The sequence below is a fragment of the Melospiza georgiana genome, chromosome Z (assembly GCF_028018845.1).
Source record: "Melospiza georgiana isolate bMelGeo1 chromosome Z, bMelGeo1.pri, whole genome shotgun sequence".
In the NCBI taxonomy this organism is placed as follows: Eukaryota; Metazoa; Chordata; class Aves; order Passeriformes; family Passerellidae; genus Melospiza; species Melospiza georgiana.
The window spans coordinates 24346808-24630064 of record NC_080465.1 but is presented as its reverse complement, the minus strand read 5'-3'; the positions used below and the strand labels follow the sequence as shown (position 1 = coordinate 24630064).

General features: G+C 38.4%; 2 protein-coding genes across 3 annotated transcripts; one reads left to right on the top strand and one right to left on the bottom strand.

The window, feature by feature from the left end:
* Positions 1-25479: 25479 nt before the first annotated feature.
* On the top strand, positions 25480-73220 carry SYK (spleen associated tyrosine kinase). Of its 2 annotated transcripts, XM_058044483.1 has the most exons (14): positions 25480-25649; positions 42928-43381; positions 44807-44976; positions 53945-54083; positions 55517-55598; positions 56681-56727; positions 61041-61109; positions 65095-65185; positions 65850-66027; positions 67196-67405; positions 67850-68039; positions 69022-69162; positions 69368-69480; positions 71009-73220. In XM_058044483.1, exons 2-14 carry the CDS (start codon positions 42968-42970, stop codon positions 71079-71081), a joined length of 1917 nt encoding a protein of 638 aa, XP_057900466.1. In that variant the 5' UTR covers positions 25480-25649; positions 42928-42967; the 3' UTR covers positions 71082-73220. The 2 variants fall into 2 exon arrangements, with proteins under 2 accessions (XP_057900466.1, XP_057900467.1); XM_058044484.1 differs by lacking the exon at positions 61041-61109.
* Positions 73221-167824: 94604 nt separating this feature from the next.
* Positions 167825-279275, bottom strand: AUH (AU RNA binding methylglutaconyl-CoA hydratase). The gene is made up of 10 exons (XM_058044349.1): positions 279044-279275; positions 270062-270129; positions 269877-269964; positions 236658-236744; positions 221219-221311; positions 220199-220255; positions 173005-173192; positions 171682-171732; positions 169873-169920; positions 167825-169016 (listed from the first exon to the last, which is right to left on the bottom strand). The coding sequence occupies exons 1-10, from the start codon at positions 279273-279275 to the stop codon at positions 168939-168941; spliced, it is 990 nt and encodes a 329-aa protein (XP_057900332.1). The 3' UTR covers positions 167825-168938.
* Positions 279276-283257: the final 3982 nt, after the last annotated feature.

The window sequence follows — 283257 nt, the reverse complement described above, 5'->3', positions numbered from 1 at the left end:
TGCATCCAGCCCTGAGATCCCCAGCACAGGAAGGACATAGACCAGTTGAAGTGAGCCCAGAGGAGGCCACCAAGATGACGAGAGGGATGGAGCACCTTTCCTATGAGGAAGACTGGCAGAATTGTAGATGCTGAACCCAGAAAAGAGAAGTCTTCAGGGTGACCCAATTGCAGCCTTTCAGCACCTGAGGGAACTTACAGGAAGAGAGCAAATCGTCACAAAAGGCTTGGCATGAGTATCTAGTTGTTTGCAAGAGCACATACTGATAGGAGAAGGGGGAATGGCTTCAAACTAGACATGTTTAGATTATTTGTTAAGAAGAAATTCTTTACTGTGAGCATGGTGAGGCACAGGAACAGGTTGCACAGGGAAGCTGCAGATGCCCAACCCTGGAAGTGTTCAAGGTCAGGTTGGACAGGACTCTGAGCAATCTGGACAAGTGGGAGGTGTCCCTGCCCATGTCAGTGGGCTGGATAATGGATAATCTTTAAGGTCCCTTGCAACTCAAGCCATTCTATGATTCTATGATGTTTGTGTTCACAAATGACTTTAGTTTTGACTTAAAGAATTACAAAGGTGACTTCCTTGAGCATTCATACAACTATGTTCTTGAGTATTGCTGAATTTTAGCAAGCCATACGTTTATGTTCTAAGCTGTTCTAGGCAAGCAGCTCTTCTACAAGCTAGTCATTGTCAGCCTCGTGACATCATATGAGCTAAATCCAGTTCTGGCTCTAGCATCCTTCACCTCTAGCATTTGATTAAACCATCCTGTTAACTCTTGGAGTCGCCATCTGGACACTGATTTTTCAGCAGATGTATTTCTTCCTTCACATGGGAGTAAATGATTGCAAAATACTTTGAGAGATTTTCATGGTCACTGATGACAAAATACTTCCAGGAATTTTTATGCCTCTTTTCCTCATCCCACATTGTCCTGGTTCCAGCTAGGACAAAGCTAATTTTTGCAGTAGCCAGGAGGACCCAGGGATTATCCTATGGAATCTCACAGCACTTTTTGGGAACAAGTGAAGAGATTCCTTCTGGGTCATACAGTGCAGTAGAGGGAGCAATTGGGTATTCCCTATTGTCAGGTGTTCCACAGTGAGCAACCAGGCGTGAACTGTTCACCTTTTTTTGTATGCTCCGTCATTAGTGTTGATGTTGTTGTTCATTGTCTCATTTCACTGCTGTTTCCAGTAAATCTTGCTAATCTCAGCCCATGACCTTTACCTTTTGTGCCTTCAATTCTCCTTTCTATTCCACCGCAGGGGCATGGGGAGTGATAGAACTGTGCATGGTTTGGTGTAATTCAGTGGAGACAGTAAATTGTGTCCCCATTCCAAAATCAGAGCACTGAAAACAGCAGCATCTCTGCTTTCATACTTTGTTTTAAAATTATATTTCTCTTTACATGATATGCCTTGAACAATAATTATTTTTTTTGCACTCAGTTCTACAAAATTCTACAAATGCTAAAATGATAGATTTGGATTCCAAAACTCCCTTTTGCTTAATCAAAATATCCATGGAAACAATAAATCTCTTTCTAGAATTTCTACCATTTCATTTTTTCATTCTCTTCTTTTTATTTTTTTTTTCTTCTTGTTCAACCTGAAAGAAAAAACCCAACAAAATAGGAACAATTCCGCAGACAAGTAAAAATTATAAATTCTTTATAGTTACACTAATTATAAAATTAATTATAAACTCACTGGAATATTCTGTTATTGTATTGTGGAATGGAATATTTCAGTCACTTTTCTTCAGAGGTTTCTGTTGTAATATTTCAAGAAGTCAAGAAAATTTGCATTAATGAAGCAGAGAGTTTGGACAGCAGATTTGGCCTTTGACAAGGATGTCTTTTCTAACAGATGGTTGCACAGAGTAAGGTTTCAAAGAACACCAATAAAGTTAGTACTTGATATGTGCATGCAATTCTCCTTTAAAATCAAAGGAGAAGCAAAGAGCAGCAGCCCTGAAAGGGCAGGGATGCTGCACAGATGGAAGAATGAGAGCAGAACAGGCAGTGGCTTCCCTGGCCACTGGGAGAGCAGGATGGGGTAGCGATGGAAATCAGGATCAGCTGAGAGCCTGAGAGGCTGGTGGGCAAGTCACAGGCTGGTGACACATCCATTCAGATGGGCATGCACAAAAGAAGATTTGTATGCGGTAAGTGTGCCAGTTTGATGTTTGAAAATGTATCTAAATTGTTTTCAATGATGAATACTAATATCTATCATTTTATAATATAGAAATATGAGAGGAATCCTTCATTCACTCATCTTGAACCATATTGAGTTCTTTCACATTCATGTTTTTTACCAAATAATCAAAGCTATGATGCGTCATTTCCTCCACAGCTTGAAAGTAATTCTTCTGGCTTATTTGAGAAGCAACAGTTTGACGCTGATGTCAAATAAATTAAAAATCAGCTTAATGGTGGCAAACAACACATCAGTACAAACAATAACATTTGAACCAGTGTATAGAGAAAAGTAAAAGAAAGAAGATTAAAACATCAGCACAATGTGGGTAAGGATCCTTTCACTTCTTTATAATACATTATTTAATGGCTGTATATGCTATGATTTCTAAGTATTTAATGCTGCATATCTGATCCTGAATCTAAGTATTTAATGCTGCATATCTGATCCTGCAACCCACCCTGCCATAAAAAAATGCTTTTGAAGAGTAATCTAGTCTAGAACCTAGTCTACATTAGAACATTCTAGTCTGAAAGCTACTTCTAACAGCCTCATAGACTGAAAGTAGGATGTGAACACAATTGAACACTTCAGGTGCAATAAAAGAGGAGAAAATAGTGATTTTAAACTGGAATTTTCAGGGAAAAAATAAGTAATTCTTTGTTTCATAACATACAGACACTGAAAAAGTTATATGAGTATCAAGAGAAGATATAATATAGAGACTCCCCAATCAAATTACAGTGGATAAAAAAGCCAATAAAAGCAGTGAAAAACCAGAGTTTCTACAGAATGCTGGCAGGGGAAAAGTCTGTCTAAATTCTAAAACAATAATAAAACTTATTGATAGATTTCCTTCTTTAAAATATCCATACTTCATATTTTCTTTCAGTGTTATAACTCAGATAAACATTTTCTTTTGTGTTCTTTTTGTCTGCTAGGTGTTAAATATGACTTTGGAGATCAGGAAAATTATATACTAAACATACTGTTTTCAGCTGAAGACTTAAACTGATATACAAAAACACCTACCTACTCCAGCAACTACTTAAAGCAACACATAACCCTTTCACTATTCAGATTTTGAAATTTCTGTGCTAAAAATCCATCATGGTGTATTTTAGAGGAGAAAAACTCACAAAAAAACCCAGAACAAAATCAAAAACCAAAACTGAAACAAAAATATCCTAGGAAAAAGCAAGCAGGTACCTTTTAATTTATGAACTTTGAAGAATTAGGAATTTGATTTTTCACAGTGTGTTTGAGTATACTCTATCACATAAAATCTGTCCATCATTTTGTTTTCAAACCCCTTTTCAATGCATCAAAATTTTCAGTTTCAAAACTTTACATGATGAGTTTCCTTCTCTCCTTATTATTACTTCATCTTGCATGAGTTCCCCCTGAAAAGGAGTTGTCCACAAAAAAAAAAAAAAAAAAGAAAGAAAAGGACCCACAGAATCTTGCTTGAGTCTTACTGATGTACTTTCTTTGCAAATTTTCCTCCTGTTCGTATGTTCTCATTTATGCATAGTTAACATGATACACAGGCTCACAATGAAATTACAGTGAATGAAAAAGACAATTAAAATAGCCTTAAAATAAAGAAAAAAGCGCAGCTTTTCCTGTTATTATTACCATCCCATGACAGTCTGTGTGCAAGATATTGCAGAGGGAAACTCATGTCTCTGATCTAGGGGAGCCTCTGGATAAAGCCTTCTTGCTCAGCCTACAGGAGGCATTACACTTGCTGGCTCCTGTCCTGCTGGGGCACTTCAACCACCCTGGCAGCTGCTGGGGAGGTGGCACAGCAAGCTGCAGGCAATCCGGGAGACTCCTGGAACGCATGGAGGAAAACTTCTTGAGCCAGGTGATAGCGCTGCTAGAGAGGATGTGATCCTGGAGCTGACGGCCACCAAGAGAAGGGAGTGAACCAGGGGCATCCAGACTGGAGGCAGCCTGGGCTGCAGTGACCATGCACTGGTGGAGTTTGCAGTCCTGAGGGATATGGGTCAGGTAAGCAGTAAAGTTAGGAAAGCAGACTTTCAGCTGTTCAAGTCAGTGGGATGCCCTGGGAGACTGCCCAGAGGATCAAGGGAACAGAGCAGATCTGGTAGATGTTTAAGGACACCTTCCACAGAGCCCAAGAGCTGGCAATTCCCAGATGGAAGAAACTGTGCAAGGAAGGCAAGAGACCAGCATGGCTGAGTAGGGAGCTGCTGGTCAAACTACAGGGAATTAATCAAGTGCAGAGACAGCTGAGGGTAGGACTAGTGACCTGTGAAGAGTATAGAGATGAACTTCAGCTGTGTAGGGATAGGGTAAGGAACACCAAGGTGCAGTTGGGACTGAGCCCAGCATGGCACACAAAGAACCTGTAACTTCTACAGGTACACTAACCAGAAAAGGAAGGTCAAAGATGGTGAACACGCCTGATAAACTGTTGGAAATCTGGTAACCAGGGATAAGGACTAGGCTGAGGTATTCAACAGCTTTTTTAACTCAGTCCTCAATTTCAGCCACTCCTCCCACAGCTCTCAAGTAAGATGGACAGCAGGATGGGGAACAAGGGAGCAAAGTCTCCCCTCTTACTCTCTCTAAGTAAAGATCTGGCACATGACTACTTGAGGAACCTAAATATGCAGGAGACTGAGACCAAATGAAATACACCCTAGAGTTCTGAGAAAATTTCCTGATGTAGTTGCCAAGCCACTCACCATGGTATTTGAAAAGTCTTGGCAGTCAGGAAAAGTCCCAGGTAACTGGAAAAGGGACAACAATTTTTTTAAAGGGTAGGAAGGATAACCTTGGACACTACCAAAGTATCAGCCTCATCGCAATGCCTGGGAATACCATGGATAGATCCTTCTAGAATCTGTGTCAAGGCACATGGAGGACAGGGAGTTGATTCAGGACAGCCATCATGGCTTCACCATGGGCAAGTCCTGTCTGACAAGCCCAGTTGCCTTCTGTGATGGCATGACTCCATCAGTGGTCAAGGGAATGGCTACAGATGCCATTTATCTGCACTTCTATAGAGACTTGGACACAATCCTCTATCTCTAAATTGGAGGCAGATGGATTTGATGAATGGACTGTTAGATGGATTAGAAAATGGTTGGAAGTGACATCCAGAGAGTAGTGGTTAACAGAGCACCAATGGGCATCAATGACAAATGGTGTTTCTCAGGAATTCATTTGGACCAGTGTTATTTAATAAATTCATCAATTACCTAGACAAAGGCATCAAGTACACCCTCAGAAAACTTTTGGATGACACCAAGCTGAGCAATGCTGTTGACACACCTGAAGGTCCGATTCCATCCAGAGAGATGAAGCTCATTTAGCCATGGGAACCTTAGGAGATTTAACAAGACCAGGTTCAAGGCACTGCACCTGGGTCAAGGCAAGCCCAGCTATCAGCACGGGCTGGGCATGAGCAGATACAGAGCAGCCCTGTGAGAAGGACTTGGGGGTGCCGGTGGGTGAGAGGCTGGACATGACCCAGCCATGGGCACTCCCAGCCCAGAGAGCCAAACGTGTCCTGGGCTGCATCCAGAGCAGCGTGGGCAGCAGGGGAGGGAGGGGATTCTGCCCCTCTCCTCTAATGAGATCCCACTTGGAGTGCTGCATCCAGCTCTGGCTTTTATGTAAAAGCCATATTTCTGTTCTGTTTTTCAAGAATCTCAGGCTGTATATCTTTACTTACAAGCTCCCTTATCATTCACAAGTTCTGTTCCTAGAAGAAAATGATTCAGAGACTTTCAGGTTTCCCTCTGTTGTTAAAAGATTTTTAGATTGCAGTTTATATTTTTTAAAAAGAAGAATGTACAAGACCACACACGCACTAGTTTAAAATCTTGATTACAACAATGTCTAAACACAAATGACAAGAAAAGAGCCTTATGAAAAGGGCAAACTTGATGAAAGTTTCTTTACTGTCAGCTACTTGAGTCTTGGGGATGTCCTGATTCAGACATCATATCTTCAAATAGAAAGCTTTTTGTATTAAAAATGCTTCAGAGATTTCTCTTCTGTAGCATCGCCATTTACCTCCTAATCTAGCACCAACTTTTTGAAGTCTACAGCAATATGTATAAGAGCCTCCTGCATCTCCAAAGTTTGCGAAGAAGACTGTGTGAAGAACAATTCCTTTGTTTTGAGCATGCCCTCTCAATTTCAACTGATGCCCTTACTCACTCTATGCAACTCGATCTTTTATAGATCTCTATGAAATCTTTCCTGTCAGGCTGTTTGCTAGGTAGAAGAGGCTTAGTGATTTTCCCTCTATCTTAGTTACTGCTTTCAAGATAGAAGCCCTCCCTGTAGTAGCTCTCATTGTGTTAATAGGTACATTTAGAGTACAAAATCAATAGAAAATAAGGACCCAGCATAAAACAGTTAAGTGGCAATATAGAAGGTTTTTCTAAAATCATACAAGACTATTCATAGCCAAAGTTTTTTTCCCCTCAAGTGATACAGAAATGGATAAACAAAATCATAAGGTCTGTGCTTGCCTGTCTACCTGACCTACCTAACCATGAGAGAGAAAATGTCATTAAAAATTTGCCTCAGAATCTACTTTTCATATTTCTTTCTACTTTATTTTCTGATTTTCCAACCAGAGAGCCACCTGAACTCCTGCTGTGGAATATAGCAAATAGGATTTTTCTTCTAATTTTTGCATGATTCCATCACACCTTGGCAGCTGATTTAGGATGTAACCACACCCACACAAACATGCACACACACCACACTCACCCAAACATACATGCACACATTGTGGAAGTGCACAGACATTCTAGACGACTTGTACAAAATAACTATTTTTTGTCAGCGAGTCTCTGGTTGGTAAATAATTTTCTTTCCAAAAAACCCTCTTGATGTAGAACATGAATTTCCTTTCTGGTATGAACTAACCAAAATTTCAAAAAGACATGTTTCATCTTGCAAATGAAAATCAGGAAATGTTATTAAAAAGTAGATCATACATAAACATCTATGCGCAAATTTACCTTACATAATTTTGATGATATAAATATATACAGTGCCATAAGTCTAATAATTTTACAGAAAAGACAAGTAAAAATGAGAATTAATGTGAAACAAAAATATAAGACACAGCTTCCTCTACTGACCTTACAAAATTGTATTATAGATCCAATGTGGAACATAAATTTTATAACGCAATACATTAAAATGGAAAAAAAAGCTTTTCTCAAATGAGCACATAAGAGCGAAGAAAAGCCTTCTTTCCTTTTTCAAAGAAAAAAAAAGTGTGTACGTTTGTAAAATTGAAAAAAAATTATTCCATTTAAAATTTATTTTGATTATTCAATGTATACATCAATGTTCAGTATGAAACTGCAGTTCTCCACTGTGTACACTTCACAGTAGTACACTGTGGTGTACTATTTACAGGGACTATCATTCAGGCTTTTGGAAAACCTAATTTTCTCCTCCATGTTAACATTCAGATCAGACTATATTCTATACCATTGATCTAAATAATGGTTGAGAGAGACTTTGCATTTTTAGATATGTAGCTGAAGAAGAGAAGCCAAAAAACCAAGCAGGAACAAAATCCTAACGAACTCTGCTGATACATGAACTGCAGGCTAATGTGAGTGATTAAATTTTTACAGATTGTTTATCAGCCTAGTTTACCAAGCATGACTTCTGCTGCTGTGCATACAAGAAGATGGCTAGACTTGTTAGCAGAATAGTGGTGCTCTGGGACAATTTATAGAACCTAAGATAATCTCACTGCACAGTTGTGAGGAGCCAATTTAGTTTTGATTTGTCTCAACCCAGGTTGTCAGAGGCGTGTAGAGGTGCACATGTGCCATGTGCAGGAAGCAACTAGAAGAAGTCTGGTCTGTGAGGAGGCTTTGCCTGGCAGCTGTTTCATATCCCACATGGCACAAGCAGACAGCAGGAGACCACCAAGGACACCAAGAACACCAAGCACCCTCTGGAAAGGCTCTGCAATCAGATGGCAAATTTCCAAGTTTCCACTGCAGTCCATTGGTGGAGACTTGGATTGGGCCAATGGTCTCTCATCAGCAGGCAGACCTTAGGAGGGGAAAGGGGGTTTAAAAGGAACTGCACCACAAGCTCTGGCATTTTGAGACTTGCTTTTTGGCTTTGTGCTTCTTGCTTTTGAGGCTTGGTGATTGGGGTGTTCTGAGAGTTGTCTTTTAGGGCTTTTGGAGACTTGTCTTTTGGCCTTGGCCCCGGCCTGGCTTTCAGCTCTCCTGCCCTTGCTGGCTCTTGTCTCCACCTCCATTCCTTTCCCATTTCCTTCCTTCTTTTTTGGTTTTTGTTTTCTTTATTTTTAGCCCACTTTGTTTTGGGCAACTCTTTTTTGTTTTTCATTACAAATAAATGGTTCTTAGATACAATGTTTGTCTTGTTTGACCTAATTTTGTTCTAGAAATTTTAAAAGAACTCGCAGTTCCTCACAGTGGAACGTGACCACAGTGCACCAGGAAGCAGGATTTCAGGAGCATAAGAGATGACCCCTGGGCACACTTGCACATAATCAGGTCAAGCTGAGCTTTTTCAGTTTGTATGTCATCAGCACCAGAGTCAAAATCAAGAGGTATGAGAAGAGTATGTCAGAAGCCTTGTAGCTGAGAAGAAAAGGGAGAAATATGAACTTTCAAACAGCTATTAAGTCCTACAGCCCCAGGAACAATGGAAGCAGTGAGGCCTGGAGCACTGAAAGTTTCCTCTGTTGAGGCTTGCGTACAGTGAGATTGCAAGCTACTTACCTCTCATTTGGTATTGTATTTATCTAACTCTGAGTGATGAACTGAGCTCGAGCATCACTAAACAGAACATGTTGCAATAGCCATGTGAGCTATCTCCCAGCACCCCGCATGGCACAGTGAATGGAGGTAAGGCACCATATAATCTGCTACCTAACACTCATGCCACAGCAATCCATTCCAACAGCACATTGCTGAGACACTGACAATCCCCCTGCAGCACCAGAGGAAAATGCTATTCCTGCAAGACATCAAATGCAGTAACAGATCCTATAGCCACTCTGATAATCAAGGGATTTCACATGACTTAAATTATATCAAATGGACACTGGAAACCCAGTGAAAAGAATCTGTCTCTGTGAATGTTGCTAAGAAAAGTGCAGACACATGGAGCAGGGAAAGGGCAGGAGGTCTTGCAATGGACTCCTGTGCCTTTTAAGGTGAATGGGAAGTTCCTTATTGATATCTAATCTGATATCCTACTCCTGCTAAACCTTACTAAGGGTTCATAGTTGTGAGTTTTGCTCAGCATTAAGACATAATTTGCTAAGAAGCACTTCTTATTTTAAAAGGCTTACTTCTATTTTTCTGGACATTAGAACCTAAATTACCATGCTCTGAATAGAGCTTCTTTACCCAATTCCATTCTATGGATAATATATGCAAGTATTTCTTATTAATTCACTAAGATATTACACTCCATAATACTGCCTTAGACCTTACACTTTACCTGGAACTTCAAATTGCTTTGGCTATCATGTTGTCTATGAAAATATTCTGAATATGAATCTTTCCCTGTAAACCAGAAACAGCAATACTCATTGTGGTAGTTTAACCCCACCTGGCAACTAAGCCCATGCTCATCTGCTCAGTCACTCCCACCAGAAGAGATGGGGGAAGAAAATCAAAAGGGTAATAGTGAGAAAACCAGTGAGTTATGATAAAAACAGTTTAATAATTAACATAAAACAATAATAGAAATAATACAAATACTAAAGCTAATATGAATAATGTTTTAGTGAAAAGGGAAATAACAAATAGAGAATGATAAAAGCCAAACAAGATAAGTGATACAGCTGAAAATAATTATTCAGCACCAACCAACCAAAGGCTGGCCAGCCCCTGAGCAGCAGCTCTTATGACAACTTCCTCCCTAGTCTGCTGAGCATGGCAATACAAGGTGTGGAATACCCATTTGTTCAATTGATACCAGCTGTCCTGGCTGAGTGATCTTCCTATTCATGTTAAAAAATAAACATCAAGAGAAAAAAAGGTAGAGAGAGAAAAAGAGCTTGTCAAGTTAATTCTTGCAGAGTCTTCTGAATCTCTATTTTTTGTTGACACAGCTCCCAGCTAAGATATCCAAGAAAGCAGATGCAGTGTCAAAATAAACTCTGTAAACCCATCTGACTTTTCATATAACTACGCTGACCTGCTTTCAGATTTCAAAAATTGTAGCCCAATTTTTGGGCGACAGAATACTAAGTATTTTATTTTTAGACAATACAAATCAGCTCAGGCATTGAATAAATTATTATGTTCCTTTGTTTAAAGATGTGGTTGCACTCTTGTCTTCACAACTGCCAATATTAAGAAAAATTTGTCATACAATATTTAATATCAATGCTTACTTTATAGATAAATTGATGCCTTTAAATAAATATTTAAATTCTTGTAGTCACTTACAGGAATGTACATAGCTGACAGAACATGCAAACTCAATTATTGGGAATGGTCCCACACTTCACTGAAAGAGATTAACTCATTAACTCAAGCAAGCTACAGTTTTGTCATCTTGATCAAGTCCCTATCCAAATACAATTAATTTATTCCTCTTTTTTTGGTCTCTTTCATCAACTGCTTATATAAAGTATGTAAGTAAGTTAGGAATTTTAGAAGCCTATGCATAAGAGAAACCCATGTGTCAAAATGTATGTCCAATAATTTTAGTAGGGTATTCTTCCAACAGTGTGATCTACCTTCCTAAATGCTGTGACTGAGATGGCTCCACAGGTAAAACTGTAGTTAGACTTTCATTCATCCAGTTGCAATGAAGAAGAAATCACTGCTTACATAATTTCAGCCTTTTAGAAGAAGTTAGACGTTGAGCCTAAATTATTTCCAGTTTTCAAAGAGAGAAAATAAAGTACGCAGAAGATGAGTTTTTACAGTTAAGGAATTGGTCATTTTTAAGAACAGCATTTCTTCTTTGTTGGGTTCTAGATGACTTGTCTTTCCAAGATACACATACCATTTAGATAATGAAAGATATCTGGAATGAGATGAGATGACTCTCACCCTTTCTGTGTGCTGTGGGTTAGCATGGTGTCTTCATGCAGAATATGAATTGTATGAATTTGCATCACAACGCGCGATAAATTATTCTGCTCAAGCAGGCTACCTCCAAGCACAACACACTCATTCTGTCTCTCAGAATTTTGTCCCAACAGGTTCATATTTTCACCCAGGCATTAGATTCCAAAAGATGGAGCAGTGCATTATTCCAGTACTATTGCTAGAAGATATGATGGTAATAGAAGAAATCTGCAAAAAGTGATGTTATCATTGTACATGTACAGGGTTTGCTGGAACACTTTCCAGTTTATTTTATGCAACTTGTAACTTCTAGATACCAAAATATCACCTTGAGAGTATTTTTTAGGTTATGTCTCCTTGGCAAAAAAGACCAAAAACTTCATGTGCAATCAGGAAAACAAACTGGATTGTGAACATTTGCCTCTAGCTGGGGCTAGGAGTGCTATAAGCTGCCTGCTGGAAACAAAAAGAAATCTATCATGGATCTCTATTAATCTCAAATTCACTGTAGAAGTTAAACTTAATACTAGGAAATGAAACATGGAGGGAAGAGCGAGAAGTCTTCTATGTCAGGCCTTTGCTCCAGAGGAGGATTGGATGAGGTATGTGCCAGAGAATTGTTCTGTAAACTTAAAGAGACAGTAATTCCATAACCTGCCCACATTATGTACTGCAGTTACTCACTGACCTCCTTATTAGAATGTTTTTCCTTATTTCTATCCTGCACATTTTTGGCTGTAGCTTAAGCATATTATTTATCATCCTAGCTATTTTTCAGACAGACTGAATACATTATGTCTTTTCTTTTTCCATACTTCTTTTGTTACAAGGCCATTGTCTTTAGTTCAGTCTTTTGTTCATCCTAATAGCCCCACAGGCCATGGCGCCTGGATTTCTTGCAAATTCTGTGACTGGACTGGACTACCCCTAAATCACTTTGCTCTTGCCAGTGTCTTTGCATATTACTGGAAATACATGTGCTCACAAAGCAAAATTGCACTCCAGCCACAGTTGTAGTAATGCTGTTTAGAGTAGAAGTATTCCAGATGCCTTGATGATTGTTCTCCTAAATTCCAGTACAATGTGTTTAGTAGTATCCAGTAGTATGTGTTTAGTTGATGTTTTCAACTCATGCTGAGGCTGTTATAAAATGTAACATCTTGATCACTTTCAGAGCAACACATCTTTAGCTGACTCTTCCTCATTTGTGTCATTGATACTCATTCCTACATGTAGTTTCTGGTATTTCTTTTTGTCAAAAATTGAGTTAGTTTTCCTAAAAACTCCTCCAATCTGTTATCTGTTTTGAAATGCAATACTGTTTTCCAGCCTTTCCAGCCTTCCAGTTTCACTTCACCCACATTTTTTTCGTAAACACATATTCAGTTTATTCACATAAACTTCATATTGAGGCATAACTGGATAAATACTCTGTGCAGAAAAATGACAATGCCAAGAGCTCTATTGTCATGTGAGCAAAAGCCCGAAGCTCTGTGTAACTATGTACTCAACCACACCTCTCTAAGTATATGAGATCAGGACTGCAGAAGCTGTCTCTGCTGTTAGGGAAGCTCGAACCACCCTATGGCTTTTTGTGTTCTTTTTTGTCCCAACTACTTCTTTATCTCAGGTGCCATGTTTTGAAGGTAAAACAGCAGCAGACAGAGATCTATTGTGATATATTGCGCTGCTGTGTCATACAGCTCTGTGCCTCACTTGCATTTTCAAGGTCACCCTTTTGTCACACTGGAGTTTAGTTAAGGAATGCATGCACAGTGAGAAGGCGTTGTTGTCTCTTTCTGTCACTGAGTAAGGCTTATGGTGAGGTCAAGATGACATCGGAGTCCTCCTCACCACACCAGCTGACTTTTCTTCATTTATATTTGCTTTTTCTAAATTAACAAATATTTGCATAACTAAATATTACATGCAGTCATCTCATATTGACTGAAGTGCGCATCCCAGAAATAGTTTTAGATCCCAAGGTCTATTTCATCCAATTTTTGGCATTCAACATCCAAATACCTATTAAGTGATCAAGCACTGGAATGCATTAAGAAAACAAATCAAAAGGAGAGAAACTGTGGACAGACATAGCAGTAACTACTAGTACTAGACTGACAGTATGGGATAAAGATGCTTAACTGATTCACAGAACAGGCATAATTTCAGCTTATATTCAGCATGTTATGTTTGAATATTCAGCATATTCAAAAAATGTGCCTCTGGTAAAACTCAGCTCAACTGCTGTCCAGTATATGCAGATCCCTCTATCCATCATTCTCTATTTTCTTCAAAACTAACACATGGGGTATCAGTTAAATACTTTTTGTGAAGGTAATGATTTCTGCAGACACTGTACTTTTTTCAAGTAGACAAGGAATTCTATATAAACCACCAGTCATCAGCCATTCATTTCATGTTACTCATATTTACCTGGTTTATAAATTGCCTCCCTTCAGTTTGAACTCCTGGGAAGACACAGTTCAGCTGATCACATGGTTCACAAATTTTCTTGTAGCCCTTAAATTTACAAGGAGAGCTTTCAACAACATTTGTAAAACACAAACATTTGAAAAAAAGGAAGTCATAATAAAGACTTAGGCTTTCAATCCTCCAACTTACTTAGTTTGTCCTCCTTCTCACATTCAAGTCCTGAAATAATCTCCAAATATTTTTATCCACTGGGGAAAAAGAACATAAACAAAACATAGAAAAAAAGGCGAATGCTGTAGATGGAGTTGCAGCACTATATAGCACTGAGGTTCATGACCTTTCCAGAAAGCCCTGATGTCAGTTGTTTATAACTTCATCAGACCATGACCTTTAACAATGATTTTTTTCATGCTTCATTGTGTGCATAAAATTGTATTTTTCATAATTTCATTTAAACTCTATCAGAGTCAGTTTTTATGGGTTTTTCCCCCCCTCAGAATGCTAGAATAAAAGGGGTTTTTTGCTATTCAGCTATTCAATGATGAATTGTAGTATTTTGTACAGTGAAATAAGGATCCAATAAACATTATGGGATATTTTGCAAGAAATTTAATGGTTTTTCATATTAGTCTGGCTAAGTTATGCATTCCAGTTACAAAGCTAGGATCCCATAAGATCAGATTTGAGACTAAAGTCACATGTAACCCACCATAAATCCACTATGTGCATGCTGCATAGTACACGACCCCTAGTTGTATAAACACAATTTTTTTGCAGCTCTTCTGTAAGCCAATACTTAGGGTTTTTTATTAATGCTCATTTACCATCAGAATGTGCAGTGCAGTAGGCTGTAATCCTGGCTGACAGGACATCAGCTGTCCCTGTAACCCCCTTGTGCAGGCAGTCACTGACAGCCCCCAGCACAGGGAGGGAGGAGGAGAAGCAGATGGGAGGAAGGGCCTTCCTCTCTGAAAGAGCAGCAAACTAGCATGCAGAAAGACAATTTCAGCTGTAGTGAAGAGTAGCCACAGAGAAGGCTCAGTGCAGAATTACTGTCCTTTAAAAGTCTATGTGTATGTAATGTTTAGCACTTCTTTCACAGGCAAAATCCTCATTCATCAAAGAATGTCCAGTCCAGCTAAGAAAACCACATGAATTTCATCAGCAAAATTCATGTCTATACAATATGATTCACCACCAGAGCAAGACTACCCTACCTATGCTATGGGTCAGGGTTCCTGGAAAAGACAGCTTATGGGCCATGCAATTTCAGAAGACAGATGCAGTCAAGCAGAATGACTTAAAACACTGCATTGGATCTTCAATTCTACATTTCTTACCTTCAAATAATTTAATTTTGTGACCTCAATGGCCTTTTATTGTATTATTTCTATATGCATGTCAATGCATATTGTTCCTTAGGCAAAATATCTTGCCTTTTTCCTTTTTATTTTTTATTTTTGTATTGTTCCTGTCTACACACATTTATATTTATCATGTTTGTTTCTACATCCACAGGGCTGGAGATGTGCCTTATAAATCCCTGAATTGTCATGTAATTCCATGATGTCATATCAATAATAATAAATGGAAAAAAAATCAGAAACTTACTTTGTGGAGGCCCCCTATGAAGTATTGCTGAACTTCTGAATTAGATGTTGTTGGAAAAAGAAAGGTCTTCAAAGCAAAAGAATGATGAGGAGGATGGTAAATTATGTTAAGTAACCTTGCAGATGGGAATGCCAAAGCCTGGAAAATAATAGTGTGGGAAATGCCATATTTTATGCCTCCTACTCTTTGTATTTTGCCTGGTTTGAGAAGTAGAATTTCTGTGTAGCAATAACACTGGTGTTTGGAGAGATTTGAAGGCACCCTTAATGACATGCTTGAGCTGCCTGTCTTGGGAAAGAGAAGATCAAAACTCAGAGATCATAAAAATGTACCAGGGAGTTCACAGCACAGTGGTTTACCACTACAAGTGAATGAGTCCTTTATAAAGGGGCACAAGCAAGGTCATTAGGGTGAGCAGAGCCTGACGGTGCCTCAGTTCCTGCTTGAGTGCCTCTCAACACCTCCTGGTGCTGCTGCAGGATCCTCCCACTAGTGAGGTAATGAAATAAACTTACTCTTTGTATTTCAGCCATGGTTTTGTGCTGCCTGCCTGCCTGTGTTGACTCTCACCGATATTTGTTGACTTGGTGCAATTAAAAAAAAATGCTTTGACATAATATTTTTCTGTAATTTATTGTATTCAATACAAAATTATATTGCCTTAGTTGGTGTAATGCAGCACACAGTGCTACTAAGGAGCTGGAAATTCAATGATTGTAATGCTTGCAGTCTGTATTTATATATTGGCCAAATTGTTCAAAACCTGCTGCCCTTTCACTGACAATTACTCTACTGAAAAAAAATTGTTCATCTTACAAGAGCACAAATGTGACAAAAGAAGAATATATGTTGTGGAGAGACAGGAAGAGAGAGACAAAAGAATGCTGGCCAGTCAAAACCTCAACATGTGCATGAATGGATGTACGGAATCACAGAGGGTAAATGTTCTCTCCTTACGGTCATGGATCTACCACTGCCTTATAGCAATATATATGCACACAGCTGAGATCCTAGTAAGTTCAAAACAATGCTCATCACAGATTGAAACATTGAAACACAAATAAGACAAGATATATTAAACATAGAAAATGAAAATTGTAACAATATAAATGTTGTAAACTAAGACAATAGCAGCTTTAAAAAATATGAACACAGGGTTGGCCTCAAAGTTGAATAAAATCTCTCATAAAAAATGCTTATTCCATGAAATCAAAATCACCTCAATAGTTTACTGTTTCTCTTAACTCATTTGATGAAGAAACCGGGAGGTAATTTCAGGATGCCCTGAATTCCCTGAAGTACTCAACTAATGGAATCAACAACCTATGTGGCTCCTGAGAGCCACAAGACATGATCCAAAAGCCAGCTAGGGCCACGTATCTCAGTTTCCATTGATGCATTTTTTCAAGCTATAAAAAGTGTATGAATAAGTTGGGAAAGCAATTACTCTTTGGCTGCAACTATGACAGCCCACAAAGAGAAGCAAATAATTAATTCTGATGAAGTGGTATTTCATAAGAATAAGTGAGGGGGGAAAGTAACCAGAACGTTCTTCTAGATAGATTTTAGAAGGCCTAAAAGTGAGGTGTGAAAAAGTGTACAGTCCACAGCAAGAATACAGTGCAATGGAAATGCCTCTTCAAGCTAGAGTCCAAGAAAAGTTGTCACAGTATAAATATTTCTCTCGTCTTGCAATCATAATCTCCTTCACCCATCAGCATCTTTTTATAAACTTTTTCTTGTATCACTGGTGAGATTGATAAAAAGTGCAACCACTGTGGAGCTTCCTTTAAATTATTTGAAAGACTGCAAGATGGAAGAAAAACTGAATTCAATCTAGGGCACTGGTATCCATTTGCAGTGTCTTTCTAAAATCTTGGTGAAATTCAATTATTTCTGTTTTCCATAGTGCATGTTTTCCATCCTTGCACACGCATCATGTAGGGGTCAGATACACAGTTTGCTTTAGCACTCTGGGTTCTACACTGTTGTATGATTTGCAAGAGATTAATAAGGCTAGAAAGGGACTAGGAAACAAGCATCGGCTTTCCAGGTATTTCAGTGAGACTCCAACACTCCAGACCAGATCTGAGTGTTATTTGGGTGTCTGGAGCCATCTGGAGTCTTTTTAACACATCTGCCTCCAAACTTTTCCCATAGTGTACCATTTTCAAACACAAAGTCTGATTTTCCCCATTATATCATGGCAATATGTACAGCATTCACATGTAGACCATCATGATCTGCACTTGAAAAATATTGTATACAGAAAAGAGATTTTTTTGCTCAACAAAAAACCCCCAACAAAACCACCCCATCTTGCTTCACAGATGCAGAGAGGCAAAGGAAACCTATTGTTTTAAATAACTCCTAATTTCAAAATCTTTTATTTGAATTGTTTATGCCTGCTGCATCACACATTTAGAAATACATTACAAGAAAAAGAAAATAAATTTTAAAAAAAGCTTTTGATGCTTCACATACAGCATGCCTTATTTCTTTACCCCTCACTTGCTGTTAGAGGCGCTGTGGTTGTGACTCTATTGGAAAGACATTATTCATATGTGATTAATGTTGAAAGACATATTTTAGTGCCTCTACTTCCACCCCAATGAGGAACACCTGCAGTACAGTATCTGACTAAACACTCCAAGTGCTGTTTTTTTAACTGTAGTTTTTTCTCTATGTCACAAGCACATGTCTATATTAGAAAAATAATCCAGAAAAAATGTTCCTTTTTCATATAAGGTTTGTTCATTCCATTTCTCTGTGCAGCTTCTTAAGAGTTTTGTTTAACTATGACAATATCTGGAAACAACATATAATATAGGCATAAAGGAAATTTTGACAGCATTAAGAAATCTACCAGACATAGAGAAGTCACTGTTGTATAACATCAATGTAAATGAGATTAAAATCAAGGTAACTTCTGCTTTCTGTTTCAAAACTATGAGATCTCAAATGGTTTCAGTTCACAAGGAGCTACAAACACTTTTGTGTGTGCACTTGGGTGAACTTTGACGGAAATTTGGTTAAGATTATTTTTCCCATGTTCTTATTTGGGGGAGATAAAAGAGATCTTTCAGCTTCCTATATTCATGATTCACTCTAAGTATTTTTTAAGCCTCAGTTTTATTTAAAATGGATATTGCACCTGTCTTATACCCTAGAGCTCAAAAACTTTTGTATGGCCATGTGATGCTTCCATTCTTGCACAGAGCACCTATCCCAATGAAAAAAAGAAAATACCTATTACATTGATTTAATTCCTTATGATGGCTCTGCATAATTCTATAAGCAAGTGTGTTTTTAAAGTAATGTTTAAGTTTAAACTGATTTAGTCCAAGACAGAACAATAATGACTGTTTAAAGACATTTTAAAATGTGTGTATGTGTGTATGTGTGTGTGTGTGTTTGTACACCTGTAGGGAAAAACATGTTATTAGACAAGTGGTATTTCTTTCTTATCATCTGGACTAAAGAAAAACTAGAAAACTAGCCTAAAATTTCAGGATTATGAGTCCCTGATTGTAAAACCCTTCTGCTTTTTGGCAGAAAATCTGTCTTCTTGATGACATGCATTATTATAGCTGTTAGAAGTATAGTTTCTTTCTTTGTATGCACAAAATTAGGTAACAAGTAGCAGTATAAATGGCATATTCATTTAAATAGCATAACTTCTGCTCCTCCTGTACATTGAAAATAATGTTAACATTCTTGCAATCCAAGGATTCGCAAATCAATTTGATCATGGATAAGATCATGGATAAGCCGTTCTCAAAGGTTTTGGAAGAGTTCAGATATTTTTTCAACTCACTTTAGTGTAGTTTTTGTTCAGACGCAGGCTGTGGAAGAGTTACATCACTGCTAAATCAAGTCTCAGAAAATAAAATACGATGGAAGACTGAAAAGTGCCATTTGTGCAACTTCAAGGCATTCCTTAGACTACATCATCTTGGATATATTGCTTCAGCACCAAGACCCAAGATACCTTGCAGCAGCAAACAAGTTAAAACTAAACTATTCATGACACTCTGATATTGACTAAATATTTATTACTGTAAAGGCAGAGATTTAGGTCACGTTAACGGATAGTTAACATTTTGGGTTATAATTTTATCGTATTTTATAGCCTGATTAATTTGACAGTGAACCCTGCACTGGAGGTGCCCACACTGTTCAGCTGGAAGATATTTATGACTGGGATGCAAGGTCAGCTCAGATCTGGCAGGACTCATTAGTTCAGGTGCAGTGATGTGGAAATGCTTCATAGCTCTTCCAGAGTTGGCTCAATCCAGAAATAGTACATCTGCCTTTTGTGCATCAATCAGATACTGAGACAATTATAAACTGGCTTCACAGAAAGACATACTGTGTCTCTCCACAAAGAGGACTATTTCTTGCTATTTGGTATTCTCTTTTTACTTCTTCAGAAAGCAGTGTGGGTCCATCTCAGATTACTAGTTCAGAGCACTATGGGTGACAGCTAATTCATTTTCTAGAAGTGTTTAATAGACTAAAGCATAAATGCACAGATGCAGCCTGTGCCGGCTCTGCATTTAAGGAAATACAAGACCCTTGACCACAGTGCAAAGATTGAGTGACTGGCTCTGTCGGAAACAGTTAAGTGTAACACAGACAATAAAACTACAGCTGCAACCACGCTGATTCTTGCAGTGCCTCTCTGCCTCATGTCTCGTCACTGCTCCTTGAGATTAGAGAGGGGATCATTTACAAAGGCATAACAGGAAAATTTAGGAGAAATAGTATAGAAAAGTCCCATAAGTGGGTTTATACTGAATTGGCTTCTTGTAGGCTTACAATGGGAATATTTTTTACTATTTTCATTTCTGCATCTCTTAAGGACATGGAAATTTCACCTATTTGTCTCTACTTACTTATGTCCTAGATTCAGTATCAATGTAGCTGCTTTTATTATCCATATGAATGTATATAAGCCTTAGAATGAAACTGGAGATGCTTAAATGCCAATGCATATGACCAGGAGGTGTGACAGCTAACAATACCACACATCTCACCCAGTGCAGTCCCCCCTCTCAGCATGTTTCCATCCAGCACTGCTCTGCTTTTGCATTTCTAAGATGGCAGCACAGGAATGCCGGCCTAGGTGTTAATCATCACAGTACACAAGAGGAGGAAAGGTGGATTACCTCGTCCATTAACTGATGCTGCAACCAGGAGGGATCACAAATGGAACAGCATGAAGAAAATGTGCTCTCCATGCTCTCTGTACACAACCAATGATGGAAAATAAAAGGCTTCTGTTGATTGTGTAACTACACGTCAATGCAATCATCAGCTGTAACGCAAGGGCTGCCAACACTGTTCTTTTTGCCAACTGTGACAGTCCAAGATGGTTGTCAGAGGCTATGGACATATCCAGCACTTCACAAACTGGAGTGCCCCGGAAATGGGGCTGAAACAGAATCCCCCCATAGTTACTCAGTCTTCTGACAGTTAAAAGGTGATTATGTATCTATCTTCCTTCTTTTCTTTTTTTTTCACCTTCATGGTGGTTTGCATTCAAAGCAGAGATTGCTAATGCTAATAAATTCTTCTTAAGAATTTTGCTCAAATCTTCTTAAAAATAAGTTTATCATCTCTTTGTTGCCCATAGTTATTTTTTGTGCTACAATTAGGCAATTATTTTACAGAAATATTTACTTTTTAAAAACCCCTGTTTTTTTGTCCAATCATAACCTGTTATTGTATATGCTTTTCCTTCTTTCAGACAGTGTTTTCATGCAATGCACCATTCTTTAATATTCATTTAAACAGACACATCATTTCTATAAAAACAAAAGCTAGAAGCAGTAACTAGTCATGGGCCAGCAGTGGAGGAAATAATAAAGACCAGACTGGCCTAAATCTTCATTTCCATGTAAGTATGTCTTTCGTAAAGCCATCTAGGCTCATAACACATCTTTTCTCAACTGATCTTAGCTGGCATTGCCCCACATAAAACTTAAATTTAGACATCATGCCTCCTCACTCTTTAATGTGTAAAAGTATATCCTACAACTACTCTTAATCACTGGTAAGCAAAACTATCAACACTTTGAAGTGTGACACATTTCTTGTTTCGAGGTAAAAACAGAGGGGAAAGGCAATAAATGTGGCTATTGCATGAAAAAATATAGTATTAAAACAGTTATATTTATATAGATATAAAATAACAAAGATATATTTACAATTACTATGAACTGACAAAGAAAATACCTTCACAGCCCTAAATTTCCTTATTACTCTTCATTTCATATAGCAAAGAGTATTGCTACTAATATTTCTGGTCAAAGCAGTAAATTAGTATGTAAGCAAAACAGTCATAATTTATAGATTCTTACAATGAACAAGAAATTCAATTAATTTGTTGGACATCTCCAGTTTACTTCCGTTTAAGTGTACTGAGTTTCCCCTAGGGATTGCCACTAGTGTTTTCCACTTAAATTGATCTATAAATGAATGAAAACTGTGGAAAATGTATACCTTGTATTTAAAATCTATGAAATATTTCAGGCCTATTTCTTACATAAAATAGGGATCTTTCATCTCCTTGGGTAACAGAAGGAGGCCAAAATATTTGAGATTAAGGTCCGTACTTTTTGAAGCTTCTGATAAAGTTCAGTTTTTCTGACCATAATACAGGACACCTGTAGTAAAAGGTGTCTCTGCCTGTGGCAGAGGGTTGAAATGATCTTTAAGGTTATTTCCAATCCAAACCATTCTGTGATTCTATGATTCTATGACATTTGCTTTTATGTCACAACATTGCTTTCAGGCTATTGACTTGATTTTCTCTAAATGTTGTTCACTGCTATTGTGCTAACATGGAATCACCGCTTCCATCAAAATTAAAATGAAGCAGATAATAAAGAACTCCCAAATAGAATATATTTTTGCTCAAACCATGACTGAATTCAATGATCTGTGCAGAAATTTTATACATCTTAAGCAAAATGCATCACTTCCGCATTCTTTTTGTGGAGATGTACAGTCCCATCTTACTGACACCAACTTCTTCTATCACAGAGACTCTTTACTTTTAGCAGTAAATATGGTCACATGTTGAGAAAATGAACCTCAAATAAAATCATCTTGTCAGTGGCACTGCATCTCTGGTCGCTATGCGTTTTAGGCAATTTCACATTTAATCAGACAACAAAGCATGAGTTTAACTTCAGCGTTCCCTACTATAGAAATGGAGATGGCACTGAAGAAAACGCCCACCTTCAGCCTGTACTTACCTAAACTGTAAACCACAGCACTACCCCTTGTGCTCGAGCAGAATTTGAGCAGGGCAAAGAGCATCTGCAAAAGTTGCCTACACTTGTATGACAGAAACAACAGCTTTGCTGAACAAAATCTTATTTCAACATGCCTACCTGTATTTTCTCCAAACCACCCAGTCCCTGCAGCAATGAAGACAGAAGGAAGGCAACAGAAGTAGTAGGAAAGCAACAGAATAGACACTTTATTCAAATTTGCAAACTTTGGAGAGGGTCAATTTTAATCTTATAAATTTTATAAATTTAAATTTTATCTTATAATTTCTACTGATCCTAAAGTCAGTACTGTAAAGAAATGAGGTTTGAGAATATTCTAATAAATCATTAAAGCAAACAATCATGACTGCTGAAAGCAGAGATCTTTCAAAATATATTGCCAAAGTGAAAGCATTGAAACTCTCTCAGAAACTCCTAAAAATACAGAGTATTACAAAGTTAAATGTTGCAGTTATTATACTGCACAACTATTTGGGCACCATGTAAAAATTATTAATTTCTACTGTATATATTCATGTTGGGTAGGAAAATCCACAAATTTACTGAATCCTTCCAGAAAATCCAGATTTACACTTATTAAATGTTTCCAGAAAAAACGGATGAAATATTTTACTGTATTGGTTGCTTAAATAGAGCGGGCCACACATCACAGGAAAGCTTCAGAATGATAATATGGATATGCTAATATACAACATTACATGTAACACATGAAACAAGACACCACACTGTTGTGAGCACCTTACCAAAAATCAGTATTGCAGAACTCAGCTATTTGTAAAATAGCTTGTATGAAATGAAAGAAAAAGTAAACTGTGGACAGCCTAAAAACTCTTTGCTTCACTTACTGGGTTTCCCCTCCACTGGTGCCATAAGCTGACCTGGGCCAGCGGCCAAGCACCCACACAGCCAAACGCTCAGCTCCCCCTGCCCAGCGGGACTCACGGCAGAGAAGGGAGATCAAAAAAAGCCATGTGTCAAGATAAACATAATTTAATCGGTGGAGGGGAAAGCAGCAAGATCACAACCACACCAAATGATGCAGAGCTGGTCACCCACTGCCTCCCACAAGCACAGTGACAAGCAGCAAATATCACATTACTGGCTGCCTTGGAAGAAGCCCACATCCTTCCACCCTCCTTCATCTAAACCCAGTTTTGAGTGCTAATCATGATAAGAGCTATCCCTTTGTTCACTTGCAGGCAACTGTCTCAGCTCTGTCCCGTCCCAACTTCTTGTGCACCTCTGGCTTACACGCTGGGGACAGGGGCAAAGTGAAAAGTGGAGAAAGCCTTGACATTGTGCAACTAATGTACAGGAGCAGACAAATTATTAGTGTGGTATCAACATTCTTTTAGCCAGAATCAAAGATTGGCTGCTGTAATGAAAGCTATGCCTTCCCAGCAAGGGAAGGAATAGCTTATTCAGTAGTGTGATTCAGTAGTGTGAATATTGCTTATTCAGTAGTGGTGATTTTTTCACCAATTAAAGGTTAGACTTCCCCTTAAAAGACAGGTTCATAGTCCAATAATGACTTTCCAAAAGCTTTTCCTGCATATCTGCTCACACTTGGATGTTGACAGGAAAAGAACAATACCACAAAAACAGGTCTAAGAATTAGGTTTTCTAAGTTATTCTCGTTTTTCTAACATGCAGACAGTGCCAATAAGAAATGCACTGCCATTACAGCAATTGCCAAAAGTCTCACTGAAACAAATCAAGAGCAGAGATCTTTTTAAATGGCATGAAATATGCGAGATTTGTACTTTGGCAGCTCTACTATCAGGCGTACAGTCCATTTTGCAATAAGGAAAGGGAGACAGCGTTTTGGCTGAAAATAATGCCTGTATCCCACAATAGTGCAAACACCAATTTATTACGGGGAAGGAGGAAGTGGATTTTTCCTGTTGCAAGGACTGCCCATCACGGGACACCGCACTGTGTCATGCAGCACAGTCACCGCTGAGGGAGACCTGCCCACTCCGGCCTTACCCAAGGCCCCTCATGCCACCCAGTCCTGTATGGCCGGCATTAGAAGTGGTTTGTGCCCGGGCAGTCACGATAGCAGCACCTTTTGGCCGTGTGGTCTCAGCTTCCACAGGAATTAACTCCGTCACACAGGGTGCTAAGGACGCCTTGGGACTTTCCTTCCAGCCAAGTGCCTGGGACGCTAGAGTCTCCTTCACACCTGGAGTTGCTACAAATGTTTGATCAAAATATGGGAGAAATTTTTGTGTGACATACAGCAGGAAGGGTAATACTGTGCTGTGTCAGGCCGCTTTGCTGCTCCAAAAGGAAACCCCCTGGGAGTCCTTTTCTCGGCGAAGTACACACAAAGCACCAAAGGACTTAAGTATTCCAGAATTTACCAATTCACAGTTGGCATGTGCACCAATATGCACAGGCTCGTTGTTTCCCTTTCCAGAAGCCGCAACTGGCACACTCCGATCCTCTGTCTCCAGCGTGGTGCTGAGCGACGACACGTCCATCTTCCAAAGGCAGATGGCCGTGAGGCGACACCGGCGCTACAAGGAGCCGGGGCCGGGGTGCCAAGGCGAGCCGGCACGGCGGGGTCCCGGGGACAGCCCCGCCAGGCGGCACCAAGGGAGGCACGTCACGGGTCCCGGGCAGCCCGTGCCGCGGGCTCCGCAGGAGACGCACGCTCCCTGCCCCGCGGCAGAAACGACTGGCAACAAGCGACGCCGGCGCCGCCGGGGGCTGCAGCGGTGCCCGGCCCTCCCTCCGGGGCCGCCGCCCGAAAGAGGGGTCCGGGGGCACGGCGGCCGCGCCCGCTGGAGAGGAGGGAGCGCTCGCCCACACCGCGCTGAGGAAGTGGCCGCGGCTGCGAGCGAAAACGAGGAAGCGGCGGATCCGGCGGCGCTAGGAGAGGGTCCGGCCCCGGTCCGGCCGCAGCCCGGCACGGTTCGGCCCGCCAGAGCCGGCTGCCCGAGGGCTGCCTGCCGGAAAGAGGCGGCGGCGCGGAGCTGAGGGACCCCGAGGCAGCGGTGAGCAGCGGCCCCGGCCTCCAGCACGGGGAGCCGTAGGACGACCGCCCCGGCGCCACCGCCCCTTCCCCGCCGGGGCTGCGGCCGGGAATGGGAACGGGGCCGGGGCCGGGGCCGGGGCCGGGGCCTGGGCTGGGGCTGGGGACGCGGCCGAAGCCACAGGAGCGGGCGGCGCTGCCGCTCCCGGTGCGGAGTTGCGGTGTCGCGGACACCGGCGGAAAGGAGAGCCGGAGCCCTTAGCAGCGCGGGGGAGGGAGGCTGGAGCACCTGGGACACAGGAGAGTCCTAAGGAGCGGCGGCGGAGAGGAGCACTCGTGTCAGGGTGGGAGCGGGCGGCTGGAAAGGCGCCGCCAGCCTGAAACCTTGTTGTATTGCGGTGCTTCGAAAAATAAATACCACTAGCCCTGCGTCTCAGGAATTTAAATGTAAAGCTTAGGTGCAAAAGAAAATTGATTTTGCTTTGCTACGAGACGTTACTGTGGTGGCAGGTTCTAAACAGCCAAGTGTGCACAAAAGTGGGGCTACTGTTTGAATGGTGCATAGTCTGTGAAAGATTTATGACTGAAAAAAAAAAATCTTTCAAAAAGGGGTTCTCTTAACAAACTTCCCTGTTTTGATTCCAAGAAAACAACTGTGGTTATTGTATCGGTTGTAGTCGATTCTACAAGCCTGGTGCCAGGGAAATTTCTCTTAGTTTTGTGTTCTGCCAGTATTATTCAGTTAACTTTGTTAGCACTGTATTTGCATGCACTTTATGTTGTAGCTGTCTAGATTAGTTTGAAGTGATGTGATGTTTTCTTGGACAAAGTAAAACAAGACTTTTGTTAGATGAAACAGTCCTTTAGAAGAGTGGCAAGTAGAGTCCTAGTCTGACCAAGTTACATGATACAATGTAGAACAATTATTTCAGGTAAATTTAAAACGAAATTATTCTTCTTTAGGGCATTAACAGTTAATAGGATTTTTAAGTGTTCTTTTCCATTAGGTTTCTTTCTTGCTCTTTTTATCCACAGAAGCGTAGATCTCCTGAGTCCTTGGGTTGAATCCATGGAGTAATCCATGGACACATCCATGGAGTACAGATGTGTGTAGATTCAGCGTCCAAAGCTCTATATTTTTACGGGCTTGGAGGCCATACAGTGTAGCAGCGTAGATTGAGGCAGTCCTGTTAGAGGAACTGTGACTTCTTTTTTTTTTTTTTTTTATCCCTCTGTTGAGCATTAAGAGATAAATAAGGAAGTTTGAATGTTCTTTATATTGTGACAGTTATCTTGTGAGGGAGAAAGATTATAGTTATAGATATGTATATTTAAAGAGTTTGAAATCAGATGTAATTATTTTCAAAAATGGCTGAAATAGATTAAAGTATATAATTCTTTTGGTTTTCACAATCAGTTAAAATCACTACAAAATACCATGATACCAAATACTGTTGACATGTTCAGTGTTTTTTTCAGTTAAAAAATATTAGCACGCTGTCAAAGTAAGGGTGAACCATGCAGCTTTCCCTTTTGCACATTGTTGCAATTTGACAGAAGAGCAGAATTAGATCCAAAACCACAGGAAGACAAAAAACCTCCTTATTTTTAGAATTAGCTAGCGGTTTATCTTGAGAACAAAATAACAGTTTAGAAGACTGATAGTGAAATTATAAGCTTGTCTTAAGCGCCTTTGAAGATACCAATGACCAAAAAAAAAAATCTACAGTAATTTCCTTAGTCTCCCATCTTTTCTTCTGGACCTGTTAGGACTGAAGTATTGGAAATGTGAAAAATCACTTGTGAAATATATGTTAAGTTCAGAAGTCATGAGCTCTCAATGATAATTTTCTCCTTTTCTGCAAATTACACTTCTTTTTTTTCTTCCTAGTCCTTTTTCAAGATGCAATATTTAGCAGAAAACAATGAGTCCAATGCCATTGCTGATTTGAATCCTGTAAGTGTAAGAAATCTGCATCTACTGATCATCTGAATCTACTGAAAATTCTAGGTAGTTATTCTTTTTCTAGCTTTATAGACTTTTGGGTCAGTTCCCCAAGATCAGCTGTGTACACATTACACAGGCTGTGCCAGAATCTGCCTTCAGTGATATGTTTTTAGCTCCAGAATAGCACAGCTGAAAAGGGGAACTTGTCAGGGTTTATATGATAATTACAAGGAATACAAAAGTTATCTATGAATGTGAGTAATAGTCACAGAAAAATCATTCCAAATTAGTATTCTCTATTATGCTGTGCTCGAAATAAACCTGTAGCTGCTTCTAAAAACTACCTCTTTTTTGCTTGAATGTAAACATGTGCTTTGGTGAGTTGCTCCACTGTGGCAAGAGGGCTTGTACCATTCAAGGTATCTGTTACGAAGCTGAAGATGGACTTTGTAGGTGTTTCTGGGTTTCAGTAATATGGTTCAGTCATAAGAATGAAAACTTCTCATCTTGCAAGGATTTACAATATCATCTTCTTAATTTCTAATTTAAGAAAAAGTAAAATAACAACTCATTGTAGGGAATCAACTTTGTAGTTCAGTTTGACAGAAGTTTTCCTTGCATTTGACAAAAGAAAAGAATCTTGGTAGAGGAGGAGAGGGCAGCTCACTAGATGTCTCAGCTGGCATTTCTAGAAATGCTTTTACAAAAAAGGGTTTTTAATATCTGTACTACTTTTACAGAAAAACATTAATTTCTGCTGTTGGATTTAAGCCTTTCAACCACTCTCATAAGAAAAAGAAACCTTGGGCTTTACAGTATCCTTCTCTAATCTGTTGTATGGTGTAGGATAGTACAATACACACTTACTAATATTTATTTGAGGCACAGTAAAATCATTTGATCCCAAAGCTTTTGCTTAGAATTTGCATTGTATTTTAAGGTTCCAGCAGCAAGGGTACATAGCTGACACTGTTTACCTTTTAATTTCATGACATAGGGTAATGTGAAGGCATACAGTTAAGCAGAAGTTAAGTGGAAGAAAACATTTCCTACTGACTTCTTCATTGCATGTAGGGGTGATTGGAAAACATCAGCATTGCAAATGCGAGAAGTGTGAAGGAGAACCAAAAGAAAAAATACCAGGATTTGCTGTAGCAAATGATAATTAATAAATAAATATGGTGTTTGACACAGAAATATTGCCTGCCTCAAAGAAATGAAATACAATTTTGTAGTTTCTGTATGCATTCCAAATTTGAAATTAGGTATAGCTTCCTGTGCCCTTGCATACAATGATTAATGATACTTCTTAGGAGTGGCTTTTCTAAAAATGAAAGAAAAGGTAAAAATGCTTTGGAGACTCACAGGGATCCTAATGTTATAAAGTGACTTCAGAATATCTATATTGGGACCAGTGTTATTTATTATCTTCATTAATGACAGACAAAGGGATCAAGTGCATGCTCAATAAATTTTTAGATAACACCAAGCTGAGAGGTGCAGTTGACACACCTGAAAGATGGGATACTATTCAGATGGACCTGGATAAGCTCAACAAATGAGGCCATGGGAACCTGAGAAGATTTAACAAGACCAGGTTCAGGGTGCTGCACCTGGGTTGAGGCAGTTCCCAGTACCAGCACAGGCTGGGGATGAGCAGATGCAGAGCAGCCCTGCCCAGAAGGGCTTGGGGGTGCTGGTGGGTGAGAGGCTGGACATGACCCAGCCATGGGCACTCCCAGCCCAGAGAGCCAAACGTGTCCTGGGCTGCATCCAGAGCAGCGTGGGCAGCAGGGCAGGGAGGGGATTCTGCCCCTCTGCTCTGCTCTGGGGAGAGCCCACCTGGAACCTGCATCCAGCTCTGGGCTCCCAGCACAGGGAGGACATGGAGCTGTTGGAGTTGGTCCAGAGGGGGCCACCAAGGTGACTGGAGGGATGGAGCACCTTTCCTGTCAGGAAAGGCTGAGAGAGTTGGGATTGTTCAGCCTGGAAAAAAGAAACGTTCCAGATTTCCTAATTGCAGCCTTGCAGTACCTGAAGGAAACCAACAAGATAGACATAAGAGAATGTAGTGACAGGACAAGGTAGAATGGCTTAAAACTGAGTTGGTTTACATATTAGCGGATGGATTATTACATGGATTACATATTAGGAAGAAATACTTTACTGTGAGGGTGATGAGGCACTGGAACAGTTTGTCTGGGAAGTTGTGGGTGTACCATCCCTGTAAGTGTTCAAGAGCAGGCTGGGGCTTGCCCCTCAGGATGGGGCTCTGAGAAAGCCTGGTCCAGTGAGAGGTGTTTCTGCCTATGACAGGGGGCTTGAATCTAGATGATCTTTAAGGTCCCTCCAACCCAAGCTACCCTGTGATTGTATGATATGCAAAATGCTGCAAGCCTTCCCTTTGTACCAGGTCCCAGAGCAAATAATTTAAACTTTGCATGTATTAGAACAAAAATAACCAGCATACAGAGTATGATTACAGCTAGTTTGTCCAGTTTCACTATCACTCAGTGTGTAGTAAACAGATGTTAGAGTATGTTGGTTGACCAGCTAGGACTACTCAGTCATTTCTCCAGTTTTGCCCTTACTTGCTTTGAGATAGCATTCCTCCAAACAGATAATGGATTTCCAGGTGCTTGAGTAGAAAAAATGTCCAGTAAAAATTCCAACTTTGCCTTTTTAAAAATGAAAAGAGGCAGCAGAAGGAGTTTTTCAGCACTGACACTGAGCAGAAGTAAGATATGAGGTACTAAAAGATTTGATAAAGAAGCAGGACTTCTGGCATGGTAGTGTGTAAGTCCAGCCGTGTAAATCCCTGAGACAGTATCTAGGCTAGGGGTGGAATTGAAATTGACAGGAAGCACAATTGTGATAGGAGGCAACTATAGAAAATACATTCAAGAAGTGTTAGAGGAGGATATGTACCAAGGAATTGGGCACAAGTTCAAATATTTTAATGTCATAAATCCTTATCTTAAACAACAGATTTAGTAAAATGAGTAAGGTATCACCATTTCATGCATCAGCCACAGCCCATCCCTACCCTCTTGGAGACATTCTCTTATTTCCCCCCACCCTGTTTGTATAAAACGGCAAAGTAAATGAGTGGGGGGAAAAAAGAGGAAGAAACCATAAAACTTCTAAGACCAAAGAAGAAATAGAATCCAGAACATATAAAGACAGTATGTGTCTTAGCTAAAGCCCATATGACTGAAAACGTGTGGTATGCTAGATCTGAATGCTAAAATGTATGTTGCTGATGACTTCTGAGTGTGTAGTTCTGCTTTTAAAAGTTCTAGTATCAATTTCAAAATTGGCTCAGTTTAAAACAATGTCTAAATGTGTCTTGCAAAACTGATTTCTTGATTTTTGATAGGGTTACCAGAAAAGTTGATTTTTTAAATCTAGATTCAAAATCTGAGGTTAGAAATTTGCTATAAAGACAGTCCTTCCATCTCTAAAATTCTTGTAAAGTGCATGAAGGAAAAGCTTCAACTGGAAAAAAAAATTATTTTGTTTGTTGAGAACATTGAAAAGGAAGCTGGTATGTGTGTAAAAAGCAGTTGCTTATGGGTAAGTTCCTACTGTGGGAAAGAGACCAAATTTGATAACTTGAATCAAGTAGATCAATCTGTGCAAAAAACCACAAACCTAAAATTTTGTCAAGGTGGTAATCTTTGATGTCATAAAATCACAGAAAGGTTTGGATTTGAAGGGACCTTAAAGATCATTTATCTCCAACTGTACTACCATGGGCAGGTAGTACTTCTTGTTAAACCCAATTGCTCAATATCTGAAATATGTGGAATATTGAGCGAAGGAACCTGCACTAGTATTGTCAATTTAGGCATAAAGTTTTAAATGTCGCTGCTGCATTTCAAAGAATTCATGTGAATTCCACAGTGTTTTGCTCAAGAGTTGGTAAAGCAAGTAGGATGTTTAACTAAAGATTATTTTTACAAGTTGGATAACTGGATTAGCTATCTTTTGGATCAGTGAGCATCTTGGTGCTGTGAAGTGAAAATGATCACTTCCTTAAAATAAATATCAAGTTGGAGAGCACTGCTCTGAACAGTTCTGATGCCCCAGAATTGAGGTGGTCTTTAAGGGAGGCTTTGAGTAACTTTTCCATCCTCAGTTATCAGGTGCAGTTGGCAAGAAATCTCCTGCTGCCTCAAGTGCAGGGAATAACTGTGTGACAGTCATGATCCAATAAATGCCTCAAAGATCTGTTCTAGGTACTTCTGTGCACAAAAGTGCAGAGGCAGCCCCCCAGTATGGGATGAGTAAACTCAAACCCACTGGAACATGCTTTCTGAAAAAGATGCAGAGCTGTGTTCGCTTGGAAGCAGTGGTGTGTTGAGGCCATGATGTTGCAAGTGTGAAATACAGTTGCCTCCAACTCTGAAGAGACAAGTTTCATCAAATGGAGGTGGCTTTTTGTTATCCTGACATAGCAACTATGGACAGTGACAATTACCAGTGGACCATTTAGAGAGGTAGCTGTTGATGCTGTGTGGAGGACAGCACACCATGAAAAAAGAGGCCTGACTACACAGCCTGGCAGTTTGTCCTGCAAGAGATAGGGAAATATTGCCTATTGGCCCAGAACACGCTGAGGCCAGGTGCATCCTCTTTCTGCCCAGAGTGATAAATTGGCCCTGTCAAGAGTATTTAGTTGGGGTTGCTAATGGGCTTACTTTGCAGGATGGGAAGAGAGGGCTTATATCTCTCCCTGTGTAGTGTTTCTGGAATGCTGTATGTTTTTATGTGAGAGGAGAGGTTAGGTTTCAGTTTGTTTGCTGGCTAAAATAAGTTCCTGCCTGTCAAGAGACTGTTCTGTCTTTAGACCAATGAGAAGTAAGTTTTATCTGTGCTGCTTGTTCTGATGATAAAGGTTGGTATGGGGAGAGATACAGACTTAATCTTTTCAGGATGGCTGATGCAGTAATTGTTATGAAGAGCCTCTTTTGCGAAGCAGTCTGCCTGTTATGCTGTCTGTGTTCTCCTCATAAAACACATAGTCAGGAGGAGTTGGCACAATTGTTGGATGATAGTATTTTTTAAGAGAAGCTTTCATTTCCTAACAAAAATGCTGTTAAAAAAGGCTTTACTGGGCGAATGTTGAGGCACTTGAACTGGTTGCCAAGAGAACTTGTAAATGCCCCATCCCTGTCAGTGTTCAAGGCCGTATTGGATGGGGTTCTGAGCAACTTGGTCTGGTGAAAGGTGTTTCTGCCCATAACAGGGGGTTTGGAAGTAAGTGACCTTTAAGGTGCCTTCTAACCTGAACGATGCTGTGCGTCTATATTTCTAATCATAGATAGATTTTAGGAAAGATATCCTTAATGCTGTCAACGTGGCTGTGTGAGCTAGTGTCACATCTTCCTTTCAAAAAAACAGAAATGCTTGGCCTTTTTTTCCATACTTCTGTGGCTGTCAATTCTTCGTGAGTGTAATTTCTGCTAAGAGACAGTGCTTACAGTGTGTCTATAGCAGAACGTTTACTTGGTCTGTGCTCCTAGCAGAAGGTTTTCAAAAAATAAGGTAACATGGCATGGTTTTTATAGACTCCAGTGGCAGTGAGAAGACTTGGCCAGTTTTATAGAAGCTTGCCTATTCTGGGAGTATGAAAGGCAGGTTGTTTTTGTTCCTGCAATAATTTCTGTCCTTTCTATATAAAGCAGGATACTGCAGACTGTTTCAGATGACAAAATAACCTTGGTCTGAAAGAGGAAGATGTCTAATTTTGCCTCTCTGACTCATGGGGCCAGTCCATTGAGGCGTCTGTTCATCAAAGGTTTTAGCAATTCTATAGATAGACCAATACATTTCAGATAAGGAATGAAGTATAATGGGGTCCAAGTGTTCTTGCTTAACAGTAAGTGAAGGCTAATATTCCTGGTTGAGAAACTGAGATAATTTATATATCTGTAGCCTCTAGACTTGGAAATAAGTAGAGACAGACCTGCACAAAGAAGGAGAGTTCATACCTGCATAGAAGCTTTGGAAATGCCAGCCTGCAACAATTACTGATTTTGAAAAAGTTAAATATAGACACTTACTGGAATGTAAAATAAACATATCTTGTGGGTCTGCCGACTAGTAAGAACACAGTGGTCTTTATCTGAAACTTTGATGAAAGAAATTCATTCAAATTTCATTTGAATGAAGTGTGGCATTTTGTCTTAGTCCTGTAAAGCTACAAAACTTTGAGACTGCCATAATAATGTTGAATTTCTCATGGGTTGTGTATTTTAATGGATGAAGCTTTTCATTCGCCTTCTGTTTGATTGTAGTAACTTCCTTCTAGAATTCATGATTCTTTAGTTCTGACATGTCTTGCTTTCTAGAAAATTTGCTAAAAATATCACAAGGAAGGAAAAACAAAGTTATGGCTTGTGGATCCATCCACACTTGGACCCTGATCTTTCTGGATTACTCCAGCCTTTCTCTGAAAATTTAAAGTATCATCAACTCTCTGCCCAAGGCACTTTTTGTGTGTGTTTGGAAATTGGACAGATATTCCAGGTTTTGACTTCCTGGAAAAAGAGGAATGTTTTGAATCAATGTTTTTGGTCTAACACTCTGGTAGATCTTTGTCTGGCAACTTCTTTCTGGTTTGTGGCAAACAATAGACTGCAGTCAACCTTGAAAGAAGATTTTGGAGTAATTTGGGGCTGGGGGGAAATTTAGAGATAGTTAGAGGTATCTTTGTTTTACTGTGCAATCACTATCTTGTCCATAACAGTTTTTTTATTGCTCTGTAAAAACTCTTCTGTAAAAATGAAAATATATTCCACTTGGCAACTGCTATACTGTCATATTTAATGTCACTGTAACTTTGAACCTGAAAACATGCAGGCCGTTGGCTAAGCAGTTCAATCTATTTTTAGTGATTTATTGCAAGAAAGATGGTAATTTTTTTTTTGTTTTGCTCTTCACATATTTTCACTGCCTCTGTAAGTTCACTTTACAGCCCCTTCTGTGCAGTCATAGTGGGATCTATGGTATGCACAGGAGTTTTATTTTTTACTGTAGTTCTGGGAAGTAAATACCTGTTTGAAACAAAATCATAAAGGGACAATACGTATATATGTATCCACATACATACATACATGCATACATATATGTGTGTGTGTACATGCATATACATTTATGTATGTGTCAGCAGTTCCTGGAGGGAGATAGTTGGGGCTCCCTGAGTAAGGCTTTTGTAACTGCACCACAACAGGCTTTTTTTTTTCTTTTTTACCCCCCCAGCATTTGGAAGATGCAGCTATACCTGTACTGTTCTGCAGTCGCTACAGAGGCGCAGCTGGTCTTAGTGAAGACCCTCTGTGCCCAGAGAAGTTTGTTCACATCTTGTCACATCAGGAAAACAGGAGATTAGACGGGTCTGCCCACAGTATCTGAAATGCTTTCTTGCAGCTGTTCCTAATTCCAGTGGTTCTAGTGGTTCTGTTAGTTGTAGGGTAGTTTAATCACAGTCGAGTTCTTTGTCCAGAAGGGAGCAGGTTTCCCCATATAAATGGTGCCACCCATTTTAAGTCTGAAATTCTTGATTTGACAAGAGACGAGTTTAGTGAGAGGCAGTGTTTGCATTTGTGACAGTGTAAGAGTCGAAAAGAAGGTAAGGGAATGACTGATAGAGCATGGTTAAAATGTAGAAGAAAATGTTCACATTTTTGTGAAAGTGATCTTGTTTTTTCTTTTTCTAAAAGGAGAAAAATTATTTTGGTTTTGGGTTTTTTGGTTGTTTGTTTCTATTTTTAATATATGTGAAAATCATAGGATTTTTTATTTCCAGGGAAAGAATTATTGTAATCCATAATAATCCATAAACGCCTGGCCTTTTTTTTTCTTTTTCTTTCACAGTAGCATTCTGACATTTTTAAGAGATCAAAGCATAAAAACCTTATTAGAGGAAAATTATGGCATGTGAAAAGAATACCAAATACATGAGAATCCCAAAAGAAAGATGTTGTATAAGAGAGACAATAGATTCCTAGCATCAGTGAAGAACACTTTTTTAGTGATGCATGCTTCTCCATGAGCTGAGTACAGAAGATTTTATAGAAAAGCCCTGAATAGAACATGAATGCTGTGGTACTTTTTCTGAGCATCTGTTTGCCTTGTAATAGGGCAGTAATTGTGTTGACAGGTCAAGTAGTTTTTCCTCAGGAAATACTTCAATAGCTAGAGTGCCCTGAATAGTCTGATGATATTGGAATGTCAGATGCAATTTAGAGTAAATGAGGGCATTTCTGGCATGTTTCAATGGAGACAAAAAAATCTATCTGTTCTCAGTATTAAGATGACTCCAGAAAGTAAATCTATATGAAAATATTTTTGAAGCTAATAAGGATTTTAGGTGCATTTGTGACATTCCTTTTTAGTTCATTTTATGAATGACTCCTTGATACAGGAGGGGGGATAAATGGAGTTCACCCTAAACCTAGTAGATGCAGTACTAGTGCCACCTGTTTAGTAGGCAATTATTTGTTTGGATGTGGCCAAAATGCTGAGGATGTACATGAATGAGGGAAAAAGCTGTTTCTTCTTAAGCTCAGAAAGAGGCTAGCTAGGCCACTAACTTTCATAATAACGATGAAATAAATGAACCTGTTGCAGATTGGACAATCCCAAAGCTCACTGATCATATTGTAAGATTCAGGTTTTGAATTCCCCATCAGAAAAGTCTTCTGGGCCAAAGCTACCATATTCCCTACTTTTCCCAGACAGATTTTAATTAAGCTATGTTTCTGGTGAAGAATACATCTCAGTGTTTAAAAACCTTAGCAGGAACACCATTGTCACCCTGAAGGCATCACAATAAAGCAAAAATATCTGAAAGAAAGAAAGTGCTTCTGAAGCTGAACTGTTAAATTAAAATTTGGAACCTGAGACAAGTATTTTTACTAAATAGAAGTTCTAGGGAAAGAGCCCAGTGTTTAAGAAATAATAAAAAATTAACAATATGAGCTTCCTTGCATATTGTCAATATGAATTGACAATATGAAGGCATAACAATATGAAACTTGCTAAAAACTAATGCTTCATGTATCTGTCAGCACTGGCTAGGATACACACTGGCATGTGTGGAATAAAAAGAAAGTCTTTGCAAATGAAAGCATTTTTAAAGTCTGAAGAATAGGGCAAAAAACAGAGCAGCATAGCCTAGATTGTCAGTAAAAGGTTACAGAATTCAGAGAGGAGTGTTTGATTGTGTGAAGAAATTTTTCTTGGAGAAGCCGGGGAAAATACGTGGAGAAGGAGGGTCGGGCATGAGTGGTGGGAATGTTGCTGTCAGCTGTAAGCTGAGTAGAGACACAGTAGGTGCAGACACAGTGCCCTGAGCATCGGTACTAGGCAAGGGCACTTCCCTGAGGAAGGTCAGCAACTCAAAGATATTTAAGTGTCACTTTTCCCTCTTAGGCAGTACTACAGTACATCCCCTTCAGTGTGATGAGTGGGACATTGTCTGAAGATGTCCACAAAAGTTGCAAAATCTCCAGTATTACCAGTTGAGTTACTCAGGATTTCAAATGGTTTCCAGTAGGTCAGTAAGTTCACTCTAGTGTCCTGAGCAAACTCTAGTTTGTTTGAATTACTTGATAAAATTATATTCTGCTGCATTTCCTGCCCTAATGACTTCCTTTTAGGCACTTGCCCATAAAAACTTTTCTCCGAAGGTGTGGATAGAAATTAAATCTTCATGTTTATACGAAAACTAAAGGAGGAATTTAGAGGTAATCTGATGATCAAATTAAAATCACTGTTCAGCTGCCTACACACACTGGAAGATGATTTTAAAGGTGCAAGAATGAGAAATCCATTTTCTTTGTTAAACTTCTTTAAATTTACGTTGCTTAAAAGTGAGGTATTGGCAATGAATTTGTAATACCTCAGTGCTAATTATTTCCAAGTGTACATCAATTCAGAATATACCTTTAAGGTTCTCCTTAAACCCTGAAACTACCAAAATATTTAATATAGTATATCAAGACACCATCAAAAATGTATTTATAATTCTATGCATACTGAATTTCTTTCAGCTTTCAGGTGTGTTACATAAGTTGAAAATGTGGAGAAGAATCTTAAAAATACTTATACTGCTTTTCTCAGAGGCACACATCTTGATTCCAAGAATCCTAATTAAATAAGAGCTTCAGAAAAATACACATTCATATTATTCTGTTATTATTACTGTTTTCCTGTGTATAATTAGAGAACTGTTGAAGTTCTGTGGGTGCTTGAAATATCTCCCTGTTCTAGAACGAACTGTTTCAGTAAGTATATTTTCATCATTCAGTACTGGTGTGCCTTGTTGGTATGTGTGCATGTAAGACATTTGCTTTAAACCTTACTTCTTTATTTTCATGCCCTGATCACAGAATACTACCTTGAAAAACAAGAAAAGATGAAAAAATAACTGCTCAAATAAGGAACATTTTTTTGTAACACTTATTTCACTGCTCCACGGCTTTTGGTCTTCTGTCACATTTTACTCATCTTACCTATGAAGGACTAAACTTATAAATCAGAAATCCCTAATTCTCCCACCACACTACTGTTCGGTCTTTTTAGAAAGATTCACATTCCTATTTGTATTTTTTTTAATGTTAGAATGGATATCAGTACCCTGGCAATATTATACTCTTTGCTAGGCAAACTTTTCAATATAGCAATTATTCTCTTTTTATCCTTGTATAAATATGAGATCAAATAGAATTAAGCGCCTTCCAGGTGAGTTTTCCTTAGTTTTGCTCATCTGTTTTGAGAGAATGTTTTGCTTCCTAGTATGCGTAAAATGCGTGAGGTACTAAACTCTTGTGCTATGTCAGGAGTACCCTGCAGAGTTGATGAGGAAGCTGCCTGAGGGGAAGTGGGTACCTAATTTTCCTATGTGTTTGTGCAGTATTTTTTCTTTCACGTAGGATAAGCCTGATATTTGCATGCATTTTTAGCTTCCTTAAAAGTCACATTTAACAACTAAGGGGAGAGTTGCACTTAGGCCCCTCTGTGGCTGTTATGCTCAAGCTTCTCTCTTGGACAACCAGCCGCACTTCCTTCAGCACTTGTAAGGGTAAAGCCTGACAGTCAGCTGTAGGGGGGGGGGGCTGATCTCCATTTTACAGCTTCACATTTGCAACCACACTGGCTCGAAAAACACTGCACTGTTTGTGCACCTGGAAAAACTTACCAGAGGAGGAAACTCTGAACTCAAGCATTTTCTTCTATTCCATTTCTGATCCTAGAAGGGTATTACACTCCCAAAAGGAAGACAAGATTTTGAAATTCCAAACAAAGAGAACAGCCGTCCCAAATTCAGACATTTTCTTCGAAAATTTTAAAGTAGTTTTTAATCATTATCTAGAGGGGGTTTTTGTGATTATTTGCCTCTGTGCAAGCCCAGGAGGTACTGCATCAGTCCAAACATTTCCTACCATTGCTAAACATTAAATATTCTTCACATATTAGGAAGTGGGTTATAGAAACCTGGCCTGAAATCTACCAACAGTAACCTATTTTGTGAAAGTAAATCAGGCCATTGTTTTCTGAAACAGATATAGATAAATAATTTGTTAAATATTAGAGATCATAAGAATCCTGCTGCTGTTCTTTGTATAACTGAGGAATATTCTTCATATTTTAGAAACTTGTTATATAGCAGGCCTTCTCATTCTGAAGATTTAAGAGACAGTCCCTCACCAGTGCCATCTCTTACATTTCATCTAAATTACAACCAGTGGATTTCCCCCCAGGCTCCCTCTGCCTTTTAAGAACTTTTTTTCTGGGCAAATCATCCCGAAGATTGTGTAGAAGATACTGAGATTAATATGAGACAAAACAATACTCTGGAGAGTAGCCTGATCTGAAACACATCCTAGTCAAAGTGAATTTAAATTTCAGTAGCCATAAAGGTTTTTGTAGTCGGGGGTGATGATTTTACCCCCTCTAACCCTGTCCCCCACCTTACTTTTGTCTTATTAGCTTTTATTTTCATTCTAAAGTTCTTTATCTTTTTTAAGTCTGAAACTAAAAGTATGGCAACTTTAATGAAATACATTCATTAAAATAAATTTCTACAGATGAAGAGTATGGTGATATTTTTCTGCTTGATATTTGTTCAGTATGTATTACTGAGGTGTTTTGAGCAGGCACTGCAGTGCAGTACCATTCTTGGCATGAGACACATTATGGGATTATTTCTTCCTTTTCTCCAAGTTGTACATTGCTGATGAAGAGCCAGTGTCAATCAGTCATCCGTCCAAATTCTTTCCTTGCTAAAAACCTAGTAGTAAATCTGTTTTCTTCCATCTTACCTGAAACCTTTCCTTGGAACCTGCCTTCCAGGACCATTTTGCTAGAAGTTGGATGATGTATATTTCTCTCCTAACCACCAGTATATGTGGTGGATAGTGGAGTAAAAAAAAATGACGTGGGGTGTGTGAAGAAAGTAAGCACGAGTGAAGGAAACAGGAACTAGAACATTCAAAATATCCTTATTTGTAATGACTTTCAGAATAATTGAATCAAAGAGTCATAGGAATATTTAGGTTGGAAAAGGTCTTTAAGATTATCAAATCCAACTGTAAACCTATCACTACTTAATCCACTACTACAAAACCATGTCCCTAACCACCATTCTGTAGGTTTTTAAATCCCTTCAGGGATGGTGATTTAAACACTTCCCTGGGTACCTGTTCCAATACTCGTTAACTTCCTCAGTGAAGAAATATTTGTTGGTATTCAATTTAGGCCTCCTCAGTACTACAGGAGGCCTTTTCCTCTCATCATCTCAGGTGTAGGAAGAGATTGACTCCAGCCCTGCCTGGGATGTCTGCCCCATGCCACTGTCCCTTGCAGCAGAGTTGTTCTCCCCTGTGCCTTCCTAGGTGCCTGATGCCATGTCCTGCCAAGACAGACATACAAAGTGATGGGACTTGTTTTTTGCTAGGAGTAGAAAAGTCAGGGAGGCATCAGAAGGCTGTGGGAGAGGGGAGATGGTGAAAGAGCCTCCTGCTGGCTCTCCTTGAAGGCTTGAAAGCAGCACCCGAGCCCTGGGACAGGGCAGTGAGATGTGGGGCTCGGCTGGCCTGTGCCCCTATCTCTGCGCCCTGCTGGAGGGCAGGGAGAGATGACAGGGATGGAGAATTGGAGGAAAGCCCTGATCTCCTCCACATCTCTCAAGTGCTCCAGCTGAGATGTATGTTGCAAGTGACAGGCTCTGGCAAGATGTCAGGGAGGCTTGGGAGAGGAACTTGTATATTTACAACCCTAGGCCCCCATACCCTTCCCCAGTCACCGCCAGCTTAGTACAGTGTACTTGGGGGAGGTGCTTAGGGAAGACAGAGGAATTTTCTGAGAGTGTTCCCTTCTATCAATGCACTGTCCCAGGACAGACTCCTGTGAAACCCGCAAGACTGTGCAGCTGGGGAGAGGAAGGGAAGCACCGACAGGGGCTGTGCTTGTGCAGTGCCCAGGTCTGCTGCTGTCCCCTATGCCAAAGCTGGCAGAACAAGCCAGGAGTTCTGATGGAGCCTGCGTGCCTTGTGTGTGCACCTGCAGGGGCCCTGGACAAACTGTGGATAGACAGACCCTGTGGAAAACATCCTGGTCACAGACCTTCCTTCCATGGTGACATCACAAGAGTGTGAGACACCACATAGCCAGGAAGGCAGATACTCCGAAAGGGGCAAAGTCTGCTCCACCAGATGTTCCCCTTTGTTGAGCTTCATTAAATTACTTTAATTTGAATTCCTTAGCCTTTCAGGTCCCTTTAAATTGTATCACAGCCCTGTGATGTTTAGCCACTGTGCCATTTTGTATCATTTGTGAATTTGCTGGAGCTGCGCTTTCCCCGCTGTCCACCACCTCATTGAAATAACATTGACCCCAGTCCTGACCCTGGGTTACAATACTATTAACTGGCCTCCAGATGGGCATTGTGTTATTGACTGCAGTCCTCTGGCCCTGCATTAAATTACTGAATGAATCTATTCCATTTGAAGAAAGCTTTGTATGGTACAGTCAGAATGGTCATTTTGCATACAGAATAAATGTTTGATGGTGACTGACTAAGGACTGCCTTCTGTGTCTTCAGTTATAACTTTTCTTTGTTGCAATTAGCGAGCGAAAGTTATGCTACTAGATTGGTATGGGAACTTACACCAGTAACTTTGGTTGCAGATCACAAGAGTTATAAATAATATGTTGCCTAAAGCTCTGTTTTATAGGTGCAATATCTTTGCAGCTTTGAGATCTCCCTTATTTGGGATGGTGGGAGAAGACCGGAAGATCTGCACAGCATGTGGTTTGACATGACTGTGCCCTGTCTAGTTTTCTACACTGTGTGAGCCTTGTTGTTTTGACTTTGTGTTTCTCTACCTCTTTCCTTTCCCACATCAACCCTTTACGTATTCACAGCATAACACAGGTATTTCTCTACTGTTTTTTAATCTGAGAACAAGGGACAGCAAGTCAGCACTGATGGATCAAATATGAATTAAGCAGTAGGCACAAACAGCTCTGTCTGCTTCAGGACTGGCAGGGAAGTTGTCAGTCTGAAGTGCTGTGTGCTAAAATGCCCTACATTAAGACTCCCATTCTTCAGTTACACCTTCGCATTATGGACCCTCCCTTTTTACATACTTATCCATAAAGTCTTCTGCACTTTTCTTCATGTAACTCAGTTGCACACTGTTCCCTACAGCCTGAACTGTTTTATGCTGATTCCACAGATTGCTGCATGACTTCCCTGAAATGATGCTTCATTTTATTGTGAAGGGCTCATATTTTAACTCCTATGTGCTTCACAACTATAGAAGGAGAAACTGAACTTCTGATCACTTTGTCCACTTCTAGCCAAGGTGCTGGGAAACAGGAAAAGAGAGCTGATGGGATTTAGACAAACAACTTCTAACAAGATAAAAAAAAATGATATCTTCACTTTAAAATATTTTTTTAATTGTCAACATATGTATCACCAATAAATGTTTTACTAAAATTACCTCAAGCTATGCCCTCTGGACATTTTCAGGTAGGACATTGGGTGAATTTTTTCACAGAAGGCGTTATTAAACAGTGGAATCGTGTGCTGAGGGAGGTGATGGAGTAACTGTCCCTGGAGGTGTTCAAAAAACAAGTGGACAGAGCACTCATACTTGCCATGGTCTTGCTGACAAGGTGGTGATTGGTTCAAGTTTGGACTCAATGATTTTAGAGGTCTATGCCAACTTAAATCATTCTGTGATTCTGCAAACATACTACAGGTGAACTGCCATCTTACTGGTTTATCCTGTTTTTCCTACTGACATTCATATCTCTGTCTTTGTATTTTCAGATACAGTATTCTCGGTTTGTTACTTGGAAAAGAAAAAACCATGGCTTCCAACACATCAAACCCTGCTAACCATTTGCCATACTTCTTCGGTAATATCACACGTGAAGAAGCTGAGGAGTATCTGATGCAGGGAGGAGCAAATGATGGACTATACTTGCTCCGCCAAAGCCGGAATTACCTGGGGGGCTTTGCCCTATCCTTGGCCCATGGAAGGAAGGTTCACCACTATACAATTGAGAGGGAGCTGAGTGGCTCCTATGCTATTGCAGGAGGCAAGTCGCATGCCAGTCCTGCTGAACTCATTAACTATCATTCAGGGGAAGCGGATGGCCTTATCTGTCTACTGAGAAAACCTTTCAACCGGCCTCCAGGCGTTGAACCCAAAACAGGACCCTTTGAAGATTTGAAAGAGAACCTCATCAGAGAGTATGTCAAGCAGACTTGGAATTTGCAGGTAAAACCAGACTGATCTTGCCCTGAAGTAATCTTTGAGCTAGGGGAAAAGAGATTGCAGTGTTTGTTTCCAGCTGTTGCTGCTGCTAGGTAGTATTTTTTCACAATGAAATCACAGCTGTTTGAGATTTAACAGTGAGGGGTTTTTCTCCACAGTCCGGGCAGTAACTTGGTGATAAGTCTAGTTTTCCTGAAATTTAAGCCCTTAGAATTTCTACGATGTCCTGGTCTAGCATAAAGTTATCTACCTCTGCACTAATATATGCCATCAGATGTGGACCAAAAATTAATACCTGTAATAAACAATATACAGAAATGGTTTGTCTCGTTGCTTTTAAATCTGATTTGTTATGGATTGATATGCAGGCAGGCACGGTGACATGATGACTTGTTTTACATCTTACTCTCTTAGTTGGCCTTGTTTCTGTGATGCTGATTTATGTCCAAAACAGAAATTATTCCTGAAAGTGAGCTGTTTCTACACTCCAGAGCACTGCATCTTCAGTGCTGCAGGGGTCAAGCAGGAATTTTCCATGTGGACGACAGATGTTGGATTTTTTCCTGGGAATGACTATAAAGAAGCCATTCTTAACATGGAAACACTAGTGTAGGAGGCTGCAAAGAGAGTATTATTTCACCTTGCGATGTCATGAGTTACCTTTATGAACTCATGAAGATACTCAAGGTTCCTAATCTCTTTTGCTGCTAGCAGGTAACCCTATGAATTCTGCTCTGTAAAATATATGGAGCAACCCCCAGCTAGGAAAACCTGAAACTTATACAACATTTTCTATAACTGCTGAGGTTCACAGTGTCTTTTCTGATGAGTCTGAGCTCAATCTAGAGGGAAGTTGATGAGCTCTGGTTAAACGCTGGTGAAACTAGTGGAGGTTGCCCTCAGATTCTGAGCCCAATTTAGAAGTGGTAGGTTGTAGACAAGGTTAGAAATGTCTAGGTTGATATTACTCTGAATAATTCATTCTAAAATGGGGACTGTTCTGTCTGGGAAAATTTGCATTGATGTCTTTGACATAGACATGCTGCAACAGTGCAAAGCACATTTGGTTTATTTTAGTACACTGCCATAGGATATGTAATTTGGAGGTATGTTTGAAAGCTCAGACTGACACAAACTTCATTTAGCCATGTCTCATTACCATAACAATATGACTTTGTTTTAAGCTTAAATACTAATATATCAGTGGTTTTATTTACTGGTTAATTTTTCTTCTTTTTCTCAGAGGTAGAGAAAGAACCCTAGTTTTGTGATATGTTAGTTTCTGTTTTAAAATCTTTATAGCAACCAGGCCTTCACACACAACAAATATGTGCAGATTTTGGATGTCCCAAAAGACTGAGTCTACCTGTCATCTTTTTATTGCAGAAGATAGTTTGACTGTTTCACCGTGTTTTTACTGTTCTCTAGGGGCAGGCTCTTGAACAAGCTATCATTAGTCAGAAGCCTCAGCTGGAGAAGCTGATTGCCACTACAGCCCATGAGAAGATGCCGTGGTTCCATGGGAGGATCTCTCGGGAGGAGTCAGAACGCCGTATCCTCATCGGGTCAAGAAACAATGGAAACAATGGAAAATTTCTGTGAGTTCCTTTTTCTGTGGTATTGCTGTTTGCCTCCAGTGTTACTGTACAGCTCTTTTGTATAAATCTCAAATGAGACTGTGCCCTAAAGCATGGTTCATCCACAGTGAGGGCATCCAGTTCAGCGTCATTTACATGACATGATGCTTCCTGCCTTCAAGTCCCTCACTTAACTAAAGATGGAAAGCTATAACAAAAGCCTGGAACATCTGCAGGGGTGTCCACCAGGACCTGCTGGCACCTGTTGTGACCAGCCCAGGGCAACCCCTGGCCTTTGCAGCCCCACTGTCAAAGCCTGACCACCTGCAACCAATACACAGGATTGTTAAACTGGTACAATTAGAGATAAACTCCCTGTGTTGGCAGCTGTTGAGATCTCTATCTGTCATGTCTCCAAGGGACAGTGGTAGTGCTGTGTTTTGTAGTTAAGCAATAAAATGACCACTTCTACCTTGACACTACTATTTTGTGTCTGGTGTTTACCCTCTGCATTTATCAAGCCTGATGATCTTTTGTTTTCTGAGCACAAATGTGGCATTAGGATAGTGACTGACAGCCATCAGGGACTAGAGCCAGGGGTTTGTTTCGAGAATCCTCATTTGAAAATACCAGTGTTTTAACAGAGCTGTCTTTTGTCACTCCCACCCCCAGCCAGAAAGTATATAATGATAAAAAATTTGAAAAATTTGGCTTAAATGTTGAGGCCATGTAAGGATCACTTGGAACTGTATAATTTTTGAGGGAAATTTTATCACCTACCTGTGTAGTTTTCTTTAGCACTCAGCCTTTGGCTTTTTTTAGAGGTAGTCCAAAATGAAACCCCACAACTGATTGCAAGAAGGATATGGTTCTTCTGTATCAATTCTTTCACTTTACTGTTTTTCTGTTATTGTGCCATACTAATTGCTAATGTGGGTGCAACCCTTGCATATTTCCGTGTTTCAGTCTCAGTAGACAGGAACCAGTAACTTCTTTAAATCTGATTCCCAGTAGAGTGAATTCCTATGAGGTCTTAAGCACAAATGCTGTGACTGTAGTGACATCTCATTTCTTGAACTCTCTTTTCTTTCCTCAGTACTTGAGATTTTTGTGTTTCATAGCCAGTCTCACCCAAGTAGCCATGCATGCCTGTTTTCAGCCTCATATTCCCTATTGGTGCGGACCACATCCGGAGGGGTGTTATCCAGTTGCTTCGGCTGCCATGTGTAACAAAAAATTGTAATAAGCTTGTCACAGATTTTGTCATAATTGTAGTAAAAAAAAAAACTGTTGAAAAGTTACAAAAATTTGTAGAGCCAGATGTATATCTTTCTGCTGCATAGGAGTTCAGAGGATTTGATGAACATAGCTGCTGTTACCAATTACCAGCCCAACATCACCACACAACCTCTCCTTTTCCTTGCCCTGTGATTTTTTTTAGTTTCTTCTCCTACTTTTTAGACAGAAGGTCCAGTAATTGAAAGAAAGAGCAATCCTTTCTTTTAATGACAATTTTATACCTAAAAATATATTGCTTTTTTGCTTACCAAACCAACTTTGTATCAGCTGAGTCATGATGTTGATCATGTATTAAAACTGGCAGCTTTTCCAGTTTGCCTCAGGCACACATTGGTTCCTTTGTGGCCAAAGTGCTTCTCTTTGGGGAAAGGGCGGTGGGGGGGCACACAGGGGAAGGAATCTAGTTTTTCTTCAGAGAAAAGAATCCACTAGCTAGCATTTATTAACAACAGGGATAGGTTTTGGAGTAAGGGAGTGAAATTTTCTAGTAGACTTGACATTTTCAGTCTCTATTATAAACACTAGTCTCTTTTTAATCTTCTATGAGCAGTCCTACTGCTTTGACTGGAAATATTTTCCCAGCATTTTCCTATGTTCCTTAAAGATGGCCAATGAGGCATTTCTGATACTCTTTGCAGTGACATGTGCAATCAGTTGTGGGGGAGCATTCAGACCTTCTCCCATGGGACTGGATATTTCAATGGATCCATATTTATATAGTTTTGATGGAACTTGGGTGGCCACTTTCACACTGGGAGGAGAAGCCCATAGCGGAGAAAATGCTAATTTTAAGGCTCTGTTTAAACCATGACAACTGCCATTGGAGCTTAAATAATATGAATTGCTAGTGTGTTGATCTTGGATATCTGTTATTAAGGACAAGACTGTTTACTTTTGCATCTGTAGGATGCTCTCTGATGTATTAACTGTTCTTGCACAGACTTCCTGTCTCCCCATTTTAGAATGCAGTAGCCACTCAGCTGCCATTTGCTCCTATGGTCTCAGGGAAGACGCAGGGAGAGAACTTAACCTATCCCATAGTTCAGTAGCCAGTGCAGCAAGAGAAATAATGTATTGTTCATTTGTGTTGAAATCAGTTATTCTACATTGCTGAGCCATTCTAGCTCTCAGACCCACACACTTAGAGGCTCATCACAAATAAGAGAACTGTCTAATTTAGAGAGGTTTATTGCTTTCAGCAGTGGGTTGCCTAACATGGGCTTGCTCAGCAGGTATTGAGAAATAAACCACTCATTTCTGGCTAACTGAAGCAGAAGCAGCAAAACTGTTGAGTGTGAGTGTGGTGCATTGTTTTATATTTCAGGCACAGACATCACAGTTTTACTTACCCAGCAGCAGTGCTTGCCAGAATATTCTGTACATCTGTGGATTGAAGGCTTTGAAGTTGTGACTGTGAGTTAGTGTTTTTCTAACACTGGTCAAGATAATTAAGCCCAGTAGCTGACTGAAAAGTAAAACTTTCAGACATGTAAGTCTAAGAGATGTTTGCTTGTTGAAGTAGGAATTGGAACATGGGAACAAAGAGAGGAGCTAAATTATTGAAGAGATTAGGTAAACTGAGGTTATTTAACAAGTCCACGAGTGAATACTTGTATGTGACAAAAATCAAATTGTTTATTATGGAGAAAATAATAAATCCTAGAAGGATAAAATATTTTTATATTATATAAAAATAAATATTTTTAACAAGGCTCTCCAAAACTTCATTACACCAGAAATTTGCTATCCATCTGACATACCTATCTTAAAGCAAAATCCAATACAGCAGTCTGTGTAATGATACAACTAGCATGTAGATTTCTTTAGCATTGCTAAGATTAGCAATGCTAAAGAAATACAAGATTATCAAATCTATAATTATTTTTAATGGTTTAAATATGTAAATAGTAGAAAAAATTCCTGATTGCAGTTCAAAATATCAGGAGTAGCGCCATAAAAACACTACAATGCATCCAAGGAAAAATTCTGAGCTAAATGTGGATGTTTTACCAGGAAGTTTTCAAAGATCTATTAAAAGTTTTTTTCATGGCTTAAAAGTCAATAAAGTTTGTATGTGGATGCTAGAGAGTTTGTTTTCAGAACCAAACACAGAAACTATGACATGAAATGGGAAGTATTTTCTACCTCTTCTGTGAAGAATGTTTATGTAAGATTGCCACTCTAGGCACAAACTTTGGGGGGGAAAAAAATAGCAGTGGAACCGAAGTAAAATATTTCTAAAATTATCTGAAAAGAAACTGAAAATAGAGAACTTTATGTCTGAAGCCCCACTTTACACTAACACTTTTACATTCTATATTGGGTGAACGTTCTTGACCAAACTTCTGGGGTTTATTACATTTTGTCTGGTAGGGAACTTTGATAATAGATTAAACTGTTAATATTGGTAATACTTTTATTAATATTGCAAGATTATTTTATTAATAATGCATCATTAAATATTTATAATATTGTTGATATATATCTGAGTTCATGCATGCATATGTGGAAGAGTTGAAAAATAAATTATAACTTCACTGAAAGCAAACAGCAGAAGAGTTAATTTCCTCTGTAGTTTCACATAAGAAACGCCTCTGGTGTGTGGCAAGGGTTGGCATATCTTGCCATCAGTGTTGACCACTTAAGTTATACAAGCATGCGATCTTGCATATGCATTCAAAACCAGGAGTTACGGAGTTGGAGGAGAATAAAGAATATTCAGAAATACTGGTAAACTTAAAAATTCAGTATTAGGGAAATTGTGAGTGAAGGCATTGCAAATTAGCAGTTAAGTCTATATAAACTTTTTACATGTGCACATGTGTTCATGGCTGTATGTAGTTCACATAAAATATGAACAGTTGTGTAAAAGGAAAGTAGAAAACTATTTTGGTGTCATATGAGTATCTTCAGGAAGTAATGAGAATATTAAAGAGGACAAAACTGGTTTAGACTATTATAATGAGCAACAGTAATATGCCACATCATGGCGTTCCATGACAACTAGAAACTAAACTGTCTCTTACATGTCACAATACTTAGTACTAGTGACAACATTTCAAAATAATAAGCTTTGAAGTGCAGTTGTCTGTAAGAGTTTTATTGTCTTTTGTCTGACCAAAGATTTTTGTTTCTGGGATATGTAGCAGTATATATTTACACTAATATTGCTGCCTTCTTCTAGGAGTTTGCTGCTACCAGACTGCATACGGAGCTAGGTCATTTTTTGACCATATAGAGCATTCTTAAGATAATTCTATTAGTGTTAACTTTCTATCCATAAAAGGGTCTGGATATTGTTGACATCGTAGAAGATGAAAACAATCCTATTAAATGTGACCCTCATTCAGGGATATTAATTAATAATGAAATTCCTCTTGAAAGTGCCAAGGAGTTGCTAGGCTTAGACAAGCTATAAAAGACCATAAAAGCTTTTCAAGATAAATGATAATACACAGACATTGAACTGTGTTTCTGGAGGTGCTGTCTTCCTCTCCACAGCAGCCTGGATGATGCCCATGACTCTTTGGGAGAGCTCTTTACTGATCTTCAGTTAGGTACATGTTGGGTGCCACTTGCAGACCACTACGGCAGAGCTGTGGCCGCTCAAGACAGGTTCTGCACTGGGTGCTTCAGCCGCAGAGTGGGTCTGAGGTGTGATGAAAAGCTGTGACCTAACTGAGACAGCTGGACCAAGATCTCCTATTTCAGATGCAGTTTTACTGCAGAGCTGTTTGTTAGGGGTTTGGTGAAGCATGGTGTATTTTCGTGCCATGGTGAAGTCGACTAAATCGACTAATTTGATGCAATCCTTCTCACAAAATTATTTTATAACTGTGCAGCAGACTCACCAGGAAATGAATTTTTAGGATCTATTGTAGATAGCAATAGTGTGAAGCTGAGATATCTCCTAAACTCTGTAGTGTTCTGACATTTCTGAAACAGCTTTGAATGTGTTAGTGAACCGGGGAGAAGAAATGATGCAAATGAAGACAGCAGTTAATCCACTTTGCCCTTTATATAATTCTTTTACAGATGGTGCCAAGTTCATTACTTATTACTCGCAAACTTGGAACATATGCAATGTGCAGCAGATCTTTGAAGTGATAATGAGTAGCCATGTTGTTAATAGCGTTACCAGAGAGATGGCCATGCAGAGAGAGGGCAAGACAAACAGGGAATGGCTGGAGCTCCATCAGCAGTGGGGAATGTCAATGTCTCTGGCATCAACAAAGCTGTAATTGCTGAGAAGGCAAAGCAATGCCAAGAATAAAATTTAGTATGCCTTTGGATCCAGGAACAAGAATAATTTCACACCATTCCTAAAGCAAGCATTTTGCTTGTTTATTTTCTTCATAATTCTCCACTGCAGAATGCTGTGAATTCTGTTTTTTCTACACAGTCAATGAGGCATATTGTGATAGCAATTTATTTCTTTGACCCTCAGGGATATTTTTCTTTATAAAGAGGGGGATCATTTGGGCTTTCAGATGGAAACAGAAAAAATTGGGACATTGTTCTTTTTGCTTCCAAATGAAAATACCAAAGGAAGGAATGAATAGCTATTTACACTGAATGCAATAACACTCCAGATTGTTATTGGTTGCTGTCTAGGTTACTCTCCCAAAATCACAAAAAATACTCAAACACACATTGCATGAAATATAAAATCAATACCTAAATATTCTTTGCATTAAATCAGGTAACAATTTTAATTTCTACATTCCTTATTCTGCCATTTTAAAAATGTATGTCACAAAAAAATCTAGATACCTTGGGCACTTCTCTAATATACTTATGTAGCTATGTACTCAAATCTGTTCTCAGTGAAGTTGTTCATAGTTCTGATGAATTCAGTGAATGAAACAACAGTGTTGTTTTTTTGCAGGTGTTTATTATCTTTATGTTTTTCTTCTGGACATTTGCAATTCTCTGCAATAGCATGAAATGGAAGACGAGGTGATACCTGACTGTTGGCTTCCTTCCTTGCCAAAAATTTTCAATGAAGGCCTTTTTATTTAGCAGTTTCTATTGAAGAAAAGTTAATATTGTGTTTCATTTCAGAGCCCTTTAAAGCAGAGAGTGCATTTGGAATTTTGATTTTTTTTTTTTTTTTCTTAACACTCCAGAATTTGTTACTTTCCATACAAGGAAAGTTCCATATGTGAGGAGAGCTCCCAGATCTGATGTGAAGGCCCTGGGTAATGCAGGCAGTACCATCAAGATGTAAAACTTTTCTGTCCGTTCAAAGAGGTTTGAGGTTACAACCTTTAAGTTTGAATAGCATTTGCCTTTTATTCTATTTTTTACAGCAGCTGTTGACATAGAACAGAATACTGTTACCCAGCTGCAGTTCTGGAGGCTTAGCCTAACCTAGACAGCTATTATCACAGTCTGCAAAACCAAAGTGAAATTGTGAAACGTGGCTTGGGGCAATCCATGCCACGCAGTAAGGGTTCAGTTTGCCAAAACTAAGACTTAAGCTGTCAATTCAATGCACTTGATACTTCTGCCTTTCAGACATATTTAGAAAAAGGGTAGTATCTTCTGGTTTTGTGTTTTGTGGGGATCCAGGTTGTGTACCTCCTGATTTTATCTTTTGTAGGGATCTAGGTTGTGCTGGAGTTGACTGACTGCAGTTTAAAACCCACCTGCTCCATAACCCTTAGAAAGGGTCCCATGGACCCTGACTGATCATGTGTTAGAATGGAGGTGTTTTCAGGATGTGCAGTGATAGAGCTGTCTGACAGAAGTTGTCATGGCTGTAAGCTGCAGATGGCTCCAGAGCTGTGTAGCTGTTTGGTTAGGGGAAGGAAAACCTCTGAAATGCAATTACAGCCCTATAAACCTGAACTCCACCTAAATCCTACACTGAAGAGGGATAGAGCTTTTTGGGTCTGTGCCATAGTCTTCAGAAAGCAGGGCTCTCCCCTCCCGTTGGTGCCTGTGCTCTCAAGAAATGTTTGCAGTGCCTCTCCTGAGAGTAACAAGTCTTGGAAATGAGAACCAGTTTCAGTAGAACTGAATTTTATTGGAGCCTCCATTTCTTCCTGTGAAACATGAAGGATATTTGTTACTGAGAAACAATCCATTGAATTTTTATAATCTTATTTGTGCTGTTCTCAACAGAAGCCTGATTACAACAAAATGCCGTTTGTTTGTGTTTTAGAAACAATGCCCTCTATTCTGAAAATATTTTTCTCAGCTTTATTTGCTTTGAGCAGGTCAGAGGAAGACTAAGTAAAAGCCACTCTTCATTTTAGCAGAGCCTGTTGCTCTTCACTGGTCAGTCAGCACAGGAAATCAGCATGCTGAGAAAACACCTATATGCCATGAAGAAACCACAATGTGTTTCAATTTGCTTTAGAGACTTACACAACCTACTTTGGTGTCAGGAAAAAAAACCTGACCCTGCTTCCCTTTTCTTTTAGCCAGTGTCCTGTTCACATCTTAGGCAACAAGAATCATTTTATTTGAAGGGAAAAGGTACATCAGTAATTCAGGCAAAATACACTCTTACTTCAACCTTGAGAGAGTCAGCTGACAAGAATACTTTAATACTTGACTCTGCAATCTCCTGAGATATAACAGCAAATACCAGTGTTGCACCAGCAAAGGTTCTTAAAACCTTAGTGAGAATTTACTGCTATAATTCTTTTCAAGGCTGCTCAAAAATTCAAGGGAGAGAAAGTAGGTTTCTGTGCACACCAGAACAAGAAATGTTGTAGTGCTCCAGAATCTAAGCTTTTCATTTAAAAAAGAAAAAATCCAGTCAATTTTATTCTTACTCTATTGCTGTCACACTGTCAGCTGTCAGTCAGCATGGGAGCCTGACTGAAAGAAGAAGGCTGCTTTCCAAACTCAGAAATGTTGCACCAACTATATTGGAGGTAGTGACAAACTCCCATCTTTTCTGCGTCCAGTAGTCAGAATATACTGGTCTCAGTGTCAGCTAGCCCTGAGTACACATATAACAATTCTGTCATGCTTTACAGGCATCTCGGAGGGCACTCATAGGTCTCCTGGAAGGAGGAGATCATCCTACCTTTGAATTTTAGACAAAGTTTTTGTATTACATTTAGCAGTCTCTCCGTGGTGAAGTTTAGATGAGATATGTACACTTCAATACCATGTTAAGTTTCATAGGAATTTTATGTAAAATCTGCAACAAAACATTAATGTCTTTCCTGAAATTATAAGGATTAATGATTACAGAAATACATTATTTTCTTTAAATTCCCAGCCACACAGCAAGCTATTTCAAACACAAAAAATTTGCCATTTCACATTATGTTCTTTTAATATTTTATCTTCTGTTCTTACTGTCATCTCTTTATTTCGAAATAAAAGATAAAAGAGAGGCAAGCCAGTACTGCAGAACCTTTAAAATGCATATTTGCCCCAAGAGTGCTTTATGCAGTGTACAGTGTTCTGTAGCTGCCCTAAAGTGCCTTACATAATTGATTTTTTGTTTTCATCTGTTGCCTTTTTGGAAGAAAAAAAAGGGAAACTTTAGTCAATTAACCTGAAAGTTAATTACACTAAGAAATAAATGAAAGGCTTAACAAAATGTTTTCAGAAGTTGCAGTGCTGATTTTGTTTTGGTTTTAATTCAAAATCTTTAAGGAAAGGGTAAATAAAAACAATGTTCATTCCTGGTAAATCCTGAAAGTCTTTCTTATTTCTACAGTATCCGAGAAAGGGATAGCAATGGTTCCTATGCCCTGTGCCTACTGAATGATGGAAAAGTACTGCACTATCGTATTGACAGAGATAAGACAGGAAAACTCTCCATACCAGATGGAAAAAGATTTGACACCTTGTGGCAGGTCTGTTAAATTTATGTCACGTGGATATCTGTCATCACATTTCTATACAACTGACCAACTGACCAACGTTGTTTTAGTTTGCCCTGTGACAATAGTCTTTGGCTAAAACCAACACGTTTTGGCAGGTTATTTGTGATATGTTTCCAACATTGTGTGGTTTCTGTATATGAAGAAAATATATGTTGATGTAGAAAGCTATGTGAGTGTAGAGAGTTCAATAATTTTTAAATATGATGTTGCAGCCTGGCTGAGTTCAAAACTGTGATTTTTATTAGTTATTATATTATTAGCTGAACATTCTCTAGAATGAAAATCTGTTCACATTTGCAAGTAACCATTTTCAATAATGGATATGCTTGGTTTAGTCTTTTGCTAATGTAATTTATGACAGCAGCAACAGAATTCTAGCAAGCAAAAAGAGGATGGTTTAAGGTGTTGCACACATAATGCAGTCTTTAGCTTTGAAATTCTCTACCTTCAAGTCTGCTATAGCGTGGCTTGCTGAGGCTTACCACCCAAATATGTCTGGTAAAGAATAAACAATGAAGACAGCCACAGCTGACTATGCCATAGTTGATACTAAAACTGAATACTGGTGAAATTACTGTGTAAATTGAAAACACTAAGGGAATTGAAATCCCTGCAGAAATCTCTTATGTCCTCCTGCTTAAAAATCTATTAAAATGAGTTAAGTGAGTCACAGATCTAAAATATGAGTCTTTGCTTGCATATATTAATTCTTAGGCGTTTTGCATTTCTTTCCTGATCTTACTAGAAATTTAAAAGCAGCTCTGCTATCTTACAGTTTTTGTGAACTGTGAACATGCCTGCAACTCTTACACTCACAGACCTTCTCCTTTATACCCAAATGGAAAATATCAGTAACAAACCTGTAAAACATGATGTGGGGAGGACAATCCAGGAGCACAAATGGTCACAACTACTGGTGCTACATTTATTAACTGCGCACATCCCATTGTAATTCTGAGGTCCAGAGAAGGCATTGCATATTAGGGCAATTCTTGCATTGTAATTATCCCCAAAAATTAAAAAGAAAAAAAAAAAAAAAAAAGAAAAAAGAAAAGAAGGAGAATGGGAACTCAGAGACATAAAAATAAGTTATTTGCTCAGAGATACAATGCTGTTTGATAGCAGAACTGGGGGAAGTACTGACCCATCACATTGTACATTTATTCACAAGGTTACTTCAGAAACATGCACCCCTGCTAGATAGAAATAAAGCAAATAACATGTGCAGTAAAGAATTGTGGTATTTCAAGGTCATTTATTGTAATATAGATCAGCTCTTGTACATATGCACACATTTCTAAAGAGACAGTATATTTAATTAATATATTTAATACCACCCTCATATTTTCTTAACTTCTTCTCTCATTATTTCTTTTTTTTCCCCTCCCCTCTCATTCTGCTAGTTAGTTGAGCATTACTCATACAAACCAGATGGATTATTAAGGGTTCTTACCATTCCTTGTCCACAACATGGCTCCGAAAATGGTGAGTTATTCCTGTTATTTTTATATGTGTTAAAAGAAATAATTATGATAAATGTGTGTGAATTTTTTCCACTTCCCATATAGGTGGGTGCAGATTTTCCACGTTTTCGAATGAGGTGATATCTGCCAGACTGTGCATGATGGAGGTGGTATCCTGTAGCTTGTAGTCCTGTACCAAGTGAAATTACTGCTGGGTCTAAATTATTGTTAGATCAGAAATGTGCTTTGCTGCTCAAGGTGGTAGTGTGTGTTACTGGGACCACAAACATGAACAAAGTGCTCTTCCCAGCACTGCTCCAGTGGTCCTTACTCCGAGCTGAAGCAGTCACAGCAGCAGTGCTGCTGCAGGAATTCATCCTGGGTGCAGTGAGTCATGTGCCCAGCAGGTGAGTTCCTGTGCTGGGGGGAGCAGGGCAGAGCAAGGCACTGGCTGCACCCAACACTGAAAGTGGGGTCAGAGAGCCATTCCTTGGTAACTTGTGGGAAAGAAGGAGAAGAGGTGGGGGAAAGTGTCAGTGTTGAGTGACAGTGTTGGTTTTTATCCTGTTTCTTCTTTAATGTCATATCACACTGAAGAGATGTTGTCCTCCCTCTTTCCCTGACGGTAAAGGGAAAAGAGATGGATCTGACTGATCTATGTCCAGCTTGTGCTCTTCCAGAACTGGTATTCTCTCTATAAGGTCACCTTCTGTCATTCTAACTGGATGCCAGTGCCATGGTGAGAGGATATAGAATAATAAAATATAATCATAGAACCATTTAGGTTAGAAAAGACACTAAGATCATCAAGTCCAACCCTGAAGTTTTTACATTTTCCGTTCATTTGAATGACTACATGCTTTTTTTCCACCATTATTTTCATTCTCGTTTGAATCATTTAGGCTCTCCACTTACTTCTGTCTCTGTGGCCAAAAGTAGCAGAGTCTGCTGCATATAAGAGACAAAAGCAAAAAGAAGATGGTCCAAGAGAAACACTGTAATGGGATCTAAAAACTTCACAGTTGGTCCCCTCTGTAAAATTCTGTGTTCTTACACAAATTTTTCACCTTGTTCAGTATCATTTTACATTTGATTCTTTTGCAGATAATCTTGGTTTTAATACTCATCCTTCTTCTGGAACACTTTCTAAGGTAAATGAACATGGTAGTATAGCAATAGCATTGATTTGAGGAGGATTACTGTCACATACTGTTCTGGGAATCCTAATTCTTGGGTATTATTTCATCTGTGAGTTTATTTTTCTTGGGTTATAAACAGTGATTTGAAAAGAAACTTAACATTCTATCATGGTATTTATTGCTTTCATCAGTATTTTGAATGCACTAATCATAATTTAATTTTTTGTGAACCTCTTTTACACATATCATGTATGTGATAAAACAATATTTTACATAGGCAAGGTGCCTTATTGGTAGTCATATTCTATAATGTTGTATCAGCAACACTAGGAGGAGAGATACGACATTGCTTAAACTGTTCACTTTGAGAATCTGCTGACTGAAGCAGAAATGGAAGTTCAATTTATTTTCATATTTGGTCTGTGCAGTTAACATCAGACTTTGCACAAGGGTTTTGTTTCTTATGTACTGCTTTAGGGGTGATTATTTCATCCACTCCATGAAGAGTGAGCAAGTCCCCCTGTTACTATAATTACCTGAATTCTCAAAGTCCATTGAATACAGAAGCCATCTGAGGTGTGATACATCCACAGAATCACGTAATACTGTCTTGTTCAAGGTAGTTGATTTCATCTGAAATAGGGAGTGAATTTTAGTCATTTCCCTGCATAACTTAATCATTTAGATCATTATCTTGATGCAGTCCCATATTACAGAAAATAAATTTATTCAAATATGCGATTACTTCCATTTCAATACAATTGACTCCTAGCAGGCCTGTGAACTACCACTCTCATACCTTCACCTCTGAACATCAGGTACCTTTATAAAGAATTTGAAATTAAGTAACCAAAATCAGTCCCTTTTTAATTAGAAATATTTTAAAATTTATTACTTCTTTATTCTTAATAATATTTTTAATTAGAAAAAGTAAATATAAAAATACTGCCTTGAGGTTTGTATCTGTGCCATTTACAAGGATGTCCATGAAGTTTAAGCCCACAAGACCCACATGTGTATCATCTGGTATACATGCAGTTGTAGAGATAGGGCAAGCATATTTAGTGTGGTAATACTGTGTATGTTTCATAATATACACAGAAAAATTCACAATATAAGTGTAAATTTAACTGCTACTGCTTAAGGCTTGTCATGATAGCTAAAAAGAAAATAACCAAAGCTAAGTGGAAGTGCCTATTTTGCAAAGAGTGTGCTAAAATATTGTTTTAATTCTCAATATATTTGATATTTTGAATTTCTTAAAATTGAAATCTGTGTTTTGTGTTTTCTTTGGGACTTTTTAAAAATGAGCCTGCTAAATTACTTGCTTGTACTATAAACATAGAAAATGGAAAATTTTAAATAACTAATACTGCTTATGGAGCTCAAAAATTTCACTTAATATTTCCAGGTTCCCACACATTAATACTTGTGTGTAAAAGCAGTGACTCATGAAGACTTTTAATATGCCTGAAATACAATTATTCAGATTACACAAAACCAAAAATTACGCCAGCTTGAAGAGAAGGTATACAGTCACCAACATACAAACAGAATCTTATATGAAAGATGTCCAATCTATCTTCATATTATTTACACCATGATAGTTAACATTTAGGAGTTTCTGACAGTTCTGGTATACTGCATTGGGTTTTTTATCTATGAAAATCATTGCCAAAATATGTAAATTGGAATAGTGAATTTTTGAATTGGGTATCAAAATAATTGTGATGAATTAGGGAAATGTCCTGTAAAAAATAAAAAGGGTGTGGCTCAGAAGAAAGTAGTACAAGATACTGCACTTTTAATAGTCAGATATAAATCACAGAAGAGCGGGCAGACACAGCTTTTCAAAGGATCCTATGCCTGTGATGAATCAGGATGGGAACAAGAATGAGCAGCCACCATGCTGGTAGAGGAAGGGGAAACATCAGTGTGTTTCCAGCTTGTTCGACTCTGGCAAGGTCTCAGCTGAGAGACTTTCACCTGTTTTTGGCACTGCATGGAAGAATGTTTTCCAGGAGGAGATAATCCAGAGCAAGACAACAGGGATGATCATGACTTGTGAGAAAGGATTGATTATAATAAAGAAGTAAAGGAGAGAAAGTAGAGGAACAAATCATAATGGCCAGTTCTAAGCAACAGTCTAATACTGATGCTCCCAGGATGCAGACCAATTTTTCAATATCTTTTTCATTTATATATAAATATTTTTCATAGATATATATTTAGCTTTATATTTATAATTATAATTATAATTATATTTATATTTATTGCAGCCTAAAATAAGTGATGCTGTTACAAAGTCTTAGTGGAATAGAATGCCCAAATGTGAAGTTGAATTTAAGAAGCTGCATGAAATGTAGAAACAACTGCTGGATGATATGCAAATTGTCCAATTATTGTCTGTATACTGTTGGTTATAAGAGCTTGGAGTAAAATTTACACCAGGGACATGAATCTACATCAGATTTGTCTAATATTTGCTATTGTTCTGTGGGCAAATTTGGAGTAACAAAATGCTTAAATTTAATGTAACATGGACATCTCCTTCTTAGTCATACTAACATGCTTCCTCTGCAAAAGAAAGAACTTTATGCTACATTTCTGTATTGAAGGTAATTTTCCATGCAAAATATGGGGAGTTGCTTGTTCTTGCTTCTCCCAGAACATGCATGGACTGAGATGTTTCTTGCCTTTCAAATGAGGCTCCATGGCTAGATTTAAGGTGATTTTGACCCTTTACATTTTGTAAATTACTTTTTTCTCCTTGCAATCAATTTCATCTCAATATATATTTAAACCAGCAGAGGAGCTTTTGAGATTAGTCTTTATTTTAGTTCTCGAGCTGATGACATTATAGTGAAACTGCCAAATTCTGGCCATTTCCCAAATTCTCCTCTTAACCTTTCTCAGTATTTTGTTTAGTCATAGTCTTTTAGGTGGTAATAATAGACCTAAACTTTATGAGTAGAGCCTAACTAACTAGTTGCTGTGCTTGATGAGGTACTCATCTCGACATACATTTGTAGGTCTAATACAAATATCTGAGTTAAGCAGTATTATCCTAACTACAGGTGGTTGCTTTCCCAAGTGCTAGGAGATACTCTCGTTGAAAAAGTATAATGAGAACCATGCTCAGCTTGTGCAACAGAGCACTTGACCTCTTAGAGAATTTATCTACTTTCAAACTGCAACTAAGTAGTACTTCAGGTTTCATTTATTCCCAATATGGAAAGAAAATTTCATGAAGTAAAAGAAAAGAGCTGACTCAGTAACCTTTTTCAATATGCAGTATACTGAATTTTTATGTATCACAGCTATGAAGAATGTCTAGCATCAAAAAGGTTTCTGTTCTTCCAGTAGCATCTCAGGGACTACATCGCTGTCCTTGGTGTCTTGAAACAAAAGACACCTTTCTAATGTGAAATCAGAAATTTTATTTTAAAAGAAAACTAGGGAATATACCAACCCTAGCAATTGAAAAAGTTACCTTTTCAGAAAATAAGTCCAAATGGGCTATTAAAAAGTTCTGAATATCTAAGTTCAAAGGCTGTTTAAAGTGACTGAGAATGTGGCTCAGATTGTTGTTTTAGCTTCAGCATCAGTTGAATAGTATGTGCTCCATCTCAGTTTTTAATAGTCATGTATGATCTTTTAGTGACCCCTAAAAATGCTAATTTGTCACATTTAATTAATTTAATGTGTTTTTGTAAAACATATTTATGTAAAACATATTTATGTAAAACATATCTTTTAAAGGTATCTTTACACAGAACATAAGTATGTGTCTACAATGTAAAGCCTGTTCCTTTTTGTTTGAAATTAATACTACCTACCATGCTTTCTGCTTCAATAACCACAGTGTTTGTTGTTTGACCAAGGTGTGTTTCAAATTTTTCTTGATACATTAGGTACATTACAATTAGGAAGTATTTCCAGACACGAAAGTTGTCAACTCGTCTCTAAATATGTTCGGGGGCTGGGGAAGGGGGACTAAAGTTCAGTGACAGAGGCAGGAGAGACATACAGTGTACTCTGTAAATAAAGATCTGGACAAAGGGCAGGGCATTTGAATTTAAAAACTGCCTTAAGGTACGTCCACAGGTTCAGGATGGTTTGACGGTAATATAGATGAAATAAAATTTAATACTAAGATTTCCTGTACTGCATTTTTCTGATGCATCATATGTGTGTACTTGAAGGCAGAAGCAACAGAAAGTTTGGGAGTGTTTTATTCTTTTAGAGTGTTTTTTGTTTTGTGAAATATCTTTAGCTATTTTCATGACACATTTACTGTTCCTCTTTGACATTGTGGTTTCTAGAGTTGGTCAGGAGATGGATTTATCTCAAGACTCAAATCGTACACCATCCCAAAGCCTGGCCGCAAAAAGGTGCCTCATATACTTTTTTTTAGGTTTTTGACTGAGTTAAAAATACTTAAATTACTAATTTCACTCTCTTCTCCCCCTCTTTTCGCTTGCTGTCTTGACTACTAACAATTAGATTGTTAAGATATTGTAAGCTTTCTCTATCTATCCTAATCATGTGCATAATTATGAGCTCGATGTTATAACTGAAGCAGTGGGTTTGAAGGGGTTTTGAAAATAGAGGGACTCTTTTTTATTTTTATTTGTGGCATACCAAAATAATGCAGATCTCAATATTTCTGCGAATGAAATGTGATAAAATATTTTTCAAAACCACTCAGTTACAACAAAATTATATTTCTACTTTCCTTTGTAATCAGAAAATTGTCTTGCTTACACAATTATGTTATTACTGAACACATTTAGTGAACAATAAAAACAACAACATATACTTACTTACATAACCTATGTGCACAGAGCTTCTTATGCATTCACTTACATTTAGGCAAGCATAAGATGCCACAGGACCAAGCAGAATGGGAAAATTGGCCGGATGCCAGGGAGCCAAGGGGAGCCCTGCCCTGTCCTAGTGAAAATGCTTTTTTGCATGGCCAGAAAATGGTGCTGTCCAGTAACTGATGTAGTTCTGAAGCATGTAGCTGTGAGTTTGTTTGCATGCTGAGAATAATATGTATGCCCCTGTTTGGTCCATGAGTCTGTATGTTTATTGATTTATTTCCACTTGCTCTTCAACAAAAATGAGCAGGCCTGAAAAGCCCTAGAGGTATGCTACTGTTCAGAGTGAAAAGCTATGTTTTATATATACTATATTTGATAATCCTGATAAATAACAAATACTGTTTTCTTACAGCTTCAGTTCACTTTTATGCTGAAGTGCCAACAGCTGTTGTCAGCTATGTATCCCTACAGGACCCATACCTCTTTTTCAATGTGTGTTTGTTATATACGAATACAGACACAGTCTTACGATCTGCTGTCAGCCATCTGAAATACAATGCCAAACTGTCACACATTTTGGGTTGATTCAGAAAAATGGGTGTCGGGTCTGAACTCTGTAGACGTATTTTTGGTCACACTGCTGTCTGTTAACCTGGTAAAATCTGTGTCTTGCTCTGGTCACTTTCTGCTGTCAAATACCTATTTCCTGACTTCTGGAAAACATACACAGAGTAGAGACTGAAGCATATTGGCAGAGTAAAACCATTCAGGAAAATAATTTCAGAAACCCAATTTGATTGCCATTTACGTGTACTTTACCTGGAATACTCAGACCCACATCATACTGCCCGATTTTAGACTCTAGACAAAAGTTGTGCTTTGAACTGTTCAAAGATTTTAACTATTCATTAACCCCAATAAGCACAGTTTACTTTAGACCTGGTTAATTACACAATTACTTCTACTACGTCAAAAGCTTTCAGACAGTAAACCAGAAAAAAACATATTTATTTTATTTGTTATGTTATATTTATTCACTTCTGGAATTTATTCACTTCTGGAATTTTACGAATGCACTATTTGTATCACATTTTCAGATCCAGTTGAAAATTTTTCAGTCTGTTTTACTCGTGTGAAGTCGGCAATTTGGACAATTTAAGTGAAATCCTGCCACCTAGTGGCAACTGAGATGGCGTAGGCAAAACTCCTCTCATGGCTAATGAGATGTTTGTCATGCAGTATTTAGCTATTAGATTTTAATAAAATAAGATTACTTCATGCTTTTTTTCAAATCATAGTTATTACCCTGAAAGAATATTGCACTTGCTGTACAACTTGCCTTCATGAGAATCGTACTATGCTATTTACTATAAAACTATAATCATCACTGTAAAAGTCAGATTTAGAGTAGTTGGAGCCATTTCATTCATATGTCACATTTTTAAAAGGCTCCTCTAGAGGACTGTTTTCTTGTACTCCTTTTTATTGGTTGAATAAGTCCTTGGTCATCTTGCCCATTCTCTGTTTCTTGTAAGAATACAAGAAGTAATCAGTTGTCCTGTACCTTACATGTATTAAGGCAAAGATCCTTATGTCCAAAAAATATCTGCAGAATTATACTTGCTGTTTTAAAAGGGTAGGGAAGAAAGGACTCTGCATTTAAATGATAGTTAAATAAAAAGGAAAGTAGGAATATTAACATAAAAGGCATCACTGTTGTTTAATCAATCTGCAGCAATTAGAAATTCTATATGCATTAACCAAACTAAGTAATGATAAATAAGGCACTATGATTCTTCTTAAACATAAGCAGCTCTCTGAGAAAGAAATCCAACTTTGATATATCTGGTGTCACTGTGTGATTTTCAGTTCACAGCTGCAGAGCTTTATTTGCAAGCATGGAAGTGATGTACTTGTTTGGTTTTATGCAGAGCAAGAGCATTCAATCCTTTTGGATTTTTGTTGTTGTTGTTGTTCTTGAATTGCAAAGAGCAGTCATAACTCATATGTCTAGTTTGAGGACTCAGCTATGTCTTGGCCAGAGCTATGTTTTTATCAGCAGTTCTCCACTGCTGAAAGGATTCTTGAGGTGTGCAAAATTTGGTGTACATTAATTACATTTGGCCAGTTCAAAATATGCCAGTTGACTTCCAGTCTTAATGGGGGTTTGGGGTTAGGGAATTGCCTGTGTGAAATAGAGTGACACAGGTCTTGTCAGGGTGAATCAGTCCAGAAAAACAAAACTAGAGCTAAGGATCTTGGTTTATACCTTCATTTGCCTTGAGAATGATAGATCAATCAGTTTGTTCCTTGACATATCCCAGAACTGTCTTGGGGTTTTGTGGCTTGTCTTGACAGCAAATGGCCTTTTCACACTGTTCCAAGTCAGAAATACTACCCTTACTGTGCCTGATGTCAATGTGCTCATCCTACTAGGCCAGAATATTGCTGAAAACTGGATTCCTACACATGGGTTGCAGTAAAATCTGTGTAGTGAAACCTTTTCTATTTCATCCAGCTGGGCAGATTACTTAATTATGATTTCAACGTCTGTAGTTCCCAGGTCAGGTGTTTTCCCTACTAAATGCTGTTTCCAAATGATAGAACTTCTATTGCATCTAATAGTTCACTATGGGAAACTTCACAGAATCATAGAATGGTTTGTGTTGGAAAGGACCTTAAGGTTATTTCATTACAATCCTTTTGCCATGGTCAGGGACAGCTTCCACTAGAGCTTTGTTTCTCTTTGCTTGAGAAAAAACTAATGTGCAGAAATAGATTCTGTAATTGCATGTTCCCAACAGCTCACAAACAGAAGTGACCAGATTAGTAGAGTTTCTCTCATCTCTACTTTATTGTGCCAGGCAAGGAGCTTCACAATGGGTGAGATGGTTTGTGTACACCATATTATTTCTCTGTCAAGAATAAGGGCAGAGGAATTGTATTTGAACCAGATGCTTAATTAAGTAATCTTGTCCCTCCTCAGAGCAGACAAACAGGCTGTACCCCGAGTATCTGGTCCATGATGTTTGTCCCTGATGTTACACATGCCTATGAAAGTAGTAACTTTTTACTACAGTTGCTTCCACTTCTTTAAAATAGAGCTCCTCTGTAATATCCACAAGAGAAACAGGAAATTGGTTTTTGTTTTCATTTGTGCTAGCAATTTCTCTGTGGCCCAGATAGGGGGAGAGATAACTTGAAGAAGGAGGAAGGACAGATTAAAGAGAAATCCTTCTAACTGCTTGTGTTACATGGCAAATTTGAAAAGAGCATGTAAATTTAATATCTGCAGAATAAGATTTGTGCCTGACCCACTACAGTTAATTCTCTCTTATCTAATGTTCTGAAATATTTGTAATATCTTTCTGTGCTTTTGGCCTGCTCTAATAACCTTCAGAATTAAATAACTGCTTTTGGATCCCTTGCTTTCTGATTCTCACCTATGTGTCTCTTGCAAACATTATACCAAAATTCTTAGGGGGAAAAAAAGGTGCTTTTAACTTACCTATTTATTGTTAAAGAGAAAAACTTTATTTGTGTGCTACAGCTTCAGTCAACTATCGGTCACCCACCAGAAGAAGCACCTTTTAATCCATACGTGCTGCAAAGGAACAGAGGTCCTACAGGAGCAGAAAGAGGTAGGCAGAGTAATATATATCATTAATGCAATTTTCTTCCTTATGGCAGAGCTCTTTCTCAATCCTTATTTATTTTTCCTTGCATTTATTTCACATTCCATTATGTATTGGTATAACCACTATCATAACTGAAGCCAGGTAGCTGAAGATACCAGCTGTCACGATGTATAACAAAAATAATTTAGCAGAAATCCCTTTTTCCATTTTGAGGTGGGGTGTTATTTCCTGGACTCTAAAAATTATATTCTCTCATGTCTCAGAAAGAATTGTGCCCAGTTGCATCCACAGTGCCAACCATAATGCAGTTAAAGTTGGGTGCCTGAGAATGAAGGACATATAAGGCAGCATTCTCAGTGAAGAACTGTGTGAGGTAACTCATGGGAAGTACCATGGAGAAGGGCCAACCTTTAGCCAGCCTTTTATCAAGTAACCTCCTGGTTTCACCCTGCACAGATGTTCAGTAGTTACAGCAGGTCACCAGGGGGATGTCTCTGTCTTTTGGTCTGCTCTAAAATGCATATAGATGGACAGCATATGGTTTCTTTATAATGCCCTTGCAAGTCATACACACTGGTGGTCTTGAACGTAGAAAAAATTAATATATTAGCTGTGGCAGCAAAAATGTCTGAAATCATGTCTAATTTTTTCATTGTTTGAACTGCAGGTGATCAGAGAGAGGCCTTACCCATGGATACTGAGGTCTATGAAAGTCCATACGCCGATCCAGATGAAATTAAACCAAAAAATGTCACTCTCGACAGGAAATTGTTGACTTTAGAGGAAGGTGAACTTGGCTCTGGCAACTTTGGTACTGTAAAGAAAGGGTTCTATAAGATGAAAAAGTGAGTGTTGCCTTCTTTTTTCATGGAATCCAATATGTAAAAGTTCTAGCCTTTACTTTTTGGAGTAGCGTGTCATTTGGAGTGACACACTGTAACTAATTTCAATTAATATTCACCAGTTTCTCTCTTTGTATGTACACTTGCGCACTCATTTTTGTCGTAAAGTGGGAAAGTACTGTTTATGACTATTTTCTTTCCTGATGGGGATAGTAGAATAGGAATCCCACTGTCTTGCTCCATAGGTTGCAGAAGTACTAATGCTGCACAGTATTTCCCATCTGCACAACATCTCTGTCAGAAAACCGGGAGAGTGCCATGGACAGTTTACCTATAGCAAAGAGAGTTTTGCCTGAAGTGTGATAAATACCAGTTTCCTGAAGCTGGAATGTTGATTTTCAAGGAGACAGAACATGTAACATTTTCCGTCACATCATGTCAGTAGGAACAGACCCTGTTTGTACTTGACTCTTCATGCATTTTCATCGTAAAATGTTATCAGTATGCTGTTTATGTGCATGGACTGATTATGTACACACTCTCATCTCTTGAAGTTGGAGGCATTTCTTTATACTGAGATTTTCAGAGGCAGAAAGGATTTCTATTTTTCTAATGTCGGATGTAGGAATTTGAAGGGCTCTGATCTCAGCTTGTGTATATTTTAATCGTGTTTCACACAAGCTATGTTGATCTCATCCGTCACTCTGTCAGTTTGCTGTATGAATGAAGGTTGCAGAAGTAGGCTTAGATTCTCAGGGTTTCAGAACCCTGCCTTGGCAACTGGCGGTGATGCATGTTCCAGTCTCCACCCCAAAACACCCCAGTGCTTAGAAAACTCTTTATAGCTTTTCTTGCCAGAAAAGCTTTATGCCATCTTACCAGAGTGGACAAGAAAAATTTGTCCAGTGTTTATTTTTCAGGCTTCTTTAGGCATTGTTATGACAATCTGTAATTTTCTGAGGTTCTTTTCATTCTCACTCTTTTGCTTAGGTGTCTTCTGAGCATTTGATAGAGAGATGTTCCTGTTATGGCTGGATTTTTCTCCTCTGAGTGTCAGTTCTGTCTTTTGTCACAATTTGTACCATGTGAATGGAAATATCTGGTGAAGATTGTGTGCATTGGTGCACAGATTTTTCCACAGCTAGTCTCAGAACTGGATTCTCTTTTGCAGGGGTGCCAAGCCTGTCGCTGTAAAAATTCTGAAGAATGAGAGCAATGATCCAGCCATAAAGGATGAGTTACTGAGAGAAGCGAATGTAATGCAGCAATTGGATAACCCATATATTGTCCGAATGATAGGTATATGTGAAGCTGAGGCCTGGATGTTAGTAATGGAAATGGCTGAACTTGGGCCATTGAACAAATTTTTGCAAAAAAATAGGTACGTAAACTTTGATTCCATTCCATAGGCATGGAAAAATTCCTTTCTTTTATTTTTTTCTTTAAGGACAATTAAAATTGATATGTTGTTAATGTAATAATTAATGATTGTAGTTATTCTTCGCTAGAACATGTCTCCAAACTGTCAAATACTTCTGCCAAAATGTAGTATTTTGAATAAATGGAAGACTTTTCATATATCCTTCTTCTCCTTCTCTGTATCTTCTTCATATATCCAACCTGTCCTTTATTAATGTGATCACACATCATCTTGCTCAGGACAAAAGCTTAGATTACCTTTTCAAATTGAAGCTTAGCTAAATGTGAGTGAATCAGGTTCCCAGTGTAATGTGGACAACTTCAGAGTAAAGATTTGTATCTAAACTCCATGAAAAGTCATGAAAATGAACTACTGACCTCTTTAAAATTCAATTGTGATTTTCAGACATGTCACAGAGAAGAATATAACAGAGCTGGTGCATCAGGTTTCCATGGGGATGAAATACCTGGAGGAGAATAATTTTGTTCATAGGGATCTGGCTGCAAGAAATGTGCTCTTAGTCACCCAACATTATGCCAAAATCAGTGACTTTGGACTTTCTAAAGCTCTTAGTGCTGATGAAAATTATTACAAGGTAAGGTCTGAACACATCATGAAAACTGTGTAGTATCATAACTTAATAAGGATATTTTCAGTTGAAATGCAGTTGAAAATGAAAAATATTATGCATCACTCATTATTTTAAGACCTAATATTAGATTATCAAATTCAAATTTTGTGATCAACATTAAGACATGTAGAGAAGAAAAAGCTTGTCCTTCCTTTTACTTGTCTACTTTCATTTCCTTTTGATAAACTTGTCATTAGAAGATCCCAAGTTATTGTGGAAATTAGATACTACCTTATATAAATGGGGGGAAGTGTGTTTGTTGAGAAACAGTTCCCATTATGTTCAAGTAAAATGTATGCTACCACTAATACACTGCCTTATAGAACATAATTAGGGGAGGTTTTTGAAAGAATACCATTGTTAAATAATAAATTAACCTAAGCAAAATTTGTTTATCTTGGTTTTAAATTCTTTGGACCTCAGTACACCTCAAGTGATTAAAATAATTGCAACATTTAATAAGGTAAAAGGTGGGAGACAAAGACTGTTACCATGTGTATATTTGTTTTCCTGATATACACTCTTGCGATTCAAATTACTTCTTCCTTCTGCTTATTCCCTTTTATCAGCTCTTTGAAACTAATAATCCAACCCCTGAAGCACTGCAGAGGAGAAGCAAGCCCATGGAAAAAAATTATTCTAAAGAGCAACTTAAAATTAAATGCCACTAAAAGCATGACTCAAAGTCATTTAGCTACACTTTTTTTTACCATGGATTTCATTTCAATACATTATTTTGAAAGTGGAAGATTAGAACAATTTTGTAACACTTTCAAAGAAGCTGTTACCCATTTTCTCTAATGCTAACTGCATCAGAAATGTTATGGTACTTAGTACAAATGTGTGTAGATCTAAGTTAATGTTAATTATGTGCATTCAGATGTTGTTTACTGCTTATCAGTTAATCTAGTCTGTTTTTTTTCCTTTCTGTTATGACATATTTTAGGCACAAAGTCATGGAAAATGGCCAGTCAAATGGTATGCTCCAGAATGCATGAATTTCTACAAATTTTCTAGCAAAAGTGATGTCTGGAGCTTTGGGGTTTTAATGTGGGAAGCTTTCTCTTATGGACAAAAACCATATAAGGTGAGTGGTTTTATTTGGTCATGTTTTTTCTTTAAAAATTCATAGCAAATTTGAACCAATATTTTTTCCTAACTAAAGGGACTTGCTGCAAGAAGTGAGTCAAAGGATAGCCCAAAATTGGTTCCAGTCCTGTGTTTGATTTATGCTGTCATGTGTGCTGTAATAATTTGCAACTTGGATGACTGTTCTGGTCACCCTATTCCAGGGAATGAAAGGTGGAGAGGTTGCACAGATGATTGAAAGAGGAGAACGAATGGAACGTCCTGAAGTCTGCCCAACAGAAGTCTATAGTCTAATGAAATTGTGTTGGACATACAAGTGAGTGTGCTGGGATGCTCTTTTGATAGAAGCACATTTTAATATACGTGATTAATAGCTAGAAAGAGGGTGAGTAGGGGTTACTTCAAAATGCATCTTTTCACAACCATACTCCAAGCTCAGAAGTCAATTGCACTTTCAGGTGAAAATTTTCTAAATTACAGAGTGTACTACAAAAAGCCAATTTTGTAGAACAGAGTTTGCCAGAACAGTTATATATAAAATACATGGTATCATAAAAAAAAAATGACACAAAGATGTCAGTCTAATGCATTTTGAAAAGAATGTTTGAAAGTATGCAAATATTTTTGTTTCATTTTGAATTTGGTTGATTTCATTTTCATTTCCAAGGGTTTAGTTTTACTGAAATTTCAAAGTCATATTGCCAAAATATTTGTTCTATTTCTCAATATTTAATTTTTTGAGCTATTTATCTTTTCTCTAATAATGGAATATATTAAAATTGGATCCCACACTGACTTCTTATCAGTGAGAGGCAAACCATCTTTTCTGATATGTCAGAAATATTTTTTTCTGTTTCATAACAATTTAGAAACTAGAACTATGAAATACAGAAAAAAAATAAAGCCTACCTGATTTTTTAAATTAGTATGTTGCAAAAATATATTAAAACTCTTTCATGATTTATTGTTTTAAACTATTCTGCTGAAGTTACTTTTAACTGTAGAAAGCACCCAAAATTACTCTAATATCACTTATTCTTCCAGGTCATCATCAGGAGAATAGGTTTGTCCAAAAGTTCTATGTTAAGGTGCTGTGGTACTTCATTTTAGGTACCTTGCTTCATGTTAGCTTTATTAAACCTAGTACTCTAAAAAGAACATGCAGCCAAAAAGTAATTCCTACCTTTTGGTTTGACTCAAGGAATGCTATAGCAGGTCTACAGTGAAAGAGATCAGGTTTTGTTTTTAGTAACAAACGTATCATAAAGCATACTGATTTTGGTTTTGTACTAAAATATCTTTATTATTAGAAAGAAAATAAATTTTAAAAAGAAGGTTCAGGTCAGGCAGAGTAACTATCTCAATATATAATGTAAAATTTTAAGGGCTTGTTGTCAGTTTGCGTTCTCCAAATAAAGAAACAATTGTAGATATAAAAGATGGTACAGTCATATGATGTGTGGATAGGCTCCTCTCAGTGCTTCTAACCACTCTGTGTGATGGTACTACCCATTATAAGGCAAATATTGCACAGCAAATATTCTTTTCTCCAGATAATTACTAAAGTAAATGAAGTAGAAAATTAAATGGAGGTGATTTACCATTTCTTTCTTCTAGTGTCTTCATCAACCACAAACAGGTACGATAGTAAACCCACTGACAGGATGCTCTGTAGTAGTATTTGTCACGTGGTATTGATTTTGAAGTGCCATTTTTGTAGCCTTAATATACTGTGAGCATCTTTAAGTGAGCTGTCACCGAGGTAGAGTCTCGAGGGCTGTAAGGCCCATGAACCTTGACAGCTCTGTCCTTCCTGCGCAGTGACACTTGTCATCTTCCCACAGCGTTGACGACCGACCAGGATTTGTTGCAGTGGAGATGAGGTTGCGTAACTACTATTATGACATTTCCCACTAACGGCGTGAAGAGCAGCAGCTTCCTCATCTCCAGCCAGCACCCTCTGAGAAGCAGCACATTTTCCAAAACCAAGCAACCTCGAGTTTTGTACTTCCATTTTCAACCTGCAAAGCTCAGAGCTGAGTCTTGCATGCGTAAGGTTGCCTTTTCTTACCTTCTGCACAAAATCCAGCCCCAAAAGAGTTTTGGAAGTGTAACAGTCTCAAAGCGCGCAGCAAGAATGTTAGATCTAAGATGCTTCTACTTTTGCTACATTCCATTTCATTTTATTTACAGCTTTATTTGCATTATATTTTGCAGTCTTGTAAAACTTGTTTAATGACTTTGAGCCCTCTTCCTCTCGTATATTGGAATGCAAATTGGAATTTAAATTCTTCTCATCAACATTATTATCCTTTAAATGTATTTAGTTGTTCCAGCCTTCCCTTTCCTCAAGGAAGAATAGCATAAACATTTCTCAATATGAAGCAAATTCGCTATGCAGGTGTGTCAGATGCTTTGACTGACAGTGTGTTTGATTTTATCATCAAGCCCCTTTAAACCAAATCACATTATTCCTAGTAGTAAAGGAAGCAGAGGGGAATTGGGAGTTCTGACTCTCTAATATTGTCACATCCTTTAAATGTGACCATTTTCTTTTGTTCCTCATCTCTTCATTTGTTCTTCAGCCCAGCTGTTCCTCAGGGAGTTATTTTTTCCTAGTGAAAACTGGGAACTCAGAGGCTTGATCTCATCTTGGAAGAAAACATACCAGCACCTAAGATGATTCTATATTTTAACATAAACTCCAACACTGCATTCCTGAAAATACACCTGTGATGGAGCAGCGCTTACCTTTCTCTGTGCTCTTCCATCCTTCTCCAGAGATACTTTTTCTATGGATCTATTTGGGTACACCATAGCTCCTTGTGTGGTGCTTTGAATAGCAATCATTTCTATATTTTCTTCAAACCTTTCTTTAGAAAGCACGTGAGAATTTCATGACACTTTACTCCCCCTCAATTTAAATTTCACATCTAGTTGAAATATTTTATAATGGGCACATGGACAACAAGATTACCAGGTCCAAAATCTTAGTATTTGTCCTGTGGGACAAATCTCAGTAAAAGGCATCTCAGGAAAAGGCATTTGTCTTACCAGTCTTCTGTAATGTAGTGTGCATCTCCATTAAATTGGAAGTATAGTAGAGTAATAACAAATCATGGAATCAATTTCTGATTCTGTTTTTACCCTTATGCTTTGCTTGCTCAACCTCATTTTAAATATTATCAATAGAGACCTTTCTATCACTTATTACTTACAAGCAGCTATTTTATTGTCATTTGCATATATCTCAGGAATCTACTTACATTTTTTTGCTAGATATAGATATTTTAGAAGAATATAAATAATAAGATTTAGAGTTAGATATATTTATTGCATATGGCTGGTTAGTATATATGTGTTTAATTTTTGTGTGAACAGAGTATTCTTAGAGATGCAGTGGTATTTTTTTTTTCTCTAGTAATTAAATTGTGTGAGCAATTAAACTGAGAAAGGGTGAAATCATTTTCATAAAAGACGAGACTATAAACAAATATAGAAGCTACTGGTACTTTTTTTTTATTTTTACTAAGTTTATGGCCTATTTGTTAAATAATATCTGGTGCCTTTTAGTACTTTAGTCTTGGCTGTCCAGTGCAAGGCACCGCAAGCTACTGGAAGATACTGAGTGTAATAGACCGTGTTTCAATGTGACCAAATGTGACTTGCCTTGAAGATGATTTAATTTTGTTTTGTTTTTAAGAAACATTTTTCTACAAGACCAGATTCTGTAGAAGTTAGCAATAGTTATACATAGGTGTTTTGTCACTTTAGTTATGTTGCAGAGAATTTGTTATCTCTACATGTGCAATTAGTACAGTTATGGGGATATTAGCTATAAAAAAATTGCACAAATCTCTATGAAACAGCAAGTGACAGTACTCAGTTTTCTAGAATGAGGGATATATTCATCTCTATCTCTCACTCTCTTTAAAAGTGATGTCTGATACAACAAACATGGAGGATTATTTCTTCTCTTCTGAGTGAATGGCAACATCACTTTCTGGAGTTACTTGATTATTTTTAACTTCATTATTACATAATAAAAGTTTACAATGAGAATATAAAGTATTGTGAAATAAATAGATTCAGTTTTAACATTTTAATTAAAGATACTTTATAAAATATGCTGTCTTAACAAGAATCCTTTCATTTTGTAAAAAATCCTGATTCTCTGCAGTTTGTATATGTACCGAGTTATCGTGATTGTTGTGGAAGACTGAGTTTCACCTGCTGACAGTGAAAGGTGCCCACCAGGACAGATAAGGCCACTGAAGCTTGGGCTGCTTTCAGAGCAATTCAGGAATAGTAGGAAATTCCCAAAATATGCATATTGTTATTGCACCTAAGTATTTTCAAAGTGATTTACAGCAATTCTGTGCTGAATGTGTAAGGTTAGAGAATGCCAGGAGTCAATGCACTGTATCAGCTAGCTAAGAATTTCTGCCTTACAGATGTCAGCTATGCAAGATTTAAGTCACATTATATGACATGGGGCCTCCCTCAGATGCAGACTGCTGTTCTAGGTATTCTAAAATAATAACAGCAACATCTTAGTGTTTCATTTTTCTTTTTTGCATGCTCAGGTTCTCTGGAAAGCTAAGGCTAGATGAGTGTGAATGTGAATTTGAACAATAACCAAGAAAGGCGGAAAGGCAGGGAATTCTTCAAGCAGCTGTTTGCCTTTGGATAAGTCAGTCAGTGTCTGGTTGACTGTTCTTCTGTGGATGTTTTCCTGCATAGCAAAATCTGGCCTATTTGCTGTACCTTCCCACTTGTAGGGCTGCACCATCAACTGACATGAAGGGACTTTTCTCTTTTGGCTGTCTGGATCTGGTTGTCTGTTTTTAGATTGACTTGTCTCAGAAATGCCACTTGGTGGTGAAGGCCTACAGATAATTGTCAGGACAGAGTTAAGGGGTAGAAAACTGCAGCATGCAGTTAGAGAGGCTGGTGGAAATAAAGGACTAGGTGATAACATGCTAAGAGGGCTTTTCACTGGAGGAAAACTTTGTATTTACACATTTAGTTAGGGCTCAGATTTACAAAACCGTGGAGTATGATTTTGAAGTATGGGAAGCATGTGGCTTTTTCCATAAAAACACACCCAAACATCCTAAAAGCCCTGATCTAGCCTGTCCTTTCTTCTAACACTGTGCAAAAAGGGGGCTTTTAATCAGACAGTGAGGAATACCCATAATTTTCACCCCTTAAATCAGCACAGTCAGCCCTGCCAGTTTGCCAAAGAACCCATCTGAAAGCAGCCTGGCCTGCACAGCCAGGTCATGCATCAAGGCAGCAGGGTGTCCTCACCGCAGCCCTGCCAGGAGGTGGCAATGCCTGAACACAATTGCAGTGAAGCACTTGTCTGGCCATTTCTGGCACCCTCTACTCTGCCCTGGCTGCTGTTGTGCCTGCGTGTTACAGAGGACACACTCTCTTTGCTCCTTGCTGTGAAGCAATGCTGCATGTGAGGACGAATCATCATTTATTTATATGGTGAATAGTCAGCTGTGGATGATTAACCAAGACTTCTGAGGCTCAGTGTCCCCTTGTCTTTTAAATGATCGCAGCAATGAGGGATTGCACGCAGAAAGATACAGACTACGCCCCACACATGCCTACAAGGGAGTGAGGATGACATATGGATTGAATAACATAGGGAAACATTAAGCAAGCAGTTGTAATTACCAGCCCTAAGTTTAGTGAGGATGGACTCAAGAAGACTTGAAGACTGCAAGGCATGCAGAAAAAGAGGGAAAAAATAGATTCCTGTTAAAAAAACAGTCAGAGAGATGTTAGACAAATCCTGAGAACAGTCCTCCAGTCTGAACTCAGAGTTCCCTGAAGCCAAGCTAGCGCTGTGCATCTGTGTCCAAGTAGATAGTTTATTCTTTTCTGTCACGTATGTGATAATTGAGACGAAGACCCACTGGTTTCCTTGGCATATAATTAACCCTGCATGGAGTATAACAACTGCTTCCCTGAGGCAGTGGAGGTGTGTGCATTTCTTGATAGCCAGAGAAGAGAGGAAATGAGGCAGCTGGAGAAAGCATTACACTACTGTTCTTTAAAATTCATTACTTCAAATGCAAATAGTCCCTGGATGACCAGTCCAGTGTAACTGTGCAGAGATCATTAACTCCCCTTGTCTATCCACTGCTGCAAATGCCTTAAAATGTCACCAAGAAACTTTTAGGTCTGGCTTAACTGTATCAAAGTGCTTGTGGGGGAATGCCACTGCCCTGCACCTGCAGCTACACTGCCCATGCAGCACGCTCCATGTGTCAGAGGTTCAGTCAGCTGAGTGCCAGGCTCCCTGCCAGGCTCTGCCATGTTAGAAATGCAACACATTTCTGCAGTGACGGAAAAAGAGAAAACATTTTGCAAAGAACCATTCAATGACACTGTCCTGTTCCATTGTCACCTGCCAGTGGCTTCATTAACACCAACATCTGTTCTTTCTACTTCCTGCTTTAATAAAGAGAAATTGTGCCAGTTTCAGCAACAGCAAGACTATAATTGCATCACTGATCAGCAGAACATGTAGCAGAGAACTTTAATAGCTTGAAGACTTTCCTTTAATAATATTACACACTTATGCACATATGCAAATATTTCTTGTCATTAGTTTATACTTGAGTTCAATAATGACTTGTTCCTCAGTTGTTACTGAACAACCATTGTAGCTGCATCTTCATGTCTTGTTCTAATTTATGTGCAGATTTCACCAGTGTTACCACAAGATTTCTCTCTGACTGGTGTATCAGGTCCCACCTCCAGTAATCTGGCAAGAATTAATAATGTCGGTTTTCAGTGATAGTTCTAGAAGATAACATGAAAATTTGTTATCCTGTTAGATAACAAGGAGCTGGCTTCAGGGTGCATGAATACATCAAGAAATGCATGAGAGGTACAAGCTCGCTGAGCTTGTCAAAGAGCAGCACTTAGGGGTGTTTTTCCCACTCTACTTTGGAGCATATATAAATTGACTGTTTGGCTAGGTTTGATGTTTCTTTTCCCAAAAGATACGTATTTAGAGTCAATGTTTCCTTAATTTTCCCCAGTAATGACACATCTTTATATCCATAGTTGGGTATTAAAAACCTAGATTATCAATATCATCTTGTTTCAGCAAGATTTCCTCTGGTGCCAGTAAATGCCCCAAACTGGGCTGTTTCTATGCATACAGCTACACACCTTGCACTCAGGACCCACCTCATTTTTTGCCCACTTCTAATGCACTTGAGCACAAAACCTTCTTTTTTTTTTTTTCTTTTTCTTCTGTAAATTTGTTGTTCACTCTGTCATGGATACACATATTTTGGGTATTTTAAAGTTGTATATTCACTGGTTTTACTGCTTCCCCAGGGGCATGCAGCATGAGATACTATTTTTAAACTCCTCAGTCAGCCATGACTTCCTTTTTGTCTGTCCACTCTGTAGCTGCCATAGGGAATGAGCATGGCATTCCTCATCTTTTTGTGGTTTCTACTTATAAGGAATAAGCAGAACAAGTAGTGGTTCTTGTTGGTGCTGGAGTACTACACAAGTCAGATTACAGGAAAAAGCAAAGGCTGAATCATGTCTCAGAAATTCTCCCTCCAGTGTCACATTGTACCCAAGTTAATGCAAACCAGAACTCCTGCTATACAAGCACAAGTACAAAGCTCACAGTTTGTTCCCAAAACTCCCACAGCTTTTTCCACGCCAGCTATATAAAAGAAAAAAAACAAAAACCTAACCAAACACCAAAACCCAACAACATTTAATAATATGACACATTCCTGTGTTTGTTTGCAGAACTGTATGTGAGCAATTTTATGAGTCATTTAATTACAAGGAAGCCAAGGCCTGGACAAAGAAATACACTCAAGGTTTGCTTGGGTTGAGGACAGTCTCTGTCTTTCCCCCAAAATGAAAAGGTCCCAGTGTGTTTGAAGTGCAGTTGGAAGGAATGAAGATATCAGACACCACACAAAAACTGGACTTTGAGACTGCTGTGAGACTGGTGGTACCTACACCTTTTCCTTGAAAACTGCCTTATTTGGTGGTGGTGCCAGGCCCACAAAGCCAGCATGTCCCATTGCTCGGCCCCCAGGCCTCAGTAGGAACCTGCTGATTACTACACATTAACAAACATTTGTGGAAAAAACACACAAGTACTGCACCCTCTTCACCTAACATAAACATCGTACACTGAAAACGTCATACATACATACATGAGACATGTACTTGAAAGGGAAGGAGCCTTTAAAGGCCTTTAAATTTATTTATCCCAGTAAATGCAGCCAGTCTTTGCTCCTTCTTATCCAGGGAGCTCACCTGCTGCCAGCATGTCCTGGCTAGATGTTATTGCATACCTTTTGGAGGTCGCCAGGAAAGCAGTAACTTCAAAAGGAGGGAAGGGAAGGGAAGGGAAGGGAAGGGAAGGGAAGGGAAGGGAAGGGAAGGGAAGGGAAGGGAAGGGAAGGGAAGGGAAGGGAAGGGAAGGGAAGGGAAGGGAAGGGAAGGGAAGGGAAGGGAAGGGAAGGGAAGGGAAGGGAAGGGAAGGGAAGGGAAGGGAAGGGAAGGGAAGGGAAGGGAAGGGAAGGGAAGGGAAGGGAAGGGGGGACAGACACTATACTCATCTCTTGCAAAAAAAAACTATGAAGCACACTCACTCATAAGCTAAGAAATTTGGGTCTGGAACATTCAGGTCACCAATAGGGCTCACCTTTCAGCCTAGCAAGCAGTACCATGTTTGTGGAGGCAATGTGATAAAGCACAATTTTACAAAGTTCTTTCATTTTGTAAAAACAATGCCCGTGTAAGATTAAATTAAATTCTTTGGCTGATTTGTTTGTTTTCCTTTAACTGTGCTTAGCAACATGCAACCGTGTATAAATATGCCTTACTTCAGAAATATTTTATTCTCACCACTAATTAGCAGGCAAGTACCTTCCAGTCTTGCTCTTGGTTGCAGGAAGCCCACAGCAGCAGGACAAACTTGGTTCAGATCTACTCATTTCAAGGAAGAAAACTTGCAGATCCTGCTGCATGCTCACTGCTCCCCTGCTTCTACATGGCCATTTGTATTCCCATTGGGCTGACCATAACCATAATTCCCCTGCTGCCCAGAGAAACTGCTTTGACCCAAAAGTAAGTTGCATGAAGGGCACTGCACAGCTGCCAGACGTAAGACACTTCTGTGGGAAAATGCTCCAGACAATGGTGAAATGGCAAAGAACACCTGGTACCACCTTCTGCTGCTGCTGGGGAACAGGATCTGGGATCCTGTTCCACTGAGGTGGCAACAGTCCTGGCCCAGCCATGCAGCACAGCTGTTCTCCAGTACCACTTGCTGCTGATGAGCCAGGGGCAGAGTCTGAGGATGCCATGCAAACCTCAGATGAAGGGCTGGTAGGGGTGCTGTTTCTGTCTTTCAGACGAGTGCTGATCAGCCTAATCAATTGTTTCCTCTTCCCATGTTTCAGACAGGCACTTTTGTGATTCTCCCAGTAGGAATGCCAGTCTACCTGTCTGAATAAAGAAAGCAAGGGGAGAAATAAGGCTCTAGATGTCATCACAGGTATGATTATGTGCAGAGCAAGTTTTCATATTGGTGGGGATCTTTTGTTATACTCTGGAAAGGTGTCTCTTTCCTGTGTTAGAGCATAGGTTTTGAGCTGAGCTTTCCCCCCCTTTTAGTTTAGATTGAAAAACACACACCTAGCTTTAGGTGATGTAGTGAAGCCACAGGACACAGAAAGAAGTCTTGTACAGTGAGTAGCCAAGTGCCCATACATGTCAAGGTCTATTTTTATTATTATTATTTGACCTGCAGTTCAAAACCATTTCAAATTGGTTCAGTGGTGCTTATTTGTTTCTGTTCCTCACGGTCTGCATGTGACAATGAATAAACCAAAAAGGTCACTTCCTTTAAAGCTCTCCAGAAAATGCTCTGCAGCCATAAACTCAGCAAGGCACCAGAGAAAACCAGCTCCAACCAATCAAGTTTCCAAAACTGCCAAGATTGAGAAGAGAATGGCCTCAACAGGTATTCTCATCCAATGTCTCTCTGACCAAAAGGACAAAACTTCCTTCCAGCCAAAGAGCTCTAGGGTGAAATGAGAGTGCAGGAAGCTCACCAGAGGTCACCAAAGTTTAACAAAAAAGGGAACTGTTATTTCTATCTTTGTGCACATATGCACACACGTACACAGAGGCATCACTGGTCAGGGATACTTACCAGCCAACATGCCTTATTAATAAAAGGCAAATAGCAAGAACCTGATTCTGAAATTTCCTGCCTTTTCTATACTCATATTTCTCTAGCAAATCTGTTTCTGTTGACATCTGCAAATTTTATTACAAGCAATTTTTCCTATATTTTCAACTCCATGGTAAAATAATGAAAAGGTACTGAGCCTAGCATGAAATTCATCAGATTCCCCTGACAAAGATGGAAAGGAAAAACATCTCCTGTCATCTGTCACTTTGCAATCAAAAAACTCATTTAACCTAGAGGAAAGGGTTTTAAAGACCCTAGAATAATAGCACAGAACTGACAGATCACACAACAAAATTGTTTTAATACATTCCAGATGTATTGCTTCAGTGAATTTAATACAAAGACTAATCTGAATCACTGCTCCTATGGTTGCCACTCTTCAATTCTCTCAGGGCTACATGCCAAATTTTTTCTGCTTTCAACTGCATGGCTTTCAACAGTCAGGCCAAGGGAGTACACAATTTGGTCCCAAGTAACTAGTTAAGTATTTGAAACTGTTTCCAGCCTTTTATGAGCTCAGTTCAAAATGACATTTGGGGAGGCTTGAAGCATCTTAGATAAGAAAAATGCTGAAGAAATAAAGGAGGATGATCAGCAGAGGAAGAAAAAAAAAGAAAAATCACTCCTACTGAAATAATAGAAATTACATCAATAAACATAAATAAAAAAACATTTACACATGTTATTCCCCTATTTCCTAACTAAGCGTGCACCATTAACAGAAATTTTCAAATTATGAAAGCATATGCAAAGTTGTTTAAATCCTAAATCTTCAGTTGTAGGGGAGTGATTTATTCTGTATCATTAAAATGTTTAGCTGCAAAACAGAGAACAGAATTGAATGTTCTGTTCAAATACTTACATAAATCCACAGCAAAGCTGAAAGAGAGCTCTGATACCATCTTAATGGAAGCAGTGTTATTTGCTTAAGGAAAAACAGTATTTTGAAAAGACTAAAAAGGACCAAAACCAAAAGAAAATAAAGAGAAGTTTGGGCCATGGTAATGGTGAAGCAATCCAAACAACCTCTGCAAAAATAGCAGAAATTCTGAAGAAAATATTAATGTCAGAAAATCTTTTGTAGGAAAGGATATTAACTTCTGCTGTTATGAATAAATGAATTCTAAATTATTCTCTGTCTGATGGATTTTAATAAGTATTACCATTATCACATAAACTTCCTTTCTTTCATATAAAGCTATGTATAACATAAGACTTCCCTTTCAGTGCCATGATCAGAGAAACTGTTTGAATGAAGACATTAAAGCACTGAGATTCCAATTAGAGTATGAAACACTCTAAATCTGTCAAAATGAGCTGTTTGGATTACTGATGGAAACCCAGAAAACCCCAAATGATGGAAGATAAAGGTGAAGAGAAACTCAAATGTAGTTCTGTACCCATTCCACAAGCCCCTCTCCCCCACCCTTTTGATCCCAGAGCATGTCCTTTTTCAGCCAAATTGTCCTTTTCCTGGTCTACAGGTAGATGAAGAACAAAGTTTTATTCAAAATGAGAGTCAAGGAGAACATGTTACATAGCACAGGTTTGAAAGGCAGTGACTATCTGTCTTGCTGAACGAGTATAATCTGTCTGATGTAGATGTATGTGGAAAGAAGAGAAAAGAGAGCAACGTTGATGCCTGGGCTTAAAAGAGAAGTTTTACATAATAGCTGAAAGAGCAAGATTCTTGCACTGAAAAATTTGGAGCTTCTTGTCAGAAATTAGCATAAAGCTAAAGAGACCTGACAAACAGCTGTTTTGTGTAAAAATGTTCTATGGGATTTCTTTTCATTATTTTCAGTTCTTTACTGCATGTTTTATGTATGTTGGGCATGCACACACACATGCACAATCAGGAAACCTTTTATGGATATATAGATCAAATTGTTGTTCAAAGGAGTAAATTGAGACAAATTTGCCAAGCCTGCACTGAAGTGATGCTCTTCATGCCTCAGTGCATCCCAAGCAAACTCAAGGGTCTTATCCTTTACTTGAAAACAAACATATGGAAAACTATGTTTCTACACTGTCCTGGGGTCTTTGGTGAGCCACAGACCACTCAGTGACCCCATAGAAAAAATGAAGAAATTATCCACTCTTAGCCCTATTCTGAACCACTGACCTTAGTAAGAATATCCCTCCAGTAAAAACAAATATTTACAAAAAACAGATTCCTTCTCTATCTGTGAAAATCACCTGTGTCTCTTCTCAGAGGCCAAGAACCAACAGTGTTGATGATTTCTTGTTTGACTTGTCCAGAAAATATGTGCTGTGGGGGGGGCAGACATGAAAATGTCCTTTTCCTGGGAATTTTTCTAGGCTGGGTGAAGTTTTGTGGTGGTTGCAGTGGGAAATGCCTGGTCCTGGCAGAGCAAGGCTCTGTGCTGATGAGGGCAGGAGCCAAGGTGTCCCCAGCAGTGACAGGATGGATGGCAGAGGACAGGCACCAAAGCCCACAGCACCTGTGCCAGGAACCATGTGGGAAAACTGCCTGTCAGGGCAAGTTGCCCATGTGCTGCTGGAGGCCCTCTTTGCCTTCCTTGCCTGTCCAACAGGTGACACTGCAGCTGCTGCAGCACCTTCAGCCACAGCAAGGCCAAAAAGGAGGAAGGCCTAGCATGGAGGGAACGTGGTGCTGCCCAAAGCAGTATTAGACTGCATTTCTTTCACACTTCTCATCCAAGTATTATTTCCTTAATAGAAACATGCACTCTACTCTTTATATGTTTAGAAGGGGCTAAAAAAAAAATGTGAAATAAGCAATTTTCACTATCCTCCTTTCAGATTCTGAGTACTTATATATATTTCATATTTTCTCAATATTGTTGCTAGTCTGCCTAGTAGTCACACTGTGCGCCTGACAGCTCTTGGCAGCAATAAGCAAGATCACAAGATCATAAGCAGTGCTTGGTACAGACAAACAGTAAGCATGACCTGTGTCATCACTACCCTCCAGGGCTTCCTTGTACAGTTCCTTATAGTATCCAGATTTTATCCTAGTTTCACTTCAATACACTCCTCAAGCTGTGTGTAAGAGGAAGTGGACTAAAAAAGGGACAAACATAAACATAACCATAAACACAAACATGAACAGAAGGGTAAGCCAGTTGTCTTAGTAAGTTTCAGCCACCACTCTCATGTCTTCTTAGGTACCTTTTGGATCAATGTGTTGACTTAAACAGACCTTAGGTGGATAGAAAAAGAAGATTTGCTCCCCAAGAGCCATTCTTAACATGTTTCCCTCCTTTAGTTTTCTCTGACAGTAATACCAGTGTGAAATCTTCTGATAGATGCACCTCATAATCTTTACCTCTGTGAAGCTGTTTATTGGTTTAGATTGAGTAGTTTAAAACGATTAGTAGTTCTCCACTTTATTTCAGGAGTCACTGTTAAGCCTAGACAATGTATTCTGGTCAGAGCACAAATCATAGTTTTAGGGACACTACAGCTGTATTTTGAAGCTGTTGTTTGTTATTGGGATTAGCAGAATAATTATCCTCTCTCAAATTAATTCAGAACCTACTGAATAGTCTATGGTATTAATTCAAAATGCTGTAGTAATAAGCAGGTATGTCACTTTGCTGTACCTCTCCCAAGACTTTAAAAAAATTCTTAGATAAATGCTTTTACAATGTACTAGCTAATTTATTAGGATAATGACATTTAATAATAGCATTATTGGAAGTGATTACTAACATATGGAAAAGGTCTTTTTCATATATATTGAAAAGGTTGCAGTCATATGTAATTTCTATATGATAAGTGTAGTCATATTCATTGCAGGGTAATAGGTACCAATTGCACTGAAGCTACACTAGGATTTAATTTTGCTCATGACGTCTTGTGTTCCTATTCTATATTAGCTACATTATATTATCTCCCTCCACAGGCACAATTGCATGTACGTCAAACTTGGTTTGATGTAATTATCTAGGAATAAATTATCTTGTTTTGGCTTGTTTCAACAACTTGGGCCATTTTCACCCTGTTCCCACAAGATTTTTCTGCCTGCACAACTCTCTTGGCAGTTCTTCAAGTCTGATCTAAAACTCAGTCTGAAAAGGTACAAATCCTTTGTGTGTACCTACTGTACAAACACAGTTGTTGCTTTTTTTGCCAACAGCATATCACAGCTTTTGCTGGTGGCTTATGAGAAACATTGACTTAAAGCATTTTTTAGGACTACTACACTTGCATATGAAAAGCAAGTGTATCAATGACACTTGTCATTGGTTTCTTACAATGGTTCTTGTAAGAAACACTCCTTTAGATAGCCATTGCAGCTTAAGCTTCAATATCACTTCCATCCTTATAGAAAATAATTCGTATTTGTGTGTGGTTGTTCAGACATATTCTGGTCTATTGACAGGAAAAAAAGGTTAGGTTTCTATCACTAGTAGGGAAATTGGCAACCTACCTCAAAACACCCTGCAGCTAGCAGAGGAAGAAGCTGTTTTCTTCACTGTCAGGCAATGGTTCAGATTTGAAACATCTCAGAGAAGGAAAAGAACAAAGACAGTGATCTGGGCACCCTCCCCTTTAAACTCCTCCACAGGGAAGCTCTGTGTTGGTTAGCATGCAGATACACACTTCTGTTGCCTTTCTGAGAGCCTATTGCTGGCAAGTAAGGTCTCAGTTTTGACTGAACTAACACCTTCTGGGCATATCAGGAGCAGAAATTAATTTGGCAGATACATCAGACAAAGCTCTGTGCTTCGTCCCAGGCCAGAGGTTGCTTCTAAGTGCATCATAAGTTGCTGAGAATGCAACTGGTACTCCTCATTTCTCTGGTTATTGTCTAACAGGTGTTTGTGAAACCTGCATGGTCTAGTACCAAATCAGGCATCCAGCAAATATAGAAAAGGTAATGAATTGCAGGGGCTATCTACAGCACCCACTGAAATCCTCCTGCTTATTTTCACTAAGTGCTCTGATATCCAGCTCTGGTGAGTTGAGCTGCCTTTTTGCTGCATTTGAACAATGCATCTCAAATCCAAGGCCTTTAGGTACTGCTGAACTAAAACTGATCAATATTACTGATGTCCTAGAAGTCAGGAACTCACCTAGGCCCAGGACCTGGCGCCAGCCCTCTGTACCTGGAAGGAAGCTAGAAAGAACATCTATTTAGTAGTAGATGCCCCTGCTCCATGGCACAAGATAATGTGCCTCCACCTCCACTTCATTTCCACATCAGTGCTCGGTTCTGATGTGCAGTGTGGTTCCCTGTGCTCCCTGTGCCTCCATCCTCTTACAGCAGGCTGAGGAATGCTATCCCCTCACTCTGTCCTCATTTTGTGAAATGGAGAAACTCACCACCACAAGATGCTTTGTGTATCAGAATCATAAAATTGCAGAAAGCAATTAGGGAAAGCCAGAGATGGAATGTCCTTAAAAGGTCTACTGAAGAAAGAGAGGCAACAGGTGATGAGACACAGTCAGGATGGACTTAGGAAACACAGATCCTCATTGACGAACATGACCTCCTTCTGTGACAGGGTGACCTACCCAGTGGATAATGGAAAGGCTGTGCATGTTGTCCACATGGACATTAGCTAAACATTTTACACCATTTCATACCATTTCCCAGATATTATCCTGGAGGAACTGGCTTCCTTTGACTTGGGCAGTTGGTGAGTTAAGAACTGTCTGGATGACCAGACCCAGAGACTGATGAGTGGAGTTACATCCACCTGATGCATCATCATTAGTGCTGTTCTCCAGGGCTCACAATCCTGAGAGCCAGTCCTGGTCTGGGTCAGGGGATCACCCTTAGTAAGTTTTCAGATGACACGAAGTTGGATGGGAGTGTTGATCTGTTGGAGGCTAGAAAGCATCTGCAAAAAGGTGAGGACAAGCCAGATCAATGGGCCAAGGCCAGTGGTAGGAGGTTCAACAAGGCCAAGTGCCAGGTCCCACACATGAGTCACAGCAACCGCAGGCAGTGCCACAGACTTCAGGCAGTGTCTGGAAATCTGCCCAGTGGAAAAGGACCTGGGGTGCTGCTCAACAGTGTCTGAACAGGAGCCAGCCATGCCCAGGTGGCCAATAAGGCCAATGGCATCCTGGTCTGTGTCAGCAGTAGTGTGGCCAGCAGGACAGGGCAGAGGTTTTTCCCCTGATCCTGACACCGGTGAGGCTGCAGCTTGAATCCTGTGTTCAGTTCTGGGCCTCTCATTAGAAGAAAGACATTGAGAAAGGCAACAGAGCCAGTGAGGGGTCTGGAGAGTAAGTCCTGTGAGGACCAGCTGAGGGAGCTGGGGTTGTTTAGCCTGGAGAAGAGGAGGTTCAGGGCTGACTTTATTGCTCTCTATAACTCCCTGAAAGGAGGATGTGGTGAAGTGCGTGTCAGTCTCTTCTCCCAGGTAATGAGACAGGGCAAGAGGAAATGGCCCCTATTTCCACCAGGGAAAGTTTAGATTGGATATTAGTAACAATGTCTTCAGCAGACAGGATCGCTCCACACGTCAAGCAGTGGAACAGGCTGCTGGGGAAGTGGTTGAGTCACCTTCCCTGGAGATGTTTAGAAGACAGTGCTTAGAAACATGGTCTAGTGGCGTACTTGGCAATGTTAGGTTAATGGTTTTACTCAATAATCTTAAAGATGGAAAAATCTGCTGTGGTTAAAGATTCTTCTGAAAGAAATAAACAAACAAACAAACCAACCCCTAGCCTCTTGTAGGCTGTGAAGATTATGAAAGCCATGTGCACGTTTGAACTGCAGCACATTTGAACTTCACAAGGGGAAGTTCTCCCTGAAAATCAGGTGACAAAGGTCTTGTCACACGCAGAACAACAAGGGGGCTGTGATGCCATCACTTTGCTGATGAAGGTGCCCAGTTATTGCTTTTCTGGGTGTGGTGCTTGGCCCATTTTCACAGCTCAGTTTGACAGCACACATCCCATAAAGCCAAGAACAACAAAAACACCGGAGCCAGATTTCACTCAGGTCTGAAACTCTCTGAACAAAACATATGGCCTCTTCTGCCTAAGAACATTTTGTTTTCAAAAGCAGCATTTTTGCATGATTTCACTGATTTGAATGAAATGGGAACAATTTGCGGCATGATTTTTATAGTGAGATCAGCTGAAAAATATGTGTATATGGTGGTCAGTAGTGGTCACCGTCTTCAAGTTCTGCAAAGCACAGCCATGCCCCTGGCAAAGCCAGGAAAGGCCACAGGTGGGAAACACATCACACGAAAAAGAGAAGAATGACCAACAGCTATCTTGACACTAAACATACCCTTGAGTGTGCAGGCTCCAAATTATCTCATATTCTGCAGTGCAAAACACTCCTCTTCTGCAGGGCCAGATGCCCGGACAGTGTAAATCATCTTCCCAGTGCTGCCATCATTGATGTCTGCCAGCTGGCATCACCTGTGGGTTTGACTACAGGTCCTTCTTTTCCTGAAGCCAAACAACATCCCTAAAAGTAGTCAGAAGCCTTAAACATTGCTGTTTTCCTTCTCCTAGCCCTTCTGGCAAACCTACATGTCAGCAGCCTGCTAGGAAAATGCATGTCAGTTTCTAAATGTGCAAGTGCAAAAATGAAGGGAAAACTTCCACATACCTCTTTCCTTTCTCATTCCCACACAGAGGAACCTTGCCAACCCATGGAAGAAGAAGGCTTGCTGGACAGAAGCCCCAGCCCAAGTGGGATATTTCAAGCCACTCAGTGAAGGGGAACAGTCCCATTGCCGCCAGGCCAGAACCAATGCACAAACATTTTACACAACTATTTTTGTGGTGGGATCTAATGGCTTGGTATCTGAGACATCTGCTGAGAATCAAACCCCCCTTGTACACAGCTCAGTCAGCCTCACACTTCTGGTTGCTGAAGCCACAGCTCTGGTCTGCTTCTCTCTGTTCTGTTAACAGCAGAACAAAGCAAACTAGCTTGCTTTAAAGTGCTATCAGTCATGCTTTGTATTACTGTGTCAGGTACACTTGTGCAAATTCCAAAAACCTGCAACATCCACCACATGTCTCTTTACTTCCTCAAATCCTCTTTCTGAGAGAAGAGACAAAATAAGAGCATGGTTATGGCAGGACATCATGACTTGCAGCCTGTATTTGTAAGGGAATCCTGATCTGTGCTAACAGAAAGACACCCTGCTCCCCTGCCCCCCATCCCCTCCTACACGCACACACACATTCACACTCACTTTCTCATATACTGTCATTCAAGTGCCACTTTCAGGTGCTGGTTCTTTCATGGGAACACAACACAAATACACAGCAATACATAAATATATAAAAATACACTTGAACCATTTCATTATTTTCACAGGTGATTCTTAAGGTCAGTTCTGTGATGTTAAATCCAGTACTTAGGTCCCCTGTCCTAAACCAAGGTACCCATGCTCTTAAACCAGTATCTTTCAGCATCAATGGGTGCTCTGAGCACAAAGTGCGGCAAGGAAGCAGTAGATGGTTTTTCAGATTGCCCACTGTAGTTTTGAAAAGAGAAGGAAAATTTCATCACAATCTAATTGCTCCACTTCTTGCAGAAATGGCAGTTGTCACTTGTGCTCACAGTGAGATAAAACACACAGACAATTTGTATTCAGAAGTAATGCTGTTTGAGGCTTTGAGAAGATAGTGTGCAGTCATGATCTGCAAGTCCTCCTGAGGCATTTTGCTATATCTGTGGCACATATTCTAAATGGAGTCAGGGTATTATCTCTATAAGAGCTGCAGCACCCAGCCTGGCCTATAGGCCTACTTTGCCAAAGACATAGTCCCATATATGTATGTATGTGTGCACTAAGGAGACAATAACATTAAAATTCTGCTTTGGAAATTTTGTAAAATTCCTCAAGAAAGGGCATCCCAATGTGTCGGCAAAATTATATTTTTAGAAAATGTGATTTAGCTTCTCAGCATCACAGTGGAACAGAGTGGTTCCTTTGGCTTCATGACTTAACCACTTGGCTTCAAGTGACATGATTGAAGGGCAGAGTTAAATATGTTGCTCACCTAACATGAAAAGACATAGTCTTCCATTTTTTCACTTGCTCATCTGCTGAGCAAAGATTTGCATAGTCTGTGAATCAGCCAGGCTGAGGCATGAAGACCACCCAGATCACTCCATGGTTAACAGCCTCCCTATGATCCAACCCATATACTTTGTGGCTGAGGAGATGGCTCACTGGCCTCTGAGCAGCTTCTGAGGGCCCTCAGCTCAAATATACCACATCTTTCCTTGACAGGACAAGTGGCATGAGATTGGTTTGTTCTTTGTTGAACTCTGAATCCAAATCCGCATCCTTCATTCCAAACTATGGTTTACTGAAGTGCAGTTTAACAAGGTCATATGCTATTTTGGATATGTAACAACAAAAATGTAGTTGGAAAATCAAAGAAAATGAAAAACAGCTTGTGACACTCAAATATTCAACAATTACATGTGGGTCTTCCATAATACCCAATTTATAAAATAGGAGAGGGTTGGCAGAAACCCCGAAAAAACGTAAATCACAGGGAATATACAGGGACAGATGGCAAGACTCTGGAAGAGATTTCAAGAAGCCATCCATTCTTTTTCTTAAGACAAAAATCACTATCTCTGTCATTGCCTACAAATGCTTTTTCCTATTTTAGATGAGATAAGGCAAACATCAAACACCAATAGTGGGGATTCCACAGCCTCTCCAGGCAATCTGTCCCTGCACTTCACTATCTCTGCTTTAATGCCTTGCTTAAGTCTTTCAACCCTTACTTTGATTCTGTTCCTTCATGTCATGACCAACAGGGACAAGAAAATGAGTAGAAATCAATTTAGAGAAATTGCACTGTGTTTTGAACAAGGGACAGCAAATGGTTTTCTTTTACAAGTTCATTGTAAGTAGTTCTGGTTTACAGCTATGGGTTGTTTCTTTTTCTTTTTGGGCCAAATTAATTTCCACATGCTGGCGAAATTATCAGCTTCAGAAAACCCATTAGTAACAGTAAATCCAAATAAAGATGTGAAGATGAGTACTGAAATCTTTCCTGAACCTATTTAATAGTGTTCCTGTTAGAGGTCTGAATCAGTAAGACCTAGAGGCATGCTGGGGTCTTCAGTGGCAACACCTTGAAAGGTGATTTCATATTCTTATCGATAAGGACATATACTGAAATTTTTAGATATATTCTGGTTTGGCCAGATAGTTCTCAGGCAGTAGGAGTTTTATCACTGATATAATTTGAGAGCTTTTAAGAAGCAACTGGTAAGAAACAGAGTATAAATGCAGGCTGTGGCATCATCGTATTGCATTGCCAAAAAGAAACCAGCTCCTATGCAGCACACAGTAACTTTGCAAAAGTTATGGTTTTGACAGCAGTGTTCTATTCCCATGGGAGGGCATTAGTCACTGTGGATGGGCACATTCAGTTTGTGCCACATTACCCATACAAAGACACATTTGCAGAGGCCAAAAGGCAGATCTGCTGCAGGGAATGAGCTGTCATAGCTTCACCAACTTCCACTGGGCAGCAATGAGTTCCATAAAAAATTGTTCCCAAACATCTGAATACTTGATTTCCTTCTCTGTTTACAGAAATGCTCTCCACTAAATATGCAGGCTGGTGTTAGCCCTTTTTGGATCAATTCCTGAGCATTTTATGGCTGTTCAGCTTGGCATGATTATAAACATTTCAGTACTGCTAGTAGGTACAGAACTGCCAGATCTTTAACAAATGAATTAGAAAAAAAAAAAAAAAAAAAAAAAAAACAACAAAAAACAAAACCAATGCCTTACAGTCATATTAGCTCTGCATTGAAAAGACTATATTTAAAGTGCAATTGCTAAGGTTTGTATGGGACAGTTATAGCAAGTAAATAGTGTGATGTAAGTTTTGGCATGGGTTTGACAGTTTGAAGTGGGCAGAATATCTTCAGCTTTAATATATACATTACATATCCAATGAAGACTAACAATGCTTATACAAAGACCTCAGATTTGTCTTTTATTGAGATCCTACTTTAAGATTTGAACTATGGCATAAAGGTAAGGCTGCAAGATAAGACTGCCAGTCTGTGTGCAAACCTGAACAGTTCAAATTTTGTAAATCAAAAATCTGCCTGTCACAAACACTCAGGTTGATGCTGCAACGCTCAGAGCAGTTGGAGATTCTGCTTGCCAAAGCTTCCTGACAGAAATAGTCTCACACCACCTAACTCCACTAACTGCATGAAAGTTGGATGGGGCAGGATACAGTCTGCTGCCAGTCCCTGATCTATAGAAACATGAAAGTACATGTACAACTTTCCACTCATGATCAGATCATGTGCAATGTCAAGTCTGTTCTCTTACACAATCCAAACTGAGTCTGAGTTTTGCAAGAACTGACTTTTCATCATTTGATATTGTAAAGGCAACATATCCATCACCTGTATTGCACAATATTTTCCCTGGACTGATACAAGGAAAACCAGACACTAAACAGGCCATTTTTCAGAAGCCTGTGTGTCTTCCTTTCTCTTCTCCATGACTTAATACTATTACTTTCCTAAAGTCTAGGGGCACATATCCAAAATCCCAAAGCCCTGAGAGAATTTTCTAAGCAAACTGCTCCACTTTATTGTTCTTCAGCATATCGTCTCTGCACAACTGGAGCAGAATGTGGCCTTGAGTCTCTTACCTCCCATTTCTGTGTGTGATTCCTCATCAGTGTTGAAAGGTACTGTCAACGCAGCTTTGATGCCTTTTCATTCACTGCCTGACACATTTAGAATAGCAAAACCTCCAGATGCAAGATCAATTTGGCAAAAAGCCAGTAATTGCCAACACAGACAAAAGAAAATACTTTAGACAAAAAAAACCCTTCCCTGTTGTATTAACAGAGGTCCTAGAAGAGGTTTCATTTTTCCTTCATTTCACTAGAGAACCGCTGTTTGACCACTCAAGGCAGCCAGAGTGGTCAGCCTCCCAGTCCCACGGTGAATCCCCGGCCTTGTGCCCATGCCCTGCTACACATTGCAGTGCCACGGGACAGCACATGCCCAGGAGACAGCACATACCCAGGAGACAGCACATGCCCAGGAGACCATGCCCAGGAGACAGCACATGCCCAGGAGACCTACAGGAAGGAATGCCCCACAAACCTCAGGGGGACTTCTCAACATTGGTGAACCCATGGGAAGCTCTGCCAGCCTCCCAGGCATTTATAGCAACAGGCAAGAGAAAGCCAGATCTAACAGTGTATTTATTACATTAACATGCAAGGTATAGTAAATGGGTTATAAGGAAGGAGATGTTGCAAAATAAAAAGCACATGTTTAGCTCAGTGTGGCTCAATAGGGCTTCTCTTTAAATTCAGATGGTAGTTCCCAAGCCAGACTAATCTTTGAGACCATCACAGCTCTGAGCAATATTAAAGATATAGACTTTCTTTATATTGCTCTTTTCTTTGGTAGTTTCACCAATGTGCCTGTTCACACATCCCTAGGGATTTCCTGTAAGCTCCAGCTCCAACAGCTGATTCAACCAAGGCATCAGTTTGTATCTATCTGCCTAACTAATGACATCCCATATATCACAGCTCAGATGCTGGTGGAAAAATGGCTTTTGAAACACTTCTTCACAAAGGACAGGTGTGGAAGTATGGCTGAAAGTCATAGAAACTTAGAGCTCATGTAAGTTTATGTGCATAACATCTCTGACAAAATAGTTATTTTGTAGTTATTTATAAACCCACAGACAGAATTAAGAAAGAAGTTTATTAAAAGTGTGTAATAGAACTCAGACACAGGGCAAATAGCTAAGGTTTGGTGAATAGCATCATTGGAAAGCTGATTTCTAGATAATTTTCATAGCAAAAACAGGGAACAGCCAGTGAGTCTCTTTCCATGGCAGCGTTCTCTTTTACTCCCTTTTAATCACCAGGACTTCCTCCCAGGAAATCAGAACAGGGCAATTTCTGACCCATGAACATTCTGTGCTGCTCTCTCTGCCCATGTCTTAGTCAATCCTCTTACTCAAAAGGCAGCAAAACATGCAGTTGCCATGTAACCATAAACTTGAGTGGTCTTGTATCAAATTACCCATAATTTGCTTTCAGGCTTTTCTTTTCCAGGTGTAATCAGGACTCTCTTCTAAAGTAATCAAATTAATTAGATTCGCCAATAATGTGAGAAGTTTTCTAATTAGCCTTCTCCACGGCACAAATAAAAACATCTTTCTCATTCTGTCCCCATAACCCCTGCCCAAGAGGACTTGAGCAGCATCCTGAGCAGGTACACCTGGGGAGAGACATTGAAAGCCTTATTATAATTAATATTTTATGACATTTTACCGGGAGGTCTCTGACTAATGACATTAACTGCCATGAGCTGAGAGCAATGGAGAGCTAGAGGAAAGCTACTTTTGTCCCAGAGAATATTGTTTATTTCTGCTGAGCAGCAGGGGGCATCCCATGGGAATCCTTGCTTATAAGGTAGAAAAATAAGAAGAGCAGCCACATAATATCTTGTCATTTGTCCATTAACAAATCACACTTGGATGTTGTTCCTTAAGTCAGAAACAAATTACAAATGTGCAAGACAGCTAGTAGCGCCCTAGGGCACCAGTCCATCTCCCCCAGTCTGTCATCCTCTCCCCCAAGTGACGTACCACCCTTTTTTGGTCTCTTCTCTGCTTTGGGAATCCTTGCATCACATCTCTTCAAGAAGGGCCCAGAATGGGAAGGGAAGTACAGGCATATCACTTCTGGTGTGAAGGTGTTCCCAGACATGAAGGAACTGTCTCTTAGTATAAGTTTGGGAGAGGTTAAGGGTCTGGCAGATGCCCAGTGTAGCTGGTACACAGTTGCTCCAGGTACTCCACAGCTGCTGCCAGCTTTATCCAATCATTGGCACACAGATATATCAATTCCAGTTAACATTTCCACACTTAGCAGTACAGGAATAAAACTATTTTACATCTATGCTCACTGATCTTCACCCTCAGCTGGGTATGTCTATGGGACAGACTCCTTTGTAGTCCATTGTGGAAGACCCTGTCTACATCAGCCCTTCTACAGAAAGCGCTGTAAATCCAGTCAGATCCCAGGCACCAGCTCTCCTTGTGTTGTGTCAGCTTGCATGTAAGCAAATCTGACTTCATCACCATAACCCCACTAGGCTAAATTTGCCCAAGCTTGGAGCATCTCCAATCCCAAAGCAGGGGCAACACCTGGAGCCTTTGATCTAACAGCTGCTGCAGTTCCCACGTTAACATGACAATGAAGGCCAGGGAGTTTTCTCCAACACAGGTATTCTACAGAGGATTTCTATGCAGTGAGTCATCAGCACTGTAAGCTGTAACCATAACTAGGAAATAAACTCATCTGTTGAATTATTTCAAGAGCATGCTTCCCCTCTGACACACCTTACCTGTGAGGCCAAAGTAAACTAGCTAGAAATACTGTTAATACTTCACAGTAAAGAGAGGTACAATTTTTCAAGGAAGTAATGGCAGCTTTCCCTGTGGCTGAATGAAAAAATAATGCTACTTGCCTAGGGAACAACCTTGAAAAATCAGTGTCTTACACACAAAGATGAAAAAATATTGTGTAAGATGCAGCTGTTCATCACAGCCTTGTAAAATTTAATGATGTCGTGTAGAGTGTGGCTGCTAATGTAAACCGTAAATAATTCATTGGAAACAATTTATGTGAAGGGACCTTCCAAAAGTCTTGTGCATTTTTTTCCCCTAGTCAGTGACACTGACTTAGACCAGAACAGCTGTGCACAGGCTCAGGCTTTACTGAGCTGAGGAATTTAGACCCAGAAAGAAGAACACTGAGCTACTGATTTTCAGGGATTTTAAGGATAGGGCTATTGATGCATCACAATGCCCAACACCTCTTGCTGTCAGTAACTCTATTTGATTTTGGGTTTTTTTCCACTTCTAGCAGGGAGAGAAGTGCCAGAAGTCCTGCCAATTGGCCAGTTGCTTCATGCACACACATGCAGCCGTGCCATCTCCTGTTCATGCACCCATGCCATCTCCTGTTCATGCACCCGTTTGCCACAGCAGACAAAGCCAAACCCCGGCCATGCTGGCAGTCCTGATAGCCCCAGGGCTGCACTGTGGTCACCACAGAGCAGCTTCAATTCAGAGTTCCTCCTTGCTGTTGATTACAAATAACTCTTTCTCTCACTAACCCACCACGTGTGGCTATGCTTGCCCTCCATCACCAAGGAAAGAAGCTGCATCCTGGTTTTAGTTCTCCTTCCTGCTGCCATGCTCATAACTGATGGCCATTAACGCCCCTCTGGAGCACGCTTTGTTCGTATTTCTGTAGCTGTAAATACCCAGCATGCAGGCAGGGCAGCTCTCACCTCATCATTGCCTACAAACCTCTCAGGGTTTGCATTTTGTGGTCAGAGGAGAAGCAGAAAATGGGATTAGCTGTCTGTGCAACCACGGTTAGCCTAAACCTTCCTTGTGGTGACCATTAAAGCTTTGTTCCTAAAACGGGAGGTTTTAAAAGGAAATAGAAGCATATTCCAAACAGAGGTGGATATTTTAACTTCCTCTCTTCTCCAGAGAAATATGGCCTTAAGATATACCTTCCCCCCCCCCAGCTTTTTAACCAACAGTACGAGTACAGAAGTCAGCATTATTTATCTCCGAGACCGTGGTTGCTTTGTGGGCAGACACCTCATTTTTCCTCTGTGCCTCAGCCTCCCCATAATGGCTGTTCAGGTTTCTCAAAGGCTTTCCTGGGAAAGCACTCTGTGTGTTAAATATTATGGTAAAGGCTCTCACATTCACTGGAGAGCAGTGCCTTGACCTTGGTCACCCTCCTTTAGCTTAAGTCCTAGGCCAGAGTCCTTTTATTTCCCCAAGAGGCCCCATTTCATATGCAGTCTTTATTTCTCCACAACCAAAGACTCAAGTATACCGAAGTTAAAAATGACATTTTGAAAGCAAAAATAATGATTTTTTCCTGGCCATGACTTAGCCCCAGTAGGCAACTAAGTACCACACGGCCACTCACTGCACCCTAAACATCAGTGGGGGAGTGGAGGTGGGCTTACATAAAAACACTTTAATAATTGAAATAACATAAACATAACACTAACTGTACTTAAAAGGGAGCCAACAGAAACAGAAAGAGCAATAAAACCCAAGAAATATAAGTGATATGCAACTCAGTTGCTCACCACCTGCTGACTGACACCCAGGCCATCTCCCAGAGGAGATCAGCAGCTCCCAGACAACTGCCCCAGTTTACACTGGGCATGCCATTCTATCAGTTCAGGCCAGCTGTCCTTGACTTGGGGTTAGCACTACCTAGCAACAACCAAACATAGGTACCTCAGCAACATTGGTATCATAATGAATTCAAACCACAGCTAGTAAGAAGAAAATTAACTGTATCCCAGGTGATACCAAAACATTCACTCATCATTTGAAGCCTCCTGCCTGTGAATAATGCATAGATTTTTATTTCTTCCTTTCAAAAGAATAGCAAATGGATATTTCATCCATTTTCAACCTGGTGAATCTTAATCATGAACACCTTAAAAGCCTCCTTATACCCCAATCTAAGGCTCATCACTCAGACCTATTCTCAGACCATTTCGGCAGGTCTGTCCCAGATGCTCTCGAAAGGATGAACTGCAAATTCCACCTGCCTACATCCTACTCCTTCTCTGATGTTCTTCTGTGCCTCAGTGTGGAAAGTGGCTGCTCAGATCCCCTGGGTTGTGGCCTCATCCAGGATCCCCACCTGCCCAGGCTGTGCCAGCACCTCTGTAGTAAGAGTGAGGGAGGCAGCTGTGGGGAAAGCTCATTTAGCTGACATCCTGGATCATTCAGAAACTGAGGAGAATTTTTAAAATTATATTTATGTATATTTATATCTACTGAAAGCAACATAAGAAGGATTCTGGCTGGAGGATTAGGTATGTAGAAGTAGGCTGAGAGCCAGCAGGAAGAAATAGAAGGAACCTATGGAGAGGCAGGAGAGTAAAGACTTTGCTATTCACTGTAATGAGCATCCTCAATGCTTTTCTGTCTTAATTTTTGTGTATGTCTTAATTTCTAAAGCTAGAATTTTGGAAGGAACAGTAATAAACACTGTTAATGTTGGTGTACATTTAAATTTTTTAATTTAATATATGCAAGAGATATGTAAAAACAAGGTGGAAGCGTGTGGAAGCATATAAATGTAATCTCATTTGATAAGACTCAAATCATCAGATCATCCTCAAAATTTAAGTATTTTCACTTTATCAACACTGCTGAGCTATGTCACAGACTGAACATTTTCACCAGCAGAAAATGTAATTCTTTTCATTTGTTAGGAAGCATATCAAGAGAGCTTCAGCTACAAATTCCTGGCATCTAAGGAAATATTCCCAAGTGTGCCCAGAAAAAAACAGTAATAATTTCCATTGATATTACACAGCTCTATTATAACACTTGAACCTACTGCATGTGGTACCGACATTACCAGCAGAAAATAACTCGTTCTAGCCCAGATATTGCACTCCTTACCAGGCACCCTTTCTTTGCTTTTCAGTAGTTTTAAAGGCCATAACTCAGGTTACACGAAGTGCTAATGAAGCTCAGTACAACAAACCAGATCACATTTTGCATAAAATGAAGTACTGAACCCAATGGTGACAGAGGAAGAAAAGAAAGAGCAGGAGAAGGAGGGACACTCACAGCCTTCAGACAACGAGTTTGCAAGGAGAAACAAATGCTCTCCATATGCCTGTTCAGAAAGCTGCCAGACTTCCTGCAACATGGGATTGATGTGAGGATGGCAAGAAACAGCCAAATACCAAGAAGGGATCTAGAACAGGGAGTCTGTCCTGGTGTATGGCTCATTAACCAGCAGATACATCAGCTGTACTGGGGTTAGACAACATGTGGGAGAAGCAGTGCCCAGCACTGCCCTTATTCTGTTCCCTTCACAGACCTGATACTCCTTGCACTAGCACAAGGTTATTTCTTTGCCAGCATGGCTATGTCCTGAAATTCTGGTGCTCACCAGGGCAGGAAGCCTGGTGCAGAATAGCAAAACTATCCTGGGAGGCAGGGGAAGCAGCAGAAATCAGAGCACCAGTTAGAAATGCCAGCAAGAGCTAAGTGTTTAGAAATAGGCTTGTAGTCACATTAAAAAAAAAAAAAAATCTTTCTCCATGAGCAGCCCAATTAATTATTAACAGTGGAATGGGGTCAGTAGTTGTGATTTTATTCCAATGGTCAGTGACTGACATTCATTGCTGTCTAGCCTGAATCTCAGTTGCAGATAGCCATGCACCAAACTTATAAAAAGCTGAAAGACTAGCAGACCCAGGAATGCAGGGAAAAGAGGACATGCTTCTCACACAAATGCAGGGATCTCGTTTCCACTCTCTTTTCAGAAGGTCACCCTGTGTGGCTCCGGAACGAAGGCCTGCAGGGCTCCCTTTCCAGGAGGCCGTGCAGTGGAGAAGGAGAGGGATGTGAGGCCCGGGTCACTCGGCCATTAGCAGAACCCTTGCTGTCACAGGCCAGACAGCTCCTGCAGAGCCTGAGCGGGGCCCAGGGCTGCCTCCAGCCACAGCCCTGCTCTGCCCTTCCCTTGCACTGCCAGGAGCAAGATCAGCAGCACGGGCAGCTTCCGTGGGCAAAACGAGCAACTCCTCAGAGCACTGCATACAGACCTGTCTACAGTTCATGTGGAGACATTCACGCTCCCTGGGTTGATTATCTACGCTGTTTAAAAAACACACACACATATTCACAAAATCCTTGTTTTTCCCAAGTACTGTATTCAAATTAAATATTCATCTCCCTTAAAAACCAATTAAATTTTACTCTCTAGCAATTTGCAAATCTAAACAGCAAATGCAGAAAAATAATTAGCATAGTAAGAAATAAGTTATTTCTCTGATAAGCTCATAAACCCTTTTAATTAAAGTAGCAATATTTTTAATTGCCAAAGGGAATATTTTGTTTATCATAGCAAACATTTCTAAGTTTTAATTTAAGTTCCAATCTAATATTTTGATAACCGAGAAATGGCCTCCAGGGGGCAACAGTATCCACCAAACAAAATAACAAAGTGCATTTCAACTTTATCAAAGGATTTCCATGCATCTATCTTCTTGGGATACAGGGAAGTTAAGTTAGCTTATGCAAACTCAGACTAGCCTCCTGTGGAGGAGGCTAAAGGAAACAATTGCCATTCATTCAAAATTCCACTTATTAAAAAAAGATATTATTAATCAAACTACAAGAGCATGCTTCCAGTAACTTTATGCATGCAACCTGAAATTCCTAATAAATGTAGAAATGGGCATTATTTGGTTTTTAAGCTTTTAGACAGGCTATTTTGAAGACATCTGAAATATCTTGGAATTGCTGCATTGCACCCTTTTCCCTGTGGACAGCAACCCATTGAGATGCAGAGGATTTATGAAACTCTGGTGCTGACAGAGCTGGTGGCCTGACAGGGGTCAGGGTGACACTGCCCCAGCAGAGCCAGTGCAAGGGCAGGGCCAGGCACACTCACAGGCCCACTCGGCCTCTGTTGATAGCTTGCTGTATTTCATATTTCTAGAGTCCCATACTGTTGTTATTATATTCCTAAAGTCCACACCTTCTAGCTAGTTTTCTACATGCAGTTCTTCTCTGCAGCACAGTTCCTCATGGCTTCCACAGGGGCCCCTCCCTTATATCCCAGTTGCCTTCACAAGCTACAGCTGCTGCCCAACTAAGGACTTCGCAGCTGTAGCTCATTTAGAATAGCTGGGACCCACTTATCCAACACATAGATCTTACAGGGACTCTCTCCACATTTCCCCCTTTTTCTATTACTAACAAATATATTCAAATACAGTATAGATATTCAAGTACAATATATGCATTTCCTTACAATACATGCTTTATCCCAAGACTCAATGGCCTCACACACCACACAAATACAATACACACATTCCCCCATGACTCAAAGGTCATGTACAACACACACAGCTTCTTGACTCAAAGGCCATATTTCTCACAGCTCCTGGCTGCCACAGCTCCTTGATTCAATAGCTATATTCTTCCCTACAGCTCTTCAGGCTGCTACAGCTCTCAGGCTGCATACCTCCATCACAATGGGGCACCAATTGTTGATACCTTGTTGTATTTCATATTTCTAGAGTCCCATACTGTTGCTATTATATTCTTAAAGTCCATACCTTCTAGCTAGTTTTCTACCATGCAGTTCTTCTCTGCAGCACAGTTCCTCATGGCTTCCACAGGGGCTCGCCCTGGGCTCTTGGCCCACCCCCTTTTTTCCCAGTTATCTTTATGAGCTACAGCTGCTGCCCTACTAAGGTCTTCACAGCTGTGGCTCATTTGGAGTAACTGGGACCCACTCATCCAATATATAGATCGCACAGGGACTCTCTCCACAGGCCTCAACAAACACACGTGCTGCAGGGGGCCCTGTCTTGTTCCCTCGGGGCCAGCTGGGATCACGGTCCCACTGTGAGAGACAGATGCTGCACACACAGCATGGATCCCTCCAGCAGCTGTGGGGACGTGGAGCAGGGCATGGATCCCTCCAGCAGCCGTGGGGATGTGGAGCAGGGCATGGATCCCTCCAGTGGGGACTTGGATCAAGGCATGGATCCCTCCAGCAGCCATGGGGACTTGGAGCAGGGCATGGATTCCTCCAGCAGCTGTGGGGACATGGAGCAGGGCATGGATACCTCCAGCAGCTGTGGGGACATGGTTCAGGCTCTCTCACACCGTCCTTGGGCCTCTCCAGCACTCCAGTAGCACACGGGCCTGCCCAGTCAGGCTGAGGAGTCACACACAAGCACATAATTAACCACACCCTCTAACAAAGAGCACATCCAAGGAGTAGCTGTTGGATGGCAAGAGGCATGCGCTAGGCCACCAACATTCATCAACCAGAAGATGGACTTTAAAATACGAAAAATGTCATTGAGATTCTGCCAGGGGTACCTTGGAAACTGCCACCCCTGGGGAATTGATCACAAGCTGTTGCTATCAGGCCACTACTTACTGGCGGCTTCCTGACAGCAACTTTGTAAAATGTTGTCATCCTTATTTCAAGCAACAGTCACATCAAAACCCAACTTTTCTATTACAGATGAAAAATAAGTTGTTCATTATTCATTATTGTGCTGTAATGTTTAAGCACCTAGTTAAGATCATGCTGCTCAGCTTTTTGGGAAAGGAATTATCCCAGAAAGCCTGTAGTCTAAAACAGCATGAACACACATACGACTGAAGGTAAATGAAGGTGTCACCTTGTGAAGCAGTACGAGACATGAGGTTAGTAGCTGGGAAAAGAAGAAATGCAAGTAAAGGAAGACGAATATTGTGATATCTCCAGGTGCCATTTCGTAAAAAAGAATAAGAAAAATATAATTAAACCAGAAGACTGACTATACAAGGAAGTCACAGTAATCAAAAGCCTCACAATTAGGGAGGGAGAGCTCCCATCTTCCTTCTGGACACTATCCAGAGAGATCTGGACTAGAGCTACATGATAGGAGGAGAAACAGGAGACTCACTTTAGTCCAGGAATGTGGTCAAATACTGTCACTTCTCTTTTGACTTTTCAAGATGCTTGAGCAATGATGAGAGCCAAAGGTAACATTGCTTAGTCTACTTGATGATCTCTCTTGTTCTGTTTGATTTTTCTCTTCAAGGTCGACATGGCAGAATACAATCTTAAATTAACTTTTTCATGTTTAACTTGGCAGGTTTTTTTTGTGATTTGAAGTGCTCATGGACAATTTTTTCTCATTTTGATCATAAAGAAGGAACTCTATTTTGAAACACATTTTAAATTCCATTCATCATGTTGCTTTTGTAGTTTACCATGTCCAGGCTTGACAAAGTGTTGATCAGTCACCCATTGAGAACATGACTCAGATAGGAGAAAGCACAATGAAAGTTGTGTTTCTCTGACTGCAGTTTTAATAAAAGGAAACTGCTCTTTGAAGGAAGCCAACTTTTTTCACCCTATAGCCAAAGGGATTTCCAATAAACCTTAGGAAGAAAAGTCAGAATAACTATCTTCCTCCATATGAACCAGTATTTCAGAGTCCATTCCAGATGCCTTTAGCAGAAATAATTCAAATTAAGTTGGATTAAGCATCAATTAGCATGGTGTTAGTAAAGCATCCTCAACAAAATAAACAGGGTTTTAATGTTGCCATTAGCTAGAAATGGAAGTATTTTCATTGTTAAAGGAGGGAAATTTTTGTCATGTAATTATTTAAAATATTTTTTGCTTTTTAACATAATTCTGTGTAATAAAGTATATACACTATTTGTCTTGGGAAAAAAATATTCTACAAGGACATATAAAGCTATAATTTCATTAAGAGAAACTTTTGAGAATAGAGTCACAAAATCAATATATTCCTATGTTATTTAATCAAATAAAACCTAATGTAACCATAGTTTTTTCCAAGACCAAAAACATAATGGCCATTTCATTTTGGGAGGTATTCCATAGATTTTTGCTCTGGTAAATTGTACCAAGTAATCTGTATTTCGGCCATTCACTTGTTCACAGGAAACATTTCTTGTAGCAAGTTTTCGTGGATACAAGATTTCACATTAAAAAAATATGACTTCTTTGGGCATCAGCTATTCATTAACTGTTTTGTATAACTTCTGACCTTGTGTAGCCAGATATTAAGATACGTTAACATAGTCCTTAATACATGCAATGAGAAAACCCACACTGTTGGAAGACTAAGAATCAAAGGGAAAGTGAGCCTGGTCAACCAGCTAAGCTCAGCAGGAACACCAAGAAGAGCTGATAGGTAGCACAGAAAACCAAACACCTGGAGCTGTGTGTGTTGAGGAACTTATCTGGGAACAGCTACAACTGTGAGGTCATTCTCTTAAAACAGTGTAAAAGCTGGAAAGTGGAAGCTGAGAACATGTTTTGCTGGGGTGAGTGGCTGGGAGTGTGGGACTGCCTTTCAGGGCATGTCTGCACACACCACACATTAGTTGTGACGACAACACGGACCTTCCTTGCTCCTAAGCACTCCATTGCTGTGGGTTCTCCACCTGATCCTCGCCAACTCAGCATCTCCAATCCACTGTGCAACTTGCTTAAGTGATTTTCCATGGACGCTATTAAAGTAGAATGTTTACCACAAATTCCGGTTCTGTACAAATCTTTTCCTCTGGAGAACCTCCTCATTCATGTTTATTAATTCTACTCATTCTCAAAGCTCCTATTTTCTTACTATTTCCCTATTTAGTATACTAGCACTGTTGGATAATAGAATATCTCTGATAATTTCCTTTTGGAAATCATTAGTCCAATTTAGTGGGTGTGCCCTTGTGCCTTTTCTTTTTCTTTTCTTTTTTTTGTAAGTTCTGGAAGCATCTGGATTTGTTCATTAGCAACACTTTTTAGTTTGCCATTTGCTTTTATCCAGCTCCCCAAAGAGTGCTTTTAAAGTTGTAGTAAGGTTGGCCATTTCAGAGAAGAAGCTTTTATTTTTCCTCTTGAATGAATGATGAGATCATGCCCAGATATCACAGCCTGACAGGAACATTCCCCAGTATATTAAAAACTGTCCATGAAACAATGAAATTCTTTTAAACTGAGATAATAGGTGAATTACCAGCAAGAATACTGATAACTTTGTCTATTGTGCTTGGGAAGGGCACAAGAGGAAAAGGACAACTAATTACTTAATATTCTGTGTAGAAAGTTAATTTTGACTAAACAAAAGCTTAGACATTTATCTGAGCCTCCAAAGGCTCAACTCCTCACCGTGTTGGTACACATCTAGCACCCAGCTTTGCCTACCAGCACACAGAGGGCAGCCTAGTTACCCACACACCACACAGGGGTGCTTAGATAACCCTGCATGCTGGAAAACACCAAATCAACAGCACGAATTTTACATGTAGCAAGAGCAAATCCCCTGAGAGTTGCCCCCTTTGGACACAATAGGTCCACAAAATATACATCACCCATACAAATAGTGGAAGTCCTTCCAAATAATTCAAGGTCAATATGTTGATGGCTGTCTCTGTACTATGCAGTTCCACCTTTCATCACACAAAGAAGAGTTATACACTGTTGCAAAGGTGAGTTTTTTCACAGCATGCTCAGACAATGGTAAACCTGACCCTTTTAAGTTAATTTATAGTGAAATAATAAAACAGAACAGAACAAAGAGTGCTACATTGGAAAAATTGTGCCAGCAGAAGACTGTTCACCCATTAACTCCTGTGGAAAGGCCTTGAGGCATACAATGGGCTGCTGATTAAACAGAGACTCTGTGCTGCTCACTGCCCAGAGTCCCCAAAATATATGGTGCTCTCTTTACTCCCTGGCACCCTTCCAAGTTTAATGGGTGCCATGTACTACAGACTGATCAGTTTATCTATAAATAAACATATTCCAGGAAAAAAAAAAGTTCAATTTCTGCATGCAGGCTTCAGCACATTTCATGACCTAAACTATTTCTGTCCAAATAAGTACATTACCAAAACCCTGCAATAAACAGTCTGTTTGGCTAGACCCTTGTCCTAGTCCACTCCCCCTCTGCTGTTTAACCAGAACAAAAGCACTTCACATTTCTGAGGAGAGATACTAGGTTTGCTGCCCACCACAACTATTGTGTAGCTGCTTTGGACATGGTTTCTGGCTGCAGCGTGGAAATTCAGGCAATGAACTCCAGCATGACAAGGAGCAGCTATTCTTGTGTGCAATGTAAAATGGCTTTTTGGCATCAGTCTTTACCTCAACATACAGCATAGAAAAATGCAACTGGAGTTTCAGCACACAAGGGTATCTATTTCTTGAATCAAACCAAAATTCAGAAAGTTGTAAGGCTGATACAAATCTTCCTCCTTTGGACCCACTCTTGTGTATTAACAGCATATCTAAAGATCCTTCAGGAACTTTTAATCTGCAGGGAATTCAGGATTAAACCGCCTTGGAGGGCATTTGACAACAGCTAGCTTGTTTCTTCCGTTGAATCTCTGATGTTCTTACACACAAGTCTCAGTCTCGCCCCCATGTCAGCTATTAATATGGTCAGCATTGTGATCAATAGTAGCAGAACAAGGGCCAAAACTGAATTGCTAACAGCCAGATCTGTAACACCTTTTACCTGTTAGGGGGTCCTGTGGCACGCACCAGCCCTGCTACAGATAAGGTGTATCAGGTCATCACCTGACACAGCACAGACACAGACAGTCCAGTGTCAACGCTGAGCACTCACTCAGAAGATAAGGAAAATGGAACAGACACACAGACAGGATGGATACACAGCATTATCTGTTTTTCTGCCCCTATCACAGATATTCACCTTCATCAGCTTTCCAGAGCTTGCTCTTGCACTTCAGTGAAATAATAATTGCAACTACTCTCGCTCTAACAGAATTCACTGCCTCTGAGATGTCTCACTCAAAATTACAGAACTTAATGGTACAGTCTGGCTTTTGCTCCCACTAAAGGCTTGGGCTTTCATATTCTTCAGGAAGACACTTGGTGGCACTCATTCAACATCATTTTTACTTCCTATACCACAGATTCTCTGGGTTAACCTAAAAACATGGAAAAAATTCCTCTTAGTAAGTGTCTCCTATGAACTCTGGAACTACGACCAACTTTTGCAGTCATTACTTACTTTTCAACTTAATCATTAATAATGTTAAGAAATAGTTCATTTTTTGTTAAAAAACCCCTAAAGATCACTTTGTGATAGTAACTGATCACTAAATTTGAGCTGAGATGTTTTTGCCTACCAACTACTTTGCAGAATCTTCATGTTTATGCTTTCATGGGTACTTAAAATTTACTCCCTGTGTAAAGTGCAAATTCCTTGCCCCTTAAATGTTCACTGCAACTTGCATACAGCTCTTTGAAAAGAAACAAGAGAAACAAGGCATGACTGAACTATCTGATAACCAGGATAGTTGCTCAAAGACAACTGCAAAAGAGGTAGGGAGTTTCACTGGCAGTACCCTGTAGTCCTTCTAATTTATACTTCTGAGTGACAGCCATTTGCAAACGGATATTCATACTGTGTTTTGAGAAAGACATAGGAGAACCAGCAGCACTCTTCATTTAGACTAACAAATACCAGTAATCCCTCTATAAAATCCAGCTTTTCCAGGAACTACCCCAGCAGTTCCTCATGAACAGTACCCTAAAATGCTGCCAAGGACCACAGCCTTATCACAGACACCTGGCAGTTATTCTTATCAAGGCTGCTGAAAGATCTGACAGTAGGGGGGGATTTATTTATTTATTACCCTTAAGAGTGAGACAGTATGACATTAGCTAACGATAATCCAATACCGTTAGATACCCAAAGATTGATTCAAGGTGCCTCCTTTGTGGGAGGGGGAAGATCGTGCCCAGATGTCCCTGCAACTCTCCACTTACCACACTCAAAATAAAACTTCTGCGAAACAGATTACAAATAGGTCAGTGGCCACTCAGTGGAAATGTGTCAAAGCGATGGAGCACAGCTCTAAGCACGTTCTCAAAACACAGATAATGCTCTCACCCACAGAGTAAGTGGCCTTCCTCTAGAACAGAAACAAGGTTCACTGCCCATCCCCACCATCCTTCAACAACAGCCAGAAGAGTGACCCACAGCTGTTACTCCACGGTCACAGTGACCACAGAGCTCGATTACTCCATGGACACCCATTGGTCCTGAACCTTTGAAATACACGCTGCTAGGAAACTCCTTTCCCAGCAGTTTTACTTTTGTTCCAAGTTTCACCAGCTGCACCAGGGAAACCTCAGCTTTTTTGGACAAAGTGACCATGCTGTTATCTTCATGTACTTGAATGCAATTTGTTTGTATACTCAGTGGAGTTTACATACTTGAGGAAACACTTTGCTGACAAGTTCCATAGTTGTCTAATAATCTTTACTAAAGCCCAGGAGATACTTTTCAATGCACACGAAAATTTTTGCATGTTAAAAGGTGTGCACGCAATGCAATTTTTTTTTTTTTTCAGAACATTTTACTTCTGGCCTTTCTAGAAAGAGTATCATATTTAAAAATGTGAAAGTATTATCTTCTCCCTTTCCAGACTTCTGTGCAGCTAAAGGGCTTTTCCTCTAATATTCTTCTAAAAAGCACAAAAGACAACCCACTGTTTTAACAAAAACACTGGGAGGCAAAGCGCAATCCAAAAGTGAGTTACAATTAATCAGCTGAATATCATACTGAGCACTATTTGACCACATTAAGCACATCAAATACAAAGCACCTACAACGTGCTCTTCACACCAAGCCAGTATTCAGCGTATGCTGTGTCAGACGTGTTTTGTCACCACAATCATACAGCTTTTCCCACACCAGGTGCCAGAGCATGAGCCACAAAGGGCAGAGCCTCTCCAAAACGCTTTGATGTCCTGTCCCTTGCAGGAAGGCGGGGCTGCATTGCACAGAAATGCAAAACAGCGCCATTTCTGTGAATTCTAGGTACTTCGTATTTCATTGCAGTTATTATTTGTTTTGTTAAAGGTTCGTTAATGGGAGAAACAGTGGCGAACCACGGGCAGCCGAGCGCACACCAGTGCCCGGGGAGCTCAGGGCCAGCGGCGAGCGGGCCGAAGCGGAGGCGCAGCGCGGTCCGGTCCGCACGGTGCCCGGTGGGTGGTGCTGCGGGCCGGGGCCGCTCGGGAGCCCGGCCCGGGGAGCCGAGCGCCGCCGCACCCCGCGGGCCCGCTCCCGGCCGGCTGCAGGCCCGGCGGCACCGGGACCGCGCCCGCTGCGCTCCCCGGGTTAAACGCGTGGGAGCGGTCGGGGCAGTGCGGGGAGAAACGCAGGGAAAGTAGGTCAGCAGCGCCCAGCGGCAGAGCGGCACGGCACGGCACGGCACCGGTCAGGGGGGCAGCAGGGGCAGGGGGCTCTCCCTTGCCGGGGTCTGCCGGCGCTCCAGCCCTGGCTCCAGGCGCCTGCAGCTCGCTCCCGGCCATTGGCAGGTACTCATAGTATTTACAGCACGATGGCTCTGCCGCTCGGCACACATTCGTATTTTGGTAAATACACAGACACATTCAAGGAATTTCGGAGGGGGAGGGGGAAAAGAGGGGGAGGGGGGGGATAGGACGGCAGGGGAAGGGCGCTAGAAATTAAAAGTGAAGCACAATTTGAAACTCTGCCTACACCACAGCTTTTATAATCAGCTTGTGACATGCTTGGCACTGAACACTGTTTATGTCCACAATTAATGCAGTTAATGCTAGGTTAGTAACTGTGGCAGGCAGCCACGTGCATCGCCTGGCACATGGGTGCCTGCTCCCAGCCCAGCAGGCAGGCTCTGCTCCTGGGAGCACACAGCCAGGCCAGTGCAAGCACATCTGGAGCCAGTTTAACCGGGGCCTCTCTCCAAAGCAGTACTCAGCATTGCCAGTGTATTCTTTCACACAAAATGCTTTAAAAGGGGGAGAAGGAATTAGGACGAAAATGTGAGTGAGAGAAGATTAAAAAATGGGAGCGCAGGGCTCTTTCCAGTGGAAGCCACCCTGTCGCACCAGGCTTCATAGCCTGCCTGAGCAAGACCCAGCATCACGGAGCCCCTAAGAGGGCCTCCAGAACCAGTCTGACCAGTTTCTGTCTCTCCTGTCTCTCCATGCAGTTGGACATCTCAGCGAGCAGTACAGACCTGTAGCTGCTGCTGGGCATCTGTTGTCTCCACCTGATGAGGGGCAGTGGCGAGGCTGTTCTCGATAAAAGGTGGTTTGTGTAAGGACTGTACACCTATCAGCCATGAGCATGCAATCCCAAAGTAAAGTTTTCCAAAAATGCCTTTCTCAAGACAGAGTCACCATGTTGCAATGGGAAGATTTTATGAGCTGGTTGCAAAAACCTATTTGTACTTTTTGGGTGGGAGGTGAATTTTGAAACTGAATTTTTACAAAACTCAAAAGCTCTAGCAAGACTTCTGCATCATGTTCAGGGCTTCCTTGGGAAATCCAGTATCTTCAAACACTGCCTCTATGTCAAGGCATACACCTACGGACCTGCTCACTAATACAGCAGGCACACCAGTAGCATGACCTGCTTTTCTTTTGTGGCCACTTACAGCTCCAGTGAGAGCAGAATATGCGTGCAAGTCGGTCACGCATTAAGTAAGTCACTATCATCTGTCACGTGTTTGTTCACTTATCTGCTCCCCAAGGAGAGGAGTGTTTGTTTTGAGGTTTTACATGCCTCTAAACATTTATTCCAGTAATGTCAAGGTCAAAGAAAGGTGTTCTTCACTTGCAGTAGGAGCTGGTGTAATCTGAGATAAGGTCCCAGGGGAAAGGAAGCATACTTCACAGTCATGGCTTGGCCATTGAAAACACGTGCATCCTGCACAGACACACATCAGCCTCCATCTGGAGGGCTACCTCATGTTAGAAGAACATCCCTGTCAACCCTCATGCTGTAACCTAGTTCTTCATATAGTCTGAAATGGTCTGTCATATCAATTTCCTCTTTCCTTGGCATGGTAGCATTAGAAGCAAACTCTGTTCTGTTCAAAACAAGGCCACAAGTACTCGAGTCATAGCTTCTTCAGTAATATTTTAATCAAAATTATTAGTATTCTCTTACTTTTTGCTGAGCAAAGGGGAAAATTCAGCTTGTTTTTTGTTTTGATTTTATTTGTTTTTTTTTTTTAATTAAGCTACAAATTCACTAAAGGAAATTAATGCTTCACAGGATACAAAAGAATACAAAGGAATACCACATGTGTTTGCTGTTACTGTTCTCTAGACTTCTTTATTGCATTCTTAGTCACTGCTTTTTCACCTGCTGCAAGCTATAAGCAAGAGGGTAGCAAATACATGGCAACACATGCTTTAAAGTGTGCTATTCTTTCCTGTTTCAAGGTTTTAGAAGTAATTTTAATGCACACGCCTCCAAAATGCAGCAAGAAAACCAAAATAACTGTCTTCTTACCAGAAAAAAAAACCACTAAAAATGATCTTCAGCTGAGACGCTTTTCATTTAGCCATGCTTAAATATCACAGAATTAATGCTGCATATAGACAACTAAAGGGTCATACACTCATCAGGAATTAAAAAATTAACACCTAACAATGCAAAAATGCAAGTGTTTGAAAAAAGATTGTGTCCAAACAATGCAAGGATTATGAGGAAAGAAACTTCTATGCCCATTGAAGGGAAATGGTGTCCTATGCAGTGTGAAATAATTTGGTATATACTAGAGAGGTATCTACTAAATAATGAAGAAGGGGGGATTAGTTGGAGTCCCTGTTCATTGCTGAGTAAAACTTTCCACTATTTTTTCATCAATGTAAACTTGTGTTTAGGTAGACAGGGTAGTGTATAACAAATATTCCCTCTCCCACTGTACCAATTCAGGTGGGGAGACTTCCCCTGTTTAAAATGTCTTTTCTATCCATTTGCCTGCTGAGGATAATCAGAATGTTTAAGCATGGTGCATAGTCCCCGCTCCTGGGGATGGGGAGGAGCTGACAAAAGCTAACATTATTTAGTGGATTTATAAGTAGGATTCCTTGGACTCGCTGCTATTCATTATATATTTAAAACTTCAAAGCTGGAAATGTACAAAGCTGAGAATGGACGTGGAGCACGCCCAGTCTTATGACTGAAATAATTGTGTGTCTGTTATCATGTCCATACTAATGAAGTTAGCCAGGCAGCTCTTCTACCTGCAGCTGGAGGGCACAGATTGCTGGTGTAGCTCTCTTGGATAACTCCTAGTGGGAAGAAATGTGTGGGAAGCCCTGGTTTCAGAACAGTAGTGAAGACTATGGAAGTCATTACAATCAACTGGCAGAGAGGTCATTTTAATTTATAGTGAAATCTAAGAGGAAGTGTGATGCATTTCTGTACTCACTGGGAGCCTTTTTCTCTGCCCAGGTGGCTGCAGCATGCTTTGTTTCTTAGCAGCTTGTTCAGGTAGAATCAATGGAAGAATCAGTGGGAGAGTGAGCTGCAGAACACCTAGGCAATGGTTGGTGGAATTGGAATGTAAATATGGAAGGCAAACAATGCCACCCCTCACAGCCTGATATCAGGCCCGTGAGCAGCCATCAGCCCTCAGAATGAGCACTGCTTGAGGTGGTTGCTGCACGGTCAAACCACGTTTTACCAGCTGAAAGAGGAAGAAAGGAGAATTTTACTCATTTTCTACTTCTTCATCCTGTTTCCTCAGATATGCAGGAGTTACAAGAGAAAGGATCATTACCAGATAGTCTTTGACCCACAATATAGAATAATTGCCCTGTTAGTTACAGTTGCAGCTGGATTCTGCTGTACACTGTGTGGGGTAGAGATGATTAAAATGTGTGCCTTCAGTGATTTGTTGACTAACCCAGTCTTTGTGGCCAACTCATGCACGTTCCACTGCAAATGCTTTTGATAATGCTGCTATAAAGGCTTGTGAATGTCAGTGTAGGAGGGCAAAATATTTTGAGCTGCTCAGCTTCACTTTATAAATATTTTTGGAAGCCACCAGTGTGAAATGCTCCATTCACATTCAGCACTGAAAAAAATAATGGCTTCTTCTAAAACAAAGACACATCTGTCAGTGCAGTAGAGTATATGAATTTACATAATCTGCAGCACAGAAAAAGTACTTTCTCAAACAAATTAAGTCAAAGCAGGCAGAGAAAGAACAGCATGAAGCTCTCTATGCAATGTCAACAATAATTAACAGAGTACTTTATAGTCTGCCAGTGCTTCCCGTGAATAAGGTACTCTCAGGCATTTGGTATGAACAGACTGCCCTCCTGTTTCTCTGCTGCAGTCCAAAGCTGCAAGTCTTCACTTTTACTGGCTAGCCTATCATTAACTTTTAAATGTTGTATGCCACCCAACATTTCCCCTTAGAAGGACAAAGGACAGAGGGCATGAAGTTTCTGTTGCAACTGCTGCAGGGATTTATGGGGTTTGCTTTGCCATGTCATACTGGGAAATTCGGGGAATTTACTGCTTTCTCAGATGCATCAAAAGAAAATTAAAAAAAAAAAAAAAAAACAAAAACAAAAAAAAACAAACAAACCCAAACGTGTTACCATGCACAGAACTTGTTAATCCCTTTATTCCTCAGTTTCCCTGTTGATACCTTGGGAGAAGGCAGTTTTCTTGTTTCCCTCACATACACATAAAGCATTTGGAAGCTTTCTTTAACTCCTGCTGATTCTCCAGGGACGCAGAGTGAAGACATTTTGAATCATGGACCCTCTTCTCTTAGGCTGCCCGTGCACAAAATGCAGAACTGATGTGAGGCTGCTTTTGTGCACAGAATAGTATTGTATTGCTGCTGTATCTCTGATTTAATCACACTGCCTTTGCATGTACTTACAGATTAGATTTCCAGTATTGCCACAGAGTGGGACACTCCTGACATCTTTCTCTTTTTGCAAATGGTAAAACTGCAGCCTTGCCTAAAGCAGAGGAATTTCCACAAGTCTTTTTTTCCTTATAGAATAATTTTGACTGATTTCTTCCACGTGTAAGAGTGCTCAGAAGGTTGTCAGGGAGACAACTGTTGACACAGCTTTACCCTGGTATTTGAAGGGCTTGGGCAGTTGAGTGCTTTTCAGCAGATTGTGCATTCGTGCAGATGCAAGCACACTGGCAGACTGCAGACCTGACTTATTATTTGCTGGTCTGAGCTCACCAGCAAGCACTACCTCCAAACTACAGCTGTAAGAGGAGGTCAGCATACCTCAGCTAGTGTTATTTGAACTGGGTTGAGCAACAGAAAAAACCTGGTGACCGAAAGTCAAGTACAGTCAGTGTGAGACACGGGACTTATTTGGAAGGTTGGTCGGCACTGTGTACATTGCTGCTAGTAGCTCAGCTGGTTGTTTAAACTCATCCAGACCAATATAAAACACTGTAATAATGCTTCTCTGATGCCAGCATCCTTTGTAAAGTACAGCCCTGAGCCCAGAAATTCCCATCAGCCTACAGTCTGTGTCATTGCCTCCAGCTCCTCTGTGGATCTCTGTGCTTTCTTCCTTTCCTTCCTGCAAGCTGTGACCAAAATGAAATCAAAACCAGCCATCACGTTCCCAGAATTGGTGTAAAGGTTGAAAACAAGTATAATAAACTTTGCACTGACTGTGGCTAATTAGCACACAGGCAATCATTTATGATTAAGCTATATGAAATGTTTGTTATTAGTGAAAGAGCTGAATGCTTCAGTACACAGCAAAGGTCCAGGGCACAGAGAAGTTAAGTGACTTGCTCAGTTTGATGCAGCAATTCACCAACAGAGGTAGAAATAGGCCACTCAGTTTTCTCTCTCAAAACAGGTCTAATCTCTACATCATACTTTGATCTCCCTTTAGCAGCAGAAAATAAAACCCCTCTGTTCACAGTATAAGTCTTTACAGAAATTACTTTCAAGTTACAGACTCACCATTATCACATTACTGCAAGATCAAACAAAGAGAGGGGCAGTAGGAGAGGAAAAGAAGGGTTACTTTGTGTCATTTACTTCTACAGTCTGCTCAACAAAGCCAAAGAGGAAAAACAATTTTTTTTTTTTCAGGCAGATGTCTTTTACAGCACATCAAACACTTCTCATGGGCGTATGTCAGAGACATTTTACTACAAAGGCTTTGTCCTTTGCATTCACAGCAGCCCGGATGTTTATCAGGATTTTCCATTCCCTAAATTCAAGATCACATTGGGATCTGTGTTAAGATGGCAGCAGTACATCAACAAAGTAAAAAATTCTTAGCAAAAAGAAAGCATTAACATAAATTGTTCCTGTACTAAGGCTGTGGTGGGCGAGTTCCTGTCATCTCTAAAGGACTGTCTGGAGCAGGAAACAGCCTATTTTCAATGCACTGGTTTGGAGAAAGTCAGTATGAGGGAATGATTGTCTTTCCTAATGGATTTACAAATAGTAAATGTCTAAGTGCTCCATGCAAAGCATGTGGCCATAATATCATGAAGACAACATCCCATTACTTACTGTATAACATCTCATACACATATTGTGCTCTCAGTGTGCCTGCAGCAATCCTCTGATTTGTTTATTCATAAGGGCAGTTTGTAATTCTTGAAGTTATCTAGCACAACAAAGAGCATTACACACAGAGACAAACTAAATTTAATATTGCTACACACTCTTCATCTCTTAGGCCAGGACTCAACAGCATCTTGCATTTCCTCTCTCCTCACCCCACGCTTATAGTGTGCATAATCTCAGTCCATGGATTGCTACAGGATCCTTCCAAAAACTCTTGTATCCTTCCTTGGTGAGGTGTTCTTCGTTCTAGGAACAAAGCAGGTCACTGAGTGTTGCTCTGAGTCAGTTCTCCCAGCCTCTCTGCCCATAGAACAGCACAGTAGAGGATGGCACATGCTCCGCCAGCAAGCTGATCTGCTCCACTCCCTGGAAATTTCAATCACCGACACACATCAGCAACAGTAGAAGCGTCTGTCCCCAAACCCAATACATTTTTCACTTGGGATGACACTTTGCTTCCACAAGACATTCTGTTCCCTGGCACCACCATGGATTGAAATGCTTCACTTGAGAGGAAATTTCATTGTAAACCAGAAGGACAGCATGCTCCAACACTTAGTGCAGAAAAAGAGGATAGGCAGAAATAGCAGAGATGTCTGAGGTCCCTTTTGCTTCTGTTAGGAATATAAACAATCTCACAGTTCTTCTCTGTGCCAATTCTCTTGTAGGTTGAAGTAACTCTTTTCCCATTTTAGTAATCCTAGTTTCTCAAGAAGGTAAGACATCAGGTAATCCTATACTTTACTGTCTGCCTACCACCAGTGCTACTGTGTAGTCTCACACAGCATTTGTGCACTGCCCTTGCATTTACCAGCAAGAAATGATCAGATCCATCCATCAGGCTCCAGCAGATGTGTATCTGCAGAGAAGGGAGCTCATGTCTGTTACTGGTAGCAGCAACTCCTTCCCCAGTGAGTCTGAACAGCCTCTCCCTCCAGGTTAAACAAAATGGCTTTGGTTGTCTCTCTCAGACATGTGAGTGAATGGATGTGATGCCCCAAAACTCCCACCTCTCAGATCATATACTACTTATGTGAAAACAGTGGGTAAGCTTCTGGCAGCTCTTCCTCTTTAAAATGGACTGGGGAAAAGCAGCATGTAATTTTCTGGCAGCAACACTGGAACACTAAAAATTATGAGTCCCCACAGCTATTCCCACCTGTTCTTACAGCAATATTATATGGGATATATACCCACCCATGAGTCTATCTGTGATGGTTTTATAGCTCAAACTGTAAAAAAAACCCAAAAACAACCCAACCCAACCCAGACCCCAGACTTTCCTGCATAGGAAAAAGGATGTAAAACAGGAGTTGGAAATTTCACCTGTTTTCACATCTCACTTAAGTTGTGTCTAAACTCCTTCCATAGAAGGGAATAAAAGCAGGACAGATGTGTATTAACCCAAAGGTGATACTGACCAGAGATACTGTAACACCTGAATATGGAGCAAGATGAGGGTGAGTCAGCAGATGTTTGTCTTCTATGCAGAGTCCTAAAATTTGGCTGTCTGTTACAGGAAATTACACTAATACTGAATCACAGTTCTGTATGCATCATCATCATGTACAGATGTTTTCCATGGTGAGGAAGTTGCTGTTAGGTAAGCTTTAAAACTTTATGCAATAATTTTATTTCAAAATTCTGCAGTGTTTATGATTTCTATTCTCTTCAGCAAAAACTCTGACCAAGACACTCCAGGGATAGGTGCAACAACCCTTCCATATCCTACCTGAAAAGACAAATAGTTTGCAACTATTCTCTAACAAAACACACAGAAAAGAAGATGAAAGAACTGAAAAGGATGAGTGGAATGCTCATAAAATGGAGACTTATCTCATGACAAATGAATTAGGATTGCCTAGGATTTTTCTTAGATATATTTAATTTTTTCCACACAATTTTTTGTTAGTGGATGTATCTTCAGAAGGAATATACTAATTTAAAAATGCTTCCATTGTGATTAGAATAGGCAAGATTTCTGTGCTCCAGAAACTTTTTTAAAAGTCTTGGGAAATAACTTTAAAAAGTCCCAAGGATTCTAGAGGTTGACAGGGACTTAATTCAACTCATCTGTAGCAAAACATGTTTAAAATTTATTTCTTTTAATAGCTATTATGTTGAGAGTGCAGTAAAGAGATATGCTGATAAGAGAAAAATCATCCTTTTTGCAAATAATAACAGTAATGAGGCATTACTGTACAAGGGGAAAAAGAAAAAAAGCATTTTATCCTGGGTACTATTTCCCCTCAGATAATATGGCCTTTGGCAAACTGTGATGCTACAGGTCTTTAAATAGTGAAGTTTCCAAAGAAAAGATTGTGTAAAAAAGATTTGAAGAAGATATATTTATAATTAATGATGGAGCTTGGAAGAAGTCCAACAATGAAAGCAATTCTTGCTTTCTAACCTGAAGCACAAACTTTCTATAAACACACAGAGTGAAAATTACTCCAGTAAAGAAGCAAAGTGATGAAGTAAAACAGGGTACACATACCTGTACACTTTAAAGTGTTTCAGACTTTCAGATATCCTGAATCAAGATGTAAGCTATCTATCACAGATAGATTTGGGATGTAACATCAATGGAAGTCTGTGGAGACAACCTTGCTACTACATCAATACAGCCCCAAAAGGTCCTGCTTCCTTTCATATTTACTTCGGGGTGGAAACAGTTCTACTATGTTTTCAGTAGCCCATAAGTCCTCATTGCATAGAATGAAGCAGATGAATTGCAGTTGTTCTTTTAGTGTTTAGTGTTTTGTTCTCCTGGTGTATGCTGTTTTTATACATTCATTGCTAGTTCTCTGATTTAGGCTTTAGCCTAAATATAGGGGGAAAGGGAAGGGGTGGTTTGGTCTTTGCAAAAGCCAAACCAAAGCTGTTTCAGTTCCAGGTCTCATTTTTTCTGAGCCCTGAAAGTTAAAGCCTGGATGGCTTGGGTAAGTGCTTCTAATTCTAGCCTACTCCTATTTAAAACAAGAGGGAGGATGTGTTTTTAAGAAGCTAAAACTAGTATGGCCTGGAATGAAGTCTCTGAAGACATTTAGGGAGGATTCAGATAAACAATTCCATTCCTCTCTCCCCACCCCTTATATCTCTCATTAATTTTTACGCTATCCCTTCTTGCTTCCTGTCTTTCAGATATTGTTTGCTTCCCCTCAATTTCCAATGGAGCTTGAAATTAAATTTCTTTTGCCACCTTGCTAGTGAACTAAGATCTGAACCGCACATCCTGATGAAAGTTAACTCCCAGACTGATTTACTGAGTTATCTTCCACCTCTGTATATGAACTGGCTGAAACCACACAAAAGAAATTACTGTGTAGTTCTGTGTCCAACTCACACCATCGTTACTTCATTGTTGAAAGGATAACTCTGAGTTTAGTTGGACAGAAATAGAACCACCCAATTGTAATGGATTTAGTCTCCATTTATGACAGCAGAAATTGGGCCACACTGTTACTCAAGATAGAAACAGCACTCATTGTCACAATTTATAACTTCATCAGGAGTTAACTTGGAAGCTGCAAGCTGGCAGCAATAATTCATACATTGCTGCAAACCGTATTTTCGTAATTTCTGTTGATACTGGCAAAGTACTTGTTTTGGCTTTCTGCATGTTGCAGTCATTAGTATAATATAACATAGCCACTCAGATATATTTAGGGGAAGGTCATTTTTATACAAATTATTATGTACTGGGAAGTTAAATAAACAACCAAGTTAAAGATATCAACAATCCCACTCATTGATCCATGCCAAAGTGAATTTTAAACACTAGTTGGTTCAATTGGAGGAAAAGTCATGCAGTGATTATGTCAGTTGGAAGACAGAGGACATTGGACAGAGGACAAAGGACATCTTTTATTTGAGACACCTGGAATGCTACTCCTTTAAAAGGGCTGAATACATCTGTAAAGCTAGAAGTGCTCAAAGACAAGCTAGAACACACTTGGTCACTATAGCATTAGCAAGATTACTCATCCTGTTCATAGTAATGAAAATTCCTATTGAGACTTCACTGAGCAAAAAGTACAGTATCCTGACTATTTATTAACAGCTCTTTGGAATGTGTTTCTAAGGCACAAAAGGACACTGACCTTGAAAATACTATTTGGGTGGAAGTAAAAGTCCACAGTTTTCATTTTGCAAGTTTGTAACTGTAAAAGTTACAAAACAAGTCACTTTTGAGAAGTACTCATCTTTTACGCTCATTAGATTGCAATCCAGCGATGACTGAACATGATATTTAAACAGTAGTGTTTTTGCCAATGAGTTGCATGATCAACACGAACTGCTAATGTTTTCTATTCTAAACCTTCTCAAAATGTCAAGTGTTCTTGTCAGCTGAGTGGAAGTGGCATAAAAGTAACTTTTGAAGTAGTTGTTGATGAGATACCCTTGGGAAACGCAGTATATGTACTGAAATGATATTCACAATATTCTCCAATCTCCCCTGCTGCAAAAGAATTAGGCTCCAAACTCACATTTCCATTGATGGTAATGTAGCACAGTCTGGGTCTTCCTTCCAAAAAAGACACTGAGCATTCTTAAATAACACAGGTCTTGTGTCCTGAATTTTCTTAAGTGGCAAGAAAATAAATACCTAAATTAAAGAAATTAATTTTGAAAACCTATACCTGATAACTACCTGTTACAGTAATTCCAGCACTGTTAATTTTAGGAGTTTTTTACACAGCATATCACCAGGACAGCAGAAAAATTCTGAGTAGTCTGAGTCACACTGGCTATAGCAGATTCACAGATTTCTTCATTCCCCGTTTCTTCTGTGCCTTGGAACATCAGACAAAGGTAAGGAAACTGGTGCATTACCTAAGAAGACCTGGGCTCACTCCCTGTTATCACATGGTAAACCATGTTCACACATGGTTATTATGCAGAACTATTTTGAATAACAAACTGAGGCAGAACTTTGATGTGCCTGTCCACAGGTCTTGCCGCCTCAGTCAGGTGCCTCCAGAGCTCTTTTGGCCCTAGAGGGCACAGTTGCCCCTTCTTGTTTTCACCCCATTGCAGCAGGAAGAACAACAGGCTTCTAGGTTTTTGGCCCAAAGCAGTGCTGATGATGTTTGTTACACCATTTACAGCAAAAGCCATGAAATTATTTGCTTGTCAAGTTCCAGTTAAGTCAAGATCATCACCAACACTGTATTTCCAGTGCCATGGGTCTCACATGTTGCAGTTCAGGTGTTTCTTGGAGTCCTCTTTTTGACTACCAAACAAAACTTTTTTACTCAATTATTTCCCAAAAGTTTAGTTAGACAGGTGGAATTTTATCGACTACTAGCACAGGGACTGCACGCTTGTGATCAGTGCTTGGTACTTTATTCACACATCAGAGAGTCACAGAATGGGTCAGGTCAGAAGGAACCACAGTGCAACTTCCCTGCTCAAGAAGGGCCATCCTAGAACATGTGGCCAGGATTGTGTCCAGATAGTTCTTGAATATGCCTTTTCCTCAGAAGGTGCTGAAATGGCCTAAAGTCTCTGTTCACTTCTGGGGAGACATATGGGTATTTTATGCTGCTGCTGTTCCATGCACAAATGTCTGATTGCAATAATAAATAGTATTTTGGACAGGGAAACTCAGTTTTCAGCATACCGCAGCAACTACAGTGGTACAAAGCACAAGCATTTATAAAGATGAGCTTTTGTAAATGGCACTTTTCAGGTAAAGTGAAAATAAGCATAAAAATCTAAAAGCCGGGTAGAATTTGGTACATATTTTTATTACTTGATTTTGTATCTGCATTTTTTCACTTGACCTGTAGCAAGCATTGGTTAGGATATCAGTTCCATTAAATAAACATTTTAGAATTTGAGTGCTTTCAAATTGTTGACTGCTCATTTGTGATCATTTAGTAACACTCAGTGATGATGTCTCTATAACAAAGTAATTCATGTCTAAACTGGCTTTCACACTGCTGAAATGTAAAAGTTCAAGCAGGCTAGTAGAACAAGTTAGCCTCCTAAGAACATTTTGGGGTCATTTCACACGTTTGATCGCATCTAGTCTGTTAACTATGACACTCATGGATCTAAAAGCCTGTTTTCACCCAGGTCATATAAGTACTGCAGCCTCATTTGCCTTGTATTCACAAACTTAGCAAGTGGGTTGAAAAATGCACAGGGATGTTCAGCAGATAGGGTAACCCACATCCAGAGATATCCAGAATGTGGGTTATGTACAGGTAGAAAAGGTGGAAGGGTACAGCTGCCACATCCAGGTCAATGAGATGCATCTGGGTTCTCAGCCCATCCTTGCCTCAGCTGGCTTCCTCTGTAAACCAGGCAACCGGGCCACTTGGAGAGGCTGCTTAGCAGCTCACCCTGCAAGGAGGGCACTTTCACTATTAACCCAAACAGCTCACGCAGTCCTGACAGTTGTAAAGCCCAGCATTTTGCAATATTGACTCACTGCCATGAAGTATTAAATTAATCTTTAAGAACATGAGGTAGGAACTTTCTTAGTTACTAACAAGGACCACAAACTCCTCAATGAAATACAGGGACATAAATGCAACAAAAAACATCCAGTACAAATTTTTAACCAAAACATCAGAAGCTAGGGGACTGATTAGAAGCAAGAGGCTACTGAATTTTGTATAAAGAAATAATGACTTTAATGTTTATAATTTTCAGGTGATTTATTTAATCTTCACACACATCCACAATGAAGGAAGGCAAAACAATTCTGTCTGTGCTACATGGGGATGATGAGGCAGCAAGAATACAGAATCTGCCCATGGCCAGCATGAAGAGTCTGGAATGCCTGGCTGCCAGCCCCATTCTCAAAATACACAGTTCCTTTCTAGAGACAGCAGCTGTTTGTTCTCTGACACTTATAGAGCATCTAAGATTATTTCCATTGACGTTAATAATCTCTGCAGTGAGAACAAAATTGGGTCATAGGTGTTTAAACTGGCCCAATTTCACTGAAGACTCCTGGTGAACTCATGGTTACACACAACTCTGTAATTATCAGGTTCAGCTTGGGAAGCTGAGTGGCACATGCAGAAGGCCGGGGCAGTAACACAACAGAGTGCATGCAACCCTCAGCTTTGTTCTGCCACAAGCATGGCCAGTCTTTTGGCCAGGACAATTCCTGTAGCCTGAAATGAAGCTGAGGGTTGCATGCACTCTGTGTATCCTCCTATGTCATTGCTAGAGGTGCAAGGAAAATCCAGGCATTTCCCAGCCTGTGGCCAATGCAGGCACCAGAGATGTGAATGCACAATACCTTGGGCAAAAAGGCTTCCTCTAGGATATATGAGTATCCATCTGCCTTTCAGCTAGGTGATGGGCTTGTCCATCTCATGACAAAGGGAGCATTGTGGGGTTCCAGGGAAAATGGCTAACAAGGGTGTATAGACAGGAGAATTTTCTCTGCAAAGCAGGATCCAGATTTGAAGCCCATCCCCAGCTAGGATGTCCTTGTTATGCTCTGGTATCTTTGTGAGACCTTGGGCAAAGCATAAGCACTTAAACTTTTTTACACAACAAAGCTGAGGATATTATATTTTTAAAAATGCTATGTTCACCAAAATTTGATCGTTTTAAAGCAGCAGAATTGCATTGAAGTTGGAGGACAATACCTTGTGACTCAAGAAAGTGCTTCTGACTTCCATCAAGTTTCTGCACAAGCAGGACACAGAAGCCAAGGGGCCATGAGCCACTGACATTTATATATCAGGAACAGTAGCATTTAAATGAACATGCTAATTTCCACTGAAGAAATTTGTCCTTATTAGTTGTTTTTTTTTTTTGAGCAGTGGTAGGCAGAGTGAAAATGGATGTCAATCTGACTGCTTATTACAAACTTTCTCCTGCTTTTTGTACCAGATTTGGCCCTTACTATATGTCCACAGGGCATACTGGGACACTATAGGCATTTCACAGGGCAATCCTGAATTGCTGCATAGCACTCTGGACATCTTTACTGTCACTGAAGAAATGCAGGTACTATGAAATGATAATTAAGCCCACCTAAGAATCCCAAACTGTGTCAAACAGCTAACACTGAGTCTTGTGTAATAACCTACAATTAGCATGTAATACCCAAGGCATTTGCACATTGACAACATGGTTTAATCCAGTAATAAAGTAGGCTAAAATGATTATTTTAGCTAATAGTATTTTTAACAGAAGTGAAAGTACAGAAAAGAAGCTACAGAAATATATTGATTTCAGTTGTGACTCCTTGAGAAGTCTGTATAGATTTTGTTATTTATTGTCCATTTTTTCAAAAAGGACCCAAGGCAAATGTAGAAATCCCTGGTTGTATGAAATGGATGGTTGTGCATCAAAATGAGGGATTTGCATGTTTAACTGCCCATATTTGTATCCTTCTATCCAGGTTGCATATGCAAAGGCAAAGATTGTTATATTTATCAGTGCATAAATGAAAGGAGAAGAGATAAATGACCTGGTTTGCAGAGGTGCTGAGCACATGCAGTTTCCATTTATTTCAACTGGAGTGTGAAAAACAGGCCCTAAGTGACTGGCTCAAGCTCACACAATGCATGATTGTCAGTGCCAGGAAGAAAACCCAGAAATCCTTCCAGTCTAATCCTCCCAGTCTAAATCCTCCCCAGTCTAAACTCTAGACACAGTCTCTCCAAGAAATAAAAGAAAAAAAAGAAAAAAAATCTGTCCAATAGCCTGACCACACTCTTATTTCTATCTTAATTTGCTAAGAGAGTAAAAAAAATGGGACATGAAAAACTCCTGCATAATCTTTAATGACTAGCAAATAATGCCAAGTAGGGCAAGTAAATATGTGTGAAGCATTGCTCACACACCCATCAACTTGCATGTGTGTCACAGATGGTTTTAGTGAAGAGCCAAAAAGAGAAGGAGAGAAAGGAAAAGGAAAACAAGTCCAGATAAAGAGTAAGCTAGAAAGAAAGACAAAGATATTCTCTGTTATTAAAAAAAAAAAAAAGTTAAAATGCTACAAAAACTAATGATTAAAAAAATCATATTCCCTTTCCTTGATAACGTGTAGGCTAATCTCTACATAAATAGAAATAACAGCCCTTTGAAATGGCAATGATTTGCTTGGAAAACATTCATTAAAAACGTCCTGCAATTATTGACTCTATCATTATTTCTTGGCAGCAGCTGAGTCTCACTGCATCTTGTGTTGTTTCTCCAATGAAAAGCAGAGCATTGTTTGGGAAAAAAATGACAAAAATGGAAACAAAAAAAAAATCAGACCAAAAAACCCCACAAGGACATTGTGTTTGAAATATGTGCTTGGTGACATGGAGCTGATTGCCCAAAGGAATCAGGATACATATATTTGTATTATTGTACACGTGAGTAGCTTGAATCATGTACTGCTCGCTCTCTTTGTTTGGATTATGCAGCTTGGCTGGGCAGCCATCCAAAAGATTCACATTAAATTCTAGCTATATTCAGCACAAAAGTCATCTAGCATCAGAGGATCAAAGTTACATCAACCAACAAGCACTAAGGAATTGATAAGCCACTAAAATTAGGTCATCTCCTAGCAGCTGCTTTTGATGGATGAAGTAGAATTTAGCCTCAGGTTTTCTATTTAAAGATCTGTTACAGCATCTTTTCCTGCAGCTACAATGAGAACACAACAAAGTATAATGCTTCTGATTAAATGTTTAATCATTCCTCTTTACTCTTCTGATTGTTTCTGCCATGGCACAGATTTACAGCACATACTATTTGCAGCTTTCCTAGCCCTTTTTAAGCTGACATTACAACAGTCAGGATTTTTAATTCCTTAGTTGAAAAACCTAATAAATTATTTTTTAAAAACGTAGATAAAAATCTTTCAAAGCTGTTTACTTGCCACACTTTAAGAGACAGACTGTCATTTACTGGAACTGAAAATGGATATCTAAGCAATTATCCCACCACTGTGCCCTCTGGAAGAATCACCACATCACTAGGAACTGTATGAGTAGAAAAATATATAACTGTCCATAAGTACAAGGGAGGGGGCCTAAGGAAATTATTGTATTTTTATGAATTTTATTTGTGGTTACATTTTGGTAAATGATCTCATTAATCTAATTAACACATACTTTTAAAAGTACTAGCTAGTGCACTAAGCTATCTTTGGTCATTAGTGACCGGCATTTTAATTGCTGGAGTACAACATATGCCCTACCAAGACATGCTTGTGGTATCAGGGTAATACAAATAGTGCCATCATTATCATCATTAGCATCAAAACCATGAAACAGTTTTAGAAGGGACTTCAAAAGGAAATAAACAAGAAAAACTGAATTAATTTCAAATGCATAGAACCCGCCCTTGACTTGTTCAGAAGGTCGGCTGGCTGCAGCCTGTGTAAAACACTGTTGTATCATCATTTCACAAATGAAGATAATGCAGGACTTCATTGTCAGGGACTTCAATATCACATCTCTCATGTCTGTTAAAATCACTAGAATCTTATTTAAATAACCTTGAGAAACAGGAAGGGAAAAGAAACTACCTACATCCGTCCAATGTAAAAAATGAAGTAAATAGTCATCTGCCTTTTCAAGTGAAAAAATGATAGGGGAGAAAGACTGAAAAATATAGTACATGACAATGCCACATAAGACACATAACTTTCTACAAACGACAGACACGTGCATGCTGCTGTAAAGCAGTCATCCTCTGTGTTCCGTTCTGCCAGCCTTGTAAGTGGGCTGTTGCTGGGTAAGAGTCGTAAGAGGTTGAAACACGCTGTCGTTTCCATTCCAAATTTGGTGTGCCTGGTCTTTATTGCTTGCGAAAGCAACATTATGCACTGTAATTCAAAGTCTAGATCTAGCTTTTTCCAGCTACATACCTCTTTTTCAACATGAAGCCTAAACTGGGACAGGGGGGGGGGGAAGAAGGGGGGATGTGTAATAATATGTCTGGAGTAGACAACACATCTGAAACCTTTTCTTTTCAAGAAAGAATCTTTACAGGAAGAATGTAAATGAGTTTAATTTATCAGTTCTTCTTAGTACTCTATTCTGCTTGGATCTCAAGCTAATCAGCTTTGTCTTTCACTTGGGGCCCCAGAGAACAAGCCAGCCAGGGAGCCAGCTTGTAGGTGCCTATCTGGCTCATGGAGTAGGACATCTGGTGAGATGGGGATGCTTTGATGCCATATAAATTTCTGACAACCTCAGCTGAAGGCTGTCTGTCATAACATCTGCTGTCTTACTGCGCTATGACCATGCTATGCATTGAGCATGTCTGATATTACACTATGTAAATCTTGGGATTTCAGTTTTGACTGGCCTAAGTAGAAGCAGGACAAAAATGCCTCTTCTGTGCTCTAGCTGACTTCCTTGACATATTTTAGGATTAACATCCTTTCTGTTCATTTGTTTACTAACAGTTACCTCATCACATCCTAATAACGGTGCTTAAGGCAAAACTGCCCAAAGATGCCAGAAAGCAACAAGACTTTGCTTGCTTTGTGATACTGCATCTCTGCACTGATCTAAAGAAATAAACACAATGTTTTCTATTGTTAAACAAAATACCCAACCCTTTTTGCACTGAATAAAACCACATATTTTCACTAGGTCCACAAAGTTTGTTTAACTGAGAGTAGAAAAGAAGAATAGCATTTTCAGGAGAAACTGTATTATCCTGGTACTTTTTCTGGCATTGGATCTCATTTAAAGTTAAAACACTTACTGAATATTTCCTTCTTTCAAATTATTATTATTCTTGACAGTGACAAGCACACATAAATGACAGTGGAAGTTTAGTTTACATAGCATACTGAGTCTGATACTAATCTCAGTGCAATGTAACATTACTTAATCCATTATTATACACTAAAACTTGATTGTTCCAAGTGGACCTGAGGCACTTCTGAAAAACCCAATGGGCCAATTTATCATTTAACAGTTTAAAAAATTACTTTTTTTATTGTTGTTTCAAAAAAATCTTTCTTTTGCCTGTTTCTTTTCCTAGGGTCACTTGCTTCAACAAATCATGTGATGATCAGAATTTGGGGATAATCTAGGAAGGAAGAATAGCAGCCCTTTTCTTTTGTTCCATTACCGGCTTTATCCACTGTCAATATCCTTGAAAAGATAAATGGAGATAGAAATAAAACACCAGAAAAAAAAAAAAGTCAGTACAGTAGTTTCTCATATTTAGGGCATTTGTCTGGTATACTACAATTCCTAGTTTTGATAAAATGCTGTGTTTTTAAATATCAAATGTGTCATTGTGATTGTGAGAAACTGTACTTCGTTAAAATAATGTGAAGAACTGAAAATAGATCAAATCACATTATTATGAGCTGTAGTTCTATTCAATAGGTTTGAAAGCTTTAATAGTGGTAGGTCTTCTTGCTTTACCACACATGGTTGCTATGCATTATGTTCCAAAACACAAATGCACAAACCTCCTGGCAAGAGTCAGTAAGAAGAGAAAAATTGTGGTTACACATCTTATTAGATGAAAATACCTGCTTCTTTTAAGTCTCTTTGCCTCTGCCCATGTCAGAAGAGTTGTACCATCATATCTGTATCTTCTTGGAAGGGTAATATGTCCTATTTCCACTTAAAGGTTGAGGGTTTGGCAAGGAACGTTCTGATCTTCTAAGAGTGAACAAACATTGTGCAAGATCTCATTACAGAGTTCCCAAGTTACCAGCCTAAAATGCTTTACCAGGCAATCACTATTTCCTGGGTATGCTTATGTACCACAAGGAGCTTGATATTTATGCAGCTTGCAGTATGCTGCGCATATAAAACTCAGCTACGAGAGGGAAAAAGTGTTTATGGAAGAAGAGGTTGGTATACGCTGACACATTTTGATGGGTTACTAATATAAACAAGCCAAAGCAAAGATTAAGCTGACAGTATGAGGTTTGGTTTGTGATCATGTGTGTTGAGGAACCAGCTGTGCCAGCTGTCTTTCAGAAGGTGTTCATGTGGTTTTCCATACCCATGAACTGCACTGGAGAAGAAAACTGTGAAAAGAATAATTAGACTCACAAAATCAAGCCCTTGAACCTGTGTAAATTGAGCAACAGGATTAAGGTTTTTCTCTGCCTCTTAATTGAACCCCCCCACCATGCTCTCCAAGCTTAATTCCCGTGGCCAAGTTCAGTTACACACTTCATAACTATAGACAAGTAAATATAAAACATGGTCATATATTCTGCTGGAACCTTGCCTTTTTTCAGTGAATGGGCAGTTACTCAATATTTATGTTTGTCCTTCTCATTCAGCATGAGATCTTAGGTGTCATTTGCTGCATGCTTTTCAAAGCCTACAAGCAAAAGAGAATTTTTCTTTTTCTCAGGCTTTTTTCTGGCTTCTACATCATAATATGTTCACATTGTTTCCTGTTTTGGTTTTCATTTTCCCTTTAAATAAGCCTGAATACATTTACTAAAAGTGTGGTGTTATTAGTAGCATTTTTAGATGCACAAAAAGATGAGTTTCAGTGAGAAAAAGTTAAATTTGTCTGTACTGTAAGCTAATTTGTGTGGCCAGTGGAGTTGCCAGCTCAAATTCTCAGTACTCAAAAGCACTCTATATTTGCCAAATATGATTCTCACTGCCATCAGTTTCTGCTCTGAGGGTTTCGTATTTCTGTGTATCAGATCAACACTTCTAAACATGGATATTCCTAAATCAAGAACCTACTGTTCTTCCCCAGCCACGTAGGTCCTTCTCTTCACCTGCTACTTCTCACCTTTTCACTGATGCATTGCACCAAAGCTGCCATTTTCCCCTTCTAGCAGGTCAGTAAGATTTGGATTGCAGCAAGAATAGCATCTTTACTCTTGTGCCTAGTATTTAGCTCCAAGTAACTGCTGACAGCAGCAATTTCAAGGGAAATTTGCAATGAAAACTCTTCTCCCATTTGTGTATGTACATGCATGTGTGTGTAGCGAAGGAACTGAAGTAGAAAATTCTAATTTTCCCTTGTCTTTATCTAGCATCTTGTATAAAAGCCTTTGATCACATCTCTTTCCCTATCCTGAAGCTTGTTGATGGAGGTGTAGAACCCAGTTTGGGGTGCTCTGCCACTGCTACCACACAGATTTGTGCTGGGGTTGCTTATCTGGGGCCAAAACCCATAATTGTGAGTGCTTTAAAAGGTATAGTGAGAATAACAAGAAAAAAGAAGAATGTTCGCTAAATAAAAAGGAAAAAAAATTATCACACTTAGGAATTTATTTAAATCCAGACCAGACTTCTAAGTGCAGTGGTGGAGAGCTGTGAAATCACGTGCATGAAACCCATTTTATGTGTCTTTGTAGGGGATGATTTGAACACATTGTACCCAACCTTTTCCGGTAAGATTCCTAGAATTAAAGCATATTCTTGTGATGCTGCCAGCAGCCTGTGTAAGTTTTGCTTAGCTGAAGTGGTCAAGAAAGGTGCATTCACAGCTACATCAAGGCCTTTCCAACTTACTTGCAATAGCAGTAATGAGTATACAAAATATTTTACTTCCATTTTCCTTGCAATATATAGCAATTATTCTGTCATTCATCAAATGTACACAAATTTCTTTTCATATGTAAATAGACCATTTGCTTCACAGTTCTAGCCAAACAGTTGTGCAGTTCTTTGTTAAGAAGATAATATATTTAATGACGGAGTGCCTTGTTTCCATTGTATGGAACAGGTGTTGTTTAATGGCACAGGCATTGTAACATTATATTCATTTATTAATGTGAGTGTAACGAACACATTGTAGAGACATGAATGTACTGGTCTCATGGTTAGGGTTAGTGGTTTCTTATGATGTGGTAAGTGTAGGATAGTGGCTTAGATTCAGACTGCAGAGAAGCAGGAGTTCATTATAGCAAATCCAAGTGATGTGGCTGGTTTTGGCCCTTGTTCACTTTTGAAAAGCAGAGAATACATGAAAGACTTCATTGAAAATGTGCAAGTTATTCAGTGTGGTTAATTCTACATTGGCTTTGCTCCCACCTTCTTTCAAGACTGTGTATGTGAACATGCTTTCTGAAACAGCAAAACCAATCTGCAATGCATTTATGTTGCTTTTGGATACATGCACAATCCCTAGTATCCTATTTCATGAAGTAACCTGTCTTCAAATATGAGGGAAGAAGTCCACTAAAGTCATGAAACAATACTTGCCTGGATAGTGCAGCTACAGGAAATCAGTCCTTTGCTCTGTGTTCACACATGTTGCCACATTTTAAGAGTTTCTGCTCTGAGTGTTACTTAGCGAGAATCACTGCTCAGCCAGTTGGAAAGGTAGCTACAGCTGCACAGGCAAATCAGGTGAATGAGTGAAGTAACTAAAGTATCTTATTTTCTTATTGTGTGAAATTACTCATGTAGTATCAGTCAGAGGGCCAGAATTGACAAATGCAAGTAAACGCCAGCAGTGTCCATTTGCTTTATGGAACTCAAATGCCTACTTCAGTTTGTTTGGAAACATCTTTTTTCTCTAGTGTCTCATGCTAACTTTGATGCCCTATATCACCATTATGCTGTGCATTAGAAGTATCTTTTTTTAACCTAACCTTTTGGAAACATTGCCTCTATAAATCAAGGTATGTAATAAAGTGATTCTGTTAAAGTTAATAAATGTGACTAAATCCTCACCTCTCTACTCTGCCTTGTAATATATGACATACCTTAGTTTTTGTTTCACCTGGCAATTGATTAATCTTAATCATGTTATTTAGTATTTCATTTCCATCCATAATGCTAACGGGTCCTTTTAGAGCACTTTGTATACATCGGCCACAACCTCTTTCCTAGTAAAGCAAATGATAGCAACTCATTAATGATTTTCATTGCTACTTTCTGAACTCCATCAGTTCCCCAAGTTTTACTTCTAGTGAAGGATCAACAAGAGAACAAGGTAGCTATGAAATAAAGTGCAAATGTTATTCAAATATTTTCTTCACTCTTCTCTTGAATGTTCTTCACATTTTTGAAAGCAACTGAACAAATGACCCCATGAAGTTGCCCAGCTTTTCTTTTTGCTAAAAACGAAAAGCCTTATTTTCTTCTCATTAACACAATTTTTGCAATATTCTATCTCCAGTTGCAGCTGAATTTCTTTACATTTACAACTCAGTAAACAAGAGGAAAAACAGATTCATTGTCTGCTTTCCAATTTTCTCCCATGAGGCCTGGGATCAAGGCATGGATTGTTCAATTCCAGCAAGAGAAGAAATCACTTCTTCTGTTCATGGTCAGTCACAAACTGGGGAGAGCAAAAAGTCCGCACACATGAAGATCCCTAAGCCCTGGTAGCTCAGCCCAGATAACTGCACTTGAAATTGCCATGGGTATGTAGGACAGGCCAACATTTGGGACCTTTATGTGAGCCACTTCACAGAATTGCTGCTGTATTTTAAATTAGTTGCAAACACTGTGCCTTTGCTCTCAAACCAGGCTCCACCCCACATCCCACATCTCACCATATTTCATCCTCTTAACTCAGGCAACAGCATTAACCTTCTTGTCCCTTTTATCTCCCTCTCTCTCCTCTGAAGACTCGATTTCTTTTATGAAAACTGGTTTTAATGAGCATACCTACTGCAGGTCACAGAGAGCAGGGGAGTCACCATCCAAGGGCACATTGGTTCATTTTGCACTGTAATAGTGACATATGCTACAGATACCTGTACATAATAGGGGTTCCTGCCTTGGCCATGGCCTATCTGGACATTGTAGAAGCCACCCTGAAACAGAGCCTCTTCTCAAAGCAATTTGTCTGCCTAGCAAGCAGGACTAACAATGAATTTCGTTTGAGTGGAGGCATGGGCAATTCGCTGACTGTTACAAAACATGACAGAAAACTGGGAGCAAATGCATCTTTTGGCTTCCTGACATAATATTGTATCTGACCAGCTATGTCAGGCTGTTCTACTTAAATAGTTTTTAACTGAATTATTACCCAGAATGAATTCTATAACAAGATGGGAAAAATAGCCAGCAGCCAGCTGTGGCAGATCACACAGCCTTCTTGGAAACCTGGCTGCCGCTCATCCCTCTGAGGACACAGACCACAGCACAGGATTGATCACACAGGTTGCATTATCAGCTCTTCTTTTTATTAATACCTCAGTTTTGTTACCTGCCACCAGAGACCTCAGGACAGTCTTTTTAAGTATGCCTGTCATGTAAATCAGACTTTAAAAAATCATGCTTTCCAGGGTGAAACTGACAGCACAGGCAGGTTTATCTACCAAATCACTTCACAACCTGGACTTCAAAAGGAGAGGCAGCAGGGACAGTTAAATCATACATGGCCCTGAGTGGACATTGCTCAGACACCTTTGCTACACAGACTTCAAAGCTACAATAAGACAACTTTATATCTGAACTGGAACCAGAGTGAGCAAAGTAGTTCTATCTCTCCCATGGTAAAGAGAGGGTAAAGCTTTCAACAGCATCCTCTAAACTAGCTGTCCTGTGACAAACAAACATAACGCCAGTTAGAGACACATGAGATATCACACTCAATTTTTCAGAGTACGCTGCGCTTCTACCCACATCAGGAGATCAGACTGTTATCTGCAGCAAGCACTTTTCTTAACTGATTGAAAAATAACATGATGTTGGCCAAGAGAAACACTATTTCTCTACACAGGGAAATGAAAAGAATATATTCTTAAAGGGACAAAAAGAAATCTCTGATTGATAGAAAAAGGCAAACAAATTCTGTTCACAGCTCTGCATCTGTCAGTGATATTGGCCAACCTACCCTGAATTGTCAGCAATGTAGCTAAGAGCAAATTCTGACCAGTACCTACGCTGCATTTCATCCTACTATAAAAAGAATTACCAGCATCAAAGTGATAGCAAATCACAGCAGCATGAAAATAGCAAAGCAGGTAGATAGAGAAGACAGGTGATACAAGGTTTTCCAGAAATAATTGTCCCTGAACAATAGAGGTTCTATGTCCAAAAGCTTTCTAGTGGGAAGATCAGTATCTTTCAACTATTATTTTGAAAACACTACTCTTCCTTAACAGAAAAAAACCTATTAATATTGCCCTGGAGCACTTAAGGGACAATAAAGGCCTTACAGTATTTTAAGAAGTCTTCTGTCTCCAAATTTGTGTTTTCCACCCTAAAAGGAATAATATTATTAAATATAATCAGTACAGACTGTCTTTTAGGAAACTTCTAATGCTTTTTCTTCAAAGGTATATGAAGACTAAAGAAGGCTCAAGCATCTGTGTGGTGAATCTAGAGCCTATATAGCTGAGGGGGATGCAGTAATCAGTGAAAGTATAATTCCGTCTTTCTACAAATTTGACTGTGCCTGAAGTGATGTGACATATATGGGCACAACGCAGCTGTTGTATGGTTTCAGGCAGAATGCAAGGGAGAGTCAAGTCGTATGGGTGCTAATATGATGTCACTAAACATAGCTATCATTAAATTATTTTTAAAGTTTTAACACGGAAACATGATACTACTAGCCAACGTTACCGGACAGGCCAGCTGGGGGGGATCTACTAGAAGCATAATTCAGGACATAGACATTCAAGACATTGCATATGAATCTTAAAATAAGCAAAAAGCAGGGTAGAATTCCAGAATTATTTTTAAAAACAATTTCATAACAACATTCTTCACCATGCCAGCAACTCAGTGCTTCAGGATACTCCCTGGTAACTGCTGTGGTCTTGCTATCATGATTTCATCTTGAATTGTCATTACATAATGAGCTAAAAAAAGTATCGTGTTAGTAGTGCAGAAATCCCCTTATATTCTAAACAGAAAATACACTCACAATTTATAGATATTAGTCACTGTGTTTTCTTCCATCAACTTCCTAAAAATCAACTTGCTATTGACCTCATGTGATCTAAATGCTCTTCTTTGCCTGTTGACAGCTGCTGGGTGGCATAGAGACCAGAATGCGTCAGAGTGGAGTAAATGGCAGAGCAAGAATTTCTACAGCAGCACCACACGTGGCATATTTAGCAAGGAAACTCAGAGCAGAGATTGTACTGTGCCAGCATGTAGTATGAGTGTTAGTAGGTGACAGGACTCCAGAGCAGAAGGGTTACCTTGCAACATCTATCATTACCTGGAGCTACTAAGATGTTGTATGGTGAGAACACTACTTAAGAAATACTACCTTTTTGTTTTTCTTTTTTTAATGATAGTAATCATGTTTACCCACTCTCACACTACAGACTTCTAGTTAATGAGCTAATGTACTCCTCAAGTTATGCAACACTCCCCTAAGATTTTTCAGATTACAAATGGATTTTTTCCTAGGCACTATATTGCCATGTAGCCCCAAATTATCAACTGACCTGCATTAATTCAGAACTTCTGAAAAGTCATTATGCAACATAGCAACAGAGGTACAGGAGCAGAGGTTAGTCATTACCGTGCCCCTAATTGAAGTGACAGCACAAAAAAGCGCATTAGGGAAGAATTTCAAAAGGCTACACCTACAGTGTCTAAGTAAAGAACCTAAATGAAGTGTTAATTGAAAAGTCAGAGAAGTAGAAAGTTATGAAAATAAGACAGGAAGAGTTACAGAGGAAAGAGAGACTCTGCCAATTGAAGAGAAATGATTTATAAGGCCAGCTGTAATTTTGGATAAAAAAACACTCCAGGAGGGTTATCAAATCAGACAATTTGATATTACCTTATCTATGTTGAATTGACCACCATGAGAGATAATTCCTAAAGATGCTAAATCCATACACTGGGGAACTCACCAGGGAAGGCTGACCATGCCTGACATTTAGGATAAAATGCCATGAGGTTGCACTGTTCTTTTCATTTGCCCTCTGTAGTCCTCCATTACTGCCTGCTGGTGATATGCTCAGAAGGAAACCTGAGCCGCCCTCAATAGTAATGAAGTGCCATTGTGTTTTAACAGCATGCTTAACTTACATGTTTCAGTGTTATTTTTGGCAGCCATGTGATAAAACCCAAAAACGCTGTGTGTGTGCGTGCGCAAGTACGTTAAATTCAATTCACATGAGCAGCAGGCATAATTCTGTCCCAGAAATGAATGTAGTATCAAGGCTCAGGTTTTCTAAAAGTGTTTTATCCTATCTGATGCTTATTTGGGCAAAGAGAAATCTGCCTGTCCTGCTGGGAGACACAGCAGCAATTTGCAGTAGTACATCTGCCTTCCCTCCCACCCCAGCCTTTAGCATTTTCCCAGTACTGCTGCACTCCCATATACAAACTAACCATAGTAGTGGAAGGAAATCTAGTCCTTGCCTCATGCCTTCTCTACCCCAGGACCCAGAACAGTCTACAATGTATCACTAGGCTTTAACACAGAGCTTCAGTGGTGTAGCAGGACAGAGGCAGTGCTCTGTAGGTAAAGGTAATGCCATTTCTAATGCAAATATAAGGTGTTTGCAAACCCATCTCTATTAATGCTGAGAAACCCAAGCTGTCGATAAGCTTTCATCCAGACAGGGTGACATCTGAAGAAAAAACATGGAGTGTCTCCTATGATTACTCCTCCCCATGGTCTCAGAGTGCCCTTCACATGATGGATAGGTCAGGAAAGAAGAGCAGTACGAAAAAGCATCAACTATCAGCTGCCATATCTAAGGCAGGTAAACAGAGCAGGATACTATGGACAAACCCTAATTACCTTCAAACAAAGCCAACTCAGGTAGCAAGCTGCTTTGGTCCATACCACCTGGACCTCTCTGCAGGCTACTTTGCAATCCTTCTTCAGCAGCATGGCCTCATTTCTGGCAAAACCAAAGCAACTAGTGGCATTTGGAAGATGTTTTCCTTGTCACAGCAATACATACAACAGCCTTTGTGGATGGCAAGAGATTGCTGGGCTTGAACAGGCAAGGCTCTCCTCTTGCAATAGTAACAGATGAAAATTTAAGGGCCCAAAGAGCAACATAAAAAGCAGGAATGGGGAGCAGTGATGAGGTTGAGAGCCTTGAGAAACGAGAATATTTGGCATGACTAGACATATGGTGGGTGAATATTTGTGTAAGCTGCTGGCCACATTGGCCTGGACCAGGGCAGTGATTGTCCTCTTGTACTCAGCACTGATGAGGCCACACCTTGATTCCTGTGTTCAGTTTTAGAACACTCACTACAAGAAGAAGATTGAGATGCTGAAGATTGTCCAGAAGGACAACTGAGTTGGTGAAGGGTCTGGAGCACAAGTCCTGTGAGCTGAGAGAGCTCTGTTGTTTAGCCAGGAGAAAAGGAAACTCAAGGGAGAGTTTATGCTGTCTAATCTGCCTAAAAGGAGGTGGTGGCAAGGTGGGAGTTGGCCTTTTTTCATAGATTTTAAGTGGCAGGTTGAGAGGAAATAGCTTCAACTTGCATCTCAGTTTGGGGAGGGATTGGATATGGGAAAAAATGTCTACAGCAGAAGGGCTATCAAAGTTGGAGCTGGCTGTCCAGGAAGTGGTTAAATCACCACCATCCCTGCAGGTATTTAAAAGATGTGTAGATGTGGTGCTTAGGGGTACGATCTACTGGTGGGCTTAGCAGTGTTAGGGTTATATGATCTTGATGGGTTATATGGGCTTGATGATCTTAAGGGTGTTTTCCAACCTAAATGATTAAACAATTCTAAGCTACCTAATCGTCTGTATGCTGTACCTGGTTGCTGCTGAGTCATCTGGAGCCTTTGTTCAAGGCTGTGAAGAATGTGTCTCAGATTATTCCCTTTGAAAGCAGCATAATGTTTACTTAGCAAAGTAAACCTCAGAAAAACCAAAAGACTGTCCTGCACTTTGAAGCTCCAGATACCACTCTACAACAGAGTCATTCCCTTTTCTCCAGTTGCTGTTTTCCATATGAAAATGAAATGATTCTATGAACACTGAAATGAAACCTGGTTACTAATGGAGGTCAAACCTTTGTCCTTTCAGATCTCTTTCCCCAGTCACCTGTGCCCAAACCTGCCTTATTCAGTCCTCACTGTGTTCCTTTATGCAAATAACTGTGTGTATTGTTCCACGGAGCCCCATGTCGGCTGCTGACAATTTCTTTATCTGCCTTCCCTTCTGCAGAGGTACTGCCTCTCTTCTTCTAGACAGAAAGCAGTTTCCACAAATCTAGTCAAAATATAATTATTGCAAACACTCTTCAAATTCAGCTGAAGGCTGAACAAGCTCAGAAGTTGCTTGCGAGGCCTAATAGCAGACAGACAGACTGATTATAAAGAAAGATTGCAGAAGCATAATTTTCTTATGAAACCAAGCTACGGTAGAATTAGGAGATTCAACATGATGTTCCACAAGGACTGTAATTCATCCACCTTATTCAATTTATTATACACTAACATTTTTCATTTCACAGAGCAACACAAAATATTACACAGGAAAAAGAAGAGCTGATCCCTCATTATAGTTGTTCTAGGGGTCATGAACCTCATTATGGGTTTTGCAAGCAAATATAAAAAGATTAACTCCTGCATTGAAAAATTTTACTTAGAGTTAAAACCTACAGAAAGGTGAATAAACAGAACTGGGATTTGGATTTATCATCAACTCACCATAAGGCTAGGCTACACTATTTTAACTAACTAAAATATCAATGGATCACAGGCACCTACAGGAATACTGGTCACCCTTCTAAATTTCAGTAGATACAGCACAGTCTTCCTCACAGTCTATATAACTAAATACAGTTCCCACAGCTGAGCTCCATTCTGTGGCTGTTTTGCAGTGGTATACGTGCTTTACATTTTAGTATTATGCACACTTCACTCTATAATGTGTGAGCTTTCTGTTTAATTTAAGTTCCTCATTCCATTTGTGGTTGCCATCAAAGTATTTAACCTTGTTTAAAACTCACAGAAGAGTCACCTCAACAATATTGAAGTCTATGCCTTCCTCATGACCTGCATCCAGCCATTTTAAATCAACAAACAATGTCTTTTCCCTGACCCTTTTGAGCTTTTGTTCAAAAGTTTGAAGGCTGCTTACTGACAAGTGATTTGTTTCCATTAGAACATGCCTCATTCCAGCCATCCGTGACCATTTTGTACTTAGGGCTTTATAACCAGCACGTCTCAACATTCCTAAAATCCCAGAGAGGATCTGAAAATAGAATAAGAAATGAGCATTTAAATTAAAAGCAACAGCACTTGCATGAAGCTGCCAGGTTTTTATGGTAGATAGTGTCTTTTTGCCCACCCCCACTCTTTCTACTCCCCCTTTTTCTCAGGGTTGTAAGCCATGTTTTCCATAATATTTTGCAATGCCACCTAGGGTTACATTCACTCTATTTATAGGGGCCTGTTTAAAGTGAAACAGGTGTCAGATTGAATGAGGCTGTTGTCAGCATACAAGTCCTCTTGGGGAGGGGATGGGACGTTTACTACTTTCTGTACTTGGGGAATTTACAGTCTGATCACTAATCTCTCTGCAGGGCTCAGTAGGAGGAGGGGGAAAGGCAGAAGAACTGTGGAAGGAAAGGTTAGCTTTCTGCTGGAGCTATGCACTGCTGCCTCTGCCCCAGATCCATGCAACCAGATCTTTGCTTTTTTCATGTGCTGAAACTGATCTGAGTGTTTGTAAAAGGGGCCAGACAGACAGCCTGTCCTGGGGAATGAAATCCTTCCAACAGACATGAAACAGACAGAGCTCAGCTGAGAACCGGGCAACTGAAGACCCCTGTCCTACCCACCCTTTTCTGTTGATTACACCAGGCACCAGTTCCAGAGAAAAAAAGATCAGCATAATGCTTCCAAGCCTCTCCATTTCATGCCATCTTTGCCATTATTATTTCCTGAACAGCAATCCATTAACATCACAATCAGGAACGCTGCAAGGACACAAGCTACAGAATACTGTGCTAATAGAGTGTAGCAGTAAATACCAGCATGAAGAGTCCCTGGGACACTCTGAGCTCAGAGTCAGACTGAGAAGGCAATGAGTATGTGAATACATGAAGGGGGTGGCATGGGAAGATGAGGTAACACTTTAAAAATAGTTTCAAGAAAAGAAGTCACAGCTCATTGCTCACCTTCACTTTGTTTGCAGGATGACCATGCTTATTGCCAAGCTAGTGATTTGTAGGACTTAAATAGAGACGACTAAGACATCTGACACAGACCAGCAGCAGTTCATGAATTGTTGAAGCTATTAATCACTATCTATATCAAAACTAAGACTCCAGAACATGCCAGACATGCTACAGTGGCAAGGAAAAGAGTTGCTACTTATTCATCCAAACTGCAGAAGTCAACTTGACACATAGAGGGAGGACAAAGGAAATGTGATAAAAGCCAGCTGACATGAGGAAGGAGAATGGAACAAGACAAAGCATGACTGGCTTTTCTTGCTGAGAACATTTAATGCAGCAATGGGTGTCTTTTCAGCACAGTGTAGAAAGCAGGTCTTTAGGAAGTGTAGGAATGAGAATCTCACAAATGGCATCAATGTGTAGGGAGAACCTGACAGATATGCCGTATCAATGCCAGAGGCATGGTGTGCACCATGAAGACTGGATGCAGAGCTGTGAGTGTGAAGATAGTGTGGAAAGGCAACAACAGAGACTATTTGATAAGCAAGATGTCACTGGTGACAATGATTTAGAGGTATCTTGGATTTATCTGGCATCACCAGCATAGCAGTCTGGCCATATGATGTACATTTTTTTTAAGTATTCACAGGTATTCATCAGTAATTAGAAGCTAAGAGCTTCCATAACACCTGAAACTGAGAGGATCTTTAAATATTCCTCTCTTCAAGATTTTTCTTGAATGTGGGTTAGGCCACCATACTGATTTCCCTTGCAAGATTTATGTGACTTGGAAAGATGTAAGTCACATAAAACTGCCATATTTATCCAAGGAACAAGGCGTTAAGGCAAATGGATTTACACGTGCAAAAATCCCAGTTCAGCATGTGTTTGTGGATTTACTGTGATTCATCAGTCATTCATGTTAATTGGCTACACAAATAACAACTTACATTTTAAATTTAGTATTTGTACTTGGAGTTATCACTACTGTATAACTCATCATGGTAATTGTGGTTTCTTTTGTGTACTTCTTTATGAATATGTGGGGTTTAAATATCATGAAAAAAACAAAAATATGAACAAGTAATCACAAAAATATGAAAATCCCATTGCACAGAAATGCAATGGGACTCTTGCAGAACTATTTAGCTTTGTTTATTAAGCAAGGGAAAAAACTCTGAAAATAACAAAGAAAAAATATCACATAGCTTCATGGAAAATGGGATTGGGAGAAAACACACAAATAAGTACAAAAGGTTACATTTTCAGAAGAGCTCACCAGCTTCCATTCCTGAAAATGAACAACAGACTCACTGGATGCTGAGTGCTGTCAAAAATCTAACCACTTACTAAAGAGCCTAACTGGGAGCTGAACTGTCTTTGTAATCTGATCCCATTTGGGAGATGTGGCATACCAAATTCTTTGGAAAGAACTAGATCTAATCACTGCCATTCCTGAATTAATAGAATGCAGTTGATAGAGCCCTTTGTGCAATATAAAAAAATTCAGTAACAAATTTTGCATACAGCAAAAACAAACAAGCAAAAAAAAATCTCTGAAGAATCGAAGTGGTTTTAGCAGGTTGCTCTTACATTTGATAGGCAACTTCAAAAAAGGCAGCTGGATAAATCCCCATGTCTCAGAGACCCTGAACACAACTTCACTGGACTTTGCCCTTCCCTAACCTCCAGGGCCTCTGTTTTTTCTTATGCACAAGAGCAGTGGGATAGTACTGGGGACTATAAAAATTGCCATGGCTCTCTTGCCTGCTGCACTGTCTTCCAAAGGATGGTGCAAGCATTTCTTCCATTCCACCATCTCTAAAGCTCTTGTGCCCAACCCGTCCCTCACAGCAGGGTTCAGGAGTGCAGCATGTCCATATGCATACATGTTTATGTATATATACAGATGAAAATTCAAAAGTTGAGACTTTGCAGACAGGTTATCCAGAGGGAATTACAAAACCATTGCTTCCACTCCCTGAAAAGTGTTTGGGTCTAGAATTCAGCTATACCAATGGAAATGCTTTCCTGGCAAGGTCTGCTACCAGTCCCCTGCATCCCTTCAGCTTTTGTCAGACCTCATACCTCTAAGGAAATGCTCGTATCTTGAGTTACAGGAAACAGAGATGACAATCACTGTAGTCTTTCTTGTCATTCTTAGGTTCTTATCCCTAATATTCTTGGCAACTGATCATTTCAAAATTATCACTATCTTTATCAATCTCAGTAAATCTGCTACCTGCTAGCTATAGTTCTTTGTTTTGCTCGACTCTCTCACAGATACAGTTTGTTTTGCATTTTTTCTCAGATCACAGTTATTTCAATTACTTCTGCAAAACATCCTTCCTGTCTACAGCATCACACGATTCTGCGTTATATTTTCATTGTGTGACAGGCCTGCATTCTTGAGGGTCACCAAATCTGCATTTGAAAATTCCTTGATGGCTAGAGCAGAAGCTTGTACACCAGTCCTTGTACTGTAAAAGTAACAAAATAATAAAAGCATCACTGTGCAGCAGGAACATCACATTCACCTTTCAAAGGGTTTGCCACGCTTATGGAGTTAATTTACATTAACATAAATATTCCATTAGTAGAAATGTTTATAACATACTTCTCTCTCAAGAGCATTCTGCAACAAGATTCTTCAACCACTTATGTTTAACTAATGTGTATCATATTTGAATAATATAAAAAGACAACTGAGCTAAGTGATTGAATGCCTGGAGAAAACCAATGTTAATTTCCACTAAAAGCAAAGCATATTCCTTCATTTTGCTGCTTAATTACTGCAGTATTTGGCCCACAAATAAAAATAAATTGTTCAAGAACTCTCCAATAATAGCCTGCTGAAGCTTATTTTTGCACTCACACATACCTCTAAAAAGGATTTTCCATATGCATTATTTCAAGCCTATTCCTGTGACCCAGAGCAAGGCTGGTAAGGTTGAATACCTGCTTTCCAATATGCTGTTGATGTCATCTGATAACCTTGCAGAAGCTTGGCATGGGGTGGCTTCTGCATCCCAGGCTACATTAGCGACAAAAATCCACCCAAAGAATATGGAAAACAATCCTCTTTTCCTCAGTTCTGAGAGGATATTCTTCATGGTTCTCTGGAATTTTTCCACAGAAGCTTTATAAGTAAACTTTAATAATGAACTGATCCCCATGCTATTGTGCTACTGTGACTTGTTAGTCATGTACTTTTAAAAAAAGTACCAATAACTTCTAAAGGTAGTTGGTTAAGATGAAGGACACACTGTTTCATATAAATTTCAACTCACTGATATCCAAAATACATTGGGTTAGTTTTCCAGTCATATAAAAGGCAATATTAAAAAAAATCCATTAAGATGAAGAGAAGGCAAAGGCAAGTCGTTAAGTAAAGAATGTATTAAAAAGCTTGACCAGCCTTCTAGCTTATGCAGAGAAAACATATCACTGAACAAAGTTCAGACAAGCTCAGAACAAAATCATGGCCATGAGCAAGATCACTCCTTTAACTTGAGTAGGATGAGGGCAATTTACTTTATCCGGAATAAAGCAGTGAACGGATGGCTTACATCATTGCTCAGTGAAGTTGTAACCCAGATTTCTACTCCAGGCATCTGGAAATTTAATATAAGAGTCACTTAAAGTGTAATTATTGCTATTTTATCATGGTTACAGAAAGTTAACTTGTTTTGTATGAACTTCTGTGAAATTTCTAAAACCCAGTTGCTAAAAATTTAGTTCTAGAGACTGGTTTTCAAGCAGTCAGATAAGCATGCAAGAGAAAAACTGAGAAAGATTAATTTGAGCCTTGTAAAGCTTTAATTCTTTCCTTTAATGCTCTGGCTGTTAATTATTTCTTTCTGTAAGTAATAAAATATTTGATTCTTCACTAAAGTATGCAAAAAAATCTGCAAAATGGTATTAGCAGGAACCAAATGTTTAATTTCAACTCAAGCTTCAATGACTTTTAAGAAAGAGGATATATTTCCCTGAATAGATCATATGATCTTGTGTGCTCAGCCCACCCCAATTCTCTAGTCTCTTATCTTTGTGCTTAGAGTGCACACAAGTGCACTCTACAAAGAATTTACCGGACCACCCTTTAATGCAAGTGGACATTCACCTTCTGGCAAGACTTTTTAAATTCCTGGTACTGTATGTGGTACATTGAGATGGCTGGCTAGATTATTGACTTCTGTGGACAATATATCTTGAGAAACAGCTGAATGGCAGTTCTCAGATGGTTGTAGTCACTGGCACAAGGTCTAGCTGAAGGCCTGCCATTAGTGGTGTCCTCCAAGGTTCCATACTGGGCCCAGTATTATTTAGTCATCAATGACTTGGATGAAGGTGCAGATGCCTCCTCAGCAAGTTCCCTGATGACACTGAGCTGGGAGCAGTGGCTGATAATCCAGAGGGATGTGCAGTCCTTCAGAAGGACCTTGACAGGCTGGAGGGATGGGAGGAGAAGAAATTTCTGAAATTCAACAAAGGTAAATGCAGGGTCATGCACTGGGGAGGAACAACCCCAGGCACCAGCACAGGCTGGGGGAGACCTGCTGGAAAGCAGCTCTGTGGAGAAGGACCTGGGGGTCCTGGTGGACAACAAGCTGTCCATGAGCCAGCAGTGTGTCCTGGGGGCCAAGAAGGCCAATGGCATCCTGGAGGGCATCAGGATGATCTTTGCCAGCAGGTCAAGAGAGGTGATTCTGGCCCTCTGCTGTGCCCTGGTGAGGCACATCTGGAGTGCTGTGTCCAGTTCTGGGCTCCTCAGTAAAAGAGAGACAAGGAGGTCCTGGAGGGGGTTCAGTGCAAGGCTAGGAGGATAAATTATTGGACTAGGGAGCATCTCTCTTATGAGGAAAGACTGAGGCAGCTGGGCCTGTTCAGCCTTGAGAAGAGATGACTGAGAGGGGAGCTGATCAGTGTCTGTGAGTATCTGAAAGAAAAGTGTTGTAGGATGGATCCAGGCTCTTCTCAATGGTGCCCAGCAACAGAACAAGGGACAGAAACTGATGCATGGGAAGTTCCACCTGAACTTGGGGAAGAACTTCTTTACTGTGCAGTTGACCAACCACTGGTATAGTTTGCACAGAGAGGGTGTGAAGTCTTCCTTACTGAAGATATTCAAGAACTGCTATGCGCTCTAGGATGGCCCTGCTTGAGCAGGGAGTTTGGACCAGAAGGTTGGAAGGGACCCACTGTGGTCCCTTCCAACCTGACCCATTCTGTGACTCTGTAACTGACTGAATGCAGCATGGGTAAAAAAATGCACAAGGATAACATCCATTAGGGACAAAGGATTGATGAGAAACAAAGGAATAAATGTTCAAAAAATAGATGTAATTTATTTTTAAGAGCCTCCCATTTCTCAGATCTAACATTTGAGGTCAGTTTAATACAAAGGCACAGGCAATTTAGTTATTTCCCTGCTCATACAGGGGGTTATTTGAAGCAATCAAGCAGTGCTGAGAATAACGACAACGCCCATGTAGAGATTGTCCACAACCATGTGCAAAAGTGTATTTATGCAGTTACTTTCAATTATAGCTTTTGTGTGTGTGAGTAGGAATTTTTTCTAATTTGTAGAGGGTTCCACAAGTTCAGAGATCCTTCTTATTTCCAGATGTCATGCCAATTATTATTTGCTGATTGAAGCAGAGGCCTTATTTTCAAGAGCTGTTGAAGGAAACAGAAGTTATATCTATATGACTCCTACCCAGTATTTTTGTCTTTGGGCATGTTAATTAGATTAAAGACCAAACTAGTTTTGCTGTTCTTCTGAACATCAATCAAACAAGGAATCTAAGTATATGGCTGATTTTACACATATAAGTATATCAATGAAATCTGCTCATATTCTTGAAGCTAGACGGTTACTACAATTCTTTACATGAAACCAATTTCTTAATGATGGTGGACTGAGACTAGACCTTGGAAGAAAAATGTTGGGTTGTTTGGATGAAAAGCTCAGTGTGATTCAGCACTCACAGCCCAGAAAACTATCTGCATCCTGGGCTGCACCCAAAGCAGAGTGGCTAGAAAGAGAAGGGTCTTAGAAAGAGTGGCTAGAAAGACAAGGGTTCTGCCCCTCTTTTTTACCCTGGTGAGACCCCACCTGGAACTCTGCACCCAGCTCTGGGGTCCCCTACAGAAAAAAAGACATTAATAGATCTAGATAAGAGCCACTACTTTGTTCAGAGGTCTGGAGCACCTCTCCTACCATAGAGAACACTCTGGGAAGACCTTAGAGCAGCCTTCAAGTACCTAAAGGGGGCCTACAGGAAGGCTGGAGAGGCACTTTTCACGAAGACATTTAGGAAAAGGACAATAGGGAATGACAGCCTAGGGGTGAAGGAGGGTTGGCTGAGATTAGATATTAGGAAGAAATTCTTTACTGTGAAAGTGGTGAGGTACTGGAACAGGTTGCCCAGACAACTTGTGGGTTATCCATCCCTTGAAATATTCGAGATCAGGCTGGGCTCTAAGCAACCTAGTATAGTGGAGAGGGTCCTTGCCCTTGGAAAGTGGAATTGGAACCAGATGATCTTATCATCCCTTTCAACTCTAGCCATTCTATGATTCTAATTAAATTTTTATTCTTGTGTATAATGCTCATTTAAGTACACTACCAAAGATCTTTCAAAAGAGTAGCCGCATGTTTCATGGCACTTCTGCGGACCCCAGATAGTTCTTTCTGCCAGCTAGGTAGTAGAAGAATACTTATTTTGCAACTCTCTTATTTTGCAGCTGCAAACTTCTCTGCATTGGACAGCACACACAGTTTCTCTGTTTTAGTGATTACTGGAATCATTAAAATGTTGCCATTGAGAATGAACAATGCTACTTGCATCAAATGTTGCATAGCACTGAAATAAAATAAAAACTGTGATGAGTGTTAATGGAAATAAGAATCGGGTTATAGAAGGAAAGAAGTCCTCAATCTGATTTGGTAAAACACAGGGCAATAGAGAAGAGTGGAGGGATTTCTGAGTGTGCATGGAATTAAACAGCATGAAGCTGTTGTGGAGAACTTTCGATGCCAGCAGGGCTTTCTAGCATGGATGGAGAGGATGCACATCAGATCAGCAAAAATGATGGTATGGCAGAGAGCTGGGGAGAAATGTGGCAAGACTCAGAAGAGTCAAGGGGCAAGAAGACCTTTGCACCCACCTCTGCACCATGAACCACATTCTTCCTTTTGGGGAAAACAAACAGTGAGCTCCATGCCACAGTCACAGCATCATCCATCAGACATGAAAGAAAAATACAACTGAAACATATAACCACAAAATAAAATAAAACAGCAATTCTAGCACTTAAAGAGTACTAACACTTAATACCTGTAACTGCCTTCCAAACAATAGACTCTGTGCAGCCAGATGTTCACAGTACACTTGATCATAAAGAGCAGAAAAGCAATGTCAAAAAAGGTGAAGCTTTCCAGCTCCTTTGTAAGCAAGCCTGATGAAGGATACCTGTCTAATAGCTATGTGAGGGATTTAAGCCTCAAATCCATTCCAGCAATGCACAGATGTACACTGCTCTGGAAGCTCCACTCTTCCCTAGGTGGTGGGAAGCAGAAGCTACAGTTGTTGAAAGGACTACACACACTTGAAACTCACATATATATATTTTTGTGTGTGTGTGTGTGTGTGTGTATACACACACATATAAGTACATACATGTAAAACCACCATTATCATGTGGAGTTACTCTCAGCTCTGCTCACAAAAAGGGAAGCACAGAGCTACCTGGCCTTCTCTTTACACATAAACTTTGCCACTGGAGAACCACAGCTTTAGGAAGAATCACAAAGTGCCCTCCTGGAGAAAAGTATCTATGAGGAGATATCACCAAGAAGAAGCTACCTTCCTAACAGGCATATTTCTTTTTTTATATTATAGGAGAAATATATTCTTAGTATTCACGGTAGTACTTTCTCAAAGACAGGTTATATAAAGCGATACAACACACACACACAGAAGCACGCAAAAATAAAATATGAATGACTCACTGCACTTATGCAAACTAAGTTGCGTAAGCCTGTTTTTCTCAACTCTTAAAAAAACCCAGAACAGCACATATACAACCCTACAAAATGAACTGAAATGCTCAGTTATGAAAGCTAAAATTGTTGAATAAAAGCAGAACTCCCTCAGCTTCTCTGGGTCCTTCACACCCACATCTGGTACAGTGTTTACTAATAGATAAAAATAGAAAGTTGAAACTTAACAGACCCTAACATTTATCACAGTGTTTAGGAATCAAAACAGAAAACATCTGAGAAGTGGCATTCACTTCTCAGGCAAAAGAAACCTAAAGAGGGAAAGATCAACAGCTGCATTTTGAAAGGTATCCAGTTAACTCTCACTGAAATACTCATCTCTAGGTACTTAGCAAGGACAAACTAGAAAGAAAATAATCAACTGTACTTCTTCATTTCAACAGGTAAGTAATTTAAATGTAACCTGAAAATAATTTAATCTTTTTTAAAAATGGTGCAGAATTTCCTCTAAACCATTACATTTGATCCATTGTTGGCAGATGACATCACAAGACCTGATTTCTTTAGACATGCACAAAATGCTTTTTTCTTGGAAAAGAGCAAGTTATTTTCTTATCTGCCAGAACCAGCAGATCACAGCATGAATGGTAGAGATGGGACATGAGCACATGGGTCACTGTTCAGGGGTTCAATAACCATTATCTGTCCCATGAGCAAGGTATCCCTGATCAGGTCATAAAGCAATAGCTCTTCAATTGCAGATTTGGAAAAGTTTGGCACACCAACTTTGAGAACTGCCAAATCATGCTTTTGAACAGATAGGCCACAACATTTAGATGAAATAAGCCCTGAACTAAGGAAGGTGTAGCATGAAATGAAACTTCTAATCTATTCTTGGAACTGTGATCCAAAATAATTGGAGAGCTTTTGCAAATAATCCTTTTAAATTGCAGTAGTAGCATTACTTTGGTGAATTATTCAAACCTACTGCTGATGAGAAGATGTCAGGCTCAAAAATTGTATGAGTCAGCTAACTTACTCACAGGATCCTGCTCTCTCTGTCTCCCAGACACAGTACACAGACACATAGCACAGAGGTGGAGCATGCCATTGATTAGCCATTGGATCATATGAGCACGTGAATGCCATAGAATCACAGAATGGCTTGGGTTGGAAGGGACCTTAAAGAACATCTTGTTACATCTTTCTGATATGAGCAGGGTTGCCTCTTATTAGACCAGGCTGCTCAACCTGGCTGTGAACACTTCTAGGAATGGGGCATCCACAGGTTCCCTGGACAACCACCCTCACAGTAAAGACTTTTTTCCTAACATCTAATCTAAACCAACTTTCTTTCAGTTAGAAATCACTCCACCTTGTCCTGTCACCACCGTTCCTGAAGAAGGATTCCTCGTTGGCTTTCTTCAGTAGGCCCCTTTCAGATACTGGAATGTTGCTATGATGTCTCCGTGTGACCTTCTCTTGTCCAAGGGGAACAGCCCCAGCTTCCTCAGCCTGTCTTCATATAGAAGGTGCCATTATCAACTTTGCGGCCTCCACCAGACTTGCTCCAGCAGTTCCATGTCCTTCGTATCTTGGTGGCACCAGAACTGCATAGGTGAGGTCTCACCAGAGCAGAGGGGAAGAATCACTTCCCTTGACCAGCTCTCTTTTGACACAGTCCAGAGTGTAGTTGGCTTCATCAATCAACACCCACAAGTCCTTCTCCTCCAGGCTGCTCTCTATCACTTTGTCCAACCTGAAGCTGTGCCTGGTTACTGCCACAACCCAGGCATAGGACCTTGCGCTTTGCTTTGCTAAACTTCATGAGGTTCAGGCAGGTCCAGCTCTGAAGCATGTCCAGGTCCTTGTGGGCGACATTCCTTGCCTCCCATGTGACTGCATCACATGGCTTGGTGTCAAACTGGAAAACTAGCTGAGGGAGCACTCAATGCCTCAAAGTGTGTGTGAGTGCTCAGAGGCTGAAGCGCTGCTCAGAGAAAGGGCAGGCGGCAGACCTGAGTGCAGCAGTGTCCATGCTAGTGCTGAGAAGAGCTGTAGTGCCAGGACAGGCAGACCAGGAGGAGCCTGGACGTGATGGGAAAGAATGCTGGTCAAGGACAGCAAAGAAAGGAACAGAGAAGGGAGACTGTAGGATGGCTCAGGAGGAAACTGAGGCAGCGCAGCAAGAATTTTTAAAGGTGAGGCTGCTTTACAGAGAATACTGAGCAGGCACTAGAATAGTACATATTATATGTAGGAAGAAAACTCTTAGCACATCTTGTGTTAGGAGTTGCAGCTCTGTCTCAGAATTCCAACATCTCCATTCCAGCTCTGTGACTGCAGAAAAAGCTCCTGATGGCATCTTAGCCTCACAATTGAAAGAGCTGCCTCTTTTGTTTCACATGATACACGGTACACAAGGCCTGGTTCTGTGCCCACTGCCTGTTAGTTATTCAACATGACAGACACATAGAAAACAGAACAGAGTATATTTAGAGGAAATAAAAGCCTAGACTTTATGGCCACAAGCCACAGCTCATTGGTTTTGTAAGATATCTTTAGAAAAATACAATTTTCTGTGTTGTGGCAAATTAAGAGTTTCTACTTGAGGAAAATTTTGAATTTTTGAACTACAGCGTTTGGCAATAAAAAAAAAAATCTTGCTCTCTGTCACAAGAGCAATCAAAGCAACCCTGATTTTTCAGAGAGCTCATAGATGACCAGACTTCAGTTTTAAACTGTTGCCAGTACATCAGCTTTGAAGTACAGGTTTCCAGCACACTGGTAACCCAAAAATCTGCCTGCACTACTGCCTCAGCCACCGAGACAGACAGCATTCAGGAACCAGTTCTGTCTGCTCTGTAAGCCTAAGGCAGAATCAGGCAGTTCCTCTGCCTTCAAATTAATCTCATATAGCACTAGGAAGGCAAAGAATAACTACATTCATGGACTCCACTCTTTCCAAGATGCTCCTGTTGCTAGAGCAAAATGTCCATCAAAACTGAAAACTAGCCTAGCTTTGGTTTCAGAAAAGAGTCCCAGGTATCATGCAGTGTCAGCCGCTGCATGACTCTGCCTTCCACTTCAAGACACTTTGGGTCACTTCAGGGTCAGGTGGAGCCAGGGGGAGTACACCATGCTAGGCAGCAGCAACACCAAGACAGTGTCTTGCTAAAGATCTATCAGTAAAACCCTGATGAACCATAATTCAATAATAAAACCACTGCAAAATGGTTTTATTATTGAAATATGGTTCATCAGGGGGAACCAGATGAAGGCCAGTTTGTACGGCTGACTGCTTTAACATGTTTTAAGGAAGTTGTTACAGGTATCAGAAACTTCTAGCACTGCAACACAGAGTTTTGCATGGGTCATTTATGATACACTGTGCCACAGAGACCAGGTCCAGAAATGATATAATCTTGTCAGCTACAACAAACAACCAAACAAAAAATCCTTCTATTAATGGAACTTAGGTGCATAATCACAGATAAATCCAATTTGACTGATATGAACAATACTATGGTTGAGAAAGACTCAAGGAGGAGCTGAAAGAAATAAGGTGACACAAATCTAAGACCTATCCTCTAATCTTAACTCTACCCCTGTCAGAAATCATATTAATTAACTTTCAGATCTTAGGATGCTTTTTCATTCTGGGGAATTAAACAAAGCAGAAGAAAATTCTAGTCCTACCAAGTGGGTGGTTAATTTTGTTTCCACAGTTTGTCAAGTCACAAAAAGTCAAATCATGCATAAGTTTTTGCAAATCACAAATTTTTCAGTGTTAGCTTTTTCAGAGAAGGAAACATTTTGAATAACTAACACAAGCTAGAATATTGTGCATGTATAATTAATACTATTTCAGTATATTTGGATTTCCATTCAACTTTTGTTCTTTCAATAGTGACACAAATAATCAAACCAGTTTATTTCCTTCATTCTGTCTTTCAAACAACATGATAGAGGACAAAGACAAAATGCCCTGTCAGATAGGGCAAAATTCAGTTTTATAAGAATCTATTTTACTGAAATCTGCTAAAAATATCCACTTGGGTTTCACAACTTCATCCTGTCCAATGACAAGGAGTTCTGAATTCCAGTGGAGATTGAGAAGATTACATGCCGGTACTCCATAGTGCTTACACTGATAAATTAACTTTATTTTTAGGAAGTACAGACTCTACTTTCAGAAAGTACCACCACCACTACCCCCAGGTTCTATTTTTGGGGACAGGCAAGAATCTATAAATTCAAGCCAGACAGTTATGCCACTGATTCAAACCAAAGGTAGGGATTTTTCCCTGTGTTCTTTACCAGTTCTTCTCAACTTCCTGATCTTCCTTCCTTCTGAGCAGAAGGATAAAGGAGTATAATTTTATTCATTGCGAGACTACATGAGTGCAAAGAAGCAATGATGACTGAAAAAGGAAATTGACAACTCAGAAATTTTGTATTTCGTATTTACTGTGGACAAAAGGATGCTTTCTCTGAAAATGACAGTCCAGCTTCCAGATTATGCACTGGGGTTTTGCTGAGGCTGTAATTTGAGTAAAAATAGGCTGACATCACAATTACAAATGCTAAATGATTGGCCCAAGTCAGAAGGCAGACACCCTAACCTGAGAAATGTCAGACTAAGTGAAGCCCAATAGCTGGAACTTAGTAACTCACACGCACAAGGTCTCTGCTGTTTCCATTCCAGTCAAATTAGGTAAATCAGTTCCTGACCGAAAAGCATCACTGCTGGGCACCCTTCTCAAGCAGACAAGCCCAAAAGAATAATGACGAGAATTAAACTGCTCTTCTAGCCCCAGAGGCAGGGCTGTGCCACACTGGCAGAGCTGCTCTTCAAAGCTAGAATGACTCTGGTATTGCCAGTCTTGGTGTTGATGGAAGATGTTTGGCTCAGCAATTACACTAAACATGTCACACATGATATCCAAATTCACTTCCTGCTCCTAATGAGATGGTTGTAAAGTCTGATACAGAGGCTGTTTTCTTTTCATAAAAAACATTTACAGTATGCTCCACACATGAGGGTATGATAAGCACACAGGTATATATGTGACTACATTAATTACACACTAGTGTCTATATATGAGACATTCTAAACATATGGAAGTGTTGTAGGTTTTGCACATGTATTTCATGGAATTACACATCATTCCTTTCTGTAATCATCACCTCAGTACACACTCAGTTGATGCTCATCTAAAGAATGCTTGTTCATTATAATCAACCTGTTCTTTTGAAAATTTTAGTGCTAAATTTAAGGTATACTTAATTTTTAATGTTAATGAAGCCATTGCAGATATTAAAGTCACTTATATCTGCTGAAACTATCAAGCACTATGTCCCACAGAGCATTTATACTGTTTAAACAGATCCTTTATCTAAGAGGAAGAGATACAAATGAGACCCATGTACCTAAGCACCCAAGTGCACTGCCCAGGATACTCTTCTTCAGAGTACTGGTAGCAGCTTAAGCAATGCCACACAGAACATTTCTTGTGGCATTGGCGAGTTGTGCAGAGAGGCTGCAACTGAGGAACAATGACAACAGAGAACCCATCTATAGTTTAAAAAAATTTTTTGTGAAACAGTGTTTGCTTAGCACATGAGCACAGATGGGTCTATTTTTTGCTGCGCTACCCTAAACTAGTAATAGAAGCCTAGTAACATACAGCTACAAATTGGCACAAGAACTATTTTCACCCTTTTTATTATCTGGGCAGTAAATGTTAGCTGTGAGTTCATCGTAATTCCAATATAAAAGGACTTGGGTAACAAAGGAATAGTAACAGTTTGTGTGAATTCTGAGTTTACAGCTACTAAATAGACAGAGGCATTGCCCCACAGACAACCAATATATTATGTGACATTTTTAATATACACACCTATTATATTCTCATTTTCAGGGATGAAAACTGATAATATAAACAACTGTACGAAAAGGTGTCATCTATTTGAATATTGAAACAGTTGACAAGTGCAGCCCTACAAGTCAGTTCAAATATTGTAGGGGAAGCCTACTCAGAGGAATGGTAATGAAGTGGGTATGTGGTGGCACATCACATGTGCTATGCAAGCAAGACCCCCCTCTCAGCTGCTGCATCTCTAGCTCTCTTCAATCACTTACAAAGTAAGTCCAGCTGACTACCAGCTGCAGTTGTAATAGCAAGTTCTTTATAAATACTTCTCAGTTAGTAGCTCTGGGTGACTTGACCAATCCTGGAGTTTAATCTTCTCTTGTATCTGCACAGGTATGCTTGTGTTTAGGGAAAGCAAAGAAAGAAAGATGTGATAGACCAGGTTTGAATGACAAACAGGTAAGACATGGTATACACCAAGGTACAAATTTGATCACCTCTACCAAGTGAAAATATGTCCTCCATGGTCAGACAGATGGAAGTCTTCTGAGTGGACAGTCAGTCAAATATTGTCTTGCAGCTAGCTGAGACATGAGCTCCTGGAAGGAGCTTTGGGAGGAAGGGTATATGGGGACCCACAAGGTAACAATCGTTTTAAGATATACATCAGAGGTGTGGGAAATATTCAGACAATGCTAGCTGCCACAAAATCATGCAGAACTTTTAGCTGTGCATTTCTATAATAACATCTTCTGATGTGTTTCACAAGAAGCCTGTGTTATGTGGAAACAGGTACATAAGCACAAGCACAAACTATTTCCCAGCACAGCCCTGCTAAAGCAGTACTTACTACTTTTCTTTGAATTAGAAAGCCTTACAATGGCACACAGGAATTAAGTCCTGACATCCTGGGGTGACGTATTACTCTTTTTTTTGCATATGCAACGCAACAGCAAGCTCGGAAACATCTTGTGTCTCCTGACTGCTAGTGTCAGTCATTAAGCTCTAGGCCGAATCCACATACCATAAAGACCCCTCTCTCAATAGATAATTCAGCTGGAGGAGAAAGATGGCAGCAGAGCACACATTTGCTCCCAAGTTGCCTTATGACACTTGACCAAGAAGGGACTTCCTGACCTGTGAGGGGAATTCCTCTGACTAACAGTAAACTTTCCACTCCATCAAGCTAACTCCCCCGTTCCAGCTCAGCAGGTGAGAATTTAAGGCAGTGGAACCATGAAAAGGAGATTGCGGACAGTGTTCTCTTGGCTGCAATCCAGAGCCTGGTTTGCCCTCTGAGAACACTCCCTCATGCTGGTGTTCCATGAAAGGGATAGAAGGTCCCAAGAATGGCAGAGGAAAAAGGTTCTCAAGGACAGAGGGATAGAAGATCTCAAATATCACTTGTAGGGGTCACTTAGTTTGGTTTTTGGGGGTTTATGTTTTAGTTTCACTTGTATTAATGTAGAATTCTGGAGAGAAGAATAAAAAGCCCTAAAAGGCACTTAAAAAAATATTTACCAGATCAGATGCATGTTTCAACTTAAAAATCTTGAGAGTCCATTGCCACAATGTGCTATATCTCCCACCGCTACACCAGCCATCACTATCATCTTCTAGCAGAGTTCCTTGCACTTTGCATAGTCTTTTGTATCTCATATTTCATCCCATTAGGATCACAGAATCACAAAATATGCTGAGTTGGAAGAGACCCATCAGGACCATTGAGTCCAACTCCTGCCGCTGTGTAGGACAACCCAAGAATATATCACACCGATCACACACTGAAAGCGTTGTCCAAAAACTTTCTGAACTCAGATAGTCTTGATGCTGTGACCACTTCTCTGGGGAAACAGGAAATTGAGAAATAAGTCCTATTCTATAAAAGAATTGGGCCTAAGTGTGTATAAAACCCAGTATTTTGCAAATCCTACATGTTCAAGAAAAGTCTGACTCAGAGACAACAAAAGAACTATGTATCCATGCTACAATCCTCAGAACTAAAAACCCCAAAATGCTTCATCGACCCCCAGTCCATGAAAACACCTGAAGCCTTACTGGATTGTGTTGGATTCTGCAATCCAGAGTAACTTAACACTGTCTCGATCAAGCTGATTAGACACCTCATTCATGCTCAAGCCCTTATCTTAATACGTAGAACCCAGATGTTCCTCCTGTCAACCCCTGAAGAGGTTGAGTCTGACACATGTCAGCGTACATCTACTCCACTCATTGGGCCAGGCTGATGTAAAAAAAATTATAGTCACCACTTTCTTCACTTTCTTTTTCAGCACAGCTGCAAGTGATATATGTTTTACCCTGGATATGGGATAAGTCACTGCCTCTTTTCCTGAAGTGCTATAGGTCTTCATTTCACAGGAAAGCATCCTGAGTGGTGCCTCAGCCTAGAGGGCCGAATTTTCAAAGCCACTAAAGTTGCATTAGTGACTAGCAAATCACTGGTGTGGTTATGGGATATGCATGAACACATGTGGAAAAAGATGAGTAGATGGGTAGCACACCCACCTGAGGGTGATGAGTACTCCATTTTGGTCACTAAATGAAGTATGGAAGCAATCATATGAGCAGGAACAAGAACACAGGTCTTCTTCTCACCAGTCATGAAAAAAAAACCCACCAAAATTCTGTACACTGAAGAAAATCTCCAACAAGGAAAGGAAGAGGCAGTAGCCAAGTAATTGTACTATTGCCATATAACAAGAAAAAAATATGGATTTGAACAGAGAAGACAGGTAACTGAATTCATTTGTATCAGAAGCCAGCAATCTACTTGCAGTTCAGAGAACACATGTTTAACACCAGTGTCTGGATTCCACTTGGAGACCCAAATATCTGCTCTTCACCAAAGTCTGACTATGACTATGATGAACTTTCACACAGCTGCTTTCCTTCCAAAAGAGCTGCTTTCCCCGCAACCAAAGTGGCCATCATCACCCCAATAATCTCATTATAATCAACCATGCTGGTACTTCCTGCATGGCTTCTGACATTCTTGTGTGTTGAAACTCCTCTGACCTTGAGGCTGTATCCCATGGATCCTGCTTTAATCCACCCCTATGGTTTTCCATAATAAGGTTCATATAGCCCCACACAAATACAAGCACACATACAGACAATGTTTTAAATAATTAATAGTTTTCCCTTAAGGGTAAAAATGTTCTGTAATAGTATTTCTTTTTGTTATGAAATATTGTAAATGACCTTGGTGTAGTCATATTTTGTAATATGTCTGTGTTATGCAATTAAATCTGCAGGATTTAGATGACTTACATGCACCTGGAGATACTGACAGATAGTGGAGACTAGGAGCTGTTGAAGAGCACTTACATATCCTTGTGCTTATATAGATACACAGATAAACACACAAAACAACATACCCATCATCAGTCTACATCCTTTTACAAAAAAAAATACTTGGTTCGTGTAGTTTAATTTCTGTGCATTTCCCATTTTCTTCAAATTTAGACCCCTTTGCAAATCTTAAAACCCAATATTTGTGCCTCTTTTTTAGGGAGGCAGATCTCTTGCCTTCAATTCTGCTAAGACATGTAAATCTTGTTGACTTCACCTAGGCCATCGCAACTCAATATCTTCAACTTAGATTTTGATTCTTTCTCTCAGCTTTCAAATCAGCTTGAAGAGAAAATGTAGAAACTTGCCAAATGTTCATGTTTGCAAAGCAAATTGTACTGGCCAAGAACATAATGGTTGTTTGTTTAGTGACTTCTTTCCTTCCAAGATCGGTTAAGGTGATCTGAATGACAATATTCACATGAAAACCAGTTTCACACTTCATCTTCCTCTTTTCTTTAATTCCAGCAAAGACAGTGGCTGACTGTCTAACCAAAAGTTTATCTCAAAAATCATCACAGACCATGTGGTCGTGCCTAGGGAAGTTAACCCTTAATCACCAGTCTGCTTCTTGCCTCAACACTAGCATCACAGTTAATCACATGCTTGTTGTGGTAGCATCAGGCATTTTTTCACACTTTCCATCCTCCCACGGATTCTCTCATCTCAAGATTGTGGAATAGCAAATCTGTGTAGGAAAGGTAGGCTTTTAATACTCACCAAACGGTTGGTGTGAGAAAGGAATTAATTTGTTACTGCAGGGAAAGGCAATAGAAATATCAGTGTTTGGAGGATAAGAAAGATGGTAAGAAGGTTCAGGAACAGTTTTAGTAGATAATACTGAGACAATGATAATTGTGGTTGAAAAGTGTCAAGCCTGTGCAGATTAGAAGGTAGAGAAGGGTCTTCTTAGAACAAAATTCTACTAGTTCACCACTCTAAAAAGAAATCAGACTGTTTCCATGTGGTTTGTGTTTTCTTCCCCTAACTCACAATCTGTCCCAATCAGTCCTAGGGTTTTGCGCAGGGCCAGATCCAGGTCAGGCCACAGTGTGATTCCACAGCATAAACAAACACACAGATGTGTGTGGCACCAATTACTGCACAGTTATAAATCTGAAACACACAGCAACAAACTGATATATGTGTACCTCACCAGATATGACCATTCCTTAAAATGGTCTGTAATCTAGAGCACTTCCATGACCCTAGCACACTTTGCTGATGTCATGCACATAGACTCTACCTGTCCTTGTAGCAAGGAGCATCAGGCTCCTCTGGGTAAGATCTCATACTGCACTGTACTCTCAGTGCTGGGTAGTGTGAGATGGATCTGAAAGCTGAAGACATGGGTCAGGGCAGAGTTCAGGGTCTTCAGCACAGCACCTACACAGAAGTGTACTCTTCACTGCACTACAACAGAGTGCTCCAAGTGTATCAAAGGCTCTTCTCCCACCTTTCCTTTACATGACAGCCTGCATGCTCTAGAGCTTCTTCCCAGGAGTACTTCAGTCAATTTGGTTTCCAGGCCCATGGATTCCACCTTGCAGTGCCACGGATGCCAACATTACTGATAATATACCTACAGAGAGAGCTTTTCCAACTGAAACATTGCAGCTGAAGTTCAGGAGCCTTGAGGAAAGGCCTGTGACAGAGCACATGCTGAACTCTGACAAGATGTGCCACACTGCTAGCTGTTAGCATGTAACTTATGTGTGAATGAGGACCAAACTATGGGGGCTCCTCAGGAGTCAATGGAAAGGAGTTGATACTGTCAGCAGGGATGATGCATGAGTGCATCTATCTGAGCACCTCCAGATAGGAAGTGAATATTCACAGCACTGAATTAATAAGAGAAAGTATTGACCTGGGCAATTATTGATATTGCCAATGTCCAAAAGATAATAAGAATGCTTAATACTTCACAGAATTTGGCTCTAAGGAGCTGTACCTCAGAAACAAATGCTGCCAGCCAAAATATTTTGCACTGAGATCACTAAAATGAAATACCTACCTTAGAGAGCTGGCTTTGGTTTTCTGCATCCATCTTTGTAGAATACATTCATGTGATCTAGAGAAAGCAGAAACCACATTTTTGTACCTGTACCCTTATATTTCATCCTTATGCCAAGAGTTATGCCAAAATCATCTAATCATCTATCTGAAAATACTTCTGAAAATACTGTACTGTCAGTCCCTTGTTATGTCAATCACCTGCACTGGTAATCCAAAAGTCTTATTCATTTCCCATTCAGTAACTTTGTCAAACCACACTTTTAATACAAGAAATGTATTAAATTATAAGGTAAACATAAGAGCCCTATTTGACTCAGATGCATTACTAGTGGCCTTTTTTTCTGCATGAATAACTGTCACTCTCATTTTCATTTTGGTAATTACAGAAAATGGGTTGATTGTTAATGTCTGTTCCAGCAGAGCTGAAGATGTTGATTTCAGACTGATTCAGACTTTAAACTCTAATTCATGCAGTTGATCCACAAAATTAAGCGGAGTATAGGTTTCATCAATTTTGTAGAGTGTCTTTTATAACAACAGATGGTAATTTTTTGATATGTAAAGCATTAAATGTACCCTGTTACAAAACCACTTTAAATTATTTCTTTCTAAAAAACCACCAACCAACCAAACCAAAACCCACCAGGAAACTACAAAAATTGCTCCCCCCACAGTGCTCAGATACTTTAACCTAAAGAAATTGCTGACAGATTTGTTTGCAGCACAGCAGAGTAAAGAGCTGACAACGGGGGTTTTTTTGCTGGATATGGTAACCTAGGTCTATTTTTAAGGCTTCTTTTCTTTTTTTAAAGTATACCAAAATAGCAGTGGGCTTAAAAATCACCATCTGCTTCTAGGAATTAAATAATTCTCTGAAGAATAGATAATAGGCATAAAGAGCCTACTCCCAACTCTCAGATCTTTCACAGCAGGACTGAAAGTCACATGTTACTTGTAAACATAATTTATTTCATCAAACAATACTGCAGGGTCACAACACCCCTGTAAGTGTTCAATATACCTATTTATCAGTTATCACCAGCATAAACTGTTTACATTCTAGTCATGAATGACTGACTAGCAAGTGCTATTGCTATGGGGTTTATGACTTAGAATAAAGCTGCTGATATTTACAGCACAATAAAGATTCTCCACATTTCTTTCTTTAACTTTGATTTAGTTAAGGAGGGAAAGATTCTAATTTGTAGGGAGATTTTTTGGTGTAATGCCCATTAGAGCTATTCTGTAATTAGCATTATTTGCAAATGTATGTAAAGAAATCTGAGTTTGTTTGCATCCAGCTAGTTTGGATCCTGCTAACAGTGAGTCACTATGTCAGTTCAAGATGGCTCAGGACCTGGACACTCACTCACTGGCTGAAGCCTGTCAGCAGTTTCCCCATCCTCAGCATTTGTGCCTCTGACAGCTTGGATGGCTTACTGCTCAACAAGAGAAAACCTGGCCCCTATCTCTTATGCTCTACCCATGCATCAAGAGTCTTAGAAAATACCATGGTACCATCGCTATCTGTCAGTCCTGACCCTTGTATCTTTTGAACCTTACCCTATGTAAACTGAGCTTGGAAAAGGTGGAAAAGGAGGATCCATTAGTTTTCCGTGAAAAGTGGTTTGATGAAAGAAAAAAGGCTCATGCTAAAGCCCCTGTTCCACTTCCTTTGTGAATTAAAACTCTAGCAACTTGGTCATCACACTTTCTGTGAGGGCTCCAGACACAAACAGCACATACCCAAGATTATATGGCACATATCCCCTCTCTTTAGCAGGGAATACTGGGGAAGTGGGAGCAGGGATTTTATGAAAGAACGGTCAGAAGGTGGCAAAGGCTAAAGAGGAGGAGAAAACCAGTTTCATTAGTATGTGTGCTGGTGGGATGGTTTTCCCTAGTTCTGTGATTTCAGTAAAGATGACAAATTTTCAATTGCAGTAATTTCAGTTTAAAACACTTTCATGTTTTGAACCACAGAAGAGCATTTATCTTTTTAGTATCATTTTCAAGAAATGTAGTTTGGTTTGGTTTTTTTTTTTCCCCATGATATTCCGTTAAAAAAACAATGTCTTTTTCAGAGAATAAGACTAAATCTTCTAAAATAGAAAATGAGATAAGACACTGCAAGATACTTTAAGTGACACATAGGATGAGTAATAAACAAGTTTACAAAATGAAGACATTTTGGAAGTAGTAGTATTTAATATAATTTTTTAACAGGTTTGTCTTATTGTAGTTATTTAAAATAAAAGTTCACAACAGAAACAGTTCAAAAAAGGAGATGTCCATTATCTATATTTATACTTGGCGGATTAGAATTTTTGTGAAATGAGTTGTCTAACATTTAAAAGACCTCCTAGTAACCACTGTAGCAAACAGTATTTAGACTAACACTTTGACAAAAAGAGAGCAGAAAAAATAATGGAGAAACATATGCTTCCTTGGTATACCCTGCTTTGGCAAGGACAGGAAGTCTTCGAAGTAATGTGCAAGAATCATCTATTTCTAGTAAACAATTAAGAAATATGTTATTTGTGAGGGAAATTCATTCTTATTTTTTTCTGAGTCATTAGTAACTAACTAAAGAAAGGAAATTTTCCAAAAAAGGGAAGAAGAAAGTAATTGAGGCAAGCAGTGGGTTTGAAAACTTTAGTGTTCTTCGGACATTTTCAAAGGGGACCCTCTTTATTGAAGAATAGTTGCAGAAAAAAAAGAAAGAACAGATTACGAATAGCCAAGATTCCTAGTGATCTCACTGGGAGTTACACATTTATTTGGAAAGCATTAAAGGAATAAGATTACAGAAGCAAAACCTGTTCCAAACTCCATTATGTAAATGGAAAAAGAAAATTTTGTTGTCTTTAAAGGAAATTGAATTGAGCCTTCAGTTCCCAGTTAATGAGATACTAGTAAATGTTGAGAATTGCAGGGGAAGTGATAACAGAGAGATGCCATTTTGGATTGGGTTAGTTTTTTTTCATATTAAATACTTATTTAGGTTGCAATTTACACAAGACTTAACATCATAAGACTCTTCATCCTGCTGACTATATCTATCTAAAGTGCTATTCAGATCCAATGGAAATGGGGCATACCACAGATTCTAAATGTTTCATTAGAGTCTATGGGTGAGCAAAGAAAGCTTTTTAACCTGTATAGAATCCATTCCTTATTCTAGACAATTTATTTCTTTCTTCAACTGCACAGAGTTATTGCTGATTCTAATGGTATTACCTGGTTTGAAACAAACACTGCAGAGATTCCTCCTTCTTTTACAGTTGAGACACTTTTGTGATTTGTTTGATTCCACTAAAGTTGCTTTTGTTAGTGCATGGAATCACCGAAATGAGTGCCAAGGCTGTAAGATCTCACAAACAGGTTTTCCCACCACTGCTAAGTAACACTTAGGCCAACTGGGTTCATACTCTGCACACATGTCCTAGAATCTGAACACAACTCCAGGAGAAAGAATTAACCTTTTGTGCTGCAAGGTTCTCAAAACTCTCAGCTTTTGCTGGACCTAGAGTAAGTTCAAGGCACTCAGCAACTGAGTATGCACAGCAGGATTGTTCTAGCAGCATATCAGAGGCATGAGACTTTTTGTTTCTTCTCTGAAGTTATAGGTTCACATAGGGGACTACAAATAATGTGAATTTCAAGAGAGAAACAGAGACATTTTGATAGATTTTTCTTTAAAATTAATAAATTCAGGCCATGTATAAACTATCCAGTCACATCCTGTAAAAGTTTAAACAGTGAAACCACAAGGGAAAATAAACTAACATCTCTTCCCTTTTTATCTTAAAAGTGTCTGAAATGAATTGGTTGCTAAAGAAACCTGATATAATTGTGACAGAGTGTTTTGAAACCCTTAGTGGAGTTCATCTGAAACCTCAGCATAACAAGTGGCCTCTTATCTGCGTACTATTCCAGGAAGAAATGCATGGCATTTCGTCATCACAGCTGAAAGAGTAGCTGGCTCTGCACGTAGGCTAAGTGAGAATAAGAGCCCTCAGCTATAATGAGGGCACGCTGGTAGCTAATGCTTAGTCAGAGGCCATTTCCTTTAGCCTTTGCTACTGCTTGCAGGAGTTGGAATGCAGGAAAAGGCAAAAACTAAAGTGAACATACTGAAGGTCAATGTTTACCTTCTGTACTTTTTCTCAATGAAGATTAATTCTGAAGACATGGCACATATGCATTAATGTGGTGACATCCTAAACCATCCCGCCCATTACAAGAACTTTAACTAGCTTTATTTAATGTGGCAGTTCATGAGCAGAATTACTTAAAGGAAAGAGAATCATAAAAAAGCATATGTCTCTTTTCTTTTAGTCTGACATTTAAAGGCAAATTAGTAAGTGGGAGTTTAATATAGATATTTCCTTGTGAACACTGATCTTGAATTTCCAAGCAGGCAAACTGACTTTCTCCTTAATAAAGCTCTTGAAACATAGATAACTTGTAGCAATTACTTCAAAATCAGGGATGAATCTTCATATGTGAGGGAATATGGTATGGAACATTTCTTTTTATAGGCTTTTCCTCTCCTGTACATCCTGAAGATGATAATATGAGTGATGTACTGTCATGATGCTTTTTAACACAGAAATCTGCATAATTTGAACATGGAATGATTAATCATTAGAATATGAAAACGTTAAATATGAATGTGTAGCAATGTTCAGGCTGTAAGTTTGCAAGACACTTCATTCGGGACCACATTTTGTTTTCTTACTCTGCCTGCAGGAACATCAGCAATTATTGTGAATTTAATGAGCTATCACTATGCTGATTTAAGCACACAACTGTATGTACTGTACTACTGAACACAGTGGACTGAGTCATTTTACATACATGCAGTTGCTGGTCTAAATAAGGGCTAGATTCAACTTGTTCTGTTTAACTCACTGGCTGAACTGAAAATACTTGGCACAGATTTTTCTCAGGAAATTCAAACTTACACAAGCAGAGGAAAAACATTGCAAATGAGATGCTGCTGTGTGCAAAAAATTCATCTTGGGTAAAACTTTAAACCCTAGAAATAAATCTTGTTTTCAGTTCTCACAAATAGGCTTTTCTATTCAACTCTGAAGGTTTAAAGCAGTTGTTAATCAAATGCTGTACACAGTAATAAGCAGCAAAGAGTTCGGTTATTTCTGAAACACGTTATTTTGAGGCTATGTTTGAATCTTCCATATTTATGTGATGAGAGTTATGTCACAAAGTTAATCATTCCCAGGATGCTAGCATTTGGGGTAATGAAAAACTTCTTGTGCAAGCAGTCATTAATCAGTGAGTCTAACATTGCATAATGCTTTCTGAAGCATGTGTTATGTGATCAGAGTACAAGGCTGCATAATACAGCAAAGTGTTTATGCCATATGCTGACCTTTTCTAAAGTAGAAATGGAGCCATGTGATGTGCTGCTCCTGCCAGCATTTGCTTATTGCCAATAATTAAGTTTGATGATATGAAGAAACACAAACTTGTATTGCTTTAGAGTTCTAAAAGGAAGAAGCTTTGAAGTTTTTGGCACTGTAAAGCACAAAGATAGCCAACTTGGCTTGGATACACTACCGTTGTCCATTATAGGCACCGCCCATCAAAACTGGAATCAAGTGCCCTGCTCAAGTGGTTACTGGCATTTGTGTAAAGGAAAACATGTGCATCGTTACAGGACTGCTGTACTAACCAGAAGAGCATAAAGGTCACAGGAGCAAAGCAGCCAAAAGCATGCTTGGTACCTCAAATCTCAGAACATCATTATTACATTTGATGTTCTTGTGCAATAGCGCTAGTAAGCAGCTATTACTTAATCTCCTACCAGTATTACACAAAACTATACTTGCGAAATACTTCAGATAAATATGCTGTAATTATACGAAATACAAAAACATGTATAGGGCAAAATGTTTTTGTAACTCTCAGCACACATACCTGTGGGGATGTGGTTTGAGTGAACTATTTTAAAAATTGAATCCATGCTTTAAAAGCTTCTATGAATAACCTTAAAACTATGTGCTGGAAGGAGAGTGGGCACATGGACATATATTTTATATCCTAGGCATACACACATGCACACACGCACACACACAGAGTGTGATCAAAAGCTCTGTCCTGTATACAGCTACTTTGTGTCTGTTGGCAGAATCAGGCTACTCAGCTGGAATAACCAGCTTCACGCAACTATTTTAGCACAGCCAATGTAGCTATGCCACTGTTGCTCCAACATCACTTCTCCTTTCACTTGTCAGTGTTTCCTTCTCTCTCACTGATGACTGTCTTTTCTACTTAGCAGAGCTGGTAGACAGAGGTAGTCAGTATCTGTGAGTATTACTTGCTAACAGCAACTTAGTTCCACCATGTAATCTATGATATGGCACTAATGTCTGATAAGTGATTTCTTATATCCCTTGCTTACACTAAGGAAGTATTTTAAAGCTTAACTAAGAATTCTGAATAGTAAAGCACAATCACAAAACGAATACATCTCTATACAGAGACATAGGTGTCCTAGTCCAAAATTCAGATTCTCAAAATTCCTGCTGAGATTTTGCATTAGGAAGTGATGATATTAGGCAACTGCACTTAAAAAGTATTGTATCCAAGGCCTTTTGGGATTATTGAATTAAACCTTCCACATCTAAGGGGTCTGACTCATTAAGGATCTTTATGTTTAGCAGACAGGAGTCTGTACAAAGAAGATGCTGGGAACAAGAGCAAAGGGAACAGGTCTCCCATTGTTGCTACAGCATCTATTATAAAACCAGTGGGGTACTTGCTGCATGAGGGAACTGCAAGACAGGCCTTACCTCTATAAACTATTAGGTGGATGCCATTATCTTTACATTCCAATAAATTAACTTGTAGAATAAATAATTAAAGCAGAGAAATTTCTTCATGCGTAAAGAATCCAGTGAACAGGTCACTACTGTAGGAAATGCTGGCTCAGGTCAGTTAAGTGAAAGTAGAGAGCAGAAACTGAGTTCATTCAGTGTTTCATAAGTCCTTCAACTACTCAGCAGCTATACAGATGCAACCATGATATATATTCTCTTCACTTTTTCAAAAAAGGACTGATGTCAGCTCAGATTTGTAAAATCTAAAATGGAGACAGGAATTTCATTCCTCCCAAAGTGGAAAAAACTCATGTCCTTGTGTTATTTATGAACTAGTAACTTCAACAGAATCCTTCTTGCTATGCTGGTTTTGTGGCTCCTGTCTCCTTTCATACTTACACACACACTCTAGGAATCATGTCTGCAGGTTACAATCTCTGCTAGTCTTCTGGGTACAGAACTTGGGAACTGTAACCAACCAATACAGAAAGATCTACTTTGTAGCACTCTTCATGAAGATACTAGAAATTACTGCATTGAAATTAACTGTGACCTAAGAATGCAGCCTGAACCCACCCTGCAAAACCTCTTTCATATACACTCTTCCAAGACCCACTGCTTCTTAGAAGCATGCTCCCTGGCTCTCTTCTCCATACACCTCTACTTGGACGGAGTGGCCAAAAGATGATAACTATGGGACAACATGAACCATTCCCTTGAGGGGTCACTAGCTGGGGATACTCACATGCATTTATAAAAATATTTCAGCTTTGAAGACAACAGTCCCAGCAGTAAAGACTTACTACACAAAAGATGGAGAGTCAGACTCTTTTCACAAGCCTACAAATGTATTATTAACATTTATAAGTTGTGAAAACACAACCTTCACAACTCCATCCTCACAATTATATTTTTTAACTTTGTCTTTCTAAGCTGCATGGAAGAGACACATTTTAAAAATTTGTACAACTGGCATCAGAATTTTTAACATACTAAAAAGAATTGAGCCAAAGATGATATCACAAAGTCCCTTATGCTTAAGGGAAAATGTTAAATCAATTAGCAGTTGCCAGAATAAAGAAGCAACAATTTGATGTATAAGTTCCTTACAAAAATAACAAACTTTCCATGTTCTTCTGAAAGTGGTTATATTATGCAACAAGAATACTTCACCATATTCTCAGTTCTTTAATGTTACAAAAGCTTTATTAGCATATGCTTCAGAAATTATAATCAAAGGATTGTACTCACTAGCCAGAACTGTATAAACATAAATGTACAGACTATGCCTTAGAGGGTTAATGTTCTGAACTCAAGTATTGCAAATGGGAGTTAGCTTTGACACAGAATGTTCACACCCTCTGTAATAAATTCTTTTAACATACTTCATATTTCTTCCCATGTGAATGAGTGTCCTTGGAAGAATTATCTACTAGATAAAAGCTGAAGATGAAATCTAAGTCTAGACTTATTTAAAGGGGGTAGACACTGATCTTATAATCTGTGACAGTGGCTGATTAATGAGCCGCTCATGATTGCTGCAGGCCCCTCCAAACTGCAGGAGCAAATGATATTATAGCACTGGGAGGAATGTGCTATCTGGGTGCCACACCTTTGTTGAAACTTAAGAACTCATGCTGGCTCCTACTGCATTTATTCTAGCCTTGAACTGCCATAAGTACAGGACCAGATACACAGTAACACACGTGCATTTCCTCACTCCTTGCCGGCTGCAGAAGCAGTAGAACTGCTGTGCCACAGAACACAAGGTAAGCATGCCCATTTGCAGCAGTCACGGTACGTGCTCTGTGGGGCCCACTGTTCTGCTGGTTGTGCTCTTGCATAAACAAATTCAAAACTTCTGAAGCAGAATAGTAGTATCACATCCTGAGGGCTTGATTTGGTCTTGCCTGACAGTCTGGATAATTTTATTTACATGTACACACATACATAGGCACATACACATACACATGCATGCATAAGACACGCCAGTATACACACACATATATTCACATATATTATAAAGAATAACGAACACACTGTGTAAACATAGCACATTCTGCATAACTAGAGAAACTTAAATTCAATTGTGTTCCAAGGTTAAAACAGAGCATGATTTAAATCTATAATAAAAAAGGCATATTACCTAATCTTTAGTGATAACACAGTAATTTCTGATTACATCTTTCAAACAACTTTCAGGAAAATTTTTTAACCTCTACTAACTTTGTTTATAAAATACCAATGCTCTTAATGTGAAAACAACCCATACAAATTTTTAAAACTGTTCCCTGCACATTCATGTCTGAGACTTAGAGGAAAGAAAAGCCAACAGGAGAAAAGGGCAGAAATAGAAAAAAAAAGTCATTGTAATCCCACAAAGTAGACAAGAGAAATTTTATTACCTTTAGCTGAAAACAACTCTTCCTTTGGTTTATCTGCTTGCTATTTTTCTTTTTCTCATTTTTGGAGACAGCTCTCTTTCTAGAAGTGCGCAGAAAATAACATCTTAACCACATCATCATGAACTTTATCACACCTTGAGCATACAGACTGTATCAGCCTCAGAAGACAATGAAGCCCTACAGCTTTTCAGCAGTGCCATCACGTTCAAGAACAAGGCTAAAATTCCACAAGTGAGACATGAAAGCATATTGAAAGCTCAATGCACACCACTCAGATAAACAATGATTTTTTTAAAGTACATTTTTAAAAATTGTAAATAAATCCCCTCTCTAATCTCAGCAGATAACTGGGCACCAATAACTGCAAACGTCATAAAAAGGTTCCATAGAAAACACCTCCAAAAGCACTTAACTGTATCAATACATAATATTAGAATAAATAAAACACATCTTTTTTTCATTACAGGTGATCTACTCAAAAGCATTGAACTGACTACAGGCATGCAGACAGTCACGAAAACTTTATCCAGAAATTCAATAAAACAACTAAGAATGTGAGTTACTTCAGCAATGCTGAAAACATAGACTGTTTGCTACATTAAAGGCTAAAATTGTATGTGTTATATAAAGTCACACATTAATTTCTGCATGAAACTGAGAATTTCTAGGCAATTCAGCAAATTGACTTACAAAGGCTGAGAAGCTATTAGCTGATAACTACTAATGGATAATTGACCTACCTGTGTTATAACTTTTCAATGTCCAACTCAGTGAAGTGTAGAAGAACTCACTATCCACTTGAACTCAGCAGAAGCAGGAGAAAAGTTGCTTATGTCTAGGGACCATGAGATAACTTTTCAGAACACCGGTGGAGACCAGGGCTCACTCATCCATGAGGTATCATAGAGAAAAGCATGGCTTTACCAGGAACTGGAAGAGTTGAGCCTAAGTGCTTGAAGGAGGATTTGCCAGATTACACCTTTCATAAGGAAAAGTCAGTCTTTATATGAGCGTTTTTGTTACAAATAACCCTCTCATGGAAGCAAAGTTCTAATACTACTATTAATTATGAGCACTGCACCTGTCATAACATGACACTTAATAAATGAGATAGTAAGTGATTAACACATCTTTTGCTAAAATATTGTTCCTCCAGAACTACTTCAACATCACTCCAAAGTACCTTTAAAAACTGTTGTACTGATACTCACTTTGTAATAATATTCAAACTGTTCACTTCAAAGAAGGAACTCAAATTGCTGTGATATGGCACTGTCTTCTCTTGAGAAAAGGAATGCAGAGACCACTGTGACGCTAAAATTATTTTCTGAGATCAAAACTCCTAGTTAAAGGCATGAATCTATATAGTCATATGCCACACTATGTAAAGTTATTAGATGCTTTTAAATAGACATTCACAGAAGCTAATTAATCAGCGCTTGGTAGAAACAGAGGCAGCTCAATAAGCAGAATGCATATCAAAGTTATGCAACAGAAACTCACCAGCAAATGCTTAATATTTTTTCCCTATTAACATAATTATTTTGTAGTCAGTAAAAATGAAAATGACATGTTAGCATTTCAAAAACATGAGAAAATGACCCTCTAGGCTTTATATAACTATCAAAACAAGTACTGATACTTTATTTGCAAATTATTGTGCAAGAAATGATCGAGTCAGCAAGTTTACCAGTCAACAAAGTGTGAGCTCTACCAGTTATAATCAATTTACATGTAATGATATGTCTAAATATGAATTTAAATGAGTTCTTGTCATTTCATGTTGATGAGCTGCTTTATCATTATAGATATGGACAGTGACCATAGCTAATGTTGCAGAAACAGCAAAGCATGCACAAGTTCCATGAGCCAATGGTAACCCAGCAGGAATAAATTTGTTTTCATATAAAAAGACAGCCTTGGACTGCTAAGCCATGTTTATTTTCCAGTCAAATTAACAAAAATACTTTCTACGAGGTTATTTCCAGACATTTGCTATATATGCTGCATCCACTGCAAATACACAGTATGAATCACAAGTTTTCTTACCTTGAAACCTACTGCAATTCTCTTGCAATGCATGAAAAGAACTCTGAGGCCAACACAAAATAAAGAACCTTTCACCATCATTTCTGTTGTATATAAATATACATTCATAAAACTTGCAAAAGAAATATTCTGGAGATTAAGATAATTCTAGGTTCTCTTACAGCACATTGGTCATATCCCCGCACAACCATCTTTAATACAATCATCAAAAATTTAAAACAACTGGGGTAAATGAAATAAAGTTCCATTGCAGTGTTGATCAGATGATATGTTGGAAAAATGCAAGACAAAGACAGGTTTAACATACAAGAATGTGTAATTAAAGGCTGGCCTCAAAAATGTCTTCATTTAATACAATTAAATGAATATAATGGCACCAACTTTATCAAAAGGACACCATTAAGTCCTAAAGTGATTTTCATTTTGCTTATGATAGAGGAAGTAAGATAAACAAAGCTTAACATTTTCTAAATTATAATCCTTTTCATTTCCCCTAGCTTTATTAATAATATAGATATTCCGATAGAATACTCAAATATAATTTTTACTGATATACAGAATCATTTAAATGCATATTTGGTACAATTTCTTATTTTTGGTGTTCAGTAGTTGCTTTTGTTTTGATAAAATGATATAGCAGATTTATGCTTAACATCACAGATACATTTTTTCTATGTAAAGAATTACAGAGCTTTTTCAGTTGTGGAATGGTATGTTTCTACATGTGAAATTTTAAAAATGCTGCATGAACCTGTGACTTTGTCATTACACAGATCAACCATCAGAAATTGTAATGAGCATGAGGTGACACACATTTCTATCTTGGCTTCGTACAAGTATGGACACATTCAAAATGTTGTAATAGCTGTATGATTTGCTGTTACTTTGGTGATTGTGATATTCCAGGTGCAGATGCAAAGTGCACCTTAATGGTCCTCATAGAAGTACTTTTATCCCCCTGTATTTTAAAGGCATCAGATTCTTTTATTCTCCCTTGTAGCGAGGAGGTCTCTTCTCCTTAAATGCAAGAAGGCCTTCAATTCTATCTTTTGTTGGGATAGTCTGCAATGAGCAGAGTAACAATTCATTATTGACAATAAAAACAATACCAAGAAAAATATTTTCATACAAATCCTAGTTCTTCAATGCATCCAAGATATAGGAATGTGTCAGACACTTCAAGGGCATGACAAAAGGCTGATGAACAATTTGGGTGGAGAAAGGAATACCTTTTCTCCAAACAGATGAGTTTAAAAAATTCTGAAGGATTTGAGGTTTGTTGTGGTTTTGTTTTTCTTTTGGGGGTGGGAGGTGGGGCGAAGAAAGGAAAGTGGGGTTTGGGTTTCTTGAAGGTTTTATGGTTGGGTTAATTTTGGGTTTTTGGGAGGGGGGAGAAGGTTAATAATCTGATTACCACATCTTAAATAAGCATATAATGCTGATGCTTCTATTTCCATCATAAAGATCTTGTCTCAAAGTCTAAGAACATATAATCTCAAAGACATCATTCCCATGTTTCACTGGCAAAAAGGTTTGTCTCAAATTTTTATTGGTTAGCACATATGCCACTAGTGCATGTGTTAGTGAAGCGTCCTTTGTATTCTTTCATGTTAAACCAAAACAAAGCAAAAGCAAAGCAGTTCTTGGACTGGCATGGTAGTGTATGACTGGCTAGGTGTATGGCCGGTATGCTTCACTACCTTCACCCTAACAGTACTAGTACTGATGTGTCCTGAACTACACCTCCGCCCTTAAATTCCTTACAAAATCAGACCAAGTAGAAGGAGATTTAAATAAAATGCCTAAAAGTTTGCAGAAGAAATCACAAAGCAATATCTAGTTACATTTCTGCATGTTTCACAAAAGGCATCACAAAGCCTGTTTTCTGTGTTTTCTTCATGTAATCATATTTACATACCTGAGCATAACAAGCTTCTTCAATTGCTAAACCTGTTACTAAGTCGACCTGAGGAAAAGAATACAATGGTTTTTACAAGAATTTTTATTTATTATATATTATTCATAATATCTAAATTACAACTCACAGCTAACATAAATATTGTGTTATTATATGCCATATACTAAAATACTTGTGCAAAGTTCTTCTACTACTACTTTAAATGCTACACTGACATGTGGTAAGAGTGGTTAGTATTTCTGTAAAAGACTCCTGATTTCGCCACACAACTAGCATGCATTACACTCAAAAAATGTCTGCTCTTTACTATAAGTCATCTGGTTAGGTAAAAATGATTACCTGTACATTTATAATAATTTAATTTACTACAGAGGAAAAGATGCACTGTATGATTACGTTTTTTTTTTTCTGAAACAATGTACCTTCAAAATGTCATATAAGAATAGGATAGCATGCCACAAAATAAACACAAATTCAAGTTCAAAAGGATTTAAAACAGAAAAATAAAGAGGACTATGTCTGTCCTGCATCATCACCATAATCATCTATGTTTAATACATTTCTTTTCTTTGTGAGATGTCCTAAACAGTTGAAAAGGCTGAATTTTAGCCTCGTGATTTCTCCATCTGTCTTAAGCACCAGATGCTACAGAATTCACTACCTCTCCCCTTGACCACTGGAAGGACTAGGGCTATGCACCACAATCAGTCTTCAAGGGGAGATAAGTTATAGCATAAGTTATCAAATGAAGCCATGAAATCTGTACCATGGTAGTTTTGTAACAACAGCTTGGAAAACCATTTGGCTTGATTGATTTTGATACAGTAGATCTTGTCTTGGGCCTCAAGATTGAACTAGAGATGATCATTCAGAGTCCATCTAACCCTATCATCCCTCATTCTCTAAACACCATTATTTTGACCTTTCAATCCACTGTATCTGGCAGTCAGATAACTTAGCTTGTAGCATTTTGAACCATGGGTATTGAAATCAATCTCAAATTCCACCATTACTTGCTGTGGAAAACTAACATACTCTGTTCAATGGCATCTGAGTTTGATTCTCAGGCCACCACTTACTGGTACTATGCTTTGCTGAGCTCACTGGTTGTTTTTGTGACTTTTAAGAAAAAAGGACAAATTCATCTTCTTGGACTCATATGCTGCACATGGTATGATCCTCTTTCCCTTGTAACACGTTGAGCTACAAAGTGTTTTGGTGCAGAGCCTAACTTCAAAAATGAACAGACCTGCTGAACTCAGCATTAGGTTATGTAAAACTAAAGTAAAACACATGTCCAGATGGGAATATAAATGAGCTTTAGAGCTAGGTCAATAGTGTGGCAACGGAGTGGTAATCAGAATCAAACATGAAATCAGGCTCCAGGTACAATTTTAACACTAACTGCTATTAAACTATTTTTAAAAAATAATATGCCCTTCAGCCTTTGACTTTATTAGTTACTAAACACTGAGAGCTTGACAGACTTAACAGAGTATGACTTGATCATTTTTCCCACCTGAGATTTGAAACACAATTTGTTCACAGTAGTTTGTTTACTTTCTACTATTTAATAATTAGCAGATTACACTACTCTTGAGGTTACTGAGCCTTGTTACAGAAATCAGCATCTCAGCAGTCTGAGATTTAAAAAATTACATGTCATTCTTTAGAAAGTTTTGACCAAACTGACTTTGAAAGACTACACAACAATAAAATAAAAACAGTTCTAGAAAAACAATTTCACCTCAGTACAACTGTTGCCAACCTGACTTCCACCCTACTCTCATTGAAAGTACAGATCCTTACCTCCATTCCCTGATTGATAGCCAGTTTTGCAACTCTCATTGCTACTGGCCCCTAAAATGAGAGAAAAAGTTTATTTACATGTTATCAAAACCTGCAATATTTATAACAGAAGAGTCTGCACATAATCCTAATTTTATATTAGGATCATCTAGACTTTGGACTTTTGTTAAATTTACAGTATATAAGTCATATATCGTAGATTTTATCATTGTCGTAGGTACTTGCTTCTAAACTGATAGTTTGAATATTAAGAAAAAGTAAAACTATTCTATTTTCAAAAGAACCTAATTATTGTGTTTGGTTTATGCTTCAAAGGTGCTGAGTGTGTCCACATTTGTCAAGCTTTATCAATTTCCTTCAAAACAAGGCTCAGAGTGGCCACTTTAAGGTACGTCATTATGGGTTTTTGCAAGGTCAGTCCTATATCCCTACTACTGCACAATGGAGACATGTGAAAATATGTAATCATGAAATAAAATTCACTGATGCAAGCTTCAAACCTACAGTATGCTATTGCAAAGCCTGCTCTGGTCAAGTGATGACACTCTCCCATGAGCAGCTGAGATCCCCAGTAAGCAGAGGGATTCTCACATTTCCCTCCAATGTGCTGCAGAACTGCAAGACATCTTTGGGAATCATCTTAGTCCTGTGCATATCCATCAGCATCAGGTTCTGGATATTCAGGCCTGTCGATTTGGGAAAAGCCAAATGCTTATGAGAAAGTACTAATAAAAAATTATAACCATCAATCAACTTTCCAGAACCACTGTATGTTAAAATTTTTACTGTACTTTTATTCTATCAAGGTGCTTAAGACACAAATAACCACCAATAAATGTCATACCTAAGCTGTAACATTTTACATTTCAATGAAGAATTTTAGCTGTTACACTTGTGATCCAATAAAGTCGTTCACTAATTATTTTCTTTTTCTGCCTTCTATGAATTTTCTAATGAGGATGTTTTGCCTCTCTTCTGAGGAGCTCCACAGCAATAAAGTAATCCATTAAAATAACTGCTATACTAAAAATTAACTCTGTGTATTTTTTTTTCTTATTTAAAAGTTGAAAGCCAGAATATTTCATGAAAACACCAACCAGATCATGGCAAGATGAGGACTCATGGAGGTTTTTTGTTTCACTATGAAATAATTACCAAATAACACCATTCAATACAAGAGAGAAAACTTCGGATTACTTGTTACATAATTAGCACAGCTTTTGATACATAATTCTGTGACAGTTCTCTTTAATAAAGCTGTTTCTTTTTCAGTGTTATTAGTTGGTAAAAACTAAAAACCAAAATAAAAATAATTTGTAATACCTGAGGTAAGAATTCTCTCGCCAGAGCTAATGCTCTTCTGTATGCAGCATCCCCTGCTTCATTCTGTTCTACCACATGGCTAATCAATCCTATCGATTTTGCTTCCTCACCATCTACAATGCGTGCAGAGAAGATTAGTTCTTTTGCCAATGACACTCCAATTGTGCGAGGTAATCTTTGTGTCCCCCCTAGAGTTTGTAAAAAGACAAAATGCAACTATTAGTTTCCCATGTATCTATACCACAAATGTAGATGCCTTGCTCATCTCAAGTATTTTTATTTTAAATTCCATAAACAATTACACAGACATACAGAAATTCAACTAGTACAATGGCAATATTAAGTACCTTCTTCAGTTTTTCAGACTACATCTAAATTAAAATCAATTGCCCTGTTTCTTAGAAAGACATGTAAATAACTGAAAATAGGTACTATTACTAGAGATTCTGTTCTATTACAGACAAGTTATCTTACTTGTATCAGCCAAAAGCCGAAGAAAAACTACTTGACAGTAATTAACATATCCAAACCCTCTGTTTCTTTCGAACACTACATATTTTTATGATATAAATCACCACTTTCAAAGAACTATACTTAAAAAGAAAATATACCTCAATAAATCCATTCTAGAATTTGCACCTTAGGGACAATATTTAAGGTAAATGAAACTAAAAGTATTACTAGACAAGGTCTCTAAGAAGCCGTGGTTTTGCCTCATCTTACCCCTGCATAATTGTTACAAACTTGAAGCGTGATTACAAAAACTAGGGAAGAACAATGACAGGTGCAGATCAGTGGAAAAAAGCATCCAACTTTTCAAGAGTTAGCATTTCCTAGCACGTTTAAAACTTCTTTGACTTATCAGCATTTTCAGAAAGTAAATAAGCAGTAACTACATTAACCAGAAATGAAGATTGCTTAGCTGGACTAACAATTAACTTCTGAGAACTAACAAACAGTGAGAATGTGGGAATAACCATCATCAAAATGGAAGATGTAGATTCAAATCACTGAAGCATATGTTTATGAATTAAGACAGCAGAAACAGCCTTTATCCAGGAAAAAGGATTTTGAAAATCACAAGGTCTACCATTTTGACATGGATCTGAAACAAATACTCAATTTACAAAAACAATCTGTAAGCAAAAATTTCTTTCCAAAAACTTATTTCTGCAAGATCATGCTAATATATTTAAATGTAAATATATGTATATATGCAAGAGGAATATTTATAGGAGTTGTTCAAAGCTGGGCAGTATAAAACTGTGCAAATGTGTGTTCAACTAACAAAGTATTTTAATTTCTACTACATAATGTGGACTAAGCCACCAGTATTTTATAAGCCATTCAGTTCTCAGTGATGTTTCCTGAAAATACTTGCAATACATTATGAGATAAATAAACTGAATGGAAACAAACTACATTTTTTGTGGTTTAATAATTCAGCTTTCAACTACTATTATTCTGAACCACAAGCTTCAGTACTACCGTATTTTGTTCCATAAAATCAGATCTGCCTTTGAACATCTTACAAAATACAAAATTGTACATAGTTTGGAGGATTTCTGTCTTTCTAGAATAGTAAGATGATGGTCTATAACAAAAACTGAGTTACATTTTCCAGTCAAAAACTGGAGGAATGAAAAAAATTATTATAACTATTAAAATAAAATTTGTAGAACAAAAGCATTAGTAAATACAAATAATGTGATATTCTCTATGATCCTGCAGTGCTTGAGAGGATTTTAGCAAGTCAGTCCTAATGGTCAAGGGCAAGAGAAATTCAATAAATTCTGCTAATTCTGCTAATTTCTAAAGCTAAGTCATAGTGCTAGGGTAAAATTTTGCTACCAGCACAATATAGGGACATCTTTAAGAAAGGGGCGAAAGTAATCCCACACTGGATCCCAAAAAACACTACAAACCCTGAAGCATAAGCCTTCCCTTCAGCCTTGGCCTGGCTCACTGGTGACATTCATGGAGAATGACTAAAGCGGTATCTATCAAATTTATACCAGACCTACATGCCAGAAAAATGTGATCTGTATTTTCAAGAAACTCACTGCTTCTGATACTGAGCTGTTCCACCACTACTATCCCCACCAAACATTTACTGGGTTTTTTATTTAAACATTGAATGTCTTTTAATTTCTTACCCAAATAAACTGTCAACTAATCAACATCTATTCTTATACACATTTTAAGCACACATTGGAACATAGCAAATGTCTACCTTATTCTCCTTAAGAATATTTTAGTCACAAATTATTCCTTTCATGGCAGCCATGGAATCTAGAAAAGCATCCAGTTTGGCTTTTGATTAAAGAAAATTATTTGTCCAAATCATAAGACCTGAAACCATATGAGGCTGTATTTACTGACTCTGCATCTTCTGCCTCTTTCTTGCACATATTCCTAGTATTTTTCTTTACTTAATTATCTGCCCCTTCCTTTACTGTTTTATCTCTTGTATTACTGCTTTACCAGGAAATGCTGAAAACAAAGTTTCATTGAGCAACAATATTTCATAACTTTGACCAAACAATGGATATGTTGAAGCATGAAAGAGTGTTTATAGATTAAAAAAAAACTGTTCTTGCCAGTGTCTTACACAACAACAATTAAAGAGCAAAAAAAAAGCAGACTATATTTGTTTGGCTGCCTCCTACACTGAAAAGCCATTTAGCAGAGGAGCATACTCTTTGATTAATATTTACAGAACAGGAACCAACAATTCACTGCATCAATCATACATATTCAGTAGTAGGGGTAACAAACTTGCACACACAAAAGCTGTAAGACCAAATTAATCAAATGCAAACAACACACTGTAATACATCCACCACACTGAAGCTTCATCCATTTATGAAGAAAAGATGGAGTATGCCACAGATAGATGTTCTGTTTTGGTAATACACAAAGAACACACAGTGTCTGCCAGCTATAATCAGAGCTAAAGGAAGTAACACCCAGTCTTCAAAGACATTACTTAACCAAGGCATTTCATCTAAATGCAGTGCAGAATTTGATGGGAGAATAGTTGTTTCATCTTCACAAATTTAATGACATGTTATTTCAAGGACTAGTGATCTGGTACTACTCACTATGCTGATAAAAGTATTTAACATACAGTTGCAATGTAAATGTGTTCTTACCTGAAATGGTATAGAGTCAATGTTGTAATAATTGCAACTAGCATTTTTAGATACATTATTTCATATTTAAAATTTGTTTACTGTGAAAAGACACAGTAAACAAAAGACTGCTAATTTCTAGTACAAAAACTACTAAACAGTATTTTAAAAAATTTAACAAATAGTTGATTTTGTATGAATATTTATTTACTGTGAGTAATTCATCATTTACAAAATATTTACACAACTGGTTTGAATTAAGGGAATTACGTGATAAATGCCCAAGAGTATATCCAACAAGATGAAGCAACCAGCTTACTGGAAACAGATTCATCATTCTGGCAGAGAATATCTACAGTCAGTAGTTTCTCATAGCTGACGGCACTGTCAAAACATATTGGAAAAAATCGTGTTCTGACAAAAAAAAATTCCAAAATTTAATTCAGTAATAATCATGTTTACTAAATCAAGTAAAAACCAGTTTTCCTTTCCTATCCTATCCTATCCTATCCTATCCTATCCTATCCTATCCTATCCTATCCTATCCTATCCTATCCTATCCTATCCTATCCTATCCTATCCTATCCTATCTTATCCTATCCTATCCTATCCTATCCTATCCTATCCTATCCTATCCTATCCTATCCTATCCTATCCTATCCTATCCTATCCTATCCTATCCTATCCTATCCTATCCTATCCTATCCTATCCTATCTTGTTTGATTCACAGCAGATGAATTAAACTGACAGGTTTCTAGCTTTCTTCTTATAAAGAGTGCACATCTTATATTTTATTAATAATCAGTGGTAATAATCAGTGGTGAAACCAAAACAAGTAATCCACAACCTTCTAATCAGAAGTAAAATGTATCCTTGTGATTTCTTTTGCAGAAAACTCTAAGCAGATTTTTTACTCTTCCATTGAAGCTCATAAAAACATGGAAAGCAGAAAACTACTATTTATAATAGTTAATCCTCAACAATGTAAATCCACAAAAAAACCCTAATATGGATAAAGTTATTATTTTAAATAATATATTTATATTTAAAAGTATAACACTTTTCAGTCATGTTATGTCCTATCTTAAAAGTCTGTAAGAAAAAAATATGTAACAAACACAGGGTCCACTTTTAAAGTACCTGCCATCTGTTGCTAAGTTAAGAAGTTTTCAAAATACAAAACATGCTAAACTCTAAACACTGTACCTAGATAACATTTAACACCAATTTTCCAACAGACTATTTCCAAGATTAGGTCTCGATCCTGAGAAGCTGTGTATGTTTTAGTTAATTTAAATCCAGGTATCAATCTTTATGGGCTCAGGCATCCCCAGTTTTGTCGCAGAAGAAAACATCAAGAACCCTTCTCCAGCACAAACCAGAGAACCAACTAACAACCAAAACCAGTTTAGACTGGGAAAGACACCCATAAAGACGCAAAAAGATGACAGGGTGAAAACGTGATGGAGAAGAAAAGAAACAAAACACTATTTCTGTAAGAGGAAGAAAAGCACTGAGATGACAAAGAGCAGGTGGTAGGTAAGGCCAGTCTTATACACGGCCGCTCAAGTTATTTGGAAAAAGACTGGAGATCTGAGGAAAGACTGAGACAGTGGCCTGAGGCTGACTCAGAGGTTGCTCCAGGGTCTGTAGTGACTGAGGAAAGAAGCTTTTTTAGCAAAATTTCATAGTAGGTTGCCCAAAGGGCTCACACAAGTCTGGCTTGTCAGTCAAGCCAAAGAAAGCCCCACAGGCATGCCAGACACAATCTCCTTAGTCAAGGTCCAAGAGGCAGGACAACCTGCTGTATATGCCAGCCTGGCTGTGGCAAACCCCATCTCGAAAACAGCCCACTTAATTTCCAAATCAGTCCTTAACTTTCACAATCCATTCTATTCATCTGCATCTGCAGATTGGTTTATTTAAAAACTGATCTGAAAAATACCTACACCGAACCGCCATGTGTGGGTGGCTTGAAGATGACAGCCTAAATCAGAAGAATGCAGTACTTGGCTGGAAGATGTATGAATGCTTAAGATGCATGAGAGGAAGTGTAAATACACTTTAAGAATTCACTAGCAGTTAAATAATTACAGCTTTTGTACTGAAAGATGAAACGGTCATGTAAATTAGAAAAACTAATTTATTTTCAAAATAAGTAATTGTCTTGTAGATTGAGAAAATAGAAGATGGTTTCCTAGCAGATGGCTGCGAACATGAAATGGATGGAACCAAAGAAATGCATCTGGAACCCAAAGTTTATAAAATGGACTCCACTTCAAAAGGGATTCTGCACCTGTTATAAGGAGCTCACTTCACATTTCACTCACAAACATGGTACAAACAACTCCACTGTCAGACAAAATACTGTTTGAGAAGCACATATCTGTTATTCCCCATAGACACCCAGGACTTGCAACTCCAGGCAAAGCTAATGCACACCCTGACAATATTATTTGGTTTTAAACTGAAATTATTTGAGAGAAAAAAAGAACAAAACAAACCAGAAATGCCAAAGACTGTTCACCTACTTATTAACTTCTACTTAAGTGTACACGAGTGCAACAAGCATGAGCACACAGAGATACTCAGTAAGACCATGTGCCTTCCTATTACTCCATATAGGAGCTTGGTATTTTATTTGATGATGCAATCAGTCACCTTAAACAAAATTCAGAAGTAGATACACATTAAAACATAAGTCTTCTTGCTGCAGATAGATATTAATGGCCCACAAGAAGGCATTTTCTAGTTTCAAAATTACACCCACAGATTTATGAAGTCATTACTCAGCTGTAACAACAGGTAGGAGGTTTAGATCAGCGCTGCACTGTATGATCATACTTCACAAATCATGAGGGATTCATGTGTAATATTAAGTAAGAACTTCTATTTAACTTGAATTTTAAACAAATAATTTTTCTAGTCCATATTCTTATACTTTTCAATCAACTATGAAAGCTAAACTTCATTTAATATGAAAATCAAGACAAGAAAGAAACAGACATGAGAAAAACTTTTATCATTACCTACGGCAAGTGAAAGAGAAAAATTAATTACCATGGTAGTATCCTATTTTACTTATATTTTTAATGAGATCACAGTCTGATATTGGATCAATTACTATAGTTTTCAATGGATGGAACTGAAATGAATAAACAATAAGCACAGCAAAAAACAAACTAATAAATCTGTAGTCTTCACTGCTTAATAGCAAGTGACTTGAATGTTTTCCTCACTTGAGTGCTCTTCTTACAGAAATGTACCTTTTTATTCTTCCACATAGCAAAGAAATCTGCTAAACCCCCCAACCAATTCCTATTCCTTAACTCTATTCTTTCTCCCATCCTGACTACTATCAAATTAATCTGCTTTCAACTCTTCCAGAGTAATGAGGTTTTAAGAACTGATGTCTGAAATAATTCATCCCTGAAATTCTGTGACTTGAGCAGCACTAAAGAAAGGAGAATTGGTAGTTATTACGATGGAAGCTCAGAGAAAATGGCAAAGTCAATGTGACAGCAGGAGGACACAATCTCACCTGGTTCAGCTACCAAATCCCAAGAAGGCAGAGCACTCTCTCTACTGATAAATATATGCCAAATTAAGTTGTACATGCCAAGCACATTTTTCATCTTAAGTAAAACATACTCCCAGCAGAAGATGCATACACTACAGCTACACTGCAGCTTACCTAGTACTTAGGCTATAATATAACATCTACAGCCATTTGGGGGGGACTTTGAAAACACAGATTCTACAAAAAACCTGGCCAAATCTTTCAATACTGGCATGCATTAATATAGCAATATGCAATGCAAAAAGGAAACTGTTCCATAAATTGGAACATGAAATATATTAGTATCAACATTTCAGTTTAAAGCCAGTTCCTGTGCAACAGTGGACCTACTCCAATAAGCACAAACTGGTATTTTAACACTTTATTGTCTGGGACTCCTCAAACATTTTTCCTTAACTTCAGCTCTTCCATCACCTTCTTCCTATTTTTTAATTCTTGAAAAAAACCCCAGAAATCAGTATGTGAGAGGAAATCAAGAAAGAGACTAAATAAGAGACTAAATTATTCCCAGAAGTCATCTGACAGATGGTTACAACATTACAGGAATAAAATACATTAAGAAAATACCTTTTATGTTCCTCTTGCCTGCTGCTGTGACATAGCAATACAGGACAGAAGTCACTGTTTTTAGCATGCAATGCAACATATATTGTATGCAATGGCAAGTCTTTCCCCCACAGATGAAGAAACTAGTGTTAATTATGTTCTTCTGTCACGTAATCAAGCATACATGAGTTGGATTTAATGGACCTTTACAGTTTTAAGGATCAAGAAATTAGACACTAATTTTGTTTTCCTTACATCCTCCATCCAAATTCCAGAAAGAAAGACATTAGGGGCTATATAGGCATGAGGTAATGAAGAAGTGAACCCCTATCAACAGCAAGAGCTAGAACAGCTGCCCTGCATCTGTGGGGGCCTTCACTGCACTTATTAAAAAACTTACAAATATATTTTAATTAATGTAAGTCATTAAGAATAGTTTGTATAAAAGCCACTAGGCCTCAACAAGACAGGGAACACCACTCATTTCTGACTAGCTGGCTTCATCCTGCTCTTCAGGCAGGACTATTCTGGAGTGAGCAGAGCCCACCACTGAACACTTTGTGCTTCTACTTGTGGCTACAGCCCAGCTGCTGGCTTCTAGTTTCTATCAGGGCACTCCTACATGCAGATCCTTTGACCCTTCTCTGGCAGCAACCCATCTGGCTTCACTAAAGATTCAGTGCTTGAGCTCTCCCAAATCCTCAGTAGGTTAGAAACATTTTACTGGAGCCTGGAGACATCAAAAGTTCTATTACTGCCTAACTCCTTCAGAGAACACATGGCATTTGAGCAAGAAACTAAAATTTAAACAGAAAATCTTTAAATAAAGGAAACTTTTCTCTTGAAATCTGAAGAGAATAATGGAATCTTCAAGGAAAAAAAGGTTAAATAACAAGCCTTGTAAGAATCCATTTGCCTGCACAGCCAGAAATTTGATGACCAAGCAGGAACCTACATCACCTTCTTGGCCTCACTCTCTTTTTTTTTCTCAGATAAAATGGTATTTTTAAAAAGACTGACTACTTTTGTTTCATTTTAAGCCTGTGATGTATTTCACCCTAGTTACTGCCAGCCTTCTTCCCTATCCAGATTCAGTTGTAACATTTATTCTTCTTGGAAGTACACCACTGAAACATCTCAGAAATTGAAAGCATTTATCACACCTCCATTTTTAATCCTAGTCAAACAGGGGTGTATCTTACCAGGCACATGTAATTGAAGGTCACACAGAGAGCTGTAGGTGTTCTGGGGAGCTATCTGGTGAAATACCAAAAGTAAGATAAGCTTGCAATGTATTAGCATGGCCCTTATGCCTTATTATGTTACAAAACATAAACATGATTTTGAGACAGTCTACTTTGTTCTCTCAGTCTCTCTCATCTATTTCCTTGTCATACAACTTTATTTCTTTAGGTGTTTTTAAGATTCTAAACCAACATTTTTGGTGAAGCAAAGAAAAAAAAGTAAAAAAAATTCTGAAATAAACCAAACATTATAGTTTTACAACTTGTTTTTAGTTGATAATTAAGTGCAGGTATTAAACTGAACCCCCCGAATGTTACTAGTCCTACTTACACCTGGAAAAAACTTATTAAAGCGAATTTATCCCTCCCTTCTAATCTGTTGCTTGTAGTTAAGCCACGTACTAATTCTTACCAGTGAGATTTGAGTGAAAGGAAACCCTGGTTGTTTGAACAGACAAAAATAAAATATAACTAATATAAATTACACCATTAATGTGACAGTGATCATACATGGTAGTCACAGTGAATGTGTGGAGTATCCTTGAACAGAGCGATTGTTTAATTGTTTTGCGTGGATAATTCCTCAGTCCTAGTAATAAGTACAACCTTATTGGTTCATAACAGAACAGAGGGCTAGGTGCAGCTGTGAGCTCAGGCTGCTATGTTTGAATCCCACAATCTCAACCTCCTTTGAATAAACACAGTCACGATCCCCTACATGGCTCTGGCTTGGGTCCCTAAATATGAGACCAATGGTGTTTTCTTGCAAACATGCTGAATGGGAAAGAAACAACTACTTCCCCCTCAAAAATGAAGAAATGTTTTCTGCAAATATAAACTATAGACAGCTGATGCTCAAGGCACACAGAAAGGAAGGCAGAGTATGGGGAGAAAAACATTTTTAAAGTAAAAAACACTGGGAAATTGGGGGTAGGGAGTAAGCCTGAAATTGTAGGGAGTTAGAACAGATTACTCGAATTGGAAGAAAACATTTCAGTGACTCTGTACAGAGCTTCTAAATGTCTCCTTTTTGTGCAAGATCATCACTCTACTTCCTAGAAACTGAGCAAATAAGGGCTTACTTTAGCTTTGTTGTTTTCTAGAAATGTCCAGAAAAAAAATCTTAGGACCATCCAAATTTCCTCTGGCCAATAAATATATTTCATCATTCTGCACAGTCAAGGAAGCCAAGAAGCTATGAGGACCACATAAGGCCCAAGATAAGAGGATAATTTCAATCTACCCATAATAAACTACAGAACTACTCCTATCAGGAATTGTTCATATTAGCATATCAAACTAAAAAGTCAAAATTAAACTACTTTCTTCTTCCTTTTTATTTAGATAAATCAAGTTTCAATGTAGTTATTCATATTTCTTGATGCTCAAATGCAAAATAATGTCAAAATATGCACCATTCTTAAAACTATGTCAAGTACATTGCACTCTGTTCCAGTTTTCTTTACAGTTTCACAAAACTGCCAGAGCAAGAATTAGCCTGGAATTACTCAAGAGAAAGCTTAGATTTACTTAGTCATCTGATTAACACGTCTTCCCAAATCTAAATTTCTTATTAAAATATAAATAATATTAATATAGAGTTATTAGCATAAAGTTACAAAGGATCAACAGCTTTTGTTTTCATGATGAAAAATGGAGATAAAAAAGGAAGACAGGAATCCACTATTTCTGGAATGCAGAGATTTGCAATAGTTGGCTCAAACAAATCTCCAGAGCCAGAAAGGTTCTCTGAAATAATTAAGGAAACAGTACTCCATAAATCATTTTGTTCTGCTTGTTTTGTGGTGAACTAACTTGTGCAGCTGCTCTTCTGAGACAGACTACACAATTGCCATTTCATTTGTTGAATTTTCTGTAGGCTGAAGAAAAATGCCAGACATAAGAGAGAATTCATTAGGAGTTTGGAAACTATTTTTCTTTCTCATATAATACAGTCATAAATTAATATGAAATGGAAATAATTAGATTCTGTATGCTTATTCAGTAATGACAGATCTCCAAATAAGTAAACTACTCAATTAAAACAGAGCTAGACAATTCATACTGATATAAAAGATATATTTTTTATTTCCTTCAGATTTAACATTCACCATAAGTAGACCAAATTTAGCACTCTGTCTTATGTTTCCCTGACACATTGATGTGACTTACTTCACAATTGTCAATCCCTTGGCAGCTGAAAATGGGGCCAAAACAAACTACCAAGCTGTACTCCAATATCAGAGATGTCAGATGTTTCATATATCTTTACATTTCCTAGCTGAGAGATCAAGAGATGGCTTAGCTGTGTTTTCCAAGTACCCATCAGTGTTCTATAATGCCATGACAGCAACTATACAATATGATTCAAATATTTTTGAACAATTGCATTTTATCTATTACAGGATAAATGACACATAACTGTATTTTGTATGAGTATCCTACTGTACCTCTGGAACAAGTAAGTTTGACTATCTTTTAAGCTTAATCAGGTGGTTTTGGTTTTGTTTATCCTTTTTAGTAGAAACAAAAGATTATAACTTTTGATCTTCTGTTCCTCTAAACTCTTAAGTACTTTATAATGTAGTAAAACCAAAAGTTTAGGCTAATATTTTCTATCTTCTATGCCTCAAAACTCTTTAGTAGTAATGGTTTTTAAACACAGAAAATGTCCGCTTGTAATATTCATAAATGAATAGTTGAGAGGGTTGCTATTTTTAGGTATTAATTGACACAAAAAACTGCTAAAACTTGCACTGACAAAAGCTTTTTTCCTCCCTGTTTCCTCCCTCTCAGTAACAGCTCATACTCTTACAGCTCCCTACATGCAAAGACATGGATTCCTTTTGCTTGAAGGCTAAATTTTCGAATTCAAACCAACTGCTCTAGAAGTATAAAATAGGTTTAATATTTTCAGTTTGCTCTAACACATTATATACATATCTGTGAACAAGGGAAGTGAGACATATCAGAATCTGTTTTGCAGCCTCTGTGATCATGACTAATCCAAGTCCAGTAATCACTGTGTAAAGGCTAAATTGGCTTTTCTAAAAGCAAAGGGGTGGAATCTAATATGATATGTTACAGCAGATGTGGAAGTTTCAAGCTTAGAAATCTGATTACACCTGTTAAAATTCACGAACTATCCAGGAGAATACCTCAGTGTATCACAAATGGACTAATGTGAGTTTATTTAGAAAAAGTAGAGATTAGTATTTTTGTTGCCCACTGAAAATTCTGTCTAAAAAGTCAGGACAATTAGGGGATGAAGGAAGTTGTTTGCTGTATTTTCATCTTGTTAACAAAACAAAGCTGTTTATACCTCTTCACTACACAGAATTTTTTGAAAAAGCAAACTACTTATCATCACCACAACACAGTTTCCTCATAGATACTAGTGAAATCTATTTCCATAACATTCCTGTAGGATGAGGCATTATCACCTTCATGTACTTTTTATATGGAGAAATGAATAATTGTTTTCCCAGGCCTAGGCTAAAACATGTAAAGGAAAGAGGGAATGATGTTAATTTTACATAAGCAGAAAACAAAATATACAAAATATTGAGTATTAGATAATCAAAGGAGAAAGATCTACTTTATGAAGGACGGGGTCAGTGAAAAAATGTATCATGTTTCATAATGCTTATGCACAAAGGAGATAATTTCAGTCAAAAGGCACTATAGTGACAGCTGAACTTGTTAGTTTCACTGACTATCATTAGAAAATGTGAATTTACCAGTAAGTGGAGTATTCAGGCATACTTTTCTTAGAGCAGAACACAGGTGCGTTTTCTGTAAAAGCAGCTCTAGTTCCTATCAGTTAACGTGTGTAACTCATTTAAGTTCACCAGACTCTTCACTCTGAGGAAGCTTAGCCAAGATGATGGTCCAGTCCCACACTGAAGTATTGGCAAGATTATAGCTCTGCAGTGGACTGACCGAGATAAAAATGTTAGGTTTAAGAAGAAAGAAGTACTAGGCTACCTGGACAGTTGACTGCAGTACACCAAGCTCTGGCCAAAGTGAATGCCCAAGGCCATTAGCCAAAGGAGAAAGCTGGCCAAGAAGCCTGGCAGCTCTTCAAGGTTCTCCCAGTGGAGGGCCCAGGATCAATGGCTGCTACATCAGCAGCTCCAAAGCCCCATTTAAGATAATTCTCAGGCTTTAGAAGTGGCATGGAAAATCTATGTTTGAGACAGAAAAGCTGCATAAACAGCTAGCCAAAAGTCTAGAAACCTGCAGACCTCATACAATTAATTTCTTACCTTTTTATTTCATTTGTGTCTTACTAATTCCTGTCTTAGCTTAATGTGTCAAAAAATTTTCCTACTTCCTTCTGCCATACCAGCTATCATTCTTAGGCTCTTCAGTTGTCTTTATCATTCACCACAAAAAAAAAAAAAAGTTTCAGTGCATTATACACAGCTTTGTTTCCCTCCTGGAATTACTGTCAATTTTGTCTCATCAATCTGATTTAATTATTAGATTAGGTTTCCCTTGTAAGTTTAGTAGGTTAAAGTTGAAGGTTAATACCTTTCCTGAGTTCTGCCAATTTGTAAGAAATGGGCTGAGGCAGCATTTCACACCCTACTGCTCAAACTGTGGAAGTGAATCCGAAACCTGTATATGGGGATCAGGTAACAGTAAGAGAGTCTGCAAAAGAGTAGATGTTAATTATCTCTGGCAGGAGGAGAAACAGCTAAATGCTACTTGGTTCAATTTTCTAGTACCCCCTGCAGGTTAATACAAAGGAATAGCATTTGGCTTCAAAGTGAATGGCATATATATCCTGCCTAATTAAAATGAAAATAAGACCAAAGGTCTTTTATGTTGTTATTAATATTTAATAAAATATTTCTAGGCTTCTGTGTGAAGAGAATACCAAAGGGAGCTGTGACTGTATTTCACCCATCTCCTCAATTTCAGGAAATGATAGTATCTTTTGCACAATACCATAGTACCTACTATTATTGTTGGGATTATACCTAATAGTCTTCCATGTTTTCAGTTTCCTTGCATACATATTAAGTTATCCAGACAACTCACACTCCTCTGGTCAAAGAGATAACGTTGACAGTTCATTTGATTTAGCTACTTTAAGTGCAAACTAATCTTCCTAAGATAAATTCAGGTTTCAAAAATAAATATGGAATTTTGTGAGCTCTCTGAATTAAGGTGCTATATTTTTCATTTCTTATTGTATCGTCTAACAATTCTGAGCTTTCTACTATTGTGCAGTTTTCATTTCACACCCATATTAATTTCCTTTGTATGAAACAATAGTGCAAGCAGATTATTACAGATCTCATTTTTCTTAAGTGCTAAAAAAGTTAAAATCCATTTAAAAGTTAACAGTTAATATAAAGAACCTTAGCAATATGATGCATTTATATTTCTATTTCAGGCAGTGCTTGTAGCATCATCTTTATTATTATAATATAAAATTTCCCAATACAAAATGTTATTTTTATTTGAGCATAGTCTCTCAAGTTTTTAAAAAGTTCTTCCCTTTATAAGTATTACAAAGAGTCCAGCAATCAGTTCATATTGCTAGACTAGTCATACATTTTCCTAATTCAGCCAAAAAAGTTCAGCTGTACCTAAGAAAGAAGCTCATAGGAAAATGTGACTTGCTCAAAAAAGGAAAGTAAAGAAAAGGAAAGGGAAGGAAAAGAAAAGGGAGGGGAAGGGGAGAGGAAGAAAAATAAAGCCTTGTTTTGAGTCACTCTAACATTTTGACATTGGAATAGAGAGTTAAATTTGGCCTGATTTTGGTAGCAGTGTCATTTGCAAGTGGCACAATACATTTGGGGAACTTTCAGTCTTAAAAAATTTCTCATTATGAACTGCACCAGTATATATGCCCATGAAATGAAAGAATATACAGAATAAAGAATGAATAGCTGGCTTAAAACTTTACAAGCTATATTGTACAGTTTTGTGCAAAATTGCATCTAAGTAGCTAATTTTTGGGTGCTTCAATTTTCAGTCTTCGCCAAAATGCATTTTACATATGTCTGTATAATCTTCAAGGCATTGTCCCTGTTTCTGTTTTTTTTTTATATGAGGAACCATATAAAGTAGACTTTTTGAGGAACCATATAAAGCATATTATCTTCAGCTGCAAGGTCCTGGATTTCTCTGCTCATAAAAGAGAACAGTAAAATTTTCCTACTGCAATACTGAATGCCATGTAGAGCACAGTACATACTGCAGTTGGGACTGTTGATGACAGAAGAGTAATATAACCTGCAGGATGACTGTATGGGAGGATTCAAAAATATCGGACTGATTTATATTGAACTAAGAAAAGTCAAAGTTAATGAAATAAAGCAAGTTAAGTACATTCTAACTGAGAATCATTTGTGTCCACTCCAAACAGCTTAAGTAATAGTTTAAAAAAGTAGATTTTGAAGTGACTCCTCTATTCCAGCAGAGTGTCTTCAAAAAAAACTAGCACCATTCCCAGCTCCGTAAGGGACTGTGTTTTAGCAGGCACAATCATCTCTGGTATGTTCCCATTCAAATGTTTTTGATGGACCATCTGTCCATCTGGACACTCTGTGTCCTGCCCTTTTTCTCATTTCCTCGCTGAGTTATCAGCCCCAGTCCCCTCCTCAGTGCTGCGGCTGTTTAACTCCCTCAGTTTTTCTCTCCCTCAGCTACTAGTTCCTTAAAACCTTATCCTTCATGTTCTAGGATCACCTACCTATTTCCTCCTAAAAAAGCTAATGTAACTCCTCCCAAAACCCCATTTCTTCTCCAATTTTGTTTTCTGTTGAAGTACAGTTTCCTGCTAAAAAGGTTCTGAGCTGTGTGTTCCTTCCATACAGTCCCTATGAGCTGTGAATATCCATCCACTAGGGTGTTCTGCATCCATCCATACACTGTAATATGGTGTGCATTGCAAAAGGGTAACCAAGAGCACAGGCAAATGCCTAAGACTTCTGCCCTGGCACCTGACTTCAGCCTCTAAATACAAGGAGAATAATGCTCAGGCCTGGACAGAAACAAATAAATGTCATTGGGAAGTAGCAGACAAATAAATAGTACATGAAGACTCAATTGCTTTGCTTCTGTCTTCAGTGGCAGCCTCTCTTCCAACAGCTCTGAAGTGGTCACACCACAAGACAAGGATGGAGGACCAAAGTTCCCTCACTGTAAGAGATTGTTTTATCACCACCTGAGGAACCTGAACATGCATATAAGTCTGTGGGACCTTATGAAATGCTTTACAGATTCCTGAAGCAATTGGCTGATGAGACCCTGAGATGAGATCAATTGGTCAGAGCGTGGTGCTAGTAACACCAAGATTGTGGGTTCAACTCTTATATGGGCCATTTCACTTAAGTGGTCTTGACGATCCTAGTGGGTCCTTCCAACTCAGAATATTCTGTAATTCTCTAATTATGTAGTTGCCAAACCACTCGCCATGATATTCAAAAATCACGTCATTCAGGTGAAGTCCCAGGTGGGTGAGAAACGGGGAACTAGTGACCCAATAGCCTCACTTCTACTTCTGGGAAGGTCATAGAATGGATCCTTCTAAAAACTCTGAAGTACATGTGGAACAGGGAGTTAATTCAAGGGAGCCAGTACAGCTTCATCAAAGGTAAGTCCTGCCTGACCAACCCAGTGACCCTGAATGATGGAATTACTCCATCAGTGGACAAAGAAAGTTATCACTTACCTGGACTTCCGTAAAGAATTTGACACACTCCCCTTTAACATCCTTCTGCCTAAACTGAAGAGATGGATTTGATGGGTGGAGTGTTTGGTGGATGAGGAATTTGTTGGACAGTAACATCCTGAGGACACTGGTTTACAGTTCAATGTCCAGATGGACATCGGTGACGAGTGATCTCCCTCAGGGGGTCTGTACTGGGACTTGTGCTGTTTATCATCTTCAGCAATGACACAGGCACCAGGATCAAGTGCACCCTCAGCAAATATGCAGATGACACCAAGCTGAGTGGTGCTGTTGACACACCTGAAGGATGGGATGGGGACCTAAACAAGCTCAAGAACTGGACTCATGCGAATTTCATGAGGTTTAACAAGACCAAGTACAAGGTGCTGTACCTGGGCTATGGAGACTCCCAGTATCAACACAGGCTGGGGATGAGCAGATGCAGAGCAGCCCTGTGAGAAGGGCTTGGGGGTGCTGGTGGGTGAGAGGCTGGACATGACCCAGCCATGGGCACTCCCAGCCCAGAGAGCCAAACGTGTCCTGGGCTGCATCCAGAGCAGCGTGGGCAGCAGGGGAGGGAGGGGATTCTGCCCCTCTGCTCTGCTCTGGGGAGAGCCCACCTGGAACCTGCATCCAGCTCTGGGCTCCCAGCACAGGGAGGATATAGACATGTTGGACTGAGACCAGAGGAGAGACACAGGAATGATCCAAGGGTTGGAGTACCCCTCTTATGACAAAAGGCTGAGAGAGTTGGGGTTGGAAGGCTCCAGGCGGATTTTACTGTGGCCTTTAAATACTTCAAGGGAGCTTATCAGAAAGAGAGAATTAGTAGGGCCTTCCTACTGTAGGGCAGTGGAACATTATTTAATGGTTTTAAACAAAAAGAGGGTAGATTTATACTAGATATAAGGAAGAATTATTTTTTTTTACAGTGAGGGTGGTGAGGTACCAGAACAGGTTGCCCAAGGAAGCTGTCAATACCCTACCACTGAAAGTGTCCAAAGCCAGGGGGGATGAAGCTTTGAGCTCCCTGTTTTAGTGGAAGATGTCTTTGCAACCTTTCCAAGGAATCTCATGTTGTCTTCTGAATATCTTAAAGCTTTCAGAGAGAGGTAACATCCACTAAAGCTATTCTTTGTGGTTTTTTTCCATATAGAATAGTTCTCTATCACATACCCAGTGTTGTTTCTTGCAATAATCTGACTTCTTTAGAGATGAAACTGAACTACACAGCAATCTCTCTTCATCACACACAGCACTACAACCAGAATCAGTGTCACAGACATTCTGTCAAACAACTCATATTATATTTATTTCATCGTACCCTTTTAATAGTTTCAGATAGAAAAAGTTAAAACAGAGAAAATAATAACTATCTTTTATTTATTTATTTTAAATAGATTAGTCAACTTGTAGTGTACTTTTCAAAATCAATTTTGAAACACTAATGCCATTGAAACATTAGAAAATCGACTTTGTTTTCTAACTGCATGTGTCTGTCTTTCCAATTCTAGAAAATCACAGCTGCAACAAATATATAATATATACACATTATGTATATACACATATTTGAGTCACTTTGAGATAGCATTACCAATTAGGTTTGTACAGAGCTCCTTCTGGCTTTCGGAAACTTTTTGTGCCAAGAAGAAATTATAATTTTTATTGACATTCATAAAAAAACAATGGCTTGTGTTTAAAGCAAATTAGTGAACACTACACAGAGAAATGTAACATCATATTTGCACTTGTTAAGAGCGATTACCCTTTGCATTTGCAAAGTACACCAGTGTTTGACATGAGATGTTGGAGATGCATAGATCTACATCTCCAGGAAATCAGCTGGTACCTTATATTCAAAACAATCACTTGCCTTAGCAATTTGTTGAGTTGAAGCTTTACAACTTTTTACTCTCAAGAGCACCACAGTGAAAGCGATGAACTCCTTCAAAATATGAACCTTTTAGATCACAAAAGTTCTCAGATGCAAAATGAGGAAATTCCAACTGGAAAACTAAATATATGGCATGAAATCCTGAATATAATGAGCAATTCCTTTTCCCTCCTGAGCAGTCACTCAGACAGTTTCCTCAAAAACCTTACTTGAGAAAGGTTCGCTCTTCACCACATAAAGATTTGTATCCACCGAAGTGTTTCACTTTCATTTCTGAAGCTGAGATATAGCAATATTCTCCAAAGTTTTGCTCTCTCAGTCAGGACAAAAGTAACACATGCTAACGTCATACTTAAATATATCATGTCCCTAGTACAATCTTGACATATATTTATGTAAAAAAACCATGTACCTACTGGTATGATAACCTTTCATGCTTGCATTCTGTATGTGTCACAGAATTTGTCAGCACTGGGGGCTTTCCAGTTATTTTCTTATTAAAGTGAATGGAAACGGAAACTTAAAAGGGCAAGCTCGACATAACTGTGGGCATAGTGATGCATGCGTTAACAGGAGATACTAAATATCTTCCAGAACAAGCTATACAAAGTGCATTTTCCTATTCAGTACAATCTGCAGCAACACAGTTTGACGATAAAATGTCATCCATCTGCATGCTTCTTTAAATGCTCCAATACCCTCCTGCATGTCAAACACCTTCTCTTCAAACTTTTAGCTTCTGTTGACACTTCATTAGGGAACATTTTGAAAATCCTCTTGATTTTAAATAGATGCATTTTGAAACAGAGAGTCTCTGGAATGCTTTTAGCAATTCTCTCTTGGTTTTGGATATGAAGCTAATTTTGCTTCTTTTAACTCTAGTTTTTGTACACTCGAATAACACAAAAGCCCTCAAATGGCAACTCAAGCAGCACTCTAGAACCCTCCTAGTCTCCTAGCAATTCATATACTGATGACAGGGCTGAACTAAGCACCTTAAGGCCTCCAAAATTCATTCCTCTGCAAAGCCTTGGCATATGATTTTTAAGCTGAGAAATCAAATTCATTCAAACTCTCTGCTGCAGAGCTAATAAATTTTACAGACTCTACTATGAATTTAAAAACCATGTAGACTTCAGAAGAAAAAGATCTTAATCAAGCAGGTAGGACACCTAAACATATAATGCTGTGTATAAGCTCCGACTAGACAAAAAGAAAAAGAAAAAATTTTAAAAAGAACCAGCATCTTTGATGGTCTGCTACATTTCAATCCAATTCTGATTAGGATTTTATTATTTTTACTCATATCAGCTTTGCACGCAATTGCTCATCTCAGAGCTCAGTGAAGTTGTACAGGAGTGCTCCCCTAGCAGCATAGTGTAGGTCAGGATGCTCATGCTACACAACTGAGACCCTGTTTGCCCTGATGTTCAGGTCAGGAATTGTCAGAATCCAGAAGTCAGAGTTGTGCTAAGGTGTCTAAAATTTTGATGCATCTGGTCCAGTACTAGTTTTCAATTCTCTGATAAATTTGCTGCAGTTTTTTCGAATGCCACAGATAATTTGTGAAATTCTAATTTTAGTTCTGACACATCATTACTTTCCTCACCATCATTTAAGATTTTTAACAGACACACTGCACATATTCATCTACTGCTGACATAAAGGTAGTTCCTATAGAAAATCAACAACTGAAAGGATATTTTAGATAGCTGTATAATATTTGCATTTCCTGTCTGTCCAAGATTTTTCTTCTGGTCATTACTATCCTAGCTGTAATGTATTTTATATGGCTGAATATAACTTCTAAAACTATTCCTATAATGCACAGATGAAACTGAAATGAAAAAGGATACACTTTTCAAAAGTGACAGGACTAAAAGTATACAAACACCAATTGGAATTCCATAGCAGCAGATGTCAGTATTTTTCATTCATTTACTTCTAATTCAGAAGTCCCTGACCAGGTGACTGAACAGTAATATTTTCGTCATCAGTTTCTTTCTTATTTCGTCTCTAAAATTAACTTTCCAAAAAGAGATTTTTGTAGTACTTAAAAAAACCCTAGTAGATGAGGCTTTTGACCTACATACAAGTAATTACACCTTAGGATTAACTAGAAGCTGCAGAATGAAACAACATACTGAAATTCTTTCTTTGCTCTTGTTACAGGTCAAATGCAATTTTTTACAATAGTAACACTCAGACGGTACTTTGTTCCTCTATCACTTAGAGATCATCAGGAAGGGATTTTGATAATTAGGCTAACACACCTGTGCTTTAAGTAGATTACAGAAGGAAAAAGAATTTTAAAAGCCTTGAAATATAATATATCTGCTTCTTAATTTAAAAAAAAAAATTCAATTTTGGCTGATTATGAGGGTAAGGTTAACCATTAAAACACTAATTATTTGAACTGCGAATACAGTACTAAAGTTGTTTCACTTATTCCTACAGACTTCCCTACATGTAGCACCATTCAACAAGTTACTAAAACCATCATATTCTGAACCACAAGTGAGTCATCATACACATTCCATCCCAGAGGATCAAAGCTGAAATTTTACTTTGTTCAACATGAAGTCACCAGAGTTTAAAACTCATTTTAATTCTCCACATAAAGCTTGAAGCTGTCACTGAACATCCTACATGTCTGTAAACTATTAAATCAAACCATTTGAAAAATATGATCTGTGCCTTCTAAACTGCTTTACACCAACAGTGAAATTTGCCTTTCCAGACAAGTCATCATCTCCTAAGACAATATTAGAAAACATTTTCTTTTTAGGAAGAGCATGATTAAATGGCTTGGGATGCAGTTAAACTCCTAGTTTAAAAACCAGTAGAGTTTCCCAATTTAAGACATTGACAAAAAAAGCTCTGTACTTCTTCATACATCATACAAAATATAAATACACAATTACTGTACATGATAAGTGCTGCAAACACAATAACATTACGAGAAAATTATGATGAGCCCATTAAACTGGTTAGTGAGCTCTGAACTCTGTTAAACACATATCCATTACATCTACAGATTGCAGTAATTAAGCGTTCTGCATTTTATTGCCATAACTCTTCATGAACAGTACAAAATTTTATAAATTTCTTTCAGTGAAGTAAAATTAAATATACATTTGCCAATAAAGCCACTATAATAAAGATATTAAAAGCTATCTTTCTAAATCTCTGAATTGCTGTTAAAAATAAATTTACTCATCACAGAATGACTGACTGATTCTTTAAAAAAAAAAGCTACCAAGCTAGTATTCAGGGCTGCTTATTTTTTAAAGGAATAAAGGAATGTCTCAAATACTGAAAAAAAGAAAAGGGACAGGAAAGTGCTTAAATACACACTTGAAACACCTGAATGCCAGTCCTAAGGTTTGAGCAATAAGACTTACCTTACAATTGCCTTTGTCCATTTTATGAGCAGACTAAACAGAAACAACCACTCTAACAATCAGATTTTACTCTTCTATGTAAATTGATAATTATTACATGGTTTTGGACTGCACCCTAGCTCTCATATTTCAGAACATCTAGCATCACATTCCCACATGAGTTTGCAGGAGCTGCAATTCAATTAGGGAACACAGACAATTGCTCATGAGAAGAGACTTCAGAGACTTGAACTATTTGTTCAAAGATAAGTATTTCGCCAACTGAATGTAATGAAATTTCAGCAACAGTCATCAAGTAGAAAAACTGGTCATGCAAAAAGCCTCATGATAAATTCCCTCTGCAAATATAAATGCAGCAAATACAACAACTCAAAGGAAAATGAGAAAAACTCCAGAATGTCAGAAAGTGTATGTAAAGTGAAAGTGGGAACAATATAGAAACACCAACCATATGAGCACAAGTGGAAGTAAGAGTCGGAGCCAGAGGGAAACAAGATCTTCTCTAAGCATGTTAGCGCCTTAAAAAGTTTAACAAAGTAAATACGTGTGTCTCTGGTAAATAAGATATGAGATCAAGCAAAAAATGACAGGGAAAAAGTACAGCAAAGGTCACAGAAAGGCTTCTCTATTATTCAGTGCTTTTTTGCCTTGTTTTTCATTGACCTGCTCCCTGGCCAATCAGAGTTCCTCCTGAGCATCAGTCTGTGGGACTGAAGTAGTGCACACAGTAGCAGATGACTGGATCATGAACAGATGCAGGAATTGGGCATTTCCAAGTCTCCAGGGACAAGATGGAATGCACCCAAGGTGCTAAGGAAGTTGACTAATGTCACTGTGATATGAATCTCTTCTTCCAAAGATCACAGCAGTCAAGCAAAGTATCCTGGAAGTCATTTGTTTTTCACAGGAGAGGAAGTGTCTAACCAACCTGACAGTGAGATGGTTGACTCAAAAGATGAGGGGAGAGCAAAGACTGTAATTTGCCACAAATTTAGGGAGTTTTTGGCAATCTATCACATAACAAGTGTCCTTGTTATCCTCAGCCACCTAAATGATAATTATAGAAAAACAGAGATCATCTCATCTCAGCAATGCATAGCAAAAGACTGAGATGGAAAAAGCACAAATTGCAAAAATTAAATTCTAATAAAATAGAAGAAAAAAGGTCTTCACAAGGAGAGGGATTAAACCATTAGACCACTGGTTGGCCAGAGAGGCTGAGAAATTGCCTATCTTTATGATTTACTAAATGGCAACACAAGGCCCTGACTAACCTGATTTAACTTCAGGGAACTGATCTAACAGGCAACTGAAGCATATGCCCTCAAAAGTACCTGCCCAACCGAAGTTACTCTATCATTCTAAAATACACAAGAGAAATTTATCTCACATGGCATCAACCTTAGTCAACCTGACAGGTCCAGCTGTTCCAATAAAAGAGTTTCTTGCTTCTCTAAATGCCCATGAGGTTGCTTCTACAATTGATCCCTGGACTCAGAATCAGATTCTCCAAGTCTGCTGTAGTCAAAATTAGCCTGGACATCTTAAATTGTAGCTCTTTTGCAGACCTTTTTTTTCTTACTATCATAAAGAAGAATTTGAACAGGCTGTTCTACAAGTAGATCTAAATGGGTGATGACTTCTGGCAGAAGGGCAAGACACGCAGCTGAGGGTATGACAGCAAGCAGTAATCTCTAGACACAGCTGCTTGTAATATGCTGACACCCTTCCAAGTAACTATTCAAATTGTTTAACCAACCACATAAGGAAAAAGTGCTTCATGACTAGGTCGCCAGAGCTAGCATTCAACAAAGCAACTGTTCTTTGTCAGGTAACACAGAGACTCAAATAAGCAAGTGTGAGTGAGGTAAGGAGCAAGGACTAAGAGCAGAAAATCAAAAAAATGCATGAGTTTTGTCAGCACTTTCCTTACTGTTCAGAGAATCCACAGTTGCAGGCGCTGGCAATGATGTAATGGCCATTTTGAAAAACGTGGTACTTAGATCATTCAATCGCTTAACTATCAGGTCACTGTTACATTAGAATCTAGAGATCCCTCTGTGCAAAATCAGCTCAGTGGTACAAGTTCTGAACAAAGCTTGTAACAAAGCAGAGGCTTAAGGGGAAGAAAGATCAGACAAATTCATGGAAGCAAAATCCCACAAGAGTTATTAAATATATATAAAACTCATCCAGCTCAGAAAACCCTGAATCAAAAAAACAGAGACTGAGAAAGTAATACAGTGAAGTTTCATTTATAGACACTTGCCCTGTGGGAGACAAAACATGAGACTAGTCAGACCTTTGGGGTATGCAATACAAGCTCTTTGGTTCTAAGGTCTCACTTGCTCAAATAAGCCCCATCCATAAGCGGAGAATCATATGAGGAAAACTATAACCTCTATTCATCCTTGTACTTGAAAGTTTAAATCTGAGGTTATAGACTTCAACTAGCTCTTAAACTTCTCTGTGGACCAATCAACTGTTGAGGAATGTTAGACTGTGCATACATCAGGAGACAAAATAATTAACTCAAAAACATTTAGTCTACTACAGTTCCTTTAGCAATGCGTTTTAAATTCTGTTTGATTTTAAATTTTATTCTTTTTGCAATATAAAGAAAACAAGACAAGTGTACAGAATTGTAAATCTGTGTCAGAAACGAAAGTTCTAATAACATCTTCATCTGTGCCCTAAGGGACTCATTAAAGGATCAGACAGAAAAAGGAGGCTGTGAAATGGTTTGCACCATCACCTCAGCCAATGGAGATTCATAGCTCAAGCTGTATTTACTCAATTAAATGTACTCTAATTTCCTTCAGTAGTTTCCTGGAAGTCCTTTGTCAGTTCAGAACCTTTTTTCCCTACTTCCACTGAGCTTCATTTGCAGCATCAAAAAACTATTCTTCAGGTCAAAAAAGTTTGTCATAAAGTAATCTATTGTAAAGTTTGTCATTGTAAGTAATGTATTGAAAGAGTATTGAAAACAGTATATTTTTTCTCCACCTAGAATATCTTGGGAGTGTCAGAGGCATTCTTTCCTGGTCCCATTGAAAGATACAATGGGTTTAGATTACAGTACATACAATTATCTTTAACACCTTTGCTGATCAGTGTAGGAGGACGAAACTTCAGCAAATTCTTCATTCTCTAAATGTCAAAGACAGTCTGTCTCTGCTCTGTTTTTGGTCCCAACATTCCTCTCTTTGCACTCCTTGTTGACTCTACACTGCTTCTATTCAGTAAAAATATCAGCATAAGGCTCTTGGGTTTTTGTTTTATCTATCCATGAAGTCTCACTCTGTACTGTGAGCTTTAATCTGCTCTTTGAACTACAGGAGTAATTCCAGCCTCCACCATTCACTTCTTGTGTTGTGAAACAAGCACCATTGTGTCTTTTTCCTTCACATCCCTTATGCTGGAGAGTAGTCTTGTGGACACAGCAACTATCCTCTTCAAACTGGGCCTTAAATTTTCTTTACTCCAACGTCTAAAGAAAGCTGAAGACTGAAGAGACTCAAAACATTACCTATCACGCATATTACAATCTCATGGTTTCCTTATATTTTGATACAATATATTGCATTTTTTCTACATTTATACTCATAAATATTTTCTGTCAGGAGCAACCTCCTTCCTCCACTTTGCAGCTTGCCTTAAAATACAGGTTTCTCATCTTTAACCAGGGTATTATTGTGCTACAATAGTAAAAGTTAATGATACCAAGTAATTCTAAAATTATTCTTTGATATTATAGATTTTTGAAAATATTCAAAATTATTTAGTTCTATTCTTAGTGTGGTGGATTTACATTTATCAGAAGAAAATCTATATTTTTTTTAATATAAAAACAATTGGAAAGTTCATTTAAATCCCTCCTCTAAATACCATAGAGATAAAGTAGGACATAAAAATGATTTGGGTTTGTGTAGGACCAAGTTTTAAAAAAATCATATTAAAAATCATAATTAAAAATCATATTAAATCATATTGAAGTAGTTTAATAAACTTAAAAGTAAATGGCAAATTAAAAGACTGCTGCCATTATATCATTGCAGAACAATTGTCCAGGTACAAATACATAATATTTTTCCAACATGTAACACAACAGCCTAATTCTACTGCACTGGCTTCATGCTACGAATAATATAATATCCAAACACTGATTCATGTGACTATAAAACAAGAGTCTGCTGTGGATCACAGTTCAATGAGCTTTTATTCCACTGAGACAAAGTGATTCATGTAATAGACATTTTCTAAACTTCTGAGAAACTATGCCACATTAACTCTTCCATAAAAGAAGGATCAAAGTATCATACAAAGCCTTAACTGTGCAGAAGACTTGATATACAGACATTTACTAGGGTCGAAGAAGCACTCTAACACAAAAGGTATTTAGTAAAATCTAAACACTCTATCACTTTTCATTCTGCCAGTCAGAATGTTTTTTTTTTTTTAATGTGAACATAAAAAGAAACTGGGATTGTAGTAATAACAGCTATTTGGGTTACACAGTCACACTGGCTATGTTTCACTGATGGCCACATCACTGACAAGGTTTCACTTTTCACAAGTTTTACAGAAGTTTTTCAGCTCCTCTGTTTCAATATACAAGGTTCCATCTATAAGGTCTACTCAAATATGAGAAAAAATTTCTGTTGTTTATGAGATTACTATAAATCCCTTTGAGCCTATTCCTTGATGGTTTTCAAAAATTCATGGTTTATCTTTCAAGTGTGATAACAGTAGAAAGGAAACTGCTCCCCCTTATAAAACCAAACATTGAATAAAACGTCTCAATCCTGAAGCTAGTGCAAAAATGTAACATCACTGGCTTAGAATCATCAGTAATCACTGATCACATTTATTACAGCTCAAATGAAAACAAACAGGATACATGTCATAATAACGGAAATACCACTATTAACATCCTGCATTCAATGAAAGCAAATAGTTCTACTATGATTAGTAGTCTAAAAAATGTAGAAAAAAAGAAAAAACCCCAATGTTTAACAAACACCACTATCACTTTTGCACCTAATTTAGGTTTGAAATTTTCACAGGTAAACTTTTAAAGAAATACAAATATCACATAGCACTAGTCAAAACCAGACACTTTTCTAGTATTTTTGAATGTTTAATGGTCAAGAATTTAACAAAGCCATTATTAATACTTCTTCAATGTCAGCAGAAGTTGATAATGCTCCCTACAAGCCTCTGCTGCATAAATCCATTTTCTTTCCTAGAAAACAGATACTTTGGTAGCTTACTCTTTCCCAAAGCACTTCAAAGAATTTTGGAATCATTGTCATTTAGATTTTTCAAAATAGTTCCACAAACTGTTTCTAAAACAAAAAATTCAAGCTGGAATTATGTTAAATTCATCTACAAAAATAACAGTTAAGAAAGAAAAAGAAAATCGTAGGTAGTGAATTAACTAGCTAAATTCACCAAAAAACATGACTCTATGGATGCATGCATGGGTGTACAACAAGGTGAAAACAGAAATTATTTTACTGTGAATTCTTATATTTACAATTAATTAAAATGTTTTGGATATAGTACCAATCCCTTCAATAGGATCTTTTCTTCACATTTAGAAAATTGCGTGAGCTGTTGCAGAATACTAAGTGCAAGGGACTAGCAAGACATAACTTTATTCAGAGGCATTACAAATTTAAATTCCACATTAAAAAAAATATTTTTTATACACTCTGTCCCTCAAAGTGAGTACTATTTCTAACTAAATCACAATATATTACACTTTCTTTTCTGCACATATCACTTTTATATGCGTTTTTATATGTCTTTATATGTGTTTTTATATGTCTTTACTAAAATAAATCACTCAATAGTAAATAACCACTAGACTTGATCTTAAAAATCTTTTCAAACCTGAAGGATTCTGTATGGCAGCATTCACCAAGCATTCACTGAGCTACTTTTCATCACCTCTACTTAAAGTAATTTAAAAGAGCAAGTACAATAAGCAATAGTCTGTAAAATAAGCTAGGCATCCTACAGCATAACCCTAAAACAGGGAACACTTGAAATTAGAGCAAACTTCAGTATCCAACAACTAAAATCACTTAGGTACAGTGTAATATTATGTATATATATATATCTTCTTTAGTAAATTATCTTGTACATCTTCATTTAGTTAGACTCATGAAAATACAACAACTATAGTATCAGCTTCTACAATATTAACCTAGGTTAAATAGTTCATTAGAACCTCAGCTCCAGGTAAATTATTGAGTCCTTAGTTATGTGAAATTCCATTCTACCTACTTGGAATCATTTGCATTTGCCTAGCATCACAAGGCAAGGCCAGTGATACCAAGCACAAATAAACTTTATGGACTTTATAGTGGATATATATTTTCTTGTTTATCCTAACTGCAAAGTTCCATTGACAAGTTTTAATGAGGCTTCAGATGTCTGGTTTCTAAGCAGAATGGAAGTAAAAGACCAAAAGTACACTGAAGACTAAAAGTATATTTTTACTGTTGTAAATATAAACTGGAGCAAGAATAATTAAATAAGTAGATGACTTCTAGCAAGCTTCTCTATTTTCTGCAAGTTGTAGGATTTTCCAACTGATGAACTATTTCACTGGTTATTTTCTGCTTCTGCAGTATTAAACTACAAGATGGCAAGGAAAGAAATAGCCTTTGCAACAACAAAACATTACCTACTGTATGAAGCCAGATTCCATCTAGTTTCATATTCAGTATCATATTTTTTCCCCAGAAAGACACAAAAAGGAGTGTGATGCATTACTGAATCAATGTGGATTTTCCTTAATCACAAATTGTAAAAGACTGACTTAGTTAGGCAGAGAGGTTTGTAACATTTTCTAAGTATTTGGGAGTCTACAATAAAACAACTACTTTTTAAAAAATCTTCCTAACATTTTAAGAAAATAATTTTGTAGAAGTAAGTACCTTGCTTAATTCTGATTGTGTATAGAAGTGGTAAATTTTAAGATTTTGACTAAATCAGACAAATTCTTGATTATGAGCCTAAGAAATGTGCGAATCAGCCCTTTTTACCAACCAGTAAAAGAACTCAGTAAATCACAGTGAAAGATGGCAGAGAAAACTGCCAGACTGACCATGGAAATAACTAACAAGCAAGTGCTAAAAATATTTCACTCATCACATGATGCAATGAAAATCAGAATAAGGCTTTTTCTTTTTCTTTAGTGTAGAGGCTAATACTTAAGATACGGAATCAAAAGCAACTTCTAACAAAGAATGTCAATGATTACTAGAAATGAAAATATCAGTCATATGGTGGTGTGTTCTATTTAGATTAAATTATATTCAAATGCAGTTAATTCTTGGGAAAAAATTTCCTTCCACACACATTCTTAAAGCTGACTTTTTCATTGTGGAAATGATTACAGCTACTATATCACTTCCATAGTTCTACGTTGCCATCTCAGTGATTGATATACTTTACTTTAATCAGACATTCAAAAATCAATAAGCTACACCGTGAGTAGTTCATGTTCCAATATCCCAATTCTGTAGCAGTGCTGGTTAGTCTGGAGTTATTTTACATTTTCAAGAATAGGCAAAAAAATTCCTACTCACACTTTACTTCACACATATCTGAAGATCAAAAATGAATCAGTAACATTTTTTGATGCAAAAAAAAAATTCAAGTTATTTAAAGATACAATATATTTCATTACTACATTAAGTTAAAACAAAATAACTATGTCATTATACTTTGCTAAAGCTGACCTGTCATGGCCTAAATTCTTCAAAGATATTATTTTCACCTGCTTAAATCTCTACATAGAAGGGAAATACCAGAAAGAAAAATCAACACCATCTAAACTTTTCCCCCGAAATTACTTCCATTTTAGTGGGCATCACCATATTGCAGAGGAAAGGGACAGTAAAGACCATGTATACAGCTGCAGAAACTGCCAGACCTGTCTCAGTAAATGTCAAGTCATGTTTGATAATGCAGAGTCAGCCAACTCAAACTCCACACTTGGTCTGTGCTTACGCTATTATTCCCTAGTCTATTAAAAATTTTTTATTCACTAATGTAACCTTACCATCTATTCAGCTGTACACTAAAGATTAACTGTAAAATATTATCTACACTCATCCTTTCAGAAACCTGTGATCTGATAATAATGTTATTGGAATAACAGAAATATTCATTATATTATTAAGCATTCATTTCTCTCAGTGACAAAAAATCTAAATCATCGCACAGAGAAATGATGGATCTATGATTTTGAACATGCACTTTCCCTAAGCTAAGTGCTTATTGATCTGTTTATGTAAATGCCTCACAGTAACACTGTCCCTGACAGAATTAGACTATGTACAAATAAATAAGAGATTATTCCTTTAAGCAAGGAAAATTTGACACTTGCATTAGTTGTAGGTTTCTTCATATGTTTACTTTGGGATTCTTGATGGATTTCAGTCACAATTCTTTAGCAATGCAGAACCTTACCTCTATCTATGGTTACTTCAGAGAATGATGAAAATTGCAACAGCTAAACTGCATCCCTGATAAGAATAAACAAATAAAACCAAAAAACCTCTCCTTTTTCTCCTGAATATCAAAACAAAGCAATTATCTCAGTATTATTTTCAAAAGATAACCTTTTAGTTAAGATCATTCCATATACTCTTTGCATCTGCAGAGGCACTAGACATATGCTAAAAGAAAGATTCTTACTTGGTGTTTGGTCTTTCTTAGAAACAAATGCTAGAACAACCAACCCAACATGACCAAGCAAAACCTGGAACAAACACTCCAAGGCAACTCAGTCAATAATGTCAGACATGCTAGAGTACAATAATAAATTCAGATAAACCCTTTTTCAGCCACAAAAAAGACCTATTACTCCAGAAATTGACCACCAATCTCAGAGTCCTTCTTAGCAGGCTCTCTACAGTCTCAGATATACTTTGAAATCAACTACTACAGTTTGATCCTCACGTCTATATCCTCAGAGACACTCAAATCAGAATTGGATAAGGTACTGTACCAGGGTGTCTCCCCATTCCTTTTTATTATATCTTCTGTCCTGCAATCCTCTGGGTCAAGAATCACTGGACCTTGTGGATCTCTTGTTCCTTAAATGTGACTGTTCACAATAATCACATTTTCAGTAAGATACAGACATTCTCAGGATAATCTCAGACATATATTACTTTTAGAGCAGGAAAAGATCTTCAGCTAAACAGCCAAATTCAACCCAACCTTAGCTGTAGCAGTACTATTACTTCACTACTCTGAATTTATTTGTAAGGATAACTTCATTTTCCTTCCTCTTACTCAAGCTGGCTTCCTGATGTGACAGCATAAGCCAAACTCCCTTTGGCAGCAACTCAGTAACTGCACTCATCTTACATATCTTATCCTTGGTAACACAGGAGTATACTAAAGATCTGCAGCAAGCCTATTACAATCAATAGAAGAACATGAAAGTGAGTTTATTGTCCACACCACACAGAGTAAGAAGAAAGAAGGCAGAAATCAAAAAACACCATTGTTTCAAAGACTAAAACTCCCTTCTTTTAAAGACTAAAGTATGAATCATCCATGTAATAAAACCTTTGGATTAGGGTTTTTATCAGAAGTGATAATATGAAGTTCTATTACATCAGGAAGCAAGAGAATGAAAAAAATAACAAATCAGAAAAATAGCATGAGACTGCAATAATATTTTGTTCTTTGAATGATGTTTTCAGGAAATTCAATGATTTTTCCATTGACACATCATACTTCACCACTGTGAAGCACTACTTCCCTTTTCTATGCAAGGAGCAGGGGAAAGGAAAAAAAAAAACAACCAGATTTAGACTCACATACATATTTAACATGTTACTTTATGTTGTGCTGAGAAGTAAAGATGTTTCTGAGAAATAAAAAAATCAAAACCCAAAAGAACATGTTTTTCACTGTCTTCTGATACTTCACTGAACTGCTAAACTCACAGAATCACTGAATGCTAAGTTGGAGGGAATATCTAATAGCTAATAGACATCTACATAAATCTGCTAAAATATATAGCACATGGAAAACCTGAAACATATACTAGGGTGTACTAGTCTAACAGTTATTTTATTTGGGCCACCAGGACAAAAAATGCAAAAAATAGCTTTCACTGATTTTTTGTCCTTGTTTTTTTTAAACAAGGAATAAACACTGGGGCTTGGGGGGCTTTTCTTTTTCAGGGGAGTTGGGGTGGGTTTTTTCAAAAGAAAACAACTGAAAAATTTTGTCACTATCATTGGTTCCATTATGTACAATCACTTCTTCTCAAGGAATAGAAAAGTATGTGTCTTTGTAAATATTAAACTATACCAAAATAAATTCAAGTTTTAAAAATTAAAAAAAAAGGTATTGTAAAGATAAACATTTAGTAAAGACCAAAGTAGAATAGACCTCTCTGACCTGGAAAAAAGATGCTGTCTAGAGAAATTACACATGTATTGCAGGGAATTCCAGACTATCAGAAAATCTTTAGCTACAACACAATCTGTAGTTACACTCTACACTTTAATTTAGGACACCACTTTTATGGAACATGGAAACAATTACTTGTGGTTTAACCCCTTTTAAAATGGAGAAGCAACAGAACTGACAACATACCAGCTTTTTTCACTATTTGGAACTTTGACATTTCCAAGACTACCTTAAATCCCTCTTAATTCACAGAGGCTTATTTTTTTCATATGAACAATGCGTAAGGACAATAGCTGCTTCCTATGCTGCATGTGCTATTATTTTTTTACTCCCAGTGTTTCTTTCTTCCTCTGCATTTCTCACTTCAAGATTGAAGAAAATAAAGCTTTTTAATGGCAATAGTGTTATGCTCTGGGTGACCTCCTATTCTGTTGAAGAGACAGATATCCAGAAATCTGGCACCTCTAAAGTGTTCAGCATGAAGACTTTTGATCATCTGTAGTAGTTATAAAGCCAACTAGGCATAACATCCTTTTGAGCAACTTAACTATCAAAATTCAGACACTCATTTCTGCCTCTAATCTTAGAGAAGCACTAAGAAATCTTTCACTGCTATGGGTTCAGTCCTGTAGGAAGTGATGGCCCAATATAACTGTGTTAAAATGTCTATTAATTTCCTAAGGTGAAAGAACTTTAAAGTACATGCTATATATTGCCTTGCTCAAACTCATGGCAATTACTACACAAACCTAGCATCACACTTAGGAATTTCAATAAAAGATCAATGGCTACTTTTCAGGCAGCTAATTTTTCAGGCAGAATTATCATAGCAGAGAGCATTTGGTCTTCAAATGATCACATTTCTCTTCCATATTGGAAGCAGTAAATTCTGTATCAACTCTTTTCTTTCTGACCCTTTTTAAATTTTATGCAAAATGAAGACTGAAATGGAAAACAACATAATAAAAATATGAACATTTAGTCTATTTTTATGGCTTATTACTTTTAAAAGAGTTGTTGAAATCTTTTATGTGAGCTTTTATATACCAAAATTCAAAGGAAGTAACTGGCTATGGCCATGCAACATACACTTACTAAATATTTATTCTTAAGCACGCTTTTTCCTCTCAGATTTTATCTGGCATATTTACAGTGGCTATGTGCTGACCTATGGTATACTTCTGTAACTACACGAGTTTGTCATAAGAACAAATCATACACACAAAATTGTATACTGCCTATCCCTTTTACAGATAGAAAGAAATTTAAAAAAATAAAATCCAAACACAGACACATTTTATGTTTGAAAAAACATAAAATCAATTTGCTCTTATGTTCTGTATTTTACAAGAAACTCCCCTTTTAAAAGAAGCCTTTTAACACTGAGACCATGCATGGGATTCAACTTAATACACCTAGAAGTGCTTTAAAAAGTGCTTTTGAATGTCACACTATCTGTAAGCTCCTGCGCTGACTGCAAGACCACAGAAATAACCAGAGGCCCAACCAGACACTCCAAGGCATAGGGACTACATGTTAAGGGAACTGAGTTCCACATGCTATTTTCTGCTGGTGAGAACAACCTTTGAGGAACTGCCTGAAAGAAAAGGCTGGCTTCTGCTTCAAGGCACGAAAACTCAGAAACACTTAGGTCCTTTTGCAATTGGGTACCTTTCAATCTCAATTGTCCTGACAATTTAGATTGACCTAGTTACCAGATGTCTGAATTGAGAATTGTCCAACCAGGTAGTAGGGTACACGGAAAGAAGCTTTAACTTTGGCTTGCCTTTGTTTGACTCCAGGTGTGGTAACACTCTAATATTCATCCAGAAAGAGGAAATTATACAGAAAATATCAGCTTTCCAATCAAAGTAGCAACTGTTCATTGATCTTTTCTAAAAGGACAACTTCTCCAATGTATATTGCTACACTGAGACAGACTTCCACTACAGGAAAATGGTGGGGCAGTCTATGATCTAAGATGAATTTACCATAATTTTTTTTCTTCTAATTCTGCTAATATCCACCTAGCATCTCACTAATTCATATAGGCTAGAAGAAGAGACTTGAAATATGTTCTAATTTTTCCTTCTGTTTAGAAGACGTGAATTCACTGAAATTTTAGATGCAGGGCTACTGAGAATGCCTTGATGATTTTGAAGGCAGGGTAACAACAATAAAGTCTTATAGCATACAGTGAAAATTCAACACATAGAATGTTCAAACCTATGAAAACTTCCAGTGTTTTTAATAGGTTCTAATTCATCTGCTTTCTGCAAGACCTACTTTTACTCCAGTTTTGCTGGAAGAAGTATCACTTGCTGACTCTTTACAAGAAAACAGAGTTAAGAGAGAGATTTTCCGGAGAACTTTCCCCATTAAAAAAAGGTGAAAAAAGTGACTTCATGACAGAAGAGGGAAAACTGCATTTAGCTTATAGTCTTAGTAAATGCAGAAATTTGGCAAAAGTGTCATAGAAACACATTAGAAACAGTCAATAAAGCAGATGCCAAGCTCAACAAAATGAAAAAAGTTCCATCACAATAATAACAAAAAAACCACCAAACCCTTAGCATACTGATATTTTCAAGAACAACATTCAGGCATATGTTTAGATGATTAAAATGTTCCATTTTATGTGTCTTATAATAGAGGTGGACTAATATTTCAGGCTGAGGGATTTTCCAAAAACACCCGTTTCAACATGCCAAAACAACTGTGAGTTTAGAAACATTAATGTATTTCTCTAGTTCTTGCTGAAACATAAAACTAAACAACCCCTCCCCCCAAAAAACAATCATGTGAATCATGACCACGCTATGTATTAATAATGTCATAGTATATGAACATTATAAACTACCAAAAGAATTTTCCTAAAAGTAATTTAAAAATTAATACAACTAAAAAGATTTCAATAGTATGTTTTCAATAAAAACACAGGTCTCAAACAGGATGATGCATCCAAATCATTTTCATTTGATCTACTTAGCATAAAAAAAACAAGTAAGTATGTTCTGCATCTATGTGATTTACTAGATCAGAATGTTCTTTCACACTGTTCATCTCCAGTTTTTGTTTTATGTTTTATCACATTAGAAAATTAATCACTTATAATTTTCTTTGCTTTTATTCTTTTTTTTTTTACAAAGGCTTTGGGGAGCAGTCAGCAGATGCAGGGAATAGAGAACAGCTTAATTTACTGTCACTTGAAAGAATCTGAAAACAAAGGAGACATCAATAGATGCATTGGACCAAGTCATCAAAATTTACTAGTATTCCATACACTAAAAGACTGGATATTATGCAAAGCAGCCAGACCTTTCTTTGTTCCATTCAAGGAAATCATATAGCTAGCAGTCTGATAAGATAAAGATCACAAAACAGAGGAGTATGCAATAGCTACTGCCCTTTATACATTCTCCAGTGAAAATACTGGCTTCAGCAGGAGTCAGGGAGAAAGCTATTTTTTCCCCCATTTTGTCATCTTTTTAAATAAAAAAAATACATTTCCTATTAAATTACAGAAAAATAACTAGCCTTCAAATTTGATTTCATAAATTCTCTTCCAGCACTACAGAGGTGTAGGATAATACTTCAATGGATATAACAACAAGATGTTTGGCCCCTCAACAGAGCTCGAGTACACCATATAAAGTTGGAATTTTAAAAGGTACTCCATTTTAATATAAAATTACTATTCAAAAAGACCTCTAGTGTTTTTCTGTCCTCAAATATGCTAAGACATTTAAGCAAGACTTGGAGAAAATCAGATTAGAAATAAAAATGGCTATTCACTTACACCACCTTTCCAAGGCACTATGAAGAAGGGACATATTTTCAACTGTCATTGCTCAGCCATGGAAGTTCAGGCCACAAGTTTCATCTGAAAGTAAAATTTCAGAAGAAAACCACTACTGATTATGAAACCCAGGACCAAAACAATGGCCACTCTTTTCATGCTTGCAATGGCAGTGATAGCAGATCAGCACTATGCTCTGCTGTATGTTCCATCAGAAATTTAATATCTCAAATATCACTAGAAGTACCCTGAGAAGCTCCTCAGCTGTATTAAACTCCACCTCAAAATCCCTCAAAACCACAACTCTCCCATAAAAAAATAAACCAAAGAAACAAAAAATCAAAAAAATCCTATAAAAACCTTCTTCATTATTAAGCTTTAATTTGTGCCCAAAGATCAGGTTTGCACAAGTCTAGAAAAGCCTCTCCCCAAGAGTAGGGTTTACTACTTGTACTACTTGCAGTGATGATGCCTGATACTTTAATCAGAGCCATCTTACTGCTATAGGCAAAATTTAATGTTTCAAGACGGTGGATTAAGCGCCAGGATGCTGTGCAGCTTGTACCATGGGGAATGGTAAATGAGGAATAGGAGAAATACTCAGATCTAAAGTAAGGTAAAAGGCTCAGAGCTAGGATGCAGACAGCGGGGCGGGTGGGGGGAGAGGGAGATCCCTGCAGAACTAGGTTTGATGCTTCTCTACAGCAGAAACAGAAAAATTGAGGATAGCAGCAGCATTGCTAGGAATTGCTAGCCAGCTGTGTCACTGCACAGTAAGAACTGTTTTCTGACCATTGAACCCTTCTCCCTCACTGGCAGCATCAAGCTTCTCTCTCCAGGGCTCTGGCTCATGTGAGGCAGAAAAGGGCTAACAGCTATTTTGCCCTGCAGAGTAATCCACTGCCACAAGCGACCGCCTGCCATGCCTGTGGCAAAAGACAATCCTGATTTCAACAAAAACATTGTAGAGATGGGGATGAGAACAAACCTAAAACAGCAGCAAACTCAAATTACTAAGCTTCTTTTTATTTGGCAACACTGCTACAATGTACTTTTCCAAAGAATTATATATCATATACAGATGCTAAATTTCTGTACTTTTTCAAACGTAATCAGTATCGTTCTCAGATACACTGTAGTTTAATGCAGGGTAAACCCACTACTTCAATCTCTCTCCCATATTTACTAATTACATGTATTTTCCTTTTGATTAAGTTGCTGGTTTGTTTTCATTAACAGTCAGACTCTTCTGCATGATCAAACCCAAAAAATGTTACATTGAACAGCAGTCCAGTAACAGATCACCTGGTAGGGTGACCATGACTATTTCCAGACACTTCCTCAGCCTCTGTTAAGCCAGTGACAGATTGCAGTTATTAACAGGTCAGTGAATAAATTAATTCCAGGGCACTGAAAATGATGTTCACAAAATGAAAAGTGGCCTTGCTGACATTGCATCACTATTTCTAGACAGTGTGCTTGAACACCAAATAAATCTCACAACTTGGATGAGTGCCAAAAACTAGTGACCTAGTTTCATTAGTGTGGGAAAAGACTAGCAATTGGTCCTAAGAGAGCAGATTACCAAAATAACTTCACACAAAAACATTCCATAAAGAATTTTCTTTAAATCAGACGTTTTCCAATCTAACAAATCACTGAAAATTGTCTCCCTTGAAATGTCAGTCTGAGATCCATTAAATTCTAAAGTTAAAATGCATTTATATTACTCATGCTGACATTCCTATACAACACTTCGATTAAACAGAATAAATATTATCTTCTTTCCATCTCATTATCTCTTTCCATCTCATTCATAATAATTTAATACTGTTTTAAATCAAAACAGCTTTTGCATTTTCAGTGAAAAATGTAACACTTCAGGCTTAAACAAAAAGTTTTACTAATAAAAGTAAGTCTATTTTTAAGCAACAGTAATCTGCTCAGTAATCTTCCTTGATTAAAAATTCCTTGGCTCCTCTTCAAAAAACACACTGAGCATAGATGAGCTCAACAGCTGTCAACATAATTTTTAGGAACTTACCAAGTATTGTTGCGTCTATACTAGCCCCCATTTATACACTCCAGCTGGTTCACCAGAGCCCCACTCCCAATCCTTCGCCTCCAGTAACATCTATATTGAGATGAAGACATTTTGAAGAGGGGAATCTTAATAACAACACAAAGTAAAAAGATATTTTCTCTCTTTTCATCTTTCCAAAGCCTGTTTCTTTCTGTAAATTGCCTTCCATTCACTAATACAGCAAAGTGCAGAAGATAAACTGAAATACTGTAAGAAAACTATTACAGCACTGGTAAAAATCCCAGAACATTCTTTCCTAAGTCAGACTTGAACATGACATAAGCAATGCAATGCAATTAATTTCACCCAGCAATCCCTGCTTACAAGTTCTTACTAACGCATGCCAACGACAAAACCGCAACTGTTCTCTGCGTGCCACGCGCAGTGAGGGTCACTTGTGCAATGACTTACACAAGAGGTCTAGAATTTATTAAAAGGCTGAAAAAAAATCCATGATCATTTAATCCCCTCAAAACGTTGGGTTTTCTTTTATCCTCCGATTCCCTTTGGATTCATGGCTACTGAAAAAATCCTAAAGGATGATCATAGCTTTTGCAAGCTTTACTGTGGCAAGCACTCATGTCAATGGAAACTTTGAGCAAATAATGTCATGAAGACTGGTGACTAAGTTTTGGAAGGACATACCCATCACTTAAAAATGCTGCGGGAGCACCCGAGCAAAAAATAAGCATAATGAAACCCGATACTAACAACTTTCTTCTTAATAAACCATTTATGTACAAGTATCAATAGGAAAATTTCAGCATCTTACTTCTTTCTCCTCAGTTATTAAAATCTTTCAAAACCCTCACGTTTGTATCTCCAACTCATTTTGTTTTTCTGCCATTGACTTCCTGATCAGTGTGCATATTTTTTTACTGCTTTTTCTCTCCTACACCTTCTGTCTCTGTGAACAATGTCTTTGTAGGCTATGATCCCAGCAATGCGGACAGGCTTTGGCAGTATCATAACTAGGTGCTGTCAGCTGTAGACTTAAAATTAATAAAGGGAAGGCATGGGGACAGGGGGATGCACCACGGGAGCTGAGTCACTTTAAAACACTTAGAAGTGGGTAATAAGCTGTTTGATGCCAATTTATGAAGCTTCTTTACCTCAGCCATAAAAATCGTGCAAGTCTTCTACACATACTTTTTTTCTCACAACTGAAATGCACATTTGGTCACAGAATACTGAAAATGACCAAGCGATATGTAATACGATAAGCTACACAGTTTGCATCCAATGTCCCATCTTCAGCATCTTGTACTAAATTGTGTCTATCATGGTACAGATTAACCAGCTTCTTAACACTACAAGGAGTATTTTCATCGCCACTTTTACACATCTCATCGAGAGACACACCAAGAACTAAAATTAAGAGTCTGTATCTAGGGTTGTCAATGCAGAGAGATGGGATAGGCACTAAGCCTCCCAAAATTACCTAGATGAATAATCTCCTTTACTCCTTTTTTTTTGCTGTATTCTACTGCCCTGGTATGTTTTTCATGCATATATACTGGTAATTTGGTAATAATATATATCTGCTTGATTCTATACTAAAAAGAATCTGCTTGATTCTATACTAAAAGATGAAATTAGGTTTTTCCCCCACCACCTCAAGTTTTTAGAAAACGAATTCCAAACCCAGACTGAGTTGCTTATGCATTTTCATCTTCATTCTTCATTGATTCTTTAAGGTTAATAATTTTCTGCAGGAAGAAAGGACACTATTGAGACGATATTTAATCTCTGACAATAAGCTGAAGCACCAATAAGGATCTTTATACAGGAACTTAGAAACGCAGTCAGAAAAGATACAGAACCTTAAAATTCAGAAATGCTGACCATAGAAGAGGCTGAGCCTAAAAATCTAAGCTGAAGATTTTTGGTTTAGCCTCTAGGCCACCAGAAGGAGTCAAGTCCTTAATTTGTCCAATATCTACTTCCAAAACGCAATATTTTTTTTTAATTTAAAAAGAGACCAAACAACCAAACCATCAATTTTTAATAGAAAATTTCATGCAATTCTGTTTTCCATATCCAGCAAATTTTCATTTTTCCCATGCCCCATTTTTCCCGAGAAACACCAGCTAGTAGTACTTGGTCTTCCTTTTGTTTTTGCATAAGCTTAAAAATGAGATATTGAAAGAAAATAATTAAAAAAAACTTCACATGAAAGTGTGCCATTGGAAGTTTCTATTATGATTTTCAGTGGACAAGAGAGCTTGGACAGACACTAGGTTCTGGTTTTAGGACATGTTTGGGGAACAAAAGGATGGTCTTGTACAAAGGCTTTGTACAACTTTTAAAATTAAGTCCAAACTTAATGCAAGGGGCAAATTATTTCATCAAATGCATTCAGGAACTCTGATAGATTTATATGAGTTAATAGAAAACTCATTTAACTGATTACGTGCAAGTCTGTATACAGGTAATTTTTATATTTTAACTGTCTTTGAAAAAATATTAAGTTCCTTAATTAGCAGCATTTTAGATCATTCTTTTCTCTATTTATTTTATTCTATGTCCTCTTCATATAAGTGCCCCAAGTGAATATAACCTACTTTGCACCTATGTTATGAAACCTAGTGTGAATTTCATACATATTGTTACAGTCTGCCCAGACCATAATTTCTATTCTGTGTCATACTATTTTAATATATGTGGTGAGAAAAATCAAGCTGCAAAAGCAAAGTTTGGGTTTGCTTTGTTTTCAAAGCTTTACTGTGTAGTTCCCTGCAGAACAGAGATGGTCTGGAAAAGATACAAATGTGACAGTACAACCCATGCTCAGTGAAAGAGTACCTGAATGGGGCTTCAGTCTACATTACTTAAGGAGGACAGAAGAAAACAAATAACTTGTTTCACTTTTTCATTTTTCTGGCTGTCATTCAAAAATGCGCAATCCATGAATCTCATAAAACAATTTTCCAACTCATGAAAGCTTTCTTATATACCCATTATAATTAGGAAAGTAATTGATAACATTGCCCAGGTTGTAACAACAAATTTTAGTAAAAACAGTACAGTCTGATTGACAGGAGTCATTCAGCATGGGGCAAATTCAATCTTGATACACCAAAAATAGAAACACTTTAATTTTTCAGCATTTATCAAATGCTATTCCTATTATTGATGAAACTGAAATAGAAATCTAAAGAATATCTTAGCAGTTCGTTGTAAGGTTTTGGATTGGATTTCAACTTGAAATTGACATTCAATTTAACCTTTACACTTGGCTGAATTGGACAACTACTTCAGTTAGCAAGAACATGTTCTGTGTGAGTTTTTTCCATGCAGAAATTCCCTTGACATCTTTCTCATCCAAAACAGAATTATTTTTTTAGCTTTCAAGTAAGCACTGCAACAGAGAAAATAAAGATGTTTTTGAATGCAAAGAATTAAGGAAAATATACTATGATTACCTAAATTTAATTTTTATTTTTACACTGGTTTTCTTCCTATGCAAAAAAGCCTAACATTTCAGTGCTCCTATCTCTTATTTTATAGTCTTATAATCTGCAACCTCTGTAAGTCTCCAAATACAATCTGAAGTCTAGAAAAATGGCCCAAACAATATTGTTACCAAAGTAAGGGGAGAACAGATAAATGCTGTAATTACATCTCCCTTGTTCTATATTTTAAAGACAAAACTAGTCCCATCCCCTACAGTTTGAAGTTTCAGTTTCACCTTTGGAAAATAAGGTTTAAAGCAACTTTTAGATAGAAAGAACATATGGTTTATTTACAAAGACCTTCTTAGACAGTTAGTAGAGGTTTTTTTTTTGTTTCCTTCCTTTTTTTAAAAAAAGTCTTCTTCATAAAATATGCTTTTCATCTGAATGCTCTCAAGGAAAGGACGATCCTGGGGCTATGTGCTTGGTTTTTATTTTAATATTAAAGAGTGGAAGACAGCTTGGTAATGAAGTAGTGAGATTTCTGGGAGGAGCATGGAAGAATAAAAGCAAAATTATGATTAAATGAACGAAGCCTTGCTAATTAAAATGCCTTTATAAACACAACAAAAAAAAAAAGAGTGACAGCTGCAAGTATGCAGGCCAATAGCCAGTTTTTATCTAGCAATGTCAAATTATCTACTTCCACAAGCGTATTAATTTCAATGAAGGTACTTGTTTTTTTCTTGATGGAAACATAATTGTTGATGTATGCCAATTCATCATTTGGCTTACACCAAAATCTTCTGTGTAAATAAATTGCAGAAAGAAAATACAAATTATATTTTATATATATGACTGTCTTTTCTACTTCTTGCTATCACAGATTACTTCCCCTTGTGAAACCAATGTATCTTGTTCTATTATTAGAGTAGGAAGTTTATGCATGTTCTTTGCAAGTACTTTTATCTTCACCATAACAATCTAATACTGAGTGGTATATAAATACAATTCTAATAAACAAAAGCAGACCTGCCTGAAAGGCATCATCTATCAATTGCAGGCTTAGTATGACATCCACCATGAGAATCTAGAGATAACCGAATTACAAATTGAGACAGTTTTAAAAAGTAACAAAGCAGAAAAACAAAGGACTTCAACAAAAAAAATGCTCCAAAGGAAAACTTTTGGCTGAGGAGAAAGTTGTCACTGAAAAATACTTCCTTTGCAAGCTGAGAGACATCAAAAACTATATTCAATTAATGACAAATATTTGCACTTTTTTAAATGTCAGTTTGGGAAACAAAACAAAGAGAATGAACACAATTTTCTTGTGTAAAAGATTCTGCCCACACTACTTTGAGTTCGGTACAGACACAGGATTACACAGAAAATAAGTTGTTTAAACAGCTTTTAACTAAAAGATCAAAAAATAGTAACTCCTTTTAGCAATGAATAGCTTTGAGAAAAGTCACTCTGACTGATAACAAGCATCTCCTTAAACTGCAAAGCTAATGGAGTGTGGTTTCTCATGAAATTCTGTCTCACACAAACTACTTGCTGTCCACTGCAATGAGTATTCTGGGTGAAACATTATCCACAGCTAAGATACACAACAACTTCCTCCTGTGCCCTTTCTTGCATGCCAAAGAACAGGTTAGTTCATGCTGAAACCTTTTCATCTGAGGCCAGTACAATTCTCCCTTCATCTGTCCACCTATTTTTAATAAAATTCTGGGGAATGTTTGTTTTTGCAACCTCTACCCTGTAAACCACAAATTCTACCACAACAGGCTAACAGACACTGAGTTCACAGTGAAGAAATCTGAGGAAGAGAAGGGATGAACAAACCCATACATACTCTGAAATACAATACAGCACAGAAGAAACAGTCTAAGAGATCTTGGACATGGAAGATAATTTCCTGACACAGTTGGTGAGTGAGCCAAGAGGCCAGATGCCCTACTGCTATTTATGAACAGAGAAAGATGATTTGCTGCTCGGAGGCCATCTAGGGCACAGGCAACTATGAAATGATAAGTTTTCAGTTCTCAGAGCAGTAAGGAATTGAGTCAGCAGACTCGCTACCTCAGACTTACAGAAGACAGACTTTTGCTTGTTTAGGAGACTATTTGATAAGGTCCTTTGGGAGGCAGTCCAGAAGGGCTAAGGCTTTCAGGAAGGCTGGACATTCTTCAAGAAGAAAATCCTAAGGCCAGAGGAGCAGATCATCCCTATGTGGCAAAAGAAGAGTAAGTGGGAAGGGAGACGAGCCTGACTGAACAGAAAGTTTTGCTGGAACTCCATAAAAAAAGAAACGACACTAGGGAGACAACCCCTTGCAATGCTTCAAGTTTGAGGCAGAGTGGCTAGAAAGCTGCCTAACAGAAAAGGACCTGGGCTGCTGGTTGTCAGCAGCTGAACATGAGCCAGTTGTGCCCAGGTGGCCAAGAAGACAATGGCATCCTGGCCTGTGGCAGCAGAAGTGTGGCTAGTAGTACCAAGGCAGTGACTGTCACCCTGAACTTGGCACTGGTGAGGTCACCCCTTGAATCATATGTCCAGTTCTGGATCCCTACAGGAAAAATATTAAGGTGCTGGAGCATGTCAAGAGAAGGGCAAAAGAGCCAGTGAAGGGAGCACAAGTCTCATGAGGAAGTGCTAAGGATTGTTAAGCCTGGAGAAAATGAGGCTTTAGGGAGACCTTATCGCTCTCTCGAATGATCTGAAAGGAGGTTGGGGTCAATCTCTTTTACCAAGTAACAAATGCTTCAAGTTGTACCAAGGGAGGTTTACACAGGATATCAGGAAAAATTTAGTCTCTGAAGGGTTGTCAAGCACTGGACAGGCTGTCCAGGGAAGTGGCTGAATCACTTGAGTGGTGTAGATGTGGCACTTAGCAACATGGTGTAGTAGTGAATTTGGCAATGCTTATTTGACAGTTGGACTTCATAGGCTTAAAGATCTTTTCCAACCTAAATGATTCTATGACATGTTTTTTGTGTTGGCATAAGACCACTTTTACAATGATGATTGGCAGACTCTCCTTAGAAAACAAAAACCTTCAATACTCATTATCAGGTAAGTTTCCCATCACCAAGTTACTAAGCTTTTCTCTCTGTTACATATTTCAACTAGTTTCAAGATTCTTTGAATCTTTCCTTCCTTACTAGAAAGTGAGATGTACTCAAGAGGAAAAACAGAAAGGTTTTCTACTTTTCCTAGTTCATTTTCTGGAAGTTTAAGCTTTTCCCATAGTGCAGAAAAACTGAGGTTAGATTTCCAAATTAAAAAGGATAATCCTGTTCCCTCACAATGTGAACAGCAGGTCTGTGAACATAGCTATTGTATAAAAGAAGGCACTGCTGTCATCCCACTTGGTCTTGCTATGTCGTCTGTCATGGATGAATTTTCTGAGGAGATTCAACCTGCTATAATACAGCATACTCTATAAATGCCTACTTGGTCAACACCCTCAGCAGACTTAGAAGGAACAATTCATTTTGGTTAACTCAACCAACTCCTGCTCAAACTTAGCCTTTAGAAAGTTGCAGTACATCTCTGCATATTCAAAAGAAAAATTTCTTGCACCTGGGAAATCTGTGTTTGTCAATAGACAGCACCTTACTGTGTCTTTTGACAACCACATTTTATTAAGAATGGAATAAACTATAATATACAACAAGGTCCAAACCTTAACAGCTGATATGCCCTGGATCTATATTTTAATTCTACTGAATTCTAGTAACAATCTTCTAACACAGCTCTTTCATTATAAATTACTGGGGTATTAAAAAAGCAAACCCTCACAGTATAAATATGTTTTCCACATAGCTTCAAACACCCATATTAATTATCACCATACTTAAAGTTACATCTATCACACACCTGGCAGCTGACAGACAAGAATAAAAACAGTAGCTTGCCACGGTACAGGGACCTAGCTCAAAGAAGTAACTCAGTTTGCCAGCAGATTTCAGGTGTACTAGATGGCAGCAGAAATCTATGTAGGCCTCTTAAGAGCTACAGCTCACTCTTCAGCTCCACTCTGCAGTTCTGTTTTGGCTCAGAGCAGCTTCAAATAAACACTCTCAGAAAATACTCCATTAACCCATGATACCTACGGTTCAAGTGTGTATATCTGGCTTCTCTACCTAAATGAGATGTCCAAATTTCCTTCACTCATTCTTCACTTTCTTTCTGGTGCCTTTTACAAAAGGCACAATCAGTTACTATTAGGATGATAAGAAGCAAAAAGGACTGAAACACTGTCATTGCTCAACAGGACTGGTGTAAGCACAGGCTGATCAGGAAAAAGTTGTGATTACCTCAAATATATTCAACAAAAATAGTTGTCAGAAAGGCTGATAGGAATAGGAGAAAAAAATTCATCACTGAATGTACCCCAAAATGTTGTTAAGTTGGAAAGTCAATGTAACAAGATTAAATCTGTGACATTTTGAAGGACATACACCTGAAGACATACATACCTGAATCATTATTTTAGGACGAGGGAAAAAATATTTCAAGCCTCAGTCTTTATAAATAACAGTAAAATATTCTGAATGAAACTTAAAATGAATCAGTTAACTAGCATTTTAAGATAAGAGCACAGAAGTTTGAAACATCTATAATTAACTGAAGACAAAGAAATGAGACAACCTCAAAAAGTTGAATACAGAGAATATATGGAGAATTTGAGCTGAATTTCTTGAGATCGAGAGTATGTTTCCAATACTGGCCTACAGAATTACTTAGGGAAGGAGGGAGTGGGAGGACAAAGAGCAAAAACTGACAACAAAGATAAACAACATAAACTTCTGTCTTTTTATTCACTAGGACTTATTTCCAAGGCATATTAATTCATGACAACACCACTATCAGTAAATACATCTTTAAAATCATCTGCATTATTATCTTTATCCTTCACAAAAAAGAAACCAGAAAACAATCATAACTGTTTTCCTTATGTAAAATGCAGCTCTGACCACAGAAAGTGTTGACTGAAATCACATCTCAATAATAACCAAAAGAATACAGCAATTGAAATCATACAATAATTGTCCAGATTAATCATGGGATGGGACAGTTTTATATACAAAGTTCATACCACTACTGCCATTATGGTTGATTCTACTGGGTTTTTTAGGTGACCTGCAATGGTATCCACTAGAACTGAATATAGCATTTTCAAAATAGGTTCCACCAATTAGAAAGAAAACAAGAGCAAAGAAACAGTATAAAGTTCCCAAGAACTCCCAGAAATGAAGGTAAAAAATCACAGGGATGCACTTTTTTCCCAGCTACTACCCTTTTCCCAGAGCAGCAAATATCTTAATTCAAGTAGCAACGATTGATACATAAATTAAAAATATAAGGTTTTGTAACAAGTCCTTGAAAATTATTTATTACATAACGTTCATTCACCCTGAGTATGTGAAAAGCAGGTCAACTGGCCTTCAAAATAAAAAGGTTTTGACTCAAAAAATCTTGGCAAGGTAACAGATTTATCCAGAGCTATACTTCTAATTCTTCAACTCTTTACAACCAATATATAAGCAGCTTGAAAACCGAATGTGAATCTAAAGTACCAAATGTTATGTGAAAGTGGATCTTAATTCAAATAATTGGTTTTGTACACTGACAGCTAATCCTTCTTCCTTGCTTGATCCTTCGTAAAATTATGCAGCCTTCAGATCAAGACATTAAATGTCATTTAAAGAATCACTGAATGTTGACTTAGTTAATGAAGACTTTGCTTAAAAACACAGTATACAGGTGACTGTCTCTGAAGATAAGAAATACACTTTTTAATTAATTTTGGTAAATATTACAAGCAGTAAGGCGTAACACATGCTATAATACTTAAAAGAAATATAAGAATAAGCAACATAAACAATTCAAATCTAACACTAAGTATGTATGTTATTTAGTTATCTGTGGTAGCAAAAGCAAAACATTCATACCTGCACCTGGAATGATCGCCAGCTTTGTTTCAACTAGGCCCATTTTAGCAGAAGATGCTAAAAAACAGAATGTAAAGAAGTTCTTATTCTAATGTAGAAGGAAAAAAAATCTATGAAAATACATCATGATGACCTAGAAGTTTGCTAATATATTAAGTTTTCTTTAAAAAGAAAAATAAATCACTTTTAAAAGAATTTGTTTATTAAAAAAAAAACCTTCAAATAGATTCAACTGATCTGCTTTTAGTGAAAGATCCAACCACTTCCATCAAGGCAAATTCAGTACTTAAGTCATTTTCACATAGCAAGTAAGCAATAACATTGAGTAATGAGACTTACATTCAAATGGAAAGTACTAAAAGAAAATGGATGTTATTGCTTAACATCTTAGAATGCGGTAGAATTCTGTATCTGATTATTTGAATTATTTAGGTGACAGAATATTCTCTAAAGTCAAACAACATTATAAATCCTAACTTACTGGCTCAGAATGAAGTATCCATTTACTTTCCATCAATAGGCTTTACAGTTCTGACAGCTCATTAGCTCAAGGTTCCTCTTTTCAAGAGTGGTTGTCACTTTTAGAATTTAATTTCTTATGTAATAATACACTTACTAGCAACTTTTGTTTCTTCCCTGCACTCTGTTTAGATAAAATCAAGTCTCCATCTAGAGCACTTCAAATGCACAAGAATTAAAAAAAAAAAAAAAAAAAAAAAAAAGAAAAAAAAAGAAAAAAAAAGAAAATAGTTGCATGACCCTTTTGGCAAGACTGATAAAATTAGTGTCAGAAGAATCACATAAATGTTTAAAAAAACCAATCCAGCTAACAGAGTTAAGTCATTATAAATGAAACATTTGCAAGTACTTAGACAGGTTTCTGCTAAAGCCCTTTCAAATAATGGGTTATAAACAATGTCAAATATCAAGTAAGTTTTATAAGACTGTTGCCACAGACAGATTAGTCAAGCCAGCTGTAACACTAATAACCCTACATTCCACAGCAGTATTCAGACCTACCTGCCACCCGTATATCACAGGCTAACGCAAGTTCTAGGCCACCACCTAAGGCAGTTCCATCTATTGCAGCAATAGTAGGTACAGGCAGATTAGCTGAAAAAGAAAGTACCAATTAACACCAACTTCATAAAGAACACCTCTGGGAAAGTAATTTCATTAGTTTTGCTCATTCTACAGTCATACATTTCAAAGCTAGAAATTGTGTCTTGACAGTCTCAGACCACCACTGGCAATAATGGTCATTACCATTGCCCCTTTTCTCCTGTAAAGCAGCAGCTAACAGCTTAATAGAGGTGGGAAACTCTTCAGTTTGACAAACAAATGCACATACTGCCAGCACACATGACAGGTAGCAGGGCTCCAGAGGCCTGTCAACCATGGCATGGTCTGTATGTAATTTATCACCAGTGTTCTGACACAAGAAAGTCATTTAAACAATCAGTCTAAAGTACTGCTTTTCACCTTCTGCAAATTCAAGTTCTCTTCATCCCTATTCACCACAAGCTCAAAGTTTGATGAAAACTGCATTTTAATTTTAGAAATAAATTTATATATTACAGCTTTAATTATATTTAATGTAAGAGTTAACACAAGCTAGCCATTTTAAAATATACTCAAACAGTAGTCCAGTAGTACATTGTTGCTACTAAAGTTTCAAAGAGCCAAAAGCAATTCATTAGCCAGACACTTGGGTGTACAGCTTTTTGAAATGTTAAATCAGCTCTTGACAACAGCTTTTTTTGCAGATGTTAAAAAACATTTTCTTTGTTTTTAATGTTTCAGCTAATTTAATTCAATGACCAGTTCATTCAGTTTCATTAGCCACAAATAGAAGAGGAAAAAACTATTCTACCAAGACATAAATGAAAATGATGCATGAAAGACTTTAAAAGACTTATTTCCTTTTAAAATCTAGAAGGGTAATATGAAAAAATATTAATTTAAAATTAATTAAAAATATGAAGAGTGAGATCTAGAAGGGTAATAAAAATTATTACTTCAATGTATTAATTAGAACTTTTCCTAGTGGACTAGCTAGTTCTAAATTTATAAATTGTGCTACCTAGCTTACCTTTTTCCTGTCTGACAAATAAACTTCAGATAACTTCATTCAACAAAAGAATCAATTAAATATTGGTATACATCAGCATGACAATTATCATACAAGCCAGCAGTCTCTCACTGGGTAACAAACAAAGCACATAATTAAACAAAGGTTATTTTAGCTGCAAATTGACCTGCTTTTATGATTAACAGCTACTGAAAACCCAATTGTCTTTAAAAAAAGGAACAAAAACTTAGCAATGCTTTTCAAGATTCTATTAGATGCTTTAAAACAAAGTCCTGGGTTACTGGTTTAGATTATTATTAATAGTGACTATCTGAATCTATTTCAGTGCCAAAAGAGGCTACTGATTACTGTTTGCAAGAGCTCTTTCAGTGACTTAAAAGAGCTCAAGGTATCCATTATACCTGCCATCTGCCACAGAAGGCATAGGAGACAGGGGAATAGTAGAAAAATCTGCTCTTCCTCTATTTACTTCTTCTTAGTTATATGGAAAGGCAACTCTCATTTCCAACAGGGCACGGCTCCTGACAGAAACTTATAACCCTGTCAACACAACCAATTTGCCAAACAGTCTTGCAATTTTGCTAGCTGACACAGCTAGCCTTTCTCCTAAAGAAATATGCCTTTGCCTTGGGTAAATAAAAATAGTTTGCCTGAACATGAAGGCAGGGTCATTGTTAACTGCAGTTTCCAGCAGTTACTGCCTATATGAATGTTCCATTTATCAGAGACTAGCAAACACTATCTTGAGCACTGTTTGCATGGCTTTTGCAGTACTCCAAGGCAGAATACTTTCCTAAGATAAGCAACTTCTGGAATTAGCTATGGTGCAATTCAAGTAGACTATTACATATGGAAACGGAAGTTACAAAATGAGCACTATAAAACAGCTTGGTTTCAAGAATTACAGTCAGCTCCTATCACAAAATAATTAAAAGTCATAATTCAAGGGGATAAAAAGCAGTTTGACAATGTTAGAATCATCACTTCTCAAGGACATTAATTTGAAAGGATCACCTGATATAGGAGTTGACAATGAATGAAAGGCAAAAGACAAAATCAGCCTAGTGTGTATCTAGCCTGTAAGAGCCTAGTGTGTATCTATTAAATGAATTTAAGAAATTAATCCTTTTAACAGGTTCTTGTGAAGCATCAGAAAAACTAGCATAGAAAAAAGTTAGTAATCACTTGGGATTGTAAACTGAGTTTCCAGGCCACACGAACTTTTTAACAAGGGTGAAGTTTCCTGGAGTATTAGTATTTTGTAGCATAAGAAACATGTAATCACATTTATCTCCATGATTTTAATGTACACCTGCCAAAACTGTTGAGCCCATAACAAAAGCAGAGATATGTTTGACAAATAATGCCCTGTAGGCTTAATTGAGTTGTATGCACTCAAACTTTCGGAACATTAAATTACACATATAGACAGGTCAATCTCCACATGATTCTACATGATAAGGCTCATTTGCTATGAGTGATAAAAAAATATTTAAAGCTTTGCCAAGAGGCCTAGTGGTTTTATGCTTTAACATTCCACATTTTTGTCACAGTTCAAATAACAAGATACAAATTTTAGGCAATTGTTGTACTACTACTCATTAATTCTAAATTCTAGACGTGATTCAGGTTTATCAGGGTGCCATCATGAGCTGCATTGTGAAAAAAAAAAAAAGGAGTTTAAGATATATATAAAAGAAACAGATTAGCTAAAGTAAATGAGAGAGTACAACACAGAGACAAGTAGACCATGTATATATAAAGATTAAAGTTGTTAGAAGTAATTAAAAAGACCAAGTAATGAGCAGCATTAAACTTTAGTTAGAGAATTCCACTGAGTTACTGTAGCACATCAAAGTGTGGACTGTGAGCTACTAAATAATAAGGTAGTTCATAAAATTAATTCAAAAAGGATCACTTCACACTTCTATTCTAATGTAAAACATGCTGCGTATTCTGTAAATACAGGTCTATTCTGCACATAAAACACGTCCCAAGCAAATGCCAAAAGACACATCCTAATGTAACATCAATGCTTAATTATATTACAGAAAAGTAAAGTTCTATGTACAGTAAAGAAATAGAAGGGTCCAATTCATTTTATGTTATGTCAGCACAGAGCCAGACATAAGACAAAAACACATCCTTATATTTGAGATCATAAAAGCAGAGACTTCTAGCTGAAGAGAAGACAAATGTGAACAAGCTCATTAAAATAAATTTCTTGCATAAGTTGTTTAAAGAATAATCTCTTAGCACAGAAGCTGACAAAGCCTGTACAAAAGGATGTTTACTGGTCATTAAAGACATGACACAGGTAGAGTGACCATCAGGTAAACTGAAGAACTTCAGTAAGAGAAAATAAACTTAGTAACATTAGATACCTCAACTAAACCCACAAACAGGTCAAACAAAACAGAAAATATGGCAGACAGCAATATAAAGAAATGGACCTGCTTCCTATTCTGCAGTAAATGTGAACTTTCAGCTAAACTTCAGAAATACATCCCTGATAAACACACATGTCACATGTAGTTTTAGATTAGGTGGGCTGGCAGCATCTTGTAGTCTTGGGATACTCCCAGCTTTCCTGTGACTCTTCACTACTGAAAGGTGTAGAATAGAGTAAGTAAACTCACCCATGGTTTTGCCATGAGTACAGAATGTCACAGGAGGAGCACTTTGCAATTAAGCATATAAAAACACATGTAATGTGTTGGAAGTAATTTCAAAGAATCACAGTTGTTCTGAGGCAGGTAATTGTTATTTCACCTTCAAGTGACTTCCCACATGATGTCTACTGCTGCTGACTAACAAGAGATTTCCTTCCTGCTTAGAGACCATGATATGACAAACAACACGCCAGCATATAAATACAGGCACCTGGTCTGGAGGATTTGACCACTAAATAGTTTCTCAGATGTGTGCCGTAACACCCACACAGCTGAGTCATACTACTGCAGATACTGACATTCCCCAAATAGAAAGTAGAAAATGCCTGGATTCTACTGACCTGAATCATAAATGACTGTTTAGACTTTGCACTAATTTTTAAGGAAGTTCTTATAAAATTACAGATATGTAAGATAATAGCTGGGAGGAAACAGGATTACATGTGACACTTTCTTAGTAACTGTCATGTAGCCTTTTTTTATTCCTACACATCATTATTTTCTCTTTAATGACAAGAAAATAAATGGTCTGATCAACAAGGAAAACCTGTGTTCCAAGTTAGTAAGGATGAAGGAAGCATGAAGAATGAATACATACAGTAAAAGCAAAATGGCAACAATTCACGTATGAAAGTAGCCTTGTTTTTATGAAACATTATATACATAGATTTCATATAATAGGCAAGAAACCACATTCTTTAGCTGGTGTCCCATTACTCAAAGGAAGACCTACTGCTAATGCTGATCCCTCACTATGAGTTCCTGAAACAGGTAGAGGAAGAATAATATGGTTATTCAGAATTCCAGACTTTATGATTTGTGCTCCTAGTCAACCTGCATGAACTTGCCCCAGCTGATTAACTTAAAATATTTAACACGCAGGAAAAATAAATTACAAATTCAGAATATATCAAGTTCAAAAAGACCAACCTCCTAGGAATGTCCTCCTTGCTTGCTAAAGAAATTTATATATGTAAGATTTTCTGAAAGCAACTGTACCACATACTCATATAAATGGAAAAAAACCCCATTCCTGAGGTCGAAACAGGATTTTGAGATTTAGACTATTCACGTGCCAATGAAGTACATGAGAATCACCCAATTGTAGCCTGGCAGCTGTTGCAATTAACCTGAAGAATACCTGCAGTACTCCCTTCATTCAGCTAAGATGTAGGAGCCATCATTAAAGAAATAAGTTCTAATAGACATAGAATACTGCTTCTCTAAAAGTAAAAGGTCTGCACTGTTACTGCAGTACCACTTGCAGTAACAGAATCAGAAAATTCCATAAAAGTCCACTCAAGCCCTAAAAATGCAAAAATTCTATTATAATGAGATACAATTAGATGTAATGAGATATATAGATATAGATATAAAATTAACTTCTTATTTCTTAGTTAACTTAGATATAATTAATTTCTATTTCTGAAGTACTTTTTACAGATTAGGGGAAATATTTTCAACTCAACTAATTATAGCAGTCAGAATTTGGTATCTACAAACATTCAAATGAAGCCCTAGTTTAATGCTTGCCTTTTTATGCATTTGATACAAAATATTAATGAAACGAAAGACAGTCACCTTAACTTCCCTTGCTATTATTCCTGTGTTGTCCTGTACTTGGAAAATGTTAAAAAAAGGTCCTTATTGTGCCTTTCTCATCTTTATTCAGTGACCTCATGCAACCAACCTTCAGAAAGAACAGCTATCCAGATATAAACCAGAAGCTTGTCACTACCTCTAGTACCTACCGAACCAGATTCAAAACCCTGACTTGTCTTTAATTATGAGCAGAAGAATTCTTGTTACCCAGAATGAAACTGGAAGTAGTGAACATACTTTACTTGCCTCAAAAACTGTGGGTATACATCTAAGACAGAAGTAGCTACAAAATTCAATTTTAAATAAGAACACAACTGAATTGCCACAGAACAAAGAAAAAGATTGTCCAAGCTATTTATTCCACAGGTCCATTTCTGATTATTTGACAAATAAGGTTGATTAGTGAACAGCTTACTAAGACAAACAACTTCAGGGGGCATTTCCAGCAAGTACTTTTCCTTTTGCATAATGGATTTTATAACTCATAAAGCCAAGAGGATGAATTGTACAAAAGTATCTTGCATACTGCCAGTATTAGATGGAATACTAGAGGATAGTATGCTATAAATTGAGGGAGACTAACAGTTCCAAAATTTGTTATTTAACTCTAGCAAATTAAGAAAGTGTGGCAAACATCTGCCTATGTATGTCTGCAGCACGTGGGAAACCCTTAAATCACAGAAAAGCCAAGGCTGAAACAGAGTTCTGGAGCTCACCTTGTCCAGCCTGTCTACTCAACCAGCATCACCTTGAACAGGTTGCTCAAGCTTATGTCCAGGTGATTTTGGAAGATCTCTAAAGAGGGAGACTTCAGAACCACCTGAGTCACCTGTATCAATGTTCAGTCCCTTCACAGTGAATAAGGACTTCCTGATCTCAGGGAGAATCTTTTCTGTTCCGTTTTGTGCCCATTGCCTCTGGTTGTGTCAACAGACACCGTCAGAGACAGCCCAGCTCCATCTTCTAACACTCTCATACATCACTGAGATCACCTCATGAGCCATCTCTTCCCTGGTCTGAGCTTGCTCAGCCTTTTCTCACGCAAGAGAAAAGGCCCCTTCAGGGCACTTCACTGGACTTTCCAGTAGCTCTGCCTTTTACTTAGGAGCCTAGAACTGGTCATAGAACTCCAGCAGTGGCCTCACCTGTGCTGATGAAAGCAAAAGGATCACGTCCCTCAACTCTTGGTAACACTGATCTTAATACAGCCCAGCATACCACCATCCTTCCCGGCCACAATGGCACAGCGCCATCTCACATTCAACTTGCTGTCCCACCCAGACCTGCAGGGCTTTTTGTGCTGCTGCTGTTCCTATCATTATCCCCATAATGTACCTGGTGCATGAGATTGTCTGCATTTTGATTTGTAGAAACTATTGAGGTTCCTATTAGTCTGTTTATCCAGCTGGCTGAGTTCCCTCTGAATGGTAGCACAACCCACTCCTTACGATTTTACATCATCAGCAAACTTGCTGAGTCTACATTCTATCCCATCATCCAGACCATACAAGATGTTGAACAGGACTGAATCTGGCACTGCCTGTGGGATACAGACTGGCTAGGGGCCTCCAAGCAGACTTCATGCTGCAGATGCACAGTCTGTACCCATTCATTTAGCCAATTTTCAATCAATTTCACTGGATTTTCATCCAGTCCATACTCACCAGTTACTCAGCAAAAATTTTACAAGAGGTACTGTCAAAAGCCTTACTGAAGTCAAGGTAGACAATATCCATGTTTCTCAATCTAACAAACAATGAGAAATGATGTTTCTCATCGAACAAACTCTCGTTTCATCATAGGTTGTGAGACTGGTTAAGCAACATTTCCCTCCTGTGACTCCACCTTATGCCTTCACCTTATGACTTTCTTGTCCCTTGTGTGCCCAGTAGTAGTTTAGTTTCCACATTTACTTGTTCCAGAACCTCTCCAAGGACAAATTTTAATCTACAGATAAGAAAGCTCCCTCCCCATTTCTTAGTACATTTATTTAAATGTAGTAACAATGGAGACTTCAAATTAATAAAAAGAATGGTCACATGCTCCCTAAATGTTTAAATACCACTAAGTGCATATGTGTAGATAGATTCTATGATTGAAGGTCACCCATTAGGAAAGCAAGAAAGAAGGAAAAAGAGTCATATCTTAAGAGTGAGAATGTCAAATAAAGAATTACAAATTTTAGTCTTGCTATTACAAAGCAATGCACTTTTTAACATACCATTTATCTTTAGTGTATATTTCAACCAAAAATAGCTTAAACTCCTATAATACTGCAAGTCTATGGGGTGATTCCTACACTAGCATTGAACGGTTTGAGATCTGTTACTTTACAGAGTTTCTTTATGAAACCAAAATCACCAAGTCGTCTGGTTACAAGTCACATAAGAATTTTCAAAAGGTCACAGACATAAATAGGAATTTTGAACTAGCAGTAATGATTATTTGAAACTAAATCCTAGCTTGCATAATAACTGGGAATTGATCTTTGCTTTTTAAATAATTAAGTTTACACCTAAATATTCTTATTTTGTAACTCAAAATAAATTTCTCTTCCATCTCTTCACTACCCAGATTCATGATGTCTCTTGGTAATGTGGCTCTTCATTATAAAAACTAAGATCTTTTAACTCAAAAAAATAAAGGGGAAGGGGGGGCATAAAGGGCACAAGCTGTGCCCCTTGACTGGCAACCAGAGGCGGTCCATGTGCAGTTCTTATAACTGGAAAATTCTTTATACTAGGAACATTAGGATGACAAAATTACATTTAATATACTAAATAATTTATGTGACAGGAAATCAGAAAAAAAATTACAACACAGCTCAGTATCTTGATTTCATTTTGAGGACCTTTTCCTGAAGAACAATATTGTGATGGCATATAACCTTTGCAATGAGTTTTGTTTCAAGCAGTTACCTAGCTCTGCAAAATCTGTAATCTAGTCAGTGGCTACAAGAGTTTCCTTTCATTTTCAGGTGCAAGCACTACTGTCAAAAAAAGATTCTTCTATGAGGAAAAAAGCTAACAGAAACAAAATACATCAACAAGTACTTTCATCCGTTCTGTAACAGCCAGCGTATTCAGCAACATTTGAAAGTGGCTGAGAGAGACTGTCAGGGTAAAGAAGATTGGTAAAATCATTCTTGCACAAGGCAAGTAATCAAATGTTACAAATCTTTACCTCTCATAAGTGCAAAAACAATGATAAAGTGATTATTCAATTTATTTCTGTATCTCTATATGTTTCAAAAATATATTCATCTGCAAAAACAACCACACTTTAAAGTTTGAATACAAAATTCTGTGCCATACATTTGCTTGTCACAACTGTGAAAGGCTTTTAGGCACCCTTTAATTCCTGCGCTTTTGATAAGAAGCTTAATAAACTACAATTGTTGATAGACTTGCACATTACTGTCTTTCCTTTAATACCTTCAAAGTTCAGGCAGACAATCAACAACAGTAAAGAGCTGCACAAGAAAACCCCATTTTTTTAGTATTTGTAAAGAAATTTTGCTTTTTAATGAAAATGGTTACTGCACATTACAGCTGATTATTAAGCAAAAGATATTAATAAAGTTTTTCTTCCATTTATTTTGACAGAGGCTAAGGCACCTCACTCAATCCTATTAATTTCCTAGTCTCCTCCATTAATCACTCACTCTCATATATGACATAGAAACACTGGTTTTTTGAACTGAAAAAAGTTTCAACTTCAGTAGAGGAACATTATATTCTTTATTTTAAAATTTTCTATTTGGTATTTTATTTTGTCAGGTAAGAGAAACAGTGTGTTCTACATTCTTGATAAAAGAAACAGAAACTGGGAAACTAATGGGAATGAAAGAGGGGGTTAAATTAAGCCCCTGAGCTGTTTTCTATATCCAACTCTTCTATGATTTTTTTGTACTATAAAAAATCATTTGGGTATTTTAATCATCTCTCAGTCTGATAAACAGATTCTTCAGTTTCTTCATATTTACCAACACTTCATCTTGTAGTCTCATTCTGCCCTCAATAAGACAATAATGAAGTACAACCTAGATAACAGAATTCACTTTCTGTAAAAAAAAGTGAAAGCTTTGGATAAAAGAAAAATGAAAACTATTTCTTTTATTTTTACTCTTACTAAATACATTTAAGAACTTATTACTCACACAAAAACAGCACAGCATATAATCAAGCAGTGGATTTATGAAACACAGAGAAGATACATGATTTCAGTTAATTTATACATTCTACTTCTATGCAAGTTTTTTTTTTTTCTTAAAAAGCACACAAAATAAAACTCCCAACTATTGTCTATATAATTTACAAACACAGCTATAGTCTCTAATATAGTCTCTGGCTGTTAGGAGAATCAAATTAGATACAGTTTTGTTTGTTTTTTTTTTTTAATTGTCCATTTGTCTGATTTACAGTATGAAGAAAACACATACTTTATTATTACTACTATTCTTGTTTGTCAAAATACATTCCCTAGCCTAGTGCTAAAATATTTTATTTCTATATTAGCATAATTTACCAAGTAATAGTTTCAAGCCAGTTCATTTACAGAACACTGCAGAAGAAACACTTCCTAACATTTCACAGTAAGCATTTTTTGTTTGTTTGTTTTTTTTTTTTAACAAGCTAGCTTAGTAATATCATCAAGTCAGAGCCTACCCAGGCGAAAGTTGTATTCATTACAAGACTTGACAATTCTGAAGTGAAAGCCTCATGCTTGGCCCTATCAGTGAGCTCAGGATTTCTTCAATAGAAGAGCAACATTATGCTTTCAGTACCATGTCAGGAGTTGCTACCCTTTGAATATCAATTAGTTCAAGGAACAGAGCCACAGACCAAGACAGGCAAAGCAAAGCACTAGCAAACTTTTCTTTCTCATTCAGCAATTGAAATATGCAATTTCAAACCTGAATGGGGTGAAGAAAGGATAGTGTTACCAAGACATCAAACATGCAAAGTGTGGCTCCTGGGCGAGGGAATGGAATCCCTGGACAGCAAGTGATACTGGGGCCTGTTTTAACACAGTGCAAACTGTCTATGCTGATCTCAATAAATCATCTGAGTGAGTAGCATATTTACCTTTGTGGAAGAAAACTTAAAGAGCCATGTCCAGTCCATGTTCTCCCGTCCTCCAGAACCCTAGGAATTACTAGCAGAAGAAAAACTAAACTACTGCTGAGGTTATGCTGATTTTTGTCATGGCTGTACAGCAGCACCAGGATCAGACAACATTTAGTCAAAGGCTATCTTAAACTAATTCAATATCAAGAGAAGAAATAAATCTGCAATTGGAAAACAAGCAAGAGCCTAGCAACACACTCGGAATGCTGGTACTCAAGGACTATAGTAGTTATGTTGTACACTTAATCAAACAGGCAACATCACAGCACAGCAAGCAAAATACTGTGCTAAAATTTATATTTCACAGTGTCAGCAACACAGAAAGAGCATGATGCCTGAGGTCAGCTGTTCAGCATGGCTCTGAACGGCAGCACAACCCACCTGTAATTTGTCCTTTTTGAAATTTGATAGCTATCTGAAATTTCATTCAGCTTTCCTGTAAACACAACTCATAGCCTGTACCTCTCTTCCCTAAGAGAGAAATCCACAGCTCTTATCACAGGATTTCTAAACTAGAGTAATACATTTTTGATGGCCAGATCTACTTGAGCAAACACAGATGGATTTGGTGAATTTGGTAAATTTTGAGTGTTCACTCGTAAACCAGGATTTAAAATGCTAACCAAACCTCCACAGAAGTTTCACAGATTCAAACAGTAAAACAAGACACAGCGTCAACCTCATCAATGATAATTCTTGATAATTTTTAAGCCTTCACAATGGGAAGGTGGGGTAACAGCAGACCAGCAATCAAGACAAATTTTTTATAATCTTGATACCATTCTTGGAACCTCTGAAATAATTTTTTGACAGCCTGCATACAAAACCAAAATGTAGCATATAACGTGGCATAAAAAAATGCATGTTTGCACAATCTTCAATAGTCAAACTAGGAACTTTTTCGAAAAGAGGATGCTTGTCCAAAGGATGAACAAGTGCTTTCTTTTAGGTAAATTAAAACTTGGCAATGACTGAAAGGCAGAAGGACAGAAGAAATGCTAAAGAAGGGGAAAAAATCTGTCAATGTAGAACTGTATCTGCTCTGAATAAAATCAAAAGCACATAATAAAAAACACAAATGCAAGTAATTGACCACAAGGTGCTTTCATTCCAGATATCTCATTCAAAGTGGACGATGTTAAAACTAACCATATCTGATAGAACTACGTATAAATAAAGTTACTATATATTACCATTTATTAAAGTTGTATCACAGCTTATGCATAAAAACTAATCAAATGTTTCCAACAAAGACCCGTAAGATTTGTTATAATTCAACAAAACTAATAGAAAACCAGTAACCTTAGTATTTTATTAAAAAATTCACTCTTAACTTAGCTCAGATCTAAGTTCCATCAGGCCATGAGTAAGGTGTTCTGTCTCTAAATGTGAAAAAAAAACAACAAGTCTAACCACATGCTAATTTTAAGAAGCAAGCAAGAAAGTCAGTTTCCAATTTTTATTTCCTGTTTATGTGATTTGGGAACTTACATCTACATCCTTTGGAAAAGCTTTGCTACTCAATGACGTTTCTCAATTAACAGAGATTGGAGCTAGATGGCAATTTGAGTAATTGCATGTATTTGCCGAATTAAAATTCTTTCTACAGCTTCAGTTTTTATTTTTATTAAATATGGTGTTTTTATTGAGGAGTGTGTTTATTGCATTCAGCTCCATACATAGCCTCAGTCTGTTTTGGGACTGAAACCCCGAAAGACAACATATACACACTATCGCCGTTCTGACTCCACAGCCAGTATAAAGAACAACATGGATTTAACAACAGGCATACCATAAAACACATATTGAAGATCTGACCCACAATGATGGGGTTTTTGTCCTCCCCAAAGCCTCAAAAACAATGTTTCTGGAAATCACTGTCATTTGATTTAATTTACCCAGGCTGTCTTGTTGTGCATGGTTACAAGAGATCTATTAAGGCTTTTCTCTCCCAATTTCTTTAGGGTAAAGACAGCTTACATCAGTAACAAAGTGCTTCAAGGCAGAATATAGTAATGGGCAAGTAATCTTATAATTCTTACTATTAAAAGAAACAACAACAAAGAAAAAAGTAGAAAAAACTCCAGACACACACACACACAAACCCAAACCCCAAACAAACCTCCACAATTCTGGTATAATTTTAGCAATAGCAACCACTGCTAAAATTAGAGGCTGTTTTCATTTCCCCCTCCCCAGCTTAAAGCTCCAAGTGCTGCAACTAATGGGGCTCCGTTCAATTTTTTCAGCTCCTTTTTTAAGCATTTATTTATAAACAAAATCACATTTAGTACAGCCTCACTTCTTCACCCAAATTTAGTAAGAAGTTACAAATTATTCCCATATAAATAAGTGCAGTATGCTTTTAATTTTCAGAAAATTCCCTTCTGCAGATGTATTCAAAAATGATACTACAGCTTTTTACAGAATAATCAGTGTAAGGATTTAAAATGTAATGACATCGACAGAAATTAAGGGAAGTCAAAGGATGTCAATTCTAAAAAGTTAAGTTTATCTAGTTGTTCAAGACATAATTAACCTTTACTGTAATTTGTCTATAAAGGTAACTGAATAGTCTTCTTTCTGAAAATATAGCTAAAAAGATATAACTCTTTACTAGGTCACACATCTGAATACAAATGCAATTATCAAAACATGACCTAGTTCTGAAAAGCAATAAGCAGAATACATTTTAAATGAGATTATAGTATTAAACTCGGATAGAAAAAAGAACAAAATAGGAGATTGGAAATATTGTTCCCTAGCTACATAACATTCTGTAGTGGTAAATATTAATTTGAAAATTGTTTCCCCTCTTTAACTATCTCACAGCATCTTGTTGCTGGACAAGAAAAACACCATTATTATTTTCAACTTACAGATTAATTGCCAAATGTGACCAAATGCAAATACTATGTCCCTATATTTTGTAACGACTTTTTTATAAAATTAATATTCACTTCTATTCATCAGGGCATGACACATGGGACATCATATGCACTCAACCATCTATCTAACCTCCTGTACATATTTTTCTGATACTGTCTATCATTTCCATGTAAAGAATGGCATAATAAGAACCCCATCTGGGGTAATGCATTCAGCTCTGGGGTCCTCATCACAGGAGGGACGTTGACCTGCTGGTGTGAGTGAATTCTGGAATGAGCCCAGAGGAGGGACACCAAGTTGATCAGAGGGATGGAGCATCTCTCCGATGAAGGCTGAGAGAATTGGGATTGCTCAGCCTGGAAAAGAGAAGGCTTTGGAGTGACATAAATGCAGCCTTCCAGTATCTGAAGGGAGCCTAGAAGAAAGATAGAGAGGGACTTTTTACAAGAGTCTGTAGTAACAGGACAAGATGGACAGATTCAAACTGGAATAGAGCACGTTTTAAGAAAAACTCTTCTCTGTGAGGGTGGTGAGCTGCTGGAACAGGTTGCCCAGAGAAGCTGTGGATACTCCATCCCTGAAAGATTCAAGGCCAGGCAGGATGGGGCTCTGAGAGTGGTCTAGTGGAACTGACTGAGGCATGTAATTCGCTGCAAGCCTTTAACATAACACTGAAAATTTGCTTACATATTCAGCAGTTAAATACTCTCACATGAACTTTAATGAAGATGAAAACAATCAAACATTTTTCTCAGGGTTTTTTCAATCCTGAGGCAAAACAATGCATCAAACAACTGAACATTTTCCAGTCATTCAGTGAAGAATGCCAAATCCAAATATTTCTTCAGACTTCAGAAATATTCTCACTTAAAAATTTGAAAATAATTGATTAAAAAAACCTATTTACTAATCATAGGAAAAAGCTTGAAACCAGCTCATTATTTAAATACTAATAGCAGCTTAAAGTATTTCTAGTAACTTCAAGCCAAGGAAGGCTTAAAAATTACTAGTTAATGATAAGCAAGCCTCCCAAAATTCTTACAAAGAGAATGAAAGGAACAACTTGTTGCCACTTGCTTGGCATTCCCAATAAAAGGACAAGTACTAGCATGATATATAATATCAGCTGCAGAAAATTAATGATCTGCTCATGTCATCTAGGTATTTTATAGATTTCACTTATTTAAACAGCCTTGAGTGTCTACTTCACTTCAAAGACATGACAGTCATTTCAGCACATAAGTATCTGCATGAATTACCTAATCAAAGTCTCATTCTTCAGCAGGTCATCATTACCTAAAAAAACCCCACTATCCATTCATAACATTCTGCCAAATCAAAATGTTACATCATTCTTAAGGAAATGCATCTAAATAAATTTTAGAAGTTAAATGTAGAAAATTAATTCCTTAAAACATGGAACACTTCACTTCTCTTTTCAACAGATCATATTGCCAATAACCTGTTGAAAAGTAATTATATTTAAACTGATCGGCAGAGATGTAGAAATATAATTATTTGTCTGTGAATTCCTAAACTAAAATGTACAGAGCAAATATTATCCTTAAGAATTGGTACAAGTTGATCAAAATACAAAACTATTAACAGGTTTTACTACACCAAAATATATTAAACAAAATTTTTAAAGACCTTAGTAGCTAAATTTGTATTAGTAGCTGATGTTTAACATATATTAGACTGTACTAATTATAGAAACCACAAGAATGCAACAGTAAAAATGGAATTCTAAAGTACTTTGATGTCACTGAACAATCTGTCCTTTATGGAAACAGCAGGGCAAATCACCTCTATTTCAGCTGAGATTTAGCTTCTCTAGCATTCTTTCAAAAAGTCTAACTCAACTTGGAACATTTTAAAGGAATAAATGCACCATGATTCATATTTATCAATATACTCCATAATCCTTATGGATTCTTTCCAATTCAAGATCTGTGATGTGACACTACAGAGTTAGGGATACTCTAGCACTAACTATGCATGATTATGTCATTTTTCTGATCTAACATTCTCAGGTTAAAGTTACAATAACATTTTTCAAGGGAGAGGTTACTTACCCAACTCATTAATAGTTGCTCTTGCTCTTGAAACAAAAGAACTAACTTCACTTGAATGCATTTTTGCCCTTTCCTTAAGGTCAGCACCTGTAATTGATATTTCATACATATTTAGCAAACTATAAACAGGATTGTGTATGCATTTTAAAAAGTAAAATATTTCTTCACTTATAAAAAAAATTAAGTCTACTTCTAAACAAGGAGTTCAAATTGGTCATATAATTTTTCCACAGATTTCAAGGAAAATATGAACTATTTATCAAGGAAAGACAAAAACAAAACCAAAAAACCCAAAACAAACAAAAAAATTTATCAAACAAACAAAAATTAAATTATTATAAAAATATTTTCAGAATGTACATTCTTCCCAGTGCCATTTCTTTTTCTTTTATTAAAATAGTTTATGAACAGTAGCATTTATGTTTATAGTTCATCTGTTATACTATTTATTTTTCCAACTCTGTCTCAACGTCTGATAAATACATGTTTTTCATATTGTACTCTTGTTATTCTCTTATTGGTAGATTATGCAGTACATAAATTGCATGGTTTTACATTAACAGACTAAATATCTAAATAAAAATGCTATAGTGGACCAATTTTTCAGTTCACTTTCCACTCATTTACTTATATTTATTTTGGAATAAGTTACATACCATCATTTTTTTGTCAAAAAAAGGCTGCATCTTGAAAATTTTTATCTATTTTTTCAGGAGTATATAAAAATCAAGTTTGTTCAATAAGCATAGATATGGACACAAATGTGTTTTTAAAATCCCACTTATAGAAAAAGCTGACATTTTCTCTCGTGAGTGTGTAAAAAAAAAGAAAACTAACAGTAACAGTAATAATAATAGCTAAATATAAAAGTCTATCTTTCTTATAGATGAACAATTTATTAAAAAGGCAAAACCTGCATAGACACATTTATTCTCTAAAAAAGTGAAACAGACACAAGGCAACTTAGTGTGCATTAGTTCCATTTGGTAAAAAATAACCTATTCAGCCGGCCTCTGTGCATGCCTGAAAAGGCTAAAAAAAGACAATTAAAAAAAAAGGTTTATGTTTCTCTACCCTGAGAATACTATTCATTTAGGAAAATGCACTGAACCCAGATTAAGTGAAGACTGGGGCTCAGAATTTTAAATTATGCAGTCATAGGTTTCATTTCACCTTCTAACTTTCTGGACTCAACTCATGAGAGGCCATCCTGACCCTCTTCATCAAACATAGTCTTAGACACACTTTTGTTGGCAGCATTAGTTTTAATGCTAAAAAACCTTAGGCTAGTTCTACGAAAATCAGTATCTCAGTCTGACATTTTCTGATGGACATTCAGTTGTCACTTTAAAGTACCATGTCTAATAATGCAGCTCTACATCCTTCCTTCTTCTTCTGCCATAGCAAAGCTTCTCATTTAACTGTGACTTTTGTTCTCCTTCTATATATGTCAATATAAAAACAATGGAGCATCAGTCCTGGCTGCATTTGCATATTTCCTGCTAAGTAATGTTAAGCCTAATTTACAGTACCAGGCACTTTGTCAAAAACTTCCAAACAATGTTCTAGAATGTACCCCAACTGAGTCAGTAGGAAAGGCCAGTTAACCAGACAGTACAAAACAGGAATTATTACAGTCAAGCCTGCACTGCAGAAAAATTGCACCTGCTAACTTAGTAATTCACAATCAATGCATACAGAAATCTTGCCAGGAACCCAAAAAGCAAAATTTTCACCCACAAATCTGGAAAGAAATCCAAATCAAATAAAACTGCAAGCAACTTTCACAAATCCATTTACATATAGAGTTCTGGAGCTAAAAGGAGTTTTTGAAATGTTGTGTTTAAGAAGCTAAGTGGTAAATTGCTTTAGAAGTCACATCAGCAAGGATGCAAATGAAGAAGTATCATTTACTTGATATCAGTTAAAGTCTGGATCTAGCTTCTTCAACTTTCTTCAAATCACTGCCTATGTAAGAAACTGTATGCTTTATGTACAAAAACCTCTTTGGCTGCGCAATCTGACTCAAAACTTCCATACACTGCACTCCTGCTCACTGGGCATTCCCTTGAAAAACATATTAAAGAAAATATCTAGCATTACTGCAAAGAAAGTCTTCTGTCAATATAGGATTAAAGCCATTTTTCGGGTTTGATTTATTCAGACTAGAATATATGCATAGAAAAATGGACTCAACCAAAAGAGACCAAATCTTCTAAAACAAAAAATACACTCTAGACTTGTTCTGCCAGTTAGAAGATACATTTCCCTAAAAACATTTACAAAAATTGATTAAATATTTAACAAAAAACTTGCTCAGGAATGGATTAAAATATAGCTGCTAATTTGAAATTAACAATATGGACTACCGTAAAGAAATTTCAAGTACATATCTGATCTTAGTGCCTTAATCAACTTTTGTAAACTAACATTTCCTTTTTTTGTATGTTTCTCCCTCACAAATGTCAAGGAAATGGAAAGTGCCCTTTTGGTAGCCCTTTTTCTATTTTAGCTCTCCAAAGAATAGTAATAGCAACTGAAGCTTTTTCAGAGGGAAGAATTTTAGTCATAGATACTGCACTCCAAAAGAACATATGCCTTGGCATCCTCTGGGTCACAGGAGATGGAACTGCCACCAACTTAACACTTTTGTTCCTGCTATAAGATTTGACTGCTCAAAGAATTATTGATGAATTCTGACCCACATAGCAAAGAACTGTTCACATATTTCTTCAAAATCTGTTTTTAAGTCAGTAGAAAGTGTTTTGTTTCTGAAGCTAGCCATAAAGGAGAACGCAAGTTGAACCAGAGAGTTCTTCTCTCTTAGCTACTAAAACCAAAGACCCTCTCTCACCCCAGGTTTTCTACTTCAAAGTAGCTGAAAATAGTCTTTGCTTAGCTGCTGAGAGCAACAAAGTAGCTCAGGTTTTCAAACCACAAAAAGTCTGACACAACAAAACTGTGATTTTTCTAAGGGCCACAGCTGAAAGCTGTGGACAGTATGACCTATCCGCTCCCCCACATCCACTCCCAACAGACTCCAGCAACTCTACTGTGGGTCCATTCCTTCCTGCCACACTGAACACAGAACCCTCTAAGACCTCCTACCCGAGAAGGAAAAGAGCAAACCCAAGCTATCAGGGAGCGGAGGCATATAACTTGCAGTTTGATGGTACACTGTAATTATGTCCCCACATCCATCCGGTTTGTACTGGAGCATGAATCATTGTTTTCCCCATATTAAGCTTCCTGGTATCTCGATGCTTTGTCCCACTAATTGATTTTCATCCACTGAGAACAATAACAGAAGCTGCGATTTTAGGAGTTATGCTCCCCAGTTCTCACCTCACTGCTCCCAACATTTTATGAACTGCATTTTAAAGATTGTGAAATGCCATTTTCAAATTACAAGCTGCTATTGCAGGACAAAAGAGAAGTGCCACAGCGAAAGGCTACATTGACAGTACCATCAACCATTCCCTTCTACAGCTATATTAGCATTCGTTCAGGTACTTGCCACTTGTGAATAAACACTTGAATCAATTTAATTCACAGAAGTACCACTTCAAAATTTACACAGCAAACTGGACCTTCCTGATAACCTCCAATGAAAAGCTATGACTGAAAACTACCAGTACAAACAGCAGTTCTTTAGTGGTCAGCTGTGATTTGGTCTTTCCAGATCAATTCTTGAAACTGGTGTAAGGAAGATGCATACTGTTTTAAATACTACCTACACTTGTATTAAGGTTGGTCAATCCAAAAGAAAATCTCTGCTGGAATTTGATCCATCACTTTCTCACTTTCCTCCTCCTATATTGGAAGAAAATAGGAAGGTTAGTTTGTTTGCCTTTTTTACCTTACTTTCCCTAAATATGAAAACCCTGTCATAGTAACTCTCTTTTGCATAGTTTCAAATATTTGGCTATTCAATGGTTGGCTGTAATATACTGTCAGTTGAGAGAATTATTGCAGCATGTGCCTGACTTCCACCTCACAATGATGCCAGAGAAAATGTTTATTTGAGAAAGCCAATGGCAGTCCAGCAAGATAGGGATATTGTTGTTATTCACCAGAATTTTCCACGTACACATATGTGTGACAAGGATGGCTTTTAACTCAGAGAACACACCAAAGGAAACCAACTTTTACAGTGATTACACTGACCCCATGCATCCTGCCTTATATGGTTATTTTTACAAAGTTACTAATCAGAATTTATATACTGTTGAAAAGCTATATGTTATGTTTGTAAAATACATTCCAACTATAAGTCTCACTTTCCAAATACAAATGCCTAGAAATCTTCCTGTACAGACTATTCTATGCAACTTACAAAACACACCCCAAAATCTAAATGAAAATGGCATAAAATGTAATGGTTTATATGTGAAACTTACAGAATTTACCTTTATTCAATAAATAATTTGTATTAAAGTAGGTCTTTTAGAAAGCTGGCACACCAAAATTAAACAGTGAAGTTATTCTATCAAGTGTCTAAAGGTGCTTGAATTGTCTTTTGTCTGAGAAGAGGAAAGGAAGTGACACATACACAGGCATTTTCGGTAGAATAAAGCATTAAATTCTTAGCGCAGCAGTGTTATTGTGAGTTTGCCCTTTGATCTTAGTAAAGACAGATCGACTAGCTCTGTCAATACATCAAAATTTAAAAAGGAGGTGACACTGGGGAGTATCAGAAGATACCGTCTTGCATACTATAACCTATTATTCTGTATCTTGTCAGCAAGAGCTAAGAACACTGCAAACAGCAAAACACAAAGGCATCACAATCCACTCAAACAAGTTAAGGAATTTATGAAGGAAACTTACAATGCTTTCAGCTAGAAGTACAAAGCATGCACTACCTCACCAATTAAAATGCTGTGAATTCCTATGAACCCACATCTTATTCCCACACAATGTATTTAAGCAGACTGTGAATAAATATTCGTCCTTCTCCACACATACTGAACTAAATAAAATACTGAGGGCAAAGGGTCAACTTTGACATACATTATAGATTAACTTTAAACCACAAAAAACAAACCCATTAAGGTACATGGAAATATCTTTATTTAAAAGCAGATGTGTTCAACTTCCAGAGAAGCCATTCCAAGAAATCCAAGAAATCATTAGCAGAACACCAATAAATTTCTATGAGGTTAAAAACACCTCAAGAGGAAGCTCAAGAGGACAACATTATAGTCAACTTACATGCAAAGCCAGAAAGAATTATCCACATTTCTTTTTCTCCAAATTTCAAAGAACTTCAGAAATAAAGGTTTTAAGCCCTGAAGTCTATTTAGGACAACTTAGCTCCCAATTTTAAAACTACAGTACCTCATGAAATGTCAGAGTTGAGACGGACACACAACACAACACTCAAGGCTCACACAACAACAGCCAACTTTTACTGAGCTCCCTTTATACAGTTTTTGTAAACCCGCACAGTTGCCCCTGATCAGCTGAATTTAGCTGCCACCTGGCTTACTGGCCAATAGCTGTCTGCATCCCCAATGGTCTAAACTGGCTCCCTAATAGCCTAGACTGGTCAAGTTATATAATTAGGGTTATCTGTAACTGTGAGGCCTCCAGGCCAGCTGCTAGCCACCACAGTTCCTCCTTTTTGTTTTTAAATACAAAGGCAGCATCTACAGGGCCCTTGCAGACTGGATGACAAATGTGGCACAGTGTACAGAATAATGATGATGACACAAATGATAAGCCTAAGTCGAATGAAGATCTTTACCCAACACAACAAGTCTAACCTTACCAGCCACTGGTTTATGCCAGATACCTTCCAAGATTTTACAAGCATGTTTGGGAGCCATCAAGCACAGCTTCGCAGTGTAGTATGCCCCAGGCTATTTACATCTATGGCCTAATTGCACACACTTAAGAAAGCTACAAACAAGTCAATTCAAACAACTGTCAGAGAAAATATTCAAAAAACTGTTAGGGGTAATGCACTGCTGCCTTGTTAACACCATAAAATACGTATCCTTCTACAGAGTCCTGTCTTTTAAATGTCCGATTCTTGAAGTCATAGGAAGTCAAAGGCAAATTGTTGTATCAAGGTTATATATCCTTCTACTTAGTCTTGTCCTTAAACAGTTTGACTTTTCAGGTTCAAGTGAAGCAATAGGCAAACTTTTCCACAATTGCTGACAACATCCTGCACCTTACAACAGTCAGTTTGTTAGGCCGTGACTGAGAATTTTAAGAACATCCAAGGCTTTCATGGGAGTATATACCATCCCCACACATCCCCTTTTTTGTTTTTTAAACATGCATTTTGAACTGCCATGGGCATGCTCAACAATGTCTTCTTTTTAGCTACTACTGTAATTACATTTTCTTGTATTCTTTCCAGCAGCTCATACAAGAAATCACTACATGTTCTCATCCTACTCCATTTTTTATATAAACAATTCCACAGCTGCTGTTTAGTAAAGCCTGGTTTCTTTTAAACATGCATTGTGACATTGTTCAGCTGTCTAGCACTCATTTGTGGTACATAAATCTGGTTGGACTGAATTAAGTTCAGGTAAAAGACCCTCTCTTTAGTGGTAAGACACATTAATTTACTGGCATATTTTTTCCAATAAAATTTGTAGCTCCCACAAAAAAAAAAAAAAAAGGGAGCTATATGTTAAGAACATTAGGGCCAATACTGAAATGAATTTAAATTCAGTGACAATTTTGTTACTTTCTCAATTACCTTTTGCAGATGCATTTAATAGATGCTCTGCAATTGCACATCTGACACATGCAGACCATTAGTCCCTGTTCAAATTTAACCAGCATTATTATAATTTAATGGTTTTCAGTGAACCTCCTCTAACTGAGTTTGAGGAGCTGCCCACTGCAAACTTTGCTAATTAATGTATCTGACATTTTCTTACTGATCTGAACTTGCTGAGGCTGATGGCAGGGATTTGACGGACAGTCTACCAAAGACAAGAAATAGTTAATGCTGTCCATTGCAATCAAGGAGAAAATAGTTCACATATCAGAACTCCACTGATGTTTTAGTTCTTTGACAATTAAGGCAATTACTGTAAAAATTCAGTTCAGCTTTAGCATTATAGGTAAGGAGATTCTCCTCGCAGGTAACAGTGTCAAGGCAGCTGTTTCATGCATGTTCAGCTGCACAGTCTGGTCCAGCTGAGTTAATGACAGCAGCTTACAATAAATAGTTTGGGCTACCAAGATTAATACATGTGACTTTCGGGTAAAATTTTGATAGTCAGCCGTCAGCCTCACTGATAAAAAAATTCACTGGATTATGGTATCTTTTGCCAATCCTTTAAGAAGTCTTAGACTTACATCCAGGACGAATGCTGGTTCCCAGGCTGGAGTACAATAGGTTTTTTAATAGAGTCATTTAGAAGGTGTCAATGCCCATGCAGGCCTTGACCTGGTGAGCACTAGTCAATAATAATACATATTTGTATATAGTGCCACTTAAATGCTTTCAGGTTATAAGTATCCACTTTTGTTCTCAGCCTTATTAATTTAATATTACTAATAATTATAATATAATTATTATAATATTGTTGATAATTATGTTATTAATAATAAATAATAATAACAACATAATTCAACCTATGAAATTCAGAAGGGTGTTCAGGACAATAGGCACCTATCCCATTATGAACCGTAAAACTAACCTTCAGCAAAATAATAAGCACCACTGAACAAAAATATCTACAACTGCCTAAATCCTTATCATCACCCAGGGTCTGCCATAGCTGAGGAGCCCCTTTTCCTAGCAAGGACTTAGAAAGCCCCTCCTGGGAAACGTCTCCAAGCCTACCTTGAAAAAGTTTTTATAAGACCAAATTTACAATTCAAAATTATTTCATTTCATTTTTAGGACAGAAACTCCTGGGTTTGATGACATACTTCCCCTGCCAGCCAGAGCCAAGACCTTGGCTGGGAGGTTTTCCCTAACATATCTTAAAAACAAACCTCTATTAATATCTACTGAAAAAGTTTCCTAACATAAATAACTTATGAATAATCAAAGGAATGCCTACAATTAATATTAAATAATATGCTATGGCTGGATCCCTGTGTGTGGCAGGCATTGAGCTTAAAGCTTAATAAGAATACACACTTAAGAGACAAGGTGATAAATTTTAATTTCAATTTTGTCAGATATTACTAAATTTTGCAAATGCATTATCAGTATACTTAACAACATCCGTCTCTGGAATCTGTAGCTGACGTGTTCTCACAACAGTTCCAAAAAGGCACCCTTAAAAACCTTTAGCTTATTTCTAAGTGGGTAAATATTGAAACTACTTAGTAGAATGAAACATCAGAATCTTCAAAAGTTATTCCCGTGCATAGTTAAATGCTGCAAGATAATTGCACATTTATTAAAGTAGATTTTCATTAGAGTTTTGTAGGTCATAATCAAATCTAGGTAGTTTTTGTTAATTCAAACTTTATACCAATATCAAAGAAGATTTGGCAAATGTCAATAGTATTTAACGACTCACAGACATGGTCCTTAAATTCCGTAATGGCAGGCATTTCAAAATTTAGCTAAGCAAGCTGTTGGTTGTTGCTGTGTGTTTCTAATGCTGGAAACTTCCTGGCTATGAATTTTTATGGTAATCACTTGCCTTGCCACATACGATTATCAATTCTTTGGAAGACCTCACCAAATGAGCCTTCCTCAATGCGTCCCAAATCGGCAAATAACTCCAGGCTCACCCTGCGCGTCGGGCACCTGCACCACCACAGGCGAGCAGGCCACTGCGGGCAGCAGAGCCCAGGAAGACATCGCCTGCAGCTCCCACAGCTTGGCTATGCCCCACTCCCCCATCCCAGCGCGGGGCTGGCTGCTTAAGCCCTCCCAGGATGGTGGCTCGCAGCACAGCCATGGTTGGTTCAGAGCTCTGTGTTGGGCTCCAGCTGTAGACAGTGTTTGCTAAGCAATTTGACTCATTGCCTGCTCAGGAGTGGCTCTTGGTGGCACATGGCTCCACTCCAGGCTGACTCTTGGTGGCATGCGGCTCCACTCTGTTGGTCCCTGGGGCTGCCTGCAGCCGGCAGGGTCCCCCAGCCCCTCGGGCACTGACAGCAGTGCTGGCTGCCTCGGTGTTCTCTAGGCTTCCCGAGCCCTGACTGTGGACACGGCAGAATGTGGTGTTCCACAGTTCTGGGTGCCAGCAACCTCCCGCTGGCACTTCAGGGTTTGGGCACATGTAGCTCCACGTCAGCACTTTCAGCACTTAGCATCACTTCATTTCCAGGTCCCACCTGCAAGCCAAAGCTGCAGGTGGGTGTACCAAGCGGCGGCTGGGTGCCCAATCTGCCGCAGGCAGGGGCGTGCCAAGCAGATTGACAGTGACGTGGGGTGTAAAACAAGGCTCATGTGGCTCCAGCGGCCACATCACAGGTGAGCTTGGGCACTGTGCCTGCACGCTTGATGCCAATGGCAGTAGTCGGGCAGTCACAGCATGGGCGAACCCGTGCCCAATGCAGACATTGCTGATAGCAGCACTGGTGGGAGAGCTTCAGCGGCACACAAAGCAGAGCCATAGGCAGATGGAGCTTGGATAACAGTAGCTTCCCCCTCGGCTTCTGGCCCTTCCTCTCTGCCTGCACACCCAAGATGGCATTCACTCTTGCCACCATTCCACCCCACCCTCCATCCCCACTGGATATTCTGGCAGGCAGTGCCCGCAGCACCTCCGCTGTGGCTCTCATCTGTTTTAAGGTGTCCAGCACCAGCCAACAGGCCATTAAAAAGTCTTTATCAGTTGTGTCCACTCCATGGCGCACGACAGCAAGGCTAGTAGAGCCTGTTCATATACATACCTTATCCCCCATCCACATAAAAAGAGGGTCCATACCTGTACAATAGCATTTTCTTCAGTAGAAACTTGTGTCCCCATGTCCCCAGCGGCTTTTTCTGTTTACACGGTCTGGACCTTTGCCGCTGCTGGCAGCTCTCCCTGGCTGCCCTCCTTCCCTCTCCACCGCCATCCCCACAGCCTGGCTGTTATTGATCATGTCAGGATCACCACTTGGTGCAGTAGAGATGGACACATGACACAACACTCGAGGTTCAGGTGACAACTTTGATTGAGTGCAGTTCCCTTTATATATTTTTCAAAAGCCCACACAAGTTATCCCTGATTGGCTGAATTTAGTTGCCACTTGGCTTACTGGCCAATAGCTGTCTGCATCCCCATCAGCCTAAACTGCCTCCTAACGGCCTAGACTGGTCAAGTTATATAATTAAGGTTATCTATAACTGTGAGGCCTCCAGGCCAGCTGCTAGCCACCACAATGAGACAAATATACTTATTTAAATATAGTGTCAAGTCCAACACAAGTTGAACTTTGTTAACACAGCAGTAAGTTACGACTATTATTCTGTTGATATATACTTCCAATTTAAATCCTTAAAATCCTTTTAAAAACACATAAATACATAATTTAAAATTGATCATAATAATGTTGCCATATAGATTAATGAATTTTACTTTGCTTTCAACTAACATTTTTCTACATGTAAAGCTACATGCTTGACAAATCACAGACAAAACAATGTCAGTTACTACTGAAATTTTTTGCCCACGTAAAAGTAAAACATTTTATGCTTTGCTGACAATATATGCATGCATACCAGTAATAATTCCACTGTACCTCCAGCTCAGCCAAACTCAGGATACTCAGACCATTAACCTTAAACTATTAGAGCTATTACAGACTGTAACCCTGAACACAAATGAGTTCAGGACAGGCAGAATGTGTCATAACTGCTGACACTCTGGAACACATTCCACAAAATAACAAAAAAAAATCACCTATTTCACAGAATAATAAACAAGTCTTACCTGGAGAATTATTTTTATCTTCTCCCATAAAATCTCTAGAAGTGACCTGGCCCAAACTTCTACCAAATGCACAGCCCTAGACTAGGTTGTCCGGGGTCCTTCTAAGTCTTTAATACTCTTGGCAAGGGAGATTCCACCATTTTTCTGGGAAAGCTATTCATATGATTAACTCTTAATTAATCTTCTTACGTAGATTTTTTTTTCTTTTTTATTTGCATGGTATTCCCCTAGAGCAACCTTGCTCACTGCATTTTCTGTCACTGTATTGTAAATACAGTATTTTTCTCTGAATCTAGCTGGCACAGGAAGACAGTTATCTCTCCCCTCTCAGCAACCTCCAAGCCTCTAATCATGTTATGCTAGCCTATGAATTGCTGAGTAGAATAAGCACATGCCTTGATCCACTGATGACTGGATTTCCTGATGCAGTCCATGACACTGTTTGCCTTCTTTATGCCATATTATACTACTAGCTCATATTAGGTTTGCTGTCCCCTAGAACCCACGAGTGCTTTGCAGCAGAGCTATAACTCTGCCAGTACGTTTCCAGCCTGTTCTGCTACTTAAGCCTATTTCTTTCCAGATGCAGTTCCTATTTATTTTTGTTAAAATTCATGCAATTCTTGTTGGTCCAATTTTTTGGCCTCTTAAGGTTTCTCAGAACGCATGGTTCCTCTTCCTTCCCAGACATCTCCTCTCCTTCCACTCTGAAGTCATCTACAAACTCAGGGATGGTTCAGTACTATCATTAAAGTATTTACAAATAGCACTATGAGACCCAGCATCAATTTTCAAGGAACTCCACTCCAAGGACCACTAACAGTTTGACTTTGAGCCACTAACATCACATTGCCCTTTGATCTCTAGAGATGAGACACCTTTCACAGTCCATATATCTAAATTGTACCTTACCGACTTGTCTATAGGAACAGAAGGGACAAACATGTCAAGTGCCTTTTTAAAGTCAAGGTACAGAGCATCTGTAACTCTTCTTTCATCCACAGAATAAGTGGTTTCATCACAGAAAGCAACATGTTGGTAAAGCACAATTCACCCTTGGTAAATCTGAGCCGGGTTTTCCCCACCATTTTCTTTCTTGTTTTTCAAATTCTTGGAAAAAACTTCCATAAACACTTGTTCTACAACTTCCCCCAAAAATGTAGTGAGACTGACAGCTCTGTATTTTCCCAAATTTTCATGTCTGTAGATGGGTATAATATTTCACTTTTCAGTCACTTAAGCCTTCAATGACCTCTCAAATAAGATAGATGGTGGACAAACTCAGATGCATCCTACCAAATCCTGTTCATGTGAATGTGTCCGACTGCTACAGCTGGATCTTAACTCAGTCCTACTCAAACAGCGTTTTGCTGTTAACTTCATTGCTGCTTCTTCTTGGCATAGAAGCTTGGGACCTGAACTTTCCCATGCAGACCAAGGCAAAGAGAAAATGGAATTACTTCTACCTTTACTGTGCTGTCCATAATTAAGCAGACCTACGTTTTCTTTAACCTTATGTTTGTTACTAATATACCTACAGAAATTCTTTTTGTTACTCTTGCCACGTGTTAGTAACATATCTACAGGAGTTTTTTTGGTTACTCTTTGAACCAGCAGCTGAAATTCTTCCATCCTAAACATATTTCTGGACAACTGAGCGCTTTGGAAGTCTGTCCCAAGGGATAAACAACTTCTCCAAAAATACAAAAAGGATATTCAAGAGATTAAAAGACAGGATTTTTTTCCCATTAAAAATGAATATTCAAGTCTAAATGTTTAAAAGGTAAAGAATACACAAAATAAACTTAGAGTGTACCAAATATTCTATATTGTATTTCTAAATATTTTCAAGATTTTAGATTCAAACTGACTCTACCAATACTCCTAAATCATAATGAGAACATTATGAAATGAAACATCATTTCAGAGACAGATCTGAAAGTTAAGGACGAAAAGTTAAAAAATATAGCAAAATATCTATTAAACAAAGAACTGCTAGCAACTTGCTTCTGATGATCAGCTTCTTTTAGGAGTACTACTGAAAAGGAAGATCTTACAAAGTAGTAAAACTTACTCTACATTTTCTATGCTCTGAGATTTTATATTTAGATTTGAAATCAAATGTGCATGTAACAGGTAAAATTTGTATCGAAAGATCATTTCCTCATAAAACAATCTGTAAAAGAATAATGTATTGTTGTTAAGACCTGTCTTTGCACAACTTTTTGTTTGTTTTTGGTTTGTTTTCTAATTCCTTAAGGATTGATAAAAAAATAAGATTCACATTAAGTTTGCCCATGCTGCAGAGTACCTTGAAACTTTGCAATGAGGAAAGAATCTCATAACATTTATTCTAAGTTTCTTCAAACTCTCACATGTTTTCATACTTAATTTTTGCTTTATATTTATTTCTTAATTTGAAGTTAAACAGACATGAACACCACTTCTATGTAGCAAACATGACTTGGATCTCTACATTTTAGTGCATTTCCATTGTGGTTTAACTCAAGTTAGCACCTAAGTATACCACACAGCCACTCACTCACTCACTCCACCTCCCTTGCCAGTGGGATGGGAATGAGAATCAGGAAGAGTTGAGATAAGGACAATTAAATAATGAGAATAAAATAAGAATAATTGTGTTTATAATGATAACAACAATAACAACAGATATAACTAAAAAGAGAGAGAAAAATGAAGGCCAAGGAGAAAAGCCACATGATGTACAATGGCTCACCACTCGCCCCGCCTGTCTCCCAACAGCAATCAGCAGCTCTCAGCCAACAGCCCCCAGTTTATAAACTGGGCATGATATCCCATGGTAGGAAATATCCCTTTGGCCAGTTTGGGTCAGCTGTCCTGCCTGTGATCCCTCTCAGCTTCTTGTGCACCTGCAAAGCCTTTGGCTTAGGGTAAGCACTACTTAGCAACAACCAAAACATCAGTGGGTTGTCAACATTATTCTCATACTGAATCCAAACCACAGCACTGCAACAGCTACTAGGAAGAAAATTAACTCTGTCCCATCCAAAATAAAAACCACATAATGATTTCAACAAAGGTAGGAAACAAAACATACAAAGGTAAAAAAAATCAATAATATACCACAAAATATTAAGCAAGTGCTTAAAATCTCATATAATATGGAATGGAGAACTTCAAAAGTTACATATGTGGAACTAAATTTTTCACATGCACAAAATTCTTAGAAAGTCAGCAACTTGCAAAGATCCAAAATTATTTGAAACTAATATAAGTCAGGGCACACATGTTCATGGGTATTAGGAAGATATTTGAGTATGCCACACATAAGGACCCAAAAAAGTAAAACCATAGTGCTAACATGAAATTCAGCTTTAACAGTGAATTAATATACTAAGATCAGGCTCTGAAGTGCCAAAGAGCTATAAACAAACAGTCACTGGCAGAAAACATAGACCTTGGCCCTATGCCTATCTAACTGGGTTATCTATCAGCCTTTGGTACTGTTACACACACACACTATGGAGATTATAACATATTTTTCATAACTTCCCATTAAATATCACTTTTTCTAAGAAATTAGTTCACAATATATAATTAAAGCATCTTTCATAACTTAAAGAGTAACCATCCACTTTCAGTTGTAGCCATTTGCATTACTTAACAGCTACCACCAATCCTGTTGCACACTTGTACAGACACAAATCTTTGCAAACACCACTTGAAATGAGTACAAAGGAAAATGCGTTTACATATAATGATAATAAAAAGCAAGCTGTATTCTAAATTTCAAAACAAAATGGGAAAGATGCTCACTGCAGTATCTTAGTGGATGGAAAAACAGTTTGGCATGAAGGCTGCCATATATATTTCCTACATAAGAAAGTAATTTCAATTAATAAAGCCAATTTTTTTCATGTGTATTCCTGAAGTTATCTCAATGCAGATATACGATTTTTAAGCCAAAATGGATATTGATATTCTTCCATGTAAGATTGGCTATCATAATTTATTAGCATGACTTGATATCTGCAGGCTTTGCACATATGCCCTCTGTGTCACAGAAACATTCCTGAGAACCGTTCAACTGTGAAAAACAAACAAAATGTCTGCAATTCCTATATACTTAAGCCAGTGGCAAGATGCCAGTCCTAAACATTCCCTGTGGTAAAATGGCAGCACTATAGCTCCTACTATGTAAGTTATCTTATATATCTTGCAATAATTTACACGCAGATCAGCATATTTAAAGCACTATCTGCTATATCAGTTCTCCTAAATAGGATATTTCAAAGGTACAACTTCAGGGATAGAGGGGGAGGGGTTGCCTAATTTTTTTTTCCCTTTAGCTTTTGAATTTTGAGATTTTCTGAAAGGCCCAGGTGCTATTTCACACAGGTTTCCACCTAAAATCCAGGAGTCCTTAATATAAACAACTAACTTCATGTTTAAAGGGTTGACAATCTTCTTCCAACTATGAAAATTCAGATCAGCCTATGAAAATTCAGACCAGCCATAGATTAAAGTCAGATGGCTCTTTTTCCATCCTGTGTCCAGCTCTACATTTAGACACACAGCAATATTCCTTCTGCTAACCTCTTCAGCTGCAAAAATTAAAAACACAGTTTACACCTCACACGTGTTTCCTGAACTCATCTTCACTTGCAGAAGCAGGGGAAAAAAAAGAATCATTATAAAGATACAAACCTCATCTCTTAAAAATAAAGTCAATTTTTTCCCAAACAACCACTAGCTTTCTTTGTGAAACTTCCAACATCCAGTCACTCCCCAGTCCCTATTCACTTACAGCTCCTTTTACAACAGGACTTCCTAAAGTTTCCTCCATGAAACATGAAACAGACCACTTGTGCTGGTTTTGGCTGGGGTAGAGTTAATTTTTTTTTCTTTTCAGCTGGAATGGGGCTGTGTTTCAGATTTGTGCTGAGCACAGAGTTGATAATATAGAGATTTTCTTGTTATTGCTGAGTAGGACTTACACAGACCCAAGGCCTTTTCTTACTGCTATGCTGGTGAGGAGACTGAGGGTGCATCAGGAATTGGGATGGGATACAGACAGGACAGGTGACTACAACTGACCAAGGCGATATTCCAGACCATATGACATAATGCTCAGGATATACGATGTGGTGAAAGAAGGAGGAAAGGAAGAACATTTGCAGTGATGCCATTTTTCTTTCCAAGTTACTGTCACATTTGATGTGGTCCTGTTCTTCCGTCGAAGGCTGAACGCCTGCCTGTCCATGGGAAGTGGTGAATGAATGCCTTGTTTTAGTTTTCTTATGTTTCTTTTGATTTCCCACTTAAACTGTCTTTATTTCAATCCATAGGTTTTCTAGCTTTTACCCTTCCAAATCACTCTTTAATTCCACTGGTGAGGACATGAGCAAGCAGTTGTGTGTGCTTAGCTCACAGCTGGGGTTAAACCACAACACCAGTCCTGGTGGAAAAGTACAATTATAGGACAGTTACATGTTTTCAAATAGTAAATTAAGACATTCTTTTTGATTCTGTATTATGTCTCAGTTCTACTGATTTCTGTCAGGCTAACAAATCAGGACTACCAGAAGACCAGCACAAAGGCTGCATAATTTTTGACTCTCATATGGATACAGAATCAATGGAGAAGATCCACAAAGAGAAAATGGTGGTAGCAGCAGCGAACATCAGCTGTTAAGTTGCTAGGACCCCCAACCATGGACCTTTAAAAGAACCAAATCATGACAAGTTTGTGTGCTCCAAGCTTACAGTAATATCTTATAAAATATCCCAGCTACAGGACAAGATCATGAGTTTACAACTCACCTCATAGTAAAGATAAATATCAGCATTTAATAAAAAACAATGCATGTGGCAATCATTATTCAACACAGAGCTTTTTCTTAAAAAAAAATGTAAAGCTTTTTCCTGTAAGATTTGTATTTCTACGTTATTCCCACAACAAGCATTACAGAAGTACTGAGTACTTCTTTAGTCATTGTGGTTGTATGAAAAATCAACTTTAACTTCCCCAAAAAACTTTTCATTTTCAAATTCAGTCTTTACTAGGTGAACTTCTACCTGAAACATAACTGAATTCTTAAACAGAACAGCAAAGTTCAAGCTACACAACCACAACAGCTGTATTTTTACTCTAGTATTAACCTCCAAACTAATGATGCAATTACTACTCATGATTTTTATTAATACTACATCTTCTAAAACAAAATCCTCTGAAGAGATCAGCACCAAAGCTTTTTTCCTAAACAAAAAATTTGAACTAATTTACTTAATAGAATAATTATATATGGCTATTCTGACAACACTACCGCTGAAAAAAATAGCGTTAATGTAGTAGCACATCTCCTTTGTATAAATTGCAACAGCTTTGCAGTAACATTTGCTAACATCTAATCCCTATAATAACAACTGACACACAGTTTTCTATCTTCTGATTCACAAGAAAACAATTCCAAAACTTGCAAATGGTGAGACTCTTCATCTTTCTTTTTAGACCTTAAATGAATATTCAGACCAAATATTCTTAGTAAATACTACTGAGCCTTTCAACTCAAAAACAAATCTACGAACACACCGAAAATTCTCAGCAACCTGTTTGCTCCTTTTCAACTTTGATTTCTAGTAAATTCAGTAATCAACAAAAAGACATTTCATCGCACTATCACAGATGACTGACTCAAATATTTTGCATATACATCTGTACATCTGAGCATGGCAGATATGGGGTTTTAACATTAAAAGGAATCGATACTGATAGGTTTATCTTTTTTTGATTAGCCATACTTACAAAAATAGTTTACCGACAGCACACCCAGTTTTATGAGCTGTAAACAGAAAAGGAGGAAGTGTGCTGTGTGGAAGAGAAAGAATTTCTTCTAAAGAAGTTCTGAAGTCAGTATTCTAGCATAAATACTGTTTAAGAAAGAAGGAATTTTTCCTGATAAAAACCGTGGTTTGAACTGCCAGATCACTTGAATGCAGACAAAGACATGAGTTAATTTCTTTTTCTTCTTTTTCACTACTTTTCATTCCTTCCCTTGATTTCTCAGGCTTGACTCTGTATCTCTTCTTTTTTTTTTCCCCGCAATGATCTGTATTAGTCACGATGGTATATTAGCTATAAACTTCCCACAGGTCATGATTCAATGACAATGAATTCTGTGCTATGCAGCAAGTAATACTTTCAGTGGAACATTTAAAGAAGCTGGCAAATAATACATACAGTTTATGAAAATGCAGACACCTTCTAAAGAATATCTGCAACAATAATCACATTCTGTTGTCTCCAAACTGTTGTCCCCAAGTTACCAAGTAACTGTTCTCTGCATACATCAGACTGCAAACAAATTTGAAGACTTGAAGTAAAGGCCTTAGACTGCATGAGGCGAAAACTGAGTTTGACTAGAAATCTTTTCAAGTTAAACTAGGTAAGAAGAACACGGATTTTTGTGGGAAAACCCAAATGGGAGAAGAAGCATCTTCTCGGTTAAAGATAAAGAGCTCAGTTTTGCCACTCTAGGTCTATTCAGAAAACTAAAATATTGGACTTTAAAAAAAAAAACCCAAAAAACATTAAAATAGCTGGAATTCCTACAGAAACATCTCTGGGTCAAATCAATACTGGGGCAGCACTTAAGGACAAAGTCTTCCCATTCTACATGGTAAAACGCATTCTTCTGCATGAAACTAAGGACAAGTAACTATTTGAGCCATGAACAGGAACATCGCTTAATTATCCTTTGTTCGCACAAAACTCAGACATGAAAACAGCAGCTGCAATTCTATTTGTCAGTACACCAAGTTAAGCAGTTCATAATCAGTACTTCCCCTTACTCCCAGTGTCCCCAAAGGCTTTAAACTGACTCAGAAAAATAAATCAAAGAGATTGCAAATAGCAAAATTTCCCATCCACTGAATATATTTTCAGCACTGCAAACTGAATTCTATTTTCTAAGGATTTGTTATTTTAAAGAACTTCAGAGATATCTGATCTCTTCTATTTATGAAAGACCATCCAATAGACTTGTGAGCAAATTACTTTAGAGAAAGAAAGGAAAAGAAAAGGAGATCCAACATGAGAGTATAACCTGCTATCTGAAGGGATTTAAGAAATTATACAGATGCGTGATATTTGCACCCAGAGCTCAATCACTTAAAAACTATGTCCACCCCTATGCATTCAGTAAGTTCCAGCTGGTGACAAGAACCCCATAAAGAAATCTTAAAATATAAAAAACCCCACTATTTTAGATCTAATTTTCTTATATCCTACAAAACCCTGATGCTTCACTATTAATATGAACTATGTACATTAGATTGGAAGATGCTGAGGGAAATTCTAGACTACTAATTATCTATCTGCTGACAGACAACAGAGAATAGAAATTTTCAGTTCCTGGAAGTTGCAAAATAAAGATCAAAATTCTAACTAGGAAATTAGATAAAAGAATATAAAAGCAGACATACAGGATGCTAAACTGGTAGCTGAAACCCAGCGGATAAACAGATAATGAGGAACAGAGGTGGTTTTTGTGGCAAAATTATGTAACAAGAAACAACTGCGCATGACCTAAGAGAAGTTCAAGGCAAAGTCCTTACAACACTGGGGACACCCAGTGACTACGAGGACCAGAGACCCCTATGGACGAGCCTCTAAGATCATAAAAGGACTTCCAGTAGGAGGCAGATGCATGCAAATTAGTTCTAGGAAAAGTGATGTTTATGTATTACCTAGGAAGTATGCCGTAATGAATATGTATGATCACGACGGAATAAATACCCTGTTGTAAAGTTTCATGACACACATTCAATTGGAGGAAAAATCTTCCGAATGTGTCCAGACCTGCAATAAAGAATGCCTGCTTTCTAATATCTCAAATTGTGTTAGAAGTCCATTCTTAGCCAACTTCAGTATCAATGCAGCTTTTTATCATTAAATGTATTTGGGGGAACTGCATTTTGTCACAACAGGCAGGATCTGACTAGAAGTCACAGCATTTCTCTTACTTGTCTTATAAATCTGGTGCAAGACATCAAAAGAGTTGTCTGATCTGTATAAAGAGAAGCATCCATGTATTACTATTAATTAATCACACACATGGAATCAGTGCTTAACTAGGAAAAAAAGTAAAAATTTTAGAAGGAGAAAATCAAAATAGGAATTTCAGAATTTCTTCATTTTCATACTACCTGTACTACTTTTAAGAATAAATTTTTAATGTTTATTAAATTTCTAAATGTTCAAAACAAATGTCCACAGATTGTACATTAAAAAAAAATCTACATACAAAATTCAAACAATTTTTAGTATGGACAGGTCTCTACATTTTCTTGCATCACTCCATGAACATATTATAATGGTGATGTCACACATGCATATATATATATAAGCAACTCCATTTTCCATTTATGTAAATCCAGTTGCTTTTTTCTCCTTCAGCTTTCAAGAGCTACACATTCAATTAAGATGTTACAAAAAAAAAACTTTTACTGCAGTAAATATATAACAAAGGTATTCTTAAAATAAACAAGTGTCAGTTGCAGGCCAAGACAAGAGAGTAAAAAAATTTAATTATTGGAAGTTTTTCTTCATATTTGTGGCAATTAACAGACACATATATAGCTGCATTGTGTCCAATTCTATGTCATTTATAAAAGCAGATGTGAAACTGACTGTCGCAAACTGCCTTAAGATGAAAATGTTATAGATTCAGATATGTCTAAGTACTTCTGCTACATACCACTTTTATTCACTCTTTTCAAAAGAAAATGGAAAAGAATTCTTTATCATGTAATAACTATTTTTGCCATGTGTTGCGCACATGTGTTCTATTTCCAGCACACTACCACCAAGCACATGAGATCAGATTATTTTTGCCAGCAGGTTTTCTCTGCCAAGGATATAAACGGCTAAGCAGGCTCAGTTCCCTCACCAGTGAAGAAATCAGGTGCCACAGGCACTTAGTACTCCAGAAAAAAAGGCGTTACTTCACTCATACAATGCACTGTGACAATCTGCCTCAGAAAACTGTGAAGAAAACTAGCATCCTTTCCTCACAAATCAACATGACAAATACCCACAGATGAGAAATGAGCATTTCAGATGGAAGTGACTACTTGATTGGATTTAATATCTATGGAAGAGATTTGGACCTTAGACACTGCAGTGGAAAGTCAAATACTCAGAAGTACATAATGGAAATAAAGAGCAGCTAAGTTCCTGTGTAAGAACAAATGCATTTACCAGAACCTCACCAAATCTGTCTTATCAATTTAGTATGATCAGGGCTAATTAATAATCTGTAACTTCCAGTTAAAATAACCTTCACATGGTTTTAGTCCCTTTAAAACCACAAAGTTTTAAACCATTATATATGGATTACAGATGAGTGAGTTTAAGATCTGAAAAAAACTGGTCCATGAGCATGTCATTGCTCTCTTTTTAACTAAGATTTGAACAGTGAAAATTACATTAACTAAAGTAGCTAGCCTCCACCATAATCATGTAAAAATGGCTATTGTATCATGAAATCAGACCATTGTTTAGGCTGAAAAAGACCTCCAAGATCATCGAATCCAATCACTTACCTTGCCCATGTCCCTAAGTATCATATCTACACATCTTTTAAATATCTCTAGGGATCTTACTGGACTCAGCCAATCATTCAACAGCCCTACTAACCCGTTACAATCATCGTCAAACCATGAACAACATGCTACTACAAAAAGACAGAATTCTACCTAATACAGTCCTCTGTGTTTTCCAGGCAATTTTATAAAACTATTTCAAAACATACAAAGTTGTCTTGGAAATCTAAAAATGTATTTATTACAGAAAGTGCAAGTAATTTGAAAATATTAAGTTCCTGGACTGTCTTAATGCCAGTTATGATATTAACCCAGCTCTCTAGAGATCTGATAAAAAGGAAAAAAAGTGAAAAATTAAATGCTTTGTATCTTAAACATAGACAACTTTTTCTCTGTTGCAAGATTTGAAATGAAGGGCTTTAGCAAAATCACATTGCTGATGAAAGTCTACAAAGAAAGACAGTCAAACAATATTTTGTGATTCAGGAATATATCTCAAATTCATAATCCAGTGTCTAATATTCTAAGGTGCTACAATTTCAGCCTCCAAGAAAAAAAATGCAGTATGTAAAGCAGTATGAATAACAATACCCATAAATCATTTCTTAGAATTTCTCTAACTGCTAACCATGAAGGGCAAGAAATACAGAAATAATCTTTTTCCAAAACCCGAGTTTCTACCAGAAGAGTGCTAATGGTACTTTTGGATTAAAAATAGCTAAAGAGCACCTCCCTAAATACTAAGTTCTTAATTAAGAATTCACCACTGTATTCTGAAAATAGAATGGGGAAAAAGAATAACCCTCTTGGGCTGTAACACCTGTCAGAACAGGCTTAAAGTGACTTCAAGCATCCCTCTAGCAAAACTAAAATGAGTACAGTAGCATGATAGCAATGTTGGTATTCATAACCATACATGACATTTTTGGAACGAATCCAGCTAAGGACTCCAGATTTCATTTTTCATGTTACACAAATCCATAATTTTGTACTGCTTGACTCTGGATAGCAGGTAAGCCCCCATTCAGTTGTTTTCCCATTACACAGCAGAATGGGGAAATGAAAAGAGCCACAAAAGCAGTGGGGAGGGAGAGGAGCACCCACCTTGCAGGTTGAGATAAAGGCAGTTTAATAAGCACAAGGAGAAAAAAGAAATAAACAAATTATGCAAAAGCAGCCATTGGCCACCAGCAGACCAATGTCTCTGCAGTCCTGAACAAGGTCTACTTTGTAAAAACAACTACTCAATTTTACTGCTGAGTATGATCTCCTATGTTACGGACTATCCCTCTGCTCAATTCACATCATCTGTGCCAGCTGCGCCCCGCCCCAGCCTCCTGCTTACCCTCAGCTGACTGACTGGCACAGTGAGAAGCACAGGGGACCTTGATGTTGGGCAACAACTATTCAGTGACAACTATAAAACAGTGGCATCTTTTCAACACTGTTCTGGTCACCAATCTATACAACACAGCACCATATGGACTGCTGGGAAGTGAACTCTAAAACAGACATGCCCAGTACAAGTTTTAAAGATAAGACCACTACCAATTAATGCACTTGTTAGTGCACACATCAACCACAGAGGAAAAACTCATATACTTCAAAATAGCTACAGAGAGATACAGAAATCTGAAGGTTGATATATACAAGGATATCAGAGGACTCCTCTGAACTGCCCTGTGACTTCAAAGATCTTAAAGATACCAACAATGGCTACACAGTTAGTCCTGTAGGTTTAGATATCAAATCAACAATATTTAATACACCTGCAGGACACCGACTATAGCTTAAAGATGACAAATTATACCATACTAAGAATTCTTCAGGACAGGAGAATCTCAAGAAGACTTTACTCACTTTCATGGAAACAAAACTGTTCAGATACAGTATCCTGTCCACTCATCTACCCTATCAAACCAAGGACTTCAGCAGCACTGAAGTCCACAGTCCTCTCTTTGATCCACACACAAACATCAGGAGCGGGTTCGTGATAGTTATGCAGGTTTCCAGTTAAGTCCTTCTTTAAGATGGTCAAGTTCATCTACACATCTCCAACATATAAGCAATTACAGGAATTTTTTACATGGTGTCATGTATGCCAATAGTCTTCTAATTACATGCTTCAATGATACCGGATAAAAAAGGAGGGTAAATAAAAAAGTCATTATAGCATTATAAGCAAGATCTGTATGTTTGTTTCTCTGTTCTAGATAGTGAGGCAAGGTACTCCAGTGAAGCACCTTTCATTGCTTCATAATCATCAAGACGTCACTTTTATTTAAATTCTGGGATATGCTGAAGTTGCGTATCCCAGATATTCACCGTTACTGCCTGTGTCAAGTTTGGACACCAAGTCACTACAAATTTCTACTCTGGAAACTTCTTTATTATTTAGTAACAATCCAAAAGATCTAGAGCATTGCATCAATTTCAAGCATCTCTAGAAATTTTTTTAGTTCTCCAGCTGTTCAGGATGTTACCTGATATACCTATTTGTAAGCTATATGGTTTTACTTATTTTCATTCATTAAATGACTTTCAGTCATTTGGTTATAAAAGTCTTAGCTCTAAAGTTAGACTCAAATCCTCAATTTACTATTATAAAAAGCAAGCTACACCTCCAAAATTTTTACTCAACATAATATAAACAAGATGTAGGAAGGCAACCCAAAAACAGCCAACTGTTTCCTTCAGACATTTGTCTCCCTAGGTTTTCTGTACAGCTACCTAGAGGATATCCCAAGCATGATTCTGATTGCCATAGACAGAGTCCAAACAAATAAACTTATCATCAGTACATTTATTTGTAACTACTTCTCCAGACATAACAAATTACTTTGTACCAAATATTTCATTTTAACAATTTTAGGCATTCAATTTGATCATTTTTTCCCATGCTTTTATAATTTTTCATAGCTTTAGGAAAATCACTGCCTTTCTTGTTACCCTCCTCTGGAAAAAGAACTAACCAAATACCACTACCTCAGTAATATATCTTTTACCTAGATCTTAATATTTTAAGGATTTTAGGTGGCTTCCACTGGAAAAAATATTTCCATAAAATACACACATTAATTGTGTGCATTTGCTGTAAGGGACTAAAAGCCCAAGGTAATTTGTTAAAATACTAAAACAGAAATTTTTTTTAAATATATTTTTTAATCAGCAGGTAAAACACCATGGACTCCAATAGCCAAAGATACACTTTAATCCTGCTTGTATACTTCCCAGAACACATAAGCCAGCTGAATGATACCAAATACAGTATAGCCTTCTGTTGCTCAAAATGAGTTCTGAAGACAGATATCCATCACATAAAATAATCTCACATTTCCAGTGACTGAAGCAGGTGCTGTGTTTCCACATAACTATATTCCAGAGTCCAGCGTTTGGTAAATATTATACCAGTAAAGCACTAACTTGATCAATCAAATTAGGTAACCCTACAAAATGTTGATTCGGTTTGGCAAAGCTCACCACACAACCAGAGAACCAACTCAGACAGATTTGGATCATTTTAGTCAATTTTAAGTAATAGCATGGATCTCAAGTTCAAGATGGCTTCAATCCTATTGACGAAGGAAAAAGGAGAATGCTTGTATCATTGGAATAAATAAACTTTTACAGTTCCATTATTTATCAGATGTCACAAGCCACAGAAGAGAAGGAATGGTCAGATGTTGTTTCACCATATTGAAAAAGCAAGTCTCAAAATTGCATCAATCAAGGAAAAATACTGCTAAAAAGATGACTCTCTAGCTGGAGCTCACAATTTATCTTTCACTAATGGCCTGATCTTAGATTTTTTTTATTTGTATACACAAATCACAGTAAGCTATGGTCCACAGCTCATTCAAGACCAAAAAAGGAAGAAAAATGGCATAGAAATATCCACAACTAGCATTAAAACTGAATATATCCAATTGCCAGAAGCTTTTTTTAAAAAAAAAAAAAGCTTTATGCTACGGTAATATTAGCTATGAATTAAGTTGTCTTTACTTTCATTAGACCCTTAGAAATCTTTGACACCGGAGACAAGTACACATTGACTGAAAGTACTTTCAATTCAAACTGTCTGTATTCAGTGAAACAATGGAATCCCTTCTCAGACAGAAATACAACATTTTTATAAATTGCTCCTAAAGGAGTAACTACAGTGAAGTTGTCATTAGAAAACTTCCAAACTGGAAAAGGACACACAATATTTCATACACAAGTCTTAAGAGCACACAAGGTAGGAAGAGTGAGAAATGTAAACAGAAGCCATACACAAGCCTTAAGAAAAAAAATCCCACCCCTCAAGTAAGGGATAGAAAAAAGAACAAGTAGTTACAGATTTAGTCTTTCCTGCTGAAGATATTCCACTTTAACTTTTAGAGCATACTTATTACACAGCTCTGTTCACTACTCACTCAGCTGGAGAAAAATCTTCCTGACTACTTTTATTTTAGACTATTTTTTACACAAGTTCCTCTGAGACTTTATATAACTAATCCAACCTCAATTCATAGCTCTTTAAGAATAAAGGTCTTCCCTCAATCTTACTTTGAAAAATCTGGACAATAAAAAAGAAATCTGGAAAATAACTGGATATGTAGGTTAATTTAGGCTCTCTGCCAGTTCCCCTCCTCTGTAAGGTAGGGAAGAAAATACAATTAAAAGCTAGTGGATCAAGGCAGATCACTCATTTGCTACCATCATGCCCAAAACAGATTGGACTTAGGAAAGATAAATTTAATTTAGTTGCAATAAAAGGTAGACAGTGAGAAACAAAAACAAAACCTTCTTCCCACCATTCTTTCTTCCTTTTTTCCCTGGCTTAACTTTGTTACTAACTCCCCCACCCCTCCCCACCGCTGTACAGAGCAAAAGGGAGGAGGAACGGGGCTTGCAATTCAACCATAACACTTCATCCCTGCCATCTCTCCCACACAATACAGTCTTTCCCAGGACTTCCCACGGGAGACACAGTCCTTCAGGAACTGCTTCAGCATGGTCCTTTCCCCAGGGCACAGTCCTTCTCCAGCATTGGTCCCCCATGGGCCACAACTGCCAGAGCATCTGGTCCTGTATAGGCTGCTGTCCCACAGGTCACAGCTCTGCCAGGACCCTGCTCCTGACTGGGCTCTTCATGGGCTGCAGCTTCCATTAGGGTGTGTCTACCTGCTTCAGCCTGGGGTTCCTCATGGCCTGCAGTGTGGGTATCTGCTCCAGATTGGTCCTCCATGAGCTCCAGGATGACAACCTGCTTTGACGTGTCTTGTCTTTGGGCTGCAAGGAATCTCTCCTTTGGCACTTAAGCACCCCCTCCCCTTCCTTGCTTCTGATCTGAGGGTCTGCAGGGCTGCTCCTCTTCCAATTTTTTCTCACTCCTCTCTCATGGCTGCTGCACATGGCTCTTTACAATTTCTAATATATATGTTATCATAGAGATGCCACCAGCATCTCTAGAAGATTCAGCATTGGGCAGTCACGGGTCTGTTTTGGAACTGGATGCAGCTTGCTCTGTCAAGTATCAGGACAGCTCCTGGTCTTTTCTCAGAGAGGCCCATGTGAACTAAATATATTAGTTTAAAAGCTCTATTCCCATCAGGAGAATAACTTTCAGAAAGCTTAACAAATGGTAACCAAATTCTATCATTTTCTCAATTAAGGCATTGCACCAACCAATGAGAAGACAGACAAGTGATTCTTAAAATAAAATTTCCTAGTTGATTAGATGCTAATTTGAAGACTGCATTGTTGAGTGCAGTCTCACCCAATTTCCTATCATATTCTTTGTGCCTGCTTCCTTGTCAGGAATGGGTCAGTCTTCTGCAAATCAAAAAAATGAACCTTGTTAGATTTTAATATTCTTACTGAAAAACCTCCTGGAAAACTTCACTTTACATTTTTTAGCTCTGAAAAATCCACTGTCATTCTAATTACTTCTGAAATTCAGTATGTGTTGTCAGGTAGTAGAGGAGCATTTGGAGTTAGATAACTAACATACTTCCAAAAGAAAGATACTTAAAGCAGTTTTTCTTACTGGGATTTTTTCCTGTATATAGACTAGATGATCAAACCTCAATCCTAACTGCACTCTCTATCAGCTCAGTTGTTCAACATGTGCTCTAGAATATAATGACGGGAATTAATCATCCAGAAACACAACATCAAAATTAAGAAGCAAAATCATCTACATCGGACAAAGCAAGCTGTAGAACCCAAATGTAACAGGTGACTGTGCGCACTCACAAGACAGAGCTGCCACATGGCTGACCAACCTAACATATTTCATGTCACTCATGTTGATCTAGGAGAAATGCAACTGTTGGTTGAGTCTAATGATCTACAGCACTTGGCATCTGAACACTGGTGAAAGCTTGGAACGAGAAAGAGGAAAGAACCTAGCCACAGTCTACATCATAAGGCATTTATCTGGGGAAATGAAAGGTACATGCAGCAACAGAAATATTCAGAAGACACTAAAACATCTTCATGTGTGATCTGAATGCTTAAGAGGGAAGAGTGGAGTAATACACAAAATCTTTTCTCAGTTCTGGTGCAGGAGCTGAAATCTGGAGAACCAAATATGATCTGGGAAAGCATACTCTTCTCCTTGCTTGCATAACAGAGACTGCAAGAAAAAAGGAGATTACACCCACAGTAATACCTCCCGACTACTCCTGCTAGTTCTATAAAAATAAGAGTAGGTCAAGTGTTTGAGAGCTATTATGAAACTCCTCTACTCCTCCATATTAAAACCTCATAAATAAAGAAGTCTTCAAGGATCTGTGCTACCAGGCTTGTCTGCTTCATAAACTTCTGCCAGAAAAACTGCACCAGCTGGAAGTGGCAGCCGGGAATTAAACTCCATATAGCCAATTCAACTCTGACGGAAACGAAATTTTGATGCAGACAAATTATGCCAACAGGAAAAGCATTTGGGTTGGCTTTACTCATACCACAGATTCAAATGGTGATTTTTTTCTGGCACAGAGATTTCTTCTGCTTTTCCAAGAAGGGACTTTATTGGCCGAGCTGCAGTAACTTTTAGGTCAAAGTGGTTTAAAGAGCTCAAATACCAAAATTTTTCAAACTGTCTTGAAAGTCTGCTACAAAAACAGCAAAAAGTTAACTGTCTGTATTCTGATATCTCTTAAAGATTTTTGAAATAAGGTCTCCAAAGAACAGTAAAAAATTGCTCCAAAGCTTGCTCTCTTCGTATGCACACATATACAAAGCAAATAACCCATCAACCTCACCATTTCTATCGTACAGTCCAGCTCACTTTGCAAAAACAATCCTGAAGAGAGACAGTTCTAAACACTTACCCTCTAAACACAGTCACCACAAAAGTCTCAAGAAGTTACAAGTTACAACAGAAAGCTCTCCTAACTCTCCCAGGCAAATCAAAATCCAGAAGCAGTGTGTTCCTCTAGTCCTTTTCTCCTAAAGGAGATAGGTTTTTTTCTGCTTATCAACAGAGAACAGATGGATGCAGGGAAACTGAGAACAACTCACATGTGGATTTTTAAGAGAAATTATCTGTGACTGGGCTTGGACAGTAAGAGTTAAGCAACTGTCCTGGTTGCACCAGAGGTACTACTCTGAATGGTAAAACAGTAGCAAGGGGTTTTATTTATTAGCCTGAGCTGTAAATTGAACCAATGGACAATGGACTATGAACTATTTACTATGGCTAGTAAATTACTACCTGAAACAAATACATGAAGACTACGGTTTTTTATGCTTTTTTGACCAGACATGAAGAGGGATGGAGGAACATGACATAACCAAGAAAAACAACAATACAAGGAACAGCAACCAAAAAGGTAGAAGCAAAAGAACATAATCAGAATCTGTTTCTTTAATCACTATAACCATCAACACATAAAACTGTTTAAAAGGAAAGATTATTACTTGATCCCATCGTTTTCAATTGCAAAATATAGCATAATCCCCATTTCACGTCATCAAACATACTGACAAGAGTGGGTGAGATAGGAAAAAACAGAAGAAAGCAGGAGACCTAGAACCATGCAGCAGTCTTCCGCTTCAGCCAAAACATATCCAAATGTAAAATTCTATAGCAACTAGAAGGTTTATAAATATTATCTCAGCTTCTATTCAAAGCCTTAGAAAATTGAACAACAAAAGCTTTAAGGTGCAATATTAGCTTGTTCAATTCCTCAGATGAAAGCCATTCTCAAATACTCTCTGAAAACTGAAAAAACTGCTTTTAAGCAAGTATTTTATTTGTACTTTTTTCTGACCTCATGCAGTTAAAATCAGAAGACGCTCTAAAACTTTTTTCAGAATAACTCTGATTGAGTAGTGAGGTCGGACCAGATGACATCACTGAAGTCTCTTCCAACCTTATCCACTCTGCATACACACCAACACAAAATTAGATTTTGAAACAACTTGTGGATACTGCTTCCTCTCTTCCTCACAGTACTGTATCATCCAACACCGTTACACAGACTTATCTCTACAAACATTTTGAAGATGAAAAAAGCCTAAAAATCTGCTCACAAAAAGCACCTCAGCAGTATCACTAATAAACATATGTTAAAATTATATTAATAATGAAAAATCAAGCTATTCAAATTGCCTATGTGAATGTAATTTGCCACCTTGTGTGAACACAGCACAGCCCATCATTATTCGATCACAGACATTTTACACATGGGACATCTGCCTTATTCCATCATAAGCCTATGCCTTCCTCAAGAATGGAACATTGTCAGGAAATAAAAAGACTCCTTTACAGACCCACCTACAATGGCTGCAGAATGGTGCAAGTACATAGCCTCAGCTTACATAGGCCAGGACTGGTCATACATGTTCACTCCAGAAAGACCAATACTTAACTTATTTGATTTCAGATGTAGAAAGAAAGGAGCCAACAAGTGACTCCGTGCCAGAGCATTTCTAATGGAAGCACAAGAAGCCCTTACAGACATAATTACTCAAAGACAGCCTATGCATAATCACAGACACCCTTAACCCCAGACATGCAAGGCTTTGATTTCTGGGCATCCCTTTTGATCAGTGCTAGAGCATTAATGAGGAGCTTTCTACACCCATGGATGTACGAAGTACTAAAAAGGAGACACAAAGAAAAGAGTAGGTAAAGACTCACAGTGAATTTTTATGCAGAAATAAAAGGATATGATTTCTGGCACATCTCTACACTCTTTTATACAATTCCATTTTTGTCTCCCTCCTATTTCACTGTGTGAAAATATCATAATTTGAAATCATAACCAAATCTACATCAGTCATCAAAACAGTTTAAATATTTTAATCATCCACACTGCTACTTTCAGAAAAATGGTTGGATGTCATGTTTTGTGGACTAGGCCTTAGAAGGAAACAAGACACTTGGCTTGTGGCTTTCATAGATATGTGTTGATAGCTAAGGAATGGCAGGATTTAATGATCTTGGACTTCATTCCACACATAAAAGGGAACTACAATCTAGGACAAAGTTTCCCAATATGCAGTCTGTAAAACATCAGATGGTGGTCCAAAAAATAATCATAAAAGTATATTTTTAAAAACATACATTCCCACACATGTTAGCAAGAAAACATTATTGAGGAAATACAAAAAAATAAAAACATTCCAGGTTTAGCCTAACTATATAGCACTATAAGGCACAAGAAAATGTGACATTTCACAAGATGATCCTTGCATTTTTTAAGGAAATTAAATGTTCTTGAAGTAACATATTCTCCTTTAACATTTAAGTTTGAAAACACTTTCTTCTGTTCTACTGAATTTCCTGAGTCCCCTCCAGAAACTGCCTTCTTACATCCAGTATGTTCCTCTCCTCAGCTTGCTTCCCCCTAAGCTGTTAACCTGTGTTTTCCAGATCTCACTATGCTTCCTTTATTATCATTCTCTTTAGAGATACCAGTTAAAGTCACCTACTGAAGCAATCCATCCATCCACTGCGCATTTTCATCTATTTTCATTAACAAACTCTGCTTCGGGTACTCTGTTTCATTTTAAATTTCAGTTACCACTGTTAGAACACCATTTATTTCACTTGTTCAGCTACAGAATCTCCTTTCTTAGGACACTTGTTTCAACCATCACTTTTTTAAAATTAGAGCCACCTAGTTCTCTACTCCCCAGGTTAAGATCCCAATATAGCTACCCAGCCTTTGCCTTTCACTATCTTCTTTTCAAGACTGATTTTCCTTCCTCATGTCCTGGTACGTTCTCTGTTATTATGTCTTAATACATATTCTGAATTGCTTGGCTTTCTAAGCCAGATAAAAAAGCAGCAATGAGCATGTTAAATCTTTATACCAAAACAGCTTGGAAAAGACAGCTAAAAAAGAATACTGGAAGCATACTTGGAGTTCATAAGTACAATAATAGAAGCATACCTGAGATACTCTCCCTTAAAATCAGTATTTCTGCCCTCCTATTTCCAGTACATCACTACTACAAAACTCAAGACTGTCAAATAAAAAACATTGTTAAAAAACCCCAACAGCCATCTTTTTATTTCAAGTACATAACATTTAACTTGAAACACCATTTGCATGTGTTGCTCTGATGCTTCTTTCTTCATTAGTTTAAAAACTAGAGGTTTTTTTCTGAGATGACTAAAACTTAAAACTTCTTGATTTAAAACAAGATACAAACTTTAAATTAAATATGCTGATTAATACACACACATTTAACCTATTTATATGTATTACTAAGCACTGAACTGATTATTCCCTTTTTTCCAAGACAATTATTTTCACAAGTCTTGTAAGTAAAAACTGTATCAGCATGAGAATAGACCTAAGAAAAGCCAGAAGAAGAATTTTAAACTCAACTAAAAGTGCTTAGGTACACTACATATTTAAAAACTGGAAAAACTATTTTGCATTTAAAACTAAACTAATTATGTTATTTGGGCTATCAAGAATAATAACTACAAAAATTATCAGAAAAATAAAATTTCAGAACTGATCTCTTTCTTGACAGTTATATTAATGTATTAGAAAGAACAAACTTCTTCTAGTTCTGTTCTCTTGAACTGTTCTCTTGAAAGAACAAACTGTTCTTTTACTTCTGTTTTCTGTTTCAAATGGATGTAAATTAAATTTGAATAAAGTAAGATCTGGTTGAAACATTTTTAAATAAGAAGTCTATTCGCTTGATATTCATAAAATATACTGCTGTATGAATTGATCTTGACTTGTCAGCAAATTCTGCTTCCCAGCATCTGGTAGCTGAGAGCTCTTGCTTTTCTGAGCACTTTGGCAAGATTTATATACTGTTGGATTTGTGGGATGGGATGTGTGCTTTTTGTTTTGATTTGTTTTTAATTTGAGAATACATTCAGCCTGCAGTAACATGCATATTCATCATGAAATTTTAAGTTTACATATGTTTCTTTAACTAAAATTTCAAGTTAATACATTTAAAAGAAAGGTTTGATACAGCTTTCTACAAAGCCTCTTTATATGACCGCAAATTATTTGCACCTCATTCTGAAATACTGGCAAGAGTTTCTAGATCAATTAAATGATTTTTCACTATCATGGTTAAACTATTATATATTTTGAAATACCTTATGACACAGAAGAAATAAACCAAATATTTGATGTGTCTTGGCAATCAAGGAAAATAATTTAAAAATGTTTTGTTTGTTACTGAGATTAATATATGAAAAAGACATGTTTCCTTGGAATCTGGGCCTTTTTTGGCTTTTTTAGTGCAATAAGAGAATACAGATTTCCAGCTTTTTAGGAAAATTAAGTTTGCATACCAGCACAGAATATCCCCGGGACTTCACTCCGGAATACAACAGTTCGTACTTTCTTATCAGATTTCAAAGCATCCACAGCTTTTGACATCTACAGAGAAAAGGAGGAAGGGGAATCACCAAACACTTTTTTAAGTGCTTCATTCCAATACTTCACCGTTATAGTAAAAACTATTCTTTTCACTTACCATTTTTACAAGATTTTTACTAAGTGCATTCTTGGCATGAGATCTGTTTAATCCAAGCACCACAATTCCTGGAGAGGAAGAAAGATCACATCATTGTTACAATGGAGTGAAATATGTATCATCTATGTAAATTATTATTATTTTGAAATTATACAAAAGGCATTGAGGGTTAAAAAAAATGCTAGTGTAATCACTACTGAATTTCTGAAAGAAAATAAAATTAGTTATTCTTTTCAATACTCAACAGAAATTACACTTACTTTAATAACAAAAATAGGGCCATAACATCGTTATGTGGAAAGAGTGCTTACAAAGGTTGAATGTAGAACTACACAACTGCATGCACAAATTTCATGTTTCTGCATGAAGTGCTGACACACCATCAGGAAAGATGCTTAATTGTAAAGCACATATTTCCATATTTAGAGAGACTATATCCAGAGACTTTTTAAAGCATGAAGCGCTATCAGAGCAAAGACCAGCAACTCTGCTACAGGTAAAAAGAAGTCATAAACATGGAAAGAATGCCATCAATGGGAAAAATTGGTATTTTTGTTTAAAAAGGAAAAAAATCAAACAAAAAATTCTCTCTGAAACACAAAAATCAAGCTCAGTGCTTGGTACATGACTCCAAAGACACAGTCAAAATTCCCTCAGCCCAGTTAAAAGATCAATTGTCTAACTGATTACCTGTGCGTTGGTTTGAATATTGCAGCAGAAACAAAAATTTTCTTTATTATGCCCCACTCACCTTAACAGGCATGAATATCAAAGAGGAAAATTCTGAAAAGTCTATTTTGGCAATGCCTAAGTTTATCACAATTATAGCAATCTTTTAGACAATTACTGCCTGAATTCACACAACTGCCTGAGTTCAAAACACCAGCACACAGTCCTGATCCTGCCCAGGTAACATTTTATCAGTCAGGACCTTTTATGCAGAAAATGCAAGGATAAGGGGGAAAATAGGACTGGGGCAGGACCAGGAATGAAAGGCAGAAAGGAAGCTCTGTCTCAAACAAAAATGCCCACCGTATTGCCACCAATCTATGATACGAAAAAACAGAATTCCAGAAACTCATTGTTTGCCCAGGTGATTACTACTTCACCACTCAGCTTTGAATGTACAATCTGTAGCCTTCCTTGTCATCTCAGTGCATACTGCTTCTTCTATTTCTGGAAGACCTGTCCTCCCTTAGGACTGACCCATTAGTGTCTGAGCTCCCTTCCTCTCCTTCCTCCTGCATGTACGTGGCACACACATGCACACAAGACAAGATTTAAAAGAGCTCCTGCTCCTTCTGCAGTTACCAATTTGAAGACAAAGTCTTCCATTTGTCAGCTACCAGTGTCAAGATTCAAACAAAAAGAGTGTCAAATGCAGTAATAAAGCACACATGCCTTTCTTGCTCTTAAGGTACAGTCAATTGTTAAGTATAGATACCTCCTAAAAGGGGAGTGGAGCCAGGTCAACCCAAATGACCTTCGTTCCTTGTTCTACAAGCCTGAATTCCCACACTTACACCTGTGGCTGGAGATACTCATATAGGACCACCCACAAAGGTCGCTACTCAGCACTTGCATAGGGATCTGTTTACATGCTGTTAAGCAAAAAGGAATGGTAGTGTAGCACTTTTCTTCAGCTGTTACAACTTCTTCTCCAGGAGGAGGATCACTCCAAATTCAAATATTCCATATGTTCAACACGAGTAGATCAGGCAAAAGCATCATCCTACATTAAAGCAACAAAAAGACCCTTCATCCTGACTTCACTTTGATTTTCAGGCACTACAAATCCCATGCTTGAATCAACCAGAGACGCTATTACCCCAAACCATACTTCAGTCAGAAAATAGCATCCTTTTCACAAACATGTTATACTCAATGGCAATAACACTTAATGACACTTGAATTTTTCTTCTTCCCACTGGAGCTGAAAGACTGCTACTCCACGACCAACAACAGTGTATTCAGAAGGAAGCTCCACTTAACACTAAAGCAATTTAAAGATTTTTTCCTACAATGGAATTATCCTTGAAGACAAATCATACATCTCAATTTTTGCTTAGCAGTGTTGTATCAAGTCATAAAACTATCACTTCTGCTTTCTTCCACAGAAGTAAAAGATAAAGATGACACCCACCTAGTTGTTTTCATTTAAGTATGAAAAAAATATGAAGCAGAAGTGCAAGAGAAAAAGTATAAAAGGTTTGCAAGGGACACCTACATATTGCAGTGATATATATACAAAAGACATGCCTTACAGTCACATTTGAATCATCATTGTTCTGATATGCCATTACTACAAGATCTGAGCATCCTGAGGATGGAAAGGACCTTGAAGATCATTTAGTTCCAAGCCTCCTGCAGGGACACCTTGCACTAGACCAGGTTGTCCAGAGGCCCATCCAACACTGCCTTGAACATCTCCAGGGATGATGCATCCACAGCTTCTTTGGGCAATCACTTTCAGTCCCTAAAAGTAAAGAATTTCTTCCTAATATCTAAACTAAACCTGCTCTCTTTCTGTTTTAAGTCCTTCTCTATCTTTCTTAGAGGCTCCCTTCAGAAAATGGAATGTCACAGTAGGCCATCCTGAAGGATGAACAGTTCCAATTCCCTCAGACTTTTTTTATAGGAAAGGTACTCCATCCCTCTAATCATATTCATGGCTCTTCTGGACCAACTCCAACAGTTCCATGTCCTCCCTGTGCTGGGAGCCCAGAGCTGGATGCAGGTTCCAGGTGGGCTCTCCCCAGAGCAGAGCAGAGGGGCAGAATCCCCTCCCTGCCCTGCTGCCCACGCTGCTCTGGATGCAGCCCAGGACACGTTTGGCTCTGTGGGCTGGGAGTGCCCATGGCTGGGTCATGTCCAGCCTCTCACCCACCAGCACCCCCAAGCCCTTCTGGGCAGGGCTGCTCTGTATCTGCTCATCCCCAGCCTGTGCTGGTACCATGGGTTACTCTGACCCAGGTGCCACACCTTGCACTTGGTCTTTTTAAATTTCACGAGATTCTCATGGACCCACTTCCCAAGTTTGTCCAGCTCCCTCTGGATAGCATCCCATCCTTCAGCTATGTCAACTGCACGACTCAGCTTGGTATCATCTAAAAATCTGCTGAAGGTGAACTCAATCCCCTCATCTATGTCATCAATGAACATACTAAATCACAGTGGTCCCAGTAGAGACCCCTGAGGCACACTGCTTGTCACTGACGTCCATCAGGACCCTGAGCCATTGACCACTACACTCTGGATGGTCCATCCATCAAATCCATCTCTCTCCACTTTAGAAACAAAGGTGTTGTGGGGAACTCTGCAAAAGGCTTTCCAGAAGTCCAGATAAATGAAATGTGTAGCTATTCCCTTGACCACTGATGGAATGAATTTCATCATTCAAGGTCAGTGGGTTGGTCAGGCAGGACGTGCCTTTGGTGAAGCCATGCTGGCTGTCTTGAATCACCTCCCTGTCCTCCACGTGCCTCAGCACAGTTTCTAGAAGGATCTGTTCCTCACAGAGGAGAGGCACAGAGGTGAGGCTCATGGGTCACTAGTTCCCAGACTTCAGCTTTCTGTCCCTTTTCAACATGGGTACAATGTTTCCCTTTTTCCAGTCATGGGGGACTTGACCTGAGGGCAGCAACTATTCAATAATACCTGTTACATTGACATTAAAAGCAATTAATCATGGTTCATTTTTCCTAAAGCATACACATATATATGTGGTTTCTGAAATCCTTTAAAATAAACTGTTTGAAAACTCTACCTGTGAAAGAAAATATATTAAAAAGTAATCATTAATAAATAGAAGCAGAAATTAGCAGTAGTACTATAGTAGTAGTAGTCTTTGCTTTGTTGGTGTATCTGTATGGTATCAAAAATGTGAGAGTTCTACTAACAAGGAATAAGCATTCACATAATGCTAAACCAAATATTAATGTCATAGTTTTTCCTTGGAGTCATCCCCACATTATTTCTGGGACACACTTCAGCACATAATGTGCATCTATTAAAAATACATCTGCCTACTGAAAACTAACTTCATCTTAACTGGCTAGGCTCTCCAAGAGACAATGATTCCCGGTGCTAATATAAGCAGCAATATTCCTGTATACTACTTTCCTAGCCAACCATTAGAGGCAAAACATACATAAATGAACAATATATTTCTGCTAACAAGTTGCCCCTGTCAAAAGAGAAAGCTGCTTGTGTATAATTATCAGCGCTCAAAAGAAAGAGGAAATGCAACTTATATTATAAAAGTTATATCATAAAAACTAAAGTTATATTATAAAATGAAACCATAGTAAGAGTAAGAAATGTCTTCCACTGAAATAAGAACACATATGTATCTGGAAGATAGTTTTAAAATATTCATAAATTTCCAGAAACATTCTGGTTTCAAAGCATATACTATATTTAATACTTGAATAAAGTGAAGAGATTAGATCCTGGTTTAACTACTGCTTGTATTAGCACACAGGAGATCTTACTTTTAATAATGCTTTTTATCTCTTTTATCTTGCACATTTTAGAGATCAAAAGATCATCCTCAGTGTTTGGTAGAAACACATTTAAATGGTTACTTAAAAATTAATCTTATCTTTTAACCAATATTAGACACTGTGCCAGAGTTTGAAATATTCACTACATCTGCATATAAAGTACTTGCAGAATTATTTTTATTGGTATTTATTTTATTATTTATTTGCATTAAATACACACACACAAGTAATTTTTCATAATTAAAGAAATATTTTAAAAAGTCTGAATTGTGCTTTGAAAAGTGGAAGAGGGATCAAAGTAAGTTAGTTTTAAGCTTGTTTCACTTAACTACTCAGGTACACCAAGGCAAACAAGTAGACTTAGATGTTTATTATTCTGAAGTAGTTTCTTACGCAAAACAGGAACATATGGTGAATATATCATGCACAATTCTGGTGGCTTTCATTAATTATCTTATCAAGAAGTATTTAAGTGAAAAATCACACTGATGTGTACTAACCAGCACTTTTTAAAGGCACCAAAACACTCTTCAAAATCTCCTATCTGAGCCTGTTTCACCTCTAAATTCTGACCTAACTCTTTTCTGCACTTCTTAAGTTAATAAATCTCACCTGCTCAGCCTTGCTTTAAACACGGCAAAGGGATGGGAAGTTCTTCCAATTTATCAGCTAGCTATCACACCAACCTCTGAGCAAACAACTTCAACCAAGACTGTATTTGTTTCTGCCCATTCCATGTATATTAGAATTCCAACTGATGAAGACCAAAAGCTGTCTAATTCTAAACTGAACCAAAACCAGCTGGGAAATTTGACCATAAGGAGTCATTCTAGTGTAAAATTTAAATTTTAAAAATATTTATATCACATTCCAGCAAGTGTCACCATCACACTGGAATCAAGACTAAAAAGATACTTCTCCCCATGGCACCTATAACTTAAAAATCCAAAGCACTAAGGTAATTTAAATTTGTAATGGGATCACTAATGTAATTTGGCTAATTTCTGGAATGTGAATAACTGTAATACATTTCAGCCCTAGTGATGATCAAATAGAATCTCAAATAAAGTAAAAGATATATGCTTAATTTTAAAAAATTAATACACTGATAGTCATCTTTACTCACAGAAAACTGACACTAAGAGCTCCACAAGCTGCAACATGGGCAGAATATACAGGTATTTTTCAATCACATTCTTCAAAAACCCCCCACCTGTTGTATTCTAGTTCTGGTCAGATTTCAAATTTGGAAGCTGGAATGCCTTCAGTTAAAATTCCAATAACTAGCCTTTGCAAACATAGTCTCATTTTACTTCATGTTTAACAACCTCCCAAGACCTGGGGTATGCAGACCACATGTAAGTGATATGAAGCAGAACAGTTTGCTACTTTGCCTACAGGCAAAGATTTTTCTAGTGCTACAAGACATAGGCCTGTACGTGAGGCAGGTACAGCCAGTTTTCCTTCCTCCCAAGTATCCACAGTCCTCTCTGAGCAACGTGGAAATGCTCGGCACGTGCAAGAGCACAACCACAGCATCAACAAGCCTGAACGTGCCGAAGGAGGCAGAGAGCAGGGTCTGAGCGTGCACACACCAAGTCAAGAAGTATGTAATGGGATGGTGTGATGAGGCCACGGGGGAACCAGAGTACCGTGTGGGGAAGCCAAGAACACGAAATGGTAGATCAAGGAACGGCAGGGTAGAGAAGAGCAAGAAAGACCAGAGGGGTGTTTACAGAGCTGGCGTCCTCATTAAGCAGAGATGTTACATGCTGTAAGTAGAGAAATACAGATAAACTTGGTATACAAGGTGAGGAGGAGAGTGTGTGCTAGCACTACAGGGAGGAAGTAGAGCCACGTTACTTTTGTGGAAATGTTGCGTGCTCTTTGTGCTGCTGAAGAAGGCATATGAAGTTAATGTCTCCTTCTGGCCTACTTCTACATCCTTGTTCTTATCTTTTTCTAACAAACAGTGTTTGTTTCTGTGCCCTTCCAAAGAAAATTCCTTCCGCTTAAGAGAATTCATTAATTAAAAATCCTTCCTTATGATAGCAAGAGCTGCTTTAACATTACAAATACTATCTCCAAGTTTTGGGGCTTTAGGCTACATATTCAGTAGGAAACACCTTCAGAACATTATAAAAACAATGATTCCTAGCCAATTCAACAGCTGGAACACACTGCCTAATTCTATGTTTGTTGTGTAATAAAAATAAAAGTTGATTACTATGTAAGATCGTGATATTTTCTACCACTTCTTGGTAAAGCACAAAATAAACAAAGAAAAACACTCTTCTAACATTTTACAAACTCTTCTTTGCTCCTGTATTGTCTCTTCCTTAACTTAAAATAATCCCAAAAAAATCTGAATAGATGTTTGAAACTAATTCCAAGTTTCAGAGTCAGCTGGAAAAACAGAACTAAAGTAGTACATTTTAAAGGAAGTGGAAAGAGTTAGAAACAGAACTACAGAAGATAATTTCAGGACCAGATTATATCATCTTTACTATCAATCCTAAATAATGACAAAAACCTGCCCTCAGATGAAAGCACAACATCAGTTTTCCCTTGAAAATGAAAGAATAATCATCTAAGCTCATACTAAAATTCAAAGTTTTAAAGTTACCTCTCTGTATATGTATACAAATCTATGTACAGGCATACTCAACTCATTGGCATTTGTTTAATTGCCAGCATGTGTGAAATAGCTGAGTGAAAGTGCTCACAGACATAAACTAAACTGTACATCTCAACACATGGTGGTTCCAAGATATATTCTCCATGTAAAGAGATTCACATGCTGCAGATACCAAAGCTCTATACTATGGCCCTGTCTGTAAAAGCAGGTACAACATCATGGCTAGAGAAATAAATCCTCAGGAACAGAGTTTGCACTTACTTCTCCTCCACCTTTCCTAGCCCTGCTGCATCCACAGGGGAACAAAGTGACAAACACCAAAGGAAGTGGAACACTTTCAAAATCCAAAGAGCATCACATCAGAAGAGGAAGTAAAAACTGTCTGTACTGTGATGCACTGGCTGCACGTCATTAAGGAGCACAGATATTTTTTTTTTTTTGACCAGGTGAGTTAAAATAAGACTCTTGGTATAGCTGAGTAGAAAAAAGTGAGTAGTAGTTGACAACACTAAAAGCAAGGAGGAGGATGAGATGATTACTAGGAGAGTGGCATGAGATAAGAGAATACTGAAGCCATACCTTCCACCACAGAAAGCATGGATATCAGTTTTATGCCCTCTCTGCCCCCTGCACAAAAGCGCAAAACTGATGTCTGAAGCAGCATGATTCCAGACATTTGCTGCTAAACTTCATTTTCTCACAATTAGAGAGGCAAACAGATGCCAGTTCACAGAGGTGTACCTCACAAACATAGTACATATGCTGCAGCACTCTGGAAAAGAGGATTGATGCTGTTGACACACCTCAAGGACAGGACATCCACAGCAATCTAGACAGGCTCATGAAGTGGGCCCATGGGAATCTCATGAGGTTTAAAAAGACCAAGTGCAAGGTGATTCAGCTGGGTCAGAACAAACCCCAGTATCATCACTGACAGATACAGAGCAGCCCTGCCCAGAAGGGCTTGGGGGTGTTGGTGGGTGAGAGGCTGGACATGACCCAGCCATGGGCACTCCCAGCCCAGAGAGCCAAACGTGTCCTGGGCTGCACCCAGAGCAGCGTGGGCAGCAGGGGAGGGAGGGGATTCTGCCCCTCTGCTCTGCTCTGGGGAGAGCCCACCTGGAACCTGCATCCAGCTCTGGGCTCCCAGCACAGGAGGGACATGGAACCATTGGAGCTGGTCCAGAGGAGGCCACCAAGATGATAAGAATGGGACACCTCTCCTATAAAGAAAGGCTGACAGAATTGTAACTGTTCAGTGTAGAAATGAGAAGGCTTGGAAGTGACCTAGTCGCAGCCTTCCAGTACCTGAAGGGAACCTACATGAAAGATGAGGCAAGACTATTTATAAGGACATGTAGCAACAGAACAAGGTGGAATTGGTTCAAACTGGAAGAAAATAGGTCTAGATTAGTTAATAGGAGGAAATTCTTTCCTGTGAGGGTGATGAAGCACTGGAATAGGTTGCCCACCGAAGTTGTGGATGCCCCATTCCTGCAAGTGTTCAAGGCACGGCTGGATGGGGCTCTAAGCACATCTGGGTCCCTGCCCATGGCGGAGGAGTCAGAACCAGATACTATTCAACGCCCTTTCTAACCCGAGCCGTTCTACGTGAAGAGCCAAGAAGGACCAGGCTGACCCAGTTCTGCCACTGCCATATCGACAGCTCCCAGCACTCTGCGACGCAACCCCGGCCGCGGTGACAAGGAGGAGGAGCCTCCGCTCTCTTCCCGCCCCTCGCCGCCGGGCAGCTCCCCCAGGGCCGCCCTCTCTCTGCCCCGCAGGGGTCACCCCGGCCAGGCCGGGAAGGCAGGTGCTCAGCCGCCTTTCCCTCGTTACCTTTGTGCTCATCATCCAGGTACCGGACGCGCAGCTCCTCCTCTTCCTTCGCCTGGGAGCCGTAGCTCCTCCCGGCCGAGGGGAGAGCGGCGGCGGCGACGCCTCCGCGCAGCGGGGGCGCGCGGTGGCCGGTTCGGCCGAGGGCGGCGAAGGTCGCGGCGGCTGCGGCTGCGAGCCTGAGCCGGGCGCGCAGGAGGCCGAGCCCGCCCAGCGCCGCCGCCGCCGCCGCCATCGCTGCTGCCGGCGCCGCCTCAGCCTCTCGCGGCCCCGGCCCCGGTCCCGCCGTCCACGTGACCGGCTGCGGCACGCACGGGGCGCCGCTCCCCCCGCCTCCCCTCCCCTCCGCGCGCCGCCGCCGCGGTCCGGGCCCGCGGGGAGGGGGCGGCTCGGCGCGGCCGGGCCCGGCTCCTGCGCGGTGCTGTCCTGCCTGGGGAAAAGGCTTGTCAGTCAGCGGAGATCTGAAACTTGACAGAAAGCCAGCCCCATCCTGGGCCGCGTCAAAATCAGCGCGGGCAGCAGGGCGTTCTGCCTCTGCTCCGCCGTGGTGAGACCCCACCTGGAGCACTGCATCCAGCTCTGGGGTCCCCAGCAGAAGAAGGACAAGAAACTGATGAAGTCCAGAGGAGGCCATGAAGGTGATGAGGGGTCTGGAACACCTCCTCTACAAAGACAGGCGGAGGGAGCTGTGGCTGGTGAAGAGATGGGGAAGAGAAGCCTGTGTGGACACCCCACAGCAACCTTCCCGTATCTGAGGGGAAGTTCATCATGTTCTGTAGTGATAGGACCTGCAGTAAGGGTGCATGAAGAGAGGAAATTTAAGTGAGATTTTGGGAAGAAGTCCTTCACTGTGACAGTGGACGAGACGCTGGAATAGGTTGCCCAGAGAAGGTGTGGGTGCCAAAGTCCTCGCGGCATTGAAGTTGAATAAGGCTTTGAGCAACATGGTCTAGTGGGAGATTTGTCTGCCTATGGCATGGGAAGGGGGTTGGGACAGGATGATCTTTAAAGTCCATTCCAACCTCTTGACATTCTGTGATTTTCACACAGACTTTGAAATATGCAGGTGCGTAGACAAATTTCTCATCAGTAAAAACAGATGTTTAATTCCATCAGGGCTTCATGATACTGCTGGAAGTTGTGCAGCTTGTTTATTTGCAGTGAACATCCCACCTTAAAGGTAACATGCTCAGGCTTTGTTGTGCTGTGTGTGGTGGCACCAGAATGATCACTCATGGACTCTGCAGCACTTGCTTCTTCCCCCACATCAGCCATGGCAAGGCCTGGTTGTGGCATCAGGACTGAACAAAGAAAGGAGCTATGGTTAATAATAGAAATCAGGTAGCACATGGTTCTGTATGCTGCAATAAAAGACTGCTTGAATTGGCCATCCTCCTCTTTAGGGGCTCTCAGAATTACCATTGTGTTGCAAAACTAAGGATCAAATTAATACGCCTTGGTGTTTAGAGTTGAGTTTAGGTCTCTAAGCAACGCTGCCATGGTGTCTGCTTTGCCCTCCATGCACACCAGCAGACATACCAGCATGAAACAAGTCAAACAATAAAAGCAGTAACAATGGAGCCTGGAGGTATTTGCTATGTTTTGTTGTAACTTCACATGATTCAAGACCTGTTTCGAAATGGTTGAAATTTCAGCAATGCATATGTTAATAACATAACAATTTAGTTGAGCCAGAACATGCATTAGATATAAAAGAAGTTGACTTGTTTCCTTACACAGGACCTGGCAAAGGTTGTTGTAACTGTAGTTAATGCTGGTCAGTAATGAGGCTCTTAAAAGTTGTGAAGTTTGTCTTCTTCAAGTTTATTTCCTTCAAATTAGCCCTTGAGAAGTGAAAACATGCCTTTGAGCCACCCTGTGCCATTTTCATCATTCAGTGTTACTTAATCAGGGGAAGACAGCTGTACTGCTTCAGAGCAGAGGCTCAGGTGAAGCCACTTTGGTGGTTGTTTTGGAGAACTAGCTACTGCATTCCTTCATGCGGTTGCTCAGCAGCTCCTCCATGCCTTCCTTCTGGAGAAGCGAAAGTCTAAAAATAATGTCCTATTTGTTCGTGTGGAGCACCATGAAGGGCAAATGTGCGTGTGGGGGGAGGAATAGGCAGGCTATCGCCTTGCATTTATTATGTTTTACTGTTTAAACAGGGCGATTGCTTGTGATTCACAGCCCTTTCCATCGTAGAGCCCGCAGTATGCCAAAGACTTCCAGTGTAAAGAAATAAAAAAAATTTGTTTGCAGTTGAAGAACATTTTAGTTTATGGGAAGGAATTTTGAAACATCATATCGAATTACATCAAGAGAGACAGCACCATTCTAAAAGATGCAGAAGATAAAAAGGCATTAAAAGCAGAACTAAATTCACTGCCACGTCGTAATGTTGTCTTGAAGCTGAAGGCAGACATTTAGTCATATGCAGTGGCTCCCAGACTGAAGAACTAGGGAACACGTTTCTGAGCAAAGGTCAATAAGCACAGTCAAGCCAACAGATTCATCTCCATTGTAGAAACACACAGTCATTTTTAAAACAAAGTATTTTGGAAATGCAATTTTCTCTTACATGCTACTGTCTGATTTTACTTTCTTTGTGTAAGAAGTGAAAAGAAAATTTAATTTCTGTTTATTTTTTCTCTATTAATGTGTAAAACTGCATTATGTGATATGCATATGTGTGGTTTATTGTAGTCACTTAATACTACACTGCATTTTGTAATGCTGTGAATTCAATTCCTCCCATTCCCTGACATGCAAGCATAATTCAGGACTCAAAGTTTTCCATATTCTCTTGTTCCCTGATTTTTTCACTGTAGTTTACTTCTAAAGCACAGCTTTGGGGTCATAGCAGTACATGAAAGATAAAGTATGTTGACATGGAGATTATTATTTAAAGATATATCCTAATTTTTAAAAATGGAGGAACTGGAAAACAATTGTAACTACTTAAATAACATATCCCACTTGGTAGCCTGATTGCTGCCACTGCACACAGATATCCAAGTGTTGATACTTGGTGATGGGTGAAATAAACTGATTATAATAAATCTTGATTCAGCCTCCCTTATGTCCACAGAAGCAGGGAATGAAAGTAGAACCAGTGTAGATGGAGACTAGCTCACCAAATTCTCTGTACTCAGCTCAGCTTCTAGTACGGTGCCTCAGTCATTGTCTAATCTGAGGGGAAAACTTGAAGGTCCTTCACCCTAATTAATGTTACGTTTGAAGCTGCCTGGAAAAGCTTATTTACATCAGGTTACAGGTTCTCACAGTGTACAGGACTGAAACTGGCAGGTGAAATGTGCAGCCCCTTTGGTAGCTTGATTGTGGCCTTTGTTTGATAATGTAATCTGGAGGGGAGTGGTTGGGGCTTGGGGTCAGGACAGTACTGTTGCAATTTACACAGCATGAGGCAGAGGTACAGAAATTGGGAGACTGTTTATGTGGTTTGTGGAGAGGAGTTTCTTCATAATACTATTCTGCATGTTTTGGTGGATGGCACCTGCCATGGTTCATTTTCTAGAGGAACAATCTCACTCTTAATTAGGTGTGACAGAAGCACGTGATCTCTAAACTTCAGATCTAGATTAAGTGCCTAAAACCAAAGAGTGTGAAACTACTTGTAGATGTTCAGTTAGGGATCTAGTGCTATTAAAAATGCTAATAAATCATTTAAAATGAGACAGAAAAATAATCGCATGTGTATTTATATAATATGCAGCTTTAATGTGAACAATTAAAGGGTTCAGACAGTATGTACAATGAAGCAGGAATATGGGAAAGGAGTCTCACCTAGTTCTATGTTGTTCTAATTTCCTTACATTGATGTATGTAGATGAGGTATAACAAATGCTTTCATTTTCTCTGGATGAGCATATCAGTGTCAATGGGTAAAGTAAAAAGGGAGCAATTTTTAGAGGAAAATGTAGGGCCCAATTTTGACTTTTCAAACTAAGTCCTTTGTCTGTCTTGTGAATTGTAAAGTAATCATCTCTGTAAAAGGACTGTGATATTTGAGAGTGAGATCCGTCAGCTATCCGTCCTCTAAAGTTGGTTTGCAAAGGTTGTTTCAATTCCACACCACCCACCAGAAGCATTTGTCTCTTTTAGTTTTCACATATTTGGTTTTTATCAACAGCAGGATTTTTCTGATTATTGTGTTATGCAGTTAGTACACTTGCCTTTCCAATCTTGATTTTTAACTT

Coding starts and splice junctions, on each gene's coding strand:
- AUH (XM_058044349.1), bottom strand. CDS start 279,275: ATGGCGGCGGCGGCGGCGGCGCTGGGCGGGCTCGGCCTCCTGCGCGCC. Junction 220,256..221,218: donor CTGTGATATACGGGTGGCAG/GTAGGTCTGAAT, acceptor TCTGTTTTTTAG/CATCTTCTGCTAAAATGGGC. Junction 173,193..220,198: donor GGCGATCATTCCAGGTGCAG/GTATGAATGTTT, acceptor TACAAACTCTAG/GGGGGACACAAAGATTACCT.
- SYK (XM_058044483.1), top strand. CDS start 42,968: ATGGCTTCCAACACATCAAACCCTGCTAACCATTTGCCATACTTCTTC. Junction 44,977..53,944: donor GGAAACAATGGAAAATTTCT/GTGAGTTCCTTT, acceptor TTATTTCTACAG/TATCCGAGAAAGGGATAGCA. Junction 69,481..71,008: donor AAATTGTGTTGGACATACAA/GTGAGTGTGCTG, acceptor ATCTTCCCACAG/CGTTGACGACCGACCAGGAT.